Source organism: Symphalangus syndactylus, chromosome 16 (assembly GCF_028878055.3).
Source record: "Symphalangus syndactylus isolate Jambi chromosome 16, NHGRI_mSymSyn1-v2.1_pri, whole genome shotgun sequence".
NCBI classification, from domain to species: Eukaryota; Metazoa; Chordata; class Mammalia; order Primates; family Hylobatidae; genus Symphalangus; species Symphalangus syndactylus.
The window spans coordinates 52,755,238-53,043,595 of NC_072438.2; the positions used below are offsets into that span (position 1 = coordinate 52,755,238).

At 35.7% G+C, this 288,358-nt stretch overlaps 1 protein-coding gene across 6 annotated transcripts; it reads right to left on the reverse strand.

The window, feature by feature from the left end:
- Positions 1-67,329: 67,329 nt before the first annotated feature.
- GABRA2 (gamma-aminobutyric acid type A receptor subunit alpha2) lies at positions 67,330-215,938 on the reverse strand. Of its 6 annotated transcripts, none has more exons than XM_055245716.2 (11): positions 215,503-215,938; positions 214,407-214,487; positions 211,842-211,957; positions 158,115-158,182; positions 136,235-136,455; positions 133,894-133,976; positions 127,983-128,126; positions 125,895-126,047; positions 86,070-86,272; positions 80,027-80,206; positions 67,330-74,444 (listed from the first exon to the last, which is right to left on the reverse strand). In XM_055245716.2, exons 2-11 carry the CDS (start codon positions 214,475-214,477, stop codon positions 74,148-74,150), a joined length of 1,536 nt encoding a protein of 511 aa, XP_055101691.1. In that variant the 5' UTR covers positions 214,478-214,487; positions 215,503-215,938; the 3' UTR covers positions 67,330-74,147. The 6 variants fall into 6 exon arrangements, with proteins under 6 accessions (XP_055101691.1, XP_055101689.1, XP_055101693.1 ...); XM_055245714.2 differs by lacking the exon at positions 215,503-215,938 and adding an exon at positions 215,079-215,482; XM_055245718.2 differs by lacking the exon at positions 80,027-80,206 and having other exon boundaries at positions 215,503-215,934.
- Between the last annotated feature and the right edge of the window lie 72,420 nt (positions 215,939-288,358).

A 288,358-nucleotide genomic window follows, 5' to 3' on the forward strand; every position in this document is an offset into this window, starting at 1 on the left:
GCATTTAACCACAGTGTATGTATTGACCTCATTTGCTCAAAAACCTAAACCCTCTGAGCACTCATTCCTTTCCAGAAGTAATTTTATTCAAAGTCTGTGGGGAAAGGTTAGCAAAATCATAATGAATATATTCCTTTAAATTTTATATTTCCTTAGCTCTCAGATTAATTGTGTTTATCGTTTAAGCTCTTGGACTTTAGACATCCCTAGACACAAATTCAAATAATGTGAAAAATCTATTACATTGTAATTTGTGTGAAATATAGAGAAATGCCAAGTGTTTGATAGGAATGAATAAAATCTCCGAATGAGTCTGGTGACTATAATCATTCAGACACAAAGACTTTTTATAAGTTGCTTGGAAAGAAGCTAGCCAAATCAATTATCATTATGAGGGAGAGAGAGAAAAAAAATTATGCTGTTTAAATTACCTTATGACTTTACATTACTCTAAAAGACTAAAATGTTGATCCATTCCGGGAAGATTTTATTTAATCTGCATGGCAAATATAGGACTGTTAATAAGAGAATGAGAGAAGGAGATTCACATATATGTAGCATCTTCTCTCCTTCAGACATGGTGGTAGATATGATGTAGAGGTAGATAAGAAGTAAGATGATGTAGATGCATATGCACACATATACACAAATACATATACACAACTTTGATAAGGTATGTAGCTTTGCTTTAATATTCCCATCTATTAAATCAAGATTATATCCACTTCACTGGCTTATTGTGAGGATTATATAACACAATTATTAGAAACATGTAAGTACTCTCCTCCTTCCTTTTTATCAAATGTCTCATTTTGTGTTTGTTCTTTCATTTGTTCTGTTAAACTATGTCCCAGCTAACAGAGAAGATGCATTCCCCACGGCTGAGGTATTCAAATTTAAATCAGAACCAGGAAGCCATAGCTGGATGAGGGCATGATCATGTGCTCTATGTTCCCAGAAAGATGTCAAAGTATCACAGGACCACCCCTTTCTACAATCAAGCCAAACCAGTTCTTTGTTGTTAGTACCAAGATAAACTGCAAACAGATCCTCCCTCCCTCCCCAGCAACAAGCAGTTTGAAAGAAATATCTTGACAGAGACTTCCAGTCTGGGACTTGGAAACCAATCAGAAATCACCTGTCCTATCCAATCGGGGCTTAACTATATGAACCAATCAGGGATGAGCTGTACCCACTAATCAGAACTAAGTGAGCGTGAATCCTTTATTTGCAACCAGACTCACCAGACCTGATTGGGAACCTGAGTAGGAAATTTCGCTATAAATTCTGAACTCCTTTTTTGTTCTCTGGAATGTACCTTCATTTTACACAAAGGCTATGTCTCCCCAGTTTGCAAATTTTTCAAGGAAATAATGTATTTTTCCTACAAATTCCTTTTCAGAGAACATTTATTCACATTCTAACCAATATTTTTTTTTTTTTTTTTTTTTTTTTTTTTTTTTTTAGCACATACCAGGTTGCAGGTACTGTGTAGGCACTGGGAATTCCTTGTGTAATAAAACACACACAAAGTAACTGCCCATGTAGAACTTATATTCCAGTGGCTCAATAACATTTTTAAAAATTACTTATGAATTTTTTTATTTCATTGTTTTTACACCAGAGTTTTGACAGCTAATATTTTGAAAGCAATGTTCAAATGAATTACTCTTTGTCTATTGTTTCAGTGAAATAAATACTCTATTTACCTTCCGCCTTTCAAAATTTTATAGATACACTCTCACTTTAATATTGAATAATGCCAAGCATCCAATGGCATTATTTTAAAATATATAAAAAGGAGTATTTCTGTATTTGTCCATATTTTTTCCCTCTTATAGCTTAATATAACCAGTTTTCAGTTGGTTACTAGTGGTATCATGTGGACACAGCCTCTGACTTACTGTGGTTTTGCTTATATAAAAAAGTCAACATCACGCCTAGGAGTCAAACAGCAAAAAACAATTCATTGTTGTCTTTACAAAAAGAAATTGTTTCAAAACACGACAGTAAAACCAATCCATACTTTCAATGCAAGATTTTGAAGTTATGATGAACCAGAGATCTATAATTCCAGAATCTGAGGCCTGAAGCTAAAATAGGGTCTAATATCCAGCCCTGTTATTTATCATTTCTTTTCTCTACTTTAATTCAAATGCCTCATTTTGCTGACATTGCAAAATAGCTGTATTTTGAATAAAATAATGTGGAGGCAGGGCACAGTGGCTCATGCCTGTAATCTCAACACTTTGGGAGGCCAAGGCAGGCAGATCCCCTGAGGTCTGGTCAACATGGTGAAACCTCATCTCTACTAAAAATGTAAAAATTAGCGGGCGTGGTGGTGGGCCCCTGTAATCTCAGCTACTCGGGAGGCTGAGACAGAAGAATTGCTTGAACCCAGGAGGTGGAGGTTGAAGAAAGCCGAGATCACACCACTGCACACCAGCCTGGGCAACAAACAGTGAAACTCGGTCTCAAAATAACAATAATAATAGTAATAATAATAATAATAATGTTGAATCTATATAAGGAATGTAAAAGTAAACAACATAGAGGATTTCTCCAGAGATCTAGATCTGATTATGTTTTTCTTTTTCTTGCTCATATTAAAGATTTTCACAATCATGGTGAAAGATGAAGGAAGAGCAAAGGGACTTCTTACATGGTGGCAAGCAAGAGAGAATGAGAGCCAAGCAAAAAGGGAAACCTCTTATAAAACTATCAGATCTTGTGAGACTTATTCACTACCATGAGAACAGTATGGGGGAAAACCACCCTGATAATTCAATTATCTCCCATCAGGTCAGTCCCACAACATGTGGGAATTATGGGAGCTATGTTTCAAGATGAGATTTTGGTGGGGACACAGCCAAACCATATTAAAACAAATAATGTAAAAGAAGATCGAAGGAAGGGGAAAGTAGTCTAATTTCTCTTACATATCCTGAGGCAAAAATTCAATACAGTATTGCTAGAAGGCAGCAGCATTTAAAAACTAATGCATCATGAACAGGAGAATTTTATTAATATAAAATATTCAATATAATAATATGATGGAGAAACACATAGTTGTCTTTCTAGAATTAAATACAATAATTGATGAAATACAATACCAAACTTGCTTTAAGAAAGTGCTTATTAGAATGGGTCAAATTGTTATTTATTTGGTTTCATAAGATATAAAATTCTATCTAATTACCAGAATAATGTTTTATGGTGACATATAATACCAGTGGTAAAATAACTAGTCAAGAATACTTACACTAACTCTCCTGCTTAGCCATGATAAGACGTGCTTGCTTCCTCTTTGCCTTCCATCATGGTTGTAAGTTTCATGAGGTCTCCCAGCCATGCTTTTGTACAGCCAGTGGAACAAGGCAAAATTGCTGATTAGAAACAGGTGTGGTCCGTGGCGCTCACAAAGAGAAAGAAAAAGGGGCAAGTGAATTCAACACCTTCAATCAAAGTATCCAGGTTCTTGTATTGGGACTGAAAGGCAAGCAGTTTGACCCATAGAGAGCAAAGAGAAGTGCAGGTGGGGGCAATAGCCCACCCAGGAGCAGCATGGAGCCAAGGGAACCCTCACTCCCAGCCAGGGGAGGTGGTGAGTGATTGTGCAACCCCACACAGAAGCCACACTTCTCTCACAGATCTTTGCAACCTGTGGATCAGGAGATCCTTTCATAAGTCCATGCCACGAGGGTCTTGGGTCCAATACACAGAGCTGTGCAACGTCTTGGCAGAGCAGCTGCTCAGGCATGCAGAGACCCAGGAGTTTTACATGCTTCAGTCGACAGATCCCTAACAAGGTGGAAAATTTGTCTGTGCATATCCCTAGGAAGGGGGCTAAATCCAGGGAACCAAGCCAAAAACAACAACAACAACAAAAAAACCAGACCATAACATCATTCAAAGTTCAACAACCCAAATATCAAAGGTCAATAAGCCCACAAAGATGAGGAAGAATCAATGCAAAAACACTGAAAACTAAAAAGCCAGAATGCATCTTCTCTTCCAAATGGCTGCAACACCTATCCAGCAAGGGCACAGGACTGAGCTGAGGCTGAGATGGCTGAACTGACTGAAATAGGTTTCAGAAGGTGAGTAATAGTAAACTGAGCTGAGCTAAAGGAGCATGTTGTAACACAATGCTAAGAAGCCAAGAATCATGATAAACAATGCAAGAGCTGATAGCCAGAATTGCCAGTTTAGAGAGGAACATAACCAACCACTGAAGCTGAAAAACAACACGAGATATCCATAATGCCATCACAAGTATCAAAAGCAGAATAGACCAAGCAGAGAAAATTATCTCAGAACTGGAAGACTATCTTTCTGAAATAAGACACGTAGACAATGATAGAGAAAAAAGAATAAAAAGAAATGAACAAAACTTCTGAGAATTATGGAATTATGTAGAGACTGAACTTATGACTGATTATAATACTTGAAACTGACAGGGAGAATAGAATCAAGTTGGAAAATATACTTCAGTATATCACCCAGGAGAACATCCTCAACCTAGCCAGACAGGTGAATATTCAAATTCAGGAAATGCAGAGAACCCCAGAAACATACTCCATGACAAGATACTCCAAGACTTATAATCATCAGATTCGCCAAGGTAAAAATGAAAGAAAAAATGTTAATGGTAGCCAGAGTGAAAGGCCAAGTCACCTACAAAGGAAAACCCATAAGACTAAGAGCGGACGTCTCAGCAGAATCCCTACATGCCAGAAGAGATTTGGGGCCAATATTCAACATTCTTTAAAAAAAGAATTTTCAACCCAGAGTTTTATATCCAGCCAAACTAAGCTTCCTAAATGAAATATAAATAAGATCATTTTCATACAAGCAAAAGCTGAGGGAATTCATCACCACCAGTCCTTCCTTGCAAGGGTTCCTGAAAGAAGCACTAAATATGAAAAGGAAAATCTACTACCACCCACTACAAAAACACACTGAAGTAAATAGACCAGTGACACTATGAAGCAACCACACAAACAAGGCTACAAAATATACAGTGAGGATCATGATGACAGGATCAAAGTCACACATAACAATACTAACCTTAAACGTAAATGGGCCAAAGGCCCCAAATAAAAGATGCAGAATGGCAAACTGAATAAAGAACCAAGGCATACTGATATGCTGTATTCAAGAGACTTATCTCACATGAAAAGACAAACATAAACTCAAATTACTGGGAAGGAGGAAAATTTACCAAGCAAATGAAAAACAGAAAAATGCAGGGGTTGCAATCATAGTTTCTGACAAAACAGACTGTAACTAACAGAGATCAAGAAAGACAAAGAAAGGTATTTCAAAACAGCAAAAGGTTCATTTCAACAAGAAGAGCTAACAATCCTAAATATATATACATCCAATACAGGGGCACTGATATGGTTTGACTGTGTTCCCACCCAAATCTCATCTCAATTTGTAACTCACAAAAGTCCCATGTGTCATGGGAAGAACCTGATGGGAGGTGATTGAATTATGAGAATGTGTCTTTTCTGCACTGTTCTCATAATACTGAATGAGTCTCATGAGATCTGATGGTTTTCAAAATGGGAGTTTCCCTGAACAAGTTTTTTTCCCTGCTGCCATCCATGTAAGACATGACTTGCTCCTCTTTGCCTTCCACCAGGATTGTGAGGTTTCCCCAGCCATGTGGATGTGTGAGTTCTCCACTAAACCTCTTTCCTTTGTAAATTGCCCAGTCTCAGGTATGTCTTCATCAGCAGCAGGAAAACAGACTAATACAGTAAATTGTTACCAGCAGCATGGGGTGCTACTGAAAAGATATCAAAAAATGTGGAAGCAACATTGGAACTGGATAATAGACAGAGGTTGGTACAGTTTGGAAGGCTCAGAAAAAGAGAGGAAAATGTGGGAAAGTTTAGAACTTTCTGGAGACTTGTTGAATGGCTTTGACCAAAATGCTGATAGTGATATGAACAATAACATCAAGGCTGAGGTGGTCTCAGATGGAGATGAGGAACTTTTTGGGAAGTGGAGCAAAGGTGGCTCTTGTTATGTTTTATCAAAAAGACTAGTAGTATTTTTCCCCTGTCATAGAGATATGTGGAACTTTGAATTTGAGAGAAATGATTTAGGGCATTTGGCAGAAGAAATTTCTCAGCAGCAAAGCATTCAAGAGGTGACTTGGGTGCTGTTAAAGGCATTCAGTTTTATAAGGGAAGCAGAACATAAAAGTTCAGAAAACTTGCTGCCTGACAATGTGATAGAAAAGAACATCCCACTTTCTGAGGAGAAATTCAAGCCAGTGCAGAAATTTGTGTAAATAACAAGGAGCCAAATGTTTATCAATAGGACAATGGGAAAAATGTCTCCAGGGCATGTCAGAGATATTCACAGCAGCCTTTCCTATCACAGGCCCAGAGGCCTAGGAGGAAAAAATGGCTACTTGGGCTGGGCCCAGGGTCCCTTTGCTGTGTGTGGCCTAGGGACTTAATGCCCTGTGTCTCAGCCACTCCATCCACGGCTGAAAGGGGCCAATGTAGAGCTCAAGCTGTGGCTTCAGAGGGTGCAAGCCCCAAGCCCTGGCAGCTTCCATGTGGTGTTGAGCCTGTGTGTGCAAAGAAGTCAAGAATTGGAGCTTGGGAACCTTTACCTAGATTTCAGAGGATATATGGAAATACCTGGAAGCCCAGGCAGAAGTTTGCTACAGGGGCAGGGCCTTCACATAGAACCCCTGCTAGGGCAGTGCAAAAGGGAAATGTGGGGTGGGAGCTCCCTCACAGAGTCCCTACTGGGGCACCACCCAGTGGAGCTGTGAGAAGAGGGCCACTGTCCTCCAGACCGGCGAATGGCAGATCCACTGACAGTTTGCACCATGTGCCTGGAAAACCTGAAGACACGCAATGCCAGCCCATGAAAGCAGCCAGGAGGGAGGCTGTACCCTGTAAAGCCACAGGGGAGGAGCTGCCAAACACCATGGGATCCCATCTTTTGCATCAGCATGACCTGGATGTGAGACATGGAGTCAAAGGATATTATTTTGGAGCTTTAAAATTTGACTGCCTGCTGGATTTTGGACTTGCATGGGGCCTGTAGCCCCTTTGCTTTGGCCAATTTCTCCCATTTGGAATGGCTGTATTTACCCAATGCCTGTACCCCAATTGTACCTAAGAAGTAACTAACTTGCTTTTGATTTTATAGGCTCATATGTGAAAGGGACTTACCTTGTCTCAGATAAGACTTTGGACTGTGGGCTTTTGAGTTAATGCTGAAATGAGTTAAGACTCTGAGGGACTGTTGGGAAGGCATGATTGGTTTTGAAATGTGAGGACATGAGAATTGGGAGGGGCCAGAGGGCCAGAGGCAGAATGATATGGTTTGGCTGTCTCCCCACCCAAATTTCATCTTAAATTATAATTCCCACAATTCCTACGTGTAATGGAAGACTTTAACACCCCATTGACAATATTAGATAGATCTTCACTAGAGGAAATTAACAAAGATATTCAGGATCTGAACTCCCTTCTTGATCTAGTGGACCTTATTCATACCTAAAGAACTCTCCATACAAAAACAAGAGAGTATACATTCTTCTCATTGCCACATGGTACTTACTCTAAAATTGATCACATAATCTGAAGTAAAACACTCCTCAGCCAAGGCAAATGAACTGAAATCGTGACAAACATTCTCTCAGTCAACGGCCCAATTAAATTAGAACTCAAATCTAAGAAATCCACTCAACTACATAAAAATTGAACAACCTGCTCTTGAATGACTCCTGGGTAAATAATCAAATTAAGACGGAAATCAAGAAGTACTTTGAAACTAATCAGAACAAAGAGACAACATACCAGAATTTCTGGGACACAGCTATAGCAGTGTTAAGATGGAAATTTACAGCACTAAATGCCCACATCAAAAACCTAGAAAGATTTTAATAATCTAACATTTCCACTAAAAGAACTAAAGATCCAAGAGCAAACAAACCTCAAAGCTTGTAGAACACAAAAAATAACGAAGATCAGAGGTGAACTGAAGGAGATAGAGACATAAAAATCCTTTCAAAAAACTAACAAATGCAGAAGCTCATTGTTTTTTAAAAAATTAATAAAATATACCACTAACTATGCAAATAAAGAAGAAAAAAGAGAAGAATCTAATAAACACAATCAGAAATGATAAGGAGGATATTACTACTGACCGCACAGAAATACAAACAACCATTAGAGAATACTGTAAACACTTCTAATTATAGAAACTAGACAATCAAGAAGAAATCAATAAACTCTCTGACATATAAGTCTTCCCAAGACTGAAGCAGGAAGAAATGGAATCGATGAATACACCAAAAATGTATTTGGAAATTGAGACAGTAGTAAATATCCTACCAACCAAAAAAAGCACAGGACCAGATGGATTCAATATGGAATTCTAGCAGAGGTACAAAGAAGAGCTGATACCATTTCTATTGAAACTATTCCAAAAGATTGAAGAAGAGGAACTCCTCCCTAACTGATTGTATGAGTCCAGCATTGTCCTGATACCAAAACCTGGCAGAGATATAACAAAAAAAGAAAACTTCAGGCCAATATTTTTGATGACATCAATGCAAAAATCCTCAATAAAATACTGGTAAACCAAACCCACCAAGGCATCAAAGCTTATCAACCATGATCAAGATGGCTTCATCCCTGGGATGCAAGGTTGATTCAACACATGCAAATCAATAAATGTCATTCATTACATAAGTAGAACTAAAGTCAAAATCCACATGGTTATTTCAATAAATGTAGAAAGGGTCTTTGATAAGATTCAACATCCCTTTATGTTTAAAACTCTCAATAAACTAGGTATTGAAGGACTACCTCAAAATAATAAGAGCCATATATGACACACCAGCAGCCAATATCACACTGAATGAGCAAAAGCTGGAAGCATTCCCCATGAAAACTGGCACACGACAAGGATGCCCTGTCTCACTACTCCTATTCAATATAGTATTGGAAATTCTGGCCATTACAATCATGCAAGAAAAAGAGATAAAGTATAAAAGGTATTCAAATAGGAAGCGAGGAGGTCACATCATCTTTGTTTACAGATGAACTTATTCTATACCTAGAAAACCCCACTGTTTCAGCTCAAAAGCTTCTGAAGCAGATAAGCAACTTCACCGAAGTCTCAGCATATAAAATTAATGTGCAAAAATCGCAAGCATTCCTATACACAAACAAATGCCAAATCATGAATGAACTCCCATTCACAATTGCTAATAAAAGAATAGAATACATACGAATACAGCTAACAAAGGAAGTGAAGGACCTTTTCAAGGAGGACTACAAACCAATCCTCAAATCAGAGGGGATACAAACAAATGCAGAAACATTTCTATGCTCATGGATAGGAAGAATCAATATCATGAAAATGGTCATGCTGCCCAGAATAATTTATAGATTCATTGCTATTCTCATTAAACTACCATTAACATTCTTCATCTAATTAGAAAAGAAACTATTTTAAAGGTCATATGGAGCCAAAAAAACAAAAGAGCCCAAATAGCCAAGTCCATTATAAATGAAAAGAACAAAGTTGGAGGCATCACACTACCTGACTTCAAACTATACAACAAGGCTACAGTAAACAAAATAGCATGCTACTGGTACAAGAACAAACATATATACCAATGAAACAGAATAGAGAACTCAGAAATGGGACCAGACACCTAAAACCATATGATCTTCAACAAACCTGATAAAAACAAGCAAAAAAGAAATAATTCCGTATTTAATAACTGGTGTTGGGAGAACTGTCTAGCCATATGCAGAAATTGACCCCTTTCTTACATCATATCCAAAAATTAAATCAAGATGGATTAAAAACTAAAACCCAAACTACAAAACTATAAACACTATAAAAACCCTAGAAGAAAATCTAGGCAATACCATTCAAGACATAGGCACAGGAAAATACTTTGTGACAAAAACTCCAAAAGCCATTGCAACAAAAGCAAAAATTGGCAAATGAGATCTAATTAAACTAAAGAGCTCCCACACAGCAAAAGAAACTATCATTAAAATAAACAAACTACCTACAGCATGGGGAAAATTGTTACAATCTATCCATCTGACAAAAGTTGAATATCCAGAATCTACAAGGAATTTAAATTTACAAGAAAAAAACCAACCTCATTAAAAAGTGGGAAAAGGACTTCAACAGACCCTTCTCAAAAGAAGGCATACATGTGGCCAAGAAACATATGGAAAAAAGCTCAACATCACTGATCATTAGAAAAATGCAAATCAAAACCCCAATGAGAACCATCTCATGCTAGTCAGAAGGCTATTGTTAACAAGTCAAAAAACAACAAATGTTTGTGAGGTTGCAGAGAAAAAGTAAATGCATTTACTCTGTTGGTGGGAGTGTAAATTAGTTCAACCATTGTGGAAGATATTGTGCTCATTCCTTAATGACCTAGAGGCATAAATACCATTTGGCCCAGCAATCCTATTACTGGATATATACCCAAGGGAATATAAATTATTCTGTGATAAAGAAACACGCATGTGTATATTCATTGCAGCACTCTTCACAATAGCAAAGACCCAGAATCAATCCAAATGCCAACCAATTATAGACTGGATAAAGAAAATGTGGTTCATATACATATGGAATACTCTGCAACCATAAAAAAGAACAAGATCATGTCCTTTGCAGGGACATGGATAGAGCTGGAAGCCATTAACCTCAGCAAACCAACACAAGAACAGAAAACCAAACACTGCATTTTCTCACTGGGAGCTGAATAAGAACACATGGGCACATGACAGGGAGTAACACACACTGGGCACCCATGGGTTTGGGGGAGAACATCAGGAAAAACAGCTAATGGATGCTGGGCTTCATACCCGGGCGATGGGATAATCTGTACAGTAAGCCACCATGGCACACGTTTACCTACGTAACAAACCTACGTATCCAGCACATGTCCCCTTGAATGTAAAATGAAAGTTGAAGAAAAAAATAAAAATAAGAACACTCGCTATCATTGTCATTACTTAATATTTTTCTGGTTGTACTTTTCAGTATCTTTTGTCATGTGAAAAATAAAATTGAAAAAGAAAGAAGCAAAAATATCATTTTCAGTTTAATTATATATTTATAAACTTTAAAATAAATAATGAATAACTATTAAAATCAATAAGATATTTAAATAATAGTTTTTGTCACAAAGTTATTTTAAAAAAATCAATAGAAATAATAAACTACTAGAAAGTGTAAGAGAATATTCCATCTTGAAAAATCAAACAAAAAAGTAAAGTTTAAGACATCTATTTAATCAAATACAGAAACATCTCTAAAAGCAAATTTACTAAGAGAAGGAAAAGTTAACTAAGGCAAATATTTTATTCATTGATAAAATATACAATATTATTATTACAGTATGCTATTCCTAAATTAATATGTAATATTATGATCCTATTAAAATTATCAATAGTATTTTTAGTTAGGAAAGTAAGATTTCAGTTAATTTAGCTTCTAAATAAATATGGAAAATAAATATTTAATTTACGTTTATCCAAGAAAATTCTGAATATTATAATTGAAACCAGTGGATACTATTCTTCCAAGAGAGAAGATGCATGTAAAAGGCTACAGAATTAGAAAATGATTTTGTTCTGATACAGAAAAGAGTAGACAGAGGCATGAAATAGAATCAAGATCTAACAAGAGAATGAACTACTCACAGTATTTATTATATACTAAAAGTAGCATTTTAAATTAGAGAGTAAAAAAATAGATTATGCCATAAATAGCACTGGGACAAGTAGTAACACCATTTAACAACAACAACACAATTCCAGATGTGACAAAGAATTAATACAAAAAATGCAAACATGACTGACAAACAGGAAACAAAGCTTTAAAAGCATGAAAAAATACTAAACATATATGTTGTTCTCATATTAGAATGTAGAAAGCTTTACTGAAGGAGACAGAAACCCAAAAAGTAGAAATAAAACAACTGCTAAAATTATTTACCTAAAATTTTAAAATATCTATAGAAAAAATATCATAAAAGCAGATTTAAATGTAAGCATCACACTGAGGAATCTGCAGCAGACAGAATTCTAAAAGTCCCCCCAAATTTTACCCCTGGTGACCACAGGTTTATATTAATGCAATGCCCTCCCCTTTAGCATGCAACAGAGTTTATAATTTGCTTCTAACCAGTAGAATATGGCAAAGATGAGTGGATTTTGCCAATGTAATTAAGTTCTCTAGTCAGTTGATTTTGAATTAATCAAAAGAGAAAAGCCTGTCCCTGCCTATTAAAGTGAGCCCTTTTCAAGAGGCCCAGATCTTTCCTGAACGAAGAGACACAAAGCAGCAGGGATTCTTCTGCTGGCCTTGAGGCAATCAGCTCTCATGTTGTGCAAGGACCTATGAAGGTCCACATGGCGAGGGACTACTGGCAGCCTCCAGGACCTGAGACCGACCTTGACAATTTTACTTTGGAATGTGAGACTGACACTCTGGGCTATAATTACAAATTATTTTAATCTGTTTGAAATCTTTATCATTGCATGTATTACTTTCTTCATCTATTTTTTCTTAAATTATAATCTAATTTATCCTTAAACATCCCTGAGGCAGGTAAGCAAGGGCTTATTAATCTTCTATTTCAAAGGAGTACCTGAGGTGCCAAAAGCTTAAGTAACCTGGCTATGTGGTGGTTTCTATGCATATTTTGGTGATTTCTCCCTATAACACCACATGAAAACTAAGGGGCTTCTGTGGTTTTTCTGATGACCAAAACACCTTTTGATTGGTTTGGAGAGTCTTTAAATTTTTATTTCTCATACCATTCAGTGCAGTTTTGTTTCCTAATCCAAAGATGGAGTGACAATAGTTATCTCTGGAGAGGAGGGATTATAGGTGACTTTTACTTTCTTCTTTTTCTTTTTTTTTTAAATCTTTTTACAATAAGCATGAATTAGATTTATAATCCCCAATCTGTCATTTTTATACATTTTCAAAATTTGCTTGAATGCACTTTTAAAGACTTCCTGACTGGATAATCATGTTTAACTTGGACTTAAAAGTATGTACGCAAAGAGAATAACTGTACTAAGATCAATATATTTCTAGTGAGGATGAGCGTAGACATTTAAAACAAGATACAAAATATCTCTTCATGTTGGTTAAAAACATGGGCTCTGAAACTAGACTTTTGGGTTCATATTTCAGCTCTGTGTGACATAATAAGACTCGATAAACATTTGGTGCTGGTACTCTTAATGACAATCAAACAATGTGATTAATATGCAAAAACCTTAACACCAGCAAAACTTGTGGTGACAAACTGGCCTCACCATTATCAGTTGTACAGAGTACTTAACCTCATTAAATCTCAATGTTCTCATATGTAAACAAGGACTATAACACTTTCTTTACAAAGTATATTGAGCCAATAATGATTATTATTCATTATTAATTAAATTTTTGATATATAAAAATTATTATTGCTATCATTGATAGCTTCATTATTCCATGTGACATAATGACATTCACGAAGAATTAATTAACTTGTGCATTGTCCTGTTTAACCAATTCTCTAAACTAGTATTAGCAAGATAATTCAGAGATGTCCGAGATATAAAGATAATTCTACCAGGGTCAGAATAGTAAGAATATTAAAGAGAAGACAGTTTCCTTGGTGAGCCACCATATAAAGATATTAGGTTGGTGCCTCACATATTCATTTAGCTTTGATGAGAGTCTCACAGTCTTTTAACCAAAGTGTATTTCAGAGAAAATATGCAAATTATTGATCAGTCTCCAAATCACTCTCATACTTTGAAAAGCTAACATCAGCTTCTCTAACTCAGTTATCATCACCTACTGTCTTCTTCATTTAACAAATATTGACTGTGTACTTATCATATATCAAACACTGGTCTTGGGTCTAGAAATACATCAACAAGGAACAAGATTGTCAAGTTCACATTCCTTGTCAAGTATAGAATACAAGGACGAGAATAAGAAACAAATGGCTGGGCGTGGTGGCTCACGCCTGTAATCCCAGAACTTTGGGTGGCCAAGGTGGGCAGATCACGAGGTCAAGAGATCAAGATCATCCTGGCCAACATGGTGAAACCCCATCTCACTAAAAATACAAAAATTAGCTGGGCATGGTGGCACGCTCCTCTAGTCCCAGCTACTTGGGAAGCTGAGGCAGGAGAATTGCTTGAAACCAAGAGGCAGAGGTTGCATAGAGCCAAGATCATGCCACTGCACTCTAGCCTGGCAACAGAGCAAGACTCTATCTCAAAAAAAAAAAAAAAAGAATATATATATATACATATATATATGTGTATATATGGGAATAAGACTACTTCAGGCAGTTTAAGCACCATGCAGAAAACAAAACAGAATGATTTGATAGAGAGCGATTAAAGGAGGATAGGGATGAAGGGCAAAATATTACAGATGGTGATCAGGAAAGATCTTTCTAATACAATTATGCAGGAGATGAGATCTGAATGGCCAAAGAAATGATGCATGAAAAGATTGAGAGGAAAAGAATATTGCAAGGAGAAAGAAATATCATTAGAAAAAAAATACATTGAGATTGATGATATAAATGTGAGGTTTGATATTATAAAGTGAGATTGCAGGGGTAAACAATTACCAGATCCTCTGCAGTCATGTAAAATGGCCTAAGCCTGAAAGTTAACTGTTCCCTTTGTGTCTGAACAGCTGTGGGATCAGTTTGCCTGTAACTGCTGGTACCTAGCAACTGTGGAACTTCATACTGGCTGTGATCCTGCAGTGTTGTAGGGATGGAATCTCCTCAGATCGGCTGCAATCAGATGCATTTGCTTGAATCACAGACTTTAGGTTTTTATTGTCTCTATAAGCGGTTTAAAGATGTCAGATGGTTTGCTTTGCTTACATTTTGTTCTAAGAAAAGTGCATTATTTATAAAACTCGATAACTAAATAAGTAGATAATGATCTTTCTTAAGCTAACTTTATGTGTGGAAATGCATGTATATGGGTTTCTGTGGGTGAATGATTTAAGAGGCTACAAGGAAGAAACCTTATTCAATATTTTTCCCTCTAAAGACTCCATAATTTTGTGATAAATATGGTATTAAAAAATAATGCATTATACTGTCCCCTCTTATACTAGGTCTTAAAAATGTTTTCTTTAACAAGTTCTAAATCTTAAATTCACTCTTAAAGGAAAATAGATGTATATGGAATACTCCAGGAGTAACTACAGCGTGTAGCATACCATTCTCTCCAGCTTTTCTGATCCACTCACGTGTGTCATTCAAAAAAAGCACTCAGTATCACAACATTAAAGCAAAAAGACTGCTTTTAAAATGTGGGAGAAAAAAAAGAAGATAATAGCAGACTGATTTTTCCTTCATCACAATTTCTTTTATCTCCAAAGAGCCTCTCAAGAAGAAAAAAAAAAAAAAAGAAAAAAGAAAAAAGAAAGAAAACCAAACTATTCTCCCTTACAATGGCTTTTGCTAGCAATAGATGTGGATGTGACTCACTTGGACTGTTTTGATTGCTGCAAATTTCCCATTTCATTGGCTTGTTATGTGTGGATAAGTTTTCTTTCTCTAGGTGTAGTAGTAAGGATAATCTTCATCTCGTCCTTTGCTGTTGACCATTTGCACTGTAGTTTGAGTTCAAGAGTGTGAGAGTGGGCCGGGTGTTGTGGCTCACGCCTTAATCCCAGCACTTTGGGAGGCCAAGGCGGGTGGATCACCTGAGGTCAGGAGTTTGAGACCAGCCTGACCAACGTGGAGAAACACCGTCTCTACTAAAAATACAAAATTAGGCGGGCATGGTGGTGCATGCCTGTAATCCTAGCTACTCAGGAAGCTGAGGCAGGAGAATTGCTTGAACCCAGGAGGCAGAGGTTACAGTGAGCCGAGATCGCGCCATTGCACTCCAGCCTGGGCAACAAAAGTGAAACTCCATCTTAAAAAAAAAAAAAAAAGAATGTGAGAGTGATTGGCAAAGCTAGTCACCAAACTTTTTTACTTTTCTTTTCATGCACACTGTTAGACTGCATTTTCCAGCTTACTTGCACACAGATTTGGCAATTTTGACGTATTGCTAGCCAATGGAACTTAAGCAAAACAGTATCTATCATTTTCTGAACTGACCCATAAACATCTCATATGTGCAACTTGCAACAGTGCTGTGTCAGCTGTCAAACTGATGAAGGTTAATATTGCAAACCCAAAAGCCATATATTGGAGATGGTGGAGCCACAGGTGAAAGGGCCTAGACCCTAAATCATCTTGTATAGAGCCACTTATTGATCAGAAACACTCATTCGTAAACTTTTTATGTGAACAAGAAATAAATTTCTGTTGTGTTTCAGCCATTTTTCGGTATATTCATCTTAACAGTTGTTATACAAAGAAAACAATAAGTATTTTTAACTAAAAAAAAGAAGATATGAAGAAGTTATCTATTTTCTGCAGCATCTAAAAAAGTGACGTAAACAAAAATCAAGAAGTAGTCTAATAGGTTCTAAAACATCTAATTCTTCAGACACATGCTCCCAGAATGAAAATCTTCCTCTAGGAAAAACAAATCTTCCACATTTGCTGGAAAGCCATTTTATAATAATCTGGTCATTTATTGCCAAAGAGACATAATAAGAACAGATAAAATTGGATTACCAGAAAAGAAAAGGTAGAAAAAAAGTAATTAACAATTTTTGTGGGTAAGAGAAATATGTCCAGATAACTAGTAAAATTATTGTTTGCTTTTAAACTACCTCTAAACTCCTGGGATCACAGTCTTACATATCGGCCTAATAAAAGGAGATTAAAATCTGCTCATATCTGATTATGTTAAATGAAAATATTGCATTAAAGATTACAGTTAAACTTTACAAGGGATGTTTGTGATATTCAGTGTGAGAAGATCATTTTATGCTTCTCTAATTTGGACTATGAAATGAAATTCAGTCAATATTTACAGCTTGTACACAGCCTTGTCTAAAAGCTGATATCTTACACAAAGGCAATGAAATGATATAAGAAGTTAATAAAAAGAATGAGGGCTATAGGGGATTCAAACCATAGGCGCTAAATTAGGATTTCTGGCAAATATAGAGAAGTGAGACAGTTTCTCTTCTCTAACTTGAATCTCACAATTTAAAAGAACAGCAAACTAAATTTGAGTACATCAACACTGTTAACAACACAGAGCATAATCAATTGATACCGATTGTGTTATTTGGTGGTAGAGAGGGACTGATGAGGGATCAAACAGGTAATATACATAGTAATTAACAAAATGTCTTTAGAAGGTTTAATGACTTAGATTTATTCTGTCATTTCCCAACCTCAGGTCTTTGGTTAATTTATTTCACATTTTTGAACCTCACAAGCCTTATATGTAGTATGAGACTTGAAATAATACACATCTTATAATACATCTGAAGCCTAAAGGAGATAATGCATGCATGATACTTAACATGGTGTTTGGCACATTGTAAGTTCTCGATAGATGTTAGAAATTTTCTAAATAATCTTTATTATTCTTTTTTATATAATTTTGGCAATAGCTATTACTTTTACAAAAGTGTTACACAATTTTTCATAAAAGATGAGGAATAGAGAAAAACAAAGAAATGAGTATTGAATCCTTGTCAAGCATTTTCAAATTGCCAGGCCCCTTTTAAAGGATTTCTCACATTAAACTCATTTAATCTTTAGAAGCTATGCAGTACAAATATTTATATTCCTTTTTATTATGAGAAAAACAAGGCTCTAAAGGGTAATATAAATTGATGAAGCTCAAAGGATCAATATCAAAATAAATTAAAAATGATTCTCAAGTGTGTGTTTTTAACCACCACACAAGTGTCCTCCATAATGTCACTAACCAGAACTCCCACTGCTAGCCTACAAACTTGACCATGTTGTATTTGACATATGTCTCAAGAGTGTTTTCTTCAGATCGTTGATGATGGTTTTTAACATGTTGTTTGCAAGAGTTTCTTAGGACTGCTATAACAAAGTATCATGCACTGAGTGGCTTATTCTCTTACAATTCTGAATGCTAGTTAACATGAAATCCAAGGTGCTAGTGGGGCCGTGCTCTCTCCAAACCTTTTAGGAGAGAATCTTTCTGTGCCTCTTCCAGCTTCCAGTAAGTCTCAGGCACTGCATTGTGGTAGCATAACACCAAGCTCTGCCTCTTTCTTCCCATCACTGCCTTACCTCTGCACCTGCTTCTTCCCACGGTGTTCTCTATATGTCTCTCTCTTCTCTTCTTACAAGGTACTTGTCTATTAGATTAAGGTCACAATCTACTCCATTGCATATGTAACTTATTACATATGCAACCATCCCTTTTTCCAAATAAGGTCACTTTATAAGGACTTTCTTTGGTGGCCACTGCGGGTAGAGAGTTAGACTTCGGCATATCTTTTTAAGGAAGACAGTTCAACTCAGAAAAACCTCATAATAATATCTAAAAGTAGATTAATTTCTAAATTTACATACTTTTAAAGTGCTTGGTACTTATTAGGATAGTGAAGAGACTGTTACATTTAGGTGATTATTTTTTTCATGCCAGAAATATATTTTTGTCCTAAAATATACTGAAAAATCGTAAACTGTGTGTAAGTGTATGGCTATTTTATTTTTTATTTCCTTGTATTATCTGGACATATAGGTTAAGTTTCTTCTTGGTTTCTCCAATCTACAGATTTTTGCTAATGGACAGAATGGACTAGAAACAAAACCCAAACTAGGCTCAATTTTATCATTGATGGTATGAAATGAAGTAGTATTGAGATCAGAAAATAAAGTCTAGACATATTTCCTCAGCCAAACCTGAGAAAGTTGCCAAAATGAAAATGATTTTATAGTAAAAATAAAGTAAATCCAGAGTGAAAACTATTTATTCAGCACCAAATGGGGAGTCAGCATCTTTAGGTCGGGTATGTATTTCCTTTGTAACTTCATTCAGTTCTTCCCATCCAATCGCCATAGAACATGAATAATACAAGCATGGATCATTGAATTCTATCAGGAAAACACCTACAAACAAAGTGGAAGGTCCAACAGCATTCATCCACTCACCATCAATTATTTATTGAAATTTTTCAAAAACAGAGTCTTATTTTAGGTATGGGAGGTGATTACAACATGATGAAGAAACTTTCCTAGACCTTAAAGATCTCAGAAACAAATTGAGAAAAATTCTCACTTGTAACCATGTAATTGCAGAACTCTATAGATTTGTTTATTTTTAATTCATTTTATACCAAAAAGAGGATTTATGGAGCTTTTAAAATACATATTACATAATGACATATTTTTTCAAAAAGGCTTTAGAAAAATAGTCTAAAATAATGAAATTAGGCTAATCTTAATAAATTGTTGATAGTCACAGGTAGCTAGTTTGGAGATATCTTTTGTTATCAACTCTGAAGGCACAAATTATCAATGTCTCTTCAACTAAAAGTATATCTGTACATATTGTTTTCATTTCTAGAATAACAAATAGAACTGGAAGTAATCACAGTTAAAAAATTAACAATTCTTCTGAAGCACTTGGGAGAAAAAAATAACTATTACTTAGGTATAGAATACTTACAAAATAAAATAGTCCATCAGTAATTATACCTTTGATGAGCATTTATTACTTACTTATTGGCAAGCATATTTCTCAAAACTCATCATTATCATATGTAGCCTATTTTTTAAATAAGATACAGACATCCAATATGTCGTATTTAATATGTGTGTATAAATATATGTGTGTTTATATTAATGTATATTTTCTAAAGTAAATATAAACTATTTTATATAGAATACATACACAGAAAAGCATAAATCAGAAGTGTACAACTAAACAAACTTTTGCAAATTGAACACACCTATGTAACCATCAGCCAACCAAAGAGAACATTATTAGCATCCAAGAAAACTCCCTCATAACTCCCTCTAATTTATAACCCCATGTGTTAATTAATTTAAACATACAGATTAGTTTTATTAATTTTTAACTAATGAAATTATACATCTTTATCTATAGTGTTACATGTGATTTTGTTTATTCTCAATCTTTACACAGCTGTATGATGTTCCATTATATGACTCTGCCACAATGATTTCATCCGTTATACTCTTGGTACATATTTGGGTATTGAGCATAATAGACCACTAGCTAATTAATCATTACATCTCTGATATTGAAAAAATTTTTTTTAATTTAAAAACATACTTTATAAATATGCTTAAAAACTATTAGCAACTTCATGCATGATTTAAAACATATGTGGTACAAGCAAATCTATTGTAAATAGCAGAATGAATCTTGAAAAATCAATATTTTTACATATGAAAATCAAAATTTCATTGTACAGTGTTCTACTTCAACTTTTAACAATTAATCATAAAACTTCTCCAAGGTATTCAAGTTCAAAATTGCTTGACTGTTAAAGGGCTTGTTCTGACATCTTATTCAGAAATGCTACATTATTCATGATATGTGTAGAATGAATGTTCTCTGGCCTAACGGGGATTGTAAAGAATCCAAGACCACCCATCATGATTAAAGAGAAATTTAACAGTTAAATCCTTAAATACATGTGACAAGGGATAAAACTACTCCTTTACATTATCCAAGTTACTCTTTGGCTTGCTGTCACTAGTGTTCAATCAGATGGAGACTTCTGACAAGATATGTTGCCTCTGAATTAGAAAGTCCATCCATATTACAGCTTCCAGTGAAAACACAGATGTCAGTTGAGATGGTCTAAGTCTTCCAGCCTGAGAATATTTTTCCTTTATAATTCAGATAAACTAATGTCTCTTCATCCACTCAGCTGGACACCCAAAACCCTTCTTTTACCTGCAGATGATTGTCTTCTTGGTTCAGGGTGAGAGGAGGAACTACTTTTCTCCTAATCTCTGACTCCACTTTTTTGAAGCCACATTAGGCCTATCATAGAATTTTGCTTAAACAAAAATACATTTAACGTAAAAGGAAATAATACTCTCCATTAGTGCTGCAAGATGATTGCATCAGTTGTAGTTTTAAATTGCCATTTCTTTGCTTCCTTTCTCTACTGCATTTCTTCTTTACAGTTATTTATAATAAATGTTATAATTCACTTTATAGTCTGCATTGGATTTATTTATAGCTTTTTAAAATTTAGTTTAAGGCTTATCTTCCAACCTCAGGATTGATGGACTCCAGTAAGGATACAGTTCTTGGTCAACTTCAGTAAATCATAAACTCAAGGAATTGTTTTCAAACTATTGTATCCAAATTAACTCTTAAAGAGGTTCATGCCCCTAAAATAATTCAATGAGATTGAATCTCAGTTCTGAAATGTTTAGCTAGATGGCTTTTGGCAAATTATTTAAACTCTCTTCCTTAACTATAAAAGGAAATCACAATAGGATCTACTCCATAGGGTTGTTGTGAGTTAATTTACATAAAGTACTTAATTCGTGCTTGCCACATAATAAGCATCATGTATGTACTGATTATTATTATAATTATTATAAAATGCTTCTGAAATACCGTGCACAAACATTACCCACAAAATTTCAAACTAAAAGAAAATTGGAGTAATGTGGTCTTAGAACGTAAGAGGTTTTGACATCTACCTCTACCCTTTAACAGCAATGATATTTTAAGCTATTATATAAACCACCTGGGCCTCAGTTTCCTGATCTGTAAAATGGGCACAATTATTCCTACCTAGAAGAGTGGATCCAATGATTCAATGATGTAATTAGAGGCATGCTATAGCATATATACACTAAATGTCCAGTTACAGGACTTTTCTTTATTCCATTTGTTTAACACCTGAGTGGGACGTTTTTTATAGCCTACAGTTACTTGACAAGGGTAAAATAACCAGTGTTCAAGCCGTTAGTAGATAAGAGATAGCAAAATGAATGATCACATCTAAACATGTCACATTTTATTCTGTACTCCTGTTCAACAGACCAACAGAATGTGGGACTTTAAAAGAATGAAATCTAGTGCACAAATAAAACATGACACTTTTTATTCCTAACAGTTTTCCATTCCTGTAAGATTTATGGTTATATTCAGCCACAAAGATGGATCTGTACCTCAGGCTGGCAAGATTTATAAAAATGAGACTGGATCAAAATAAAATTCTAGCAATGGCTTGTAGTTACAGACTAAAATTTCTGTCATTTCAGAAAAATACAGTTGAAAATGTCATGAAATCCTCCAATTATTTCCTTTACTTATATTTTCAATTGTTGTCAAATAGATGACTTGGAGAGAGCCAAAGAATTCAGCCAGCCAGGTGGGAGGGGTTTCCTGGAGAAACTCCAATCAGCCTGCCCAATGAGGTCGAGCTTCCGGAAGTTGACGACATTTGCAGCAGGGAGCAGCCTAACCCCTTCTTTTCCTGTGTGGGAACGTGGGATTCAAGCTGTGGGTCGGAAGCACTCTAACAGGAACTATGGCCTAAAAAAGTCCCTGTTTCTCCCTTTTTTTCTTTTCACCCAATAAAACCCTGCTTTATTTACCCTTTAAACCTTCTGTGAGCTTAAATTTTTGTGGCTGTGGGATGGACAAGGATCCCGTCTAGCTTAACTAAGGAAACGTCCTACAACAGAATGATCAGAATTCTGAGAAGCATGGTATTCACTTGTTCTACTATAAGGTTATTGACTTAAAACATACATTGCTAGAAATTTCATGCATTTAATCATTTGTTGATTACTTGTACTAATGGAAGAGAGGAAGAATTATTGGTACTATTAAATAGTATCTAAAAAACATCATGTAATTATTCATTGCTTTGCAAGAGAATTAAAATAAATAAATATCCGTAAATATACATTGTTTATGTATATTAAATACAGCTGAAAATCATGCACTGTTCCTTTTTTTAAAAAAGTGGGTAAATAAATGAATTAATGAGTACAAAGTGAGAACCAGACACTATTTTCTCTTCTAATTTCTAAAACTATAATAATATCATTTCTGAAGAGAGAAAATAGTTTTTGTGCTCTCAAGTTTTCAAAGTTTTTAAATCATACATCTCCACAACACCTGTACAGTATACAACATTTTTATTTGAATTATTTCTTACTAAACAGACTTGCTCTTTAGGTATCTTTGAGCCTGCAATTCAACTGAGCTCAAAATACAAGAACTTGATCCAAACCAGGGATCCAAACCAATTTTTAATTTCGACTAATTGGACCTTTGTCCTAAACTTGCTTTACATTTAAATTCTTTGGGATTGAATTCAACATTCACATTCCCCATTTTCAGCATGTCTTCCTGAGACTAATAAGATGAGCGTATTGGAATATTATAACTCAAGAACCAGTCCATTAACCTAGCAACAAAGGTCAACTCAGGAATGTTTGGGAAGTGACATAACGTTAATATTTTTAAGGTTTCTTATTAATAGCAAATTTTTAACAAACATAGTGACCGTGATCAGTTCTTCTATTTCATATTATTTGGAAACATCAATATTTATGTTCTTTTTATAAATGCCAATGTTATTCCATGTTAGCACCTAAGAATTCCCTTGTCTCTCTCAGAGACATCCACCCCAATGCTTCATGAATCACTGATTTTCTGATTATTCTCAAGTCTTTAGGACTACCTCGGATCACTGTAAGGATCTTCAGATCTGAGAGACCTATCTCACATTCAGGAAAGACAAACTGGTTATCTTCCCTTCTCCATCCCAACCAAACATGTGTCTGCCTATGCTCTCTTGTTTAGTTGGTGGTGCCCTATGTTATTCATCCTGTTTCTGAAGCCAGAAACATAGACATAATCTTAAAATCTTGTTTCTTCCTTTATGGCTTACATCTAATTGGTCACTAGGTTTTATTCATTCAATCCTCCTAAATGTCTTTCAAATCTATGTATGTCCACATTTCCTGCACCTAGTTAAGATAACATCATTTGTTGCTAGGATCACTGCAACAATATCCCTAGTTGTCCTTTTTTTTTCCTTTCCATTACCCCCACTGTAGTCAGGGGGATTCTAAAATGAAACTCTGGAAATATTATTACCATGAGTAAGTCTTTACTGTCTCTCCAAAGTAGTTACAGTGAAGTCCACACTTTCTATGTTAGCTTCCAAGATTCTGTGACTTGACCCTTCCTTATCTGTTCAACATAAAATCCCATCACATCAACAATTCGTACTTCAGCTGCATGGTACTCCTATGACTCCTTTCCACTCACATGCTTGGCATACCATGTTTCCGAAGAATCTTTTTGTTTCCTGCCCAACACCTTCTCATCATTCAGTTCTTAGTCTAGATGTTCTTTGCCTTGAGGAGTCTTTTTCTGAACACTGTTCCTCACTATCCACCGCAAGGTCGGAGTAATGAGGACAGAGTAAAAAAGCCTAATATACAATCTTCCTTAAAAGGCTCTTACAGTAACAACATGATTAAAATGACTGCTTACATTTACTGTTAATTTAATATAAATGGACAACATTAAAAAAACTTTCTGCAACTTAATGTTTTGTCATAAAGATTTTAGAAAGCAAAAGTCACCATTTTGTCAACACACCAGATGATAGTGCTCTTACACGATTATTTAAAATGAATCAAAGATCACCAAAGCTGGAGTGAGGAAGAAAAATTAAAAGTTGTATATAAATGGATTCTAGTAGAAAGATTAAGCTGTAGCTATTATTATCAAATTGGGTTTAAATCCCAACTTTAATATTTACTAGCTTTAAAAATGTGGGAAAGTAACTTAATTCATCTGAATTTTAGTGTCCTTTCTTGAAAAAAAAAGTGCTAATATACCTCTCATAGGGTTAGTATGATAAATAAAGGAGTTATTACTGAAAAAGTTCTTATAGGCACTGTCCAGCGCATGATGTTCATCCAATAAATGCTGTTAGTAGTAGTAGCTTTAGGACGAGTAAAATCCTATAAACAAAAGTAATTTATAACATTCAATATCTTTTATGAATTCTGAAAAGTCAGCATCTCTGAAAGAACATTTTCTTGAGCAAAACTGAACAATTATATAAAGGATCTCTTTCACACAGGTCCTTTATCATTCTAAATGAAACCACCTTTCATTGTTCTGTAACTTTTATTTCTGGAAGTAGTGAATTGCTAAAGAAATATATATGAGAATTCCGTCCAGCTTATATCTTGATCAGACTCATTTATAGTCTTCAAAATCTATTTTTTATATTGTACAGAGTGTATAGTATTAGATTTGAAAGACACTTTCTGCCATCATAACGATAATAGCAGTACCTCGGGGAAACATTGATTTCAAATGGAGTGGTCATAAATATCAAAACTCCATTTTTATTTAATATAAAAGTGATTTCCAACAAGCCAGCCAGGCTTCAACAGCAATTCATAGAAACCAATTTGGTTATGTGATGCAAATTTCAAGAGCACAGTAGTACATTTTAACTGCTCATTTATTTGTTAAGCATTTATTATGCAGTGTTATTATAATTACTTCTTATGATCTATGTTGTGCAAGATCTGTCCCGACTCTAACTATATCATGTCCCCTCTTACCCTGCTCTCATCATTGTAGTTTCTTTCTTTTTCTTGAATAACTCCGTCCCGTTCCAACTTCTTACTTGCTATTCTGTGAGGAATGGATGGCTATTGTCACTGTAAAGTTTCTTCTCATGCTTCCAGTGTTTTCATCGGCATCATCTTTTAGAATAAGATTTTGACCAAATTTTAAGTAGTTTTCTCCTGTTATATATTCCATATTCAGCTATTCTCTTTTGTTCCCTTCATGCCATTCCAATCACAATTTTAACAATGTTTGTTAGTTTTAGTTTTTCTTGTTAAACTACATGAAGGAAAACATGATGTCTGTCTCATTTGCTAGTCTATCTCTAGGATCTAGCATGTTACCCAATATCTAGTATGTGCTCAATAAAAACGTGTCAAGTGAATGAATTAACACAGTGTGCTTTCTCATGAATTCAAGAAAAGGAGGTTGTGTAGGTCAGGGGTCCCCAACCCCTGGGCCAGGACCATCACAGTTCCCTGAACTGTTAGGAACCAGACCGCACAGCAGGAGGTGAGTGGCCAGCAGGAAATCATTATGCCTGAGCTCTGCCTCCTGTCAGATCAGCTGCAGCATTAGATTCTGATAGGAGCTGGAACCCTATTGTGAACTGTGTGGGAGGGATCTAGGTTCTGTGCTCCTTATGACAATCTAATGCCTGATGATCTAAGATGGAACAGTTTCATCCCAAAAGCATCCACCACCCAACATCTGTGGAAAAACTGTCTTCCACAAAATTGGTCCCTGGAGCCAAAAATGTTGGAGACCGCTGGTGTAGGTCACAGAAAACTGAAGATAGATGGCCTATCATAGATATTGGTCACAATGAAAAACTCCCAAATTGATTAAATAGTTAAATAGAGAAGGGGCTACAAAGAAATACATATGTGATAATTAGTTTGATTCTTCTATTAGACAACTGTTTCTAAGTTTAAAAGCAGCAGAAGGATATCAAATTAACATCAGTAGGTTTAATGACATAAAACTTGAATACATTCAAAGTAGTGTAATAAATTTAAAACAAACTTGGGAGAAATACCAAAAACACAAATGTTAGGCAAAAGGCAAATTTTTAATTTACAAGTACATCATTTAAATTATTAAGAATACAATTATATCAAAAATGAGTGAGTAATGGACCATAAATATAATAACTATAAAATTGTCAGCAGTAATTGTGATTTTAATATGTGCTGTGTTCAAGACACTGCATTGTGTTTTATATACATGGCTTCATTTAATTTCCTAATAATCATATGAGATAGATAGCATTATTAAGAATATTTTATGGAGGAGGAGTCTGAGGAACAGGGAGGCTAATGAATTTACCCAGCATTACACCCATTTGCAATGGGAATAGATTTAAACTCAGAACTTTCTCACAAAATGTTCTAATTTATAACAACTCTGGTAGATTGACAATTGCAAAATGGGGAAGTATAAAAAGGAAAAAATATAATTCCACAAATAAGTAATGGATGTCACTCTTATCCCTTATCATTTTTGCACACTCCCTTCCTTGCAGGGCACAGCCTACTTAAATCCAAACTACCATCTACTCTGCCCCTGATTCCATGTAGCTGAACACACTTATATTAGCATATAAACATGGTGAAATTTTTCCCATTTTTTAAAAAAGACTTCTCTTTTATTTTCCAACTATGTGCTGTCCCATTTACTCAGACTTCTATGAAACAAAACTTTGAGGAATCTTTATCCTCTCAATATCCAATTTCTTTGTCAGTCCTTCTCTCTTAAATTTACTTATCTGGCTTTGACTTTTCCACTCTTCAGAAACTACTCTTGTCAAGTATGCCAATGACCTTCACTTAGCTAAATATAATGGTCACTTTCAGTCTCCTTATATTAGACCATTCTGTAGCATTTAACCAAGATGAGTGTTCACCCTTATCCTTGATAAATGTTCTATATACACCTAGCTTTCAGAACACCACACTCCTGATTTTTCTACCCCTCCAAAATTTCTTTTCATTTTCTTTTGCTCTCTGTGCTTTTTCTCACCAAACTCTTAATATTTGAGTGTTCCCAGTTTGGGAATTTTATGTTTTCTGTCTGAATCCAGCCCTAAGGAGACCTCATCTATATGCTAACAATACCCAAATTAATATTTTCATCTGAGACCTCTCTGCAAGACACTAGATCATATATAATTTTATAACTTCCTGTGTGATATCTCTACTTACACATCTAGTGGCTTTCAAAACTAAACATATCTGAAGAAAAAAAAAAAACCCACCATGCTACACTCCTTTATTCCCATCTCAGGTAAGAGAAACTCCATCCTCTAGTTGCTCAAAATGAAAACATTTTTTTTTTTGTTTCATTTTGAATAGTTTCTACTGCTGTCTTCAAGTTTAGTAAGCTTTTATTCTGTCATGTCTAATTGCCATTAATTCCATTTAGCATGTTTATCCCCTGAGTCATTATAATTTTTTTTCTGGAAGTTTGATTGGATCTTATCTATGTTTTCTATGTCTCTATTTACATATTTATTTAAACATATGTAATTCAGTTATAATAGCTATTTCAGTGTCGTTTTCTGTTTAAATTCTAAAGTCTATGTCAGTGTTTATTGACTAATTCTTCTTCCCATTTTGTGTTGTGTATTCCTGCCTTGAGTCATACTTGATTATATGTCAAACATTGTGGATTTTACCTTATGGAGTGCTAGATATATTTTCATTCCTGTTTCCAATATAGCCATGTAACATATATGTGTTTCTTAATACAATATTGACTTTTGAAATATTTTTTCATCTTTAAACTAAGTTTTCTATGTAACTTCATCTTTATACTCTTATAACACTTGTATCATTTAAATTTTTCTAAAATATACTGTTTATAGTCGTATGAATTAATTATAATACATGGGAAATAAAAATATTTCCTTTTCACTTTTATTGGCTAGACCAATTAATTCCACTTGTTCCTTAGGGAAAGAAAGAAAATAGATTATAACTTGCTATTTGAGATATTTGCTATTTGAGATATTTAGATGAAAATAGTTTATGAGATAATTTAAATTAACTTTTATCAAAAAGAGTCTTGTTATACAATATTGATATCTAATATTGGATGGTACTTTGGTAATTTACCAAAACAATGCCCAATTTAAATTATTTTGTAAAATCCCAGTTGACACAGATGTGAACAAATATAAAAAAAGATGATTAATTTTCTGTCAGTAACAATACTATTATGCTTTACTTCATTTGACAAATTATTGACTCACAAAAAAATTAAAAAGACTTATGTAATTTTGCTATTTTTATGTACGTGTCTCCAAAATTATAAATAAGCCAAACAATACAGACAAAACAGATAATATAGGGAAGTGAAATTTAATGATCCAGTTTGATTGGTGATATCAGGACAAAAATATTTTATGAAGTGAAAAAAATGCGCTTTGTAATGATTCAATGAGAAGTCGACTCAACTGGGAATGGAAAAATAAGATTAGGCAGAGCATGTGTTTGAGTTTAAGCAAGTTGCTTAAATTCTCTGAGCAGAGATATCCTCATCTATAAAATGGCATCATTAATATGTATATACAAATTTGGAGTGGAAATTAAATGAGGTGAATACATAGTTCAGAGTTTCATACATGCATACTCATATACACTCACATTTCATTTTAGTAAACATTTTGATATATAAACCATAGTCTAAAAAATGAACCAAGATTTGTTATGAAACATATGATTTACAAAATATATTTATATGAAAGTTTAGCTGCCCAAAGTGCCTTCTCATTAAATTTTTTTTAATTTAGTTTCCAAAATGAGGAAAAATTTCTTTTAGGCATGTGAAGATTCACACTTTATTCTTACTGTCAGTGAATATTAATGAACACTGCTATGTTTGAAATTTTTATTTACAAGTTAAAGAATAAACAACCAGTATGGTATAGTATATTGGAGACAATAAAAGGTTATTTAAGCTCTGTATACTATATTTTAAGTAATTGTTGAAAATTTGTGGATGCTAAAACCATAAGTCTTCCCAAATAGGAAAAGAACCATGAAATAAATCAATCACAATAAAGACAACAAATGCATTATAGGAAGAAGTTGCCTGAAAATATAATAGGGTGGGAATTTGAATGGAATCCTTACATAATATAACTAGATTCCATGTTAAACATCATTGTAATGGATTACTGGGCCACCAGGAAGGAAATACCATATCTATGGAACATCTTCTCTAAGTGGAAAACAAACGCAAACCAAGCCACAATTACTAGCAAGCTGTAAAATGTGGGGGCCTGAAGCAAACGCTAATATCAGCTTAAAGACTCAACCTTGAACTTAAAGTAGCGACAGTAAGCCAGAGTATCCTATAATTAGCCTCTTTTAAAGAACCAAAACCATCTCAGGAAAATAATACCCTTGGAATCATGCAAAAGGAAATGCAAATTTTCTCTGGAATAAAGAATACCTAAATAAGCCATCAGAATTCCCACAAATTAAGATGAAAATGCGTGCATTTATAATCAAATATGACCAAGCATTTAAAAGAATATGGAACTACTAGGGTCGGAGAAATAAAACAAACAGACATCACTAACCAATTTAGATTCTCAAAAACACTTTGGATATTAGAATGTAAGATAAATAAGAAGAGTAATTATGTAGAAAAAATTTTATTAAAAATAAAAGATCAAACTAAAGAAAAGTGATTAGGAAAGTAGTGAGTGTGAGAATTTCCAAGGAGATATAAAAATGAATCATAGAGAATTTTAGAAACATAAGACATAAATATTGAAATTAAAATATCAATAGATAAGTTTAGATAAAGCTCAGGAGAAATATAGAGAAACAGAAAGTAAATCCAGAGGAAGTATTCCGAATGCAATGCAGAGGGCAAGGAGAAGAAAATTATTAAGAAAAAAAAGGTAAATCAATATAAAAGATAAAGTAAAATATTCTAATATAAATCTAATTAGACATTTAGAAATGAGATGAGCAAAAATGGAAGAGACCTGAGCTTTGAAGAGAATATGACTGGGTACTCCAGAATGGTGAAGGGCATAAATCCATAGAGACAGAAAGAACAAGATACACTAAGCAGGGTTGGAAAAAAATGTCTTTGTAGACTACAGAACATCAACACAAAAAGTATATTATAAAGAAAAACCCCAATAAAATTGAAATTGGACTTTCTGCCAAACAGTGTAAGCCAGACAACATTAGGAAAATTATCAAAGGTTTGAGGACAATTTTAAAGGAAAAAATGAACTACTAAAATAAGAATAATATATTTATATTTTTGGAAAAGTTACTATAACAGGATTATATTTAAAGAAATACCACAGAATGTCATAAAAAGAAGAAATTAATTAGGAAGAGAAATGTGTAAGATTACAGAAGAAATAGCTGCCCACTTAAAAAAGAATGTAAAAGAAAAGAGAATTTACAAAGAATTCAAACAATTCAAAAACAGAAACAAATATTACCATGTTAAAACGTGGACAAAGGGCATGAATAAATTTTTTTTAAAAGAAGACATACAAATGGCCAACAAGCATATGAAAAAATATGCTCAACATCACAAATGATCACATACATGCAAATTAAAATCACAATGAGATATCATTTTGCACCAGTCAGAATGATTATTAAAAAGTCAAAAATAACATGTTGGCAAAGATGTAGAGAAAATGAAATATTTATACAGTACTAGGAGATAAGTAAATTAGTACAAACTCTATGGAAAACTGTATGAAGGTTTCTCAAAGACTTAACAATGGAACTACCACTCAATCCAGCAATCCCACTACTGCTTATCTACTCAAAGGAAAATAAATCATTCTATCAAAAAGATACCTCCACTTGTATGTTGATAACAGCACTATTCATAATACCAAAGATATGGAATAAGCCTAAGTGCCCATCAACTGATGAATGAATAAAGAAAATACGGCGTGTGTGGGTTTAGCCATAAAAAAAGAATGAAAGTATGTATTTTGCAGGAAAATGAATAGAACTGCAGACCATTATTGTCAGGCCTCTGAGCCCAAGCTAAGCCATCATATCCCCTGTGACCTGCACATACACTTCCAGATGGCTGGTTCCTGCCTTAACTGATGACATTCCACCACAAAAGAAGTGAAAATGGCCTGTTCCTGCCTTAACTGATGATATTTTCTTGTGAAATTCCTTCTTCTGGCTCAAAAGCTCCCCCACTGAGTACCTTGTGACCCCCATTCCTGCCCCCAAGAGAACAACCCCCTTTGACTGTAATTTTCCTTTATCTACCCAAATCCTATAAAATGGCCCCACCCTTGTCTCCCTTCGCTGACTCTCTTTTTGGACTCAGCCCGCCTGCACCCAGGTGATTAAAAGCTTTATTGCTCACACAAGGCCTGTTTGGTGGTCTCTTCACACGGATGTGCATGAAAATTATCTTAAGTGAAACTCAGAAACAGAAAGTCAAATACTGCATGTTCTCTCTTATATGTAGGAGCTAAATAATGTGTACACATGGACACAGAGTGTGAGATAATAGACACTGATGTCTCAAAATGATGGGGAGGTAGGAGGGTGGGAGACGGATGAGAGGTGAGAAATTAGTTAGTGAACAAAATATACAATATTTGGATCATGATTACACTAAAAGCCCAGACCTCACCACTATGCAATATGTCCATGTAACAAAATTGCAGTTGAATTTATGACATTTTTATAAATTAAAATAAATAGGCATACACACAAAAAATTGTGGGGTGCAGTGAAAGCAATATTTTCAAGTTAATATATAGCTATCATTGTTTATATTAGAAGAATAGAAAGCTTGAGAATTAAAGATTTCAATATTTGAATGTAGAAGGTCGTAAAAGATCAAAAACCTAAAACCTGAGAATCCACGGAATAAATAATGAAGATGACAAAATTAAAAGCAGCAACTATATCTATATCACCCAAACCAAAAGGTAGTTGTTCTTGGAAAAGAGTAATAAAACTGGCAAACTTCCAGTTAGATTTCTGTAGTAATATAATCCTTATTTATTGATTTATTGGCTGGGTCCATGATTGCCGACAATAATTGTTAGATTCTTCAGCCTCTCTGCCATCTAATTTTGTCCATGTGATTAAGTTCTGGGCATTGATATGAAAGCCGAGTCTTCCTTATAAGACAGCTGGCACATGCCACATGTCACTTTTACTTTCTCGTTTATACTTTCTTTCTGGCTAGATGCAAACATGATGGCTGGGGATGAAGGAGCCATCTTAGTCCATAAAGTGCCTTTGGGAGTGGAGGCTAAGAAAGGGTCAACAATAGATTAGAACAAAATGAAGGCCTATGCACCTGTAAAGCAAAGTGCTTTTATCAGCCCTGGATTGCCTGGTTTCAGACCTGAAAGAATGTAAATTTAAATATTTCCAACTTATTTTAAGCCACTGTTATTTTTAGTCACTGTTAACTTGGATCCAAACCTGCTTCTAGTTGATAGAGCTATTTTGTGGGAAGAAAGGCTCTTCCAAGTCATATCTTCTATTTGTTTCAATCAAAAATAAGGTGAATCATCAATGGAGAATGAATTGGGAAGAAGACAGATGTTGAAGTTTTCATCAGAGAGGAGAAACGATTACTTCAGAAAATAAGCTTATTAGGGAACAAGCTAGAATTGACAGAGAATTCTAAGTGAACTCTGGCGGTAGTGACAGTGATTTGAAGTTGCAGCAATTTGCCAGGTGGTATAACTTGTCTATACCACGGTTCAGATGTTTAGATTGAAGTAGGGAGAAGGCAGCTAGTTTGAATCATCCAGATATGAGTTTTACTCTGAGAGAATTAAGAAGTGAAAATACAGGAAAAAGCTGAGAGTATTTGCCAGAGATTAATTATAATAAATGAAGCACAAGACCCAGATCAGTTCAAAAGGAAAAGTATATAAGAAGTTAGAAAATAATAAGCTCAGAAAAACTGTACGAGTGGGCAGGTGTCTGCAGTCTCAGCTACTCAGAAGGCTGAGGCAAGAGAATCTCTTGAGCCTAGGAGTTTTGAAGCCAGCCTGGGCAACATAGTGGGACTCCTTTCCAAAAATAAATAAACAAGCAAACAAACAAATAAATAAAAAATCAGGGCAAGAAGCTATGGGTCTTTAATGAAGTTCAAGAATGTTGTAGAAGTACTTGGGCAAGAATGTGGAGAATTTGAAGATCGTTATCTGAGAGTAGAATGATTGAATTCAAGATTTGTAAACTTCTCCTTTAGTACTGTGTGCTCAGCCTAATACTTTTTATTTTTCCCCTTCTCCTTGGTAAAAACAAGATGCTGAAAATTTGAGACAAATTGTCCATGTAATTACAAATGAAATCAATATCATTTAATGGAAAATTTTAAAACATTTCAAAAAATAAAATAAAATGGTCTTCAGAGATACGTTCCCAATGGCTATACATAAGGTGGTCCTAAAATAATCGGAACTATTACTGCATAATGAATTATTCTAAAAAATAAGTACAAACATGCACAGTGCTAATAAAAGCATAAAAACTCTTACACGAAATTCACCAATCTGTTAGTGTTCAATATATTTTTTCACGTATTCTCTTAGAGGAAATTGTATCCCCTACTATCTAAACTCTCACTATCTGAATTCTCTTTGGTATCAGAACTAAGGATTCAAATTTATATGTACAAGAAAGAAATCCATTTAGGTGTATATGTTACATTTTTCTTACAATTTTCAATGATTTTATTCTTAAAATCTTTGAATGTCTTATTAATAAAACACAGTAAAGCATTTTAACATTTTTCTCCACATCTCCATTTAATATATTTGACCTCTTCAGTGATATCTTGCTGACTTCAATCTTAAAAGTTTTGTGCCTCTTCAAACATTTTTAAACCATTTCACTTTGATCTTCATTTGTCTATTTTTTAAAAGGCAATCGTAACAAAAACATAAAATAACATAGAAAATCTATGTTTCTGAAATTTTTTCATGCAAAATGGCTTATAAGATTTCAAACAGCTGCATATATCAGAAGTCATTTTCAAAGAGTGCTGTTTAATGTGCAGAGGTGGTCAGGCTTGGCTGAGATTGGGACTATTAATGGGTATCTATGGCTCTTTAGTATTTCCCAGGTGGGGTTCATTAGCATTGCCAAGTGATTTAAATTGGATGGGTTATGAACAAAATTTCAGGTGGTTGGAAGTCTGTAGATAAATAAAATGCATAAATTGTAATATATGATTGCGGGTGTTAATTTTATTCCAAGTGGAATTAGGAGGCTTGAAACAGACAAGTTTTAACCTCATCGTTTTCATTAGAGATAAAAGTAGAAAAAGTCACCACATCAATATAACGTATAGCTCATGAAGAATTCTGTACTTTAAAATTTATTAAGGCATGATTTTAAATGAGCTACAGAAATCGCAGGCATCCATAGGCTATTAGTCTTAGAAACACTGCACAGAGCCTAAAGGACCTACTATAGTCAGACTTAAAATGAATGTATTCTACTTCAACAGGCATTGTTCTAATACACTTTAAACATAATAAATTATTTAGTTTAAAGTTCTAAGGAGCTCGAAGTCAGACTAACTCTGGGAAAATATAAAAATAATTCACAGAAAAAAAACTGCAAGTAAAACTGTGTCTTGAAAGCTGAAAGGGTATTCAGCAGGTAGAGATGGAAGGCAGGGCACATGCTGGGAGAATAAGAAACACATACAAAGTTACAAAGAAGGAATGCATACAACCATTTGGAGGTTAGGAAGAGTTCACTGTGGATGGAGGCTAAAACCCTTGAAAGAAAAGGTCAATGAAAAATGGCCAAGAAATAGGGCCATATAATTTAGGATATGATCCTATTATGAATGGAAATATTCAAGCCAATATTTTCAGCTTTGATTTTATCCTTGCAAAATAGTCATTAAGCAGTACCATGACGTGATCAGATTTGGAATTTAGAAAGACCACTCTGCTGGGGTAATAGAAGATCAATAGGACTGGAAAGGGAAGGAGATGGGCACCTGACAGTGAAAGACGAGTCATTAAGTGGTAAAGAAAAATGGAAAGGTTCAAGCGATCCTTGAGAAAAAGAAGCAACTTTTTTTTCAGCTGGACATAGTATAGTTGTCCAATATTATAGACACAAGAATTGACGAGGGACTTAATGTGAAAGTAGAAAAAGAATAGAGATATCAGTGACTGCAAGCTTTCTCTTCTACAAATAGTGTAGGCGTGGGCTCCCAGAAGATCAGTGCTTAAGATACCTTTCTGAATGGGTGGTTCTGCTGCTCATGGATTTTTGTGGTGCTGAGTATGTGAATTTTCATGCATTCAAAAGTGTTAATACATATATCTCCACAGAGACGTTAAATGCCACTCACTTTGAAAGGGCTTCTTAACAGAAAACAAAATGAAACAAAACAAGACAATGAATCTTACTGGCAGATAAAATGAACACTAAACACTTCATATCACTGAAGAACCCTGGCAGTCAAACATATGATAGTCGGGCAAATTCATTTTGTTAAATTGAGACATTGATCACAGACACACACACACACACACAAATACATATATATATATATAAATACACACAAACACACAGACACACATATATATAATACACATATATATGTATCACATTTGCCTAAACTTTATCACTATTAATGACTAACAAAAATTATTTCTAAAGCACTTACCTGGATATTAAATAATGGGGACTGGTCACACAACTTACACAGACCATAGCTCCCAGAGACTAAAAGGTACAAAATATTACGAAAGGATAACAGCATTCTAAAATGATTCTCCTTAGGGAGTCCTGCCTTCTCAACCGGCATTTGCTACTGATGGCCTTGAAGATGGGCATTTTGGGGCTGATTTGTAATAAGGAGCTTAATGTTATCCATATCAAAGTTTATTGATCACAAATAAGGATGCCAAGACAATTATTGTCATTGTCTTCACAAAGCCACAGATCAGCTTATGTCATTTCATGACATAATGACAAATGACAAAGCTCTAAAAAAATGAAGATGCAGAGTTATGCAGACCCCTTTGAGAAGATGTTTAGTGGGTGAATCATACACCTCAATGGAGTCATAAATGCCCTTATTAGTTACTTCTTTTTACTCAGTTGTGTCCCTCTAACTTAAAAATCCTTCTTAAGGTGTACTGGAAATTTTTCTAACACATTGTATGATAATATTAAGGTTATAAAACAGAACATTAGATCATCATATTGTCCTTTATTCCCAGGTTTCCTTGACCTCTCATATATCTATGCAATTAAGTCATAAGAATTTAATAAAAACTACATCTAAGAGCAAAAACATTTTAATAATATCACTATATTTAAAACAGTTTCCAATAATACAGCCAAATGAGTTTGCTTCATTGAAGATGAGCAATTTATTAAACTTTTATTAAAGAAGAAGATGGAGCAAATATTACCTTTTACTCGGAACTTGGACAAATCAGCAAAACTCACAATATTTCATATATCAAACTATTTTAAAAGAATCTAGTACAATTTGTGAGAATGATAATAAATTTTGGTTGAGTTTTAACTTGAAGTATTCTTCTAGGTGTTATTGCTATAATTCCGCGGTATTTTTTCGCTGCCCCATTTATGAATAAGTATTATTCAGCTTTAGATATTTACTTCAGAAGCAATAACAATGGGGTTTGGGCTCAGTGGCCAGGCCTGTAATCCCAGCACTCAGGAGGCTAAGAAGGGAAGATGGCATGAGTCCAGGAGTTCAAGACCAACGTGAGCAACACAGTGAGACCCCGACTCAGAAAATAACATAAAATTAAAAAGAACAAGCTATCACAATAAATTTAAATTGTGATAAATTTAAATACACAATTAAATTAAATACATGTAATACTATACATGTATACAAGCAAGATTTTATGCCCTCAGGAGACAGTAAGTGGTGCATAACGATAAAGCTGGTGTTCACATCCCTTGCTTTATCTCTCCCTGGTTGTATAATACTGGGAAAGTTACTTTACTTGACTACACTGTGTCCAGGCTTCTTATTGGTAAAATACACATAATACTAATACATGTTTCATATTTTGTATGATAATTAAATGAATAGATTCATGTGAAATTCTTTGTGCAATGCCCATCAAAGACAATCTAGGTCAATAACTGTTAGCCACTTTTCATAAGAATTAAACTGCGAAGAAGGGAAGAAAAAACAAAATAAATCTGAAAAGAAACCAAAGAAATAAATAAATCTGGATCCTGGTGAGCTGTGTGGGAAAGCTGATGAAAGTCAAGACTTTTCTATCAAGAAGACCTGAGAGCAGAATGGGGAGCTGACTCAGCCAAAATGTATGAGAAATCCATTCCCAAACCAGAGCCTGGGAATGAAAGCCTGTGGACAGCCAACCACCTGTTGATCAAGGCTCTTCCCAAATACCTACAAACATGTAGATGAGTAACCTGGTGAAGGATCATGGCACATTGAGTCAACTTCACCCTGTGATCAAAGTGGAACTGGATATGAGCAGAGAGAAAGAGAGAGTTTCCTATTATTTTGGACTGAATTTTTGTGTCCCAACCAAGTTCATGTGTTGAGGCATAAGAGGTGGGACTTGGTGGTGGGACCTTTGGGAGGCGATTAGGCCATGAGGAGGGAGTCCTCATGAAAGCGATTGGTGCTTTATAAAGGAGACCTCAGAGAGCTCCCTTGTCCCCGCTTCTTCCATGTGAGGACATGGTGAGAAGATGGCTATCTATTAGCCATCACAGAACTTGACCATGCCAGCAACCTGATCTCAAACATCCTGCCTTCAGAAGTATGAAATATTTATTGTTTCTAAGGCACCTAGTCAGTGATACTTTGTCACAGAAGCCCTAACAAAGATATCTATGAACAAGATTAGCAGTAGACACATCAATTCTGTTATACATGATTTTAACACATCCTGACAAAACTTCCCCACGTTTTAATTTAAATATTAACAAATTTGCATACAGAAAAAACCTACACATAATAAAAATGATCTAACAGTTAACCTATTGCTAGTTTCTGTGAGGAATTTTTGCTAATTGCAAAGATGATGGAACTCTAAAAATAAAACATGGACTATTTACACAAGTTTGCCCACTTGAAAGTATAAGCAAGACCTTTTTTTCAGCACTGATATCTCCTCTGAATTAGAAACAAAAAGTCCATACTAATATTATCAGTTATGAAAAACAACTCCCCTAGAAAGTTGTTAAGGACTTGGGAAATGGAAATGACACGAGTGCCTTGTACCTTGAAAAGTTTAATTCCCCCAAATTAAGTGATGTGGGCAAAGAAAGAAGGACTTGTGGTAACAGTAGCTTCTAGTGATTGGATTTAAAATAATGATGAACACAAGAACGCCAATGATTTTTATCATTCATTGAGCCGTCAGTATGTACCAGGCACTGTATTTATATAATTTAGTGCTGCCAGCAGCTCCATGAATTAGGTACTTCCAAGGATAGATACTATCCTCAGTTAATGATGAAGAAACTTGGACCAGACAAATTAAATCGGTCACTCAAGATCACATGACTAGCAATAGCAGCGCACTCTGTTAGGAACATCAAAAATCCATGTAGCTGAGGTGAGTTAAGTAAATATTTCAAGCCAAGAGCACAACAGTATATAAAAACCAACTAGATACAGAAAATTATTCTAAGATTAGGGGCATAAAATGACTTTAGCTATAGATTTGAGAAGTGGATTACACCAAAAACGAAATGAACAGAGTGGAATTAAGGGCATAATGTGCACCTGTATGTTGGAAACTTCTAGAACTGGGTAGCTCTGTTTTACTGCAGTCTGTACCAATAACTAATCTGGGGAAGTATTTTATTTTTAAAAAATATCTCTAAGTATCCAAATAATGAAGGATCAGATAATAGCATAATCTTAGTTTTCTCCTAGTTTTCTCCTCTATAACACTAGGTGACTGAAAATGAAGGAATAGGCCCTACGAAGAGCTAAAAGGAAAATTTATGACCAAGAAAGTTTATACTCAGTGAGATTGTCTTTAATAAATAATTACAACAAGGAAATAGTTTAAAAGTAACAAAGCAGAATTTGTATCACCAATGCATACTACTTGAAAAACTTATTCCAGCTAACAGAGAAATGACTGGAAATTGAGTTTTAAATAATAATAACTATTATTCATTGAACACAAATTATTTGTCAGACGTAGTGCTGTTTCTCACATTCATTACTTGTAAAATTCTTACAATAAGCCAAGTGACTAGGCAATATTTCTGTCTTAGTCAGTCTAGGCTGCTATAATGAAGTGCCATAAACTGACTGGCTTAAAAAACAAATCTATTTCTCACAGTTCTGCAGGCTGGTAAGTCCAGCAGATCCACTCCCTGAGAAGGGTTTCCTCTCTGGTTTGCAGATGCCTGTATTCTCATTACATTCTTGCTTGATCGGGAGCAGAGAATTCTTCAGGTACCCTTTTATAAGAGCACCAATCCCACTACTGAGGGCCCCACCCCCAAGATCTAATCACCTCCCAAAGATCCCACCTCCCAATACCATCACACTGGAAATTAGGATTTCAACATATAAATTTTATGGGGACATAAATATGCAGTTCATAACAATTATTAAATCCATTTTGAAGACAAGAGTATTAATCCGTTTTTGCATTGCTATAAAGGAATACTTAAGACTGGGTATATAGGGTTAATTTGCTCATGGTTCTGCAGGTTGTACAGGAAGCACAGCACCGGCATCTGCTCCTGGTGAGGTTTTAGGAAGCTATGATGGAGGAAAGTGAAGGGGGAGCATGCTTGTCACATGGCAAGAGTGGGAGGATAAAAGAGAGAGAGAAGTGTTCAAATCTTTTAGACAAACAAATCTCCTGTGAACTAACTGAACAAAACTCACTTATTACCAAGGGGATGGTGCTAAGCCATTGATGAGGGATCTGCCCCCATGATCCAATACCTCCCACCAGGCCCCACCTCCAACATTGAGGATCACATTTCAACATGAGATTTGGAGGGGAGACACATCCAAAGAATATTAATGAAGAAACTGATGCACAGAGAAATTAAGTAACTTGTCAAAGGTCATTTTAAGTCAGAGTAAGGAGTCAAACTTAAACAGTACAACTGCAAACCAAAAAGGTTCAAAACCACCAAGAAATACAGCCTCCCGGGGAAGATTATTTTGAGATCAAAGTTATTCAAGAATGTTCTCTTTCAACATGTGGGCCCAAGAATAGAAATCTAGAAATAATTTATTGAAATCTTCATCAGTTTCACTTTCTTTCTCATGAATAGAAAATGGGCTTCTTGTACTACATACTACATACTTTACCTTATAATACTTTACAAGGTTTCATTATCACCCAAACCAATAACTGCTGATAGTAAGTTGAGATCATCCTAATAATGACATTTATCTGAGAATAAATATTTATATGAATATATTAAATAAATATACCATAATGTTAAGTGTGGTAAATTTGGGATTATTTTAAGTACCTTTCGATTTTTCTTTAACTTTCTTTTTCTCTCTACTCTATCTCTCTTACTCTCTTTCTCTCTCTCTCTGTCTCCCTCTTTCCCTCCCTTTTTTCCTTCTCTCCATTCTTTATCTATTTACTTATTTATACTAATTTTTTGCAAACAGCATGCATTATCTTTGCCATCAAGAAAAGCAAATGTAAAACTCACCATATACAATTTAGTACATAAAATATATATTAAAAGTAAAAAATTAAAGGAATAAATTTTTAAAATTTACAAAACTAAATTTTACAAGAAACACATCAAACTATAAATAGTACTCATATCTAACCACTAAAGTTGTGAATAATATTTTCCTAATTTTTCTCTTTTTGCAATATTCCAAAATAAATATTTATAAGCATTTTGTAATATAACATTTTTGCTAGGGCATCAGATATATAATACAATCGGAGTCAAACATCTAGTTTCTGCTGCGTACTCTAGATTTCAACAGGTTGACCTCAATAGTTAAAATTAGTATTCTTTGACTCGATAATCAAAGGTGTTCTGTCCTTAAAACTGTATGAAAATTTATTTCCTTAGCTTATTTACAATATCATGTACAGGATGCCCAAATGTTTTGTGAAATCCAGATACACAATGTTTACAGCATATTTCTAATCCACTCACTACCCACATGCTGATTTAAATATATCTGATTATTTAACGCCCCACTTGGCATTTAAAATCCACAAATGACTTATAAAAAACAACTAATTGAAGTAACATTTAAATACAAAAATGCTGGGCACATTTAATATATACAACTTAATATGTTTTGAGATAAGCATACTCTCTTGAAAACACTACCACAATTTATGCCAGAAACCTATCCATCACCTCCAAAGTTTCTTCCCACCGTCTTTATCTATTATTTTTCTGCATGTGACAAGAACACTTAACATAAGCAATAAGTGCTTAGCATTTTTTTTTTTTGAGACAGAGTCTCACTCTGTCACCCAGGCTGGAGTGCAGTGGTGAGACCTCCGCTCATTGCAACCTTCGCCTCCCAGGTTCAAGAGATTCTCTCACCTCAGCTTCCTGAGTAGCTGGGAAAACAGATGTATGCCACCATGCCTGGCTAATTTTTGTATTTTTAGTAGAGATTGGGTTTCACCATGTTGATCAGTCTGGCCTTGAACTCTTTTTTTTTTTTTTAATTTTATTATTACTATACTTTTTAAGGGTACATGTGCACAACGTGCAGGTTTGTTACATATGTATACATGTGCCTTGCACTCTTGACCTCAAGTGATCTGCCCACCTCCACCTCCCAAAGTGCTGGGATTATAGATGTGAGCCACCACTGTCCGGCCAGCACATTTTTAAGTAAATAATGATGTATTATTAACTACAAGCACTACGCTGTACAGTAAATTCCTAGAACTTACTCATTTTGTGTAACCGAAACTTTGTACCCTTTGAATAATACTTCCCTGTTTACCTCTTCCCCCAGCAACCACGTCCACTCTCTGCTTAAATGTGACTGTTTTATATTTATCATATAAGTGGTATAATATACCATTTGTCCTTTGTTTGGCTTATTTCATTTAGCATAATGTCCTGTAGGTTCATCCACATTGTCACAAATGCCAGGATTTTCTTAATTTTTAAAGCCGAATAATGTTTCATTTTCTTAATTCATTTGTCTATCAATTGACATTTAGTATAAAAGATGTCTTGGCTATTGTAATGCTGCAATGAATTTGGGGATGCAGATAATCCTTTTAAGATTCTGATTTCAATTCCTTTGAATATGTACCCAAAAGTCAGATTGCTGGATCATCTGGTAGTTCTGTTCTTAATTTTTTGAGCAAACACCATACTGTTTTTCACACTGGCTGCACCAGTTTACATCCCCATCATGTTGTACGAAGTTTCTCTTTTCAACACATTCTCACCAATATTAGTTATATTTTTGTTTTTGTTTTTGTTTTGATAATAGCCATTATAACAGATATGAAGTAATATCTCATTTTAGTTTTGATTTTCATTTCCCCGATGATTAGTGATGCTGAGTACTTTTTATTTGCTGGCCACTTGTATGACTTCTTTGAAGAAATGTCTAAATTATTTGCATTTCTATACACTAACAACAAATTATAAGAAAATAAAATTAATAAAACAATTTCATTTACTGTAACATCAAAAAGAATAAATTATTTAGAAATAAACTTATGCAAGTAGAGGAAAGACCTTTACACTGAAAACTATAAAACACTGATGAAAAATTAAAGCAGATGTAAATAAATGGAAAGATATCCTTTGTTAATGGATTGCTATGACAAATATTGTTAAAATGTCCATACTAGCAAAAGCAATATACAGGTTCAATGTAATCCCTGTCAAATTCCCAAAGGCAATAGACAAAATAATCCTAAAATTTATATGAAACCACAAAAGACCCCAAATAGCCAAAGTAATTTTGATCATTAAAAAAAAGCTGGAAGCATCACACTTCTTGATTTCAAAATATATTATAAAGCTACAGTCATCAAAACAGTATGTTAGTGGCCGCAAAAAAACAAACAAACAAAAAACAACAGACATATTAGTTCCCCCTTATCCCTGGTTTTGCTTTTGTCAGTTTCAGTTACCTGTGGTCAACTGTGGTCTGAAAATAGGTGAATAAAGTACAATGAGACATTTTGAGAATGAGAGATCACATTCATATAATTTTTACTCCAGTGCAGTGGTTATAATTGTTCTATTTTATATTAGTTATTGTTAATCTCTTACTGTACCTAACTTACAAATTAAACTTTATCGTATATATATATATATATATATGTGTGTGTGTGTATAGAAAAAATAGTATATATAGGGTTTAGTATTATGTGAGGTTTCAGACATCCTCTGGGTATCTTGGAACATATCCAAATAGGCCCCACTTATTCAGTTTTGCTTTCCATGGTATCAGTTACCCATGGTTCACTGTGATCTGAAAATATTAAATAAAAATTCTGTAAATAAAAATTTCCAAACTTTTAAATTGTGCACTGTTTTGAGTAGCATACACTAACAACATGCCCAACACTAACAAATCTCATGCTCTATTGCTCTGTCCCACCTGGCACAAAATCATCCCTTTATCTAGCATATCCAAGAAGTTTGCGCTACTTATTTTTAGTCACTTAGTAGCTGTCTTATCAGATCGACTGCCACAGTATCACAGTGCTTGTGTTCAAGCAATTATTTTACTTAATGATGGCCTCAAAAGAGAAGACTGGTGATACAGATAGTTCAGATATACCAAAGAGAAGCCATAAAATATTTTCTTTAAATGAAAATGTGAAAGTGTTCCACTTAATAAGGAAAGAAAATAATCAGATGCTGAGGTTGCTAAAATCTATGGTAAGAATAAATCTCCTATCAGAGATATTATGAACTGTGTATTATTATAACTGTTCTATTTTATTATTAGTTATTGTTAATTTATTATTTATTTACTTATTTTTATTATACTTTAAGTTCGAGGGTACATGTGCAGAACATGCTGTTTTGTTACATAGTTATACACATGTCATGGTGGTTTGCTGCACCCATCAACCTGTCACCTACATTAGGTATTTCTCCTAATGCTATCCCTCCCCTAGCCCCCCAACCCCTGACAGGCCCCAGTGTGTGATGTTCCTTTCCTGTGTCCATGTGTTCTCCTTGTTCAACTCCCACTTATAAATGAAAACATGCAGTGTTTGGCTTTCTGTTCTTGTGATAGTTTGCTGAGAATGATGGTTTCCAGCTTCATCCACGTCCCTGCAAAGGGCATGAGCTCATCCTTTTTGATGGCTGCACAGTATTCCATGGTGTATATGTGCCACATTTTCTTTATCCAGTCTATCATTAATGGACATTTCGGTTGATTCCAAGTCCTTGCTATTGTGAATATTGCCAATTTCTTACTGTGCCTAATTTATAAATTAAACTTTGTCATAGGTATGACTATATAGAAAAATCATAATGTATACTCAGCTTTTTCTATCTATGAGATCCTCATCCACAGATTCAACAACCTTAGATCAAAAATATTTGAAATAGAAAAATAATAAAAATAATGAAAATGAAAAACTATGCAGTATAGCAACTATTTATGTAGAATTTGCATTGTTCTAGCTATTATCAGTAAGCTAGAAATGATTTAAAATATATGAGAAGATGTGCATAGGTTATATGCAAATACTATGCCATTTTATCTAAGGGACTTGAGCATCCATGGATTTTGGTATCTGTTGGGGAGGTCCTGAAATCAATACCTTGTGTATACTGAGGGATGGCTGCGTATAGAGTTTGGTACTATCTGTGGTTTTATTCATCCAGTAAGGATCGTGGAGTGTATCCCCCATGGAAAAGTGGGGAAGACTGCATAGACCAATAAAACAGAATAGAGAACCCAGAAATAAACACAAGCATATATGGTCAACTGATCTTCAACAAAGGTGCCAAGAATGCACAATGCGGAAAGGGTAGCCTCTTCAATAAATGATGTTGGGAAACATGGATATCCACATGTAAATGAAGAAAACTGACCCTTATCTTACCCTATATACAAAAATCAACTCAAAATGGATTAAAGACCTAAATATAAGACCTGAAAATATAAAACTCCTAGAAGAAAACATGAGAAAAAAATTTCTTGACATTGGCCTTGGCAATAATTTATTGGGTATGACACCAAAAGTACACGCAAGTAAAGCAAAAATGGTTAAGTGGGATCACGTCAACGTAAAAGCTCCTGCACAGCAAAGGAAACAATGAAAAAATTGACGAGAGAATCTATAGAATAAGGAAAATATCAGCAAACCATATATTTCTTAAAGGGTTAATATCCCAAATATACAAGGAGCTTGATATGGTTTGGCCTTGTCCCCATCAAAATTTCATCTTGAATTGTAGTGCCTGTAATCCCGTGTGTTGTCGGAAGGAGCTGGTGGGAGATAATTGAATCATGGGTGCAGTTTTGTTCATACTGTTCTCATGGTAGTGAATAAGTCTCACAAGATCTGATGGTTTTATAAGGGGAAACCCCTTTCACTTGATCTCATTTTCTCTCTTATCTTCCACCACGTAAGATGTGCTTTTCAACTTCTGCCATAATTGTGAGGCCTCCCCAGCCACATGGAGGCCATTAAACCTCTGTGAGTCCATTAAACCTCTTTTTATTTATAAATTACCCAGTCTTGGGTATGTCTTTATCAGCAGCATGAAAACAGACGAATACAGAGCTCTTACAACTCAGTTGCAAAAATCACATAGCACATGACTGACTTTTTTTCTTTCTTTAAAAACCCTGCTGATGTCATCCTTCTATAAGTACAGTTACATTTTAAATTAATTTCTAGGTATCCGAACTATAGAGTTCTCCAGAGAAACAGAACCATGAGGATATTAGGATATATGTATGTGTGTGTGTGTGTGTGTATATCTCCAGCAATTTGGGGTACCAAACTAAAAAAACAATGATGCAATGGGAGCCAGTGGTGTAAATTCTGGTCCAAGTTCCAAAAAGGAGATTGACTGTGTAAGCTGCAGTTGGAGTATGAAGGCTGGATTTCCAGGATTGCTGATGCCAAAATGCAGGAGAAAATGGATGTCCCAACTCAAACCAGAGAGAGTGAATTCTACCTTCCTCTGGCTTTTTGTTTTATTTAGGCCCTCAATAGACTGGATGATGCTAACCTGTACTGGTAAGAGTGAATGCAATGGTTAATTCTATGTATCAACTTAAATGGGTAAGAGATGCTCAGACAGCTCACTGAACATTATTTCTGGGTATGTCTGGGAAGGTATTTTTAGAGGAGTTTTGTGTGTGTGTGTGTGTGTGTGTGTGTGTTTTAATGGAGTCTTGCACTGTCACCTGGGCTGGAGTGCAATGGCGTGATCTCAGCTCACTGCAACCTCAGCCTCCTAGGTTCCAGAGATTCTGCTGCCTCAGCCTCCCAAGTAGCTAGGATTACAGGTGCCCACCACCATATCCAGCTAATTTTTTGTATTTTTATTAGAGACAGGGTTTCACTATGTTGGTCAGGCTGGCTTCAAACTCTGACCTCGTGATCCACCCACTTCAGACTGAGTAAAGAAGATTTCCTTTCTTGTCCACCAATGTGGGTGGACATCACTCGATTCCTTAATGACCTGAACAGAGCAAAAATGTGGAGGAGGAACATTTTTTGAGCTGGAACATTTTCTTTTTGAGCTGGAACATTTTCTTCTGCCCTTTGAAGCTCCTGGTTCTCTGGCCTTCAGACTCCAGATTCTATAATTTATGCCAGCCTCACTTCCCTGGTCCACCACACTCACCAGTTCTCAGGCCTTTGGCTTCAAAGTAGAAGTTACAGCATCAGCTCTCCTTATTCTCAGGCCTTCAGATTCAGAGTGAATTACATGAGCAGCTCTGCTGATTCTCCAGCTTGCAGACTACATAACATAGAACTTCTTTGCTTCATTAATCATGTGAGCCAATTTCTTAATAAATGTCCCCATATCTCATCATCTACCTATATGTCTGTCTATATTTATTTTCTATTTGTTCAATTTCTCTGGATAACCCTGAGCTGCACAGATTTTGATACTGAAATTGGTTCTAGAGGAACACAATTTTAAGAATGAGTTTTCCGAATTATTTAGGGGGTTCTAGAATTGGATCTCTACTCTGATTATATTTAAAGATATTAATAACTCTATTTCTAGTAGTAAAGAGAGCACTGATAGTCCATGATGTAATATGCAAAATACGTGCATTGGATACTCTTAATTAAGCACTTACAATAAGCAAGGAGGTAAGCAATTACGTATATGACACTTGCTAACATTTTGGAAATTTAAGAAATATAATGACACTGGTTGCTTGTTCCTAATGTCACTGGACAAAGTAATGAAAGAGAAAAATAAGTTCAGTGATTTGAATTACAAACTCAAGAGCCGCATCAATGACTTAAGAGCTTCTAGGTGTGCCCTGAGAAAGAGCATTATCTCCTACTGCTGGAGGGCTGCAAGTGCTGAAAATCAAATGTAAGACCTCATCCTGTGATTGGCTGAATTACAACGCAAGTTGAACTCCCAGCCTTACTGGGTGTTTTCTGATAAGGTGACAACATGGATTAGGAAAGCATGGGATCCTGTAAGTTGAGATGGGACATGTAGAGATACTTTAATGAAGCTGGGAATATTTAGCATCTGAATTCTGATGAGCCTTCTTTGGCAGTGGCAGTGGTCTCTCCACCACTAGTAGAAGCAGGCTTTCTAACCCCAGCAAAAGCAGCCTTCCTATCTCCAGTTGCAGCAGCATCCCTACCATATTGAAATAAGCCTTTCCTTTTCCTTATGAGGGAATTCATCTTGCATTGCCTGAGGAAAAGGTTGTGGTCTTCCCTGAAACAGTGGTCATGCAAATCCCTGCTGATTCTCCTGAAGACCCAACCCTACCTTCCGTCTTCTATAACTATAACTAGACTCATGCCCCAGCAGGCCCCTAGAAGTGAGGCACAAAGTACGACCCATGAGGAGCTATGCTACTCTCCAAAAGAACTACTTTTCTAATTTTTACCTGCAGAAATCCAGAGAATATGTGTGGAAATGGATATCAAATCCATAGAATAAAGGTGGAAGGACCTTAAGTTGAATCAGGCCAAATTTATTAATATATGCCCAGTAGCAGAGATGCTGTATTTAATGCTGCACTCAAGGAGTTAGAAAGGTCTTTAACTGTTTGGTTGGTTGACTGGCTAAAACATGGATTAAAGAGCACATCACTGTGAGTAAATTGGAAATGCCTGCTCTCCCTTGGTTTTATGTAGAGGAAATGGTGCAGATTTAAAGAGACTGGAATGTTAGAGAGGATATATCATTTAAGACCTACTCATTCACACTAGGTGGGTTCAGAAGTCCTATCTTTCAACAATATTTTGAGAAATAAATTCATGAGGGAAGCCCCAATATCTTTGAAAATCTCAGTGATTCCTCTTCTCTATAGGTCAGACCTTACAGTGGGAACCATAGACACTCAACTGGAAAATCTAAATGCAGTGGGAGTAATTGGTTCCTAGGGTGGCGGAAGCCAGCTGGCAAGATGGGCACAGCTATGATGATGGACAGCACAGTCAAAGCAGCAATCAGAATATTCAGACCCTTGCAGACCTCTGGTGTTCCTAGGAATAAAATTGCTAGGATGCTCACTAAACTCTTACTTGTTCTGTATAAGCAGATAATTTTCCAAGCCAAAAGAACAAAAATATAACTTAAATCATAAAATCATAGGGTCATGGCTCCTCAAATCTGCTCAAATTCCCATACTTAAGTCAATTAACAGACCCCCAAGCCCTGTGAATAAATGGGGGGCCACGTTCCATTGAGGAAGGACTCTCAAATACTGCCAAAAATTTATATTGTTAATATTATACCCAGCCTTCCCCAAAGGGGCCTACATCCTTTTGCCAAGATAACTGTGCATTGGGGAAATGAAATAATCAGACTTCAGGGACCACCAACATTGGCTCTTAACTGGCATTAATTCCAGGAGACACAGAATGTCACTGTGGTCTACTAATCAGGGTAGATCCTTATGAAGGTCAGGGGATCAATGGAGTTTTTATCTCAGGACCATTTCGCAGTGTGTCCAGTGGGACCCCATAACCAGCCTGTGGTTATTTTCCCAGTTCCAGGTGCACAACTGGAATACATATACTTTACAGCTGGAAGAATCCCCACATTGGTTCCCTGACCTGTGAGGTGAGGTTATTATGGTGAGAAATGACAAATGATAAGCATTAGAACTGCCTCTACCTAGTGAAAGAGTAATACCACATTCCTGAAGGAACTGCAGAGATTAATGCCACCATCAAAAACTCAAAAGATGAAAGAATGCTATTTCCCACCACATCCCCATTTAACTATTCTCTTTGACCTGTGCAGAGTACAGAAGCATATTAGAAAATGACAGTGGATTATTGTAAGCTTAACCACATGGAGTGAAGGCTCCAGCTGAAGCTTCTGTAGCAGATGTAGTTTAACTGATTGAGGAAATTAACATATTCTCGGGTACCTGGTATGTAGCATTAATCTGGAAAATGTTTTATTGGGTTTTTTCCTCCATACCTGTCAATAAAGTCTACCAGAAGTAGTTGCTTTCAGGTGGGAAGGCCAGAAATCCACCTTCACTGTTCCCCTACCTCAGGGGTATGTCAACTCTCCTGTCATGTACCATAATTTCATCCACAGGGATCTTGATTGCCTTTTCTTTCCACAATATATCATGCTGGTCTACTACATTGATGACATTATGCTGATTGGACCTAGCGACTGAGAAGTAGCAATGACTCTAGACTTACTGCATATGTATTTGAAGTCAAAGTGTAGAAAGTAAATCCAAATAAAATCCAGGATCTTCTATTTCGGTGAAATTTCTAGGGTCCTAGTGGTATGGACATATCGATATCATTCTCTAAAATGAGGGATACTTTGTTGCATCTGGCCCCTCCTACAGCCAAGAAAGAGATCCAATGCTGTGAGCCTATTTGGATTTTGGATGAAACATATCCTTCATTTGAGTGTATTACTTCAGCCAGTTTACCAAGTGAGTTACTAGTTTTGAATGTGGTTCAGAACAAGTGAAGGCACTACAACAGGTACAAGTTGCTTTGCAAGATGCTTTGCCATTGAGCCATATGATCTAGCAGATCCAATGGTGCTTGCAGTGTCAGTGGCAGATAGGGATGCTGTTAGGTGCCTGTAGCAGACCCCCAAGGGTAAGTTAATGTGCAGGTCCTTAGGATTTTGGAGCAAGGCCCTGCCATCCTCAGATAACTATTCACCTTTTGAGAGGCAGCTCTTGGCCTCCTACTGTGCCATAGTAGAAACCAAAAAATTGATCATGGGCCATCAACTTATCATGTGACCTGAGCTGCCTGTCATGGACTGGTTATTACCTGACCCACGAAGCCATAAATGTGGGCATGCACAGCAACACTCCATCATCAAAAAAAAGTGGGATATACATGATTAGGCCGGAGCTGGCTCTCCAAGCACAAGTAAATTCCATTAGGAAGTAACCTATATGTCCACAGTCCCCACTTCTGCTACACTGCCTTCTCTCTCCTAGGCTCATGGACAATTAGTTCAATCACCTGACAGAGGAAGAGAAGACCTAGGCACAGCTACAGCATTACAGCCCCTCTGTGGGACATCCTTGAAGTATGGTGGTGAAGAAAAATCATCTCCATGGGTAGAAATTTGGACAGTACAACTGGTCGTGGACTTTGTTTGGAAGGAGAAATGGCCAGATTGTGATTATATACCAATTCATGGATTGTAGCCAATGGTGTGGCTAGATGGTCACGGACTTTTGAGGGAACCTAATTGGAAAATTTGTGACAAGGAAATTAGGGAAAGAGGTATGTGGATAGAGCACTATGAATGGGCAAAAACATGAAGATACCTGAGTCCACGTCCACGAATGCTCACCAAAGGATGTCCTCAGCAGAGTAGGATTTTAATAATCAAGTGAGTAGAAGGGCCTGTTATGTAGATACTAGTCGCCTTTTTCCCCAGTCCCTTCTGTCATTGTCTAATAGGATCATAAACAAAGTGGACAAAGTGGCAGAAATGGTGGTTATGCATGGATTTGGCAATATGAACTTCCACTCACCAAGGCTGACCTGGCTGTGACCAGCTTTGAGTGCCAAGTTTGCCAGCCACTGAGACCAACATTGAACCCCTCATATGGCACCATTTTATATTGACTGATTACATTGGAGCTGGTGCCAGGTTAAATACATTGAACCATATTCATCCAGGAAGGGGCAGACACTTTATCACTTGAATAGACACTTACTCTGCATTTGACTCATCACTGGAATAGACACTTACTCTGGATATAAATTTGTCTTAATTGTACGCAACGCTTTTGCCAAAAATACCATCCATAGCCTTACAGAATGCCTTATTCACTGTCATGTCATTTCATGCAGCATTGCTTCTGATCAACGAGCTCATTTCACAGCAAAAGAAGTGTGACAGAGGGCCCATGCTCAGGGAGTCACTAGTGTAACCATGTGCTCCACCATCCATAAGAATATAGTTTGAAAGAAGGGTGGAACAGCATTTCGAAGACTCAGTTACAATGTCACCCAGGTGGCAATACCTTGCAAGAGTGAGACAAGGTTCTACAGAAGACTGTAGATGTTCTGAATCACTGTCCACTACATGCTACTCTTTTTCCAGTAGCTAGGATTCATGTGTCCAGGAATCAAGGGCTAAAAATGAAGTGGTGCTTTTCAACATTACCTCTACTGACGCACTAGCAAAACTTTGGCTTCTTCTTCCCACAGGTTTATGCTCTCCTGGCCTAGAGGTCTAGATCCAGAGGGAGAAATGTTCCATTAGGAAACACAACAATGATTCCATTGAAATGGATGTTAACACTGCCATCTGATCATTTTAGACTCTTCATGCCTATGAGTCAATTGGCCAAGAAGGGAATTAAGGTGTTAGCTGTACTGATTGATCTGAACGTTTAAGGGGAAATTGGACTTCTACTCCACAATGAACGTAAGAAAAAGTATGTCTGGAATACAAGAGATCCTTTTTGGGTGTGTTTTAGTATTACTATGCCGTATGATTAAAGTCAATATAAAACAACCCAGGCCAGGCAGGACTATGAATGTCCCAAACCCTTCAGTAATAAAAGTTTGGGTGACTTTGCAAATAAAGAATCATAATGAGGTAAAGTTCTTTCTGAAGGAAAGGAGAATACAGAATGGATACTAGAGGAAGGTACTTAAAAATACCCGCTAATTAACACAACTGAGGGTTCGGGGGGATCAGATAAGACCATATGATGCAATACAGAATCCAGAATTGTAATATTTCATGGGTATGTTCTTATTTTGTTACAAATACAATTGTGTATATATAAACATATTTAAGCAAATACTTGGCTTTTTTTCTCTCTTATTCCTTATCTTATACCATGATGTATTAAATATATATCAGTATTTACATATTGTTCATTTTACATCATAGTATTTAAATTTTGGACTATCAGAAGAGTAAATATCACTTAAAAACTTGACCATCTCTTCTGAGAAATAAATGAGTTTCTCCTCAGTTGTATGCAGAACAGTTGTACCATTGTAGGTAAAATCATGACCTTGTTATCCTCTTTACTTAGAGATTAAGTATGATTTAAGGAGATGTATATGGGTGCCAACTTAACAAGGGTTGGATATGTGATGGTTGATTTCATGTGTCAATTTCATTAGGTTAAAGATGCCTGGATAACTGGTGAAATATTATTTCTGGGTGTGTCTGTGAGGGTGTCTTCAGAAGAGATAAGCGTTTTAATCAAGAGACTACGTAAAGAAGATTTGCCCTCATCAAGGTTGGTGAGCATTATCCAAACCCTTAAGAGCATGAATAGAGATAGACTAAATTCTCTCTCTTCTTGAGCCAGGACATTTATCTTTTCCTGCTTTCAGACATCAGAGCCCCTGAAGTATAGCCCTTTGGAACTAGACCAGAAGTTACTCAATCCCTTCCTCTGGTTGTCAGGCCTTCGAGTTCTGACAGAATTACACTAAGTTTCCTGGTTATTCAGCTTGTCCATTGGATATCTTTGGCCTCCCTAATCACACAAGCCAATTCCCATAATAAATGTTCTATCTATCTATCTATCATCTATCTATCTATCTATCTATCTATCATCTATCTATCTATCTATCTATCTATCTATCTATCATCTATCTATCATCTATCTATCATATATCTATCTATCTAATCAGCTGTCTATATATCTATCTTGTAGCTATATCTTAGATCAATACATAGATATATAGATCAATACATTGATAGATAGATCCCATGTGGTCTGTTTTTTTTAATTTATTTTCTTTGTAGAGATGGGGCCCTCACCATCTTGCCCAGGCTGGTTTCAAACTGCTGAACTCAAACAATCCTCCTGCCTTGGCTTCCCAAAACACTGAGATTGCAGGTGTGAAACATTGCTCTGCCAAATTCTATTGCTTTTTACTAATATTTTTACTCACACAACAAATTCAAATGCTGCTCTCTTCCAGAAATGCCCTCATAGACATACCCAGAAATAATGGTTTACCAGCTATCTGGGCATTCTTTAGCACAGCAAATTGACACATAAAATTAACCATCACATCAACCACCAGGAAATTTGCCTTTTTTTACTTTGTTATAGTTTTCAACATTTTTTGTTTATTTTCTTTTTCTCAGTTTCATCTTTTATCTTTGCTATGAAGGAACTGATCTCTCCCCATTTATTTGACCTGGTCCTAAAATAAAACTGTGTCTCTACCATGTGATCCTATATCCCCATCCCAGTCACAGAAGCCTGGCTAAATAGTACACATAGAGGCACCGCTTTAGCATCTATTTTGCTTTCTGGCCTTCAGTCCACAAGAGAGATGATAACTCAGAGAATATTGTCCTGGTCATCTCAGAAGGAGACCATTGGTAATTCACACAGGGCATGCAGCATGTGAAGCAAAACTTTCCTTAAGAACAATAATAGAATGCTTGCCAAAACATAATAAAAGAGAGGTATATCATAGCAGCTAAGAAAGTACTTTAAAAGGACTAAAGAAGTGAGAGCATAAATATTAGAGAAAAAATATATGGCTGTTAAAATATGTAGACGTTAATTGGAGGCTTAATTATACTTACAAACAGATGATCGAATCAACAGTGACCAAACAAATTTTAATTAAAAAACTGTGCTTAAAATGCTGTGTTCATTATGAAATGTAAAAAATAAATGTACAGTCTGTAGTCTTTGACCATGAGAAACTTACAGTTTACTCACAGACCAGAAAGTATCCATAGAAAATTGAGAGGAGATGATAACAAATATAAACTGCATTAAATATACTGGGATAATAAAAACAGGCAGTGACTATATTGTGGTTAATCAGTGCAAGAAAATATGTCCTATGTAAATAAGGAATAACTTTTGTCTTCCTGATACAGTGATAAAGAAATGGAGAAAAATTTAGCAGCTTTCCTCCAGAAGAACTCTCAGAATTCCACTTGTGATTTTGCTAAATTTGCCCAAATTCAATATCAGGTTTAGAACTAAGACATTGTTAGTAGACCAGTGGCAGTTTCTTCTATTGATGTAGACTCATAGTAATCAAAGTATGAAGTTGATATGTAAAAATCCAGAATACTTTAACACTAATCTATAGTAACAAAGAACTATTATAGAGGCAAGAACATTTCTACTCCATATATCCAGCACATTATCTCAATGTTGGGAAGCCAAATTCAAATGATGAATTTTTCTTATGTGTAAATAATCAGAACAAAGGAATATGATGAATTGAATAATAATCTAAATTAGGCTTCTTCTTTCTTATTTTTCCTGATGCAACCATCTGACAATAGGAATGATATTGCCAATATTCAGGGACCAGGATAGTCTGATGTGTTTGCTAACTCCTTCTCTTTTTTTAGCAGAGCTTGGATGTGTAGTACAGATGTTTGTTTCTAAGGAACTAAATACTTTATATTTCTGTGGCTGACCAAAAACACTTCCAATTTAAATTTTCTATTTTGAAATGTTAAAATTTGTAATCAATTTATATTCTAGTCCATCAGACCTGGAAAATATTTTATCTTTTATGTGACTTTAAAACTTCCTTTTTCGACTTTAGGATTTAACTCCTAGAGAGTAAATTTATTTCTTTGATTTCTAGTATTTTGAGAGGTTGAGGTTCATATTTAATGAAGTTCCTAAATTTTTAATATATGTAAAAAATGCAAGATCTAAAATATAATATTAAGTCAATAATGTGCTTAGTCAAATGCCTTTCAACTGAGAAGTTCAGCATGCCATATGTGAATTTACTATGTAATTCTTAGAAGAGCCTAAGAGGCCGGGCGCGGTGGCTCAAGCTTGTAATCCCAGCACTTTGGGAGGCCGAGGTGGGCGGATCACGAGGTCAGGAGATCGAGACCACGGTGAAACCCCGTCTCTACTAAAAATACAAAAAAAATTAGCCGGGCGTGGTGGCGGGCGCCTGTAGTCCCAGCTACTCGGAGAGACTGAGGCAGGAGAATGGCGTGAACCCGGGAGGCGGAGCTTGCAGTGAGCCGAGATTGTGCCACTGCACTCCAGCCTGGGTGACAGAGCGAGACTCCGTCTCAAAAAAAAAAAAAAAAAAAAAAAGAAGAGCCTAAGAATGCTAGTTAGAATCACGTAAAAAGTAGACACACATGCAGCCATGATCTGCTTGGCTGGAAGCTCAGCAAGACAAATCCCATTTTTCTTGACTTTCATTCTGCAATTGCTATACCATAAATAACTTCTTTGTATGTTAGCTTTAAATATGCATACCCACTTATCCCATTATTCTTAACTTGTATGAACAGCTGGACTCATTACAAAAACAGAACTATTTTTTTTCCTACAGAGAATGAGATGAGAGAATAATTTAAAACATTTACGATGATATTTGAATGAAGTGGCAAATAAGCAAGATGTGGGTGCTTTTCCACGCTTTCTGTTCCTGTGTGACTTGCTTCCCAGTCAGCAGTGTGCTGTGTTCTTCTTAATGAAGCCCAAGTATTCTGTACTGCTTGCCCTATAATTTTCTGGACAGAGCAAGCTGTTGTCTGTGCCAAGAGAGAACTACACACTCCATTATCTTTTCAGTAGGCCTGAAAATTATTTGTTTAAAAATCTTTCCCACTGTTTTAGGAGTGTTTGCAAAAGTAATTGTTATAGATTTCCCTCTAATTATAATTTCAGAGTTTCCTCACATTCATTCTCTCTTATATTTCACCGAGAAACTCAACTTAAAGTTTAAAAATTACCTGTCTTTCATGGCTGTTTCTTGCCCAAGGGTTGTCCCTTCTTTATTCATCAATATTTTGTTTCACAAAATGCATTCAATTATTCCCTTGTCATTCTCATGAGAGCACTGCACAATGAATCTTCTGAGGAACAGATTGTACCATGCCCTTAATTTCTCTCTTCACTACCCACAAAATCACCATATAACAGTGCCAGAAATTTATCTACTACAGCATTTCATTGTCAATGTCTTTTAGCTTGAGGAATGCTATAATTTTAGGATATTTTTCAGCCACGTTTACCCAGTAACCATTTTTAAAGCATTTCATCATTTAGTACCCTAAAGAGTTCTACAATTTCAAGAGTGTTACAGAGATTCAGTTGTATTCAGTAGATAGACAATTCACATTATTTAAAACTCTAGCCCAGACTTTTAAATCTAATCGTTATTCTAGATCTATACAACTGCCAATGGAAAAAGAAAAAACAATTTGAAATAGTACTGATTATTATCATAAATTATATTTTCTCACCAGATTCCATTTTCTTTCTTTTTTTTTTTTTTTTTTTTTTTTTGAGACGGAGTCTCTCTCTGTCACTCAGGCTGGAGTGCAGTGGCGCAATCTCGGCTCACTGCAAGCTCCACCTCCCGGGTTCACGCCATTCTCCTGCCTCAGCCTCTCCGAGTAGCTGGGACTACAGGCGCCCACCACCACGCCCGGCTAATTTTTTGTATTTTTAGTAGAGATGGGGTTTCACCGTGGTCTCGATCTCCTGACCTCGTGATCCGTCCGCCTCGGCCTCCCAAAGTGCTGGGATTCCAAGCGTGAGCCACCGTGCCCTGCCCCAGATTCCATTTTCTATAATACTTCTTTCTTTCCTAGTCTTTCCACAACATGGCAGGTAATATCCCTGCCTCAGGGACCTGGCATACATAATCTCTAATCACGGTCTTATTCATTCCAATTTACATTCATGGCCTCAAAAGGTAGCTTCAAACCTAACTCTCCAAATTAGGAGTAGCAGGATGGCATCATGAAATGAGTAGAGATCTTAGTGAAATACTTTTTATTGCTGCTTAATAGCCACTTAATTTTTTTTAAAAAAAGACCTGTTGAATATCATTGAAATTTTTTGAATTCTGTAGTTTATTTGGAATAGATCTTATTTCTACTATGTTAAAAATCAATGCACAAGGAAGAATTTGCTGGAATGGTTCTCAGCTCCTATGGCCCCAGATTCTGAATATAGATTCTTTTCTGTGGCACCCAGAAGCTTAATATCATTTTTCAGATTCCCATGTAACTGGAGTTCTGGATTTGATTTCGATTCAGCCAAACAGATAAACTAACACAAGATTTGAAAGCAGAAACGAAGAGAAGGAAGAAAATCTCCTGCTTCTGCTATTTATTTTAATGAAGGATAGTTTAGGATAGTTGAGGTTTTTCTGCACAGTGTTAACAGAGTTCTCACACTTCTAACTCCATAGTACTTGAAAGGTAGGGCATGGACATACATTTTGTTCATTTGGATTATGGCTAACATGGTGTGCTTGTCCATCTTGACATAACATAGAGTTACTTACTTGGTTAGGATGATTTATTGTGGCAGTGATGTGAGTCTGACACATGTGGCCTCCTGACTGCAGAAGAGGTATTACCCTTGGTAGATATTTTGCAGCACAACTTTGAGAGACTTTTTTCAAAATAGACATTTTTTTATAAATGTTCAATAAATTTGTATGTAACTCATATTCTATCAGAAGTCTACTTTTGCTTAAAATATAGTGGATTTTGTTTGATGTGCATATAAATACTGACTGAAAAAGTAATTGATAACAAGAATGTTTGAAAGTAATCACTTCTTAAGAAAATGGGAGTTTGGAGTTAAGTGACCTGGTTCAGTTTTTAGTTGGCAATGTTTTTACTAGCATTATAAGATGGACATAGATAGTCTATGATATGCAATAGTAAAAGGGTTACTTGAATAAGCAACTATACAAAGTTGGTTGAAGTCATAGACTGGAGATTTGTGGTCTATGTTTGAATCTAACTTCTATCATATATTAGCCATTTGATCTTTGGCAAAGTAATTAACATATCTGCCTCAATTTCCTCATCTGTATAATAATATTAACTTAATAGTTTTATTGTAAAGATAAAATAAATTAATATACTTAAAATGCCTTGAAAGATGGCAGGCATGATATGTTTTCTTTTCTGTTCATAAATATTGTTATTATTATTTTTACCATTATTGCTGTGGCGGTGGTGATTTGTCAAGATCTGTGGAGTTCAAGATTTTACCCCACATGCAAGCTAAAAAGTTAACCAGACACAGTGTTCTGGATACTGGCAGAAGTCATGAAACTCCTGGGTCAGAGACAAAAGAGTTTATTACTTATAGTAATAGTTATATCTGGAATATCATCATGTTTCCACCCATAGTCTAAGTCTCAATTGCTGTAGGGCAATAAAAATATTTTCAGCAGATACCTACACACATAATGGATTACATTACAAGAGAGAATCATGATTAGGGAACCTAAAAATTTTGTGAAAGGTGATAAACTTGCCTGGTCTTTGCCACAAAGAGACACAATATCTTTATCATACTAGAGTATAAATGACCAAAATTTGCTGCTATATTTTTCTCTCAAGGCTGCTAGCTCTACAAACATATTTGAAAAGTAAGCTTGGAACAAAGGCAGCCAGTCCTTTTGCTCACAAGATGTGCAAAAATGTGACACTCATGGAGAAGTGCTTCCTAAAACATCTATCCCTGGTTTATATACCATCTTGGCTTCTGGTGAATTTTTCTATGAATATGTGACACTTTAATGGCTTACCCGATCTGACAGACAGAAGCTGAAATTATATCTGACCAATTTGTCTTATACAGCATTTAATTAAGACTATTATCAGTAGGATCTCTATAAACATTGTGCCGATTTCATAAATGTGCCATTTCATAAATGGGCACAATGTTTATAGAGATCTTATTGATAGTAGCCTTATGAAATGATTTTAAAATTCAGTGTTTGGATAGGATGCTTATTCAAAAAGGTCAAATTTACATAAATTAATTGACATTTTAGTTTTTAAGTAATTGGAATTGTCCCTCAAAAGTCTAGAAGAAAATGTACAGGAACGTGAAGGGTGTTCATCTTTTATGAGCTGGCTCAAGTCAATTGTAAGAATTTCAGATCACTGAATATTAGCCTGGAGGTTCCCCATGGGCTGAAGAATGATTTTCACAGAGTCTTATTAATTATATAAATATTTTACATTCAAATCAATTTTTTTCAAAGCAAGAGAATTACAGAACCAGTGTGTAATTTAATGGTCAGACTCTGGATTAAAAATTCAAAATTAAAAATATGATTTTAGGCCGGTTTTTTAGACAGTGAAAGGAAATTATCCAGAATACAGACCAAAGACATGGGAACATAAAAGAGAGGTTAAAAGACATGGAGGGCTGAGTAAGAAGATCTAAATATATGTAATTGGTATTACAGAAAAATAGGGGAGAGAGAGTAGGGAGAAGTAATGTTATTTAAAGAGATAATGACTAAGAATGTTCCAAAACTGATAAATCAATGCCCAGATTCAAAGAATCCCAGGAAATTTCAATCAAAATATTTGAAAGTGATAGGCATAATCCCTCTCATTAAGAATATTATAGGGCCGGGCGGGGTGGCTCATGTCTGTAATCCCAGCAATTTGGGAGGCTGCGGAGGGAAGATCACAAGGTCAGGAGATCGAGACCATCCTGGCTAACACGGTGAAACTCCATCTCTACTAAAAATACAAAAAAATTAGCCAGGCGTGCTGGCGGGCGCCTGTAGTCCCAGCTGCTGGGGAGGCGGAGGCAGGAGAATGGCGTGAACCCGGGAGGTGGAGCTTGCAGTTAGCGGAGATCGCGCCACTGGACTCCAGCCTGGGCGACAGAGTGAGACTCTGTCTCAAAAAAAAAAAAAAAAAAAAAAAAATCATAGACGAATGGAGAAAGCAATCATTAAGTAAGTGTGAGCAACACAGGAGATCAGTGAATATGCAATCAAGCACAAGTTTTTAAAGTTTTATAATAGTTTGTCTATAGTGTGCTCAAAACACATAAATTATTATCTAAGGTTTTAGTCCTACTGTTATTAAAATATTAGCTGTAGCTTCGTCAATTTTAAACCACTAAGAGATGAAGTTTGATACTATGGAAATTGTAATATTGTATGCTTAATGACAAGCCATTAATAATGAATAAAACTAATTTTATTCGCTTAGGAGAAAGTGAAATTATAAAATCGTGCTTTCAATAAGTAGTAGTGTACTATTGTGAAATATGCCAATCAGTTAAGTTTATGTTATGCTACATGTGATCATTGTTCCAGTATGAAAATTTCTCATATGGCATAAAATGTATCCTAATTGTAACCTCTGAATAAACAGTAATATGCAGAATATACATTAGTGGTATAAATTAATAGTGAGGGTAAACGGGAAACTCTAGTTTTTGAAAACGTATGAGACTAAATCATGAAATCTTGATTGCTACTTCTGTTTACTCAAATCTTGGCTAATTATTTGGTCACTATTTTCTGCTACTTTATGACTCAAATAAAATTACATTCACTTCTCATAACTTTTGCTTCATCTTACTTACTTTACCTGATGTTAGTGTTACCCAGCATGTATTATGAGGATAGTGGGTAATGAAGACAGGTAGATATTCTAGTTTCATTCTTAGTCCTCAATACAGACTCTATTTTCGTTATTTATAACACGTTTCAATTCCATTCCAGTTCTGTTTCTTTTTCTAACCTTCTTGTTTTGGCCATGTTCCTGTCATTTGGACATGTCGATAGTAATTTTCCTGGAATATTCCTTGCCAGAAAATTTCTAACATTAAGTTTTAGTCTCTTTCCGTTCCTGGATTCTATAGAACAGGCAACACGGTTCCAATTTTGCCCTGTAGGATCCCATGTCCAAATCATGACTCCACTTGCCTGGGCCACCAGTATCCTGCATACTTCTTGAGAGACTGTGCTGATAGAGACAACTGTGAATGTAAATGGCCTGTCATCCCAGCGTAAGCTAAGCGCAAGTAACTTTGATAATAGAAATGTACATAACAAAATCTTTAATGTACATGCATTCTTTGATCTTCTTCATGATAGTTTGTATTTATTTTTATGTTAAAAACATTATGCAAGCCAGGCACGGTGGTTTACACCTGTAATCCCAGCACTTTGGGAGGCCAAGGCAAGAGGATCACTTGAGGACAGGAGTTTGAGACCCACCCGCCAACATGGTGAAACCCCGTCCCTACTAAAAATACAAAAAAAAAAAATAGCCAGGCATGGTGGCATGCACCTGTAGTCCCAGTTATCAGGAGGCTGAGGCAGGAGAATCGCTTGAAGCTGGGAGGCGAAAGTTGCAGTGAGACGAGATCACAGCACTTCACTCCAGCCTGGAGACAGAGTGAGATTCCGTATCAAAGTACATACATACATACATACATACATACATACATAAATACATACATTATGCAGACACATAAATACTGACAATTCAATAATAAATTATAACATCCTTATGTAGTTGATTTGTGTCAATCAGAAAATATAATTATATTAGTATTGAGAATGTCTACTTTTTTCCTCATTTTTTACATACTTTTAAATTTCATTTTCATTTTTGTAATTTTTCAAAGTAGAAAAACATTATTTGATTGTAACAGCCAATGTTTTGAAGTGTATGCAGAACCTTTGCTCGCTCCACTGATGAGGGGTGACCCAGTGATTGTGCTTGTATTTTTACTCAAGATAATACAGCTGATTGGATCAAATTGTCCCTATCAGATTATCTTACTCCAGAATTTGAACTCATCTACAAAGGCAACAAGTCTTGTTATTTCATCACATGAATAGCGTCCATAGCCTAATTCCTAACATTTCCGAGATCAGTAAGTTTTTTTGTTTTTCTTTGTTTTTGTTTCTTAGGGACAGGGTCTTACTTGTATGCCCCACTTGGGAGTAACAGTGCCAGGATCACAGCTCACTTCAGCCTCAAACACCTGGGGTCCAGGTATCCTCCCACTTCAGCCTCTCAAGTAGCTGGGACTACAGGTGCCTGCCACCACATCCAGCTAATTAAAAAAAATTTTTTAGAAATAGGGTCTCAGTATGTTGCTCAGGCTTCTCTCAAACTTCTGGCCTTCGGTGATCCACCTTGGCCTCCCAAAGTGCTGAGATTACAGGCCTGAGCCACTGCTCCCAGCCTGAGATCAGGAGTTTTAATGCTTAATTGCAATTGAATGAGACATCTTCAATCCTTTCCCTAAATTCTTTGTGTGTTTCAACTAGTTTGAAGTTGTTCGCGCTCTTAGTCAAAAAAGTCATGTCTAATATATTGACTTTCAGAAAGCAAAACATGATTTTCAGTAAGATACTCTACCTTCAACACTTCCTAAGGTTACTCACAAGTGTCATGAAGCTCAATACAATTACTACATAGTATACCGGAATACTGAAAGATAAATGCAATGATCAGTGTGAGAAAAAGTTAACAAAACAAGAATTATAGAATTATAGACATTTTTCTCCTGGTGTACAGATTCAGTTTTCCGGAATGGATGGGATTTTCAGATACAGCTTAGGGTGACCTCTGTATATACTTCTTATGAAAACATTCTATAAACTGTGGTTGTAGACAGCCTGATTTAAGTGGTAGGCATGGTGACCTTTAAAACTGTTTCATTTTGGCCGGGCGCGGTGGCTCACGCTTGTAATCCCAGCACTTTGGGAGGCCGAGGCGGGCGGATCACGAGGTCAGGAGATCGAGACCACGGTGAAACCCTGTCTCTACTAAAAAATACAAAAAATTAGCCGGGCGCGGTGGCGGGCGCCTGTAGTCCCAGCTACTCGGAGGCTGAGGCAGGAGAATGGCGTGAACCCGGGAGGCGGAGCTTGCAGTGAGCCGAGATTGCGCCACTGCACTCCAGCCAGGGCGACAGAGCGAGACTCTGTCTAAAAAAAAAAAAAAAAAAAAAACTGTTTCATTTTTCCATTTATCTGGAATTTCATGTGTATTTTATTTTGGAAATAAAACTAGTTTCAAACAGTAAGTCCATGGACAGTTTAAAACTGGTATACTTCAATTATTAGTTTACATCTTCTGATTATTCTACATCTTAAGAAGTGATTTAGAAATTGTTATTGACTAATAGAAGAAATGTTACAAAATTTCAAGCTATTAAGAGAATAAGGTGTTCTACAGGAATGAATTTTCCAGGTAAATGAAGCTCAATTGATTTCTAATATATCAATTGTAAATAGATGGAGGAAATTAATTTTAGGCATACCCATATCCCTGATTTTCTAAACCAAGAAAATTGGATATAATTCCACAGTCTCTGAAGGGATATCTGAGGGATTCCACAATATTTTTTACCACTTATATTTGTTTTCCATTTTTCTATTTTCCTATCTACATCTGAAAACTTCCCAGAGTTAGTATTGATGATGGGTTTGAGAATATAAAGCCTTTTCAGATTGGCAATGCAACCATCTTTACAGTATACTGTAAGATTTGAGTCTTACTGTTCTACCAGCAGTTTCCTTGGTTTTACATTTTAAAGATCGGACAAAACACCATAGAAAACCTTTGAAACCTCACTTCCCAGACGGTGGGTGGCCGGGCAGAGGCGCTCCTCACTTCCCAGACGATGGGTGGCCGGGCAGAGGCGCTCCTCACTTCTTCCCGGACGGGGCGGCCGGGCAGAGGCGCTCCTCACTTCTTCCCGGACGGGGGCGGCCGGGCAGAGGCGCTCCTCACTTCCTCCCGGACGGGGCGGCCGGGCAGAGGCGCTCCTCACTTCTTCCCGGACGGGGCGGCCGGGCAGAGGCGCTCCTCACTTCTTCCCGGGCGGGGCGGCCGGGCAGAGGCGCTCCTCACTTCTTCCCGGGCGGGGCGGCCGGGCAGAGGCGCTCCTCACTTCTTCCCGGACGGGGCGGCCGGGCAGAGGCGCTCCTCACTTCCCAGACGATGGGTGGCCGGGCAGAGGCGCTCCTCACTTCCCAGACGGTGGGTGGCCGGGCAGAGGCGCTCCTCACTTCCCAGACGAGGCGGCCGGGCAGAGGCGCTCCTCACTTCCCAGACGGTGGGTGGCCGGGCAGAGGCGCTCCTCACTTCCCAGACCGTGGGTGGCCGGGCAGAGGCGCTCCTCACTTCCCAGACGGTGGGTGGCCGGGCAGAGGCGCTCCTCACTTCCCAGACGGTGGGTGGCCGGGCAGAGGCGCTCCTCACTTCCCAGACGGTGGGTGGCCGGGCAGAGGGGTTCCTCACTTCCCAGACGGTGGGTGGCCGGGCAGAGGCGCTCCTCACTTCCCAGACGGTGGGTGGCCGGGCAGAGGCGCTCCTCACTTCCCAGACGGTGGGTGGCCGGGCAGAGGCGCTCCTCACTTCCCAGACGGTGGGTGGCCGGGCAGCCGCCCCGTCTGGGAAGTGAGGAGCCCCTCTGCCCGGCCGCCCCGTGTCTGGGTAGAAGTGAGGAGCTCCTCTGCCTGGCCGCTCCGTCTGGGAGGTCTACCACGGAGGCCAGAAGCAATGTGGGGGCTGGACGTGGTGGCTGACGCCTGTGGTCCCGGCACTCTGGGGGGCGAGGCGGGTTGATCACTTCGGACTAGGAGTTCGAGACCAGTCTGGCCAACTTGGCGAAACATGAAGAATACAACAGACAAACCAACCAACCAACTCAATGACAACAAAACAGGTCTACCCTGGAGTCATACTCTAATTTTTTCTATTTTCCTCCCTTTCTGATCCTTTATCCCACTTTCTTTTTCTTCCTCTTCCTTCTCCCTCTTCTTTGTCAAATAGAGGATTGAGTTATTATCACTGATCCATATAAAGTCCCTCTCTCATTTATTTTAACTCCCACCCCCATTTCTATTCCCCGACTTCCCATGTGCAACCTTCCTGATATGTTTGATATGCATCTTTTTGTTTGTATGTATTTTTAGAAAATGTTTGTTGTTTTTGTATGCAAAAAAAATTAATAAAAAAAAAAAAAAAAAGAAAACCTTTGAAACCTCAGTTTCTCCCTTTTGAATCTTTCAGAGAAAAGGTGACACGAATGCTTCCATTTATAGCATGCTTTCGTTTGAATGATTTTGAGAAAGCCTGGACTATAAATTGACTAATATAAGGGAAACTAGTTGAATGCTGTTGATGTGTTTAGCGTTTTGCTGGCTGTAAGTTTGCTGAAATGCAAATTCCAAGCTCTTAATAATTCTTACCATATTATTTAAATTGATCACATTTTACTCAGGCAAATATTAGCAAAACATATTACTATAAGTAACTTTTAAATATTAAGTAACTTTTAAAAATATTTGACTAAAAGCGTGGGCTGAAGATGACAATTATATCTGTATCTATTATCTACAGCTATATACACATTCACAGTTCATAATTAATTACAGGTCTGTGGGGTACAAAGAGTGAGACAGCAATTTTAATTAATTGATTAGATTAACAACACTATAAGAATGAGTACTTTGTTACACAAGATTTAACATTGTCAATTATACTTACTATATGATGTGAAAAACTGATGGAATATTCATTTAATTTTATGCCTAAACTGAAAGCTATAGGCTAGCAAGCAGAGGTCTTCAAAAAAGAAAGAGATTACAGAGAGCCCATGAAAGCATATAAACACAGCTGTACAGAAAAATTACTTGGAGAGCTTTTAAATTTTTTTCATAGCCCCTTGTCCCTCAAGATTCTGATTTGCCCATTTTTTAAAAAACTTCTCAGTTAATTTAAAATTTTGGCTAGGGTTGAGCACTATTATATGAAAAACCATGATGACAAAAATTGTCTTGTTTTTAATACCTTTTTGGCATTTAAAAACGTTTTATTTCAGTACTATTAACAATAATAGAAATAATCAAAAGAGGAACTCTTTTAAATAATATTGCATTAAATTTAGAAAATAGGTCAAACAAGAAAACTACAAGATATAGGAGTTTACAGAGAGAATGGTGAACTTAAATCTACCTTAAAGAAAGGAAAATACTATTTATTTAATAGTTTCATGTAAACGTGACACTTTTATATAATAGCAGGTAGCCAATTTTCTGGGTGAGCTTGTGTTTTCCACTTTCTTAAAGTGTTGAAGAGATGAACATTAGCAATATATGATTCCTCCTCAGATTTCAGGGTATGTTTATGCTTTTCCTGTCACCCTACAGCTTTTTATCTTAAAGAGAAGTTTAAGAAACTAACAACTTTTAAAACCGCTATTACAAAATATCATTTTATATCCCGATATATAAAAGCCACATTCACAATAAATTCAATTATTGTAAGCAAAGATGTAACAAAGTATAAAAAACACAATCTTCAGATCAAATATATTTAAATTATTTTTAATAAATACAAAAAAGTTGTTTAGCATTAATTTGCATGTGATTAGTTAGGAATTTTTTAAACAGCAAGCATGACATATTCAATAAAGGTCATATGATCAACTAGTGGCTTTTCCCAATTACAACAAGGTCACAATTACAAATATTATTAGTTCTTGAGTTATTTTCATGAACCAGAAAAACCTACCAATAAGTATAATGTCACCCAGAAAATTTCAAATTTCACATAATGTGAATATCAAAGTTTAGTGTTGGAGGTTCCTCACATTCTCTATGCATGTGATTGTATTATTAATTTGTAGCAAAGGGAAAATACTTTATTCCTTTTATTTTCTATTCAAATGTAGCAATAAGTATGACATTTTGTAAAGTTTTCACTCACGTCACATCTACTGGAAACATTTCATGAAAGGTGATGTTCCTTAGTTTGAAGCACATCAAAACCTGAATTTGTATCTGCTCAGGAAAATCTTGAAAATTTATAGAAAACCAACAATTTTAAAATCAAGTGTAGTGCAGGCACCCAAGATTAACAAGCAGTAAGGACTTATCTGTGGATGGTAAAGTTTAATTCATGAAAATTGTGGCTTAATAATTGAGTTTTACTTATGTCTTTCTAATTATACATTACACCTTTTTACGCATTCTGGTCACTTTAAAGCACAATCAATTGCTTCAATGACTATGTCGAATATGTTAAAAGTAAATTGTGAACAAATCTATCAGTACTATTTCTGAAGTAATTCTGCAACTAACTCTTGCCTTCTTAGCATCAGTTGTTTTTACAAATGAACTTTGCTGGAAATATTCATGTATAGCCAATAATATAGTTTATATAGGCAAGGCAATATAGTTGGCCTTTTGGCATCATGTTTTGGTAAAGTCTTCTAAAAAGAAGCATGGAAAACTGACATTTTCAAACCTAGTTAGCTAATTCAACAATTGTAATCCCACCAGTGGCATCCCTTGGGATCAATTCAGGCCTCATTCTATAAACAGTAACTTACAATAAAATGTTTGATGAAATCAATACATAATCCTTGAAGTCCAAAGGGATTAAATCTTATGAAACCAACAATATGGCAAATGAAAACACATCTCTCCAACCACTGATAAAACTGGCAAAATTAGAAAAAAAAAGAAATGAAGGAAGTGCTTACTTTTGCTTAATCAACATTAATCATTTTTAATACATGATCATTACTTGTGAACCAAAAAAGAAAACTGCAGTATATTCCCAGAAACTGCATTGTACCAAAGTTAGTAAATAGATAGCATCACAAAAACGGGTATTGCTTACTGTACAGTACAGTTTTATTGTTTAGTGTTTGCTTTTTACTTATTGTTTGTTGTGTAGAAAACCATGTAATGGCTCCCTTATTGAATGAATATTCCCCAAAAGGCATGAGTATATATTTGAATTAAAGCAAAGAAAAAAATACAGATTTTTGGGTTTTTTTGTTTTTTTTTGTTTTTGTTTTGTTTGTTTTGTTTACTTTTCCTATAATATATGTAAACTGGTATGTTGGTGTACTATACAGAAAACCTAGATTTCCAGAGCTTGAAGAATCACACAGTGCTGATGGCTGCTGTGAGGACTGAATGAACTAATATGCATAAAAAACTTAGAACGTTGACTAGTATGTGATGGGCTGTCTGTAAGAATTGTACTCTGAACCATTCCAATTCAAAAAGTAAGGTATGAAACAAACCAATAATGAATATACATAACTTTGTATTTGTAAATAACCAGATATTTAACTTTTAAAAGAGCTTACACACGCCTCCATTGAGAAACTTGGCATTCAAAGATGTTTCTAATCTATCTCATGAAGCAGAATTGCAAGATCATTTTGAATTTAATCTTTTTTCAAAAAAAACTAGAAATACATTCGAAATGTTTACACCAACATAGAAAAGATATTTTTAACCATATGCATAACTCAAATCTAATTCTAATTAATAAGTTTGTTATGGATTTACTGAAAAATGCATTCTATTGTGCAAGTTAATTGCTAGTTTAATAAGAGCTGAATTTGTGATAGGATCCATTAATAAAACAAATTGTTTAGATATCATAAATTTATCTGAATTTCTCAAAATATTATTCCTTACATACCTAGGAATTACACACATACACACTCACAAACATACATCACTGACACACACAGCTAAGACCTTATTAAAAGATCTTTGGGAATATTACTGTAAGCTGAAACATAAACCTGTAAATTGTTCTTTCCTATTGGCAATATTAGGTAATGCTATGTATTAAATACATCATCGACTAGTTTGAGGTGGGATGTATAATTACCTGTATAAGTATTTCTTCATATATAAACAAACAAAAATAGAATATTTCAACTTAATAAGATGGAAGACACAGTGGTCTAGATATGTTGATAATTAAGAATTTTGGCAAAAAAACAAAATTATGATATATAATATTTATAAGTAGATATTGAATAATTTATTACCTTTCCAAATGACTTTCACATGAACTTTCTCTACTTTAGTATTTAAGTTATGATGCTTACTATGATAGAATAACAACTCTTAAAATATTTGTGTGTCTACATTTGTATAATTTATCCACAGTAGAATAATGGCTCTTAAAATATTTGTGTCTACATATGTATAATTTATCTACTTTCTCAGAAGTTAAAAAGGGAAAAATGCTTCACTTGGTTTAATTAACAACAGTCTCACGTTTCCTGTGGTTTCTTCTTTTCAGTAATTCTGAGCTCTTAAATACTGATGGAAAATATTAATATCTTTAATATAAATTTTAATAGCAAAATATTATGGATATTAAATAATTATGTTAAATATTTACTTTAAGTTTTAAAGCATGAATTCAGTAGATAAAAATATAACTTGTCTTCTCCACAATGTTACAAGTGGTTTTGGTATAGTGTCCATGTTTCTCAAGCATGCAGATGTCAAAGATAACTGCTCCCCTCCCCAGTTAAAATTTTCCACTTCTGCATACTTTAAATTAATAAAAGGGAAGCACGAGGTGCCTATGGCACCTCAATTAAAAGGAAAATAAATGGCACTATAGGGTAGCAATGGGTCAGGTACTGATCCCCTTAAAATTCTGAATCTTTTCATATGTTAAAAGATTTGTCCATTGCTTCAAAAACATGCAGATGAATGTTGGTGTGCCAGGAGACTAATAATGAGAACAATCTGTTTAGGAAATCTATTAACATAAACTCATATTTCCAAGTAACTAATAAATATGTCTGTGTTTCACAGACATGTGTCTGAGGGCATCAGGCATAGAATACATTAAACAAAGTATTAATGGATGCCAAAGAACCATGATAATTCAGAAGGTGACTTGAGCTACTTCCTTTCTTCTTTCACTGGAATGATGACAGGCCATGCCAAAGAAAAGTACCTATAAAGCTTTGGTGCTCTTCTAGAATCCATGATTATATCATGGCAGGGTTTCTGTCCCTCAACCAGGAATTCAAAAAGAGCCACATAAATGCTAATTATACTTACCAAATAATGAGAGTAAAATAATAGATTCTGCGTTGTTTTGAAAAATAAACTATGAACTATTTAAGAAAAAAAATTTAGAAACATAGCTCAAGGGGATCACTTTTCCAAACCTGAGATAAAGTCAAAATAGAGAGATCCTTGAAAAGATTTCTCAACATTAAGATTGGCACTTAATAGAATCACTAAATTAAAAAAAAATTATTAAATGGTTATATTTCTTCCATTTTATAATCAAACACATAGGAACATGAACAGGAGAAAAGAGAAACATCTTAGCACACTAGTGGCATCACAGCTCATTAAAGAACTCCCAGTACTAAATTAATACATGTTTTACATAGTCTTTAATTTCAAGTCATTATAAGAATGAGATGCACTTAAAATTTCAACTAAATTCAGTGGGTGTGACATGAATGATATTAACACCAATCACAGGGCATGACAGAGGAGGTAAAAAATATTTTTGAATAAATATTAGTGAAATCAGAGTAGTAGCTATAAAATAATGAGATTATATCTCTATATATGTACATGTATTTATCTACATTTTGTACATACCATAACTCTTTATGTCATTGTACAACTGCACAAAATAGGTATAATCTTATGGGCCAAAGAGATCAGTGTTAGTACATATAAAATGTATTTTCTGAAGAATTGGTCTTATTGGGATAAATTAATATCCTTTTAAATTTGTTTTTAAATTGGTTCATGGAAAGGAGAATAATTGTTAAGAATCTTGTTCTATAATTTAAAAGCAATTTCCATGGAGCATCCTAGTCTCCCCACAAGAGCAGAAGCTCCTTTTAATTTATTTAAACATTAAAAGAAGAAGAAATATGTAAAGAGTACATCAAAGTTTAAAGAAATAACAGAGAATTCTGATCCCCATCACTGAAAAATCTGAACTGCCAGAATGTCATTGCACTCAAATAAAATTTTACCACATGAAATTAAAAATAAGAATAACAGTGATAAGTTTTTTGGTCAATCTGCCATAAATGCTAATAATGTGGGTGCCATCAATATAGTAGCAGCTCTTTGCCCAAAGTATAGATGAGCCTTTTCTGTGGTCATACAGAAACTGTTATTTACAACGGTTTTTACATATACACATATTTATAAATTTAAGACTTATAGTCAGACATCGAGGGGGCAATGTGGACTTTACAAGAAAAATATTCTTCAAGTATCTAATAATGCATACCATATACAGCAATTTCATCGCTTGCCTTCTGGCATTGTGTACTTTCTTATACAATTGCACACATCCCTAAACTATACAGAAGAGCTATGCGATATTTAAATGTATAAGAAAATAGGATATCTTCTATTTCAATGTATGAATAAAGTGCACATTTTAAAACTAGGTGACAAAGAAAGTGTTACTGGAAGGGAATTAAAGAAATACATTTATTGGCTCATGTAACAATTTTATTTTATTAAGGATTATGGATTACCTCTTGTGAGGGAATTTTTAATATCAAGGCTGTCTTCTTGGCAAATTCCGTTAATAAGTTGCATTTGTGACCTTGGTTTTATACAATCATGCAAAGCATATAATAGAATCACATGGAAACAAAGAAAATTTAAAAAATTAAATGAGGCAAAGGAATAGCAAGTTTTGCTGAGATTTTGCTTATTTCCATAGATACTCCTTTTATTGATTTTATGAACATACCTATTTATGCACTATACTCAAATACTGTACAAAACTGCAATAAATGTCACTATTTGACTACTTATGTTTCTACAAAAACACCATCGTAAAGGTGCATGTTTTAGTAAAAGTCAACTAATAACTGCTAATGTACACGTCAATCAAAAGTATTTGAGGTTTGCCAAAAACTTTGAATCTAGGCATAATACACAATTTTTAACTTTTATTAGCATATTTCAGGGGCATAAATAATATTTTAAAATATTAAAAGAAAAATGAATTTTACCCATTAATAGCTAGTAATTATATAAAATTTAAAATTGTGGTTTCTAATTTAGCTGTGTGTGTGTGTGCGTGTGTGCGTTTATGTTTGTGCACATGAAATAATCCACAATCTATTGGTGATGTGTTAAAGTTGCAGTGTAAAAATGTTCAACCCTTACCAAAACCTCTTCTGGTATACAAAGCTGTTGTAAATTTGAGTCAGCGAAATTTAAAGTTGCAATTTACAAAAGCAGATTTACATTAATTCTTATCTGAAAGAACTGCTTTCACAAGAGAAATATGTGCCAATTAACTGCCCTTTCCTTTATAATTAGTGGCTTCTGAGTCTTGAAAAGAAACCTTAAGGCAGAATTTGCAGTAAACAGGAAAAGAGGAGAATCATATAAGTGCTTGTCGTAGTGTGGGGCACCTATGAATTCTCATCAGTGGGAGTATTTGGCACAATTTTCTAATCCAATATGCATGTTGCTCCACAGCAACCAAACTGGATGCCTTTTCCAGTCTCCAGCACCAGTAAAATTTAGCTGATCAATTTCAATACAACACATACCTGGAAAGGTTAAGACACATTTATTTTCTTTTTTTTTTAAATTAAGGTAGTTTCCAATGATTAAAATGAATTGTAGGATTTCAATTATTACTTTCAAATAAACTCTGAAGCTAAAAATGTAATGACCATGACATTTCAATAGTTATTAAATCGTAGGCATAATTAACATCCTGTCAGGCTGACTCATAATTATTTGAGCTTGTCATGCTGTAATATGTACATGGCTATAGATACTATATAGAGTAATTCATAGCTGATTTCAAATCTCTAGTTTTTCTTATGTGTGCCAAGCTTCCAATTACATTAACAGGGACTCTGAGCACTCATGAACGGAGCTGATGTCAGATACAATGTTTGTTACTTCAAAGGATTCATCTAGGAATGACAATGATGTTATCTTCCATCATAATTAAGCAACAGTAGAAAATACCCCTACTTAAGAGCTAAACCAAAAAGGTCCACAAAGGGTTGTACAGGATCCCCATTTTCATCTCTATTAGAAGAATAGGAAATTAATCAGGTCATCTGAAATTCACTTTAAATCAGGTCCTAGGGTAAATCTTTTAAAAAGGCAATGGCTGTTTTGGCATGGAGTGCTTTCTGTCTGCAGTTCCATGAGTTAGCAAATGCATGTCTCCATTAAAGGTCTACTGGTAAGCTATGTCACTATATACATACTGTACATGTTGGATCACAAATTAGCAGTTATTAGTCAGACTGTACATAGCAAAACAAACCAAATTTAATGTTGCTATACATCCCAAAGATAACATGGGTCTCAATTCAAGGACTGACCCCTAATACAGGTTCTCTGTTTAAATATGTAGCCCAGTAAACTAAATTAAATGTACCAAACAAAACTGGAAAAACTATTCTGGACATTCTGTCAATTTTGCTAACACTGTTAAAAGTTTTCTTGGCTTCAGCTGGCTTGTTTTCTGGCTTCTTGTTGGGTTCTGGCGTGGTTGCACTCTTGGAGATGGTGGAGAGAACTGGATCTTTTGAAAGATTCGGGGCATAATTGGCAACAGCCACTGCATAAGCGTTGTTCTGTATCATAACGGAAGCCTTTTCTTTTTTCTATTGAAAAATACAAAAATTAACAGAGTGTGGGTTGAGTCTGCTACTTAACATTTTCTAAAGTCCACTTCAAATTCTGAAGGAAAGTATCCTAACACAGATCATCATGCATTAGAAAAAAACAGAAATTAGGAAAATAAATAAAGTTGTTTATTAAATTCCAAATCCATTAGGGTGAGAAAACCCCCAGTAAAATTAGTGGTACCACTTTCCTGGAGAATCTTTTTGGTTGTGGGTTGACATGGAAAATAACCAATAGAAAAATGCAACTTTAAAAAACAATATAACTTTTCTCACGAGTCAGTCAAGCATTTGTCAAATGAATGACTGAATGAATAACTGAAATGTAGAAATATTTTAACAAGAGGAATGATAATCTACAATGAATGATCCCACATTTCTAGCTTAGGAACAGGATTCCCTCCCACCTCACGTCAAAGTTATATAGCAATGCTTTACTCAGATGTTGGGAAATTGTAACCTTATGAAGATGGCAGTGCAACAAATACTAGAAACATGGAAGGAGAATAAGACACAAAGTCTTGGATTTTTGCTTAGCTCATCCCGTTTCACTTTATAATCTCTAGTTCTACTATCACAAACTCTTGTCTGAGCCACTATTATCTCCTGCCTGGACTTTGTGTCTGTCTAGCTTGGCTTGACTTTGTCCAACCATTAGACACATTATGGCCACAGGGATCTTTTTTTAAGACATAAATGGGATCATTTAACTTCTATGCTTACATCCCTTAAATAATATTTCATGGAACTTAGAATGAAAACAACTTTTTTTTTACAATGGCTTCTTTCTTTTGCTCATTACTTACTGGCTCCTCTGAAATAACCTCAGTTTTCAAAATACTTCCTTGCTTTGGTGCCATGCTTTTAGCCATGATATTTCCCCAGCCCAGAACACCTCAGTTTTGAAAACCTGGAATACCATCTCCCCACCCCATTTTTCACATGAACACCAATTCCTTCTCTTATTTTGGTCTTGGTTTAAATGCCATTCCTAAGAAAGGACTTTCTTAAGGTCACTCTAACTAAACATCTCTTTGCTCCCATATATGCTCATTCATAACACTCTAATTTGTTTCCATTATGACGTTTTTCAAAATGTGTTATTTCTTAGTCATGTGATTATTCGATTGACATCTTGCTTTCTCATTCAATGAAGGCTGGTGCTGCTTCTGTCTTGTTCACCTTTGAAATCTTAGCACTTAGCATGAAGCCTTCCACAAGTTAGCAGCATAATACATCAGTGAAATAATATATAATTTATTTAATAAAATGAAAATATAAATAGTACTTATCTGTTTCTTTACTAATATAAATATATTGTTAGTTACTTGAATACAAAGTAAATTGAGACAGCAGTGAATTTTCCAAAATAGTGAGCAGGGTGTAAAGCAACAGATATAGAGGACAAATTGGTCTACAATCATATTTTGACTCTTAGTTGTTTTAATTAAGAGCTCTCAAAGTGTTCAAATGAGTTTAAAAAGGAGCTCTGAACGCCCAGAAGATTCTAAATACAGTCATGGATTACCCATCTTTCACTGGCCTGAGTTTCTTCCTCTCCTTTTTCCCCTGCTGACATTCTTCCAGATCTGGCTTAATTATGAAAGAAGGAAGGACGAGAGATCACCATTTGTAACTTTGTAAAAACTACAAAACATCTCTTCTTCAGTAATGATGCATTTAGTTCCCGTGTTACAAACAGAGGGATAATATCCTAGTGAAAAACTGATAAGGAAATTACAGCGAACACTTTTTGAGCACTAGAATGTGTCAGGTTGATTGTTAGCCGAGGTGACATCTCTGACAAACCTCACTACGGGATAGGAAGTTCCCTTATTAACCCCATGATATAAGTTCAAAAATGAAGGCTAAAAATGTTTTGTGACTTGACCGGGTCTGTGCCTATTAAATGGCTGAAAAAGCTCTCAAACTTAGATGTATCTGACTTCTAAACCTCTGCTTTTAAACACCATGCCATATGCTTTTTGGTCTGAGGAAGCTGTTTGAGACATGGAGTATGCTTTTTCCTAAAATATTCTTGTTGAGGTTTATATCTCTAGGTCAATCATCAAAAAGGGCTTTTCAACTTATAATGTATATAACATACAGTGTTTATATTATTATTTGAACCAAACTGAAACCTCATTTAAAATGATATCAGATTGCACATATAAAGAATCTGGGCCTTGAGAAAGTTCCTTAATATTTTTCTTCAGCTTGTAACTTGACAAAAGAAGATAATGATACTAAAGGTATATCAAACTGTTGTAATAAACAAATGGACGAATAAATTATTCTAACCACATTGAGAAACATATATTCTCCTAGAGGAGTGCAAATCATAACTATTACAAGCCAGACAGTGATTACTGGTGTACAAGATGTAAAGGCAATATAATTTATTATGTTTTAGGTAGAATAAGACAAATATTTTGTTGAAGAACTCAAGGAAAGTTTGATGGAAGCAGGACATTTATGTTGGGTGAGGAACTATGGTGTAGGATTTAGGCATGTAGACAAAGAAACATAAAATGTAAATGTCTTTTTTTGCAACAGGAGTCTCCAGCTAGAAACCCTATACTAATTTTAACGAATATTTTCTTGCCCCTCACTTGAATATCCTTCAATTGCACATATATGCTCAGGAAATGCAGGTACAAAATCTCTGAAAAACTCTAAAGCAGAGAGACTAACCAATCTGAACAGATACTCTGACCAATCAGAACTGATGTTGACTGTAAAAATCAAGCAGCAGCACATACCAGCCAAGTATCAACCCTGCATATTTGTCTGTTGGCATCTTTTGTTTTATGCTAACACTGTGGACTCTTTAATAAGCAGTGTTAAAACTCGTTCCAAGTTATGTTTATAATTTTTATTGACAGCTATAAATAACAAAATCCACCTTATTTTCTTCATTGTTTAAAGTATGGCTTCAATCTCTGAATCGGCGTAAACTTCAGAGTAGGGCTCAGAACTTAAAAAGGTAATGGTTTTGGCTTCAAAGTGCTCTCTCGTAACTTGGAAACTACCATTTTCAGGACCAAGTAAGCAAAATACAACAGCTATAAGTACCATTTTTAGTTAAGAACCCAGTGGCTGGCACCTGTAATTTCTTACCAATTCACTGAATGAAGGGCAGGGCATTCCTACGGTGCTGCATCTTCTCAATTCCTAGTCTCAGCACAGCAAAGCTTTTCTGGCTCAGAATTTTACAAAGTCTTATTTTAAAGGGGAAAATAACTCCCCTGAATCCATTTAAAAGTAATAACTGCAAATCTATAGTAAAACAAACTGTTTCTCTTTGTTTAAAATTAAAACCATGTTGATGGAGAAAAACATGCTGTTGAATTCATAGCTGACCTACAATTCTAAGATCTTCTAAAGCAGAGTCTATAGGTGAAGTCTACATAATATATATTATTAATATTCTTTATAAGACACAGATTTGATAGTGATAGTACCAAAGAATATCCATACCCTAGCTAAATGATATCCAGGAGGTATTACATGGCCCTATTCACTATTGACTTCTATTAAAAATAACTGTGTTGGGAGAAATTGTGCTATAGAGACCTTTTCGAATATCATGCGGCTTCGGATCAAGCCAGACCATCAGCAGGCTGAATCCTTGGGCCACATGACTGATTTTGCTTTATTTAACGTAACCTTTAGCTTACACTCAGAACCTGAAGAAAAATAGTCCAATGAAACCTTTTGTGTTAGTGATTAAAAACAGTACTCATTTCCATAAATGAATTTTTTAATGCTCATGTTCCTATACAATTTTTGTTTCTTTTGAGAACTAGAAAAGTTTGGATAGTTCTGACTGCCTAATTCCTATTGCCTCATCTCATGATATATTTCTACTTTAAGGCACCTAGATAGGCCACTTCATAACATTTTTGAGAATAAGGCCAGGTATAGCCAAAAACATACACTGTGTTCCAGAAGTCGATTTTAAAAGAAAGGTAATGTTACCAGTTGAGAATGGGATCAGTGGGAAGGAGACTGGGGATCATCATGCAGGCAAACTGACACTATTTTCTATTAATTGTAAGTAATTCTCATGGCTTTTGAAAGCTATGCGTGAATAACTGACAAAATATCTCTCCGGAATTCTTAACCACTAAATCTCACTTGACTTCTCTACCTACACGTCCCACAGGTAATTAAAAGAAAAAAATGTGCAGAAGTGCACTCAGCTTCCAGCCACTTTCACTTCTTGCTGAAATCTGTATACTCACTTGTACCCCCTAACCTGTGACTGGTAACACAATTCAGTCAGAACTGATAATTAACTCCACATTGTCCCCTGGTTACCTCCTTACCATAACCAGGCTAAAACTGATTCAGCTGTGAGTCACATCGACCGAGACAACACTTTCTACTGCCTGTACTTAGTTGCCATTTCATGCTTTTCTGCAGGACCCTGGGGCTTGCCTCTATAATTAAACATGTATGTATCTTTTTCACTTTTGTTTTCCTTTCACTTCATTGTAGGCTCTTTGAAGGCACAGACTGTGTATTGCAGAGCTCCTAGCATAGTTCCTGGCTCAGAGCAGGCTCAGAAACATTTGCTTAATGATAAATGAGTGGCATGTAACTAAAATGCTTACTATGTTAAAAATATATATATAACATATAAAGTATAACAAGATAATATGTTATATAGACTATAATAAATACTTTATCAGATCAATTGATACAGAATTCAGTAGCTTATTCTACAATTCTTTTATGTAAGTCTCCTGAATGTCTTCAATTTCACTATCTACAGATATGTAAGACTGGGAAATAATAAAACAGGCTAAATTAAAAAAAAATCAAAGCTTGTGGAAGCTGTTTTACTTGTGATTTAGACCCATATAAGAAGGTGAAGATTTGATTTATAAACAAAATAAATTTTTTTTATATATTATCTGGGTGGGGGTAGAGTAAACTACGCTGTTATACAGTTTGTTGAATGTTCAGTTGTCAATGAAGTGGAATGAAAAAGAAATATAACCCACACAAATTGATTTTCCATTTTAAAATGACATTTAGTAGGCTTAAGTATATTTTGAGTGTATTACTTTATTGAAGTCTTTGGATATATATTTAAAATATCAAGTCTGGAAAAACCTGGATTACAGAAATTAAAATGTCTTACACCATGGTGTCAAAACAGTCTTGACTTCCTATGAGTGGTAGAGAAAATAATTTGCTAGTAATTCAGTCGATGTTCTAGCTAACATATAAACACCTATGAGTAAAGTGACCTGGCATTTGAATGAAAATAACAGTTACATGGTTTGGAGTCAGAAAGAATCTTAGGGACTATTCCTTACAATAAAGAAATGGGGCTCTCATTCAGACACTAAATATAATAGGCTTTGGAGAAAAAAATCAGGTCTCCAAAGTGCAAATCTATGCTTTTTCTACCATACCATGTTGCCTTTTTACAGTTACTGTGGCTACTAGAAAGCCCATTACTTGTAAAATAACAACATGCTCACTGGTCAGATAATGCTATTGTTAACTGTCTACTAATCATCCTGACTGAGAAAAGTGATACTTACAGAAGATTGTTTGAAGGTTAAACAGTCCATCCACTTCTCTAAGTACTCTAAAGTCTTTTCTTGGAATAAACTGGGCCATGAGAAAGCTATATACTTGGACCATATTAGCTTAGCTCCTTGAAGAATTGCTTTCACTGAGTTGTATGTTAATGTAATGCCTTCAGCTTTTATTGAAGGGGACTACAAGAAACATCAATATGAAATCCATTATTGCGTTTATTGGGAAAAATTTGACATCACTTTCTACAGTACCCAGCTTCCCCTAATTAAAAAAAAAAAAAAAAAAAAAAAAAAAAAAAACAAAAAAAAACATGATATTTTGTTTTTTCAAAAGGCAATTTCAGTGTAAGGAAAAGTTTTTCTCTGAGAAAACTTATATATCTAAAGCAAAATAACTCTTCCCTCCCCCAAGGTGTTACTTTGGTCACCAAGAAACTGAGAATTTGAAGCTTAACTGCTATTGCTATGGACTGCAGCTAATGTGCTGGCCCAAAGGTGAATGTATTTGAGTCTATTTTCTTTCATCTTGATTTTCTAATTTTATGTCTATTTTATTTAATTATCATTTAAATACATGCATTCTTTTGATGAACTGCGTGAAATACTTTGGAACAAGGCAGGATGTTATAAATGCAAATAAATAAATAAATACACTTGAAAATGTGATGTTTTCTATGAATTAAATAAAATGACTCATTAAACAATAGCACATTCCATAACTGTTTGCATATATTGTTCCTATGTCTATGTTTTGAGTAAATTATTATCTAGTGTTTTCTATAATTTCCTTAGCCAGTTTGGACTCACTGACTCAGATTTAGAATTGAAAGCAATCTCAAGGAATTAAAGTAAATACACTTTTTATCAACTCAATAAGATATGTACTAAATACTGTGCTAAGTAACAGCAGATATGATGATGAATAAGGCAAAATATTGCCCCCTCAGATCTCGTAAACTAGTGTAAGAAACAGACTTATCTACAATGTAGCTATAATGTAATGAGATGCTGTAAAAATAATTTGTACCGAGTGGTGTCGAAACACAATTTGGGGAACGAGAGGAGTTAAATACATTAATCTGAAAAGTTTTCATATTATGTAAAACCAGATAGATCTTAACAAATAATAGGAGTTTGTCAGTTAGCAGCAGCAGAAGAGGTATTATTACAAGAGGGGTCAGCAGGTCTGATGTTATGGGACTATGAAGAGGCATGGATGTTTGGGAAAATGATTGTGGCTAGTAATGGTTAGAGAAAGAATATGATTATGAAACTTAGATCTATCCTCAATCCTGGATTCACTACCTATTAGATGTGTGATTCTGACCAAGGAACTTTATTGACCAATTCTCATTTCTAAAATAGAAATATTCCCAGACACGTGGAAATAAAAACATAATAAAAAATCTTCCTTATTATTCATCATAGAAACAAACATAAGAGAAAACTATATACTTGGACTATATTAGCTTAGCTCCTTGAATAACTGCTTTTAATAATTGATTAAAGAACTGAAGAGTTAGTTAAATGATCTGATTTATGATTTAGAATAACTGACAGTAATGTAGAGATAGATAAGAAGAAGACACGATTAAAAATAGAAAGGAGTAAAAAAAAACTATAAAAAGTATGAGAGATGGTGAAAATATGGTCTAAGATATGTAAGGAGAATAATGGACAAGATTTAATGACTGACTGGATGTTGAGTGATACTTCCGAGTTGTTGGCTTATAAGATTAGGTTGTGGCATTAACTGAAGTATCAATACTGATGAATAACTAGGTATGGGCAGTGGAAAGATATAAAATCAATTTTCTTTTATTCTTTCTAAAACAGATATTGTTATATTCAGGTTGAGACTGAGGTTGAGATGTTATATTCAGGTAGAAATGTTCCAGGAATAGGTTAGATATATTACCTTGTAAGTTAAAAGGTACGGTGTATAGTTATCAATAATGACCTTGAATAGTGAAATGAAGGCATGGGTTTTAAATTTTGATTGAGTAATACCTCTTTAACTCATACCATATTTACTGAGCACCTAATACATGTAAGAACCTGTACAAAATTCCAGAAAGAAGTGATGTGTTAAACAAAAATGGTCATTGTCATGATCAGTGAAAGAGTTGAGACAGAAACATGCAGTTACAACCTACAGTCAAGGCTATAATGCAAAAGAACAGAGTACTGTACACACTTATAATGGAGGCCTAATCATTTGCAAGGGCAGGGGAGGGCTCAAACATTTCCTGAGGAATTGATATTTGTGCTGAGGATGGCAAATGGGGGGACAGTATGCTTAGTGTTGCAGATATTCATGCAAGCATTGTCAGTAAAACCCATAAAGTGAGAATCACACAGTGAATACTGAAAACAAAAACAGCATTAAAGAAAGCAGAATTGACTGTCTTTAGGGATAAACAAGAACAGATGCCAGGGAAGCTGGGTCCTCTCTGAACTCTGGCAGAGAATCAAAAAACAGAAAATGAATAGTGGCAGCTGCCAGGATGTGAGGGAAGAAAGCTGATACTCTGAAGTTTGATTTAAGAAAGAAAAGAAGAGAAAAAGTTGCTGTGCTGAGCCTGAAGAATGATTCTGGAGCACAACGGTAAAAAAATTTAATGGGGACTCCTTGAGAAAAATAGGAAAATTATTTTCAGATCTTAAAATATGGAGTGCTCTTATTAGTGCTCTTCAGCTACAAGATAGTAAATGAAAAGGAATTTAGATTATCGTTGGTCGAGAATTAAGTTGAAAGTTATAACATTGCAAGCAATGCTTTAAAAAAGTTTGAATATAGAAAAGAGGGGAGAAACTGAGGATATGGGAAGAAAGTGGCATAGGCTTGGAATGTTTTCTTCTTGGTAAATTAAGCATATTAAGCATCTTCATAAGCTGAAAGAAAGGAGGCAGTGGAAAATAATAAGATGGCTTTGAAGACATAAAATAAGGAAACAATAACTAATGGAACAGGTTTGAGAAAGCAAGAAGGATAGAGATCCAATCAAGAGGTGGGTTGAAAGAATTTGTATTGAGCAAAAGGAGGAAAGGAAAAACACTGGATATGAAAAAGGGTTCCATAAGAGCCTGGGGTTGCATAAATAGACACCTTTGTATTTGGAAAGGCATAAGAATTCAGAGTTTGATAATCTGATCCAGCACTGTATTTTTCTAATGATAAGGTTTTCTTGTCTAATTTCACAACTGAGGCTAAAAGTAGTGTAAAGTCCTGCCCAAGTTCACAGAACAAGGTAGCTTTGCCTTTTTTTTTTTTTTTTTTTTTTTTTTTTTTGAGACGGAGTCTTGCTCTGTCACCCAGGCTGGAGTGCAGTGGTGCAATCTCGGCTCACTGCAAGCTCCGCCTCCCGGGTTCACGCCATTCTCCTGCCTCAGCCTCTCCGAGTAGCTGGGACTACAGGCGCCCGCCACCACGCCCGGCAAATTTTTTTGTGTGTTTTTTAGTAGAGACGGGGTTTCACCGTGGTCTCGACCTCCTGACCTCGTGATCCGCCCGCCTCGGCCTCCCAAAGTGCTGGGATTACAAGCGTGAGCCAGCTTTGCCTTTTAATATAGGGCTCAAACGTAGCTTGAGTATAACTGAGAGTGTTTATTTATTTGCAAAAGCTAAATTTAAGTAACAGTGCACATTCTGCATGTAATATGTCGAGTGTGCAATCCACATGTAAACAGGTTAAAGACATATGTCTTTTTCTTAAAATATACAATATCAATATGGAGCTGAATCATTATTCTTATGTGGCAAATTGATACTTGGTATTTTATGAATTTTCAAAGAACTTTTCATTTGCTCGTTGGATTGACAGATAACCGCATTTGCTCATGTTTACTAATGTCAAAACAAAAGGACTTCCACAAGCCTGGTTAGTCAGAAAGGACACTAAAAACAGTCTGTGGACAGAAACTCTGTATTTAAAGAAAATTACAATATTCTGCTTAAAAATTAAGTCTAAGGAATATTAAGATAAAAGTATATTACACTGAAATAATCTTTTAGGCAGATAGGCTACTTTAGGGTACTCTTCTGGATATCCTTTTAGTTTTAAGGACATTTTCATTCTTAGTCTGAAGGTAGGTTTATGAAACAACTCTCAAAACATCTGAATCATGAAATTGGATAGAATGCCCACTGATAAATTTATTATAAGTATTTTTTACAAAACTTTCCATGAAGGCAAAGAAGTGCTCCCACTGATATTACATTGTCAGATTTAAGATCACAAACTCGTTCATTCTTTTATACGATGAATATTTACGAAATGCCTGCTGAGGACCAGGCACTGTGCTGGACACTCTAGCTATGGAAAAGGAAATGAGAACAGCAAAGTCTGATATATTGTTTTCCTGAAGTAAACCACAAGAACTAAAATAACATAAACAATGTTCATTCTTTTCCTGAAAATTAGGGTGGAACCTAACTGATTTTAACATAGATTTATCCGGCTATGTGTAATTTGGCATATGGATAGACTTATTCATGAAGGTAAGCTATTGCCTTCATAGAGCATTATCAATTATTTGTTTTTCACATTTAGAGGTACTTCTGTTTTCCAAGGTAAAGAGTTGAGAAGGCATATCATTGCAGAATGTCAATTTGGCACTCTCTAATATTAAAATAATATATCAATAAATTTATATATGGGAATTCATGGCACAAAACATTTGTCTTTTGTGACATATTTACAAAGGTCTAATATTTTATCTCCAAAAAATTGGTATAAAAATGCATGTGTAACCAATATACCTTAAAAAATAATTGCATAGATACCATGAAAAAGCAGTACACCATATGGGCAATGAAAACATAAATCAATACTAAAATGTAATGGAAATGAGGAAACAGCCCAGAAGTTAAGCATACAAAATTGACCAGATTCCTTTTAATATTTATTTGTTGGCTCTGTTAGTAGGGAAAACACAACTTATAAAATGAAATAAATCATCAGTCTTATTAAAATTTCTATGGCTTACAAAATTAAGGAAAAAGACCAAGACTTTTAAACTATAACATTTACTGCTTGCATATTTAAACTGTAACATGGTCACAGAAATGAAAAAATATATTCAAATAACTGAAAAAGAAATCAAATCTGCCAGTATGTTAATCCAAATTTAATAAAAGAAGCATTTAGGTTGATACAATGTTAAGGATATCCTCTGAATACAACTTTTTACTATTATTAAGAATATAGATGATTATGATACATTCAAAGCCTCCGCTTAGGCAGATACATAATCTACAGAGTATGAAAGGAAACAGCTGTTATATCAATGCACAATCTCCCATTAGATTCAGTATGTGAAACCTAAATATGGACAGCAATAATCTCAACAGAAGTTAATCTTAAAAACAAATAACTTTTCCCTTTTAGACCATATGAGCAATTTAAAATTCCTAAGCATTCCAGCACCGACATATTTATTCCATACAACATGGGAAAGATTTTGAAAAAATGCTATCTGGGCTTTTACAATCAATCAGCAGAGCCTGGAACAGGTGAAGAGGATTCAATTCATTGATAGAGCCTGGAATTCTATAATAAGTAAAATTAATGCCCATTTTCTTTTTCCAATCTCTTTATAATAATGCAGTGTGGTGTTAAAACCATGAACTTAACAGTCAGACAGGTAGATCGGAGTTCAAGTATACTTACTAACAAGATGTGTAAGCTTGGGCAAGTAAATAACTTTACTGTTTCAGATTCTTCATGAGTAAAAATGAGAATAAGAAGGCAGTCTAGTCATAAGGATGCTATAAAGATTACGCAAGAGAGCATATGTAAAACACTTAGCATAGTGCCTGACACAGCTCAACAGATGCTACGGAGTGGTTTTAATGGAAGTATTACTACTACAAGCACTCCTAAAGGATTTCAAGCAAGAACACTTTAAAAGAAATTGATATGATTCAAATTCATATATATATATGGATGTCTTTAATGTCAGTTTTTAGAAACATATCTGTTACAAGCTGAATTCATTAGGGTATTTTCTTAATAATGATAACACGGAAGCTGTCACTTACCTTGTCATTTACTACACTCTTCCCATCCCAAGCCCATCCTCTTTTGGTGAAGTAATTAACAGTTGCAAATTCAATTAGGGCAGAGAACACAAATGCATAACAAACAGCAATAAACCAGTCCATGGCAGTTGCATAAGCCACTTTGGGGAGAGAATTCCGAGCACTGATGCTTAGAGTTGTCATCGTTAGGACAGTTGTTACTCCTGCAAAAGAAAAGATAGGAACCAAAAACATCAATAGGTACTAGCAGGACAGCATGGGAAGTTCTCCCTCCATCCCCCAAAGCTTTTACTACTCTTATCCACTAAAAAGGAATAAATAAATGAATAAATACTAGAATACAGTGTAAAGTTAATTATCTTAAATGGTTATGATATTTCGTGATGTAATGACTCTCAAAATACTTTCGGTTTCCATTTTTGTTCTGTATAAAAATCACTTTTCCTCTTCTTAAGTACTATTGAAGTTAAAAAGACTGGGGATACTGAAGTAGAATTACCTACAAGGAAAAGCAGGCACTTTAAATGGGCCCATTGCCAATTAATACATATTTTTGAAATCTTATAAAATCCTCACATTAATTTGTTCATCATTTATTTGAATCGTGTTAAGCAATGGACCAATAACCCACAGAAGTAATCATGAAGGAACCGTGATTTAAAAATACTTCAAGAGGCTGGGCACGGTGGCTCATGACTGTAATCCCAGCACTTTGGGAGGCCGAGGTGGGTGGATCACAAGGTCAGGAGTTCAAGACCAGCCTGGCCAAGATGGTGAAACCCCGTCCCTATTAAAAATACAAAAATTAGCCCAGCATGGTGGTGGGTGCCTGTAATCCCATCTACTTGGGAGGCTGAGGCAGGGAGTTGCTTAAACCCGGGAGGCAGAGGTTGCAGTGAGCCAAGATCACAATGCCGCACTCCAGCCTGGGTGACAGAGCAAAAGTCCGTTGAAAGAAAGCAAGAAAGAAAGCAAGAAGGAAGGAAGGAAGGAAGGAAGGAAGGAAGGAAGGAAGGAAGGAAGGAAGGAAGGGAGGGAGGGAGGGAGGGAGGGAGGAAGGAAGGAAAGAAGGAAGAAAGGAAGGAAGAAACAGAGAGAAAGAAAGAAAGGAAGAAAGAAAGAAGAATACTTCAAGCACGACTATTTCAGTATGAAATTAATAATTCTGGATTGCTCAGCATTATGAGGACATAATTTTCTTTTAAAACATAACTTAGAATCCATAAAATATAAAGCAAACCACTAAAAACCAAACCTCATAAAATATAATTAATTGTTTTGTAATTTTCTTGGTTTTAAAATAATATATTTCCTTTCCTTTTAACATATAGCTTTTCTGACAGTGGTAAGGGAAGTCACAATTGTTAAAAGAAAAGAAGGCAATAATTCAGGAGGTGAATTGCATTATAAGTCCTCAAAATGGCTACTACAATAACCTATTTTGTCAGGGATCCAATATAAGTTTAATTGTGTGCACTGGAGGTACATTAAATTAAAAGAAAATACGAAAATGTTAAAGAAATATTCATTCACATTTGAAGGTTCTTTGTATTTTATTTTCCTTTAGGATAAAGCACTATTTTTATTCATTTACAAAACAGTAATTCTAAATAGCAGTAATTCTAGTAAAGCATGAGTAAATGTATCTAGAAATACCATATGATTGTAATAGTAAGAATGAAAGAAAAAAGGAACTTTATTTCACCGGTTGCTGACTTATTTAAAACCACATTTACAGAAACATAGTATGCTTGCATGTGCTGAACTGCGAAAGGTTTCAGACTGATATGTGGCTTTCATTTGAGACTTTTGTACAAAAGAATAGAATATAAAACAAATACACACGTACATATATACACATACATATACATGTATGTACATATATGTGTATATACACACAATATAGGAAATGAAAATAACAAATCAGCAGCAATTGTAAAGGTAATACAAAAAAGTTGCTTTTTAAAAGCAGTATTATCATCAAAATTTTAATAAAACGTTAAAAAACTGATACTCTCCTGGTATTGAGGAAGATATGGGGCATTACAAATTTGTGTCATACCTAAGAAACTTGTTGTCTAATCCAAGGTCGTGAAGAATTAGGCCTATTTTTCTTATCAGTTTTAGAGTTTTAGGTCTTATCAGTGAGTCTTTGGTCCATTTTGAGTTCATTTTTTTGTGTGGTGTAAGTTAGATGCCCACATCCATTCTTTTGCACCTAGAGAGCCCGTTGTCCCAGAACCATGTGTGAGAAAAGACTTTTGTTTCCCCATTAGATTATCTTGGACACTTCATTGAGAATCAATTGACCATAGATATATGGGATATCTCTGTACTCCAAATTTTATACCCTTGATATACATATTTATCCTTAGTCAAGTTTTACACTGTTTTGATGACTATAGCTTTAAATTAACTTTCGAAATCAAGAAGCTTGAGTCCCTTCTTATTCATCAGTCTTAGTTTTCTTCAAGATTGTTTTGGCTATTCAGGATCCCTTACATTTCTGTATGTTGTTATGGTTTTGTTATGGTCATTTTGTTCATTTCTGCAAAAAAGGTCATTGGAATTTTAATAAGTATTTCATTGAATCTGCACATGATATTTGGTAGTAATGCCATTTTAATGATATTAAGTCTTTCAATCTTTGAACACAGGATATATTTCCATTAGATCAATCTCTCTCTCTCTCTCTTTCTCTATAATAAACATTTCCATTTATTTAGGGCTTCTTTAATTTCATACAGCAACATTCTATAGTTTTCAGTGTATAAGTCTTTCATCTCCTTGATTAAATGTATTTATAGATATTGTATTTGTTTGGATGCTAATGTAAATGGAATGGTTTTCTTAACTTTCTGTTCAGACTGTTCATTGCCTATGTACAAAAACACAACTGATTTTTTCTATGTTGATTTTGTACCCTGCACCTTTGCTGAATTTGTTTAATAGCTGTAACAATTATGATGTGGTTCGTTAAGGGTCTTCTATAAATAAGATCATGCAAATAGAGAGAGTTTTACTTCTTCCTTTCCAATCTGTATATTTTTATTTGTTTTTCTTACCTAATTGCCCTAGCTAGAACCTGTAGTATAACATTGAATAGAATTGGTGAGAGCAGACATCTGTGTCTTATTTCTGATGTTAGGGAGAAACTTTAATCCTTCACCTATAGGTATGATTGTTTTCATTTTTTTCACTTTCCACAAATATGTTGTATTATATTGATTTGATTTTTGTATGCTGACCCAACCTTGCATTTCTGGGATAAATCCCACTTTGTCATGCTATGTAATCCTTTTAAAATGTGGCTGATTTTAGTTTGCTAGTATTTTATTGAGGGCATCTGCATCTATATTTATAAGGAATATGGAACTGTAGGTTTTTTATTGTCATTTCTTTCTCTAGTTTGGTACTGGTATCTTGGCAATACAGCCTGATAAAGTGAGTCAGGAAATGTTTCCTTCTCATGTATTTTCTGGAATATTTTGAGAAAGATTGTTGTTAATTCTTTATATGTTTGGTAGAACTCACCAGTGAAGCCATTTGACCTTGAGGTTTTCTTAATTGGAAGATTTTGTTTACTAAACTCATAGTTTTATTTGTTATAGGTTTATTCAGAATCTTGAGTCAATTTTGGTCATGCATAGTTTCTAGGAATTGTTATAGTTAATCTAGATTATCTAAATTTTTGGCATACAATTGTTCACAGAATTACTTTATATATATATAAAATATATATATATATATAAATAAAGTATATATATAAATAAAATATATATATAAAAAAGTATATATATATAAAGTATATATATAAAGTATATATATAAAGTATATATATATAAAGTATATATATAAAGTATATATATATAAAGTATATATATATAAAGTATATATATAAAGTATATATATATAAAGTATATATATAAAGTATATATATATATATATATAGAGAGAGAGAGAGAGAGAGAGAGAGAGAGATTGAGAGAGTCAGTCTTGCTTGACATTTCACCCAGGCTGAAATGCAGTAGTGTGATCTTAGCTCACTGCAACCTGCACCTCCTGGGTTCAAACGATTCTTGTGCCTCAGCACCCTGAGTATCTGGGATTACAGGAGCACACTACCACGCCCAACTAGTTTTCATATTTTTAGTAGAGACAGGGTTTTGTCGTATTGGCTTGTCTGGTCTCAAACTCCTGGTCTCAAGTGAGTGATCCACCCGCCTCAGCCTCCCAAAGTGCTGTGATTACAGGCATGAGCCACTGCGCCTTGCCACTTTATATATGTATGTGTGTGTGTGTGTGTGTGTGTATAAAATATATATATAATATATTGTATATAATATATTGTATTTATATTATACATATGTTTATTTATCTATGGTCAGAAGTGATGTCCGGTCTTCTTTCCTGATTTTAGTAATTTGATTTTTTTCTCTTTTTTTCTTGGTCATTGTAGCTAAAAGTAAGTCAATGTTATTGATCTGTTCAAGAACCAACTTATGGCTGTGTGGTAATGTTTTCTATTTGTTATTTCTGTTCTCTCTACAATTTATCTCTACTCTAACACTTATTTTTCTTCCTCTTGCTTTGGGTTTAGTTTGTGCTTTTCTACTTTTCAAGGAAGATGGTTAAGTTATTGATTTGAGAATTATTTTCTCTTTTTAACATAAGTGGTCAGAGATACAAATTTCTCTTTAAGAACAAGCTTTTGTATTTCCCATAACATATGTTATTTTTTGTTTCCATTCATCTTATTTTCTAAAACCTCTTGTGATCTCTTCTTTGATTTCATGGTTATTTAGAAATTTCTTGCTTAATGTTTACATATGCAAATTTTCCAAATTTTCTTTTTTATTGATTTCTAATTCTACTCTATTGTAATGTAAGAACATACTTTGTAATAACTCAATCTTTGAATTTGTTGAAACTTGTTTAATGGCCTAATGCATTATCTTTCTAGAGAATGCTCCATGCCCAGTTGAGAAATATGTGCATTCTGCTTTTTATGACCAGAGTACGTTAGGTCTAGTTGGCGTATTCTCTATTCAAGTCTTCTACATTTTGCTGAACTTCTGTCTAGTTATATTCATTTTTAATATTTTAAAATTAAAAATTTAAAATTTTAATATTTTATATTAATAATATAGTAAACAATTTTTATATTTAATTTTTAATATTTAAAATAAATATAAAATAAATTTATAAATTTAAATATAAATAAACATACAATAAATTTTATATTTAATTTTTAATATTTTATTTTAGTTTTGACAAATAATTCTTGGTTGAGTATTTTTCTTTTCAAATATCTTCCTATGGCCTCTGGTCTCCATGGTTTTTGATGATTTTTTAGGTGCTAATTATATTGAGGATCCCTTTTATATGAGGTGCTACTTTGCTTGTAACATTTGGTTGTTTAAAGATTCTCTATTGGCCTTTGGCATTCCAGTTTTATTATGATATATCTAGTTGTGATTTCTTAGAGTTTACTTTATTTCTAGTTCATTGAGCTTCTTGGATGTGCTGATAGATGGTTTTCATCAAGTTTGAAAGGTTTTAGCCATCATGTCTTCAAATATTCTCTTTTTTTTTTTTTTTTTTTTTTTTTTTAAGATGGAGTCTGTCTGTCACCCAGGCTAGAGGGCAGTGACATGGTCTCGGCTTACTGCAGGTTCAAGCAATTCTCCTGCCTCAGCCTCCCGAGTATTTGGGATTACAGGCATGCACCACCACGTCCAGTTAATTTATTTTTATTTTTATTTTTAGTAGAGATGGAGTTTCACCATGTTATCCAGGCTGGTCCAGAACTCCTGATCTCAGATGATCCACCCTCCTCGGCCTCCCAAAGTGCTGGGATTACAGGTGTGAGCCACTGTGCATGCTCCAAATATTCTTTTTTCACCTGTCTCTTTCTACTCTTGTTCTGTGACTACAACATATTCATGTGTTAATATGCTTGATGATGTACAACAGGTCTTATAGACTTTGATTAATTTTCCTCATTGTTTTCTTTCTGTTCCTCATATTCAACAATCTTAATTGGCTTATCATTGAGGTAACTGATTTTTCTTTTTGGACTGTTTGAATCTGCTGGTAAGCCCCTCTAGTGAATTTTTTATTTCAGTTATGATAATTTGAACTACAGAATTTCTAATTGTGTCAATTTTTCAATAATTTATATCATTTTATTGATAAAGTGTTTGAAACATCATTATTATATTTTCCTTTAGTTCTTTCGACACGGTCTCCTTTAGCTCTTTTATCGTAGTTAGCATAGTTAAAGCCTTTGTGTGGTTAGTAAAATGTCTGGGCTTCCTCAGATAGAATTTCTAATAATTTTTTTTTCCTGAAAAAGGGTTATAGTTTCTCTTTACTTTGGATATCTCATATTCTTTTTTGAAAATTGGACATTAGGAATATTATAATGTGGCAAATCTGGAAATGCCACCTTTTCTGTTTACTGCTTTGGCGTAGCCTGGTCTCATGACACTATAAACAGAGAGTACTGGACATCAAACAAAGAGATAGTGCACTGACCTGGAAAGCTCACAAACCTTCCATGTACCTGTCTACCAACAATGTGCATTTTTCTACACCTAGTTGGGCACTCTCTAAATGTTTCCTTAGCATTTCTTTAACAGACTGTTTCTTTTTTTTATCACCTCTGTGATCTGTACAATTCACTTCTTCTCTGGGAGGCTCTTTTGTCAGTTAAATACAAAAAAAGGTACGTACTTTAAAGTGTTTTTAGCACTAAAATTCTCTATAATATGTGAAATATATGTGATTATTCCCCATGCACAGACAATACTTAACTTACAGCACTTTTATATTTTGGTTTATTTTATGTAATATTTTTATATCAAGGTATAGGCCAAAAACGTTAGATAATTGATGTTTCAACTCTCAATAGCTGAGCAAACGATGTCCGAGCAAAGAGTATTGGGTGAAGATACACGCTGAGAAGAAAGTCAAACCAAGGTAGGTAGTTTAACACAGAGACTGACAATGCTGTAGCAGCTTCCCCATTTCTAAAGTAAGGATCACCAACAGGGCTTTCCAGTACTGTTGTTACTAAGATCAAATGAGTTTTTTCATGTAAAGCTGTGCACCTACTATAAAAAAAAAAAAAATACTTCAATGCATTTATGCAGAGAATGTCACTCTGAAAGAAATGGTAGATTTAAATCAGAAAGACAAAAGAAAATAAAATCCTCCTATGTATTTGTGGTTGGGGTGCGGGGTGGAAGTTAAGAAGAAGTCTCAGAAACCAAACAGGCACGAAAGACTGCAATACAACACATGTAAAATTATTTGATACCACCTGCTGGTTACTGCTAGGAATGACAGAAACAAAAGATACTCTGATAACATGTGTTGGGTTTCCCCCGCTTCAGGCCAATGGATAAAAATTGAAAGGACAGAATATAACAAAGGTATGCAAAAGACCAGGTTGTATGTGCCTCTAGGAAGAAGTTCTACAGACTGCAAAACGTGAGCTATGCACACTGCAGCATTAGTAGAATGTGCATTCTCAGGTGTCTCAGGTGCAAGAACCTTTGACATTTTGTTGAATACCCTATCCCCCAAATACAATAAAATAAACATTTACAAATACAATCTAAGTGTACTATAAAAGGTTATAATTTTTAACTCAGAGCTGTACTGTATCTGAATGATAAAATCATTGGAATTTCTATGTGTTAGAGAGAGAAATTAGAATTTGGATGACATATTTTGTCAAAAACCTTAACTCAAACTCACATCTTTAATGTTGGTGAGAATAAAGAAAGAATTATGATCTAGAAGAAAATGTTTCAAAGGCTAATAATAATGTGGACAAGACTGTTGAAGGAATCAAAATTGTTCCATTTACCTAAATATTTCACAGATTTAATTTATCCAAAACTTGTGTCCCTCTCCTCACTTTTCTTCCTGAAGTCTTTCTCTCAGTGAAAGACTTCACAATCTAAATGATGCCATTTTCATATTGGCATCAATGTGAAGCTGTAGCGATATAAAAATTTTGTCAGTCTAGGGAATTGTACATGTTGTTTACTCTACCTGGAGTCTTTTCACTGTCACTTGTTTACCTGTTTTTTATTTAGCTACCTTCTATTTCTTTACTTAATAAATTATTATTAAGTGCCTACTAAATGTCAGGTACTTTTGTAAAAACTGAGAATACACCAATTAACAAAATTGCAAAGGTTCCTGCACCCTGGGTTGCCCTTTCTCCTAATGCTACAGTATACATAGCTCAGGTTTTGGAATCTGTAGAATTTCTTTCCTAAAGGCACACACAACCTGGTCTGATGCACATCTTTGTTATATTGTCCTTTTCAATTTTTTGTTATTTGGCACAACTGTATACCCCAATAAATTATATGGATTAGAGCCTGTGTGTCTTCTCCCCAAAACGTAAGAGCATGCTTAGTTGAGGGTAGTGCTTCATTTGTTTTTTAATAAATTAATAAATATTTATTGAAACCACCCCGCCAGTAATCTGTAATCAATAAATATTTATTTTTTAGGATAATTGCAAGAAACCTATACTTTCTTTTATGAAGCAAGCATAAATTTAGTCCCCACTTTATGCTGAGCACTGTGGAGTTGTGAATGGAGTGTTAGCAAAGCCAGATAAGCTCTCTAAGAGATATTAAAAAATAAAAGTACAAAACAACCCAACCTCACAACTGAACAAGGTTTGAGATGACCTATAATAGAGCAGCCCACCTTGAAATGGGGGTTGGGTAGGGCTTCCCTTAAGAAGTAGGGACAAAGTTAACGGGGTATCCAGAAAAGGAAAGATAATCCTAAACTAGAAAACAGCATGTACAGAAAATCCCAGGAACACGGTGAAGCCGAGGGCATTTAGGAGGAATAGAGAGAAGGCTACAAGGCAGGAAGGCAAGAAATAAGGGTTTCATGAAAGAAGATGAGGCCAGAAGAGGAAGCAGGAGCCAGACTATTCAAAGCTGGTTTGATTATGCTAAGGTAATATAACTTACTTTCAAGAGCAATGGGAAACTATTTATTATAATGTAAGTTCTGGGGTACATGTGCAGAACGTGCAGGTTTGTTACAGAGGTGTACACATGCCATGGTAGTTTGCTGCACCCATCAACCCATCATCTACATTAGGTATTTCTGCTAATGCTATCCCTCCCCTAGCCCCCCACCCCCTGACAGAAATTTAAACAGTGTTGTGGCATGATCAGTATTTCTTATTTAAAATATGACTTTGGCTATTATTTATTTTTAGTTAAGGCAGTATTGTTTTTCCTTCCCTAGTTGTTTTTAAGATTGTCTCTGTCTTTGCTTTACAGCAGTTTGAATGTGATATGACTAGGCGTGATTCTTGTTGTCTTTCATTTTTTAAATTTATGCTTCTTAGTGTTCTCTGAGATTTCCTGATCTGTGGTTTTATTTGGAAAGTTCTTGGCCATTATTACCTCAAATATTTCTTCTCTCTTCTCACTTTCTTCTCTCTCTCTCTCTCTCTGTGTGTGTGTGTGTATACACACTGTTCACACTCCAGATATATTTAGACAGTCTCTCTATATATAGACCGTTCACTGCATATATATATATATATATATATATATATATATATATATATATATGAGAGAGAGAGGGATACATTTTGGAAAATGTATTAAGTTTTAGGAAATATATTAAGCTAAGCACCAACCAAACACCATTCTCTGGAGTGAGAAGGTAAGAAAACAAACAAGATAAGATGGAAATAAATTTTCTCCTCCTCTATCTGTCACTTAACAATTGTGGCACAAGACAACCAAGCACAGGATAGTCTTGGTATCAGAGACCTAGGCTTTCTATTTCTTATATCTCTGCCATATTTAAGGTGTTGGCCATGTTCTTGAGGTTCAGGAAGGCTTGTCAACACTAGACTGCCTTCCAGCAAACAGAAAGTGGAAGAGAGAAGGAGAAGCATATATATTCATTTTAAGGGCATGTTCCCGAGTTTAAGGGCATCTCCCTAAGGTTTAGGTAACAAACTGAAAATTATACAACTAATATTTACTCATATTTCTTTGAGAACTTTACTCGTATCTCTTAGCTCCTATAGCTATAATGAGGGGGGGGGGCAGAAAAATGTAGTCTTGATTTGACACACACAGCTTGAATCTGGAATTCTATTATTCTGTAAGTTATTGGGAGACAGTAGTCATCTCTGACAGAAGGATTGCTGATGAACATTTCTATGTATTAATTTGTGTAGCTCATGTAACAACTATGTAAGTAACCATATAATTATTATTCTCATTTACAGATAAGGAAATTGAGTTTACATGAGGTGTAGTACACTACTGAAGATCATACTTCTAGCAAGTAGTAGAGATGAGATACAAACCCAGGTAACCTAACTCAGAAGTCCACACTCTTTACTACTAAATTATATTGCTGAATCTATAAATGAGATTTTCTTCCAAAGACACTTATGTCTAAATTGTGTATTTTTCAATAAAATTAATCTAACCCTTGCATTTTACTGGTGAAGTTGCTAAGATCTTGATGATTTTAAAGTTGCATCATACATTAAAGTGTTTAAATTGCTTGAGAAGTGGCTATACATAGAGAAAAATGGGCCCTAAAGGCAGGCAAGAGTTTGAATTCTACTTGTGCCAGAGCAGTGATGTGACTTTGCTAAACTACAGACCCTTCCTCCATCTGCAGAAGGAAAATGATATTTTGGGGGTTGTTGGAAGGAAAACCTATGAGCATACATGCCTTAAATACAGAGTTGCCCACAAATGTTAAATTCTTCCCTCTCTACTTTCTTTCTGAGCCGCAGTGGCTTTATCTCTAAAATGGGAATTAGAATATGCATCACATGTAATTCCAAAGATTAAATGATATATGCAGAGGCCCTATGTAGAACCTGTCATAGAGAATCCTATAGCTTCCCTGTTATTTCTGAGTTCATTAGACCCCCAAATTGTAGACAAAGATGCTAAGGAACCAAAACCAAGCATGCAACAGTCCCATCTAGTGGTGGTTTAAGAAAAATCAAAAGACAGTTAGAAATTGCACTGCTTAAATGCATGCCTAGGAAGCATTGTGTAGTTTTATTTTAGTTAATTCATTTCCCACCTTGGGAAAAAATTTAACGCGGCTCTCGTGGAAAAAGAAAGGAAAACCTTGAAATGCATTCCCCTTCATTCTTCCATTGTTCCAATAGAGCACAGAATCTCTTCCGAGTAGATTCACCTATTTCTGGTCTCATTAAACCCATCATCTTAATGACCAAACTATTCTGTTCCTAGATTTTTAAAGGATATGATTGAGCTCCTTAATTAGGCATAATTTGATAGTGATGTTATAAAATGAATTTAGCAGGCTTTTTAACTTTTTATGACTTAATCTTAACCAACCTCTTGCATGAACAACCCATCAAATCATAATCTACTACACTTGAGAGGTGATTTCCAAGAAATCTATTGTGGTTCACCTCAAATGAAACCAGTTATGACCTAGAGGTTCTGCATTAAGGTAAGGCAGGATCTAAATATGGACAAAGATGGCAGACCAGGGGTATCGCTCCAGGATCCCTGCACCTGTGCCCCTCTATACAAGAGGTTCGACCTGATGTGACTATAAGAACCACTATTATATTCCAATTTCATGAGTTTAAAATAACATATTCATAATAATGAAAAGCAGAAAATAAAATAACAGGAGACCATCAAAATCCCTATCCTATATAAACTCCCCATCGTTATCAAATTATTTTTCTATTTCACTCTTGTAAGTTTCATTGCCATAAAATGTAGGGTGACTGGTCCTATGTTAATAGTTTTAACGATTTCTTATAACTACTTGAGGTGATTTAACTGAGGAGATACGTTATTTGTGATAAATAGTACATCATTAGAGATTTTTATCACAAAAATTCACCCAACTGGAAATTATTTTCTTGAAATACAAAAACCTATTTGAAAATAAAAGATAGCTTTTATTATTTATTTGGGAGTTATAAAACAAACAATAAAATGCACTCAAAATTTGGCTGTAGTGAAAGTAAATATTTTACTACCTAGTGATAACCTAAGCCTTACAAAAAGTCGAATAATCAGAGTAGAAAAGTCGATATTTTCCACATTTCTTAAAGCTTAAATGAAGAAAGTAAACATTACGCTTACCAAAAATAATCAAATCCAAATAAAACAAGAACAAAAAATCTATTCTCTCGAAACACTTGAAACCTGCTTCAGATACTCAATAAAGTTATAAAGCTGTCACAGATGAGTTCCAAGAAAGAGTACGTTATGGAGAAATGGGTTTACTGAATGTAGTCAAAAGCAGTAAATTCTTCATTCAGATTACAGGGATATAGGCATTTTTAAGCAAAATTAACCTAGACATGGGTTAACTAGGTTAATTTCGCTTAAAAATGTACAATATGACACCTGGGCAAGACTGGATTTGGAAAAGCCACTTTATAGGATTAGTTGTTGTAGTATCATCTGATAGTGACAATTTCTACTACAGGACAAAGAATCTGAAATCCTTCAATAACCAGCTGCTGACAGATAACAGTTAACTAGGAGAATTCAAATCTAAATGTTCACCTCAAGTTCTGATGGAGATTTAGTAATCCTGACTCTCAAACAGAAATATAAAGAAATCACCAAGAATATTACTGACTTCAGGCTCAAAAAAAAAAAAAAGGCAAAATAATTTGATGTCATATGATGTAATAGAAAAAGTGAAAGCATTAGAGTCAGGGCGATCTAATGTCAAATGTTCTCTCTGGTGCGGACCTGCTGTTTGATAATAGAGTAGGATTTTAACACCTGCGGGTCTCAATGTTTTTGTCTGAAAAATGGGGATAATGTCACTTTCTTAACTGGGGATTTTTTTTCAGAATTAAATAATGAGTTAATCTGAAGTGTCTAACAGAGTATATGGTATATAAGGGGTATTCAATAAATGCTACTTTTATATTGTCATCATTATTACTATATAAATTTTAGTGTAGGAAGTAGGAGTGGGTTTCCTGCTCTCATGACTTAAATGGTCATAACTGTATTAAAGTGATATCTGCATGTCCTGGTCAAAATCTAAAAATTTAAAAGAAATCACCAAAAACAATAGCATATACTTTTAATTCCCCCCATGTCCTTACTGTGAGGAGATAATAATTCATGTTATCAATCAAGCCAGACCACCTATATTCCAGAAACGACTTCTCAGGCTGCCTCTAGACTGGAATAATCAAGGCTCTCTAATTTTCCTTGCCATGGTTTATTAATGTATTTTGCTTCAGTCACTTTCTTAATTGGCAGTGAGCTAACTGTGATGAGACTCTGACAACAGCAGGGAGGAGGGCTGCTGGTGGGCTGGCAGCTTGCATCTGATTATCAAGTGCTGCCTTGTGCCAAAGTCAATTCTGGGATGCCAGGTGTGCCTCCTGTTAGCACTCGCAGCCCATGCCTTGTGGAAGACTGATTTGGAATGAGTTTCTGCCCTGTACAGGTTATGTACTCATTGATTTCCTATCCTGCTACCACCCAGGCATTCTACTCGTGCTGCCACCTTCTCACTTACTTTTCCAATTAAAACCATCTATATCCATCTCCGTCAAATGCTGCCTCAACTCTTTAGCTTGGACAAGCTGAAGCCATTCTCATGTGACTTTCTGATTGTCTCTCTTTGCATTAGTTTGTTTTTTTTTTTTTTTTATTATACTTTAGGGTTTTAGGGTACATGTGCACAATGTGCAGGTTTGTTACGTATGTATCCATGTGCCATGTTGATTTCCTGCACCCATTAACTCGTCATTTAGCATTAGGTGTATCTCCTAATGCTGTCCCTCCCCCCTCCCCCCACCCCACAACAGTCCCAAATGCATGGGCATTAGTTTGTTTTGATCAGTTCTTACAGAATGTCCTTTCCTATCTCTGCATGCCCTTATCCATGGGCTGCAAATTCAAATGTCCACAGGGACTGGGCAGGAAAAATCAACTGGTAATGTGGGCGACAATGTGGAAAGGGCTGCAGCAAGCTAGAGAGCACGTCTAAAGGCAGCTGCTGCTATTCAGTCCCAGTTGCAGGTTGCCAATGCAAGAATATGAGTCCCTGCTTTACCAGATCTCCTAATTTTTCATTGCCTATTTTTAATCAATGAAAAATATTAGCATATATACATAGGCAAATTCACATATGTATTTTTGTTTGTATACTCTATATCTACTTATCTATCTAGCTAGACAGTTTTCATGTCTCATGTAACTCTATTGTACTCAGTAGATAGTCAGATATAAAAAATGTAAGAAGTAGTTTTGTATACAAATATGGAAAGTAGTTGAAACTTTGTAGTTCTGAAGATTAAGAGCCCAGGATAAAGAAATTTTAATTCAAGAAAAACATACACACACACTTATACACACTCGCACAATAGTTGGATCCATAGTATATTCTACAGTGTCCTTGGTTCTCAGAAAATATCCAAACTTTCTGTTTGTTGAATAAAAAAAATACAGGTATATGTTGACTTTAAATTTAAGAAACGCTTCACACATATTCTTCCATGGATCATCTTAGGATCCCTATGGGGTCGATAGCATATACTTTACATCAATTTGAAGTAGAGAAAATCTAGAGTTTAGAGAGGTAATATAACTTACTGAAGCTAAACATGAGGTCAGAATCTGACATAAGCTTCCTTCATTCCTGGTGCAATATTCTTTCAACCAGGTATTAAGTGCTTATAGGGTTATTTGTCTTATTATTAAAAGATTAACTCTATATTGCTTGTTTCAGATCATGACTCTCTTTATGGTACAATAATGTCATTATTAAGGACTTTCTGCCCACAAGATTGTTTCCCAAAAGTTGTAAAGAAATGTTCTTTTTCTTCTACCAATCTTTCTGATCACATACAATATATAGCTGTGTTTCATTTAACGAGTATATGAGCCCATTTCCTTATAGATTTCAAGGACTATATGAAGAAGCATGGCTTTCAGTCACCAATTGCACTGAAAACAAGTATTTCTAGCTTTAAATAACTAGTTGGGAGGAAAAAGGAATGTTCCAGAATAGGATTAAATGTTAACAGTAGAGATTAGATAATGGTGAGGGAAATAGGATGAAGGGAAAGTAAAAATAAGAGATGGGAAATAAAAGAGTAATGGCATCAATAAAGGTATGAAGGAGGTAGATATATTGATAACATAAGATGATAATTTTATAATTATATATTTAACATTTGGTTTTATAATATATACTATATGTATAATAAAGTGAATTATCAAAACAGAAAATGGTTTTGGGAACTCCCAGAACTTACAGTTACTGTCAGAGTGACAGCAGCTTTGTGCGCTGTGTTTCCCATAAATTTCATAGTTGGCTAATCAATTGCAATGAGTCAATTTAATTTATTTTCTGTCCGATATCTATTAAAATTCCTTTTTGATATAGCACTCTGATCTCCTGTGGCTAACTACCTGATGTACACTTTTCATTTATATAGATTTGCTCTTGCTGACTTAACTCCTGTTGAATTGATGAATGACAGTGTTTACTTATTTATCATTTATGTATGAATGTATAAGCCAATTTATATTATTTATCTATATATCTGTCTGTATCTATTACCTCCGTACAGGACTATCTAAAGTCACTTTCCACTTACGTATCATCTCACACTTATATCAAATTCGTAAGCACTGTAGTTTTAGATGATAAAATCTGGCGATGGATAATCCCTTTTCATCTCTTTTTTTAAATTTTTTTTTCTTTTTTGCATCACAACTGTGTTCTTCCATATAAAGAGTTATATTAAACGGAGTCATACTGATATGTCATAAAAATCTTATGTGGAAATATGTCTTTATATATATTAAAATATTCATACATTCAAATATATATTTCACAGTAAAGTTTTACAGATTCATTATTTGGACTATCCCAACACAGTTTCTGTTCACTACTGTCTTCCCCTTTAAATAGTCCAACTCATGATTGCTATTATGCAGGAAACTTAGGGATCATGTGTGCTAAGTGGTTCTAGTCACTTTGATGAAACCACTTATTAATTCTAAGAATTTAGAGTTCTATGATTTTCTTTTGGAATATACTATAATCTATAGTGGATTATAGTGGAAATGGAAATTGCATTCCACTACTTATAGATTATATAAGTATTGGAATGGATTTTTTTTCTTATCTAGCATGTATCAATCTATTCTATTAACAAATATTTATTAGGCACCTACTACATGCCAGACATTCTTCTAGGCTTATGAGTTTTTTTGAAAAAATGAGATAAAAATACCTGCCTCCTGAAATTTAAAATATAGTGGGAAAAACAGAAATCACACAGAATATATATATATATTTATATAATGTTGGAAGATGATCTATGCAACTGAGTACAAAAATAGAGTAGGGCCAGAGGAGCAGAAGAGTCAGAAATCGTGAGACAGTTTGCAATTTTAAGTCAGGTTGGAAAATAGGTCTCTTTGAGAAGATAATTGAGAAAAGCACTGAGGAGGTGAAGGAGTGAGCCACACAGATACCTGGGAAAAGACAGGTCCAGGCACAAGGAAACAAAGCTGATAGGTGAATGTCTGGCATGGTCATGGAATAAAAGAAGGCCAGTGTGGATGTTAGGGAAAGAGCGAGGGATAGGAAGGGTAGCAGAAGTTCAACTTCGAGGGGAAGGGAGTTTATGCCACATAAGGACTTACTGATTTCTGAAGGGTCTTTGGCTTTTACTTTGAGTATATTGGAGAGCCAATAAAGTTTGGAACACAGGTATGACATTGATCTGACCTACATTTTGAAAGGACCCTTCTGACTGCTATGTTGGGCATAGAGTTCTGTAAAGGTGGAAGCAAGGGTCGATTAAGAATCTAGTGTAGTACTGTGGACTGACCGTGTTACCTCCAAATCCATATGTTAAAGTCTTAACTCCTCATGTGGCTATTTCTAGAAATAGATCTTTTAGGGAAGTAATTGAGGTTAAATATGGTCATGAATTTAAAGAAGAATCTGTCATAATGGTGGAGCCCTGATCAAAATGGGATTAGTGTGGTTATAAGAAGAGACGCCAGGCCGGGCGCGGTGGCTCACGCTTGTAATCCCAGCACTTTGGGAGGCCGAGGCGGGCGGATCACGAGGTCAGGAGATCGAGACCATGGTGAAACCCCGTCTCTACTAAAAATACAAAAAATTAGCCGGGCGTGGTGGCGGGTGCCTGTAGTCCCAGCTACTCGGGAGGCTGAGGCAGGAGAATGGCGTGAACCCGGGAGGTGGAGCTTGCAGTGAGCCAAGATTGCGCCACTGCACTCCATCCTGGGTAACAGAGCGAGACTCCATCTCCAAAAAAAAAAAAAAAAAAAAGAAGAGACGCCAGACAGCTCACTTGCTCTCTTTCTGCACATAGACTAAGGGAAGGCCATATGAGAACATAACTTTTCCATAAGCTGGAAAGACAGCCCTCACCAGAAACTGATCTTGCTGAACCTTGATCATCGACTTCCAGTCTCCAGAACTAAGAGAAGATGAAGTTTCTGTTTTTAAGCCACCCTACCTATGGTATTTGTTAACAGCAGTCTGAGCAGGCTAAGACAGACATGCAGCAATCCAAAGGAGATATGGTAGTGGTTCAGTCTAGGGTATGAGCAAGGCTACAAGTAAAGCAGATATTGAGGGGAGGAAGTTTGAAAGTTCAGTTTTGTGCAGACTGAGTTTGTCTATTGGACATACAAATGAAGACACAAGGAAGACAATTGGATGTATGTATCTGGAGTTAAGGGAGGAGATCTGTACAAAAATTCTAAGTTTGGTAATTATCACACATAAATAGTAGAAAGTCACAATAAAGGCTGAGATCACCAAAGTAGAGGGTATAGATAGAAAAAATAATGGCTAAAATTTGAGCCAGATAAACTCAAATATTTAGGGGCTCTGGGCAAAAATAGGGACCAGCAAAGGAGACTAAGAAGGCAAGAAAAGTGGGGGGTGAATTTAGGGAGTGGGGTTATCCTAGAAAGAGAATGAAGAAATTAAATTATCTCCAAGACATCGTATTTCTCATTTAGTGGAAGGAATGTACTCTGTCAAAGGCCACTGATATATCAAGTAAATTGGCCTGAAATTTGGCCACTGTAGTTAGCAGTGTGACGGACCTTGCCAGCATGATGTTAGAGTAGTAGAGACAAAAGCTTGATTAGGTGGATTTGAGAGCTCATGGGAGGAGAAACTTTGAAGACAGTAAAAACAGCAAATTCCTTCAAGTAAATCAGCTTAAAAGGACAGCAAAGAAATGAGGGGTTAGCCAGGGCATTAGAAGAGTCAAGGGAATTTGATTTGAGGATTGGGTAATTAATGTCATATTTGTCTTTCTTCTAGAGATGATCACGTAAAAATTCAAAGACACCGATGACATTAGAAAGAGAGAGATGCATTACTGCAATAATGCTCTCAAGCAGGAGAGAAGGAATGCATTCTGGTGCACAGGTAGAAAGATTGGCAATATGCAGAAACATGATTAGGCAGAGTATGTCAGCGTAGGAGCTTGGATACATGAGGCTGTGGGATTCGAAGGAGATTCTCTTCTAGTTGCTTCAATTTTCTCAGTGAAGTACAAATCAAGGTTGTCATCAAAGAAAATACATACAAATAGCAGAGTGAGGGTGCGTGATAATCCTTCTAATGACAACCTCTTATTCTCCTTTCCATTGGAGGAATATTCCTCTTCCATCTTCAGGGTGAATTTGACAATTCCCACTGGCTCAAGGAGTGGCCTGTGACCCAAGCCTTGCTAATAAGTGTATAACTAGCCAGGATGATTGTATCAGGGAAGAGTATGTGACCTATGTCTAACCAACAAGACCCAAGAATGGGACTTTGGGATGGGAAACATATCTGAGATGGTGTTTCTTGTGCATACTTAGACAAACTTGTGACTAATAAGAATAAAATTAACAGAGAGGTATAAGACAACTTCACATGGATTTTATTCCACTGCAATTGAAACTGAACCCACACTAGCATAATTTGCTTAAATAACAGAATGACAAAGATTCTGAAATTCCCTTCAAACAAAATCAAACACTAATGATATGATGTCAAAGAAGCTGGATTCCTGCCCAGATCTGTTTTTCCCAGAAGTTTATAGAGGTCCATAGCTTCTGAAATGGCCGTTTTGCAAAATGATTATTGTTATTCACACTAAAACAAGATCAGACCATCCTTTAAACATGTTTTTGACATGAAGTAGAGAATTAGTATCAGATAATAAACAATAATTTTTTTTTTTTGAGACGGAGTCTCGCTCTGTCGCCCAGGCTGGAGTGCAGTGCCGCAATCTCGGCTCGCTGCAAGCTCCGCCTCCCGGGTTCACGCCATTCTCCTGCCTCAGCCTCCCCAGTAGCTGGGACTACAGGAGCCCGCCACCACGCCCGGCTAATTTTTTGTATTTTTAGTAGAGACGGGGTTTCACCATGGTCTCAATCTCCTGACCTCGTGATCCGCCCGCCTCGGCCTCCCAAAGTGCTGGGATTACAAGCGTGAGCCACCGCGCCCGGCCTAAACAATAATATTAATAGCAAATACTTGCATAGCGTTTACTATTTGCCCAGAATTCCACTAAGTGCTCCATATATGAATAAATGTGAGTGCGTACAAACAAGTATGTGTTTTAATTCCCTAAACTACCTTATAAGAAAGTTATTATTACTAACCCAGTTTTACAAAGAGATGAAACTAAGGTACAGAGGGGTTAAGAAACTTGCCAGATGCCACCTAGTTTGTTAGTAAAAAGGCCAGGTTTTGAACCAAGATACTCTGGCTGCCAAGTATGTGCTCTTAATCAACTTATGGCCTTTATAACCACTTATTTTGATTGTGGCAGAAACCACTAGCTATCAGTCTGATCGATTCTGATAGTCAACCCATGATAGTAGAAAACTGAATTTATTTAAGATAGCAATTTCTCAGATTCTCCAGTTGTAAGACACTAGGCTAATGACACATAGAAATTATGAAGAGGGACATCTGGAAAGCTCATTTTATGGCAAACTGAGAGCAGAATAAGTCTTTTACCCTTTCTCATTTTATTCTTCCTCTTTCCTGTAATATGAGTATAATGACTGGAATATCAACAGCCATTTTAACCCACGAATTAAGCAAAACCATAAATTAAGGATATCAAAACAGAAAAATAGACACTGAACACCTGATGCCCATGGTGCTGCCACACTAGCCTTGGACCAACTACTTGTGGACTTCTTCCACATGGGGAAAGAAAAGAAAAGTATTATGCATTCAAACCATTGTATTTGGGTTTTCTAGTATAAAAGGTCAAAACGAATCAGGGCTATCAGTAGAACTAAGGTGAAAAATGATCAATCCAAACATACCCCTTTTGGGGGTTTAATTACTCTAAAATGTATATGAAACAAGTAGCTAATACCTTTGAATGTACCTTGAATTCTGTATGAAGCAAAATGCATTTGAACTCTCTGTACTCACCAAAAACCTACAGCCTAACCGATGTCATTATTTGATTTGAGTTTTTTAGTTTTTTTGTTTGTTTATTTTTTGAGACAGAGTCTCGCTCTGTCACCCAGGCTGGAGTGCAGTGGCAGGATCTCCGCTCACTGCAAGCTCTGCCTCCTGGGTTCATGCCATTCTCCTGCCTCAGCCTCCCTAGTAGCTGGGACTACAAGTGCCTGCCACCATACCCAGCTAATTTTTTTTTTTTCTATTTTTAGTAGAGAAGGGGTTTCACCGTGTTAGCCAGGATGGTCTCCATCTCCTGACCTCGTGATCCGCCCGCCTCAGCCTCCCAAAGTGCTGGGACACAGGCATGAGCCACCAAGTCCAGCCTGATTTGAGTTCTTAATAGAAAAATAACTCTGTTATATACTCAATATAATATTAAGAAAAAATACAAGTTCATAATTCATATAAACTTATCCAAAACTTAATAAGTGATTTTGCTTTAAATATAGAGATAGTAGTTGGCAAATTCATCACAATTATGTTTTTTATATAAAGTTCTTTAAAAAGTTCAGAAGCCATAACTTCACAAATTAAGCCATATGTATGTATAACAAAATGAGGTTTGTATACTGTTAATGCTTTGTCTAGTCTCAGGAACCTCGAAAGCACAACACCTAAGGTCTAAGTTTTCCCAAGTGCTTTCTTATATTGTCAGCAGAGAGCAAAAATCTCACCATGAAGGGAGCTGGGCTTACTTTTTGTTCAAGGGTGTAAATAGGTGCTTAGTAAGTATCTGTTGCTATTGACTGAATTGGATAAACAGAGAAAAATGAAAGGAGGCTTTTACTTTTGCAAAATACAAGGATATCTTTGAAAGAAATCAGGCTGGCTCCAAATATCCATGAGATAAATGAAATGTACCAGAAAATGAATAGCTAAAACCCAATATAATGGTGCAAAGTCTCTAATATCAAGGTATACACATTCTAATTTTAACTTCTCTGCCTACTGTCTTATTTGCTCTGTTTTATTATTCTATTCACAGCATGAAGGCCATAAAGACCTCAGAGGTTGAAAAATTTGACATCTGTCTTCTAGAGCATATTAATTTTTAAAAAATTCATTAAAATTAATTTAAAAATTAAAGAGTAGTTTTTTTTTTTTTTAAATTAAAACTTGTGTGGATTACCCACAACATAAAGCTTTGGACTTAGGGACAGTGCAGATTTAATTATCTCTCATCAGGGAGAGGGTTTATAAACCTGTTGATTTAAAGTGAGAAATTTAAAGAAGGTAGAAACTTTTCTAAGAAACTGCTATGCAATAATCCAATGATGATGCTCACCCTCAAAAAATAAATAAATAAAATTCAGAAAACAGTGAAGGATGAGGCTGGACAGTTTTCAAGCCTCATTCCAGGCAGGTCTTCACATTTTTGTTTATCTTTGACCTTCTCCCTTCAATATACACATGCATACGCATACACTCTTACAGAATATTTATTACTAGCTTTACACAAAATAACTTGTAGAATACTTTTACCACCTGACAACCTCAACTTACATAAAATATGAGTTTTGAATCCTTAAAGTGACATTATAAAGAGCTCATATAAAATTTATACATTCATATAGTCTGGATTTTTTATTTTATATATGTTATATTTATCATCAATCTTTAAAAACATTTGTATGTTTGCTATAGTTAAACCTGGCAGCCTTAACAACAAACATCTTCTGCTGATTGTAAGTTAAATATCTATTCATCTATTTATCTCAACTCTGTACTAAGATTGGAAGAGTCTTCTGTCGACTCCCTTTGAAATATACACCTATTTGACTTATACTAGGAAATTTCTGTCTTTATTTACCTCAGTGCAGTATTTAATTTTCTTTATAAGCTTTATTAAACAAATAACTCATTATTTTCATTATTTTATTAGAGATTTGTCACATAGTTGCAAATTAATTTAGGTCTTTCTAAAATATCACTTCTGTCCCATTTATTTCCTTTCTGTTTTTTATTACTATATAACTATTCCCTGAAATCATTTTTCTGTATTATTTGTGCTCTGAAAAATCATGCAATCTTTTTTTTTTTTTTTTAAGTCATCTGCATAAAACATTTCTTTTCACGTTTGGCCATACCTATGGTTTTGGTTTTGGTGCAATAACTTGCAAAGTTTTTAGTAGATATTTGAGAAGATTCTTCTTAGTCCTGGGATGCCCTTGGAATATAAATTCAGTGCTATATTTTAAGCTCATGACTTTTAAAAATTATTTTACAGAGGAGAGATTCATATGACATACAATTAAGTTATAAAATTCAATGACATTTATGCATTCACAATGTTCTGCAACCACTGTCTTTCTCTAGTTTCAAAACTTGTTTTTATTATCCCCGAAGGATACTCTGTCTCTATTAAGTAATCACTCTCCATTTATTCCACTTCTATCCACTGGCAACCACTGAACCATTTCTGTCTCTATGGATTTGTCTATCTGGATATTTCATATAAAGGAATCATAAAATATATGACCATTTTTGTCTGGCTTCTTTCACTAAGCATAGAATTTCTAAGGTTCATCCAGGTTGTAGCATATATCAGCACTTAATTCTCATTATGGGTAAATAATATCGTATTGTAAGTATATACTATATTTTGTACATTCATCTGTTAATGAAAATTTGGATTGTTTCCACCTTTTGACCATTGAGAATAATGCTGCTGTAAACATCCATGTACATGTTTCTGTGTGAACATATATTTTTATTACTCTTGGATCTATATTTAGAGGTAGAATTGCAGGGTCTCACGGTAATTCTTTGTTTAACTTTGTAAGGTGCCACAAAACTTGTTCACAGTGGATGCAACATTTTAAATTATCACCAGCAATATACAAGGATTCCTATTTTTCTACATCCTTGACAATGATTACTATATATTTTTCAAATAATTATATAGCCAACCTAGTGGTTACGGAATGTATCACACTGTGGTTTTTGTTTGTAATTCCTTAATGACCAGTAGTATTGTGCATCATTTCATGTGCTTGTTTGTCAGTTGTATACTTCCTTTTGCAAAAAGTCTATTCAAGTCTTTGCCAAGTTTTTAGATTTAATTGTTTATATTTTTGTTTATGAGTTAGAGCTCCTTATACCTTCTAGATATTAAACCCTAATCAGATATAAGATTTGCAAATAGATTTTAATATTTTGTAAGCTGTCTTTTCACATACTCTATAATGTTCTTTGATACACAGAAGTTTTTCATGATTAAAAGAAACTATTTATTGCTGCTTGTGCTTTTGGTGTTAAATCTAAGAATTCATTCATTGTTAAATACAAGATCATGAAGATTTATCCTTATTTTTTTCCTAATAGTTTTATATTTTAGGTGCTATGTTGAGATGTCATATATTTCTGATCTATTTGAGTTCATTGTTGTTTCTTAAATAAGTTAGGGGGTCCAACTTCATTCTTTTGAATGTGGCAGTTATGCGGCTATAACAGTACCATTTGATAAAGAGATTATTCTTTCTCCATTGAATAATTCTAACAACCCTGTTGAAAATCAATTGGCAGGTAGCGTGATTCCTCCAGCTTTGTTCTTCTTGTTTAGGATTTACTTGGCTATTCAGGCTCTTTTTTGGTTCTACATGAATTTAACCTGTATTCCAAGCTATCCATGCTCATGGATAGGAAGAATCAGTATCAGTAAAATAGCTGTCTTTGTCCATTTTCACACTGCTGATAAAGATATACCTGAGACTGGGCAATCTACAAAACAAAGAGGTCTAATGGACTTACAGTTCCACACGGTTGGAGAGGCCTCACAATCATGGTGGGAGGCATGGAGGAGCAAGTCACATCTTACATAGATAGCAGTAGGCAAAGAGAGAGCTTATGCAGGGAAACACCCCCATATAAAACTGTCAGATCTCATGAGACTTATTCACTATCATGAGAAAAGCAGGAGAAAGATCCACCCCCATAATTCAATCACCTCACACTGGTTTCCTCTCATGGCACGTGGGAATTGTGGGAGTTACAATTCAAGATGAAATTTGAAAGGGGACACAGCCAAACCATATCAATGACCATACTACTCAAAGCAATCTTGGGCAATTTTGAATGGGAATATGTTCCTGATTTGGCTCTCGACTTGACTGTTGTTGGGGTATAGAAATGTTAGTGATTTTTGCACATGAATTTTGTTTCCTGAGAATTTGCTGAAGTTGTTTATTAGCTTAAGGGGCTTTTGAGCTGATGCTATGAGGTTTTTCAGATATAGGATGATGTCAATTGCAAACAGGCTTCAGACCTACAACTGCTTGATCTTTGACAAATCTGACAAAAACAAGCAATGGGACAAGGATTCTCCATTAAATAAATGGTGCTAGGGTAATGGCTAGCCATATGCAGAAGATTGAAACTGTATCCCTTTCTTACACCATACACAAAAATTAACTCAAGATAGATCAAAGACTTAAATGGAAAACCCAAAACTATAAAAAGCCTGGAAGAGAATCTAGGCAATACCATTCTGTACATAAGAACAGGCAAAGAGTTCATGATGAAGACAATAAAAGCAACTGCAACAAAAGTAAAAATTGACAAATGGGATCTAGTTAAACTAAAGAGCATCTTCACAGTAAAGCAAACTATCAATGGAGTGAAAAGAGAATTTACAGAATGGGAGAAAATTTTTGCAAACTATGCATCTGAAAAAGGTCTAACATCCAGCATCTATAAGGAACTTAAACAAATTTACAATGAAAAAAAAACAATGAAAGTGGACAAAAAACATGAACAGACACTTTTTGAAGGAAGGTGTACATGTAGCCAACAATTATATGAAAAACACTCAACATCATTGATGATTAGAGAAATGAAAATCAAAATCACAATGAGATACCATCTGATACCAGTCAAAATGGTTATTATTAAAAAGACAAAAAATAACAGATGCTGGCAGGATACGGAGAAAAGGAAAACTTATGCACTGTTGGTGTGAGTGTAAATTAGTTCAACCATTGTAGAATACAGTGTGGTGATTCCTTAAAGTCTTAAAAATAGAAATACCATTTGTCCCAGTAAGCTCATTACTGGGTATACACCCAAAGGAATATAAATTATTCTATTGTAAAGATGCATGCCTGTGTATGTTCATTGCAGCACTAGTAACAATAGCAAAGACATGGAATCAACTTAAATGCCCACAAATGGTAGACAAAGAAAATGTGGTAAATATAGACCATGAAATACTACACAGCTATAAAAAAGAATGAGATCACGTCCTCTGCAGGAACATGGGTGGATCTGGAGGTCATTACACTTAGCAAATTCATGCAGGAATAGAAAACCAAACACTGCATGTTCTCACTTATAAGTGGGAGCTAAATGATGAGGACGCATGGACACATAGGGAGGAACAACACACACTGGGGCCTTTCCAAGGGTAGAGGGTGGGAGGAGAGAGAGGAACAGGAAAAAATAACTGATAGGTACTAGGCTTAATGCCTGGGTAGTGAAATAATCTGCACAACAAACCCCCATGACACAAGTGTGCCTGTATAACACACCTGCACTATCCCCCTGAACGTAAACAAAAGTTACGTTAAAAACTAAGAAAATCAATTGTCCGTACATGTTTGGGTTTGTTTCTGGGCTCTCAATTCTATTCCATTGATCTATGTGTCTGTTCTTATGCCAGCACCAGGCTGTTTTGATTACTGCAGCTTTGTAGTAGGTTGTCAAATTGGAAAGTGTGAGAATACCAGTTTATTTTATATTTATTTATTTATTTATTTATTTATTTTTTTTTTTTTTTTTTGAGATGGAGTCGGGCTCTGTCGCCCAGGCTGGAGTGCGGTGGCACGATCTCAGCTCACTGCAAGCCCTGCCTCCCAGATTCAAGCCATTCTCCTGCCTCAGCCTCCAGAGTAGCTGGGACTACAGGCGCCCGCCACCGTGCCTGATAATTTTTTGTATTTTTTTTAGTAGAGACGGGGTTTCACCATGGTCTCGATCTCCTGACCTCGTGATCCACCCGCCTGGGCCTCCCATAGTGCTGGGATTACAGGCGCGAGCCACCATGCCCAGCCTGAGTATACCAGTTTTGTCTTAAATTTTCAATATTGTTTTGGTATTTTCAGGCTCCTTTTGATTCCATATAAACTTGAAAACCAGTTTTTGAATTTCTGAAAAAAAAAAGTCATTGAATTTTCTACACGTATTGAATTGAATCTGTAGATCTCTTTTGAGATTATTGCTATTTTAACAGTATTAAATCTGCCAATCCCTTAAGGTAGAATGTCTTTCTATTTAATTAGATCTTTTACATTTTCTTTCAGCGATGATTTGCAGTTTTCAGTGGACAAGTCTTTCACCTTTTTGGTTAAATTTAGTTTTAGGAATTTGTTCTTTGGGATATTATTATAAATGATATATTTTTAAAATTTATTTTGAATTTTTCACTTCTGATGTAAAGAATCAAACTGATTTTTGTGCATTGATCTTGCATTCTACAATATTGTTAAAATTGTTTTTAAGCTCTAGTAATTTTTACTTTGGTTTCTTTTGTCATGTATATAATACAGGAATACAATTTCAAGGAATAATTATAATGAAAAACATAAAGAAAATTAGTGGGAGAGAAGTGATCTTTCAGAAATGTCACTTCTCTAAATTAATTTGTGACTATGTGACACATTCCTGATAAAATATGAGTTTTGTGTTTTTTGGCATTTGTTATCCCTTTTGAAATATTACATTAATGTGGTATAGTATACTGATTGCCTTTTTTATGTTTACCCATCCTTGTTTATCTAAGTTCCACTGGTCTTGGTGTATAATCTTTTAATGTGTGGTTGGATTTATATTGCTTGTGTTTTGTTAAGGATTTTTGCATCTATATTCATCATGGATATTAGTATACAGTTTTCTTGAGGTATCTTTCTCTGGCTTTGGTATGATGGTAATTCTGACCACACAGAATGAGTTAGGAAGTCTTCTTTAAACTTCAATTTTTTGGAGGAGTTTGGAGATGATTGGTGTTAATTCTTCAAAAATATTTGGTAGAATTAAACAAATATTAGCCCTCTGGTGCTAGACTTCTTGTTGGAAGATTTTTGCTTACTTATGGAAATTCTTCACTTATAATAGGTCTGTTGAGTTTTTCTATTCTTTTTAGTCAGGATTGTTAATTTGTGTTTTTCTAGGAATGTGTCCACGATTATTGTGATGGTTGATACTGAGTGTCAACTTGACTGGATTGAAGGATGCAGAGTATTGTTTCTGGGTGTGTCTGTGAGGGTGTTGCCAAAGGAGATTAACATTTGAGTCAGTGGGCAGGGAAGGGCAGAGCCACCATTAATCTAGGTAGGCAAGACCTAATAAACTGCCAGCGTGGCTAGATTAAAAAGCAGGCAGAAAAACGTGAAGTATATAGGCTGGCTTAGCCTCCCAGCCTATGTATTTCGCCCATGCTGGATGCTGTCTGCCCTCAAACTTCGCACTCCAAGTTCTTCAGCTTTGGGTCTCAGACTGGCTTCATTGCTCCTCAGCTTGCAGACAGCCTATTGTGTGACCTTGTGATCATGTGAGTTAATACTATTAATAAACATACATACATATATATATATATCTGTATATATATATATATATATCCTATCGGTTCTGTCCCTCTAGAGAATGCTCACTAATACAGACTTTTGTGCCAGGAGTGTTTATAAAGGAATAGAATACTAAGGATGCAGTTCTTTCATCAGTTTTGGGATTTCTGGAGTTGACTGTTTAATATAATTAGACCCCAAAATGCTAAGGACTGTACTTCTAATAGTATGGAGAACACTGATGATCCTTGGCATGAACTGCTTAGATAGTTATGCCAAATAAATGCATTTGACACCCCTGATTCATGGCTAGATAGAGGCAAAGAGTTTGGGGACTCTATACATAATACCTTTGACTAAATGTGGAGAACCAAGAAACATAAAGAAGTTGGTTGGTTGCTCCTGAGTTCACTGGACAAAATGATGAAAAACAAAGGATGAACTCAGGGATTCTAACTCGGGGCTTCAGAAGCAGATACTGAGCCTCAAATCCGCTAAGATTGCCCTGAGAGTCTTATCTCCTGTAGACAAAGAGCTGAAATAGTGAAAAATCAGACACAAGCTCTTATCATGCAAGTGGCTGACCTGCAATGAAAGGTGCATGTACAGCCTCACCAGGTGTCTACTGTTAAAGTGAGGGCATTGATTAGAAAAGAAAGACACTGCAACTTGGAATGAAGATGTGTGGGAGGACCCTGATGAAGCTGAGAACACGGAGCTTGTAAACTCTGATGAATGGGATAATGGTGGAAGAAACGTAGAGTTGGATCAGGCTGAATTTGTAGATTTGGGCGCACTAAGTAGAGATTCTGCATTTACTGTTGCAGCTCAGGGAGTTAAAAAAGGTTCTAAGAGTTTATTTGATTGTTTAGCTGAAATATGAGTTAAAAGATGGCCCACTGTGAGTGAGCTGGAAATGCCTGATCTCTCTTGGTTTAATGCAGAGGAAGGGATCCAAAGGCTTAGGGAGATTGGGATGGTGGAGGGGATTAGTCACTTTAGACCTACTCATCCCAGCTGGGAGGGCCTAGAAGATATACCTCTGACCAGTGCTTTGCAAAATAGATTTGTGAGGGCAGCACCTCCATCTTTGAAGAGCCCTGTAATTGTTCTTCTCTGTATGTCAGATCTAACAGTGACAATTGCAGTCACTCAACTACAAAATTTAAATATAATGGGAATAATTGGATCCCAAGTTGGCAGGGGCCAAGTAGTGGCACTCAACCCTCAAAGGCAAGGTGGGTGGAGCTACTGTAATGGACAGCAGAGGCACAACAGCAATCAGAATAGTCTGAATCGGGTAGAGCTCTGGCATTGGCTAATTAATCATGGTGTCTCTGTAAGTGAAATTTAGAGAAAGCCTACTGCATTCCTATTTAGTTTATATAAGCAGAAAACTTCCGAGTTGAATGGACAAAAGACTAATTTGGAATTATAAAAACAGAGAATCATGGTGCCTCAGTTTCCAGACTTAAGCCAGTTTACAGAGCCAGAACCCCTTGAATGGAGGGGGTTCCCCTTGAGAAAGGACCCCACCACACTACCGACAATTCATGCCATTAATCTTTCTCACATCCTTCCCCAAGGAGACCTCTGGCCTTTTACCAGGGGAGCTGTGCATTGGAGAAATGCAAATAATCAGACAATTCAGGGACTACTGGACACAGGCTCTGAGCTGACGTTGATTCCAGAGGATCCAAAACGTCACTGTGGTCCTCCAGTTAAAGTAGGGGCTTATGGAGGTCAGGGAATTAATGGAGTTTTAACTGAGATCTGACATACAGTTTGTCCAGTCAGGCCCTGGACTCATCCTATGGTCATTTCCCCACTGCCAGAATGTATAATTGGCACAGACACACTTTGCAGCTGGCAGAACCCACACATTGGCTCCCTGAGTGGTAGGGCGAGCACTATTATGGTGGAAAAGGCCAAATGTAAGCCATTACAGCTGCCTCTACCTAGAAAAATAGTAAATCAAAAACAATATCACATCCCTGGAGGAACTGCAGAGATTAGTGCCACCATCAAGGACTTGAAAAAAGTAGGGGTGGTGACTCTCACCACATCCCCATTCAAGTCTCCTATTTGGCCTATGCAGAAGACAGATGGACCTTAGAGAATGACAGTGGATTATCATAAGCCTAAGTGATGACTCCAGTTGCAACTACTGTACCAGATGCTGTTTCATTGCTTGAACAAATTAACACATCTCCTGGTACATGGTATGCAGCCATTGACTCAGCAAATGCCTTTTTCTCCATTCCTCTCCATAAGGCCCAGAAGAAGCAATTTGCCTTCAGCTGGCAAGGCCAGCAACACCCCTTTACTTTCCTACGTCAGGGGCATATTAACTCTCTGGCTATGTGTCATAATCTTATTCAGAGAGAAACTAATCACTTTGGCTTCCACAAGATATCACACTGGTCCATTATATTGATTACACTATGCTGATTGCAACCAGCAAGCAAGAAGTAGCAAATACACTGAACTTATTGGTGAGACGCTTGTGTGCCAGAGGATGAAAAATAAATCCAACTAAAATTCAGGGCACTTCTACCTCAGTAAAATTTCTAGGGGTCCAGTATTTCGAGATATTCCTTCTAAGGTGAAGGAAAAGTTGCTGCATTTGACCCCTCCTACAACCAAGAAAGAGGCACATTGCTCAGTGGATCTATTTAGATTTTGGAGACAACACATTCCTCATTTTGGTGTGTCACTCAGTCCCATTTATTGAGTGACCTGAAAGGCTGCCAGTTTTGAGTGGCATTCAGAACAGAAGAAGGGTCTGCAACAGGTCCAGGCTGCTGTGTAAGCTGCTCTGCCACTTGGGCCATATGACCTAGCAGATACAATGATGCTTGAGGTGTCAGGGGCAGATAGGGATGCTGTTTGGAGCCTTTGACAGACCCCCATAGTTGAACCCCAACGGACATCTCTAAGATTTTGAAGAAAAGGCCCTGCCATCTTCTGCACATAACTACTCTTTTTTTTGAGAGACAGCTCTTGGCCCATTACTGGGCTTTGGTAGAACGTGAACATTCGACTATGGGTTATCAATTCACCATGTGACCTGAACTGCCTATAATGAACTATCTGCTTTCCAAACCATCTAGCCATAAAGTGGGTCATGCACAGCAGCACTCCATCATCAAGTGGAAGCAATATGCATGTGATCAGGCTCAAGCTGGTCCTGAAGGCACAAGTAAATTACATGAGGAAGTGGCTCAAATGCCCATGGTCTCCACTCCTGCCACCTTGCCTTTTCTCTCCCAGCCTGCATCGACGGCCTCATGGGGAGTATCCTATGATCAGTTGACAAAGGAAGAGAAGACTTAGGCCTGGTTCACAGATGGTTCTGCACAATATGCAGGCACCACCCAAAAGTGGACAGCTGCAGCACTGCAGCACAAGTTCTAGGACATCCCTGAAGGACAGCAGTGAAGGGAAATCTTTCCAGTGGGCAGAACTTCGAACTGTGCATCTGGTTGTGCACTTTGCATGGAAGGAAAACTGGCCAGATGTGCAATTATATACTGATTCATGGGCTGTAGCTAATGGTTGTGCTGGATGGTCAAGGACTTGGAAGAAGCATGATTGGAAAATTGATGACAAAGAAATTTGAGGAAGAGGTATGTGGATGGACCCCTCTGAGTGGTTAAAAACTGTCAAGATATTTTTATCCCAGTAAGTACTCACCAATGGGTGACCTCAGCAGAAGAGGATTTTAAAAATGAAGTGGATATGATGATCTGGTCTATGGACACCACCCAGCCTCTTTCCTCAGCCACCCCTGTCATTGCCCAATGGGTCCATGGCCAATGTGGCCATGATGGCAGAGATGGAGCTTATGCGTGGGCTCAGCAACATGGCCTTCCACTCACCAAGGCTGACCTGGCTACAGTCACTGCTGAGTACCCAATTTGCCAGCAGCAGAGACAAACACTGAGCCCTCGATGTGGCACCATTCCTCGGGGTGATCAGCCCAGCTACCTGGCGGCAGTTTGATTTAAATGGACCTCTTCCATCATGGAAAGGGCAGATGTTTGTTCTCACTTGAATGGACACTTAGGTCAGATATAGGTTTGCCTATCCTGCACGCAATGCTTCTGCCAAGACTATCATCTGTGGACTCATGGAATGCCTTATCCACCATTATGGTATTCCACACAACATTGTCTCTGACCAAAGCACTCACTTTATGGCTAAATAAGTGAGGCAGTGGGTTCACGTTCATGGAATTCATTGGTCATACCATCTTCCCCATCATCCTGAAGCAGCTGGATTGATAGAATGGTGGAATGACCTTTTGAAGTCACAATTACAAAGCCAACTAGGTGACAATACTTTGCAGGGCTGGGGCAAAGTTCTCAGAAGGCCGTGTATGCTGTGAATCAGCATCGAATCAGCATCTCATATATGATACTGTTTTTCCCATAGCCAGGATTCATAGGTCCAGGAATCAAGGGGTGGAAGTAGAAGTGGCACCACTCACCATCAATCCTAGTGATCCACTAGTAAAATTTTTGCTTCCTGTTCCCGTAACATTACGTTCTGCAGGCCTAGAGATCTTAGTTCCAGAGGGAGGAATGCTGGCACCAGAGGAAACATCAATGATTCCTTTAAATTAGAAGTTAAGATTTCCACCTGGACACTTTGGGTTCTTGCTATCTTTAAGTCAACAGACTAAGAAGGGACTTACATTATTGGCTGGGGTCTATCAAGATGAACTCAGTCTACTACTCCATAGCAGAGGTAAGGAAGAGCATGCATGTAATACAGCAGATCCATCAGGGCATCTCTTAGTATTACCATGCCCTGTGATTAAGGTCCGTGGGAAATTATAACAACCCAATCTAGGCAGGACTACAAATGGCCAAGACACTTCAGGAATGAAGGTTTGGATTAATCTACTAGGAAAAAAAAAAACAAAACCTGCTGAGGTGCTTGCTGAAGGCAAAGGAAATACAGACTGGGTAGTAGAAGAAGGTAGTCATCAATACCAACTATGATCACTTGGCCAGCTGCAGATACAAGGAGTTAATTGCCATGACCATTTCCTTTTTCTTTTGTTAAAAATATATTTGTGCATGTATACACCTGTACAAAGAAAATGTCTTCATTTTGTTCTCATTTTCCTTTATCACGCGGCAGAAGATTTATTGACCTCATATTGTTAATTTGATGTATTCACATTTGGGTTGGGGATTGGTGCACTTCTGGTTGTATGAAAGATAGTTGTATTACCTTAAGTGTAATTATGACCTTACTATTGTCTTTATTTGAAGAATATCTATGATCTCAGGAGATGTGTATGGGATCAAGTTGACAAAGGGTGGACTTGTGATGGTTAATACTGAGTGTCAACTTGATTGGATTGAAGGATGCAAAGTATTGATCCTGGGTGTGTCCATGAGGGTGTTGCCAAAGGAGATTAACATTTGATTCAGTGGACTGGGAGAGGCAGATCCACCATTTATATGGGTAGAAACCATCTAATCAGCTGCCAGCACAGCCAGAATATAAAGCAGGCAAAAAAAACGTGAAAAGATTAGACTGGCTTACATCTCCTAGCCTACATCTTTCTCCTGTGCTGGACGCTTCCTGTCCTCAAACATCAGACTCCAAGTTCTTCAGCTTTGGGACTCAGACTGGCTCTCCTTGCTCCTCAGCTTGCAGTTGGCCTATTGTGGGACCTTGTGTTCATGTGAGTTAATACTACTTAATAAACTCCCATATATATATATGGAGAACTGATATACATATATATCAGTACTGTCCCTCTAGAGAACCCTGACTAATACAATTATCTAATTTGTTGGTGTGATATCATTATTTATAATCCCTAGTAATGTCCCTACTTTCTGATTTTAGTTTTTGAGTTTTCTCTCTTTTTCTGAGGTAGTCTAACTAAAGATTTGTCAATTCTGCAGATATTTTCTAATAATCAACTTTTGGTCTTGTTGATGACATTTTTTTATTCTACATTTCATTTACCTCTGCCCTAATCTTTATTATTTCTTTTATTCTACTCTCTTTGGGTTTAGTTTGTCGTTATGTTTTTATTCCCTTAGAGTGTAAAGTTATTTATTCGAGATCTTCCATATTTTTTAATGTAGGCATTTATAGCTACAAATTTTCCTTTGAGCTTGACTTCACTGCATCTCATAAGTTTTGGTATGCTGTGTTTTCACTTTAATTTCCCTCAAAGTATTCTATAATTTCCCATGTGATTTATTATTTAATCCATTGGTTGTTTAAGAGTGTGTTGTTTGATTTCCACATACTGGTAAAATTTCCAGTTTTCATTCTACAGTTATTTCTAGCTTTATTCCAATGTGTTGAGAGAAGAGGCTTTGTATTATTTCAACCTTCTAAAACTTATTGAGAATTCCTTATAGCCTAATATAGGTTCTATTCTAAAAAATGTTTCATGTTCATTTGAGAGGAATGTGTAATTGCTGTTTTTGAATTGTAATTATTTTTCTTTCACTGTCTCTTCTGTGTTTTCTTGTTTCCCAATTTTATTATTCCAAGATTATCTCTTTGTAATTGTGCTCATCTTTTTATTAATGTTCTTTGTTTACATTTCCTATGTGTTCTTTTAAAACTCTTAACATATGTTTTTCTTACAGAGACAATCTTTATAGTTCTGTATATGCATGGGTGTATGTGGGCTTTGTTTTGTTTTATTATACTCACAATAGTGGGAACACATCTGATGATGCTTAGAATTGAACTTGTTCTAATTTTTTGACATTGTTCATTTAGAAAGTTTAATTTGGTGAGGTTGTCCATTGCTATAGATCACTTTATTGTCCCTCCACCCACTTATCCGTCATGTATTTATCATATATTTTATAGCACTTAGAATGTCCCAGGCTTTATGTTAATAACTGTGTGTAGAAACTCTCAGTCTGAAGAATGAGAAATGGATGTAAACAGAATTACCATAATGAAATTTAATTTATGCCATGATATAGGCATTTATAAAACACCATAAGAGAACAATGGAAGGGGAGCTTTTTTAGAAATGTTTAGGGCACTAACTGGTGAAGATATTAGTGTATTAATATATCGTATGTGCCTCACACTGAAAATTGTGTATCAACTAAAATTGTAGACCATTATTATCTTGGAATTTTCAAAATTCTAGTATAATACCTAGGTTTAATTGCTAAATATAGTGAAGGCATATTATTTCTTAAATGCACAGCTTTTAAAAGATCATATATTATACGTATATTATATGATTATTAGAATCATATGTTCTAATTATGATTATTAGAATTATATTCTACATAATCCAATTATGAGTCATAAAAATACCACCTTTTTGTTCACTGAGTTTCAAATATTCTGTAATAAAATGGAATAAATAGATCATAAGCATGTGTAATATTAGTACAAAGGAAACATGAATGACATTGTAATAACAAGCAAATGTTTATAACCCTAAGTTAAATTTGGTTTGGCAGACATATCCTAATTTAAAATTTTTATTCCTGAATTAAAAAAAAGTTATATAAGTGCATACACTTTTTTAAAAATTGCTCTTTTTACTATCCTCTTCATTCACTCCTCTTCTTACTCCTTTATTTCTGATGCATGTTGTGTTTGTTTAGTTCTTTCTAAAATTTTCCCATCAAATGTAGTCTGCAAAACAGTTTTATTATTAATCTTACACAACTTGGTTGCAATTTTAACTCACTACAGTATCTTGAGGTTATTTACCCTTTGAATCATGTTTATACTTAGTGGCATAGTCTCTAAGCAAACTTCTTTCTCCAATAGTGTAATAATAAAAAGCATATTTCCAAGATTGAAAAAAAAATATGTGTTTGTTAAACAGCCAGACGAAAATCTGGAAAGAGGAAAGTACCAACAAAGTCTGCTTTGCGTTGCTTATTACACATTGGAGAATTGGGTTTCTTTTTTTTTTTTTTTTTTTTTTGTCTACTCAACCACATTACAAGTATTTTCTTTAGGTAATTGTTCATCTGAAATTCTTCCCTCTTCTATAGATATGTTCAATTTCCTTACTCTTTCTTGATCCCCCCCCCCCTTAAAGGACAGTCATGACAGCAGTATATGTAGTTTAAGGAACTTAAGCCTTGGAGTAAAGCTCTGCTTTAAGGTCTTAGACAAGATACCTAAAATTTTACAGTCTCATTTCTTTCCTCCTTAGAAAAGAGATATTATAGTCTACTTCATTGGAAAAATAATAAGTAAAGAAGTATGCAACATGAATAGCATGTGGCTTATTATAAAGTAGTTCCCCATGTTGTTCAAATTCTCATGTTAATAATTATGTATTAATAATAATAATAATGATAACAATGACTCACCTTTCTGTATAGCTGTCTTAATCTTTCTCTTCTTCCAAATTTATTATATGCTCAGCTTTTTTCCTTTCTCATTTCTTATTTCCATTTCAATCCTATTTCACTCCAAAGCAACTTTACTAATTTAATTCCTGACCATCGGTAACCTTCTACTAGTCAGATTCATTCAATGCATTTTAGACTTACTGGTACACATTTGATATCATATATTCGGTATGGATCTGTGTGTGTGTGCGTGCATGTTTTGAGATGTTGAAATTAACATCTTTTCCTTTTAGAAAATTGTCATCCCCTGGTTTCCTTCCTTATTTTCTGGTCGTTCCAATTAGTTCCTTTTTATTCTGCAATTTTAGGATTTTTAAAGATTCCGTCCCCTAATCTCACACTCACCCACCTAATTTTTCTTGGAGATAAGTTCTAGACTTATAAGTTCTATCATCTTGTCACTAATGATTGTCATATTTATCAATAGTTTCCACTATTCATCTGTGTTCCAGATACTTACTTCTATTGTCTACTGAACATCAAATTGATAGTATAAGGAACATCAAAATACACATAACTCAAACTACAATCAGTTTTCCTATTTGCCCTCTGTCTTCATTTCTTATTTTATTAATAGCAACGTTATCCAATTAAATTATCCAAGAAAAATTCTACGTTAGCCTAAATTATTCTTTTTTCTATAATTGTTATATATGTTCACCAAATCTATTGATTCTCTCTCGCAAACATCTTTTGATCCTTTTCTTTCTTCCTTTTTATACTGTCTTCTTTTAAAATAACCTAATAATTTCTCATATGAACTATTTTAGTAGCCTCTTAACTTTCCCCTACCTCTCGTAATTTCTGTTTTTCAATTCATTCTCTGCAAAAATGTCATATCTTTCTAAAATACAAAGAGGATCAGATTAATAATAAGAATAATAGCTTTAGTTAGGCAAGATAAATTAGATCTGGAGATCTACTATATAGCATGTGCCTACAGCTAACAACAATGTTTTATCTTAAAAATTGCTATGAGGGTAGATCTTATGTTAAGTATCCTTACCCTCCCTCCCTCCACTCAACTCAATAATAATAAAGAAGGTGGGAAAAAATTTGGGGAGGTAATGAATACATCTATACCTTTGAGGATGGTGATAGTTTCACAGATGTATTCTATTCCCCAAATTCAAAGAGTTGTATACATTAAATATGTACAGATTTTTACATGTTAATCAACCTCAACAAAATGGTTGTAAAAAAGAATGGCTAACAATTATATACCATGTATTAAAGGCTAGGCATTGTTCTGACAGCTTTAGATGAGTTATGGTCCAAAACACCATAGTGACTTGCTATAACCTGTTAAAATAAAAGTACATTTTATTACAATGACCTATAAGGTCCTTCTCATCTAGGCCTCAAACTATTTTCTATCTAGATCTCCACTGCCACTGAAACAGCTCCCTTTCGATGAACACACCATTTTCTTTCATCTCTTAATGTCACTGTACAATCTATTCTTTTGAGCTAGGATTCCTGCCCCATCTCATCTGCCTGGGAAACTCCTACTCATCTTCCAAGTCTCAGCTCAAATGGTAACTCAGCCACTTACTCAGCTTTAGGAAGGATCCATGCTGCTGTTTTCTATGATAACTTGTCTATGCCTCTTTTACAAGACCTTTACCTTATTACCCTTCCTGATTATACAATGCCATCCACTATACCAAGTAATTGAATTCACTGACTATATTTTATCACATTTGCATCTCTAGGGCCTGGTACAGTATCTAACAAAACAAGTCCCCAATAAAACTTTCCTAAATGAATGAGTGGACCAAACACAAAAAAGTAATCTACTTTGTTACAAAACGTGCTTGGCCCCATTCATATATCTATATATCCAAAAAGCAGTAACCAAATTCCTCTGCATGGTTTCTATCAAGAAAATGAACTTTGTTATTAAATAAAGTCATGGAATGAATAATATACCACTCCTTTCCATTTTATTCTTTTTTTTTTTTGAGACATAGTCTTGCTCTGTCACTCAGGCTGGAGTGCAACAGCATGATCATAGCTCACGATAGCCTCAATCTCCCATGTTCAAGCGATCCTCCTGCCTCAGCCTTCCAAGTAGCAGCAACTATAGGTGTGCCACCAAGCTTGGCTGATTTTTTTTTTAGAGAGACAGGGTCTTGCTATATTGCCCAGACTGGTCTCCAACTCCTGGTCTCAAGAGATCCTCCCTTCTTGGCCTCCAACGTGCTGGGACTACAGGCATGAGGCATTGCACCAACTTCTCTCTCATTTAAAGTACTAATATCTTTAGTCATCTCAAAACAAAACCAAAATAAACATATAAAGTCTAGCTATATGGAATTCCATTACTCTAAATTTAAAAATTCCCCTCCCTAGTTTTATTCAAGAAAATCAAACACTCTAATAAAAGTGAAAGAGGTCTCTCTTCCTCCCTCCCTTTCTACCTCTGTTTCTAACTTAAAATTGTAAGATCATCACTCTTCATCTAAAAACAACAGAAAAATATAGAAAGCCTAGAAATATGGTAGTGAGACTGTAAATTAAAACTTCTAAGAAAATTCTTCTTGTGGGGGGCTCCAAAATGCTATTCTAGGGAAAACACATTTTGAATAATCCCCTCCCATCTTTCTTACCATACCTTTTTCCACCTGTTCTTCTCCTGGCTTATATGTACCAAGCTGCTCACATGTAAATATGATGGGTTACTGCGCTTCTCCTGCTTTGCTCAAACTGCTCTCTCTGCCTAGAGAACCCTCTTTCTTGTTCTTCTTGGGAGGTACCTATTCACTAGTGTTTGATTCACAGCCATCTCCTTCTAAAGACTTTTATAAACTTTCCCCCAACTTTCTTCCTTCAGCCCCTATTTTACCTTGTGCTGACTTTTGTAATGGTGACTGGAACACATCATTGTATTTCTTGGCCTATAAATCTGTCTAAACGCCTCTTTAACAGGCCCCATGCCATATTTATTTCTGTATCCTTAGTGCTTATCGAAAATACATAGTAGGTGTCTGATCACAGCAACAATAAAGAGCTATCATTTTTTGAGCAAAAAAAAAAGAAAATTCTCCTTATAGAAATATAGTACAGACAAATGTTGAACAGCAGTATGATTTAACAGAAAGAAGACTAAGTGTGTTTTAAGAATATTTGAGTACTTTTCTTTCCTTATATCCCTTATTAGCAGTGTAGCACTATGTTACCTCTCTGAGCCTACTTCCTCACCTATAAGGCAAAAACAATACTCCCTGCCCCACATACTACAAATAATTAGTTTGAGGATCAAGAGAGATGATGTTTTTGAAAGTATGCTATGAAACATAATGTGCTGTACTGCAAAGTGTGTATTCACTCACCAAACACAGTTCTTGCAGGCACAGATTCTCTGTTAAGCCAGAATGAAACTTGGGAGAGAATGACAGTCATGATGCAAGGCAGATAGGTCTGAATCACAAAATACCCAATTTTTCTTTTCAAGTGGAAATGAGCTGTCATTACAGTATATTCACCTGGAAGAAAAATTTAAGAAGCTCAAGGAGTAATAGTCAATAGTTTGAACATTTAGGAAATAGAAGGGATCAGAGGTAGAACAAAAACTGATTTTTAAAAAAATAATATATCACATATATGTCAGGAAATTTATATCACCTTTAAAAGCCTCCTTAGCATAGCATGAGCATTTAGAAGAGAATTTTAGTACAAGAAACTTGCAGCTCACGTCCCATGATATGGTAGAGATTAAGTACCTCTTACGTAAAATAAGTGGAACTAGAAGTGTTTCAGGGTTTGGATTTTTCAGATTTTGGAAAATTTACATTATTACAAATTGAGCATCCCTAATCAAAATATATAAAATCTAATATGCTCTAATGAGCATTTCCTTTGAGCATCATGTCAGCACTCAAAAAGTTTTTGTTTTTTTTATTTTGGAGCATTTTGGATTTTAGATTTTCAAATTAGAGATGTTCAATTTGTATTTGTTTTCCTCTCCAAGTCATACTTATTGACCAAAGGAATTCAGAATTCATAAATGCTCTCTGCCAACAGTTTATTTTACTTGGTTAGGCCCTTCATTCCACTGGCATAAACCTCAAGTCTCTGTTTTGATTGTTCTAACTCAGTCCTCTCTGGCTCCAAAAGTATTGATGTCTGGCCACATCTACAAGACTGATATTCTAGCCCACATTTTCCCACTTTTAACCCTGTTGCCAATTCTGAATTTCTCACTGTTACATGTCTGTGCTAACTTGCTTCAGTCACTTCTATCTAATCCTCATATCTACCTTTCTTTCTGCTCCCTGGGTTTTAATTATTGCCAAATGTAAGATAATTAGTCTACACAGCTGGGTTTTTTTTGGTTTTTTCTTTTTCATCTTTTAATTTTTATTTATTTATTTATTTTTTTAAAACAAACGTGGCCCTCAGAGAGGGAATCAGCTTTCCACACAGGCCTGTAGTAATTATCAACATCAAAAGTTGAATAGTCATAAATTATCTAGAATGGGGTGAAAAAATAGAAAACTAAAGAAATTATCACTTGTTGGCCGGGCGCGCTGGCTCACGTCTTTAATCCCAGCACTTTGGGAGGCCAAGGCAGGCTGATCACAAGGTCAGGAGAGCGAGACCATCCTGGCCAACAAAGTGAAACCCCGTCTCTACTAAAAATACAAAAATTAGCTCAGCGTGGTGGCGCGCCTATAGTCCCAGCTACTCAGGAGGCTGAGGCAGGAGAATCACTTGAACCCAGGAAGTGGAGGTTGCAGTGAGCCCAGATCATGCCACGGCACTCCAGCCTGGTGACAGAGCAAGACTCTCTCTCAAAAAAAAAAAAAAAAAAATCATTTGTCAAAAGGTAAAAATTAAAATTTACTACTCTGAGAAGACACATATGTTGCAAATACATAGTGCATTTTAGGCCAGTGTTTCTCAAACTTCAATGCAACTATTAATCTTGGAATCTTGTTAAAATGTAGATTCTGATTTAATAAGGAGTGGGGCCTAAGATTCCAAATGTCTAAAAAGCTGGAAACCATCACTCTCAGCAAACTATCACAAGGACAAAAAACCAAACACCGCATGTTCTCACTCATAGGTGGGAATTGAACAATGAGAACACATGGACACAGGAAGGGGAACATCACACACCGGGGCCTGTTGTGGGGTGGGGGAAGGGGGGAGGGACAGCATTAGGAGATATACCTAATGCTAAATGACGAGTTGATGGGTGCACATGTATACATATGTAACTAACCTGCACGTTGTGCACATGTACCCTAAAACTTAAAGTATAATAATAATAATTAAAAAAGCTCCCAAGCACAGCCTATGCTGCTAGTTCTTGGACCTCAAGAGCAAAAGATTTTAAACAATCTGACACACTTCCAAGTCCTTTAACCTATTAATATTCTTAGGCATCAGTTTTTTAAAAGACTAATTTTACTAACCTGTACTGGATTTAATTGTCTCCTTTCCAATTGATTGGCCCAGCAGGTCATATTGATTTAACCTAGAGCCATCAGGAGCAACCTGTACTGAATCAGATGCATTGTAAGTCCAAATATAAGTGACCTCTGAAGTTGTATATGCATCTATAGGAAATCAGAAAAAAATATTTTAAGCATTTTAATAAGAACCATCAATCTAGTGCTACACGAATGGTTGTGTATTTCATACAATCACTATATACTTTCAATATTAATACTTAAACATCACATTTAGGGCAAAAATATCTCATTTGAATTTACTTCAATATGAGTGTTATTAAGTAGACCAAAAGAGGTGATCATACCATGACAGTATATTCATTGCAACCACTTTGAAAGGTGAAGAGCAAATTTCTTGTTAGAGTCTGTTACAATCACTGAGCCCTGAGATGATTATAACATCTCCGTCAGGCCAAAGGTAGCATATGAAGACACTGTGGTAAAATAAGCTGTTTAGCTTATTTATAAATAGCAATCACTCAAGAGATAAAAATCATAATTCAAAATTAGATTAATTTTTGGACATAAATGTAGCCTAGTTAGGAGTTAAATGAGTTAGCTATCATAATACAATGCATTTCATTAGAATAAAAAGTAATTATTACAGAACGTATAAGATAAATAATAATGCTATACTTGCATCAAGTTGCAAATCCTTTTAAAATCATGCTCATTTTTAAATTAATCAATGCACACAGGTATCACTAGCCTACACATTCATAGCATCCCAGTTAAACTATGGATTGGCAGGAAGAGGAAAAACTGCAACCAGATCAGACATAACTTCCTGATTTATTGGCCAAGGATGCAGAACTTAGCAGAAGTAAGATGACTTCAGAGCTGGCAGGCAGGCAACATAGCTGGTCTTAGCCTTTCTCTGGCAGTGGCATTTTCTTACATCTCTATGCCCCAGTGCGGAACAGATAACCTCTCCATGTAGACAGAGTCCCTCCACAGTTGAATAACAGGTAATTCTTTCTATACTACTGACCTTCTGAAGAACTTCTATGCACTTTTACTCATGAGAATGTTTAGAGATGTAGTTACCCCTAGTTCTTGAGCAAAACTCGGCATCACAGTCACACTACCAATTAAGGGAGAGAAAGTGCCAGTTGTCTCTGGCAATAATTCTACCTCCAGCTCTCTAGGACACTGGAAATCTCATTCTCTGTGATCTACAACTTTCCTAGTTTTAATAGCACCATACTGTGGTGACTCTGGTTCTGAAATTGATCTAAAGTCTGTGATCGCAAATCAATTTCCACTCAACCATCAGTAACAATAGAGTAAATGATTATGAGTTTGTGTTTTCTGTTGACATACCTGGCATTGTCTAATGGCAATGTTGTCTGGTTTCCTGAATGTTGCTACTAAATGTTATTATCAGTGAAACACCATTATCACTACATATATAGTCACCTACATTCACAATTAAATTATATTATGTGAAGCAATTTTTGAAATAGGATTCTAAAAATGTATATGTGTATTTATATACGTATATACTTTTAATAGCAGATAAATGTTCATATGATTTGATATGAATGCATTTTAATAATTCTAAGGTTTAGTTTTCTAATTAAGTAATTTCAATTCATTAATCATTAATGATTGATTACACTGAGAAAAATAAAAAACAACATTACTAATATGAATAACTAGCAACTCATTTGTACACCAAGTGGCTTGTTTTGTTTCTCCCATGAATACATATTCTGGCTCTCTCTTCAATAAAATTTCAAATGGCACAGAATTTAACAAAAAGATACATCAGATGATCTACTTTACGTTGGAAGGGCCCCACAATATTCTGTAGTTGTCAATAAATTATGAAGTTTTTTTTAGTAGAATGACATCACTTTTGAATTATAATGTTTCTTTTAAACATAAATAAGAAAAAATGAAACCCTATAAAAGAGATGAATTTTTAAGGCACTAATGAGATACTGATAGGCAGCGACTCTGTCTGATTCATGCCTATACTTCCGGGACCTGCTACAGTGCCTGACACATAGAAGAAAAAGTCTCAATTCACTCTTATGAGATTAATAAATTAAGTCATAATATTTTAACTATGTTCTTTACTGCTATGGAAGATGGAAATCTAGAGAAAAGCTCAAGAGTTTATTAAAGAAAGTGATTGATTCTTCACATGTCTTTTGAAAAAGCAGTTACTGTACTTCATTATTTAGATAAGAGTATAGTTTTGAGATTTTGTGTCTGGTGAAAATAATGCAGCAGAAATTTACACAACGCAGATTAAAGCCTCTCCCGAAGACAGGGAGTTATATACATTAACACATATATAAGCAAAGAGGTCATAATAATGTTTCTCATTAAAGTATCAAAGGAGAGAAAGACAATTTTACAAAATTCATTATAAATTCCACCTGTAAATCAAGCTGCCATTAAATAATCTTGTTTGTGTTAATTAACCCATTTTTGAGTCCTATGTTGCACTAAGCAGATTCTTAATATTTGGTTACCAGGAAAAATACTTCGAAATTATTCTTAGCTGTCAATTTCTAATCTGAAAGACAATTTACAGCTTCTTTTGCATTAATGAATAGAATATCCCTAGACTTTCATTCAAGAATTCTAAAATCAAGTTAAACAACAAGGAAAAATTTAAAGGTATGCGGCAGTAGGAATAAAACAAAACAAGACTGAATTTAAAATTGTAAGCACACAGAAAAAAAATGCTTCTTTTGATTGAGGACAATGACGAAGTTCCTGAAATACAATCTTTTTGTGGAGTGGGGGTAGGGAAGAAGAGGGCTTTCAAGTAAGGAAGGAATAAATGAATAGAAGAAAAAGTCACAGCTGCTTCTGCTAAACTTTGTTATACCAACATCGTCAGCTATGGCTTGGCTTGTATATTACTCCACACTGGTGTCCATACTTTTAATACTTATGCATCAAGCACCTACTACAGGCAAAGACAATAAAATAACATAAAAATTGTTTATTCAGTGTGTCAGAAAATAAATGTGAAGAAAACAAAATTAGTGCTAATTATTTAAACAAAAAATGCCTAGCAGCAAACTTTATTTGTTGCTCATAGCTCCTTCTGGGTACAGAAAACTATATTCTCAAGCATGCGATGTTTCTGCACTCTGTAGATGCAATATAAGAGATTTTTAAATTTCATTTAAGTATTTTCAAGTGTGCTTATTTCATTTTCAGAATCGAGACATCCATCACATCATTTATATTTGATGCCTTAATGACAATACCTTGTCAACTAAAAAAAAAAAGTCCTTCTTACAACATGATTACATCTTGAATTAATCTTTTCTTTGGTATCAAGGCTTTTCAATTTTTTCTATAATGCCTTTTATGTAATGGAAATAAGTCCTTCTCTGCTGCATTTGTTGTGGTTTTCTCAGCTTCATGTTTACATTGTATAACATGATTGACTATCTTAAATAATGTTGGGAGAAATGCCAGTACTGAAGTTATGGTTTCCATGACAATAAAAGAAGGCTTTGTAGTTAAATAAAGAGGAGATTCTCAAAGAAAATTGAGACCTGACACCTTTTGTAAGAACAAGCAAGATTGCAGTTCTTGTACCACAAAAGTATGATCATCAAAATAATTAGAGGGTTTTGCATTCATATGAGCCAGCATTCTTCCGTTTTCTTTTGCTTGATACAGTTTGTGAGGAGAAGGCATACTATTCAGCGATATATAGTTTTAATCAGGTGAGAGTACTGTATTTCTATTCAACAGAGAAGAAAAAGTCAAAAGCTGTTCAGAAGGGACAAAGATGAGGGTGCCAGAAAGAGCACAGTCTCTAAAAAGGTCAGGCAATAGGACACCCTCACAGAAGAGGGAGGCTGCTTAGCTGGGTTCATGGGTTTATGCTGAACCTACCCAGAATGTCATGTGGGCCTAGGGAGATGATTTGACCTTCCTCCTTTTCAATTATTCTGGAAGTCTGAATGCTTCTGCTTGACATACAAGATATAACCCCTCTGACCTAAAGAAGAGCCAACTGCACAGACCCTTTTCTGAAATGTCCTATGTACATAGAAGGTGCCAGAATGTAGCAATGCAGCTACATTATCTCCTTTAATTTAAGAAATAAAAAAGAAATCCTTCCATTAGTTACAGTAGAAGACAATGACACAAACTAAGCTTCTGTGCATGTCATTTGCAAAAGGTTGATTGCCACTTTAATAAACAATAGAATCCTTGAGCTGTGGTGGCCTCCATCCACTTCGAGCTTCCTGGCTGCTTTGTTTACCTAAGCAAGCCTGGGCAATGGTGGGCGCCCCTCCCCTAGCCTCGCTGCCGCCCTGCAGCTTGATCTCAGACTGCTGTGCTAGCAATCAGCGAGACTCCGTGGGCATAGGACCCTCCGAGCCAGGTGCGGGACACAATCTCCTAGTGTGCCATTTTCCAGGCCCATTGGAAAAGCGCAGTATTAGGGTGGGACTGACCCGATATTCCAGGTGCCATCTGTTACCCCTTTCTTTGACTAGGAAAGGGAACTTCCTGACCCCTTGCGCTTCCCGAGTGAGGCAGTGCCTCGCCCTGCTTCGGCTCGCGCACAGTGCGCTTCACTGACTGTCCTGCACCTACTGTTTGGCACTCCCTAGTGAGATGAAACCGGTACCTCAAGCAGAAATGCAGAAATCACCCGTCTTCTGTGTCGCTCAGGCTGGGAGCGGGAGACCAGAGCTGTTCCTATTCCGCCATCTTGGCTCCACCCCACCATGGCCATCAGAGAAATGCAAATCAAAACCACAGTGAGATACTATCTCACACCAGTTAGAATGGCCATCATTAAAAAATCAGGAAACAACAGGTGCTGGAGAGGATGTGGAGAAATAGGAACACTTTTACACTGTTGGTGGGACTGTAAACTAGTTCAACCATCATGGAAGTCAGTGTGGCGATTCCTCAGGGATCTAGAGCTAGAAATACCATTTGACCCAGCCATCTCATTACTGGGTATATACCCAAAGGACTATAAATCATGCTGCTATAAAGACACATGCACACGTATATTTATTGCGGCACTATTCACAATAGCAAAGACTTGGAACCAACCCAAATGTCCAACAACAATAGACTGGATTAAGAAAATGTGGCACATATACACCATGGAATACTATGCAGCTGTAAAAAATGATGAGTTCATGTCCTTTGTAGGGACATGGATGAAACTGCAAAACATCATTCTCAGTAAACTATCGCAAGGACAAAAAACCAAACACCACATGTTCTCACTCATAGGTGGGAATTGAGCAATGAGAACTCATGGACACAGGAAGGGGAACATCACACTCCGGGGACTGTTGTGGGGTTGGGGGAGGGGGGAGGGACAGCATTAGGAAATAAACCTAATGCTAAATGACGAGTTAATGGGTGCAGGAAATCAACATGGCACATGGATACATATGTAACAAACCTGCACATTGTGCACATGTACCCTAAAACCTAAAGTATAATAATAAAAAAAAAGAAATGTTAACCATGACCTTAAAAAAAATAAAAATAAAAATAAACAATAGAATCTATCCTTTCCAATTCATTCTTAGTTGATGAAAAAGAAACATTTGAGTTTTTCATGTTCTAGCACTTGAAAAAGAAGGTAAATTACAGTCCTTACCTTCAAGGAACTCCTGGTCTGATTTTACACATAGCAGTAAAAATAAGTGATAATTGTTTAACACCCTGATTAAATTATAATAATATTTGAGAGATGTTCCTTAAGGGCAATTAGCATGGCTTTTACTTCCATATCTTATTGACAATTGTTAATCCTCTCATAATTTGAGAAAAAAACTAGACAATTGAGCAGTGCTGCTGACTTTCCCTGATATTATTGACCCAAAACATGTAACTTCATCCCTGTACTTACAGCTGCCAAATTTCAGAGGACATGAATGAGCATCCATTGGGAAATCCTCCAAGTGCATTGGGCATTCAGCTTGAACTGTAAGCCTAAAAGTCAAAATTTCACTATTTGTTTAAGTATATTGGTAAGTCAGGAAAAATCACTCGTCATTACTGTCAACAGACTCGATAGAGGTAGAGCCTTAATCACAGCGTTTTATTAGGCTCATTCATATTTAAATAATCTTTTGTTCATTCATGTTTAGGTGATCCCTCAGAAGACAATTGCGTATACAAATTCTGAGTATAACTGAAAATAATAATTAAAAATATACTTTAGCCATTTTAGTTTCTTAAGAAGTGAAGAAATTACATATGCATTTTAAAGGGCTCTTTTCTCATTAAGCTCGCTATTAACACTTGAAGTCTTAAGGACCAAAAAAAATCTCTATCATTAAAAGAATGCTACTGTCTCCATTATCTCATCAACAAACATAGAGCAAAATTGATCAAAGGATTCAATATTAGTTCAGAGGAGCTCCCTTCAACATATGTGAATTGTGAATTAATACTGTATGCTGCATATATATTCACAGCTATACATATAGTGCTAGATATAAATACATATAAAGATGTATTTCCTAGAAATAACTTTATCAAGTTAAGATTGTTGGCTAAATTATAAACACAAATTACGGATGTTAAATATATATTTTTCTGTATCTACTTGATTACAACAAAGAGTAGTCATGGATAATTTGATATAATGCAAACTTCCAATTATTTCATTTCATGTAAAGACAAAGTAGATATAGCAGGTACTAAATAAAATTTATAGAGAAATCTGTTATAATGAGCAAAGCAAATGTGACCATAATTTGTTATGGCTTAGATTCTAAGAAAATGTTTAAATAGAACCTTAGACAATATATTCCAAAATTATGTATGTCCTGTGCCTGCATTGTATTTAAACCCTAAAGTTTTACTCATTGCCTTAATTCATAGAAATGATCAATGTACAAAGTCAACAGGGGCATTGCATCTGAATATATTGCAAGATTCAGAGGGAGAGGCAGAGGCAGAAAGACTAGCTAGCACTTCCATTTAGGCAATGAACATTTAGTAATGAGTCCTCAGGAAATTTTTCTTTAAAGATCAGAAATAGGACTATATTGTTGTCCCTTCTTAAATAACTTTCATAACCGAAATCTAACACTTATCTTATGAAATGACAACACATCAAATAACTGGAATACGTGTTTCTGTCTATATATAACGCTGATGTCAGATGTCTGTTTTAAATCTTTTATGAAATATTTTAACTTTAGATTCCACATAATCTTACTAGATTTGTGATTTTTTTCTTACATAATACAAGTAACTTATTTTACAAAATTAATTCATGAATATGCTTAAGATGTAATAGGTTTTAGGATCAACAGCTATTCATTCTGCAAGAAAATTTTATTAAAGTTTAAATCATATAAACAATGCTATAGGATACTTTTTGAGTTACAAAATGGCAATTTCATATGGTTCAATCTAGTACATGTCTATGGTATCCAATATACTTGTAAGCCTTATTAAATAAAGCTTTCTCTCTGAATTTAAAGTTATTTTTTCTTTGGAGTAACTTCATAGGGAAAATTAAAATATTAAATTAAGCTGAGTGTGGAGGCTCACGCCTGTAATCCCAGCACTTTGGGATGGCGAGGCAGGTGGATCACTTGAGGCCAGGAGTTCAGGGCCAGCCTGGCCAACATGGAGAAACACTGTCTCTACTAAAAATACAAAAACTAGCCTGGCATGGTGGCACGTGCCTGTAGTATCAGCTACTTGGGAGGCTGAGACAGGAGAATCACTACAACCCAGGAAGCGGAGGTTGAAGTGAGTCGAGATTGCACCACTGCACTCCAGCCTGGGTAATAGAGCAAGTCTCCATCTCAATAAATGAATAAACAAATTAATTAATTAATTAATTAATTAAGTCTTACTTTGAAATAACAAAAATTTTGATGGAATATCTGATAAGATATTAAAATTGTATGTTGATACAAATAAAATTCAAGTCATTATTAAAAATGTGCTTAATAAAAATGTCATGTGAAGAATAACGAAAAACATCAAATCATAATAATAAAGGCAATTCTTAACATTTAAAGAACGAAGATGAGACTCAAACTCATAAATACTATTTTATGTAGTTTTTTTAAATCAAAGCATTTGCAAAGCATATTATGGGTACTTCAGTAATCTGTTAGAAAACACTCAACTTTTGCTAATACTTGACAGCTAGATTGGCTGGTTGTTTAATACATGAAAATTTCTCAGTATATCAATGCATCACATCAAACCTAAAAACATACCTCATGGTATACAGCAGAGTCCCATCATCCTGAATTCGAAGCAACTTATTTGGCATTGTCATATTATGAGCTACTGATTTTTTCCCATTGTGAAAAAAGGTATCTGGAGTCCAGATTTTGCTAGCCATTAAATTGTTTAGTCGAAGGATGTTCATAGGACCTTTAAATTTTAAACGTTCATCTTTCCATTTTTGTCGAAAGAAAACATCAATTGTATATTCCTGAAATAAAAAACAGAATTTCTTTGAAAATAGTAAATGTTGTAGACACGAGACACTATAAAATTCCAAAATAATATTCTAATTAATTTAAACAGAGCTATATTGAAAGAAAAACATATTTAATCAGAAAGATTACTCCTTTGGCTTATCAATACATGTTGCCACATACAATGGGATAAAGTACGTCTGTGTATACTATTAGCTATATATTCTTCTGAAAAGAAAAAAAATAAATTCACTTCGGCCTCTTTTAGTTGAACAAGGTCTCAGTCAAACTGCTCCTCTGCATCCTGTAGTTTAGAACTGCTTGGAGAGGGGATAAGCTTGGGCAGGGTCTGGTTGAATTATTTTAAGTAGCCTATTTCAAGAAAAAATGAGTAGGCAGCTTTCCCAGTAGCAAATAAATAAATAAATAAATAGTTTTCAAAAATTAAAAAGAAAAAACCATAACAGAAAAAATTAAAAAGAAAAATTAAAAAATTAAAAAGAAAAAAACACAACACTTAAGCACACTGTCAGATCTGTATGAATCATCATCTCCTGTTGCCAAAGAAACTGTAAATTATCATATTTATTTTTTATCCTAAAAAATGGTGAGAACATGATATTGTTAGCAAGACTGTCTTAGGAGATAATTTCAATAAAGTTTATTTATGACATTAGTTGTAATACAAGCACCTTACAAGTTTTTAGAATACTTAAATTATGACTATCTTGCAGGTAAACACCCTCATGTTAAAATTTACTTTAAAATGTTGTTACAGACCGGCTAGTGATCATGTCCTCTATTATTTTTCTCCAAATTTTAACTTAGGTGAAACTCTCTTTCTCTCTCTCTCTCTCTTTACCTTTCTCTCTATCTTTACCCTATTTTTCTTAAGGTAATGTACACATTTTAAATGAGACATGCAATGCACAATTGTGAATACTATTTACAATCCATTGGATGTTAATTTTTTGTCAGTGTATGTTTGTATAAACATACTATAAATAATTAAAATGTTCAATTACACACCTGAGATTGGAAATTCAGAAACTGTCCTTTGAGCACAAAATCATAGTTATTACATGTTTGAAAATAAAAAAATGAAGCAATAGCAATTTTACTAAATTAATGTTTGCAAAAAAGAACAAATAAAAATGCCATATACTTATAAAATAGAAAATCATTTGTAGAAATCTGAATCAAATACATGAATCCCAGTGATCCCTCAAAACTTGAAACTGTGATGATACCAACAAGTGAAAATCCTAGGTAATGGCATGTGAGTAGCAAATGAACAGAGGCTCCGGGCTGTTAATCCTTAAGGGAATATTCTATAAGCTTATCCATGCTCACTATCATCTATCTTTTTTAATGCTTAACTCCAAACATTAAATGGAACTCGAAAATTAAAAAATAATGAACAAAGAGATGAGTCTTTGCACTGTAAGTTTCATGTAAGTATTTCTTTTTTAACTCGGATTCCTCAAATACTAGCCTAAAGTGACTGCATATGATTCTTGCTTACTTTTCCAGGCAAAATTAATGAATTTTAAAACTTTTTATAAAACTTCAAATTCTATATTTCATTTCTGTAAGATGAGGATATGTTTTATCTGTTTCAGAAGCTATTGATATGACAGTCATTTTGTGTAGGTCAACCACATAGGAGATACTTAAAGTTTACAAACAGGAAGTTCCAAGTGATTTTTTTTTACATTTTAATGAAGTATTTTACTTATTTATTTTATTTTTTAATAACTTCAACTTTTATTTTAGATATGGGGGCATATGTGCAGGTTTGTTACATGAGCATATTGTGTGATGCTGAAGTTTGGGATACTATCATCCAGAGAGTCAGCATATTACCCAATAGTTAGTTTTCCAACCCTTGTCCTCCTCCCTCCCCGCTCTAGTAATCCTCACTGTCTATCATTGTCATCTTTATGTCCATGAGTACCCAATGTTTAGCTCCCACTTATAAGTGAGAACATGCATTATTTGATTTTCTGTTACTGCGTCGATTTGCTTAGGATAATGGCTTCCAGCTGCATCCATGTTGCTGCAAAGTGCATGATTTTTTTCTCTTTTAAGGCTTCCTAACATCCCATAGTGTACATGAATTGAATTTTCTTTATCCAATCTGTCATTGATGGACATCTAAATAAATTCCATGTCTTTGCTAGCGTGAATAGTGCTGCAATGAACATATGCATGCATGTGTCTTTTTGGTAAAACGATTCATTTTCTTTTGAGATATATAACCAGTAATGGGATTGCTGGGTTGCATGGTAGATCTGTTTTAAGTTCTTTGAGAAATCTCCAGACTGCTTTCCGCAGTGGCTGAACTAATTTACATTCCCAGCAACAGTGTGTAAGTATTCACTTTAGTCTGCATCTGTTTTTTTTTTTTTCTAACTTTTTAATAATGGCCATTGTGACTGATATAAGATAGCATCTCATTGTGGTTTTGATTTCCGTTTCTCTGATGATTGGTGATGTGAAGCATTTATTCATCTGTTTGTTGGCTGCTTGTATGTCTTCTTTTATGCAGTGTCTGTTCATGTCTTTTGCCCACTTTTTAATGAGGTTGTTTGGTTTTACTTGTTGAATTATTTAAGTTTCTTAAAAATTGTTTCCAGAATATTATTTATCTTTGAGGGCTCACAGTGTCCTAGGTGTGTCCTGCCAATCTATCTAACATAGCTTGAGTCTTTTTCTCCCACCCTCACCATGCAAACTCATGTTATGCTCTAGGCAGTTGTAACAATCCCCACTCCTTGACATTCCTCAAATAGAGCAAGTTCTCCACTTGCCTCAGTCCCTTGAACACCTGCAGAAAAACACAGCCAGCTCTCTTTGTATTTCTATAGAGCTCTTCATTCTTTCAAGATCATCTATTGCAGTTGTACATTTGCTTCTCTGCCTTCCGAATAGCTTATAAATCTTCAAGAAAGGGACCATGGCTTTCATTTGTGTTTTATTTTCTTTTTGTTTTTTCAGACATACACAAGAGTGTAAAGAATATTACAAACACCTTGTAACCATCACCTAGCAGAAATGTCATCACAAATCTTATTGAAGCCCTTCCTCTTCTGTTTATCCCTTCTCAATCACAGCCCCCTAGTCCCTGAGGAAATAAGTATCTTGAGTTTAGTGTACACCATTCCCATACATGTACTTTCACATTTAGTACACACACACACACACACACATATATATAGTGTGTCATATTTTAAACATTCATATACACGATATCATACCTTGTATATTTTTCTGACACTTGCATCTTTTAGCTACTTTGCTGAGATTTACTCATGGCAATATATCTAGCCCTTTGATTCATTTTCACTGCTTTATAGCATTATATTGGAAGACAAACTTCACAATATCATCATCGTTTTTCCTCATCCTTATTTTTCTTATTTATAATTTGTCACCATCACAAGCCATATTGCTACAAATATTCTTGTTCAACACTTGTCATACAAAGCTATAAGAAGAGTTACTCTAGACCAGAGGTCAGCAAATTTTTTCCATTAAGGGTTAGTCAATAAACATTTTAGAATTTGTGGGCCATATGGTTAGTATCACAACTATCCAACTCCGCCACTGCAATGTGAAAGCAACCATAGATTGCATAAATGAATGAGCATGGCTATGTTCCAATAAAACTCTGTTTACAAATATAGGCAGCTGACAGCTTCTTTCCCATGGGCTGTAGTATGCTGACACTGCCCTAGACTAAATCTATAAGTAGGATTACTGGAATTTCGTGTGTGTGCATCTTCAAAATAACAAGATATTTTTAAATTGAAATCGTAAGTGGTGTGTTAATTTATATTCTCACTAGAAGTGTATAAATGTTCTTGTTTATGTACAACTTGGTAGAGACAGAATATTTCATTTTAGACATGATTAGTGTGAAACGGGTCATGGTGCAACCATGTGGATTTCTCTGTTAATTAGTAACAAATAATATATGTTCATGTTTATTAAAAATTCTAGTTTTCTCCTCTATAAATTGTCTGTTCACTTCATCTGCTCAGTTTCCTTTTGGGTTTTCTGTCATTTTCTTACTAAGTTATGATAATTATATAGTTTCTATACTAACACTTTCTTTTTTTTTTTTTTTTTTTGAGACGGAGTCTCGCTCTGTCGCCCAGGCTGGAGTGCAGTGGCGCAATCTCGGCTCACTGCAAGCTCTGCCTCCCGGGTTCACGCCATTCTCCTGCCTCAGCCTCCCAAGTAGCTGGGACTACAGGCGCCCGCCACCAAGCCCGGCTAATTTTTTGTATTTTTAGTAGAGACGGGGTTTCACCGTGGTCTCGATCTCCTGACCTCGTGATCCGCCCACCTCGGCCTCCCAAAGTGCTGGTACTAACACTTTCTTAAAGAATATACAACTCAAGAATAATCACACTAAAGATATACAAAATATCATAAACATATTCCCATATGTTTCTTCAATGGATATAAAAGCTCTGCTTTTTACATGAAGGCCTTAAATCCATCTTGTATTATTGTACATGATGTGAGATCAAGGTCCAACTTTTTTTTTCCAATAATAGAAAACTAGACTTATCGCATCATTTATTGACTGGTCCATTTTTTCCCTATACACATGCAATGGCATTTCTATAATATATCCAGTATCCATATGGGTATGGATCTGTTTCTGATTTCTATTTTGTTTTGATTATTTGACTATCCATAGTTTAATTCCAAAGTCATTATTATAATAGTTGTATAATAAGGTTTAATTAACAATATTCTCTTTATTGTCCAATTAAAGCTATTTTATAATTTCCATCATGGTTTTTCTTTTTCTTTACATGGAAAACATTTTTAACCTTGTTTTTATATTTACAAATGTATTGGCTTATTTCATTTATATTTCATCATTAATATTTGATTTTACTGCAGTTGTAACAAGATATTAGGCATTATAAAATAATTTTTTGCAATTCATTGAATATTTAAGAGATTTTTTGTTATTGAACCTGACCATCTCCATCTTTTCATGATAATTCAGTCCATTTATGCCTATTGTGATTACTAATATTGGACATGTTCCCAGACTATATTGTTTTTAGCAGTAAATTAAAATTATAAGGATAGAAGAGATAACATATTGGACTTTACATGATCAACCGATAAAAATAAAGGAAAAACTCTACAAAATTAAAAGAAACAATAAAAGAACACACACGAAAGCACACACAAAGTAGAAGGGAAGAAAAGTATCAAACTAAAAGAAAATGTAAGAAGTATATAGAAAACAACAATATCAAACGTTACCAAAAGGTCATAACGGCTTAGAAGTAGAGAGTGTAGAAGGCAGAATGCAATGAGTTGAGGAGTGAACACAGGTACAAGTGAGTAAAGAGTAGAGTTCTCTCCTCCACTCCTGAATTTAAATGCCAGTAAAGGACATCTAGTTTTACCAGTAAAACCTAGAGACTAGCTAATATAGGTTAGCTATTGTTGTATTAAAAAAAACCACACACACAAAAAAATGCAGGAGCTTAAAATAACAACCATTTATTATTAGTTTAGAAGTCATGAGGCTGGAAGTTGGCTGATCTCACCTGGGTTCAGGTTGATCTTAGCTGAGCTTGCTCATAGTTCTGTGGGTTAGGTGGCCATTGGCTGATCTAGGCTGTCACTGTGTAGGGCTGCTGGAGCAACTCAGCTCAGCAAGAACTGTCTCTTGTCCTGCCTCACAGACCACTGGGCTAAACTGGCTTTTCTTTCTCTTGACAATGGCAGAAGTACAAAAGAACAAACTCCAATGCACAAGCCCATTTCAAGCTAGTGCTTGTGTAATATGTTTTAACAACCCATTGGCTAAAGCAATTTACATAGCTAAATTGATGGATAATTGGTGTAGTAGGTAACCCCAACTCTCAGTGAGAGGGCACTACAAAATGAGATGGGAAAATGTGGCTACAGGAAGGGTTAAAGGACTTGAGCCAGTATTTCATCATTGCAACCGAACACACTAGGCCTCTGTGAGAGAAAAGTAAAAGATGTTGGTGAATGAATAAAGAGTTTAAGGTTATCTGAAATTTCAATGAAAGTCACATGAGTCTAATCTCAGGGAGGCAGGTTGGTTATAACTTAGTAAATGTAACTATTATCAACTGTATTATACCTAAATAAAGAGTGAGCCTTTAAGTGGAAGCAGGGTAATCAGCTTAGGACAGCAGCTTACAAAGTAAAGTGTGTATATCCATTTGGGTGCAGGAAGAAAATATTAGAATCTCAATTTTCATATATCACTTTAAATATAAAAAGTAAATGAAGTTTTAGATATGGAACGATATAGACATTATTAAGAGTAAGAATGTAAATAAGTAAATTAATGTGATGTTTATAAGGCATTCTATGGGAAGAGAAGAGGCAACAACAGGAAATGGGGGAGTGAATGCATTTGTTATCAGTGTACCGTGATTGTGCTTAGTTAGGTGAATTTACAATACTTCGTTTTGATTAAACTAGCTCTAATGAAAATAGGCAATTGGCTTCAGAAGATTACTGATAAAACACCGTGGAAGAAAATAATAATTGTACAAACGAAAGTGGGAAACAAGAAAAACAAACGCCACCCTGCCCAATATGAGCTCTACATGAGCCAGGTAAAAAAAATGGTAAACAAATAAACTCTAAAAAAATCCAGAAAAAATTTATAATTATCAGGGAGGCTATTTAAAATATGGGTTTATGCCCACTGCTTATAAAAATAAGTTTCATCTGAAGCACATGTTGTAATTTAAAATACTGGTCAATGATAGTATCAGATCATTGCAAGTAACAAGTCATTTTAAAAACAAGAAATCCAGAACACAGAGACAAATATCCAAAGTTGATGGGTGGATTTTTAAATATGAGCATCATAATTCAGTCACCAATAGCCAATGACACACTTCTTAAATTTGAATCTATAATAATTGTAAAGGCAAGTATTAATGTGATATAAATTTAGAATCATATCTTTTAATTGCTACAACATAATGTATTTGAGAAAAAATTAAAAATAATAAACTGCACTTAAACATAAATTACTAGAAATATCATAAAAATTTTAAGTAGGAGCAAAAATAAATGTACTTCTTTGATAAATATAATAATTAGTCCTTAAAATAAATATTATTTTTAAATGTTCACTTTGGTCCATATTTTATATTTTTATATATTAGTGTAAAATATAGGTATAGATATATAGATACATAAGCAAATATAGCTGATTAACCAGTTTTTGTATGTTTTGTTTTCTAAATTAAAAAGACAGGGAAAGAAGACATTTCAATAAAATAATATTCTTTGCATAGCCACTAAGTACAAGATTTCCAAATAAATTACTTTCATGTGATTCCCTTAAATGCTTGTAAAATGCACACTCTAAGTATTTAAAAGAATATTCTTGAAAAGTGTATTTAAAATTAACTTCAGATTTTCATGAGTATGTACTAACAGAGTTATTAGTTGGTTTGTGTTTTATAAGAAAACACAAAAATAAAAAATAAAAACAGTCTAACTCCCTCATACAAACTTAAAGGCTTAGATCCATCAACTGAGATTCTAAAAGAAATTAATAATAAAAGGATGAATTACACAATGCATTGGAGAATACACATACATATACAACTAAAGTGCAAATTTAATAAGAAACAAACAAAAAACCGCAAGGATAGATCAGCTTGCATGTATCCTATGGATACATGGATACACAGAAGTGAGACTGACTGTTGGGTTACACTAAAGAGTTGAAAAATCTGTACACTCCAAGATTTCAAAAATTCCTTACAGGAAATTTAACCCAATTTCCTCCTTTCACAGACAGGAATATAGATAAATTCAATGAATTCCCTGTTTTCAAGTTTGTTAGTGACAGAACCCAGACAAAGATGCAGTTTTCAGTCAAATGTTTTTGCCACTACTAAAAATCTCCATTTACAGTAAACTCCTTAAGTGTTAGATTCATAATTTGTCCTGGAAACAAAGAAATCACTCTCTATAAACTATTGCACAGTTTATCATATAAACTTGATTTTAAGGACACATTAACTTAATGAAGGCATCATATTCTTTACCGCCTGACTACATTAATTATAAATCAATACTTGTAGCCAATTCCTGAAGAATCTTATCCACTCACTAAAACATAACTAAATTGTAGGACTGCTCCTGGAGTGATTTCTCATTTACTATGATTTTCTACATTTATTTACTTATTACATTATACTCTTGTGGCTAATAAAGACTAGTCTCCCTTGAGTAAATTCCAATCAGCGTGTTTCTTCTATAATAAAGAACAGGTAGTCTATGAAGCAGGTATGCAACAACGTAAAAACTATCACCCTTGGAATACACAAGAATAATGAGCTCGAATACTTTCAGTTGGTACTCAAAAGGGGCTAGATAACAAATTTAGCACAGTATTTGCATTGCAAAAATTGCAAAAAAAAACCGAGAATCTTAAGAACAGAGCAGCAAAGGGCCAATAAACCCAATTAGTACAAGTCTTATTATGCAAAGATGTTCACCAAACTACAGTTGCAGAACAACATAGCTACTGCACATTCAAAACGTTGTGGAGGTAAGATGTTTGGGCATTCTTTTTGGAACTAGGGGCCAGGCAAATTTCACTAACAAATTAGAAAATGTTACTAAAGATTCATATTTTAACAGAAGATAATTAAAATATATATAATAAAAGTTTTCAATATGATTAATAGTTATAGTAGACAGTGATTTACTTTGATATAATATGTGTCATTTAAAATTCATAACATCCTATTGCATATGCAAAATTATAGCAATTTCACAAGTGGAAAATACTTCAAAAGCAATATTTACTTAAAAAAAAGACAGAGAGGCGAAATTTGGTCTCAAATTCTGTGTTTCTAAATACCATGGTCTTTTCATTATACCATAAATAAAACAACCCTTGAAGGAAGAATGTCAGAATAAAATTTCCTTCTTTCATAGATCAATAAATGGACATTACTCATGGCTTATGAAAATTTACAGGAAGAACTAAGTTGTAGGACTGAGACTGGAGTTTTGGAATCTCTGAAAAGGGTATTTTCTTCAAAACCTGATGTTGGAAAAACTGAATAGCCATATGCACTAGAATTGAACTGGACATCTATCTTATCCCATACACAAAAATCAACTAAAGGCAGACTAAAGACCTAAAGGTAAGACCTGAAACTATAAAAATCCTAGAAGAAAAGATAGGCTCTTTGACACTGATCTTGGCAATGAGTGTTTTGAACATCACTCAAAAGCTCAGGCAACAAATGTAAAAATAAACAAGTCGGCATACATCAAACTAGAAAGCTTCTGTACAGCAAAGGAGACAATCAACACAACATAAAGGTAGCCTTATGGATTGGGAGAAAATACTTGCAGATTATATATTTGATAAGAGATTAATATCCAAAATACATAAGGAATTCACGCAACTCAGTACGTAAAGAATCTGAATCAACAGTTCTCCAATAAAAACACAAAAGTGGTCAATAAGAATATAAAGAGGTGCTCAACATCACTAATCATCAAAGAATTACAAATTAAAATCAATATCACCTCACACCTGTTAGGATGGTTATTATCAAAAAGACAAGAGATAACGAGTGTTGGCCAGGGTATGGATAAAAGGGAATCCGTGTACACTGTTGGTGGGGATGTAAATTTGTGTATCCATTAGGGAAAACAATATTGATATTCCTCAAAATGTTACAAGCAGAATTACTATATGGCCCAGGAATCTTTCTGTTAGGTATATACCCAAGAGAAATGAAATCATGACCTTTAAAGATATTGGCATTCACATGCTCATTGTAGCATTATTCACAATACCCAATATACAAAAACAATCTAAGTGTCCATCAATGAATGAATAAATTATTTAAATATAATGTATATGTACAGTGAAATTCTATTCAGCCCTAGAAAAGGAGATCCCGTCATTTGCAACAATATAGATAAACAGGGAGGGCATTTTACTAAGTAAGATAAGTCAGATGCAGAAGGAAAATACTGCATGATCTCACTTACATGTGGAAAAAGGGAAGGGAGAAAGGTAGGTTGGTTGGTTGAATACATAGAATAAAATGATGGTAGTTACTGCGGTGGGATGTGAAGAGGGAAAATAATGGGGAGGTGTCAATCAAGGGGTATAAAGCTTAGATACATAGGATGAATGTCTACAAATCTAAGGTAAAACGTAAGGACTATAATTATTGTATACTGGAAATGTAAGTGCTCTTACTGGAAAAAAAGGCAACTATGCAAGATGATGGATATGTTAATTTTACTTGACTGTAGTAGCCACTTACTATTATAAGTGCACTAAAATATAATGTACATCTCAAATGTGCATAATAAAAAGTCTTCTCACAATTAAAACAAACTCAAACACAAAATCAAATAATCATAATGATACATATAGAGTAATAAGAAATAGATGTTAAAAGCACAAGTTCTCAAGTCGGGTAGATCAGGGTACCTGGCTTTGAGCAGGTTGGCTAACCTTTCTTTAAATCAGTTGACTTATCGGTAAAATGGTAAGAAAAATAGCACTTACTTCCTAGGACTCTTGTGAGGATGAAGTGAGATAATATTTGCAAAGTTCTCAGAAAATGGTTTGGACATCAAGGAAGATAGTCTGGCATAAATCATCTTCAAAAGATCCTTCTCCCTCTCCCCATACTCAACAAAAGGGTGCCCAGACAAGGTAGAGACACCCAGCAATTAAAGGTCATAAAGTTCCAGAGGCAGAGGCCACACAGGATACCACAAAGAATGCCACTGGAGAATAAGCCACCTGTGTTTCTGGTGACTGCAATAAGGAGGTCACTGAGAAGACATCACAAGTATGCCCCATGGGAGATCCAGTATTCATCCACCAACCATACAAACGGCATATATTGCTAACAGATAACTACCAATAGAACCAGTTCAGTAAAAAGCTATGTTCCCCTTTTACTACTCTCCCTTACCATTGCATCAACTTTGAAAAACACAGAAAAAGAAGAGGAAGAGTAGATCTTGGCCTGTCTCCACAGTACATCCCTCACCTGTGAAGAAGGCATGGAAAAAGACAGAACATCTAGATGGCCTAAGAGACTGACACTGAAATTAGTCTGGACTGGACTCTTTAAGCTATGGTATGCACTGAAGCATTGCCGTAATGTGAGGAAGGGAGTTTGAAATAATAAAATCTTGCTGATTTCAGTCACCTGAATCTCTAAAGCCCTGGAGGTGAAGTAAAAACACTCTCACAGCCTCCAAGGCCCTGTACGATCTCTTCTTCTCTACCTCTCTAGCCCCCCTACAATAATCCCCCACCATATCCACACACCCATGCCCCAACACACGCACCCCTCTATGCTGCCACAATAATGACATAAGTACGTGTCAGGCCTCTGATTTATCACGCTGCATTTTGCTATGCAAACTCCCTAACCTCTGCTGATCAGTCTTCTCTATCCCCTCCCTATATCTGGATAGCTTTTATTCCACACTGAGAACAAGGATCGTGACCACCTTCTTCAATGCTGTGTCACCAGCATCTAAAAAACTACTTGGAACATAGCAAATAAACAATACTTTTGCCCATGAATAAATGAATAAGGAGAGTCATTGTAAATTTAATGTAGTATGAAGGATACTGAGCCATAAGGTTTCTGATGAGACATAAGAAGAAAGGCATCATTAGCAGAGGCAGATGGCAGAAAAGCTCTCAGATGTCTTATGGCAGCAATCTGCAAACAATACCCTAATCCTAAATTCACAGGTGTCAAGTGACTTTCGTTTGTGTGTTTGCATGTGTGCATCTAGGTAACTATATTAAACTGATCACCAATGTACTTTATAGTTATACAAATAGTTATATTTTATAAAATATATTTTAACTATAATTGTTATTTTTAAATATTAAGTTACCTTTTACAGAATGTATACCGTATAATAATTATATTTTAAAGAAAGTCAACACATACCAAAAAGCCATGCAATTATAAGTTGTCTGGTAACAGAAAGCATTGTGTTTTAAAGTATCATCTGGGCATATCACTATAACTTTTGAGGGGGTCACTGTGGTCTTCTTAGTCTTTATGGCCTTTATGGTCTGGCTCAGAATACTTTTCTAACCTAATCTCTCCCAAAATTCCTAAGAGCATTCTAGGCTCCAGTTATACTGAACTTTCACATTTTACTAAACTCAACAAGCTTTTCCAATTTGTGCTAAAACACTGTTTTTCCATTGTGTAGCTAGCCAATCCTTATTTATTCTTCTTAGATATCTTTTTTCCCTAAAAACCGTACCAAACTCCATATCTACCACCCACATCCCCTCTGATACCACACTAATCCATAAATACTTCAATGAAAGCATTATCTACTGTTTTTAAATGAACTATTTTCCTTAGCTGTCCTCCAGCGAGCAATTTGAGGGCTACACTTACTTATTGCAGTTCCTAACATGGTGAGAAGCACTGAGTGTATACTTAGGAAATCTTGTTGAAATGTACAGACACAAGTTATGCCTTCTAGTAGCTCAGACTGCCATAAAAATAAAAATAAAAAAGTTAGGAAGATTTTCATAAGCCTGTGTACAACGTCATTAAAAAAAAAAAAAGTATGAACGCCATGTGGTGAAGCACAGGGATAAAGAGGACTGACGACTTGGAGTAAGTCCTCCAAGAAAGAAATCAGAAAAAAAAAAAAAAACGAAATTTGAACTTGGCTTTGACTAAATAAAATATCTCCAGTTGGCAAAGGAGGAGGTAAGCATAACAAGAACAGGAAAAAACATGTGCAAGGCCAGAGAGTTGTTAAATATAATGACATGTTCAGGGAACAGTGAGAAGTTCAATGCCATCTTTAAAAATAAAAGCCTCACTGATAGTTATAATGCCGTATAGCTACTGCCCTCTGTCTCGCCTCCTCTCTTCAACCACGCTGCTTAAAAATGTTACCTCCACTCTTTCTCTATTTCCTCACCTCCCACTTGCCTCCACCCACCGCAATCTGGTTGCTTTTACCACAATCAGCAAATACTTCTGTTTTTAATCTAATGACATATTTAAAAACCTTTTCTTGGTTTTACCATAATAGATGACACAATGTTCCCTCCCTACTTTTGTAATGCTCTCTTGTACTGGTATTCTTAAAGTCACAATTTCCTGGTACTGTGAGAAACCATTGTTAAAATCCTCATCATGGGATCTGAGACTTTTGATGCCTGTCAACTATCTACATGTATTGATATCCCCTAGAAAATATATGGTAGTAGCAACAGTGGATAATATTTATTATTCTTAATCTAGGCATACAAGTTCTTTGTGGCTTTCCCAAAGACAGTCTGAAAACTTGAAACCTAGGACAAAAACATGCAACCTCTGAAATTTTTATTTTAAAAATCACTTCATTTCCAGAAATCACAGTTGTTTATTATTTAGTTTTATTTTTCTTTTGTCAACATTTATTTTTGGTTCAGAGGGTACTTGTGCAGGTTTCTTACACGACTAGATTGCATGTTGCTAGGGTATGATATGCAAACTATTTTGTCACCCAGGTAGTGAACACAGTATCCGTAGGTAGTTTTTCAACCCTCCCCCTCCCTCTCCATCAAATAAGCTTCAGTGTCTATTGTTCCTATCTTTGTGTCTATGTGTACTTGATGTTTAGCTCCCACTTACAAGTGAACACATGTCATATTTGGTTTTCTGTTCCTGTATTAATTTGCCTAGGAAAATGGCCTCCAGCTGCATCCATGTTACTGCAAAGGACATAATTTCATTATTTTTTATGACTGTGTAGTTTTCCATGGTGTATATAGAGCGCATTTGCTTTATGCAGTCCACCACCGATGGGCATCTAGGTTGATTCCATGTCTTTGCTATTGTGAATAGTGCTGCAATGAACATACATAGTTCATATGTCTTTTTGGTAGAACAATTTATATTCTACTAAAAAGTAGAATAGTAATAAGTATATAGTATATAGTAATAAGCTTGCTGGGTCATATAGTAGTCCTGTTTTAAGTTCTTCCTGAAATCTCCAAACTGCTTTCCACAGTGGCTAAACTAATTTACATTCCCACCAGCAGTGTATAAGCACTCCTTTTTCTCTGAAACTTTACCAACATGTTATTTTTTTACTTTTTATGATTGCCATCTGACTGAGGTGAGATGGTACCTTGCTGTGGTTTTGATTTGCATTTCTCTAATGATTAACGATGTTGAACATTTTTCATATGCTTGCTGCCTCCATGCCTGTCATTTTAAGAAATGTCCTTTCATGCCCTTTTTCCATTTTTTAATGGGATTGTTTGTTTTTCACTTATTAAGATTTTATAGATTCTGGCTATTAGACCTTTGTTGGATGCATAGTTCAAAAATAATTTCTCCTATTCTGTAGGTTGTCTGTTTGTTCTGTTAATAGTTCCCTTTCCCATGAAGAAGCTTTTTGGTTTAGTTAGGTCCCTGTTGTCAATTTTTGTTTTTGTTATAATTGCTTTTAGGGACTTCAACATGAAATTGTTGTCAAGGCCTGGGTTCAGAATGGCATTTCCTAGGTTTTCTTCTAGGATTCTTATAGTTTTGGGTCTTACATTTAAGTCTTTAATCCATCTTGAGTTGATTTTTGTATATTGTGAAAAGAAGGGTCCAGTTTCAATCTTCTGCATATGGCTAGCCAGTTATCCCAGCACCATTTATTGAATAAGGAGTCCTTTCCCCATTGCTTGTTTTTGTCGACTTTGTCAAAGATTAGCTAGCTGTTAAGTGTGTGGCTTTATTTCTGGGTTCTCTAGCCTGTTCCATTGATCTACATGTTTTTGTACCAGTACCATGTTGCTTTGGTGACTGCAGTCTTGTAGGGTAGTTTGAATCAGGGTAGTGTGATGCCTCCAGCTTTGTTCTTTTGCTTAGGTTTGCTTTGGCTATTCAGGCTCTTACTTTGGCTCCCTGTGAATTTTGGAATATTTGAATTTATTTTCTAATTATGTTAAAAGTGATATTGATAGTTTGATAGGAATAAATCTTATTTAGTTTTTACAAAAGAATGGGGAGGGTGGTAGGGAATACTACTTTGTGACCTTAGAAAACGAAGAAAGCTATGACTGGATGTACTAAGTTCCTACAACCCCCCTTCCCCAATAAAGGTAATGAATGGAGTCAAATTACTTTTACCTGCACCCTTCTGGAACTGTTTCCCCACCCCCAGGTGATGTTTTACTATGCGCAAAATACATGGGTTCATACAGTTACCCAGTTACCAAATAAGCCATCTCACCTTAACTCTACAGAATCCCATTTTGGCAGAGGGCTGTAGCACAGATACCTGATGAAAGCACAGCACTGCATCTGATAAGACAGTGGTCTCTGCTTTTTTTTTTTTTTTTTTTGGATCAAAGCATAGCCTAGCTCCGAAAATGGAACCGCCCTTCATTTTGACAGATACCCACATTTGCTCCTTCTCAGTCTCTTCTTCCATTTTTTTGTCCTCTTCCTGTCCGTTAAATATTGGTGTTCTAGAGTTTCTGTGAAAGTAAGATGTCCATTTCACTCTAATCTCTTTCCTTGTAAAATTTTATGTATGCCTATGGTTTCAACCACCATTAGATGGGCCCCAAGCCATCTGTACTCCAAGCTTCTCTATTGGGCTCCAGATCTATGCCTGCTACCTAGACATCTCCAATTAAAGTCTCAAACTCAGCACGTGCAAAACATAAATGTTCATCCCCCAGCAACAAAACAAAAACAAACAAAACTTTTCCTACTGTGTTCCATATCCCAGTGAATAGTACCACTTTTCACCCAATTCCCCAAAATGTCATTCTATACTTCTTCCATCCCTACATCTAACAGATCACCAATTCTAACCCACAGAGAACTTTTAAATCTTTTCAGTGCTCTCCATCTTCAGTTCCACTGCCCTGGGCCAATCCACATTCATCTCATGCCTGTAATAAATCAGCTTTCTAACTAGTCTTCCTTTTCCCTATCCTTTAATATAAATTATTGGACTACAGAACTCTTACTCTGACACACACCCTCTACCTTCCTCCACCTGTTCACCAATCTTATAATAGATTTGTGCTTCCCTTAGCATAAAGTCAAATACTTATCATGTTAAAATATAGACTTTCATGTTCTACAAATAGTAAGTATGAGTCCATAGATCGTAGGAATACCCCAGGAAACAACTATTTTAAAAAATAATTCAGATGGTTACAATCCAAGTATCTATAAATCACATTTTGTGGAATATTATTATAAATTCTAGGAGGGTGCTGAAAAATATTTGATGAATGAATGAATGTTCCCAGTGTCTATTTTCTAACTTTCCAAAATGTCAATAACCTTACAGCAGCCAGCTTCTACATGCTGGCTTTAAAGGGAGTAAACATTGTTAATTTACTTTTGATACAAAGGGTTTGCCATGTTTGTCACAGGTTTTCTTAATGAACTACATTTACAAATGGCAACTTCTGATAAAAGATAACAAATTAAGTTCAGTGTCAATTTTGACCAGATATTAAATCTCACAACTCTCTAAACTTCCTTGATGTTGACTACTGAACTAAATAATATCCCAGTAGCTTCTGGAGATTCTAAGAGATAATGCACTCTGTGTTTTTATAGAGGAAGAAAAGTATTAACTGGAGAAATCAACATAATCAATAAACCAAGGTCATACTTACCAGACTGCCTGCTTCTTAGCCTAATGGTAAACTCTCTATCAGATATCTCAAGATTACTTCAAAGTTTTCATTGCCCAAGCTCTAACCCTAACACTTCACAGTAGACAACCATTTGGGCTGAGGTTCTCAGTCTAGGTTTAGGTTAAATAATTGGTAGTTATAATACTTATACCTTAAGAATATGCACATACAGTGAAAATGTTTAGTAATATAAGAAAGACATCCTATATAGAAACCAAAGAAAAAGGGAAAAAAAGTAGAGTAAGTTAGAAATTGCTAAAATATACATGCCTACTACAAACTTGGTCAATTGTCAGCTACTAATACATTTCAAAAATTAATTACCTCCTTATGTTGAAATAAAATATTTTTAACTTAATTGTAGAAACTGTAAGTAGAATCTTTAATTATAATTTAGATCTACAACATTTTTGGGACAATTACACCAGTTAATGATTCCAAGATAGCAGCGTGTGTGTGTGTGTGTGTGTGTATGTGTGTGCGCGCGCATGTGTGTGTGTGTTTACATATTCTTTTGGTTCATAATTCTTTTTGCTATGCTGCTTTTTTTCTCTCAGGCCAATGTCATAACAAATCTACATCACTGACCTGAATAAGAGAAATTAGGAATTTAGGTTTTGCTACTGACTGTGCACACTGATTAGAAATAAAAGTGTATCAGCTAAGCTACTAAAACTAAATTCGTTCTTTACTTTTTCTCTTATTAACAAATTGCTTCTGTAAGATATTCATTCGATATCTCCACATCCATTTTGACTTGTAGGTAATAATATGGCTATGTTTTCCCTTCCCATCATGATAACATTCTTTTTATTTAGAGTGTCACAGCCACGTCTCATTGCTCAAGCTATTGCTCCATCCATACTAAACATAAATTCCAACTTTGCCTCCTTACTTATCTTGATTTCCAGTAAAAATAATATCAACATGGAAATCTTTCATTTTGATCATCATGAAGACCAAATCCTTTATCTCCATAAAATGTATATATATTTTTTTAATTGAGCACCATCTTCCCTAATAGACTTACAATGTGAGTAAATGCATGTGTTTGTATGTGTCTGTGTTACTTGTGTCTATAAGTTATTCAACTTTAATTTTTCCTAGCTGCATCTTTCTTCTCTAGATTTGGACAAATATCAAGAGTACCTGTTGAGTGATCAAACTATCTCCTGGTCCTCAGTTTACATCTTCCCTGTATTACACATTATGAGTATTTCAGCTATCTGTGTACTGCCTCTCAACTCCAAATCCACCCTTCTTTCATTTCCTTTGTGATACCTGATGGATCCTATAAATACTGCTCCTCTGCCAGCTCATACAATGTCAGGTTTTGTCAATAGAGGGTGCTGGAGGGACACTCCAACGCAGTCACAAGAGAAGGGAGCTTTGCTTTCTTGGTCTCTCTGGGTCAGCTGCATTGTCATTTTTTGGCACAGCTTCAAAGGACTGACATGCTATGAGTTTTCAGCCCATGAAGCATATTTCTGTGGACCAGCTTTAGCATATACCCTCACATGTTTCTTCACCACCAGCAGTTGCATGTTCCTGTAGCAGCAGCACCCCTCCAGTGAGGTCAGAATTCACAGGTCTTAAGGGGAAATGGTGCTCTTTCCAGTCTTCAGTTTCTTTCTGATTTTGGAAGTGGTGACACTGCAGCCCTACAAGTAGATATTCTATCTGCATTTCTTAATTCTGTATCGCTTGGAATCTTCTTTTATCCATGTTTTAAAAAGAATTTAGCTGTCTTTTATTAGTTAATAATTCTTTATATCAGATTTTCCCTGTGATTTCCTGTGACTGGACTGTGTTTATATAGTATGCTCCCATTTGGTAGTTTTGTGATTAACTAGACTTCCTCTAAAACAACTGTTGGCAAGCCTGACTAAATGAGGTAAATAAAGACAGAAATAAAGTAGGAAATCTGACAAGAGCAGAGCAATCTCATAGAAATTTTTCAGGCTAGATGCATTAAGGGAAATGTATTATTAGGGAAAATGTCTAGGGCCTTCAAGATTTTCAAAAACCTACTAAGATGCTGAATATGCATTTCATTTTTGAGAATATATCTATATTTCGGTGTGCCTACGCACACTCACACACACACGCATGTATTCTGAAATATAAAAAGAAAACTAAAAAATCAAAGTAAGTGGTTTTTTATTTAAATGTTATCAACTGAAATTCCACTCAATGCAACCTATATTGGTACTGTGAGTATATTTTAATGTTTACTATGACTTGTGGTAGAATCCCCCCAAATAAGAAAGCATATCTTGAGTCTGCTAAAAAATTTTAAAGTTCTTGGGTTCAATTTACAGATAAAACACAACTGCTTTTAGTTCAATTCAGATATAAAGTAGCTAAATGTGTTCTATTGCTAATGACTATATACCTAACATCAACTACCAGCTTTTTAAATATGTTAGCGATCCCAAAGAATGGTCACAACAAGGAGAGGTAGAGAATTAATCTAATCTATTATCATCACTGGAAAACAAATGACTTTGTACATTTTGGCAAACAAGTACGATGAGAATTTGTGTAAAATCCCCAAATACCAAACATGTCTTGCTAGAAATATATGTTTGCATTTATGTATGTATATATGCATATATATATATATATATACAGAGAGAGAGAGATTGAGAGAGAGAGAGAGATGTTTTAGGTAAAATAATTAACTTTGCAAAATTAAAGCTAAAATTTCAATGCAGTAACTGCTACTACTGAAATTTACAACATGAAAAAACTACAATATTGAAAATGTACTGATATTTGGGAGTCTTATATCATTTGCCTTTCTGTTTTGGCTGATAATAAGACACAAAGTAACCGTATGTAAGAGTCATAATTTATATAATATGCTAATTTCTCAATGTAGTAGTTAACAAAATTCTGACTCTACTTGATTTTAGATAGAAGTTAGGTGTTTATCTGCACTGTGTCTCTAACATTTGGGAACATTTAAGACAAGCTGCACTAAGACAAAGAGTATTTACCAGGACAAAATTATATCTATAGCCAAACAGTAACATTTGGAATGCACACTCTTGATAAAAAAAAAAAATTGTCTCTGTCATCATTATAAGGATATGTCCACTTAAATTGACCCATAGAAAGAGGCAGATTAATATTTCAGGTCAAAATATACAATGATGCAAGGGAAAAAGTAGGGTTATGCTGAAGAACAGGATTTTTTCCTCTTGTACCAGAATTGTGCCTAAGACCAGAGTTGAAGGAGAAAAATAAAAGCACTTAAATCTTGACATTCCTGTTTCAACGAATTTTAACGGACTGCCAACATTTAGTATCAACCAGCTCTCCAGAGGTGGGGATCACCCCTCAACCACATGGGGCCTTACATTTTCAGCCACCCAGGTCAAGATAAGAAATCTCTGAGGTCAGAGGTGTGGCTCTGATGGAATAAACAGCATATTTTGTACCATAAAAGTGTAATTTAGGTTCTCTGATGGAAACGTAGGGAGCTCCTATTAAATTAGCTGATGATGTTTATGAAAGCCTACAAAGATGGAATGCTTTTTGTTTTGTTTGTTTATCCAGGTAAAAAATGTCCAACCTCGTCAACTTTCCCCCGAGTTAGCAGAGAAAGGGAAGAATTTGAGGAGAAATGACATAGTGGGGGATAACTGGGCAAAAAGGGACAAGGGCTTCTCTAATTCTCAGTGCCTGGGCGATAAGGAAGATGAATCTCTAAAGAGCCATGAAGTCCTGGAGAGAAGGATGCCTGAGGGGTGAATGAGCCACAGATTTGGCAGGGAGGTAGCAGGGGACAAGAGACATGCACATCAAGGGGATGCAAAGTAAGGCAAATGTCAGTTGACGTGGTGGAATCTGACAAGTTATTAATGAATGAAAAACTATTTCATAAAAAATGTCTATTACAGAGCACTATAGTTAGTAAAAGTGAAGGACTGATTATTAAATTTTTAATGCTTCATCAATAACTCATCTTTGGTGATTCTAGTCCACCAGTACCTAACACATCAAACCAATTTTCCTCACTTATCTATCTCATTTTATTTTATTTTAATTGATTGATTGACTGGAGACAGGGTCTCACTCTGTCATGCAGGCTGGAGTGCAGTGGCACGATCACAGCTCACTGGAACTTCGACCTCCTGGGCTCAAGTGATCCTCCCACATCAGCCTTCTGACCACGGGCATGTGCCATCACACCCTGCTAATTTTTCTATTTTTTGGTAAACATGGGGTTTCACTATGTTGTTCAAGCTAATTTCAAACTCCTGGGATTAAGCAGCCCTCCCACCTCAGTCTCCCAAAGTGCTACAATTACAATTGTGAGCCACCACACCAGGCCTGTCTCATTTTAAAGGAAAAATAAATAACACCAGTTCTATAGAATCCAAGAGTACCAACATTATAATTTTTTTAGGTTGATTTATATATACCTACTATGTGTGCAGATCATATGTATTGTATGTACATAGATAGCAAAACAAGGCAATCACTTCGCTCAATTCCACTCAGAGGGTTTTTTGCTGTTGTTGTTTTTGAATGTGTTAACACTGACCATGACCTAATTCTGCAAGAAGTCTTTATCTGTGAAACTATATTCACTTTCCTTATGGAAGTCCACAATTCTGCCTTAATCCTTCTAGAAAATTTTTCTTCTTAATACAATTAATTTTATTTAAATAATTGTTTATCACACTGTAGCTAGGTAGACATGTTTTGAAAATGATGTAAAATACATAGGGCTAATCCAAACACTGAAGTTTGAAATGAAAACCACAGATCCAAACGTTTTTAACTATCCATGTATTTGAGTAGACTAAATAGACATGAGACATATACATAATTCTATAACACTAAAAATGCTAGTCTATTCGAAATTAGCCCCCACTCCCCATTATGTGAAGTAAAAATACTATTTAATGAAAAACTCACCATATCTGTATCTGAGACAGGGCCAAAACTGGTCACGTAGATGTTAGTGAAGACTTCAGTAATACTGTCTGATATGAGAAAAGAGATTGAATATAGATATTATATAATAAGAGCCACAGGAGAGAGAAGGGTTTGAGTACACGGTATGTTTTGAAAGCTGTGTCATAAATTTGGGAGTACTGGGTTTTACTTTCTTGTCAACTTTCACAACCGTAATGACAATAGTGCTCAGTTATTTCATTGGTTTTCACCATCCTAACTGCAAAATGCATAGAAGTATTGTGACATTCTTACTTGGAAACCATATCTGATTAGCGCATCCTCATTTATATTGCTCAAAATGAATAGTTTCTTAGGAAATATCTTCAGTGAAATAAATAGTTTATAATAAATGTGTTACCAGTACTAAAAATAAAGTATGGTATCGTTTGATATAATCCTAAATTTGATGTTTCAACTAAATATTTCAGTATCTCATGATGGTAAAGATTCAATTTACAGATTGTAAATCAGTATATCTCCTCCATACAGCACAAAACAGCTTGGTAATTATAAATAAACATAATTCCAATTAATATAAAAAGCTCAGTCATTCAGTGACATAAGAATAAAAGAAAATAACAGATTACTTTCAAACAAGCTTGCTTTTAATTGTACTTAAGAATACCTGAAATGCTAAGACTGAACTAAATCGGATTCTAAAATTATGTAACATAATAACTGTAATACAATTAACTGGAGTGCTCTATTAACCAGGTAATTTAGATCTTTTATTTTAAATAAGCCAGATGGTGATGGGGAAAAGGTCAAAGACAAGATCAAAAAACAAAAATCTTTTCACTGCTCCTGTAGTAGAAAAAAACACATCATTAATGTTTATCATCATGAGCTAAATGTCTTATCCATTAGCTGTCAGATTTGTAATTCTACACAAACAATAACATGAATTGTTTTTCGTATTATACTGGACATTAATTTACAACCATTAAAGAGAATAAACTATGTCTGGGATTTTGTATCCATTAAGGTAAGAATGAAAAATAGAAAGGATATTGATAAAACAGGTTAGACTTTGAATGCCTACTACATACCAGGTACTCTTTAAAGCACCTGAAATATCATAATCTGCGTATCAAACCTATGTGGTAGATTCTCTGTTATCCCTATGCGTATGTACAACTATTCAAAGAAAGGTAAGCAAACTTGCCAAAGACCCACAGCTAGTAGAGTAGATAGAGTAATGATTTATAACCCAAGCAATCTAGTTTCTGATCACCCAAGCTAAATCAAAGCATTATACCATAGCCAATGATAAACTTAAAACTAACAGTAGTTTCTTATTAAACGCATGCTTCTATTCACCAGAATACTCCATGCCAAAGACATAGTTACAGTGCTCCAAATAAATATGTTCATTAAGCTTTGTTGTATATACTATTTTACCCCTAAAACTGTATTTTTGAAATTCTATTATAAAAGCATTAGAAAATAAATTTATAAAATTATTTCAGATGTCACCTACCCCAAAGACCTGCTCAGGAGCAGCGTTCTCTGTATACAAAGTCCCATAGGACCCTGAGTTCAGAAGAGTCCCATGCTTAATTTAATGGTCTATTTGTGCTTTCTTTAAAAAATCTTAATTGTTTTTTAAACAAAGGGCCCTGTATTTTCATTTTGGACTGGGCATCACAAATTATGTAGCTGGTGCTGGACCTGAGTTTTTATATACTAGAAAGCAATTGTGGAAAAGAGACTCAACATTTTTTTCCTTTTATCCACACTAAATTAATCACACTATTACATTTATTCAATTAGTAACTGAATAAAACTTTGTTACAGCTGTTGACCTAAAATGTTCCAGAGAAGAGAAATTAAAATATGAAGGTAGCTTTTACCCTAAGAGAAGAAAGTAAAATGATTCTCCTTAGTTTAAGTAGTAAAGTTAGAGTCCAAGAAATGACAAAAATGTGTGAATGTATTGATGCTAAGGATATGAATAATATTCACTATTTGCTAAATGGCAAGTAAAGGGTAAAGGGGTATCAGTACCTAGTGGCTATAGGGAGGTGTCAGCTAAAAACTGACATGAAAAATAAGGTTAGCCTCAAAACTCTAAGCAGTAAGAGAAACACCTAAGACTCAGAACACAGGTATAAAAAGTTATTTTTAGAAAAAGAAATGGTTTCATGGATTACTGCCTTCATAAACATAGTTAAATAATGTATGCATTGGGGAGATACTGTCCTACTATGGAAGTTCAGAAAAAGGAAAATCAGCAAGCCAAACACTGACGATGAACATCCAATAGTGTCTAAGTCTGGGAAAGGTATTCTTAGCAATGAGTTTTTGTTTGTTTGTTTGTTTTTTAGATTTCAATATGGACGGATGCACAGAGCTATAAACAACCTACATGGGCTAATGAAATATTTCAGTGTAATGAGTATAGATATTTGATACATCTAACACAATATTCTAGAATTCTATGATCAAAACTCAATCTTTGGTTATATTTTGGCTTTCTCTAAGACAAGGAAAGGGAAGTGAACAAAGGAAAAGGGAAAAGAAAGGAATGGAGAGGAAGGGAGTCTAGGGAGATTATATGAATGTAGGCTATTTCCAGGAGAATACAGGTGATTCTAATCTTGTGTCTCTGATTTGTCAAGACATTTTATAGTATCGTCTGCTTATGTTTGTCTTCCCATGTGGATTTGGAACAGGGTGGAATTGTGCTATTAGTGCCTGTTACGATATTCTGATCCATTGAACAGATGTATGTTACAGAGTAAGCAAGTGAATTTACAGTCTGGTGGCAACCTGAGTCTCTGTGCATTTTAGTTACCATGGTTCACTCTTCAGTCTCGATCACTCTTTTTCTGTTGTTTTTGGTTTTTAGATGGAGTTTCGCTCTTGTTCCCCAGGCTGGAGTGCAGTGATGTGATCTCAGCTCGCTGCAACCTCTGCCTCCAGGGTTTAAGTGATTCTCCTGCCTCAGCCTCCCAAGTTGCTGGGACTACAGACGCTCACCACCATGCCTGGCTAGCTTCTGTATTTTTAGTAGAGATGGGGTTTCACCATGTTGGCCAGGCTGGTCTCAAACTCCTGACCTCAGGTGATCCACCCGCCTCGGCCTCCCCAAGCATTGGGATTACAGGCATGAGCCACCGTGCCTGGCCCTCATCACTCTTAGTTGACACACCAAGATCTGTCCTGACTCAGAGCCTTCAAAATGGCTATTATCTCTCATTTTCCCTTTGGTTAATTGCTTCTCTGCATTTTAGTCTCAGTTTAAATGATCTCTCTTCAGAGCAGGAGTTCACAATCCCCTATGTAATGTAAGCCCTATTCTCTCCTTTTTGCTCTCTGACACTTTCTTTTTATGGGAACTTTCAACTTTGCCATTATTTGAATGCTTTAATATATTCTTCTTGCTTTTTGTTTTGTGTTTGGTCTGTCTCCCCATTCAGGAGTTAGACTCCACAAAGAACGGAGACTGCACCATTTCTGCTTACTATTATGTCACAAGGGCTTTTACAATGTCAATCACATGTTACATGCTGTATGCTTGAACAAATTATTTCTCATTTTAATTCATGTAGAACATCGATCTTTTTCCAAAATATTTCATCAACATTAAAAATGGTCATGCATAGATGTTGCTAGTCATGAGGAAAATATGCCCATCATTTGTGAAGGCAGAGCCCAAACTTTCTATTGACAAAGGCAGGTTGAGAGTCTAAGTAATAGGCTTCCAGTGAAGTAACAAAGCTGAGCAAAGGGAAAGAATGTACTTGAAGACAGCACTGATTCACTGCAAACCAAAATTGAAGTCAGAACAGTTACACAGCTCCTAGCAGAAATATCCACCATTAGTTACCTCAAAATAATGGTTTACCAGCTAAATAGTTGACATGAGAAATACCAAGAGTAATATGCAAAAATAAGAGGATGTTCTGTATAGATTTCTCCAGAGGCAAAATACAACAAGGTTGATAACAGGCACTTTAGGAGAAATAAGTAATGCATGTGGCATACATAGAAGAATGTATAATCCTTAGAGCAATCATCAGATTCAGGATGGTGAAAGATGCCTGCAGACATGTACTGAGGAACACATAATGTATTCCTAATATTTCATTCTTTTAAAATTAATCCTAATCAATTTTGACAAAATCTTAAGATATGATGGGGGTGGTCATTGTTAATCTTACTCTTCTGTGTACTTCTCTGATTTTTTTAACTGATTCACAGAAAAAATAAATGGCCTGAAAGGATATCCAAAATGCACATATAAATAATTTCAAGAAGTGTTTAATTAATGAAAAATTGTTTTTTGCTGGGAAATGCAGCATAGAATAACAATAAAACTTCTTTATAAAACCTTTGCAAAACTATGAAAGAACAAAATTAATGCTCAATTATGATTTATTTTCCAAGATTCACTTAAAATAGATGGTTGAGGATAAAAAGTGAGTAAAGCAAAACATCTGCCTGTGAAAGACTCACAACATAATAGAAAAAAAAACATTTAAAAAATTGTAATACAAGAAATGTCTGCTGCAACCAAACCAAAAAGATAATATCTCAATGCCCACAGAAGCATCTTGGAGAAAGACATGGTGGTTTCACTCTTTTGTAATTTTCAATGGTCCTGAGCATCCTCTAATCCAACAAAGAGCAGAGTAGATATTCGAGGCAGGGAAACTCCTTTGTGCAAAAGTCAAGTCCCACAAATAGTTAACTTTCACTCATAAACAAGGTTAACATGCATATACAGAGGATGAGATGAGGTTGTAAAGAAAGGCAGAGTTGTATCAAAACAGATCCGACATGCCACAATAATACGACTATTGTCCTTATATACATGGCAGCAGAAGATTCACTGAAGGACTTTGACTTGAAGAATTTTGTGGCTAGGGCTATGTTACCAGATATATTATGTTACATTTATATAGAGGGCAAGCCAAGACAAAGTAGACTGAAGATAGTGTATTCAGTTTGGAAGATGATGCCATTGTTAAGACCAAAAAAAAAAGAGATTGAGATTAGGAAATGATAGAAGTCAAGGGAATAATCTGTTTGTTTTAAAGTAATATTGCAGGAATAGGCCCTTTGGTTTGACTGTTAGAGGATGTGTGGAGCCTGGAAAGGAGTAGGTTCAGTAAAACTATAAAGGCATAAAAGAAATGAAGAGGTTTGGAAAGTAAATGGAGGGTAAGGACATTAAGAGAGTAAGTGGAAACTATTCTTTTTAAAAGCTTGTCAGAAAAGATTTTGACAAACACAATAATAGTTGAACTGTACTGGTTTATATAACACACAATAGCAAGCAAACTTTCCAAACAAAAACTTCTAACATTTGGCAACATCAAAATCCTCTTTTTGTAAATGATTGATTGACATTTGATATGTACATTCTTTGTACCAGATCCTCCTTCTCTTTCTCCTCCACCATAGACACACACATACACACCATTTTGAAACTGATTTTCTCAAGAGAGTGGTATACATATACATATACTATTGTATATGTAGAGTTGAAAAGAGAATCATAAAAATGTTTCTGAAAGTTTTTGTGGGCATCATATGAAAGAAGAAGTGAACTCATATTGACCATTTATCGTTTGATCTAGGCAGTAACGATATTATTCTAGGAATGGAAAATAACTTCTCTAGGAAAATGTTCTCCACGTCAATGATGTGGAAACCAGGAAAACTAATTATAATTTGATTCACATGCAGTTGAGCCAGGAAAGTTTCTAAGTACACAATCATCTGCATATTTAGAAAAAAACCCAACCTCTTTTATCCTACTCTTACTTTTATTTTAGGTTATTGCATTAGCCAATCTTCAACAATTGTTTTAAGTAATAGTGAAAATAAAAACCAGGCATTCATTATTATTTTAAAAAGCTTATCTTTTTAATGTTAAGAATAAATTCAGGGAATAAATTCAATATATCACTTCCCAAGGTGAGGTATCCACAATAAATGGGAAGAGAAATATCTGATTCTCTGTGGTCCATATGTGTGCCAATTACTTGACTTTTGTAGGCATTTAAGATTGAAAATCTTGGAAAGTTGCAATTTCCCATAAAAAAGATTATTTCCTCTCTGTTCCTATCCATAGATTTTTTTTTTTTGGATTAATTCTCAGGCTATTATTTTCTATGGCTAATGTCTCCTACCCATTTCTGACCTTCTAGTCTTACTATTTTCTTGGAGTTTGAGAGTGTAAATAGACAGCTACTGAGAAGTAGAAAGGTTGGACCAGTTTTCTGACTTAAAGCCACTCAGTTTCAAAATACAGATCAGGCAGTTAAGATGGGATGAAAGATTTTTTTTTCGCCATCTATAAGGCTAATCAGGTTTATTCTTTCCTGTTGTTCATTATGGATGGGTATATAGTTCCCAACACAATGGAATATAGCAATGAGTAAGTGAGTGAGTGAGTGAATAAAGTTATCATTCTATCTTAAACTACAGCCACTCCAAATCTCTCCCTAGCTCTGTAGGTTCATTTATTTATTATTGTTTTCTGTTTGCTGTATGTATCTACTCCTATGGTAGACATGAGACACATGTGGCCATTTAAATTAAATTTTAATTAAATAAAATTAAATAACATTTAAAATTTTGCTCCTTAGTACACTGGTCATATTTTATCCATATGTGGCTATGTTACTATACTGGATAGAAGAGCCGAACATTTCCTTTATCACAGAAAGTTCTGTAAAATAGCATTTGTCTATATCCTCCCAATAGAAGTTAAGTTCCATGAAGACTGGGGTTTTGTTTGCTCAGAAAGATAAAGCTGTAGCACAGAATAGCCCCTGACATAGTATATGTTCTTAATAAATCCTGGTTAACTAAATAAATTCTTACTCTTAGTTCACAGTCATTTAAAGTAGATATAGCCTCTGCTATCATAATGAAGCTTATTATAGCCTAATGAAGACAGATACTATGCAAAAAATCAAATAAATATACAATTGCAGACATGATATATGCTATGAGAGTATGCAATAAGGGAACTTCTCCTGGAAACATTTTCTTCACTTCTTCTCCAGGATGTCGAAATCACTTTATTTTACTCCAATCTTACTGGTTACTTCTTCCCTAAATCCTTCACTTCTAACTCCTAACCTAATAATATTGGAATGCCACAAATTTCAGTTGTTGGTGTCCTGTATTTATACTTCTTTGATGATTTATTTCATGTAGCCAAGGACTTCCAAATTTTTATTTGCAGTCTAGAACTTTCTTCCAAAATATAGACTTCTATATACAACTGTCTACTTGGCACCTCCACTTGGCTGTCCAATAGCGTTTTTAAACTTATCATGTCTCAAACAAAACTAATTTTCCGCTCCAAAATCATGGCATTTACAGCCTTCCCTATTGTATTTTGTTTATTCTAACTCTTAGGTCACAAATACTGGTTTTATTCACATCTTCTCTCTTTTCAACAGTAAATCTCTTCTCAAAGATAGGTACAATCCAAAGACTTCTTACCTCCTCTGTTATTACGACTCTTAAAGCTACCATCATCTGTCTCTGGGAATACTGCTTGCACTCATTCACCCCTACAGTCTCTTTTTTTAAAAGAAAATAATAGATTTATTCAGATACAATTTATACAATATAAAACATACACCCTTCTAAAGTGTACAATTTAGTGCTCTTTGGTATCATCACGAGGTTATACCACATTACTCTAAACTTGAAACATTTTTATCACCACAAAGAAATCCCATATCTATTTGCAGTCTTTCCCTGTTCTCCCTTCTCACAAGCTCTGGCAACTACTAATTCAGTTTCTGTTTCTATGGATTTGCTTATTTTGAAAATTTTATTATAAATTAAATTCCTTCTATTTGATTACATTCTATTCTATTCTATTCCAAATTTATAAAAATTTTTTGTCATGAATGAGTGTTGGATTTTGTCAAATTACTGTTTTTCACCTGTGCAGATGATCATGAAGCATTTGCCTTTTTTTCTGTTGATATTTCATATTATAGCAATTTATTTCCATGTGTTGAAGCAACTTTGCATTCCTGGCATAAATATAACTCGGTTTAGTGTATATTTTTTTACATGTTGCTGAATTTAATTTGCTAGTATTTTGTAGATACATCTTTCAATTTATCTTTTGATTTTGTTGAGCTTCCTGGAGGCACAGAATAATGTTTCTCACCAGTTGACGAACTTCCTAACCATTATTTCTGTAAATAATCTTTCTGCCCTTTATTTCCTTTCTTTCTAGAAATTCTATTATGCAAATGTTGGTATGCTTTATGTGTTCTCTAGGTCTTTAAGGCTGTATTCCTTTCTTTTTTTTTTTTTTTTCTTATGTTCCTTACAATGAAAAATCTCAATTAACATTTTTCGGATTTATTGATTCTTCTGACTGTACCAATTTGTTACAGAATCCCACTAGTAAAGGTTTTATTTCTGTTGGTTTTTATATCCTGGGTTTCTATGAGATCCTTTAAAAAATATACGATGCCCATCTCTTTGTCATTATTCTCTTTCGGTGAGATACTGTTTTTATACTTTCCTTTTATTCTTTAGAGTTTGTTTTCTTTAGTTCATTGAAAAGATCATTTAAACTTGTTGACTAGTAATTCTGATATCTAAGTTTCCTAAAGGACAACTTATATTGATTCCTGTTTTTTCTGTATATGGAACATATTTTCCTGTTTCTTTTCATGGATCATAGTTTTTGTTGAAAACTTAAAACTGTAAATACTATATGATAACTCTAAAGATAAGAAATCCTTCCACTCTTCAAGGTGTGTGTGCATGTATGTGTGCATGTGTGTGAGTGTGTGTGTTGCTATTTGTTCCTGTTGCTATTTTTTGTTTAGTGACTTTGTAGGACTATTTCTGTAAAGCCTGTATTCTTTGTCTTTTGCAGCCATTGAAGTCTCTGCTAATAATAGCAGTGATTTTCTTAAATGCTTTGAAGCAGTAAGTTTCCCAGCCTTTGCACAAAGGTTCTGTGGGGTGAAAGGATTAGAGGGAAATAATGTCTTCAACACTCCAGTACACAGTTCATAACTCTGCCTTAGCCTTCACTTCCTGCTTCTGCAGAATCTCAAGGCCATCCAACATGAAAGATTAAGGCCATTTTAAGTCATTTTCAGGCAATTCTGCAAGGCTTTCTAGATTCCCAGTAATAGGTTTGAGGTTTTAAAAGCCCTCTATTGTCATCTCAGTGCTCAGTTTTTTCTTTAGATTTTGCCCAGCCTCTTGTTAATCCCAGCTTATATCTCTGTTAAAATTACTGTGACATTAAACAATACCTGCTAACTGTTTTCATCAAATGCCCTGGAAATAGAGCATCCACAAGAGCAAGCTAAGTCAAGTCAAATAAAGATTAGCCCTGAGAGTGGACAGACAGGTCAAATGGTCACAGTTTGCTGGTGATGGGACTTTTGGGGAAGATCCAATCTGATTCTGTCAAATCCAGTGGCTGCTAGACTGCCACTTTTCACAATTAACAGAGTTGCAAGACTTGATTTTTAAGTTGAGCATGGAGAATGCAGAAAAGAAGATAAAACAATGAAAGTTAAAATTACACAAAGCTCAATGTGTTTAACAAGCTTTGGACATTTTTCTTGTAAATGCTCCTCAAATTGTTGCAAGGCTTTGGTTAATTTCAAGAGTACCAAGAAGGTTGATTATACAACTTCTGCCACTGCTCTTGTTGCTTTTATGGAGGAGCAGATTTTTGGAGGTCCTTACTTTTCCATTCCATAAGTATTTTTCCACAGTCTCTTCTTAAATCAGAAATCAGATTGTGCCAATTCTCTTCACAAAACCCCAGAATGCCTCTATACTCACTCCAAATATTAAAAGCTGTGGCCTTATATTCATGACCCACACAACACTTCATAACCATAACCTGTTACTTTGTTTCTTCTCTGTTATTGCCCTCACTAACTGCTGCCTCGCTGACCTCGACTGTTCATTAAACATGCCTGATATTTCACAGACATTTTCTTCTGCCTACGAGGCCTTGTCACAGATGCATAACTTACTCTCTCACCTTACTGTTTTATTTTATATTTAGAGAAAAGATCTTACTCTGGTGCCTAGGCTGGAGTGAAGTGGTATGATCACAATATCATAGCTCACTGCAGTCTCCAACTCCTGGGCTCAAGTGAGCCTCCCATCTCAACCTCCTGGGTAGCTGGTACTATAGGTGCACACCACCACACGTAGCTAATTTTTATTTATTTATTTTATTTTAGAAACAGGGACTGGCTTTGTTGCCCACGCTGGCCTTGAACTCCTGGCTTCAAGTAATCCTCCCACCTTGGCCTCTGAAAGTGCTGAGATTACAGGTATAAGCCACAGGCCCTGCCTGCTTATTCATGTTTAACAAATATTTATATAGGGTTGACTACATGCCTGACACTTTCTAAGCTTTTTTAAAAATAGTAACTTACTTAAGACTTTGCTGAAAGATCACTGTCTTCCAATAAGCCTGAAATGGACATTGTAATTCAAATTTCGCCTTCCCTCCATCCCCAATACTTTAGATCTCCCTTACCTTGCCCTGTTTTTCCCCACTTTTTCCACAATAACATTAATTTTCAGCATTCCCTGTAAGTTTCTTACATATTGCATACATATTTTTAAATCAAAACTCTAAGAAAACAAAGATTGATTTTTCTACTGATATTTCCCAAGAACAAATAATTTCTGGAACGTAGTAGGAGCTGAATATTTGTTCAGGGAACCAACCATTTAGCCTGACTCAATTTGGGGTAGAGGAAGGGTAAGATTCCTTAAGCAAATTATATTTCAGTGATATAAAAAGGTGCATTATAAAGATCTTTTAAAAGTGTGTAAGTTTGAGTGAGACACATAAGAGAATATTAGGCCTAACCAGCATAGGGGAAACTGCAGATTCAAAGATATTGATATAAAATATAGTTGGATCTCATGAGGAAATGAAAAAAAGTACAGAAAGAGAACAGAGAGGAAGTAGAAGAATAATACAAGGTGGATATGAAGAAACAGGCAGAGCTAACATGCACGCTTTGTAATTGTGTGAACTTGGACAATGAGTTTGATCTGTATAATATGTATAACTCAACATAGATAATAACTATACCTACCTTACGGTCTTGTTATAAAGATTAAGTGAGTTACTTTATAAAATCACTTATAGCTGACACATACAAGGTAATATAAAAGATTTTCCCATCTATGTATATCTGTATCTAATTCGGAGTTCCAGGCTGCGAATGCATACTCCAGAGTCCATGATTCCACTGAATAATAACTAGGCAATTTAGTTAACCTCTATGCATCTAAGTTTCTTTATCTCTAAAGCAAGAAAAGTAAAAGAAGCCACCTCACTGGGTTCCTGTGAGGATTAAGGCTTGACAGGAATACAGAACAATGCCAGATAACAATGTTCCATAATGCTAGCTATTGTTAGTGTTACTATTATAATTGGAGTCCAAAAAGTAGATGAATATACCTAATATTGGAATACACACCAAGAAATCAAAAAGGATGCAGTCCCAACATTTAAACAATTTATAAATGAAAGTAAGCTAGGAAATTAGGCTAGAAAATAGCATACAGAGAGATAGTTACCAAAAGTAGAGGAGAATATAGTATCTCAAAGACTAGAGATGAGTGCTACAAAGGCAATTCACGTTCCTAGGAAGGAAAGAGTGATGTACAGTTGATGCTGCTGAGAGATCCAGTAGTCTGAGGCCTGGAATATTTGCTGGATTTAGAGATCTTGAAGTCACTAGTAGAGTAAAGAATGCGCAGAAGCCAGCTTGGTGTGAGAGATATTAGAGAAGAGGAAAAGACTAAAGAGACGTTAAACAAGCCTTGAGAAGTTTGACTGTGAAGGGTAAGAGAACTCTAGCAAAAGGGCAAGGTGGAGGAAAAGAGAGATCTTTTTGTTTTGCTTGTTTAAGGCAGAAGATAGTTGAACATATGGCAAGGCAGATGGGAAAGACTGAGGTTGAAAGGGAGAAGCTGAATATACAGGAGAGAGAAAAGATCAATGACAGAGGAAAATTTTCTAGCACGCAGCCAGGACATTAACTAAAGGGGATTGGCAACTAATACGCAGAGCGAGGAGGGAAGAGAGAACATCCTTGATTATATCAGGAATGAGTAAGGAGCGTATTTAAACAAATGGAAATAGATTTTTAAATCTAGTGGTAAGAAAGTTGAAGATGTTCCTGGAGATAAATTTCTAGTTAGCTGCCAGATATAGGTACATCATTCTTATTATAATAAATAATGATTCCAGGTCAAAAGTTTTATAGTTTAGGCAATCCTATTAATAAAATGTAAAATATTGTATATCCATATGATATGGGTTGGCTGTGTGTCCCCACCCAAATTTCATCTTGAATTGTAATTCCCATAATCCCCAAGTGTCAAGGGTGGGACCTAGTGGGAGGTGATTTTAGCATGGGAGCGGTTTCCCCTATGCTGTTCTCATGACAGTGAGTGAGTTCTCACGAGATCCAGTGGTTTTATAAGGGGCTCTTCCCCCTTCGCTTGTTCACACTCTCTCACCTGCTACCATGTAAGATGTGCCCCTTCCCCTTCCACTATGATAGTAAGTTTCCTGAGGCCTCCCCAGCCCTGTGGGACTGTGAGTCAATTAAGCCTCTTTTCTTTATAAATTACCCCGTCTTGGGTATGTCTTTATAGCAGTGTGAAAATGGACTAATAGACCACGTAAGACCAATTTAGTATCTAGTATCAGCTCCTTGTCCATATTCCCTTGACAATCACAATTCCTATACATGAAATGGCATCCTACTGCAGCTGTGATGCTCTGCCTGAGGGCTTTCTCTGGTGGTGAGGGTAGACTGGAAGTGTACAGAGTTTATGTTCCTGAGAGCAACTAGCAATCAGTGACTAATGGGAGATGGAAGAAATATAACTCAGCTTTCTCTCCCCGTAAGTAGAGACAACTCTGAGGCATGTTCCACGTCACTCCCCAAGAGTCCACAGTGGTACTAAACCATAGTTGTCCTGAGCAGTAAGCTGCTCATTAGGATACCTTGCATTGGCGTTCTTTCCTAACTGGCTCACTTTGCCACTCCCTCTTCTAGTCCCTCCTGATATCATTTACCAAATAAATCCGTGTTTTAGAGGCTGCTTCTGGGGAAAATGAGAGGCAACTACAAACATCATTCGCTTACCCTAAGAAGAAAAAATGACAATAGTTACAGACACAAGAGAAATATCAATTATATCCACTGGTGTTAACCATCCAAGCAATAAGTTACACTGTCTTTATCCCTGTAATTTAGATTTTAACAGTGATATCAGTAAAGACATGAATGTACAATGCTGAGAGTAAATCAGGCTGTAGATGACATCACTTTAAGATCATGATGCTAATAATTTTGCTCATCTTGTATCATAACTAGAATGTCATGCACACATTTTAAGATGAGTTAGTCATTGCTGTGCTTTGCCTTACACTCTCAGCAACAACAAAGACATTCTGCTTTTTGGGATGATTCCCAATACACCTACATGTGCCATTTGTCATCCATCAATTGAATTAAAGTCAACAAATACTTAAGTGAATTCTGTGTATATGGTACTTAGTGTTCTCTAGTAAAAGTTAAAAACATAAAATTAGATAATAAAATTGTCTCCATTCTACCACTAAGGAATGCTTGCCCCTTACCCTGTATCCTACTACCAGTGGGCAGTCAACATACATTTCATAAAAAGGATGACTCAAACAATATAGTACTGTATTTGGATGGTCAACAAAGGGTCCATAAAGGCAGGAAGAGTTAAGAACAATTAAAAAACTCAGGCATGTATTTTTTTTAGGCACAATCATTTTTTATTATAGTTCTAAGTTTTGTTTTTGATATATTGTAATGATTTGGAAAAGTGAAATATAAACATATGTTTAATATATTATATGTCCTCTTAGTGTAAGATTCCTGGTGCTTTTAAAACATGTTGCATATTTATGTATTATATTTATTACTGTAGTTTTCTTTGTTTACATTTATTTATCCAAATTAATTATATTACATTTATTTTTAAAGTATAGACTATTTGGGAATCCTGAACAAGAATGCCTGTATGTGCACGATCACCACTTCTATTCAACAGTACTGGAAGTCCTAACCAGAGTAATTTAAGCAAGACAGAAAAATAAAAGGCATCCAAGTGGGAAAAGAAGAAGTGAAATTTTCTCTGTTCGCTGACAATATGATGTTACATATAGAAAGCCATAAATAATCCATCAAAAAACTGTCAGAGCTGATAAATTAATTAAAACTGTAAACTACAAAGTTAACCTACAAAATCAGTAGCATTTCTATATACCAACAATGAACAATCTGAGTCCTATTTACAATTGCATAAAAATACTTCGGAGTAAATTTAACCAAGGAGCTAAAAGATCAATGAGAACTATAAAATATTGTTGAGATAAATTGAAAATGACACATATAAATGAAAAGATACCTTATGTTCATGAGTTAGAAGATTTAATATTGTCAAAATATCCATGCCATCAAAAGTGATCTACAGATTCAATGCAATTCCTATCAAATTTCCAAGTTGTTCTTCACAGAAATAGGAGAAGCAATCCTAAAATTTGTATAAAATGACAAAATATCTTGAATAGCCAAAGCATTTGTAAGCAAAATAAAGAAAACTGGAGACATCACACTACCTGACTTCAAAATATATTATAAAGATAGTAATCAAAACAGCATAGTACTGACATAAAACTCATATATCAACCAATGGAATAGGAAAGAAAGCACAGAAATAAACCCACATATCCAAGGTCAATTGATTTTGAACAACGGTTTCAAGAACACGCTTTGGGGAAAGGACAGACTCCTCAATAAATGATATTGGAAAAACTGTCTATCTACATGCAGAAGAATGAAATTAGACCTTTATCTTATCCCTGATACAAGAATCAACCCACAATTGATTAAAGACTTAAATATAAGACTCTAAACTATCAAACTACCAGATTAAAACATAAGGGAGAGCTACACAATATTGGTCTGGGCTATGATGTTTTGGATGTGACCCCAGAAGCACAGTCAACAAAAGCAAAAATAAACAAATAGATTGTATTAAACTAAAAAACTTTTGCACTGCAAAGGAAACAACAGATGGAAGAGAAAAAAATATAGACTGGGAGAAAATATTTACAAATCATAAGTCAGGTAAGAAGCTCATATCTTCACTATAAAAGAAACTCAAACTACCCAATAACAGGAAAACAAATAATTCTGTTTAAAAGGGGGTTACAAAAGACCCGAATAGATACTTTCCAAAAGAAGTATACAAATGGTTAACAGATATATTTGAAAAATGCTGTACATAACTAATAATCAGGGAAACTCAAATTAAATCCATAATGAGATATCACCTCACACCTGTTAAAATGCCTATCACCAAAAACATAAAAGATAACAAGAACTGATGAAGATGTAGAGAAAAATGAACCCTTGTACACTATTTATAGGAATGTAAATTAGTACAGTCACTAAGGAAGACAGTATGGGGGGTTCCTCAAAAAACTAAAAATAGAATTATCATATGATCCAGCAATTGCACTTTTAAGTATACCCAAAGGAACTGAAATCAGTATGTTGAAGAGATATTTGCACTCCCATGTTTATTGCAACACTATTTATAATAGCCAACATAAGGAAACAACCTAAATGTACATCAATGCAGAAATAAATTTTTTAAATGTGGTATATCTACACAACAGAATTCTATTCAACCTTTAAAAAGAACAACATTCTGTCATTTGCAAAAAAACATGGATGAATCTACAAGACATTATGCTAAGTAAAATAAGCCAGCTACAGAAAAAGGAATACGGCATGATCTCACAAGTGGAATCTAAAAAAAATTCTGCATCATAGAATAAAAGAGTAGAATGGTGGTTACCAGAGGTTGAGGATGGGGAGAAGAGGCAAGAAATGGAGAAATGGTGGTTAAATGATACAGAGTTTCAGTTAGGAGGAATAAGTTCTGATGATCTATTGGAGAGCCAGGATACTATAATTAATAATTACATATTTTATACTTCAACATTACTAAGAGTGGATTTTAAATATTCTTGCCCCAAAGAAATGATAAGTATGTGAGGTGATGGATATGTTAATTACCCTTACTAGCTCATTCCACAATATATACATGTATCAAAACATCACATTGTAAGGGATAAATATATACAGTTATTATTTTCCAATTAATTTTTCTTAAAGAATGCCTGCACACTTGTAGACAGGATACAAAACGTTCATGAAGTAGAAACTAAAGACATCTCATCATGATAGTCTCTGGTTTTTAATCACAAATAAATACAACACAAGAATGAATGCAATGTCTAGATATCACCAACACATTTGGGGACTGTTCTGGCTCTTAAACCATCACCTAGGTAGAAGATTTGGAATGCCTTCTCCTTTGAAATGTCTTTCTTCACTATCTAGTGGTTCAGCTTACTCCAGAAAGGGAGTTGAAGACCTCTCTCATCAAAGCACCAGTGAAAAAAGTCAACTAGGAAAGGGAAGCAGAGACTGAATGCACACTCATTTGCATCTATTTAGTGGGATCATTTGGTTCAATTAACAAATATCTACCAAGAGCTTACTAAGTACAACTTGGAGACATCCCCACCTTGACAGACAAGGGAGAGAATATTTCCAAGGGGAAGCTATGTGTGGTTCCTTCAGCCATTTACATTTCTCAAGGCAATCTTTCATCAAGCAATTGCTGCATGCTCAGTCTGGACCTCTGACAAGGGAAAGGAAGAGTGAAGATGTTGTCAAAGATACAACTTCTATTATAAACTGCCTTCTCCTGGTAAGAATAGAATCCCACTTTATCTTAACCTGTTAAAGATGGAAATCAGAGCGCATGGAGTATGCTAGAACATTACGAGTCCACACTCCAGTCAGAGCACTGGAAAATACAGAGCTAGTATTCCTGGGTTAGTTAGTAATTTGTAGTCTGTTAGTCACCATTCTGAAATCTCATGCTATTCTCTAAAGTACTGATAGAAACCAGCTTAACAGCTGAGTTAGGAGAATGTAAAAATAAAAACTTTGCTGTTACAAATTTACATGTTGTTTCTAATATCCATATTAATGAGAAAGAACTTTAAAAGTCAATATGTAATGGGGCAAACTTTTATCTTTGTAAGATGTTATTTATAAATCAACATAAAGTGAAAACTCTTAATGTATTAAGAAGTACGATTCATGTATATTACTAATAGTAATTGACTAAACATTTTTGCCATATTCTTATTACAAAAAACTTCATAAGATAAAGCAGGCTAATTTTTTTTTATATTTCTATCATTCCCACACAATACTGCTGTTGACAACAATATTTCTGCTTACCTAGCAAAATAATTTTCTGTTATTTCTTTACTTTTTGTAGAAGGAAAGCATTTCAGTGTAATAAAAAATAACATTCAAAGTACAACCCCAATAATTTCAAATGTGTGTTAATGCTGTGCCTTTCAAACATTTAAAATTCTGCCTCCTTTATTTTCAGTCTTGGTAAAAGGCACCATAATTGAGGCAATTGTCAAACTTTTAGGCTCAATCTGAGCTTCTGACTCATATTCTACATCTTAATTTTTGACCAGGTTCTGCTGGTTAAATTTTCTATATCTTTCTTGAATTTTCCTTTCCTCCCCATCTGTACTGGCAGTGACCTCTGGAGTGACCTCTTAAGGGTTTTCCTGCCTCCAGTCCTGCCAGTTCCTTCTACCTTTCATTATATTGCCCCAAATGTTCCTTCCCAATTAGAAATCTCGTGGTGTCGCTTTTCTGATCAAAATTTTTCTCAATGGCTCTTATTTGCCTAAGGTTCAAATACCTTAGCATGGAATATAAAACTTCTCATGATGTGTCTTTTTGTTCATGTTCACTTCCTAATCCAATGATATTCTGTATTGTGTGCCTTAGACACACCAAATTCCTTGTTTTCTCCTTCATACCTTTGTTTCTTTGTACATAAAATACAAGTACATACAAAGTACATACAAGTAAAAACAAAGTACATACCTTTGTTCTTTCTTGTACATAACATAGCCTCTCATTTAACCTTTGTTCTTAAAAAATCAGCTCAAATCATCCTTCCTCTGTGAAGTTATCCTTGCCATCCCTCAGATATCTAATTAGTCTTTCTATTGGATTCCGGGATTTGTGTTGTTTCTTCAAATAAAATAATTCACATTGTAACATTCAATGCGTGAGAAGTTATTAAATGGCATGTAATACCACTTTCTATTCACCACCCAATGACTCCTAGTACTTTGTTGTATACGGTGCTAGATAGATAGATAGATAGATAGTTAGATGATGGCATCATAGATAATCAGAGAATAATACAAAGCAACCCTAGAAAAAAACACTTTATCTTTCACTGTTTTCTATCATCTACAGCCATACCTGGTTTTATTGTGCTTCACAGAGTGTGATTATAACAAATTAGAGGTTTGTGGCAACCCTGTGTCCAGCAAGCCTACTGGCATCATTTTTTCCAATAGTGTGTGCTCACTTCATGTCTCTGGGCCACATTTTGGTCATTCTCATATTACTTCAAAAGCAGCCAACAACATTCAGGCAAGACCCTCCACCTGCAGAAAAACTGTAATTTGCTGAAGGCTCAGATGATTGTTAGCATTTTTTTAGCAATAAAATATATTTAGTTAATGTACATTTTCTAGACATAATGCTGTTTCACACAATGGACCACAGTGCAGTGTAAATATAATTCTATATGCACTGGGAAGCAAAAATTTATGTGACTTGCTTTATTGAGATATTTGCTTTATTGCAGTAGTCTGGAACTGAACCTGGAATATCTCTAAGGTATGCCTGTAGTTACATTATCTTTGAAATATGGCTTTTATGTAGGGAATTTGTTTTTATCTCCTTGTTGGATATCATATTATAATCAAGTATAAGGCTACACAAATCCTATCACACTTAAATATGAAATAAGTGAAATTTATACTGATGGATAATTGGTATAATTTACATGTAGGAAAATTGTTATGATGGTACATTGCTGAATTACATTAATCATATATGGGAAAAAATTTAAAGCAATGTTTTAGATTTAGATGCTAAAAAACATAGGTTTTAAGATCGGTTGCTTTTGTTGCAAGTAGAATTTGGTTTTCACTTTCAACAATCCAATATTTTTCATCTACAACATTCCAAAGTTAAATGCATTCAGAGCCTTGTTGGCAATAGTACAAACCCTTGCTATCTTTCCCTGGATCTCCTGGATCAGTCTCAAAAAGAAACTCAGTACTTACAACACAGAGCTTATTGATATTCTAATTTGGTGATAGTATCACTTTCTTCTTAAAAATAAATTTAGCTTAAAGTAGTATAAAAGCAAAAATGAAATCTACTAAAGTGATTAATTTTACCACATATTACTGATGCAGTTTCTTGAATGTATGTATATTGGAAAATATTATGATTACTCTATATTTAACATGTAATTAAGAACTTTTAGAAACTTAAGTAGCAACCCTTAAGTACTTGTCATATCTCCTGAATTCCAAATGTGTGATAATAAAAGGAATTTACCACCTATTAAGCATTGACTGTATGCTGAACTAGATTAAATTTATATATATGATCAAAATTTATCTTCATGATCCCCTATGAACTGTAATTATATTCATTTTATTATCATCCAAATTCAACAGCTAATATGAGACAGAGCTGCATTGAAATATTTTACTCTGATATGAAATCCCATTCTCCTAAGCACTACAGTAATAAAATGCCAGTCACAAACATAACCAGTAAAAGGATTTTCATTTAGTGTATACCAGTATCTTGAGTAGTCCCAGTATAGTCAAACCATGTATATGTACTACACAGTCTTCATGGGCCAGCCTCATGTTAAATGTTTTGGAGGTAATATAGAGATAATAATAAACTTACAGTCCAGTTAAGAAGTCAATGCTATTTATGAAAACATAGCAACATTTAAAATTTTCATCTCATTATATGTATTATATATATGTAGGTATATATTATCTTTGTTCTATATCATACATCATACATATATTTATATATATGCATACACATACATACATGTATATAAATACACATGCATCTATCTATATATGTATCTGTCATATCTGTGTCTTAATTTTGATGTTGAACTGCCTCAAACTTAAATTAAAATAATTATACCACTTTATCTTAAATCTGAAACTTCCAAAGAGGGCTACATGAAGACATTGAGAAATGGATAAATGAATGTGCTTTCTTACATCCTTTCTGATTTCATTCTTGTTTTTCCTCCTTCCGAAAAAAGAATTAAAAAAAACTGAGTGCCTATTATACTATTTAATATACTAAGATAAAAGACAAATAGAAAACATAGTATGTAGCTATCACAGTCATGGAGGAAAAAGAAACAAGTAGACAGATTATGTCCATGAAGCGTGCCTAAATCATAAAAATAATCAAAAGTGCAAAGGTGTGGTGTAGGAGGTAAGAGATAGGGGGAGGGGAGGCACATGATTCTGAACTCAAAGCTGGGGAGCCAGAGAAGCTTCCCAGAGAAAGGCTTTCCAGACCATCCTTATATCTATAATGCATATGTCTTTTTGCTAATTTTTCTTCTGCTTTAGGAGCCTTTCCTTTCTATCACTTCAACTCATTTTATTACATGGTCTCATTGTTGGATGCTTAAAAAAAAGAAAGAGGGGTGCTATTCACCATAGTGAATATTAATACTTATGATAAGCTCCTTTAATGAAATTCTAGGAGATCTAGAGTTTACTTAGAAAGAAAATAGATGCAGCACAGGGTTTGGAGCTCAAAGTGAGTACAGAAATTCATAGAAGAAATTTAACAAAGAAATTCACTAGACAGGGGAGAGAGATGAAAGGATGAAATAAAGATAACTATTAAATTAAGCTAATGATTGAATGTTCTAATGGTCCTTCAAAATTGTTTTGGAGGCTACACCTAGATCTGATCATGATCAGAGCTTTTTCATTTAATGAAAAAGATTCTTTTTAATTTAATGCAAGTTCTTAAACTCAGCATTCTTTGCAATTTACAACACTTACTTTATTCTAAATCTGTCTCTGAATCCTACTTATGCCCATACCTTTTCCAGACAATAAAATATTTTTAGACAGTTCCTACTAAAAAAAGTAGCGAGACAAGAAATATATTTTCTACAGACAAAATTTTTAAAAGATATATGAATGGGTAATAACATTGAAGACATAGATAAGAAAATAATCTTCCAAGAAAAATGATTACAGACCATGTCTGAAATAAAAAGTTGTGTTTACTATTTATTAGTCTAAAACATATCTTTAATTTCTCAGCATGATCATGTCCATAGAAAATATTTTAATGTAAATATTCAAGTTCCTTTATTCTTTCTTCATTTGCACTCAAATTTTATCCTTTCCTTTATCTGTTTTGATACACTATTAGGAATAGTTGATCGCTTTTTTCCTACCCTAAATTCAGTTGTCACCATATCTTCTTATAAAAGTATTTGTTATATAAACTTATAAGTTGATACATTTGGGGTTTTACCAAAAACTGGGTTTTTTTTTTTTCTTTTAACCGGCCACTGTTACTTGTTCATGCCATTCCTGGTAGTCTTTTAAGCTGCTGTTTCAGCTCTCCAGGCAGTTTTTAAAGGCAGCTATGGTACAACTCCAGCTAATAGATGAAAGAATTCGCCCCATGTTTGCCTTCACTGAACTCAGAACGTGGGACGGTTAGACTTTTGCTGTAAAGGCAGAGAATCACTATAAATGAGGCTTCGCACTTCATGTAATGAAAACACATCCAGTTTGTACTCTCAGGGACAGTTACAACTAAATCAGGGTATTCCATGTATGCCCTGATACTCCTCACTCAAGCTCTCGTGTTTGGAATTGGCATGACATTTCTGAACTCTGTTTACAACTGTTGAGCCTCAACATTCTGCTTATATTTGTGACTCACAGATTATGAAGAAAAAACAGAAATTGTAAGTAAGCTACATGATTTCTTTTACCTCTGGTCCTCCCAGAAATAATAATGTCTGCTTCTTTTCTCAGTGTGAATGTTTTTATGTATCCCATCTGTAAATGTTCACAAGAATATAAATCCAATACAAAAATGAAATGCATCATTTCCCGAAAGCATTGGGGAAATTCTCTTCCGTTCCTAAGGATATATCAACACATAAAGAGAAGAACAGAGATCCACTTCTGCCCACATAAGAGAAATTTTAGATAGACCCTTTGGGGCTTATTGTGTCAGGTAATTGTATCCATTGTCCATTTCCATTCACTGTACACTGTAGAGTACTTGTCTCCATGTAGCCAGAGAACAATGAGGTTACATCACTCCTAAGGCTCTTAAAAGAGGAGACCGTTTTCTGCAATCAAGAAGGATGTGGGCATCCATATTGACTCTGGAGAATGTCTGTGGTAAAGTGCTTGGATCAGACAATTTAATGGGAGATGAAAAGTCAGGACCAGAGTAAGTTTAACCCAGCTGTAAAGGAAAAGAAATTTCTCTCTGGAAGTCTCCACTTTCCTTTCATGCCTTACTGTTTTCTCTCAGCAGTAGAGCTGTCTCCACACCCTTTAAAGTTTCAGCTATTGTTTACTCAGCACCAATTTTGTGCATATCATTTTTAATAAGTTCTATGGAGAATATAAAGAAGTACAAGTGTGTTCACTGTTCTCTTTTAAGTGTGGAAAACAAGAAGCCACAAATTATAAAATAATAATAATCATATTTATGATAATCCTTCCTGATGCTTAAGCCAAAGCCTTGTAACTATCCTTGACTTTCCTCTTTCACACTCATATCCAATCCATCAGAAATCCTGCTGACTCCATCATCAAAATATATCCAGATTCCTGTCACCTGTCAAGAATTCTACTGCTCCCACCCTGGTCCAAGCCACCACTGTCTCTCACCTAGGTAAAAGCAGTGCCCTCTTGACCAGTCCCCTTGCCCAGACAGTCTACTCTCACCACTGTAAACAGACTGAGTCTGATAAGATATAAGAAAATTAAATCGTGCCATGGCTCTGCCCAGGACTTTGCAACGATTTCTCATTTTACTCAGAAGTAAAAGCCAAAGCTCTTACAATGGCCAGCAAGGCCATAAGTGTCTGAGCTGTCCTCTCCGTTACATATCTGACTTCATCTCCTGCTAATCTCACCCTCTGTGTCTTTGCCTCATTTCTCTGGGAACACTTCTATTTCCCATCTCTTGAACTGGATGCACTCTTCCCTATTGTAGAATGCTATTTTTTCCAGTCATCCACATAGGTGACTCCTTCAAATTTCTATAAGCCCTCATCAAAATCTCAACATCTCCATGAGGCTAATATTAACAGCACCACATAAACTTAAAAAATTGCTCATCTTGCTCCCAATTCTCCCACTTCTTATTTCCCTGCTCTTATTTTTATTTTCTCCATAGCATTCGTCACTTCCTGACATACTATATATTTCACCTCTTCACTATGTTTGTTATTTATTTCCACTCCATTCACTAAGATGTAAATTCACAGGGGCAGGAATCTCATCTGTTCACTGATAAATTTCAATGGATTAGAACAATTGCTGGCACATACTTGACACTCAATAAATACGTATTAAATAAATTTATGAAGAATTAATAAAAAATAGTGTCCTTTACTTACTGTATTCTACCTGCCAGGGCTTTGCTAAGTATTTTGCACACATTATTTTATTTTGTCTCATAAACCCTATGAGGTAGGGTATTACTCCTCTTCTTGGCAAATGCAGAAGCCAACATTTAGAAAACTTTGTTACTTGCCCAAGGTTACACAGCAGGTAAGTGGCAGAGCCAAAATTGAAACTCATATCCAGCTCTAAAGCTTGGATGTTAACTGCTGTGACATGTTGAAAGTAGCGACTTGTTTTACTACACAGTTCTGCAAAATCATGAGTTTCTGTTGTGTGTAGGAAAGGATTTAAGCTTTCTGGACTGAGAAGCATAAAGTAATTATCAAAAAATATATTATTCCAGAATCTAATCCTAATTTAGAAAATTTTTCAAAACAAGACACTGGCTCATAATATCTATAGAAAAAGGCAGGAAAAACACAGGGAACAAGGGTGAATTTTAATTGGTTATCCTTTCCATTCATCTATCTCATCATAGTCTGATTCTCATTTTTCTCTTGAGGATTGCTTCTAAGTGTCTCTAATGATTGATCTCTGTTCTTGACCTCCAATTAACACAAAAACCAAACTATTGGTAAATTCGTCATTTTAAAATCAGCCAGGTGGTTTTTGAAAAACCCTTTAAGCGGCTTGTTTGGAATCAGCTGACCCTCATCTACGTACTCTGTTGATTCCTCTTGAAATCACACACAGTTTCAAGAACGCTAGCACTTAGTCCCAGCTTGATGAAGCAAGGAAATCCTTTAACTTCCCTCACTTGTGGTGCCAGCGTATCCGCTTGCCACTCTTTTTGTACACATTACATTATTTTAAGCTTGAATTTGTCATCCAGTTTTGCCCCATCTGTGTCATGGCTGGCTCCACCTGTGTCTTAGATTCTAAACTTCCATGAGAGAAGAAGAGATCTGGATATAATTATACATACTAAGTCACTTTATACAGACCTCACAGGCAGCCATGAACTGAGTAGACTCTTAATATGTGCATTCAGATAAAAATATCCTAGTCTACTCCCTTCCGAGGCACCCTCCACCCACGTCAACACTTCACTTTCTTTCTCATTTGCCTGGTGAGTCATATCAGTGCTAAAAATTTATATTAAATGCTTCAATCCCAATGTCTTACTTTACTTTTTGCCAGCATTTTCTTAATCTGAATAGTCCTTATAATTGTAATTGTTCACTTATTGTGGTATAAACATAGAGGAATATATAAGCAGTCAACAGACTCTTTGCATTTCAATGCACTAAACAATATTTTTTAGAATTAAACATCCATCATGCTTTAAAAATACTCCAACAGATTGTGTTTCTAAATGGTGTCTTAAACAGCAGTTGTCCTTTCCTTTGCAAACTCAGTAAAGGGATAATATATCCTTTGGGGTCAGGCTATGCTTCATTTTTCCCCCAGTAGACCCTTTAACTGCAAATAACTTTTCTTAAATGGATTCTCAAATTTCCTTTTAAATCAAAGTTATTATTAAGTCAAAGAAAACTAGAGAAGAATTGTTACAAGTGCCAAGCATTCACTTTAGCACTTCCTGCAGGGTAGCTCATTTCAATATGTAGCATGTCTGATTCTCCCTTTGCTGAAGATTCTGCCAAACACAGGAACCCCCAGATAATCAGGGCTATGCTAAGCACAACATCATCAGAGCTGGAAGAAAATACATTACAGTCTAATCCGCTGTATGTTTTCCATCTCGCTTTCATTTATTTATGATTTTCTGTATTACCTTAAAATATCACTGGGTTGACTAAAATGGCAGTTCATTAGTAAGACTCTTTAAGGGTCTTTCTAACTATACACCTCATCAGGTTACATATTAGACCACTTGAAACAAAATGCAGTTAAAACACGGTTGTTTACATTTCTCAATCATTATTCTCATAATGGCAAATTTAGTACCTCTTCAAGAGGCATGTGGACTCATATCCGTCTTCACAGAACTTGGTGAAATGTGATATTTCTTAAGGCACATAAGGTGCCAACACTATAACCCCTGTTAATCATTAAGGGGACTGTGGCACTCAATGCCCCTGCCCATGTTAATCTTCACTCCTTAAACTCTTAAAATAAATATCTTCAACCATTGCCCCATTGTGCTCCTCAGAAAACTTGAATAATGCTGGACATCTCAGAAAATCAAAATCAGCTTTCTTTTGCTCTGCTTTTAATCCCTTTTCCCAAGACCTTTAATTTTATCCTTCTGTCTAGCCTCCCTCTGTGGATTTACCAAAGCCGATCTACTTGCCAACTTTCTGATTTTCTCTGAATCTCCCATTCAAGAATCTGTTTGCTGCAGTCTCTCCACACCCCTGGCCAGGAAGAAAACATACTTGTAATTATCTGGGGATATGGTAAACTCACTGAGAAAAAAAAAAAAAAAAAAGCCACTGTTTTACAGCTTCCCACATGTATAGTATCTAACAGCTCATCTCTTTGATGTTTATCAAGCAATTACAGGGTGCATGGCAACTGCATAAATAAGTATGCCTTTGAGAAACCTAGACTTCACATATCAAAGTCACTTCTGAGATTCACACGAAGCCTGTGTCTGCAGACATTATCGCAGGACAATCAGGAACTAATCTAATGGCCTCAAGATTAGTATATTCTATTTTCTGAGATGAGCAGAATGAACAAGACATAACTGCTGTTCTGTGAAGGTTTGATCTGCTGCTGGAATAACGCTTATTCCCCTCTTCTCACATTTCACTGGACATTTCCCTCCCTAGAGGGGACATTATTCACTACTCATAAATAACTATTCACTACCCATAAATACCTCCCCTGAGGGAGAAATAGTAACTTTTGTGACAAGAGGGATTGGGAAAAGAAACTGAACATGATCAGCTTTGCCACTTTCTCTGATTTAAGATCCCCTTGCCCAGAAGAGTTGTGTCCTGTTTTCTGGGTGTTGTTGTTGTTGTTGTTGTTTGTTTGTTTGTTTTGCTTCCTGTGATAAGCACACAAGTTTGGACACAGGCCTGTCATCTGGACATAGGTCAGAAAGAGTATCCCTTTCTGACTGCACTATTGGGGCTCTACATACATAAAACAGTGATCAGGAATATGTCTGTCTATCTGCAGGCCCTAGTACTCCTAGGGTGGAATATTAAGGAGCCTGACTATGACCATACATCTAAGCCACATTCTCCAATCTAGCCTGTTAGTAATAAAACTGATAATCTGATCTCTGCAAGTCTGCTTTCTATGTCTAGTTTTATTTGGCTTGGGGTTCAGGAGGAGAAAAAAGGGTCTTATTGTAGGCCCCATAAGCTCTAAACGGCTACAGAGGAGCAATTAGGCATGCTTCTTATCTAGTATGTTGCATTTCATTTTATTAGATCTGTGTGGAGTGAAAAGACCTCAATTTGAATTTGAATTCTGTCACTCACTAGGCAATTTATTTAACTTCTTAGTCCCTCAGTTTCCTCAATCATGTATTCAAATAATATTTAATGAGCACATACAATGTGCCAGGCACTGTTCTAGGGTCTGAGGATACACAGTAAACAAATAGACTAAAATGTTTGCCTTTGCGAAGCTTTTTTATTTTTTCTTTTCTTTCTTTCTTTTTTTTTGACAGTCTCGCCCTGTTGCCAGGCTGGAGTGCAGTGGTGCAATCTCAGCTCACTGCAACCTCTGCCTCCCAGGTTCACGTGATTCTCCTGCCTCAGCCTCCTGACTAGCTGGGACTACAGGCACATTCCACCATGCCCACCTAATTTTTGTATTTTTAGTAGAGACAGGGTTTCACCATGTTGGCAGGATGATCTTGATCTCTTGACTTCGTGATCCACCCACCTCTGCCTCCCAAAGTGCTGGGATTACAGGTGTGAGCCACCACACCCAGCTGTGAAGCTTTCATACAGTAAAATTGAAATAGTCCTAGGACATAACGTTAGTATGAGTATAAAATGGCCTAGTATATGAGACACACTTACAGTGTTTCCTGGACATAGTAAGCACTCAACAGGTGATGAGGATGATGATGATAATGACAATGAAGGTCTTTGCTTCATTGAGGGAAGCAGTGCCAGCTCTAATCACACAACTTGTGTTATTAACGTATTTTTTTTCTCTGTGATTATCTCTGAGCTTCACGATGTCCCATGATGCAATGATGATTCTCTACATAAAAATATTTTACATCTTCTGATAGCTAAATTCCACTCTCTTATGCTGAACTCAGCTCCGTAGAGGATACTGTTATTTAACCTGCTATACTGTGTCAGTAGGAGTTATTTCCTGACTTTGAAAGCAAAGGGTTTTCATTTTGTTTTGTTTTGCAATATTGATGTTCCATATAGTATAACATATTGCTAATTGAATTCTGACGGGTAATATTGAAACATTATTTTCTCTTGTCTTCTTAGAGATGGTAGGATTCTAAATAAATATACTTATGAAGTCAACAAGGATGTTGCCTCGCAGAATTTGCACCTCTTTAAGAATAGTCATTATTTTAAGTGCATGCATTGGATGGTTAGAAATTCAGGGATCACATGTTTGCTGGGTTAGTTCTTGTATAGAAATGGTTGAACTACCACACTCTTGGCCTTAGATTGATACCTAGTCACTGTCTCTGATGCAATTAATCTAGGATTCGTCTCAGACTAAATATCTCTGAGCAATCTTCTATCAGAGAGTCCTTTTAGCTATGTGTCATGCCAGTTATGATGATCTTTTGCACTAACTTGGCTACTTGGTAGAATTTGTCCATTTGGATACTTGACTAACCATCTGTGATCAAGCCATTCATCTCAGGCACATTAATGTTCTATACATAAGGAATGATGAATTATCTTCACAGGTAATGGATAACTTTCAAATACAGCTCATATCTTCATCCACTCATTCCACCATCATAAACACACACCTGTTATACCAAATATTGAAATCTGTAATTTTATTTTCATTTTCAGACATGACATCAAAACTTAGTTTAAATATAAGGTACATGAGGTCATAAAGATAGTAAGTAGCAGAAGTGTTAACCAAAAATATTCTTCTTGACCCAAAGTCTGACACTGGTCTGCCAAAGTTTACCAAAATTGTCCAAATATGTTGTAAAGTCTAATAAAAATCACTTACTCCAAATTTAGGGAAATATTCTTAAACTAAATCATTATGGGACCTAACACTATCCAACACATTCTACTTATGTTGTGAAGTCTAATGAAAATCACTCACTCTAAATTTAAGGAAATATTCTTAAACTAATCTTTATAGGACTCAAGATTCTCTGACACTTTAGAGCCCATCTTCATTATAATCATTATACTTAACTTTGTAGAACTCAAGAGAAGATACTATCAGCCCCTTCTAAAACTTCTAAAACTGTCAAGGGTAAGATGATTGACAAGTACCATATCTTTCTTTACTCAGAAATGCATAACTACAACATATCTACAATTGCCTGTACCAACTAATAATGGGAATATCTTTAGTGAGCTCTCTATTGTTCAGTACTCTATACGTTTTTCAAAAATAATTACCTTCAAGAGAGAAGGTAATTATTTCATAGTGATTTGTATTTTTACATTACAATGCAAAATAAATAAAAACTTAAAGAACTGTAACCAAGGCAGGCGGATCACGAGGTCAGGAGATCGAGACCATCCTGGCTAACACGGTGAAACCCCGTCTCTACTAAAAATACAAAAACTTAGTCGGGCGTGGTGGTGGGCACCTGTAGTCCCAGCTACTCAGGGGGCTGAGGCAGGAGAATGGTGTGAATCCGGGAGGCAGAGCTTGCAGTGAGCCGAGATCGCACCACTGCACTCCAGCCTGGGCAACAGAGAGAGACTCTGTCTCAAAAAAAAAAAAAGAGAATTGTAAAAGCAGTGATAACTCCACTCACATTCCTAAAAGAGACAGGAAAGAAGAAGGAAACCAACTAGTAAAAAGGGGATTACTCCTTCTGTGCTACTAACTAGGGAGCAATGAAACTATATTAATTCCTCCCGGCTCTTTGAAAATGTGATTTATCCAGGAAATCAAATAATATTAAAGCCAGCATTTCTTAAAGCTCATTTAGCATTTTGATTGTGGTGATGGTATCACAGGTACATGCATAAGACCAAATTGATAAACATTTATACATTAAATATGTTTAATTTTTGTATATCAATTACTATATACTTTGGCTGTTTCCTCACAGAAATCTCATCTTGAATTGCAACTCCCACAATTCCCAGTTTTCTTGGGAGGAACCCAGTGGGAGGTAATTGAATCATGAGGGTGGGTTTTTCCCATGCTGTTATCATGATAGTGAATAAGTCTCAAGAGATCTGATGGTTTTAAAACAGGAGTTTCCCTGCACAAGTTCTCTCCCTGCCTGCTTTCATCCATGTAAGATGTGACTTGCTCCTCATTGCCTTTCACCATGATTATGGGGCATTCCCAGCCATGGGGAATAGTAAGCCCATTATACCTCTTTCTTTTGTAAATTGCTGAGTCTTGGGTATGTCTTTGTCAGCAGTGTGAAAATGGACTAATACAGTAAATTGGTACCAGTAGAGTGGGGTGCTCCTTAAAAGATACCCAAAAATGTGGAAAGGACGTTGGAACTGGGTAACAGGCAGAGGGTGGAAGAGTTTGAAGGGCTCGGAAGAAGACAAGAAAATGTGGGAATATTTGGAACTACCTAGAGACTTGTTGAATGGCTTTGACTAAAATGCTGATAATGATATGGACAATGAAATCCAGGCTAAGGTGGTCTCAGATGGAGATGAGGAACTTGTTGGGAACTAGAGCAAAGATGACTCTTGTTATATTTTAGCAAAGAAACTGGTGGCGTTTTGCCCCTATCCCAGATATTTGTGGCACTCTGAACTTGAGAAGGATTATTTAGGGTATTTGGCAGAAGAAATTTCTAAGCAGCAAATTCAAGATGTGACTTGGGTGCTGTTGAAGGCATTCACTTTTAAAATGAAAACAGAGCATAAAACTTTAAAAAAATTGCAGCCTGACAATGCAATAGAAAAGAAAATCCCATTTTCTGAGGAGAAATTCAAGATACCTTCAGAAATTTGCATTAGTAATCAGGAGCCCAATGTTAATCACAGGACAATGGGGAAAATGTCTCCTGGGCATGTCAGAGACCTTTATGGGAGCCCCTCTCATCACAGACCTGGAAGTTTTAGCAGGAGAAATGGTTTCATGGACCTGGCCGAGGGTCCCCCTGCTGTGTGCAGTCTAGGGACTTGGTGCCCTGCATCCCAGCTGATCCAACTGTGACTAAAAGAGGCCAAGTTACAGCTCAGGCTGTTGCTTCAGAGGGTGGAATCCCCAAGCCTTGGCAGCTTCCACATGGTGTTGAGTCTATGGTGCACAGAAGTCAAGAATTGAAGTTTGGAAACCTCCACCTGGATTTCAAAGGATGTATGGAAATGCCTAGATGTCCAGGCAGAAGTTTGCTGCAGGGGCAGGGCCTTCATGGAGAACCTCTGCTAGAGCAATGAGGAAGGGAAATGTAGGCTCAGAGCCCCCATACAAAGTCCCTACTGGGGCACCGCCTAGTGGAGCTGTGAGAAGAGGGCCACCATCCTCCAGATCCCAGAATGGCAGATCCAGTGACAGCTTGCCCCATGCAACTGAAAAAGCTGCAAACACTCAACGCTAGCCTGTGAAAGCAGCCAGGAGGGGGGTTATACCCTGCAAGGCCATGGGCTGAACTACCCAAGGCCATGGCAGCCCACCTCTTGCATCAGCATGATCTGGATGTGAGACATAGAGTCAAAGAGATCATTTTGAAGCTTTAAGATCCAATTGCCCCACTAGATTTTGGACTTGCATAGGGCCTGTAGCCCCTTCATTTTGACCAATTTCTCCCATTTATAATGGTTGTATTTATGCCTGTACCCACTACTGTATCTAGGAAGTAACTAACTTACTTTTGATTTTACAGGCTCATAGGAGGAATTGACTTGGTATGTCTCGGATGAGAGTTTGGACTGCAGACTTTTGAGATAATGATGAAATTAGTTAAGACTTTGGGGGACTATTGGGAAGGCATAATTGGTTTTGAAATGCGATGACATGAGATTTGGGAGGGGCTGGGGTGGAATGACATGGTTTGGCTGTATAGGAGGAACTCGGTGGGAGGTAACTGAATCATGAGGGTAGGTCTTTCCCATGCTGTTCTCATAATAGTGAATAAGTCTCATGAGATCTGATGATTTTAAAAGCAGGAGTTTCCCTGCACAAGCTCTCTCTCTGCCTGCTGCCATCCATGTAACATGTGACTTAATCCTCCTTGTCTTCCACTGTGATTACGAGGCTTCCCCAGCCACGTGGAACTGTAATTCCAGTAAACCTCTTTCTTTTGTAAATTGCCCAGTCCCAGGTATGTCTTTGTCAGCAGCATGAAAACAGACTAATACAAACTATATATCAATCAAGTCAAAAAAAGAAACACAAAAGCTAAAAATAAATTTAGACACACTGTTTTATATGGAGAGGTTAACTTACACTTCATTCAATAAGAAAAGCTCAGGTTGGAAATAGAATTAGCTTCAAAAATATTTAAATGAAATGGTGGTAACAGAACCACAAAAAGCAACTAAGTAAATGATTTGGGATTATGTCTCTAAACTTTTAATGACAGGTTTTAAGCAGCTGCCATATGGTTGCTGGTCATTATTAAGAAAGAAATTCTTAGGTGATTTACATGCAGCAAAGCAATGGTTTGCAAAATGGCAAAAGATAGTAAAGTTAAACTGGTGTATTCAATTATTAAACATTTATTGGGTGATATTATATGTAGGATGCTGTGCCAAGTGCTGTAGAGATAAAACAAGAAGACTTTGTATCTCTAGTAATAAAATTTATAATCTACTTAGGTAATCATGGCATGTACAATAGTAAATATAATTCAAATCTTTCCTATTTAAGTAAAATTAAACCGTTTCTACCCCCTTGCCTATGTCAACATCCTTTGAATCTTCCTTGATTTTTCTTTCTCTAACTTTATCTAGTCTAACAAGTTATATATCAATTCCCTGCAAGACACACACTAAATCATGTTTCTTAAAAAATATGCATACATGAGACATGGATAAGATAGATGATAAGAAATAAATATTGAATGGAGGGAGTAAGTGAATGATGTATTTCAATAGGCCAGAAAAGAAATAAAGTGGCCAGGGGAGTATTAAGAGTTAGTGGAGACAGGCGATAAGTAAGCATTAATGGATAGAACTAGGAGATATTAACACCTGCAAAGGTAGTCTCCAGACTAAGAAAGACTTTAGAATCAAGTACATAGAAGGGCAGCTAAATCCCTGGGAAAGGAAGAGAGTACCAAGAATAAAAATGAGAGCAAGAAATAGCCACATGGATTGAAAGAGAAAGAGAGGAGGTCCTCAGAGAAGAAAGAGGCAGAAACATACTAATACTACTGAAAAATAAGACAAGATAGTGGTCTATTTGTGAATACATAATGACTTTTAGTTTAAAGAACAATTTTGCAATGAAAGGCTTAAAGAAAAATAAACTTTATTGTATAAAACCTAAGGTATAATAGTTTAGCCTTTTAGCTATGTTAACATTTTGAGATTGTTTAGTAAGATTTTTAATAAAGATATAAGAACATTAACAATCTTAAAATGGTTTTAAAAGGCATTTATTCAATATGAGCAAGGGTGATAAAAATAAAATTAAACATTATGAATGTACCAATAATGCGCTTTAAGAGATAATCATTTTGGAATGTGTAGTTTTATTCAGTTAATGACAACTTTGAGGTATAACTGATAGTCATAAATCCTGCTGGAAATAATTAAACTTTTCCATAGCAATTTTAAAGGAAGAATACACTTACATGTAATTGATTAAAAATGCAACATCCAATCTTGTCACATAAAAATAAAATTGCTTTTCCTCTTGCGGAAGACTCAGAAATAAGATATTTTGTAGGTAAAGCGTCACATCAATGCCATATCATATTCTGTAGATGGCACGTTATCATCTTCATGAAATATCTATTCCTACCTAATAAAGGGGCATGTAAGATCCCAAGCCTTGGAATCAAAGAGATCTAAATTCAATTCAGAGTTATACACTAATAATTTGTGACCCTATGCATATTACTTAACTTGTATGTGCTTCAATATTCTTATCTGTTAAATGTGGCTTATAATGCCTATCTTACAGTACTTTAAAATAATTAAATGAGATGGTGGGTGTAAAGTACACTATGCCTAGCACACGTTAAACACGAAAAAATGTATTTTAAAAAATTAGTAATAGTAGATATACTAATTTTCTATTGTTTAACAAATTATTACAAACTTAACAATGTAAGACAATACCCATTTATTAGCACATAGTTCTGTAGGTCAGAAATCCATCATGCTATGTCTCGGTTCTCTGCTCAGGTTCTCACATGGCTGAAATCAAGGTATTGGTGTGCTGTGCTCCTTTCTGGAGCCTCTGAGGAAGAATCAGGTTCTAAGCTCTTTCAGATTGTGGTCCAAATCTAGTTCCTTGCAGCTGTAGAATTAAGATTCCCATTTTCCCTGCTGGCTGTCAAGTCTCATCTCCTAGAGGCTGTTGTGTTCCTTGCCATGTGGCCCCCACCAGCAATGAAGAATCTCCCTCATGTTTTAAATATCCTGGACTTTTCTGTCTCTGACCTCTTGATTTAGATTTAAAAGGCTCGTGTGATTAGGTCAGACCCACCCGGATAATGTCCCTTTATTAAAGTCAACTGTGCCATATAACAAAACCTAATCATCAGACTGAAATCACAGTCACAGTCACAGAAATTATACAGGGCATGTAAAACATGTGACAAGAAATTTGGGGATAGCCTAGAATTCTATCTCCTACTCATTTCAGTAAATGGTTTAAAAATTGTCTATTGCATAACACTTTCAATCATTTTAAAAGGTTACCTTTTTTAAGTTTTGAAGAAATCATAAGTAATCATGATTAGAAACCTAACAGGTAATTAGATCACTAATGGCTAATATTAATGCAAGGGAAATACAACATATTTATGGAAGTCTAAATTTCTAAAGAAAAGCCAGATCAAGTTAAGCTATCATTTATTCGACTGCTCAGGTTTTCTCAGAAACACCTTATTCTCCTGTTTGGTTCTGTACTTCCATAGGTGTAATCTCAAAATCCAACAATTCCTTCTCATTTAATTCCAGTGTATGACAAAAAATACCATGCAATTTAAAAATTCTATGGAGAATTTTGCAATAAACTTCTACTTAAAGGGCATCCCACAAAGGAAAAATTTAATCACATGTAACCCTAGGATACACAGTTAAATAAAGACTATCGAACTTCATGAATTCTCTTAGTAAAAATAACTATCTCGTGTCCTATTTATAGAGGATCTCTCATTTTCACTCATTATTTCCTAAATTGTGAACAAATCTCCACATTATGACATGTTCGCAAAAGTCAAAGGGCACATGGGAAGTTGGCCACTAATGAACACCCAACATGTGCTGGGTACTTTTACGGGAACATTACAAATAATTTCATTAATCTTTGTAAACTTGCTATAAATGTTAGTTATTTTATACTTATTTTACTGATGAAGAAACTGAGGCTTAGAGAAGGCAATTCATGAATGCAAAAAGCACATGGTAAGAACTTGCTCAAACCAGAATACAAACCCTGGTTTTTCAAGCTCCAAAGCCTGATCTTTTCCAAAGTACACTATATTGTGTTTCATAAGATGTACATGGGTCAAATGGGAACAAAGGGAAATGAAGCAGTTGTAACCCAATGCATCTGGAAAGAGAGTTCTTGCGTTTAATACACCTTCATCTATTTGCCTTTCATATACTTATCCCTTCTTCACGTACCATATTACTTCAATATCACTTATAATAAGCTTAACATGATTGAAATTTATATGAACAATTGCATCATTGTATTACTTATTTTACAAATAACCCAAGTACCAATGTTCTATGTTCCAAGAAATGCTGAGATGATCTATCTAGACCACGTGGTCTTCTTATCTCCTTCTCATTAGCTATTGTCCAGCATGATAATACCAAAAGCTCTGATTCATGCAGTGAGGGAGTAAAATCAGCAGTGAGAGTAACAGATTCTGGCTTTAGTTCACAACACCCTAATAGATTTTCTGCTAAACACTGCACTGTCCTTTCTGATCCTTCATGTCTAAACCTGTATTCAAGTCTGGATATATGTCAAAGTCAGGATGACCAAGAAATGCAATAATGAGAACACCTAAACAAACAAAAGAATGAAACTGCGCACCATCCTTCCCCTTCCAGAGGTACTTATCCAGATGCTAATGATTACACAAATGTAACAAATAGTGAGCTCCTCCTCCCAAGCATACATATTCTCATTGACCCCACCTTTGTATGATTTGAGGGTGCTTGATTCCCGATTGATGAGACACTGGAGAAAGGCTCTTGAGAAAATTATATTGGATAGAATATCCATGCCATCACAAAATAATTAGGTGACAAAAGGCAAATAATTGGTCTGTGGCTCTCATTTCCTTGCTTCTAAGGTAGGGGTCATCAATTTATCTATCTCATGGGAGTTATAATGAGTATTAAATGATATGTAAAGTGCTTAGCATGGCACCTCAATCTCAAAACCTGTTAGAAATTATAATTTAGTATGATTCCATTATCTTATAACTTTTCGTTAACAGCCTCTGCAAGACAACTGAAAAAATTTAAATGGTTTGTATGAAACTAATAATAGTTTTGCAAAATCTCCAAATAGAGAGACATTTTAGGATTATGTTTTTCAGGTTTTTAAAATACATTTTTGTAGTTCTTGTTTTTGTCTCAATCATGTGCATCTAGTGTCTTTTCCAAAGCTTTTGTTGTGGGATTAGAAGGCAGTGCTGTATGCATTACAGACAACTGAAGCCACAGAGCCTTTGTTCATGATCACTGCTCAGATGGTCTGAAATGCAGTAACAGCAAGGGCTACTGAATTAGTCCATTTCACTATATTAAATCCAGGTTCAACCCAATGGTTTTAATTTTATGTGCTACTGAATTTAAGGTTCAGCAGACCAATTTAACCCATCTATCAATCAACATGGCTTCTGAGAAGGATGACTCGTTGTTAGCAATGTCAGAAGTCTAAAACACTAAAATATATAGACAAAATTGATTGGTGAATGTCAAAAACATTCCTAAGAACCCAAAATAAGTAGCTCTCCAAAGCACAGATATGTCTGTTTTTACATATGAGTGTTGGATTCACATACATAATCAATTGACAAGTGGTGAATTCTACATACTGTGCCAGGCACTAAAGACACAGCAGCAAACCACACGTGGTCTCTGTTCCTCACCTATCTAACTCCATTCTCCCTGGCAATTACTGTCACGGAGGTTGAAATTTCAGACTAACACTTCAAAGACTATCTCTTTTTAAATGTCTTCAACTGGAACTATGTCTTCACAGCACAAATGGCAAACCTCTTTATTCCTGGGAGCTTTAGAAAAAGGGCATACAGCACTGCCTTCTAACACCAAGAAAAGAGAAGGTACATAAAGTTGACTATATCCCAAAAAGCATTGTTATTAATATCATATATTCATAATAATTAATTTCATATAGTAGTTAACTTCATAAACATTCTATGCATGCTACAGACAAAACATAGTTGCAGAATTATATATCTTGAAATGAGATATGACCTGTGTCACCAGTTTGTATAATCAGTCACTATGGAAGATGACTTGCACCCTGAGAAATGGGTTCTACCTGCCAACTGTGGTAGTCATTAAGCTACTTGCAAAATATTGCTAGTTCTTCCACTTCTGAGTAAATGGTAGGGTTGCACTTCCCTGCCACCTTGAAGTTAAACCTGTGTAGGTTTCCTTTGAACAATGGACTGTGGGCAGAGGGACATTGTGTCACATTTGGGCAGAAGCTTTAAATGACAGTGTACACCTAGCCATATCTTTCCCCTGGACACAGTGGCTAGCCATGTTTTAGGTGGTGGAAGTCCATCAACCTGAGACCCTAAGTGAGGATGACATAAAAGAGAGCCCATTCCTAGATGCCATCCAACCTCAGTGGACAAGGTTGGATCACGATCAAGATACACAAGCGAGAGAGAAAACTGGATAGTTATTACTGAAACATAAGCCAGTTAATTCTGACTAATCCAATCACTAAATGAAAGTAGGACTTTGACCTTGTGACACTGACAGCCAGCTCAGAACAATGCGGGACAAATGCCTCTCTTTGAGGTTTTGAGGAAAATGCTAGCTAGACTCATCTGGTAACAGACCAATGTTACTATACGCATTTATTTTTCCCTTTCAACTTAAAAGAGTTCAAATAAAGTACTATGAGAGAAAGAAGAAAGAAACCATCATTTTTAACCAGAACCTTGAAAACAGATGACTCAGTCCAGTGTTTGGACCATGTGCATCAGAATCAAGAACATTTGTTGAAATATAGTTCTGGGACCAAACCAAATCTGAATGAGTCTTTGAAGATTTGTTAAATTTGCACTTAACAAGTTTTCCCACTGATTTTTTTCATACCCTTTGTGAGAAGTCTTGGTTTAGGGCCAGAGGCTGCAAACTAATACTCAAGTGTGATTTGTTTGGGAAGCACAGATTTTGTTTACTTTGATTTAAATGAAAATTGGTTGACCTTCAAGACTGAAGAAAACTTTCTATAAAAACGGAGATGTTCAACAACTTTTGAAAAATAATTGGAATATCTGGCAACTCTGATTTTAAACACTTATGTGGCAATAATCAGATAAAACTCAACCCCCTTCATACAAGAAATGTGCTCTCCAGTTCTTCAATCTCCATTATGCTCCACTCATTCCTTTATTTGTTCTGCCCATGGAGAGCATTTGAGTTTGGGTCCCTTTGTTCTGGCTCTTGAAGGCTATGTTACACAGACTGGAGATTCCACTCTGGAAACTGGGAAAGAAGAAAGCTATTAAAGATGTTGAGCAAAATAATTACATAATCAAATCTAACTAAAAGTTAGAAATCTGGCAATATGGAAAATAGGGTAGGGTTAGGTTAATATACTCAAACGTTTCCTTGGGGCAGCACAGTATTTCCTGGTCAAGCAGTTTACTTGACTGTGTGACATACACTGGATAGATCTCTGGCTAAATCTAGAGGGCACACCCCAGTAATCAGGGAAGCTATTACCGAATTTCAATGAGCTACTGTCATTGGGAATTTCAGCTTGGGGTCACCAGATTTGTCATTTTTAAAAGAGAAGACAGAAGTTCACATTTTACTGGATTCCAAATGTTTCAAGTTAATTATTTATTTAAAAACAAGAATAGGCCAATACATTATGTTGATACCTGTGGATTAGAGGATGGAGATTAGAAGCAGGAAACTGGATATGAGTAAAGAGAATTTGAAAAATTATTTTCAGATGGATTTTTAGTTCTTGCAGCTTGACAAATACAGATACCATTGGCCATGCAAGAGAACGACAGGCTGCAAAAAACAGTTTTAGGTGGCAGAATTATGAGTTTAGTTCCTAGAAACTGAATTTGAGAAATCCATGTATCAAAGGGCACAGTTCATCATTTGTCTATCTATTCAACATATATGATTACTGTTATATCCTAAAAATATTACACATAGTATTGGGGATAAATCAAAAGGCAGAGTCATGAGTCTTTGTATTTAGAGATCTTAGATTCCAATAGGTGTATGATAGAATTACAAAACTGCGTGCTAGAGTTATACTAAATATAGTAATGGGTGATTTGTTCCAAAGGAAATGTGTGTATTTAAGCGGATGGTAGTTATTTAGACTTCTAGAAGGTAGTGACATCCAAGCTAAAACCTAAAAATAGGAAAATGCGGTTCCCAATAGAAGCAATAGTCTACATAATGACCCAGAGGCTAGTGGTCCGAAGTCTATTTTTAAATTTTACTAAAAAATAAAAAATGAAATTAATTCAGGGAATCTAGACCACCACAAACAAAGTTAGCGACAAGTAGTAAGAGATGGAGCCAAAAAAGTGAACACAGGCCATTGGCTACAGAGCTACCTTAAGTGCCCTGGATCATGAAAGTAGTGGATAATCATAGAAAGGAGTTCACCTGAGCAATAATAAGCAAAGCTGAAAAAAAGCATCAGGGCTAGAAATTAAAATTTGTGAATAAATTACATATAGGTTAATATTTAAGGTCACGAAATTGAATTAAACTGTTCTGGGAAAATTAAAAGGTAATAAGAGTTAAAAGTATAGAACATTGGAATGCACCCATATACTTCAGAAGAGAGAAGATAAAGAGAAACCAAAGAAAAAAAACTGATAAAGAACAGTAGAGGGACAGAAAAACAAAACAAAACAAAACAAACGAACAAACAAAAAAACCCAACCAACCAGGAAAGAGGAGTTTTCAAGTGGAGGTAGATCTATGAAGTCCAACAGGACAAGAAGTAAAAGAGCTTTGAAGAGATGTTGCCATTCACATGCCATGTATAAAGAATGTAGAGCAAGATTTAGAAACATAAACAGCTGAGAAGTATAATTTGATGCATTTATTACTATCTTACTTACACCAGTTACTTCCTAATCAAACCTCACTCAGGTTTAAAAGAAGCTCTTAATTGGGATTTTCATGCAATGGAGCACCTAATTTTGTACAAACTCCTAGTTGCTAGGAGTCAGAAAACCAAAGCAGCCTTTGTGTCCTTCCAGGCTGGACAGACTTTAGAGGTTTGCAGCCTTATTCTGCTAGCTTGTATTCAACTCTATACTCTGTCTACTTCTCTACAAAGAAACAATTGGTTTTAGATTTCTGTTCCAAGAACCCTATTTTCTACTCTATTTGCCTTGAAACAAGCCACACACACACACACACACAACATACACACACAAAACCACAGGAGAAATTTTAGACAGAAGGGGCATTGTAGGTTACTGAACCAGAGTCCCCTCATACTCATGTTCCAGAAACTGAGGCACAGAAATACTAGTCCAAGATCACACAGCTTTTATAAAAAGAATTTTCTTTATATACAAACTAGTGTTTATTTTATACTCTAGTATACAGCTTTGCCATCACAAAATCCTCTGATCAAATTAAAGGCTTTTTCTCCTGTTAGCAAGTCTGTAAAATTAAAGTACAATGTTTTTCACCAATTTAGCATCCTCTAGGTTTGTAAAGTGGTCTTTGTCAGGCTCTGATACAAATCATATATAATATTGTTTTAAAGAACATCACCCCTTTTATCTCTCCAAAGGGAAAATTTGGAACATGTTAAATAGGACATAAAACAATTTAAATCGAGAGTCCTATTAATTTCTGACAAAATTATATGTGTGGTAAGTTTTTACCATAATACCAAATTCAGATTTAAATTAGTTATTTTTATAATCAACTATTCATGCAGATTTTGTTCACAACCTTCATTTCAGATCTTTTCTTCCCACAACTCATTAACTGCAGTATCCAATACATTTTTTTAATAAAGCGAGGTTCAAATACTACTGAGCGTTATTACAGATTAGTTTTAATTTTTTCTACATACCATGTATATATATAGATCTTTTTTTACTCATAGAGGATGATATAACTAAAGTGCAGTCATGACTGGATAGAGAAATTAATTGCATTTAATATTATGCAGCATACCCACCTAAATTAATGGTCAGTTTTATATTTACCAACAATTTTGTAAAAGTATAAGAAATAAATCTCTTTATGTTTATACTCTGCTAAAAATAAAGTTTACCACCACCAAAATTTAGAAATACAAATTATAAATCTCTAAGTGTCAAAAACTTGATATTATGATAATATTTAGTGAGCACTTAAAGGACCCCTTCTCTTCACTACATTATATTCTTTGTGAATTTCCCCTGGGGTTGTATGACATGGTAGCCTGAGCTAATCACTTCCTTGCTGCACAAAGTGTGGCGCACAGAATAGCAGCACTGGCATCGCCTAGGAGCTTGTTAGAAATGCAGCATCTTGAGCCCAACATAAATGTATTGAATCAACATATGCATGTTAATAATAACCAACCAGGTTATTCATGTGCACACTTCACAGAGCAAGAAATGGAGGCACAGAAAGAAGAAGTAACTTTTCTATGAGAGAGTTAGCAGATGTGACAGACATTGCCAGTAGCCTACTGATTATCAAATACATCCTCCTCCTTTCTAATAAACCCAATTTTATTTAGGGCAGAAATGTGCCCAGTGCCAAGCAGGACGCTAATTTCCCCAGATGTCCTCCTAGCTGCAAAGAACTATGAAGGTAAAGGCAGAAATCAGCTGCAAGTGCCCAGAAGGCTTATTTTTTTGACATAAGGAACAGATGATTCCACTCCTTCCTTTTATTGTGGCCTTAATCATAGATAGGATAGTTGGAGCTGCAGTAGCCATCTTGGGATCATGAGGTGACAAGCATAAAGAGAACGAAACACTAAGGAAGGTGATTAAAAAAATAAAGAGGCTATGTTCTTTAAGCCACCTTTTTAAGAACTCAGTTAGTGCTAGGAACCACCTACCTGTAAAATTCTTGTTTGTGAGAAAAATTAGCCCCAATTGAAGTCACTCTAGATGGAATTTCCTATTACCCTCAGGCAAACACATCCCTAACTGATGAAGGCTACTATGATAATTCTTCTCTTACCTGTATTTGATAATTTTATTCCAATGCTAAAGAGCAAACTTTCCTGTTTCCAATTGGCATTAAATTTGTGGTATAAAAAGCCACTTGAGATTATCATATCTTTTTCTAATGTCTTCAGACAGAAGTATGTAAAGTGTTACACCACCCTCTCTAAGCGGGTGGGGAAAATTACAGAGATAACAGGCCACAAACTGTTCCCTAAAGGGAAGGGATTTGATGAAGAGACATCTGCTTTCACCCCAGTAACTTTCATATCCACTCACTTAAACATGCACCTGCCCAATTTCCTTGTGTTGATAGATTTTGCTTAACATCCCAGCTGTTCCAATGCAGTGGCAACACGGGCATAAATTGCAGCTGCCCCCTGGAACTGGTGGCAATCAGATATCTGAGGCTGAGATGACTGTATTAGAAGCTGTCACCAAAAATGACAAAGACCAGACTGGGTGGGGTAGCAGCTAAAAGAGAATGGCAAACACGGTGAACATCTGTGTAACAAGCATCTGAATGTAAGCGTTTTCATCCTGAGTGAACAACTGTATTCCCCGGAAATTTTCATCACCCCTATATTTCACAGATTGTAATGTAAACCCTAAGTGACCCTCCCTGTTAAAGACATTAACTGTGCCATCAATTTGGCAGCAGCCAAAAATACCTTCTAGAGCCCTGCAGATTATCAGGGAAGCTTGAAGGAATGAAAGTTGAAATGAATCTGTTACAGCAATATTCTCCTCACTACTACATTGTCTTTTCTCCCTCAAGAGTTCAGATAACTGTTATTCTGATGTATGTACTGGAATAATAATAAGTCAACTTATGACATTTAATCTATTTTAAATGGTGACACATTTTAATATAATTATTACTAATAATATGGTTCTATATATGGTTTTCTTGTTAGTTATCTCTGATCCTGCAACTCTATAATTGCCACTAAGCCAAAACTACTCAAAATGATAAAAGGATCCTCAGTTTTAATTACTGTTGTCTTAGAAATCCTCTGCTTCCTTAAAAGTGACTCTACATTAACTCCCATTCTTTTATAATATTTTTACAATGTAAGCCTGCCCCATTTAGTCTCTTAAGATTCCGAAGTTTCTTTTTCTCGAATATGTGTTGCACAATTATTTTGCAAGTCTACTAAGCACAATCATCGGTTTCCCATTTTTTGCTTGAATGATTACCCTTACATGCTAATTAAGTCTATCCTCCTATATTCCCCCCTACCTGACCTGAACACCAGCCTTGCAATTCCATTTTCTTTTAATTAAGACGTCCTCTCTTGTGGTATCCAAATTTTAATCTTCCTTGCAAACCTAAGTAGCAGTTTAGCCCACTATTTTTTTCTTGAAAATTTTGAAGAGTTTCTCTATATAATCACACTAACAACAGTGAATTTGTTCTATTTACCCTGATTCTCTGACTATTGCTAACTTACTGAATTCTATTGTAACGACCCTTAAAAAATGCATGTAATTGAAAAAATTTGAACTCTCCAACCAAAAAAAATCTTAGTAACTCAGCATCTTTTGTACAAAATCTAAAATCTTCACAAGTAATTAAAACAGGAAATCTTCCATCTCTTTCTAAAAGTCCCCCATGACATTTGTCTTCCTCCTCTAAACTCCTCCAGTTCAAGACTGGAGTTATTTTATGTCCTGGGAAGTTTTAAACATACCTAATTCTAAAAGCATCTGATCCTTTTGCCAACATAATGGAAACCAAATGCCTATCCAATACTTACTAAAATATGTTAGGTCCCATTATAAAACATAATCTAAATAACGTATTTTTTAATACTACTTGGAGACATTTGTAATTCTTATACTTTCTTCAACTTTCCTTAACCTTGAGATGTAACTCTATTCCTCTACTCATAGACAAAATCCAATCGTACTACCCATTATATTGAAATACTCATGTATTTCAGTGTATTCCTGAAATATCCATAAAGTTATTAGACTTTGCTAACCGTCTCCACCAAACATTTGAAAATATTATGACCTTATTTTAGTATATTTTTTGATGAATACTATATGCATACTTATATATATATCAGAAGGGACATCTTACTTTTTATTATGTTTTAAGTCAAATTATTAATGCCCTAATTAATCATATTCTCTAAGAATACTGATATGCTTCTATACAAGAAAATGGCATCACACATATCCCTGAAATATTTTGCATTCACTCCCCTAATAAGCTTGTGACAATCTGAATGTTAATAAAAATATTTATTATTAAATGGATGCTCTCATGACAGAATACTATTTAAAAAAATTATGTGAAACCATTTTTAATTTTTGACATGTTTTAATACTGAAATAAACAACAAGGAATATAGAGAAGGTGAAATAGATTTAACTCATATATCAAATTAAGATTACACCTTAAAAAGTTATAATAAAAACACAAAAATAACAAAACTACCACTAATGCTAATGACTTAAACTGCAAAATCCAGTGGAGTATTTGAAGGGATCTGTATCTGATGATAAGTTGATATCCCTAATTTGATGAGCTTCTGTATAAAATCATTTAATATTTAAATATTAATTTTATTCTTATAATACCTTATTTGTAAATGATAAGATCTGTACCTCATGGGATGAGGGTATTTTAAGTTAAAAACAAAAATTTCCAGAATTCTGTGTTAACAACACTAAAAATTTAGAAGAAATAAATATAATTCTCATCGTATAACTCTTCATAAGTTTTTCATTTTGCTGTTCATGTCTAGTTTTTTTTCTTTCACGTGTAGCTCAAAACAAATAAGTTTCTCTAAAGAAGATAAGTGAGAAGTGTCCAGAAGTTTCTATTGGAATTAACACTGTCTTAGTACTTTTGGGAATGCCACACTTAAACATCCTCGACATCCCTGCTACAGACATAGAAAAATGTGCTCTCTGAGCCTTACACTCTTCTGTAGATATCATAATTCTCTGCCTCACAGTAAATACACCAGAAATCACTCTTCCCTTTATGACAGAATACTTAAAGTTCAATAAAGAAAACACAGAGTGGTTATACAGAATTCTTAATTAAGAAGAGAAAGAAGAAACCAGTGCCTAGAACACATGAAAGCCAGAACGAGCCAAATATGGTGTGATATGAATTTATGCAGACTGGGTCTTGCTCATGATAGTATTTCCAGCATTTAAAATAGTACCCAGCAAATCCTAAGCCCTTAGTAAGAAACAGTTGAATGAATGAGTTATACTTACAGCTACAGAACTTGGCTAACTCCAGTTAAATGGTATAAGTAAAAATCATTTCCTACCTCTCTAAACTTCAATAGAATGTTCTTACAATGGACCATGTGTTCTGTGGTTTCAAGCTATTTTGAGAATGACAATATACATGCTTCATCTCCCCCTGAGGGACCTCATCTCCAGGGAGACCAACACCACACCTTGTATGTCTTTAGATCCTGCAGAGTAGAGTGGCTGGCATATCACACTCTTTCAAAACACATTTTAAGGAACAAAATACTAGAATAATTTCATTTGACTCTTTCCATGTTAACACATTGAAAAGTAATGAATTGTTTACTGGCCAATCTGTTCATTTCACTATCTTCACTACCAATATAGATTTCTACAAGGTGATTTATCTGTAGCAATCAAAATAGGACACTAAAACAAATGGATCAGTCATGCTTATGGTCCAATTTATCCACCGTGTATTAAGTGGGAGAGAAAGAAAAACTTTGACTGCATCTGAGCTGAAGTGCTACAGGGAAAAAATACAGTGAGTGAGGCATGCTTGTGTCTGAAACAGCCAAAGTAAGCATCCCTCAAAATTATGACTGAGGACAACACCTTCTCAACAGTGACGGTTGAAAAAACCAACTGCTATTAACCAAAAATGTTTTCAGATGAAAACAAAGCCCTAATGTTAGTTCATTAAAACATGAGTAGTGGCCAGGCACAGTGGGTCATGCCTGTTATCCCGGCATTTTGGGAGACCAAAGTGGGAGGATCACTTGAAGCGGAGAGGTCAAGCCCAGAAATAGTGAGATCCTGTGTCTACAAAAAATTTAAAAATTAGTTGGGTGTGGTGGTACACACCTGTGGTCCTAGCTACTCAGGGGACTGAGATGGGAGGATCACTTGAACCTGGGAGGTGGAGGCCACAGTGGGCTGAGATTGAGTCCACTGTATTCCAGCCTGGGCAACATAGCAAGATTCTGTCTCAAAAAAAAGTAGGCAATATTTTCTGGGCCATGCACTTTACTGACGTCACCTTGAATTTGCCTGACACTTGCTGTATGGGGAGAAAGTGCTTCTATCTAATATAATGCATACCAGTGCTGTCACATAGTCAGTCTGCCTTTCCTATGAAACAATCACAAGCTATATATCTGGTTAAAACAACCAACTGAGAAAAAATTCTGCAAAACTACCTCACCCTATTTCCTAAGAAGACTATCTTAGTCCCATTTGGCAGCAAGGAGTGGGCAAGCAACACACAGTGAGGTGTATGCAAAAACACTAAGATGCTTGTTAGTCATGCCTCAAAATATTAAAAAGCACCACAAAAAGCTGTACCTAACATTACCGTGTTTCTAGTTTAACCTAGCAGGCACTGTGATGAAATCCATCGGCATGCTATTTCCATGCCATATGGAGAGAAGTGGGATAGCCCCAGACAAAATTCAAGAAACTGACTTTGAAAGCTGTGTCCACAAGTCTCCAGCCTCCCCAACGGCATCCCACTTCAGGCAGCCAAGAACATGCCTCATGCCTCCCATAAAGTAAATTTAAATAAATAGGAAATGACAAATGACTTGATATCAGTCATTTACGCTTTTATTAAAAGCTATTTACACATGTGTGAAATCATCCCAATTTATTTTCATTTTCTCGCTCATGAAATAATAAAATGCAGTGTTCCCTGTGACCTTTAGGCAGTCTAGTGGGTGGATCTCGTGCGGAGCATGAAAGGGCTCTGAAATCTTCTTATGCGGAAGGCTTATTCTGAAGGTTATCCTATTCAGTGAACGTTAGGAGACCCCAGGAATCTGAGTCTGAAAGGCAGGGAGACTAGATTCTCAGCTGCCTCTTGCTTCTGAAGCAGCATCAGCCTTGACTGCAGCTGCCTGATTGAGGAGAATGCCAAAAATCACAGCTTTTCAAAGAAGCAGAAGCTTTAACATCTGGAGTTTACTCTGCCTTCATCTGAGACTAGAACTACTTAACAGCTCAGCTCAATCTCTTCTTTCTACTCATCTTGCAACCTACCTTTCCCTATCTTCCGCTCGCCTCCTCGGTTTTATATACTGAGATCTCAAACCCCTCTCAGCATGTTCTCTCCCTCTTGATGTCTCCATCACCCATAATCATAAAGATAAGTATGATGTTATCAAGCATCAGGATATATACTCTAAAGTTTCAAGACTCAGAGGTTTTGCTGTTGAAGTGTCTGGTACATCCCAGGTTAGGGTGGTGACTATGCTTTCGATTTTATAGTATGTCCCTACAATCGTCATTTATATCTTATAATGAGCTTTTATTCTGTAAATACAGCTTTGCTTCTATAGGCAAATTCATTACCTTGAATTGATGATGCCAAATTGTTATATGTCGTGATAGTAATTGTGAAGATAAATACATCATCTTTTTCATTGGTTTTGTTTTCAGGGGTTTTGTTCATGTACAAAGATGTGCCCACACAATAAGACTGAATGCATAAGAAACACACAAATAACTTCTTTCTTTAAAGCTGGATCCTGTGTGCTCCAAGTTTATCATGTTTTGGAAGTCAAAGCTTTTATAAGTTAAATGTGACATGGGTTGATATATTCTATTTCATTTCTACTAGAAGTGGTAGTAGAACCAACAATAACGATAATAATTTCTACATGTATTGAGTTCTTACTCTGTTTGCCAGCCACTGTCCAAAGGGATTAGATGTAAAAAGTAAAATAAGCCCTCAACAAACCAATAAGCCTTGTAATTTTACAAATAAAGAAACTGACGCAAGGAGAAGTTGAGCGAAGTGCTGAAAGTCATATAGTTAATGTACAATAGGAACAGAATCCAAAAGCAGGCACTGATCTTAACCATTACTTTATGAAGTAATACAATGAATGCTCTTTTGAGGTCAGAATTCCTCTTAGGTTCTGGGAGAGATCAGATTTTTCGATATTAATTTTTGCACACTCAATAGCCTGTATTTCATTTTTTATAAATTTGAGGAGTAATAAAATCCACAGAAACATGTTATCATACATCTCTCCACAGCCTAAGGATAAATATCCAAGAGTAAAGTTGAAAGCTGACCATCAGACTCTAAGTCTGTGTTCAGACCTCAAGTTTTTCATGATTTTTAAGCATAAAGCATCTTCAAGGTTTCAGAGTATAAAACAAAAGTACCAGGTTGGGAGAGGGTGGTTCTAACTAGCCAACCTCCTCAATACAGCTTTTCAAAATGCAGTTAAGCATGGTACTCAATCTAGATTTTCCAGGCTGAATCTATAATTTAGATTCCAAGGCTTGTCATAGCTAGTAGTTGTTACTCTTGATCATGTGGATGCCAGCTATCATAAATATATGAGGCCTGTCTACACATTCAATTTTCCAATGACCTTATAAAATTGATCCAAAAAGACAAATGTTGCTCCTTTTATTCATTTAACAATGTGAAAGCCTCCTCTGAAATATAAAAATCCATGGGAGGTACCCCGACTTGTTAGCTCTGATGTCTAAATTGAAGACAAAGAGAAGACTTGATACAGTTATTAGTTCTAGCTAATCTGCATCTACAGTCTTGTTAGATAAGATTTTGAGGCAATGCCATGTCAAGTTTTCAGGCCCACAATGAAGTAAGACTACCAAATGCATAAGGCCTGCCTACCAATATTTTCTTGGCATGTTTTTCAAAGAATATTACTTTCTAACAAAATATTCTCCTTGAAGAATTCTCCTCTGCTATACCTAACAATACTAATTCCTATCAATTGTATGTCACATTGCACTTTCTTAAGAATTTCAATGTACTTGAGCCATATACTATTCCTGTGAGATATAAATAGAATCAGTGGAACTCCTCCTCCCACTTCACAGATGAGTAAATTAAGTCATAGATGGGACAAATGAACCACTCAAAATCACACAGTTAGTTCATGGCAGAATCACAGGTACTGTAAGTCAGGAGTTTGAGTAATTGGCGTAATAATTATCCCAATTCACCAAGAAATCAACTCAAAATATGTTGGTGTTAATAGTGAGAGGCTGGTGTAATAATTAAATAATCACTCCATTGATTTTTAAGGATGAAGTAAACTCTTTAGTTGATCATTTTCATGGCGGCACACTGAAAACAAAAATGAAATCAACTAATAAAATGGAAAGTCATTCAAGAGATATTTTGTTGAGTGCTTACTATGTGCCAGGCACGGTTCTAGATGCTTAGGATAGATATATCAGTGAATCAAGCTACAAAACAAGCAAAAATCCCTGACCTCATAGAGCATACATTCTAGCAAAAGAGACAAAAATGTGCAATTAATATAATGGTAATAAATAAATTATATATACATATATACACACGCACACATATATATATTAAAAGTGCTAAAGAAGCACAAAGAAAAAATGGAATTGGGCAAAGGGGATCAGGATTGCTGATGGGTAGACAGGTTGGAGTTTCATTAGGTTGGTCAGGGTTGACCTCGTTGAGAAGGTGAGATCAGTGGATACACCAGGGAAGGGAATACAAGCAGGGAAAAGGCTCCACAGAGTATCCCAGTGTGTTCAAAGAGCAGGAAGGAAGCTAACGTGACTGAAGCAATGTTAGCAAGAGGGAGAGTTGTGTGAGGTGAGGTGAGGTGAGGTTAAAGAACGAGTGGGGAGAAAAACCTTGGAGGGCCTTGCAGGCCACCACAAGAAATCCAGCTTTTATTCTGAATGAATAGGACACCATTGCAAGGATCTGAGCAGTTGAGGGGCATGCTCTGACTTAAATTTTTAAAGGGATCTATTATTAATCATTAAATACCTTAAAATATTTTACTCAATATATTATATAATCTGTGTCATATAAATGAATCACAATGGACTCTCCTCTCAGAATAAAATTCTATTATTCCCATTTTCCCAAAGAAAATATCCAGGCTCAAAATGTCTAGAATAAGAGCTAGTAATGATAGAGCCAGGTGAAAAGAACAATTTTTCTAACTCATAGTTCAAAGCTGGTTCCTCTTTTCTATGTACTCGTTTATATCATAGTTATAAAGGAAAGAACATAGTAATTGAGATTAATTAACTAGATTATCCATCAATAGAGATGTTCAGTTTGATACATTAAAATCAAATTGAGCCCATTTTTCCCTTATTATTCATTTCTGGGAAATAATGATACAGGTAATTTCCCTGAGCTTTCTATTTGAAACGACATGTGTGCATTCAGACTAAAAATGTTGGATGCAGCAGTAATCATGATAATAATTTAAACTTGAAACTACATTTAGCAAGTTCTTCAAAGTCTTTTAGTTATTGTCATTTATTAACTGTCCACTAAATGCCAGTCACTATGCTAAATTCGTTGCATATATCATATTTAATATTCATAAAAAATTTAAGAAAGTCATTAGAAATCCTGTTTCACAGATGACAAATATAGATCCAGAGAGGCTAGCGACTGAAAGGTCACACACTGCTTAGCCCCTGAACCAGGATTTTACTAAATCTCCAGTCTAAAGCAAGGTTCTCTTCATTAAGAGTGATATTCAACATACCACCTCAACATTCCTAACTAAAAGGTCAGCCAGATATGGGTAGTCCCATTTTCCAGACAATGAGCTGGTCACAGAAAAGTTAATCAAGCATCAACATTTATTTTATGACCACAATATGCAAATCAATATTTAGTTGCTGAGAAAGGAGGATTTATTATACAATATCTTGACTCAATGAGCTTCGAATCTTAATAAGGTAACAAGAGAAACATAAAATGGTAATAAATCATACATGATAGCACATAATATGTACCAGGAGACATAGTGCCAATGACTGGTTAAAAAAAATTAAGAGAGAAAATTTAATCTGGGTGCTTCAATTCAGTTAAGAAAGATCCTTACTAAAAAGGACTGGTATTAAGATGATTTTTATAGGAAAGGTAGAGTTTGGACAAGCAGAGGTGATGAGGAAAAAATGATTCCAGTCAGAGGAGATCATATGACTAAAAGCCAAAGGAATAGATGAGAATGAATTATCAAGAGAAAGGGCAGGAAGAATTGGAGGTGGGGTAAAGTGGTAAATGAAACCAGAGAAATAGACTGTGGAAATCCTTGTTAAATTGGCAATCTAAGGGAGGAGAGAAAGAATTGATATCATTGAAATGCCAATATGTAGCACATGCTTTATGTACACTTTCTGTTTATATAATCAACTCAACAACCCTAAAGGTAACTATATCACAGCCACAGAAACAGAGGTGATATGGCCAAGGTACAGCTTTGTGTGTGGATGGAGCAGAATTCCAGTCTAGACCTGTCTGCCTCCAAGGAATAAGTTCCTTCCACTATCCTTTGCCACCATCTACCAAAGGAAATGGGGAGCCACTGTTGGCACTTGATCAAGAGAAGAGAGTGACATATGAAAAGGAGTATAAAGCTAAAAGAAGACTCACCTGACTGTGAGATATGTTCAATATCAGAGGATTGAGGAAGGAAGAGAATAACTCAAGAAAAGCCACTTAGTGTATTGCATTAACCTAATTAACAAGGTAATGTAAATTTCTATTTGAATGCAAGCGTTGGAAATAAAAAGGATGCAAGATTTTACAAAAGAAATAAAAGGAGATCAATGGCAATACATAAGTCCTCAAACGGGTAGTTTCTACTACCTAACCATATGCCCAGAGGATAAATATTCCTTGTAAAAATTCAAAGAGACAAAGTCTACAGGCTAACTTGGATATTTTAAAATTTGACAGCAGATGATTTATTTTAAAATAATACAATCTATGCCTTACGAAAAAATCTGCCTTAGTGCAATCTGCCTCTTAAACCATGATTGTGAATTATGAGAACCTTACTTCTTACTTACTAGGCTTACTTATACAAGTTTGGTCAATAGTTCATTGCCACATATGTTAACCTGGATAGTAATTCCTTATATTCATGATTATTAGGCATATTAATTACTAATCAGATATTCTTTTCCTTTTTATTTTTCCTATTAGAAACTGAGCATATATTAAACAACTGAAGTCTTCCTTCAGGATACAATGTGTCATACCTGTGAACATTATTCCTCTCTGGGATTTCTCTCTTAAAATGTAAGATATCACTCAGGGATTCAAGTCAAAAACTAATAGAAATTAAATGGCATATTATTGAATCAGTTGGGTCCCTTCCAACTTTTTTCTTACCCATGGACAATCCAAACCATACAATTGCCAAACATATATATATATAAACAAAGCTTATATTTTTAAAGGAATTATTTGCATAAGTATTCAGGAATGTAGTCAGACTAACACAAATCTTTTCCAGCAACTTAGCATTGCAAAGTCACCAAACCTGGCAATAACCAGGTTAACTACATAAATCTTGTATTAGTATCAACTGTTCAAGTAATTTGTCTTAATTTTGAATTAACTGTGAAACTAAACGTCTTAATGATTATGAAACAAACAAGTGATAAATGTGATCATTAAAATTTAACAAATTAGCCAAGCCAAATTTTATTTCCCTTTTTGAATAAGAATATATTTATTTTTCTGAATAAAAAATTAATGTTTAAATTTGAAATCAAACTGTGCCACAATCAAAAAATTTAGACCTATGTCTAACATATATCTGAAATGTCTTTGAAAGTTTCAAGAACAACAAACTTGTGCTGTATTTTAGAACTATCACATGCAAGTGTAAAGAAGTATCATCATAGAATGCTAAAAAGTGTATTTGTTAAAATACAACCACTATATTCTTATATTTTTTATGTTCTTTATTTCTGTGTATCTGAGCTGATATGAAAATATGATCAAATAAAGTAAATATGCTTTCTTTACATATGAAATATACTTTCATATGTATATCTGCTCAATAATGCTAGATTTTAACATACTCTAAGTGTGAGAAAGTTAATTTAAAAACTATTCATGCAGAAAGTCTGGGCTCCATATGACTTTAGGCATTGTATGAAAGATATGTTAAATACATTATGTATGTATAAAAGGAATCACAGATAATGTTTTTTCATATATCTTACTTTCTATTTGCTATAATTTTATTTATACAGTGATGCATTCATATATAAAATATATTAAAATAAGAATATTACCCTTAACTTTTAAAGGCATTATTTTATGAGAGTTTTAAAAGAGGAAAACTATTTTTACCTCCCAGTCCTGGTCTAAGCCGATTATCATAACCATCCAGAAGTCTGTCAAGAATTCTCGTAAAGATGGTAATATTATTTTTAGCCTCATCTTCTTGGATGTTAGCCAGCACCAACCTAAACAGATAATTTTAAAAGCTGATATATATACATACGTGTGTTTTGCAAATGCCAACATGCTTTTCTTCCTTAATTTAAATTTTAACACTCCCTGAGCTATTAGTACCACCAATTTTCCTCCTTTTTTTTTAACTTCTATAAATATCGGTATGTCTTCAAAAAAGGTAAACATGAAATTGAAATAGATTCTAAATAGTAGATTATCAGAAGTTTGATGTTAACATTATTTGAGATTCTTACCTCTTTAACCTTTTATGTGGACTATTCATTGTCTTTCTAAATCCATCTTCTGGGATATATTATGATTGTAGATTAACACATGCAAACACTATTAGTATTGCTATTCTACAGTTAGAAAATTCCAATAATCAAACAGACTCCTGAAATAACTGTTTTCAATATTCATTGGTAACTAAATTGCTGTTTTGGAGGTAAATATATTTTCTATCTCTCTCATAAGTGTCTTTCTTTTTCGTATGTATTTTTCTCTTTTAAATTAGGATTTTTTCCTTACTTTGGGTATACCTCCACCCAATGGCCAAGTGCAATATAGGCATCAGGGAAACTCCACTGGCTATGTGCCAGGCTCCATGTAGCCAGGAGGTGGAGGTGGGCTCTGAAAGCATCAGCAACGCATACACAGCTGCAGAGATCCTTAGAGCCTAGTTCTTCCTGATTGGCCTCTGAGAAGAGCAATATTGTAAAGATTAAAATGCCTAGTTACTTTGTTTTGGTGACAATTTTGTAGAAAGAACAAATGGTCTTAAAATATCACCAGAAAAGCTTTAGAAATTGTGATTTTCTCCATTATTTCTGCATCATAAAGCCAAACACCTGATTCTGTGACATGCAGCAATTTGTTGCAGAAGCAACTAAATGTATAAAACAGAATGTCCCTTTTCATTGTCTTTTTTTTTTTCTCAGAATGAATCAGAGATTTAAATTACTGGCCCCAAAAAAGAATCATTTATATAATAGAATACAATACTGGCATAAGCATTACTGGTCAAATATAGAACAGAAAACTAGTTGAGAGAAGTATGGTTAAACACTGAGATTTTCAATGATTATTAATTGATCATGGATTGTCCACTCTTTTAAAATAAAAGACAATATGTAATTACATTCTGATCAAGGTGCGTTGTATAAAATATTATTGAAAGTCTCCATTTGCATTTAAATGATTACCGACCTAGCAGCTATAAATAGTCATGATACATCAAAAACTGGTAACCAACCTCAAACAAATATTGTCTTCAGAGCAGAAAAAATATTAAAATATCGAAATGAAGATAAACATCTACAAATTAAATAAGTGTATCACTTTATACCCTCTAGCCTCAAAAGTTTCTGTATTGCCTACTTAAGCTAATTTTAAAACCAATAACTAAGATGTTCATAAAGTTCCACAAGGAGATTTTCATTTGAAAGTGTTTTTTAATCACATTTTATATTTTCTTTCTCAAATCAATATGCAGTCATTAAATTAGTAGGTATTTTCCAAATAAAAACAAGACTTTATGAGATAGATGGCGTCTCAATTCTAAGAAATATTTTCATACTTTGACCATTACTTGGACAATAAAATAAAAAGTTAAAAGAGAAATAAAGGTATAATAAAGACTTATTAGATTTTTAAAAATAAACAGTTAAGAGAACATTCTTATAAAACTTGTATCTTAAGTGTTCTGGTATTTTGAGAATCATATCCTAAAGGCATTAAAGAAAAGATGTCCACTGATGATGAAAATCAGGAAAGACTACAAAATAAAACGAAGTTACTGGAAGCAATAAAAATTAATTTCATGTTTTTATAGCATAGGCAAAAGAAAATTCATTACATATTTTAAATCAATACTCCTGACTGTTAGCATTTGAGAAAAAAATTTTAGTAATGCAAAAAGTTGATGATGAATAAATCTAGCTTTTGTTTTGTTGTTTGTGATTGTGAAGTTGTATACTACCTCCACCTAGAGGTTTAAGACTCACACATCATTTGGGTTTTCTATGGTGACTAAAGGAGCCATACCATTAAAAAAAGAAAAGAAAAATGAAAAAAAAATTAGTTAACAGTCAAATCACTTAGCTGGTACTTTTCTGTCAGCTTGAAGGAAAACTTGGCTTCCTTATCGAATCCTGGTGTTATATTATAAGTGCCTATAATTAATCACTTCAATTCCTTGTAGGAATATGCCATTGAAAGGATTTTCTTTTCTTCTGTGAATGTTCTGCATGAAAAATGTTTCTGTTTGCTTTTGGATCTTATCACTAAGGACGAGAAGCAGTGAAGTTTTTAGTCTACTACTTCATAGTTCGCTTTCCCCATACACCCCCTTTTCTGAGAAAGAATTCTTTAAGACACCCTTGATTTTCAAAAGCATTAATGGCATACAAGAAACACGTCTTTACCCTGAATTAAAATAGTCAAATACAATAAATATCTCACCTGACAGGGTCCCACACCAAGAAAACAAAAAGCAGCAACTGCATGTTGTAGATGTTCAATTTTGTCTTCATCACCGCCGCTCTTTACAAAGCCATGGAAGGAAAAACAAAATACACTTAAAATTGCCTTCAGTTCCACTATCCAAGTAACCCCAAAGAATATCCTTTTAGTTAGGGATTCGTGTTAAAGCTATGGAGATTACTTCCTGGACTGTGTGTAGGACTTGATGATTGAGAGACGATTTCTTTTTTATCGACCCCCACCCCCACCCTCTTCCTTTCTGTTTCTTTCTTTTTTTTCTTTCTTTCTTTCTTTAACAGCAAGATGACCAAGTAATCAGACTTCTCTCTGCCAGGAACGTCCCCCAGCCTCATCGTCAGCAAACACTGTTTTGCGCACACATGTAATAATAACACCCTGGACTTTAAACTGACATAGCAGCTGGAAAGGGAATGGGTTGGAGGGGAGGGGAGGAAAGGAGAGGAGAGATGGGTACTTCAAGCCACAACCCCCTCAGCCAAGACCACCTCCGCAACCTCAGCGGGAAAAGCTAGGGGCAGGCAGCCCACTTTTGCAATTATTCTTTTCATTACGGTGAACTGCGGTCCTCACGTCCTCGTTTCTTCACTCCCCTTAACAAAATAAAATAAAATAATTTCCCTTCCTGCCCACCCACGGTCGCCCAAGATCAAGTCTTAGAGGCAGCCGGCTTCGGATCAAGTGCTGCGAAACGACGCGTTTGACAGCTGCTCCGGAGCCGAGGATCACAATAAGAGAAGGCGCGTGAGGCTCCGGCAGCAAACACCAGCCAGGCAGGCAGCGGTAATCACAGTGTGCAAAGTTGAAGACTATAAAAGAGCCAGGCTAACGTGCTGCCGAGCAGGTGTCCTGGATTTTATCGTAGTTGCAAATATGCTTCTGGTGATAAGTATCGAAATTATTTTTTAAGTGCGCTGGGGAGGAGGGAGGTGGGGGAATTGAGCCTCCTCCGTTTCCAGGGAGCCTCTGAAAGTGGGGTGGGGGGAGATGAGGCATGCACGCGAGGCAAAGACAAACGGGAAAGGGTCTCTACCGGGACCAACGTGTGCGACCCTACCTGAAATGGCAAGCAGAATTCGGTGTTTTCTTCCTTTTGCCCTGATCTTGACGAGATAGGAAACTTGAGAGAGAGAGAGAGAGAGACCGAGACTGCAGCAGCCAAGCGAGCGTGGAGCGATGGGCTGGTGGAAACCGGAGAGGAGCGCTAGGAGCGGCGGCGGCGGCGGCGCGAGGTGTAGAAGGAGGCGAAGGCGTTCGTAGTGGCGGTGATGGGCGGAGGAGGAGGAAGAGGAGGAGGAGGAAGAGGAGGAGGGGGGAAACGATGACAGGAGCTGGGGCGGGGGGGAAATTGGGGGGACGCGGGCGGAGGCGCGGTGCGCGCCGGCGGTGGCGGGCACGAGCCCCGCGCCTGGAGGAGGAGGAGTCAGGCCGGGTAGGAGGGCTGAGGAGGTTCCCGGGAACGCAGGGACCCCCCACCCGCCACACACACACACACACACACACACACACACACACACACACACTCCCCCGCCTCGATCCCTGGTAACTGACCGTCGCCCGCCTGGCACTATCAGCGGCGCAGACCTGGGCGGCGTCGGGCGCCTGGGTGCGCTCGGAGCGCCGCTCCCCTCGCCCACACCGCGCCGGAGGAGCGGAGCCCACGCGCAGCCCCGGGCTGCTCCCCGAGGCCGCTTGCTGGGGCTCCCGAGAGGCCCCAAGGTTCCTAGCAGGGCTGCTGGTGGGTGTTGGTGTGAAGTCGGGAATGCAGTGTGGCTGTGATGCCCTAGATCCCCGGGGCCGCGCCCTGCCGCCCGTCCCCCAACATCACCCTGCTGTGGAGCGACGTGGCTGCTAAGAGGTAAAGAGGTTCCGCTCCCGCTGGAGGGCAAGGGGACTAATCACGCCTTTACTCAGTCATCAGCGCATCCACGCAGGACCAAGTTGAAAGCATGTTGCGTGAAATCAGACAGCAGGAAGTTTCTTTGATTGCTTAACCCTCCTGATATACCATTCATTCCTTCACATTCCTGCAATAAAGACCGATTTCCCAGGAAAGCTCTGAGAGCTGGAGAATTCCCTTGAGCCAGTAAGTAAAGTCCATTTGCAGATTACACACACACCTTGGGAAACCTCCCGCTCACTTCCAGCAATCCTTTTCTAACCTCTTTTCACAGGCGCCCTCCCTAGCAGGTGATCAAACTCAATCAACAGCTCCAAAAAGTTTACATTACCCCGGAGCAAAAACGGACCTGCTGTGTTTCTGCTACCTCTGCAACTCATTCCCCAGTGGGAGGAAAGATAACAAGGTTTGAGGTTTTCCCCCTTTAGGGCTTTTTGCTGGCAAAGGGACTTGGAATTCCAGTCCCATCTTACACTTTCAGCATTGTGTGTTTGATCTGTCTCATTTCTGTTCTATTTTATATGAGGCGATAAAATCCAAACGTGCAACTTGAACAACAACAACAAAAAGAGACATTTTCCTTTTTGTACTGCACATAAGACAGAATGTTATGCACATTCTACTAAGGCAAAGCAGAGCCAGTGTTTATCTCCTCCAGAAGTTGTTATAAACGTTAGACACTTTAAAGGAAAAAAGAGAGATAAGTATGCTGATATGTTTCTGTCATTTTACATTCAGAGTCAATATGTGCCAAACACTTCAATTTTGTTAGTTATGCACCAAAAATTCAAATGTTTTTCCTAGATGGTGCAGTTTTTCTAACAGGCACTGCTAATCTACAGTAGATTTTAGCTTTGCTTTGAAGATTATGGGAGGAGAGTAAAACCTTTACATTGTAAATATTTCCAGCTGTCCTTTTTAACCTATTAATCACCATTTTCTGGATGAGCATTTAATATGTTACAACCTAAACAAACATTTGCTCTCTTATTTAGCTTGCTTTGTGAAGAATGGAACACCACCCAGCTCTCTCCTCCATCATTAATATTCTTTTCCTGACTTGCCCATTGCAGAGTCTAATTGAAATTCACAAAGATAAAAAGCATGCCATTGAAAACCTTGCAACCAGAGAACCTAAGTAGCTTATACTTGGCATGAACAGTTCTTCCCACTGTATTTTCCTATTTTCCATTTCTGTGAGTCAATCTTCATTAAGATCTCTATCACCTCTCCATTTATATTACTAATAAATTGTTGATATTTTGATAATGGAAGTTAAGCAGTGTATGGTTTCTTCCCAGGCTTTATTGCTATGCTCCAACAAAATTTTTCTTTAATGAATGTCACAATTTTTCTAAATATATTCATATATTATTGTAATACTTATAAGGTCTTCTCCTGGATTCTAATATCAAATTATAAATGTTAGTTTTAATTTTTTTCATTCAACATTTATATCAATGGGAATTGTTTGTTCTGAGGAATTAGCTTTTCCCATTAGCACCCTTATTAAATGTGTAATTTCAATGACATATGACCCTCTTATATGACACTTCACAAAGTTCAGGCTGCTTTGAATGATTTTCACCATTTTGGTTTTTTTTCTGTAAGTGTATGTTACTACATTCCACAGATTTAGAGATGCATTTACTGGAGAAAGACCCACAGTAAAAACTAAATTTGAAAGTTTTCATTATAAAACCTTGATTTTTACTTCTCACAAAATGTTTTACAATTTTAAATTTTGGATAGCTGTAACTTAAACTTCAAAGCACATTAAAGGAAATGGAACTAGAAAAGCTGATTGTGGGCAGCAGATTTCTGCTGTTTAGCCATATCTATACTGTTACTTTGTTGTATTACTACCCCAGACAAATTTCTCTGGAAATTTGGAGGATTATCCAGCTTCCTCAAACATCTGACAAACTCAGCCAGATTTTCTTCTCCGCTCTTTGTGATAGAGTGCAGGTTAACTGCCTGAGATCTGAGCCAGCCTGTGTGGGTCGTGACTAAGCTCTTCCTACCCACTCCTTTTAGCGCATGTCCTAAGGCAACCAATCCTGAGGAAGAATTGACAACTAATTTGTTGCCAGTAAATCCATTCCCACCCAGGCCTGGGCAGCACAAAACCTTCTGTTTCAAATCTCTTTGAATTACTGATCAACAAATTAGGTTGGTGGGTGGAGGTGGTCACTTCTTAAATATTCCCCAACCCCACCACTGAAATCCTTAAGGAAATTTCCACATAAAGACCATGAATAAAAGAAAGCTGAAGAATTGGGAGATCTTGGTTTTGTTTGATTTCTTATTAGCTGACATCTCACAATATTGTACAATTTTAAGATTTGTTATAAAAACTGTTCATGTTCCTGACCAGATATTTTGTACAGCTTCCATTTTTAGAGCTCAGCCTAGCATTACTGCTATAGAGAGCTACTACTTTATATGCCCTAGGGGACTTCATTAATCTTTAAGCTTTCTATAGAGTGATATGTGTATAGAAGAAGTATATATATTACGTATGTATATCTATAATACACCTATATTTATTGTACACTTATATGCATACATACATATATACAAATATGCTAATGTATCTGTAGATAAATATATATCAAAACTAATAAAAATAGACATGAATATTTTAATAACAATAGCATTTAAATACCACAATTCTACAAAATACGTTTAACCTTACTACTACATGAATTGGATCATGATGGTCTTTACATGCTTTTAAGAGCAATATCGTAATTACTTCAACAAGAATAGCATCTCACTATATTTAACTTTTTAAACTCTCAGCACATATTTCATATAATAAATTTGTGTATATTTTAACTACATACATTCCTATGTGATTCATTCATTTGAATGAGAATACAAATTTATGAAAAATTAGGAACTGAAGCACAGATTATTCTGTTTTCAAACAATTAAATATTATCTTCTACTTTTTCCCATTGCATGATTTACTAATTTCAAAGTGGACCTGGAGTATATGTCAGTTCTCACATATTCACCACATTACCAAAAGACAAAACAAAACAAAACTGGTGCAAATTCTTAGCTGACAGTTATCAATTCAAAACCAGGACTTGGTCAAGCTCTATTTTTCCCATATATTGCATTTAGATGGAGGGTTAGGCCCCAAGGTTCTGAAAGAAGAAACAGCTGTAAAGTGGAAGTAACTAGCTTCACAAACAAATAATTCCAAAACTGCTCTCTTGCATTCATGAATCTAGGTCACATTTCATTAGAGCTAAATATATCATGTGTATTAGCTTGGATAAACTATGCACATTACCTTCTTCAAATAGAATTAGTAACTCTCTGTTCACCAAGTTATTTCACAAACTCTCATCCAACTTGCAAATTGAATATATCAAGCATTCAGGATATCCTGGTGGTTTCTGAGATTTTTAAAACAATTTACATCATGACACACATAAGAATTATTTGTAAGAAAATTATTTTACCTTCCTTTTTTGAAATTATAGTTATAATTTATTTTAGGTTAATGAATTCCTTCCTAAAAGATAAAACTCTGGTAATTCAAACCAAAAATTTCCTCATTGAAAACTATGCTTGTTAATGAAGAATAAGCTGCTACATGATCAGCAGCTTTACCTGTGAGACATGTTGTTTAAATAATATTCATAGTAATGACAAGAATAAAAGGAAACCTGGAATGTCTTCATTGGTATGACAGCTTAGATTCCATTCTCAATGTTTTGTATTAACTCATTTAATCCTCAAAAATAAGAAGTTATTATTATTTCCATTTCACTGATAAGAAGGTTTAGACACAGAAATATTAAGCTGACTCAAGGTCTCACAGTGCTGGCAGAAGGAATAGAGCCCTGGCAATATGGCTCCAGAGTTTCCATAACTACTATACTATTTCTAATAACACCTTATCATGTGCAATTATTCAGACAAAGGCAACAACAATAACAACAAAATCAGAAAACAGAGCAAGTCCAGGACCTAATTTGAACCCATTTATAAACACCTCAGGTGGGATAAGATTGGTCCAACGGAAGGATTATTCCAATATCATTATTTATAGCATCAAAACACTTGCATCTTAAGAGGAACAGAGAGTATATATAGTGAAGAAATAAATGAAAAATATAATCAGGCTATGGGCATTTTATGGTCAATCAGCGCGACATGAAAGAGAAAATAGAAACCAATTATTTATAAGAAAAAGTGAATAATGCTATGGCAAATTAATTACGGATATCAAATGATTTTAAATATAGATCATTTCTCTTTGGTAGAGACTTTTTGTATTTGAGACAGTGGCTTGCTCATAGATGCTCAATAAATAATTGCTGATCTTTGAAAAGCTAAGCACTTTGGAATACAAATTGGGAGCCTTGGTTCCAGAGCCTGACCTTGGGCAGTCTTAGCTATGCCATATGCTGTTACCTCTTAGAGCTGTATCTCTGTCCATCACTGACTATCGGTGCTTAGATACCTTTTTTCCTCTATCTTATCACCTTTCCCCTATGGAAATCCTGAACACTGGGAGATATTCATTCCAGACTCTTTCTCAACCACCCACCAGTACCGTACACATACACACACACACACACACACACACACATACATTTACTATTGCTGAGAAAGTACCTCCTATCTATCCATTATCTGAACCATTCTACTCATTACCAATTCCATAGCCTTATCTCTATCCTCACTTGGAATACTGCAATACTAATAAACAGTAGCCTACTAATTAGTTTCTCTGCCTCTGATCTTCGTTTTCTCCAATCTGTCTTCCATTGGAACAACAAAAATGTTTCTAAAACTAATTTTGATAGTGTCACTCAGCCATCTAAAATGTTTTCTTGAGAAGAGTATAAGGTGAAAATTCTTTTGCATATCACATCTGACTTCAAATTATAGCTTATACCTCCAGTCTCAACTCTGCTTTCTCTGCACACTCCTTGTTACACACATGCATGCACATGCATGCACATACACACACACGCACACACATCCATAACCAGCATTCATTTTTCAGGCATGATTCTTTCCTCTATACTCCCTGCAGACATAACTTTTTGCATTTCTCTCAAGAGCCAGTGGTTTAATGTCTCTATGCTTTTGTTTCTTACTGTCTTCCCCTACTGGAATGCCACGTTCACCCTATCTACCTGATGAATACTCCAAGTTTCAGTCATGTAAACTACTTCTTCCAGATAAAATTACCATGCCTTACTTTTTACTCCTGTTGAACTTAGCACAATCATTTAACATAAAGCCTAGAATATTCAACTGAACTTATTTATTAACTTTTCTATCACACTGTCTTAGTCATTTGGGGCTGCTATAACAAAATACCATAAAATGCGTAGCTTTTAAACAACATAAATTTACTTTGTGCAGTTCTGAAAGTCAAAAACTCCAAGATCCAGGCACTGCAAGATTCAGTGTCTGGTGAAGGCATGCTTTCTTGTTCATAGATGGTGCCCCCTTGCCATGTCTTCACATAGTAGAAAGCGGGAGGTAGCTCTCTGGAGTCTCTTTTATAAGAACACCAATCTCATTAATTAGGGCTCTGCTCTCAGGACCTAAGCATCTCCCAAAAGGCCTCACCTCCTGATACCACAGGGATTAGGATTTAAACACATGAATTTGGGGAGAACACAAACATTCAGATCATAGCACTCACCCTATTGAATTGTGAGCTATTTAAAGTCAGAAGGAGACTCATCTAAGCTATCTTTACCTTCTACATGCATAGGCAGAATCAAGCATATATCATGTTTTAGGAAATTCTTGAGGACATGAGCATCTGTACCATCATATGTGATATAGTTTGGATATCTGACCCCTTTAAATCTTATGTTAAAATGTGATCCTCAGTATTGGAAGTAGAGTTTAGTGGGAGGTATTTGGGTTATGGGGGCAGGTCCTTCATGAAGGTCTTTTTGCCCTCCCCCTCCCCTAATAATGAATGAGTTCTTCTTCTATTAGCTCCCTTGAGATCTGATTGTTAAAAGAGCTTGGCACCACCTTCTCTCTCTCTTTCTTCATCTTTCCATGTGATGCCTTCTGTCCTATGCCTTCTGCCATGAGTGGAAGCAGCCTGAAGCCCTCACCAGAGGCAGATGCTGGTCCCCTGCTTTTTGTACAGCACCTGAAGAACCATAGGCCAAACAAACTTATTTTCTTATAAATTATCCAGGTTCATGTATTTATTTATAGCCATGCAAAATGAACTAAAACAATATGTATATGGGAATCATAATCCTTCCTTCAAAGAAATGAGATGTTACAGAGAGTTGAGGTTAAGAGTTCAGACTCTGGTTCTAAATCCTAATCCTGCTGCTTATTCACTATACAACCTTTGACAAATTGCTTAGCCTTACCTTGTCTTAGTTTTCTTATCTGAAGAATAAAAGTATTTGTAGAATCTACTACTTTTGGTCATCACAAGTATTTTACGAGTTGATATATGTGCACAGAACAACACATGGATCATAGACAACACTACACAGTGTTTGCTGGTGTTACTGAAGTATTTGAAAGCTGTTAGATCACTGCCTCCACATTTAGTTGATGAGATTTAGTTGCATGCACAGCACTTGAATTTGTTGAATCTTTAGGCTCTTATCTTTTCCCGTGAGTGTGAATATGTTCCCATCCACTGTTTCCCACCCATATTCAAGCTCCCACCTTCACAGAATGACCTGTCAGATCCCAGCACATATACCTACATTCTCTTACTTTGCATTAGATTATTTATTTTTTCTCATGAATACGTTGTTTCCCTCATTCCCTCATTTTTTTTCTGCTCTTTTTTTTTTTGTCCTGTCCTCCTTTTAGTATCCTATGCCCTCCTTTTTATTCCAGCTCGGCCTGTTTCCATCTTTCGTTAGTTCTCTAATGTCCCCTTTTCCTCCCTCTTTCTCATTAGTATTCCTACATAGCATACATCTGCATTTGTGTATGCACTTGTCTTTTGGCATATGGAAAAACGTGTGTTTATAAGAGTGCATACAGATAAGAAGACAGTGTCTATTTAAGCAGATGGGAAAGTGAGTGCTTATGCTGCACATGGATGGGCATCCCTGCCTGTGTTTCTGGGTAAAGGCCTCTGCATAAGCAATACTATTAAATCCACTCAAATGCATGGTATTGATCCATTATATTAATTGAATTGAAAAGTCAAGAGGGGCTTTGTTTTTTTTAATTGGCTACTGATTTGCCTGAAATTTTTTTTAAAGCCACATGTTTAAATGAAGCCCAAATCTGTAACACCTAGAGAGCTAAATTCATTTGTCAACATGGAGGTGTCCAGCTGCCCCTCCTACCCATGCCCTAGAGTGAAATATGGTTAAAAGTTGCTCTTCCTTTTTCTGTGACTTCTGGGTATCCAGTATGTATTCAGTTGGAAAAGAGAAATATGAAAATTTTCTGCATTATGAATTAAGAGTTAACAAATTATCCTTAAAATAGGATAACAAACAATTAAAATAACAAACTATTCCAAAATATTTTGGTGGGGAGGGATATATTTTTATAGAGTCTAATGATGGACATCAGTGCTCTCCAGCAAATATTGCCAGTTTCCAGCATAGATGTATGAACAGATCAAATTTTCTCACTTTCCTTGAAATTAGAGTTGCTAATGAAAATTGCTCTTACCAATGATGGGGAAGCTAAACAGACCTAGGCCATTTCCAGATGGAAACTGAATGAATGAGTGTCTGATTCACCATGTTTACTCCTTCCCTGTTATCTGGGTATGACCAATGATGCTCCAAAGAGTGGTGGTTGCTCAGTGGGTCCTTGAATGAGGATGACAAAGATCAGAACTCTTAACTGACTGGCACTGAACATATAGCATGGACGAGAAATACATATTTGCTGCTTTAAGCCTCTAAAATTTGGAGTAGTATCTACTACAGAATAACGTGATCTCTCCTTGCAGCTGAAATATGAAGAGAAAAGCAAAGTTTTTTTGTCTTGTTTTAACACTAAATATTGATTGATGAAGTGGCATATAAAATCTTTTCTGGCAAAGAAGATTTTTTAAGAGATCCAAAAATCACAGCCCATAAATACCTGCTTGCCTAAGCCTAAACCAAATTATTTCATGGGTCTTTGGTTGTATTTATGATTTTTTCCCATTTCTTAACTGTTTTTATCTTTATTTCTCCTCCACCTAACCACCCAGAGGGGTTGAGAAAAAGTCTGAGATTGTTCTTGAAAAACATTTCTTCTAAATCTCTGTTTCATTCTTCCTTATAGTGGTACAGACATTGGGTAGGTGGATGCTATTCATTGAGTTCCAACAGGAACTCTGATTATCAAATCATCTGACAGGTATTAGAAATGGGATAGAAAATGATTTATAAAGAAGGGATAAGGAAAAGTGGACTGATGTGACAGCAACTGTTAGATGTTAAAGTGAAAGAGAGATGATTAAAAAAAGAACTGGTTCTGAGTAGAAATGCATGTTAGGAAGGTATCTCCATGTTTTCACTACATAAAGAAAAACAAAAGAAATTGGCTCTGACCTAAAAATACAATGAGAACTTTGAGGCCTTTTTCAGAGATTTTTGACAAGGTAGAAAAGGCCAGTTAGTTACAGGTTTTAATATGAATTATTTTGTTGTCATTGCACAATTCACTGGAGCAAAAATTTATGGGTTTAAACCGCTTTTAGCTAGTCAATCAACATCAAACCATTGAGACAATTTAGCATTCAAATTGTGAAAAGAAAAAGGCACTTGTCTTTAATAAGCCCTTGAGAGAGCAGAAACTATTTCTCTCTCTTTATATTCCTCACAGTGCTTTCCAGACAGTAAGTGCTCAATAAACATTAATAGAAAGTACAATAGACAAGTGAATAAACATGAGTAAATTAGCAAATGAATGAAAGACTGTTCCAAAAAGTTCTTAAAGGTCGTTTATAGTAGCTCACCTGTTCTCACCTTCTCCATTTTGACCCTCTCTAGCCTGGCCTCAATGCAGTGGGCTGTGTGATCTTGCTGCAATACAGAGCTGATCGTGTCACTGCATAACTTAAAATTCTTCTAATACTTTCTATTTCTCCTAAGTTCAAGACTAGATTCCTTACATGGCTGATGTCTTGTATGCCTTGGCTCCTGTCTGGTGTTGGATCATTATTTTCCTTGCTCCATGAACACCAGCCTTCTTTCAGTACCCGAAATGTGCCAGGTTCCCTAATGGCATTTCTTTTCCTGCCATAGGGCATCATAGCACATGTTTCCTCTGATGGAAGCCTCCTACCTCCTTTACCTGATTTGCACCTATTCATTCCTCTTAGAAAAAATTAGGAAGCACTTCCTTAAGCCTTCCCTGACATAGTAACCCCACCACCAGTCTGTTATGTTCCCTTGTTAAATGTGCTTTTTTTAAAGGATATCTTGTCTCAGTTTTTTAATCATTATGTGTGATTATTTTATTAACATCTGTTAACCAACAGTGCTATATATTCCATGAGTTCAGGTGTCCTCCTTATTTTCACTTAACATTGTATATCCTTGAATTAGTGCATTGCCTGATTCATTGTAAGCATGCAATAAATCATTGTTGAAAAAATAAAATAACAAATAAATGTATAACAAGCTCAAAATGTGATGTATAATGTTACTTTCAAAGCTAACATTTCCTGTCCCTAAAATTAAATCTATAGTCCAATTATTTGGACTGTTGCTATTGTCATAAAGAGCCTATGGAGAACTAGGAGCTGAAGACGATGTCACTGCCTCTCTATACTTATGAGATATGAGAAGAGGACACATTTTGTGTTGGTAAAATGTGGGAGAGAAATTCAATCAAGATAGGCCAGCAAAAGGAACAAAAGGAAATGATGTATTTGGTTCACAATAAGGAAGTTTTATTTATTTATTTTATTTTATTTTATTTTATTTTTTTTGAGACCGAGTCTTGCTCTGTCTCCCAGGCTGGAGTGCAGTGATGCAATCTTGGCTCACTGCAAACTGCACTTCCCAGATTCAAGCAATTCTCTGCCTTAGCATCCCAAGTAGCTGAGATTATAGGTACCTGCCACCACACCTGGCTAATTTTTGTATTTTTAGTAAAGACGGGGTTTCACCATCTTGTCCAGGCTGGTCTTGAACTCCTGACCTCATGATCCACCCACTCAGCCTCCCAAAGTGATGGTATTACAGGCATGAGCCATTCAATGTAGGTGGTAATGATAGAGGCCAGTGGGCTATTAGCTTCAAAGGATAAAACTGCATGTAGGTTATTGCCGGTGTTCAGGAACTGACATCCATCAAATCTTGCCTTAGTATCTCTGCCCAAAATAGAATGATCTATTATTATTTAGCTAGAATATAGGACTAAAGTCTGATGGATAAAGAAGAACACTGACATTAGAAAATCATAGCCCAAAATGTTTTAAGGGACTTTGCCATCGAAACCAATCCTGCCATCTATTTCTACCTAGGGCTATGTCTGAGCCATAAAGCTGACTAACTTCAAGAAACCATTGAATTTACAAGTCATCTAGGAGCTCACTGAGGAACCCTCTCAAACACTCTACCACCACCACAAGCTGGTTTGTTTATGATATTTTCTGGTGCAATTAACTGTAGACATTTTAGTATAAGTAGTAGACATATGTGTATAGACGATTTAAATTTAACTAACATCTTATGGTGGGGTTAATTAACCTAAGAAAATTTTCAGTATAAATAAACCTGTTTTAGGCTTATTAATTAGCATAAGACCTATAATAAATAATCTTTTGGTGGTAATGGTAATGGGATTTGAAGCTAAGAAGACTTTAAGAGGACCCAAACTCCTTGCATGAATAAGGTCTACAAAGAGCAAGCTCAGCAATGCCCAGAGTGCCGCAAGCCCACCCTAGAGACTTTGACCTGAAGACATCTTGCTGCTGGATCCAATTACAAGTCCAGCAGATCTTGCCATCAGACTCTTTTGTGCAACACTCAAAGCGAATATTTCATGGAAGATGCTGGTCTATGGAAATAAGGGCAAATGAATGAAACTTTTCCCAAGCTAAGAATTTCCGTAACTATACCTGCTTGTTCATAAATGCATTCTGCTTGGAATATTTTCACCTGAGATCTCCTTTCATTGTGAGTTAACATCCATCTAGTTAGGAGATTGTAGGATAGAGACTACCTCTAATCAGTGGTGGTTACTCATGTTTACCAGAAGAACTTGACATTCACTAAAGGATCAAATTGGTTTTGCATAGTTGGGTGATCTAGAACAGTTCACAGGATCTGTAGAGTTTGAAAATGAGAGAACAAGGAGTGAGCAGCTGGTATTTAAGAAAGTGTTGCTAGGGCTTTAGAGTTGTGATAGGACTAAAGGTAGCAATAGTGACAAAAGTTGGCTGAAGCTAGTACAGAAAGGAAAGGTGCACACACACCTGAACCTAAGTTTTTCAATTTAGACAAGGCCTGTCTTGGAAAATAAAACTTGTGTCACAGGAATAAAGGGCATGGAGCAGAAAAGGTGTTTTATTTCTAGAACATTTGTAGGAAATATGGAAAGAAACTCTTGAGCCTGGTTGTTGGTAGGCTCAGAGCTTGCCTCTGACCCAAGTCAGAGCCAGAGATATTTTAAGTTTTAGCATCTTTCCCCAAAGAAAGCTCACCATGGTGAAAACGCCTCCATAGAGTTTACAAGAATTACATGCTGGATTCTAGGCAGAAAAAATAGTTATAATTAAGCATTAATCAGGCTACACTTTGGTTGTTGAGTCAGATGGAGCTGACTTTATGTGGCTGTGCTGAGCCCAAGGTCTAATCCCCATGAGCTTTATGGAGGAGTGAGTTTCCAGCAAGAATTCATGTGATCTGTTCTACTGAGGCTTTACCTAGTTGTCAGGATGCTGGCTTTCCAGGTCTTCAATAACACCCAGTCTCCAGGCTGACTATGATGAAAGGGCACATCTGTAGGAAACAGCAGTCTGCTAGAAGCAAATTTATGAATGGCAGGTAGAATCAGGCCTAAGGATTGCACATACCTGACAGTGTCTCACTCTTTTTTATGTATGTTGTTGGGGTCTTTTATTCCAAGGGTGGAGCATGGGAAGGGCATCCCATATAGCATTTCAAAAGGACTAAATTTGAGCCTGCTTTTAAGAGCCACTCTTACTCTGAGCAGGGAAATAGGCAAAACCGTATCCCAGGTCAAGTTGGTTTCCTGACAAATCTTAACTAAAGCCTATTCTCAGGACATGATTCATTTTTTCACTCTTCCTTGTGGGGCCTCCAGGCTGCGTGGAATTTCCATGTTATGCCAAGGACTTGAGAGACATCCTTAGTGACTTTAGCCACAAAGGTGGCACCATTGTCACTCTGATTAGAAACGGGCAAGCCAAACTGAGGGATGATTGTTTTTAAAGCAGAGCCTTAGCAACTTCAGATATCTTCTCTGTTCTGCAATGGAATGCCTCAGTCTATCCTTAAAAAGAATCTACAAACATGAGCAGATATTTAAAGTTTCCTGCCACCCTCAACATCATGGTGAAGTCAATCTACCAGCCCCAAGTTGGCCTTTCACTCCGTGCCTGGACCCTTTGTATCATGGGTGGAAGGCCAGTTTTTGGGTTATTCCAGACCCAGGAGAGACACTTCTGTAAGACCATTTGAAAAATCTTATGCATACGTGGGTGAACAATATATCTCTGACTCCAATGGAGAAGGGCATCCCACGTATACTGAGTGGTTCCCTGAGTATGTCCAACGATGTCATCCATGAGGCATTCAGATACTAGGAATATCCCCTCTTGGTTATGTATCCATCCATCCTGTGTTTTTCAACTGGAGTCAAAACCCCAATCGAGTGCTCTTTCAGGTCCTCCTCTAAGTATGTTGGTAGTTCAAGGTCAAGGATTATTCCAGGTGTTAATGGCGTTAGTAAAGTTTGGAGGATCTTTTCTCTTGCTGCTGTCTTTGCAGCCTTATCTAACTGATTATTGCCTTTTGCCACCAGTCTGTTTGTTGATGCCCAAAGCAATGAACTACAGCCACTTCTTTGGAGCCCATGACTGCCTCTAGCAGAGCTAAAATCTCTTTAGCATGTTTAATTTCTTTGTTGCCAGAAGTTAAAAACCCTCTTTTTTTTTTCCAAATAATCCCATGAGCATGGATAACAGAGAAGGCACACCTGGAATCTCTGTAGATAGTCATTTTTGAGTCTTTACCTAATTGGAGGATGTGGGTGAGGGTAATGAGTTTTGCTTTCTGTGCTAATGTTCTGGGAGAAGTGCCTCAGCTTCCAAAACTTGCTGGTGTATCACCACAGCATACTCGGCCTTTTTTTTTTTTTTTCTTCCTGGTCCATAAAGCCACTTCCATCTGTGAACATCACCAGATCTGGATCTTCCAATTGTATGTCAATCAAATCTGGCCAGCTAGACTTAACTTGTTGGATAATTTGTAAGCAGTCATGCATAGGTTTAGATGCTATCTGAGGAAGCAAGGTGGCAGGATTTTAAGTAATAGCAGCTCTCAACATCACATTTAGGTTATTCAGGAGGATGGCATAATATTGACATAGGCTTCTAGAGATCAACCAATAGCTTCCTTTTTGTTCCAGTAAAGGAAGTACCTAGTGGGGTTTGTGCACTGTAGTTGTCTGAGCCAGTGTAAACTTTTCTGCTGCCTAAAGAAAATCACAGGTGGCAGCAATAACCCTAAGGCAAGATGACCATCCTTTTTTGACAGTGCCCAATTGTTTTGAGAAGTATGGACCTGGCCTCTTGATGTTCCCTAAATACTGGGTTATCATTCCTAAATCTGTTCCTTGTCTTTCATGCAAAAGTAAGTCAAAGGGATTTCTTATACAGGGGAGTCCTAATACCAGACCTGTTATCAACTTTTCTTTAATGGTCAAAAAAGCCTTTTGGCAATCCCCAGTCCATTCTAACAGTTTGTTATATTCCTTATATATATATATATTTTAATTTTGGGGGCTACATAGTAGGTGTATATTATTATGGGGTATGAGAGATATTTTGATACAGGCATTCAATGTGAAATAAGCACATCTTGGAGTTTGGGTTACCTTATTTCCCCTTTAGAACATCATGTGGTCACTTCCAAGATAGCTGAATAGGAAGAGCTCCGGTCTGCAGCTCCCAGCAAGATCGATGCCGAATACAGGTGATTTCTTCATTTCCAACTAAGGTACCTGGTTCATCTCCCTGGGACTGGTTGGACAGTGGGTGCAGCCCATGGAGGGCAAGCTGAACCAGGGTGGGGTGTCACCTCACCCAGGATGTACAAGGGGTCAGGGGATTTCCCTTCCCTAGCCAAGGGAAGCTGTGACTGACTACCTGGAGAAATGGTACACTCCTGACCTAATACTGTGCTTTTCCCATGGTCTTAGCAACCAGCAGACCAGGAGATACCCTCCCGTGCCTGGCTCAGCAGGTCCCACACCCACAGAGCCTTGCTCACTGCTAGCACAGCAGTCTGAGATCAGCCTGTAACACTGCAGCTTGATGCGGGTAGGGCAATCCACCTTTGCTGAGGCTTGAGTAGCTCAAAGTGTAAACAAAGCAGCCAGGAAGCTCGAACTGGGCAGAGTCCACTGAGCTCAGCAAGGCCTACTGCCTCTCTAGATTCCAAATCTGGGGACAGGGCACAGCAGAACAAAAGGCAGCAGACAGCTTCTGCAGACTTAAACAGCCCTGTCTGACAGCTCTGAAGAGAGCAGTGGTTCTTTCAGCATGGTGTTCGAGCTCTGAGAACAGACAGGCTGTGTCCTCAAGCAGGTCTCTGACCCCCCATGTAGCCTGACTGGGAGACACCTCCCAGTAGGGGCCAACAGAAACCTCAAACAGGCAGGTGCCCCTCTGGGATGAAGCTTCCAGAGGAAGGATCAGGCAGCAATATTTGCTGTTCTGCAGGCTCTGCTGGTGATACCCAAGCAAACAGGGTCTGGAGTGGACCTCCAGCAAACTCCAACAGACCTGCAGCTGAGGGTCCTGACTGTTAGAAGGAAAACTAACAAACAGAAAAGAATAGCATCAACACCAACAAAAAGGTCATCCGCCATCAAAACCCCATCTGTAGTTCATCAAAATCTAAGACCAAAAGTAGATAAAACCATAAAGATGGAGAGAAACCAGAGCAGAAAAGTGGAAAATTCCAAAAACCAGAGTGCCTCTTCTCCTCCAGAGGATCTCAGTTCCTCGCCAGCAAGAGAACAAAACTGGATGGAGAATGAGTTTGATGAGTTGACAGAAGTAGGCTTCAAAAGGTTAGTAATAACAAACTTCTCTGAGCTAAAGGAGCATGTTCTAACCCATCACCTTGAAGAAAAGGTTAGACAAATGGCTAACTAGAACAGTGTGGAGAAGACCTTAAATTACTTGATGGAGCTGAAAACCACAGCATGAGAACTTCGTGACACATGCGCAAGCTTCAATAGCTGATTCGAACAAGAAGAAGAAAGGATACCAGTGATTGAAGATCAAATTAATGAAATAAAGTGAGAAGACAAGATTAGAGAAAAAAGAGTGAAAAGAAATGAACAAAGCTTCGAAGAAATAAGGGACTATGTGAAAAGACCAAATATACATTTGATTGGTGTATCAGAAAGTGACGAGGAGAATGGAGCCAAGTTAGAAAACACTCTTCAAGATATTATCCAGGAGAACTTCCCTAACCTAGCAAGGCAGGCAAATATTCAAATTCAGGAAATGCAGAGAATGCCACAAGGATATTCCTTGAGAAGAGCAACCCCAAGACACATAATTGTCAGATTCACCAAGGTTGAAATGAAGGAAAAGAAAGTTAAGGGCAGCCAGAGAGAAAGGCCGTGTTGCCTACATAAGTAAGCCCATCAGACTAACAGCGGATCCCTTGGCAGACACCCTACAATCCAGAAGAGACTGGGGCCAATATTAAACATTCTTAAAGAAAAGAATTTTCAACCCAGAATCTCATATCCAGCCAAACTAAGCTTCATAAGTGAAGGAGAAATAAAATCCTTTACAGACAAGCAAATGCTGAGAGATTTTGTCACCACCAGGCCTGCCCTAAAAGACTTCCTGAAGGAAGCACTAAACATGGAAAGGAACAACTGGTACCAGCCACTGCAGAAACATGCCAAATCGTACAGACCATAGACACTAAGAAGAAACTGCACCAATTAACAGGCAAAATAACCAGCTAACATCATAATAACAGGATCAAATTCAAACAAAACAATATTAACCTTAAATGTAAATGGGCTAAATGACCCAATTAAAAGACATAGACTGGCAAATTGGATAAAGGGTCAAGACTCTTTGATGTGCTGTATTCAGGAGACCCATCTCAAGTGCAAAGATGCACATAGGCTCAAAATAAAGGGATGTAGGAAGATCCACCAAGGAAATGGAAGGCAAAAAAAAGCAAGGGTTGGAATCCTAGTCTCTGATAAAACAGACTTTAAACCAACAAAGATCAAAAAAGACAAAGAAGGCCACTACATAATGGTAAAGGGATCAACTCAGCAAGCAGAGCTAACTATCCTAAATATATATGCACCCAATACAGGAGCACCCATATTCATAAAGCAAGTCGTTAGAGACCTAAAAAGAGACTTAGATTCTCAGGAAATATAACATCACACTGTCAATATTAGACAGATCAACAAGACAGAAGGTTAACAAGGATATCCAGGACTTGAACTCAGCTCTGGGCCAAGTGGATCTAATAGACATCTAGAGAACTGTACACCCCAAATCAACAGAATAGACATTCTTCTCAGCACCACATCATACTTATTCTAAGATTGACCACATAATTGGAAGTAAAGCACTCCTCAGCAAATGTAAAAGAACAGAAATCATAACAAACTGCCTCTCAGACCACAATGCAATCAAATTAGAACTCAGGATTAAGAAACTCACTCAAGACCTCACAGTTACATGGAAATGGAACAACCTGCTCCTGAATGGCTACTGGGTAAATAATGAAATGAAGGCAGAAATAAAGATGTTCTTTCAAACCAATGAGAATGAAGACACAACGTACCAGAATCTCTAGGAAACATTTAAAGCATTGTGTAGAGGGAAATTTATAGCACTAAATGCCCACAAGAGAAAGAAGGAAAGATCTAAAATCAACACCCTAACATCACAATTAAAAGAACTAGAGAAGCAAGAGCAAACAAATTCAAAAGCTAGCAGAAGGCAAGAAATAACTAAGATCAGAGCAGAACTGAAGGAGATAGAGACATAAAAACACCTTGAAAAAATCAATGAATCCAAGAGTTCATCTTTTGAAAAGATCAACAAAATAAATAGACTGTTAGCAAGACTAATAAAGAAGAAAAGAGAGAAGAATCAAATAGACACAATAAAAAATGATAAAGGGGATATCACCACCTATCCCACAGACATACAAAGTACCATCAGAGAATATTATAAACACTTCTACACAAATAAACTAGAAAATCTAGAAGAAATTGATAAATTCCTGGACACATACACCCTCCCAAGACTAAACCAGGAAGAAGTTAAATCTCTGAATAGACCAATAAGAGGTTCCTAAATTGAGACAATAATTAATACCCTACCAACCAATAAAAGCCCAGGACCAGATGGATTCACAGCCAACTTCTACCAGAGGTACAAAAAGGAGCTGGTATCATTGCTTCTGAAACTATTCCAACAAATAGAAAAAGATGAATCCTCCCTAACTCATTTTATGAGGCCACCATCATCCTGATACCAAAGCCTGGCAGAGACACAACAAAAAAAGAGAATTTTAGGAAAATATCCCTGATGAACATCAATGCAAAAATCCTCAATAAAATACTGGCAAACTGAATCCAGCAGCACATCAGAAAGCGTATCCACCACGATCAAGTCAGCTTCATCCCTGGGATGCAAGCCTGGTTCAACATATGCAAATCAATAAAGGTAATCCATCACATAAACAGAACCAATGACAAAAACCACATGATTATCTCAATAGATGCAGAAAAGGCCTTTGACAAAATTCAAAAGCCCTTTATGCTAAAAACTCTCAGTAAACTAGGTATTGATGGAACATATCTCAAAATAATAAGAGCTATTTAGGACAAACCCACAACCAATATCATACCGAATGGGCAAAAACTTGGAAGCATTCCCTTTGAAAACTGGCACAAGACAAGGATACCCTCTCTCACCACTCCTATTCAACATAGCATTGGAAGTTCTGGCCAGAGAAGTCAGGCAAGAGAAAGAAATAAAGGGTATTCAATTAGAAAAAGAGGAAGTCATATTGTCTCTGTTTGCAGATGACATGATTGTATATTTAGAAAACCCCATTGTCTTAGCCTAAAATCTCCTTAAGCTGATAAGCAACTTCAGCAAAGTCTCAGGATACAAAATCAATGTGCAAAAATCACAAGCATTCCTATACATCAATAATAGACAAGCAGAGAGCCAAATCATGAGTGAACCCCCATTCACAATTAATACAAGAGAATAAAATACCTAAGAATCCAACTTACAAGGAATGTGAAGGACCTCTTCAAGCAGAACTAAAAACCACTGCTCAACGAAATAAAAGAGGACACAAACAAATGGAAGGACATTCCATGCTCATGGATAGGAAAAATCAATATCGTGAAAATGGCCATACAGCCCAAGGTAATTTATAAATTTAATGCCATCCTCATCAAGCTACCACTGACTTTCTTCACAGAATTGGAAAAAACTACTTTAAAGTTCATATGGAACCAAAAAAGAGACCACATAGCCAAGACAATCTTAAGCAAAAAGAACAAAGCTGGAGGCATCACACTACTTGACTTCAAAATTACTACAAGTGTACAGTAATCAAAACAGCATGGTACTGGGACCAAAACAGATATATAGATCAATGGAACAGAACAGAGGCCTCAGAAATAACACCACATGTCTACCACCATCTGATCTTTGACAAACCTGACAAAAACAAGAAATGGGGAAAGGATTCCCTATTTAACAAATGGTGCTGGGAAAACAGGCTAGCCATATGTAGAAAGCTGAAACTGGATCCCTTCTTTACACTGTATACAAAAATTAACTGAAGACGGATTAAAGACTGAAATGTAAGACCTAACAACTTAAAAACTCCAGAAGAAATCCTAGGCAATACCATTCAGGACATAGGCATGGGCAAAGACTTCATCACTGAAACACCAAAAGCAATGTCAACAAAAGCCAAAATTGACAACTGGGATCTAATTAAAGTAAAGAACTTCTGCACAGCAAGAGAAACTATCATCAGAGTGAACAGGCAACCTACAGAATGGGAGAAAATTTTTACAATCTATCCATTTGACAAATGGCTAATATCCAGAATCTACAAAGAACTTAAACATATTTACAAGAATAAAACAAACAACCCCATCAAAAAGTGGGCAAAAGTTATGAACAGACACTTCTCAAAAGATGACATTTATGCAGCCAACAGACATATGAAAAAATGCCCATCATCATTGGTCATCAGAGAAATGCAAATCAAAACCACAATGAGATACCATCTTACACCGGTTAGCATGGTGATCATTAAAGCATCAGAAAACAGATGCTGGAGAGGATGTGGAGAAACAGGAATGCTTTTACACTGTTGGTGGGAGTGTAAATTAGTTCAACCATTGTGGAAGACAGTGTGGCAATTCCTCAAGGATTTAGGACTAGAAATACTGTTTGACCCAACCATCCCATTACTGGGTATATACCCAAAGGATTATAAATCATGCTGCTATAAAGACACATGCACACATATGTTTATTGCCATACTATTCACAATAGCAAAGATTTGGAACTAACCCAAATGTCCATCAATGATAGAATGGATTAAGAAAATGTGGCACATATACACCATGTAATACTATGCAGCCATACAAAAGATGAGTTCATGTCCTTTGCAGGGACACGGATGAAGCTGGAAACCATCATTCTAAGCAAACTATCACAAGGACAGAAAACCAAACACTCCATGTTCTCACTCATAGGTAGGAGTTGAACAATGAGAACACATGGACACAGGGTGGGGAACCTCACACAGGGGCCTGTCATGAGGTGGGGGACTGGGGGAGGGGTAGCATTAGGAGAAATATCTAATGTAAATGACAAGTTGATGGGTTCAGCAAAACAACATGGCACATGTATACCTATATAACAAACCTGCACATTGTGCACATGTACCCTAGAACTTAAAGTATATATAAAAAAGAAAAAAATTATCCAAATGTGGCAGAATCCAGCCAGTCATAAAAAACTCCTTAGTTGTTGCCTTGTCATAGGCCTGGCAGCTCTAGAAAGAGCTTCCTTCCAGTCAGGGAGCAGGTTTCTCTGTCCCTGCAAAAGCTTAGCCCAAAAGTGTTTAACTGAGGATTGTAACATTTTGCCTTTTCTTTCATACTTCGTATCCCTCTTTGGCCAGAAAATTTAAAGTTAATATGGTGCTCTGGTTAGAAGCCTCCTTGTTTGTGCCAGCAACTAATATGTCATTAACATATTATAGTAGAGTCCCATGTTTTAGCTGAAGGTCTTGAAGGTGCTTAGTAAGAATTTCCCCAAAGATGATTGGAGAGTTTTTAAAGGCTTGGAGAGCTGTCCAACAGTACTGCTGTTTTTCCTTCGTATCTGGACCCTCTAATTCAAAAGCAAACAATTCTGTGACTCTGAACTCAAAGGAATGAAAAAAAAAGCATCTTTCAGATCTGAGACTGTAAACCAGCCAAGTTCACCAGCTAAAGTTGTGAGTAGTGTATAAGGATTGGGGACTACTGGGTGAATGTCCTTTGCAATTTGGTTAATGGCTCTCAAGTCCTGAACAACCCTATATTCCTTAGTCCAAGGCCTCTGGACCACCAAGGTAGGTGTGTAATATGAGGACCAAAAAGATCTACTGTGCCTAAATTGGAGGAAAATGGGTAACAAAGGTTCAATATCTTATTGTGCATTTTTCCTCCGGAATATTGTTTTAGATTCGGCAGTGCCATTTCTGCACATACATTAACCTGTATTGGGATTGTGGATTTAGCCCTTTCTTGTCTCCCGTGGGCTCAGGTATGGCGGCTCACCCTTTGTAGCAGGTTTATGAGCTTCTTGTAACAATTCAACTTGCTAGGTGCAAACTTCACATGGGGACATGCTGACATTCAGTCATCCAGGGAAATGGCAACCTTTGCATTCAGTTTAGTCAAAAGATCATGTCCCAAGAGAGGAATGGGGCATTTAGGCATATATAAGAAACTATGCTGGCAATCTAGGGATTGAAGTAGTCTTTATAGGGTCCTCCCTGTGACTCCAGTCACTTCTGTGGTTTCTGGACAGTTTGGACAGGCATGTGTTTAACACCAAGTAGATAGCCCCAGTATCTACTAGAAATTCCAAACGTCTATTTTCCACTGTTATATAACAACCTGGGTCTCTGCGTGGGAAAACTGAATGTTGTTGGTTGGATCAGAAGGAGCTGCCAGGGTCCTGTAATTCCTATCCCTCATCAACAAAGTTCTCAGCCTCAAGTCCCTTGCCTGCAGGTAGCAAGGAATGCATTTGGTGAATGAGAGGTTGATTTCTCTCAGTATTTGCCCCTCTGTTGTTTGCACAATCATTTTTCCATTGGCTCTCCTGTCTGCGATAGGCACATTGGTCAGGATGTGCAGTGGAGTGCCCCTTCTTATTGGAAGTATGGGGAAGAGAGGGTCTTATCTTAAGTGGGGTGCCCAAGCAGGGTCCTTGCCATGGTAAAGAGTTCCTTGGGTTAGAGTAGCTGTCTGCATGGTGGCTTGTTGTTGCATTCTTTGAAGGTTTTTCTGCTTCTGAACCTGGTCACTGCTAGTGAATACTTTGAAAGAAATCCCCACCGATTGAGACAAAGACATGCCCAATGCCCCTTTGTCATTTTGCAAATTTCTCACAATATTGGAAGCACTCTGGCTAATAAATGTTATGTTTATTGTGTTTAAATATTCTGGAACAATGAGGTCAACATATGTGTATTAGCTGAACACTTTAAAAATGCATCTCAGGAACTTGGAAGGGCTTTCACTGGGCTTTTGCATTACTTCTTGAACTTTGTTAAGGCTTCTTTGCTTCAGTGCCTCTCTATGGAGTCTAGCCAGAGTGCAATCACAATAATGCTCAAGCTTAGGCTTGTCTCCAATGTTAACATTGCATCCAGGGTTGGCTATAAGCACTGAAATCTGGGATGCCGCCTATACCAGGGTTACCAGGGAAGTCAGCATGGAAACAATCTGCTTCATGTCTAGCCTTTCTAAGACCGTTCTCCACTCCTCAGATATTAGAAGTATATTTAAAAGGCTTCGAACATTGGCCCAGGTGGGGTTATGAATTGGAAATATAAATGAAAACAATAAGTGGGAATATTGTTTTTCAAATTGAATAAGTCAGAAGTAGAGAATAAAGAATATACCCAAATCAGCCCCATAGGTTTCCTTGCATTGACATCAACACCTCCCGTAAGTAGCTGCTGAAGGCAGAATTGCCCTACTGAAGCTGAAGTGGCACCCTGGATAAAGGGTTGCCTGATAGGTGTGAGAAATGACCATTCCTGTATCCCTCTCATTTCTGGCCTCTTGGAGGTGGGAACTATGGTTCAGGAACTGGTGATGTGGCCAGGGCTCCCCTGTTTAGTGGGGGAAGTGGAGCTGACCACTTGTTTAACTAAATTAACAAAGTATCATCATCTCTTTACTGGGACTTTGCTAGTACAGGATTATTAACATTCTCAGATATCCTAATTTTGCATTTTTTTCTTTACTGGCCTGTTTTGCCAAAGCAAAATAAAACACTATAAACATGAGAGACTTCATCTTGCTTTTCTTCTTCCTTATAGAACAAGTCTAGCTGAAAGAAGGTATTGTAACCAAAGGAACCATTTCTGGCTATCTTTCCCCATATTCTAGTAAGTACTGGGACCAGGCTGCATTACAAATGTAAATCATTTTCTTCTTTTTCATGGATTTTTAGGTGAATAATGCCCAATTTTGTAATACACAGCCCAATAGCCTGCTTAGAAAAGTCAACTTATCATTTCTCATAACAGCCAAGACAAAATTATAGATGTAACAAAGACACAATACCAGTCACTCCTCTTGGTATCTGAGTTTTAACCTAGAAAAAGAGACAAAATGGTTTCCCGAAAATCAGGCCTGTTGAGCATCTGCTAGTGACTCCTTCAAGACTCCCCACACATAAATGGAACAAGAACAGGCATGTGGTCTTACAAGTCTGAATTCTAAAAGTAGATTTCAGAACTGAGACCCAAAGCATCCAGGAGTACTTCCTCCAAACAGTGCTCTTTATTATCTTTCCAGTTAAGGAAAGTCCCCTTAAACAGGGCCCTTCCTATAGGTTAGGGAGAGTCAACAGGACCTTCTGACAGGTAACAGGACCTCTGAAAAGGTCAACATATCAGGAGAAGGGAAAAGGGGTGTTCATTGCACTTGAGATTACTCACCAGATTCAGAAGACATCTTTAAGACTCAGAAACCATTTCTCTACTGTAAGCAAGCTTATGTGCCAAATGCTGGCAACACTCCACTGGTAAGGAAGGCTTCAGAGATAGCGCCTGGCTTAAAGGAGCCAGACAGCTACTTGAGCTTATCTCTGGGCCCTCCAAAATGGAGGGGGCACTAGCCATGGGCAGATGCTGACAATGGGTGCCTCTTAGTAGAATCACCACTAAGGTGTAACTGTAATAGGCTTATGGACTGATGCACACAGCAAGTCAATACACTGAGACACTGGGTTGCAGCAGAGAAAGAGGATTAATTGTAGGTCATTGAACGAGGAGATAGGAAGAATCCTCGAATCCATCTCCCAAAGGAGCTTGGGGTTAAGGTTTCTAAGGGTGTTGGAGTGGGCTGAAGCGTGGAGATCATTGATTGGTCTAAGAGTGCATGATGAATTCGTGGGACACGGAGATGAAGAAGCTGTATTCTCATGCTGATCTTACTCCTCTGTAGAGGTCTTCAAACTGGCTAGTGGAATTCTGGTCCTGAAAATCATCTTAAGCAACCCTTAAAAGCCTTATGAGTCCAATGTCAAAGATCCCATCTATAGGAACAATGAGAATGCAAATCAAGTCTTAAGCAGTTTTAAGACCTTAATTTTCAGATTCTTACCTATAGGAACGGGGGGATATAAATGGTCAGTATCTAGTGCTATGTGACTTTTAGCAACAAGGAAGTGGACCAGAGTGCAGCCTGATTAATATTTAATTATAACTAACTATATTTCTGTCCAGAACCCAGCATGCAATTTTATTTTTTGTTTTTGTTTTGAGACAGAGTCTCAGTCTGTCACGCAGGCTGGAGTGCAGTGGTGCAACCTTGGCTCATTGCAACTCTGCCTTCTGGGTTGAACTCAGCATGCAATTCTTGTTAACTTTGTGGGGGAAGTTTCAATGGCACATACTAGCATGAATAGGACTGAAATGGGAATGTTACCAGTAAAAAAACCAGATTTCATTCACCTGGTGAGTAAAAAATGACTGTTCATGAGAACGCAAGTTTTCATCAATAGGAGTGTTAAGGAAGAGGACACCGAGAGTATTCTTCAAAGCAGTGTCTTCCTTAGGGAAAGACAAAAGATTTTATGGGATGATGGACAGAGGAGAGAATGCATCATCACATGTAGACAAGGGAGAGTAGGGGTCCCAGTTGTACAGATGTAGTGAGTCATTATGCTAGTATATAAGTTGCATGTTATGGTAATGAAGCTATAACTCCTTTGGGGTGGATATTTTAGGAATGTAATGAGGCAAATTCACTAGGGTCCATCTATAAGTTGCCAGAGTCTGTCAGAAACTGGTTCCAACCAACAAGGTGATTGTATTCCACACACAGTTTGGGGAAAAACATACTTCAGGGCAGGATGCTGTACAACAGGCTGATTGTTCAATTTGATTAAATTCCTGTAATTCCTAAAGAGCCTCTGTTTGCTGACAGAAATATCACAGATTTAGAGCCATAGATTATAGCTCAAGAGACAGCTGAAAAGTTATCAAGTCTATGCTACTAGCCAAGGAATCATCAGATTCCATTAGATTCTCTACTGGGAGGAGAGCAAGATTAATGAGTTAATAACCAGGGCTGGGAAGGCTGTAACATTGCAAGAACAGAAAATCAAGCAGACCATTACACCATCTTACATATTTACATTGTTCCCACTTACAGATTTACGTTTATATCAGACAGTATAATGTTCAGGATCCTCTGTCACCTCACTCCCCATTGTCATTTTCCAAAATCTGCAGATAAAATTGGAAACAATACCAGTAGTTGTTCTTGCTGTTGTTTTGAGACAGGGTCTTGCTCTGTCACTGAGGTTGGAGTGCAGTGGTGTGATCATAGCTTACTGCAGCCTCAACCTCCTGGGCTCAGGTGATCTTCCTGTCTCAACCAAGTAGCTGGGACTACAGCCATGTGCCACCAAACTCAGCTAATTTTTTTTTTTTTGTTTTTTTTTTGAGATGGAGTCTCGCTCTGTCGCCCGGGCTGGAGTGCAGTGGCATGATCTCTGCTCACTGCAAACTCCGCCTCCTGGGTTCACACCATTCTCTCGGGCTTCAGCCTCCTGAGTAGCTGGGACTACAGCCGCCTGCCACCACTCCTGGCTAATTTTTTTTGTATTTTTAATAGAGACGGAGTTTCACCATGTTAACCAGGATGGTCTTGATCTCCTGACCTCATGATCCACTCCCCTCGGCCTCCCAAAGTGCTGGGATTACAGATGTGAGTCATTGCGCCTGGCCCTCAGCTAATTTTTAAATTTTTTTTAGAGGTAAGATCTCACTATATTGCCCAGGATGGTATTGAACTCCGGAGCTGAAGGGAGCCTCCTGTCTCAGCCTCCCAAAGTGCTGGAGCTACCCGTAGTCATCACACCTGGCCTAATTCCAGTTCTTTCTGTGGGACTGAAACCCCGGCTATTATTACTGGGTGCCAGGGGAAGAGCGATACTAAGACTTTATTTTTCTTTATTTGGTTATTTTTCATAGGAATTCTACCACAATTTACATGGTAAAAGTGTTTATAAATATTCTTTTTTTCAAATTAAGGCAGATTGTCTATAGTCCCATGTTTAAGAATTTGGTCAAAAACATAGTTTTCTACTCATTTATAAATACTCAAATGAAAAATAAATGTGAATGTACACAAGGTCCATGAGCTCTACATAAGCCAAGGAACCTGGTTGTGTTGCCCAAGATATTTCAGTTTAATGCCTGAGTGGTTAAGATCAGCAGTTAATTTATAAAGCCATCAATTATCTTTACAAAGAACTGTTCCTGATTGAATTCACCAAACCTTACAATCAGTTTCATCAAGTAGCAATGTAGCAAAGAATGTCATTTTAGGGAGAGACAAAAGGAAAGAAAGAACTCCTTAACCCACTTTGACTGTGGTAATAGTGCCAAAGTCGCCATCTTTGGCAAAACTTAACCATAACTCACATTTATTAAGCCCTTACTCTATGCATGACATTCTACAGAGAACTCTACATACAGTGTCTCATGAATTTCTTGTAACAGCCTTCTCAGATAATATCTCTGTTTTAAAGATTAAAAGAGAAAGGTTCAAGCTGGTTAAGTTATTCCAAGTTATTCACTCAAGGCAACTGAGCCACTCAGAGCAGCATTATCACTTTTATGAGCTCTAGGCATTTTTGTCTTTGTGAGCCCCTTTCTTCATTAAAAAACAAAAATTATATCTTATAACTGCTTAAGTATGAAGACAATTATATCCCAGGCTGGATTTATTCTTACATATTCATTATTATTATATTCAATGGTCTTTTCTTGAATTCAAAATAAATTAAAATTAAAATATTTTGTGAGACCCTCCCCCAAAAATCATGAGAACTTGGCATCGTGCCTACTGTGCCTAATAAATAAGCTGGCCCTGCAGAGACAGGATTCAAACTTGGACTGATGGAATGAGTCCAATAGCTACGTCCTTCTATGCATTCCCCTCATCTTGGTCACTGTCAAATCGTGAACCTCACATTTTTCCCACTTCTCTCAAAATGATTTTTAAAATACTAATGTCACAATCCACCCAGCCTAAATTCTGTGAGTTTGTAGAACTCCAATTTCTTTGCTTCCAAGATGTAACACTCCAGAATTAATTCAGGATTTAAAAAAAAGAAAGAAAGAAAAAAGTCACATTATTTGCAATGCTGCAAAGGGAAAGGAAATGTTTTATTCGTAGTCATTTGAACTCTTAAAGCCATAAAGAACAAAGATGCCTAACATATCTTTATCATTCATTTCTGTGTTATTGAACCAAAACTGCCTGCAGGTGCATGTGGCTATTTAAAGGAAATTGTAAATCACTTTCATATCTTACTAATGTAGTGAGGACATATAAATAGTTGCACATGGCAGATAATTAGTTTATGCCAACACATTATTGTGCTTACGAGCATCTGGATATCAACTACTTGGCAAAAGAGCCAAAGAAAGTTATTGCTAACAAAATACTACGAAGTCACTTCCAAAATGCTGAGTGGTGAATATTTAAATGACAAAGAGTATGTTAAACTTATGCTAACGGTAAGGTTGAAGTTAAAGAAATTCAGAGAAAAAGTAGCCATGACAAACCCGGGACTTTTATTGTTTCCCTTTTATTATTTTCTTATAAAATAATAGAAGAAAGCAAATGCATAGATATGCAGATACATATATAGATTATATAATTATATGACTATATTATATAAATTATATAGATTACAAAGAAGAAAACATCAGAAAAACATCCTTAGAAGTGTTTATTTCTAGAAAAAAATATTATATATATTTATACAATTTTTTTTAAAAGTGTGGCATATCTTATACTTAAATCCCAAATTCAAAAATCTATTCTAAGATATATGTGCATTATTTCTCTTGTCTGATACTCTGAACTTTGTTCATCCATGCAGAAGACTAAATTTCCTGTGCCCCTATTAAACTGGCCGTTTTTTCTCTTATATCCTTCCCATGGAGCACTCAGATGTCATGGATGTTGAAGGAAAGGTGGGTAGGTCTCTTACTTGTTACCCATTGTAGCATTGAGGCCATTCATTGTCCTTTCCTTCTACCTCATTATCTTATCTTTTTGAAGTTAATTGCTTGAGTCCATCACCCCATATCCCTTCTTGTTGTTCCTATTTTCTATCTTTTTACCCTTTTTTTCTAGTATTTCAGTTCCCATAATTCCACGAATACGTGAGACCCTATTAACCATGAGCATCATTGACCATGCTCTTGTCTTTTTTTTTTTACCTGATCCAGATTCCAATAATCATAATCATTCCCTGAAGAGATGTCTTCTCCCTTACTCCTCTCTTACTTTGTCAAACTACTTTAGGAAAACACTAATACTGTTTGAAGCCGAATCTGGCAACCTGGGGAACAGCAGCACGTGGCTAGACAGAACACACAATATCATGACCTTAGCACTTCAGGGAATTCCTACCATATTTCTATAGGCAGCTTTTTCTCTCTCACTTTGCTAGATGGTTATTTCTCACCTCTTCTCTCTCATCAAGCATCCGCAACTTCTCCTTACCTCACTCTGCTGATTATTTTGCTTCTTGTTCTCCAGGGAAATGAGAAGCAAAATGGATGAGAAAGTTTTCACATGCTCCCACTAACAAATCTAAAATGCTGTGTAATCTTCATGTTGCCATGCTGTAAGGATCACTTATTCTCAGTCTTCATTTAAGTCCTCAAGAGTGTTTGAAACAGTTGTTCATTCTCACCTCCTTGAAATACTATCCTCACTTAACCACTTGGACACCCCACTTTGTCTAGTTATCCTACTTCTCTAGCCATTCCTTCTTTGTCGCCTTTGCTGGCTCCTTCTCATCTTCCCTACTTCTAACCTTTGGAGTAAATAAGACTCCATCCTCAGACTGGATTCCTTCACTCTCTATGCCCACTCCTTAAGTGATTTCATCCATTCATGGCTTTAAATACCATCTATACACTAAGACTCCAGTCTATAGCTCTATTTTAGAACTATTCCTGAATTACAGACTCATATATCTAAGTGCTTACATGGCATTTCCAGTTGGAGTTTGTATTAGTCTGTTCTCACATGGCAATGAAGAACCACCTGGGACTGAGTAATTTATGAAGACAAGAAATTTAATTGACTCACAGTTCTGCAGGCTTAACAAGAAGCATGATTGGGAGGTCTCAGGAAACTGAGGACTATCATGGCAAAAGGCCAGCAAGCACGTCTTATCATGGTGGAGCAGGAGAGAGAGGGGAGGGGAGGTGCCACACACTTTTGAAGAATCAGATTTCGTGAGAACTCACTCACTACTACAAGAAAAGCAAGGGGAAAATCTGCCCCCAAGATCTAATCATCTCCCACCAGGCCTCTTCTCTAATTTGACATGAGATTTGAGTGTGGACACTAATCCAAACCACGTCGGAGGTTTACTAGGTATAACAAATTTGTCATGTCGAATATTGAAATCTTGATTTCCATCTCCCAGATATGTTCCTCACGTGGTCTTTTTCATCTCCATAAAATAGCACTTTCATTCTTCACGTTGTTCAGACCCGAGCTTTAAAGTCCTTGTTTACTACCTTTTATTCTCACACTCAATATCCAATCAAACTGCAAATCCTTTGTTTCTACCTTCAAAACATAGCAGAATCCTTCCCATTCTCATTGACTCTATTACAACTACTACTCCAGGCCTAAACTCCCTGACTTGGACGATGGTAGTTGCTCGTAAATATTCTCTCTGCATGTATTCATGGTTCCCTGTCGTCTCTTCCCTGTAATCCTGCATCTCTGTGTGGAAGCTTCCACTTTCATCCCCAGCCACATGGGAACTGAGCTAACAGCTGACCTCACCCTCAGGGGATACAGAGTGGACACCGTGTCTATATATATATCATTCTCGATAGTATTAAGCATTTGACTCTTTATAGCCATCTAAATGTCATTTCTAATCAGAGTAGTAGTTGTGTATAATCAAAAACCCAACTATCATAGAAAGCTAAACCAAAAACCTAAACACTGTTTCTCACCCCTTAGTTGCACCACCTCAGAGGCAACAACTTTTAACTCTCTTAACTGTTTTGTCCAGCAGTTACTTCTATATAAACAACATACATACATTGATATTCCTTTGCTCATTAATTTCTAATATTATCCTCAGGGTCTCTGTTATTTTGGATGATGATTTAGTTCTTTTATAACTCTACCCTACTAATCTATCTCATAGGCCTTATATGGTTTTATTACTATTTATATTTTAATTAATAAATAGTGCATACATGATTATGATTAGGTATATATTTTGCACTGGACAGCCAAGCAGAGTAATTCTTTTCCGTTTTCCTTCTTTTAAGTATTTTCTTTTCACATCATGTTTTAATTACCTCTCATTTTCTTGATTATATTCTCAAATGTTCTTTCAAACATTTATTATGTTGGGAATTCTAAGACAGTCTCTCTCTTTACCTCTTTTTATTCCCCCTGAAGATCTTTTTTCTGGAGTCTTCATTCTACTGTTCTAAACTGGATGATATGATTTTGGACAAAAATATTTATTTAAGGTTCAGTTTTATCACATATAACATAGACATATGGCAAATCTATATAGCATGCAGAATTATTATGAGGACTAAATGAGACATCTAAGAAAATACTTTATCAACTAAAAAGTACCAAAAATTAATGATGGTATTATTATTTTCATCATTAAAATATTATTCTCATGTTGAATTGTCAAAGCAACTTCACAAATGCAAGGTACTTTGGAAAGGACAAGCACTTCCATCAATAACTCTGCCTGACCACCCCAGATGAATATCTGGCTGGGAGGCAGCATGAAGCATTCAAAAGAACTTTGACTTTATAATGAAAGGACCTGGATTTGACATTTTCACATTTCACTGACTAATATTAGTTAAGTCATTTGACTTTTTCTCATTTCAATTTCTCTAATATGCTATAATAGCACTAGTTTTTTCCATGTTTTAAATTTTTTTCTTTTTAAATAAATTTTTAATTAAGGTAATTACAGATTCACAATTAGTTACAAAAATAGTACAAAGAGGTTCCATGTAACATTGCTCAGGTTCTTCTTATAATATTTACATAATTATAGCACATTAGAAAAATCCCCAGATAAGTAAACTACCATTAACTAAACCATTGTTTTTTTGACATTTAAAAACCTGAGTATGATACAATAATTCATATATACACATAAAACTGTGTACAACTTCCTGACTTTTCACAGATTAAACACCCCCTTGTAACCAGGATTTTAACAAAAGGCAGAAAATTGCTAGCACCCAGAATCACCTCCCTCTTGGGTTCCCGTTCCAACCCAACTCCTTGATATTTCTAACAACACATATTAGTGTTGCTTTTATTGTAATTATAAAAATGAAGTCATACTTCTTCATTCTCTTGCGTCTGCCTCCTTTAGTTCAACACATTTGTGGAATTCACTTTTGTTGGTTTCTTTATGTCTTTTGCCTTTGTTTTTATTTTATTTCAACACATAAAAGTCTTTTAAAATGTAATCAAACTTATGAATCTTTTATAGCATCTACAATTTGAAAGAGGTTTTTAATTTAAGTTTATTTTTATTTTTATTTCCATAGGTTCTTGGAAAACAGGTGGTTTTAGTTACACGAATAGGTTCTTTAGTGGTGATTTCTGAGAATTTCGTGCACCCATCACCTGAGCAGCATACACCATGCCCAATTTGTAGTATTTTACCCCTCACCCTTCCCACCCTTTCCCCCAAGTCCCCAAAGTTCATTGTATCATTCTTATGCCTTTGAATCCTTATAGCTCAGCTGCCACTTATGAATGAGTGAGAACATATGATGTTTGGCTTCCCGTTCCTGAGTTACTTCACTTAGAATAATGGTCTCCAATTCCATCCAGGTTGCTGTAAATGCCATTATTTCATTCCTTTATACGACCGAGTAGTATTCTACCATATATATATATATATATATATATATATTCTATCATCTATATATTCTGTCATCTATATATTCTGTCATCTATATATTCTATCATATATATTCTATCATGTATATATTCTATCATATATATTCTATCATATATACACACATATTTTTGATGTATATCATATATGACATATACAACACATATATGTATACACACACATATATATACATACACACACATACATATACTACATTTTTTATTCACTCTTTGATTGATGGGCATTTGGTCTGGTTCCATATTTTAGCAATTGCAAATTGTGCTGCTATAAACATGAGTGTGCAAGTATTTTTTTTGTATAATGACTTCTTTTCATCTGGGTAGATACCCAGTAGTGGGATTGCTGGATCAAATGGTAGTTCTACTTTTAGTTGTTTAAGGAATTGCCACACTGTTTTCCATAGTGGTTGTACTAGTTTACATTTCCACCAGCAGTGTAAAAGTTTCCCCTTTTTACCACATCCCCACCAACATCTATAATTTTTTTGATTTTTTTATTATGGCCATTCTTGCAGGAGTAAGGTGGTATCGCATTGTTGTTTTGATTTGCAGTTCCTGATCATTAGTGATGTTGAGTATGTTTTCATATGTTTGTTGGCCATTTGTATATCTTCTTTTGAGAATTGTCTGTTCATGTCCTTAGCCCAGTTTTTGATGAGATTGTTTTTTTCCAGCTAATTTAAGTTCCTTGTAGATTCTGGATATTGGTCCTTTGTCAAATGTGTAGACTTTGAAGATTTTCTTCCACTCTGTGGGTTGTCTGTTTACTCTGCTAATTGTTTCTTTTGCTGTATAGAAGATTTTTAGTTTAATTAAGGTCCAACTATTTGTTTTTGTTGCATTTGCTTTTGGGTTCTTGGTCATGAAGTCTTTGCCCAAGCCAATGTCTAGAAGGGTTTTTCTGATGTTATCTTCTAGAATTTTTATAGTTTCAGGTCTTAGATTTAAGTCCTTGATCCATCTTGAGTCGATTTTTGTATAAGGTGAGTGATAAGGATCCAGTTTTATTCTTCTACATGGTGCCAGCCTATTATCCCAGCATCATTTGTTGAATAGGGTGTCCTCTTCTCTATTCAACAAATTTTGTTGTGTTTTTGTTTGCTATGTCAAAGATCAGCTGCCTGTAAGTATATGGCTTTATTTCTGGGTTTTCTAGTCTGTTCCATTAGTCTATGTGCCTATTTTTATACTAGTAGCATGCTGTTTTGGTGACTATGGCCTTATAATATAGTTTGAAATCAGATAATGTGATGCCTCCAGATTTGTTCTTTTTGCTTAGTCTTGTTTTGGCTACGCAGGCTCTTTTTGGTTCCATATGAATTTTAAGATTGTTTTTTCTAGTTCTGTGAAGAATGATGGTGATATTATGATGGGAATTGCACTGACTTTGTAGATTGCTTTGGGCAGTATGGTGATTTTCACAATATTGATTCTACCCATCCATGAGCATGGGATGTGTTTCTATTTGTTTGTGTCATCTATGATTTCTTTCAGCCATGTTTTGTAGTTTTGCTTGCAGAGGTCTTTCACCTCCTTGGTTAAATATATTCCTAAGTATTTTATTTATTTATTTTTCTGCACCTATTTTAAAAGGGGTTGAGTTCTTGATTTGATTCTCAGCTTGGTTGCTATTGGCTAATAGCAGAGCTACTGATTTGTGTACATTAATTTTGTATCCTAAAATTTTGCTGAATTCATTTATCAGTTCTAGGAGCTTTTTGGAGAAGTCTAGAATTTTCTAGGTAAACAGTCATATCATCAGCAAACAGTGACACTTTGACTCACTCTTTATTGATTTGAATGCCCTTTATTTCTTTTTCTTGTCTGATTGCTCTGACTAGGGGACTTCCAGAACTATATTGAATAGAAGTGGTGAGAATGGGCATCCTTGTCTTGTTCTAGTTCTCAGGGGAAATGCTTTCAACTTTTCCCCATCTGTATTATGTTGGCTGTGGGTTTGTCCTAGATGGCTTTTATTACATTGAGGTATGTCCCTTCTATGCCGATTTTGCTGAGGGTTTTAATTATAAAGATTGCTGGATTTTCTCAAATGCCTTTTCTGCGTCTATTGAGATGATCATGTGATTTTTGTTTTTAATTCTGTTTATGTAATGTATCACATTTATTGGCTTGCACATGTTAAACTATCCCTGCGCTGTTTTTAATTAGTCATAGTAACACTAACTGCTGTAATAAACCCAGTATCAATGGCTTACCCTAACAATTTCTTTTCTCTTGCACACTTAACAGCCCAATGTGTTTTCTCTAGGCTGGTAATCAACCTTACTCAGCACAATACATGGACCCAAGTTTTCCCCACATGGCAGTTTTGCCTATTTTATGCAGTAGCAGAAGGGGAAGCACAGAGAAGAACACACATTGCTTAAAAGCTTTGGTTCATAAGCGATAGGTCTCACATCCACTCATATTACATTGGTGAAAAATAGTCACACCAAAATATAAGGGATGGAGAGAGACTGAGAAATCATTTCTACTTAGTCATTTTCCAGCAACTACTTTACTTTCACAGTATTACAAGTGAAAAAATACAAGCTTTGATGGAAAGCGAACCATCTTCTCCAGTACTCTGTTGAATAGAAGCTATTTCACAAGTATTTATGGAAATAAAATACGAGTACACACTTTTAAATTTAATACATAAGACTATTTTGTAAACTCTAACTTACAATTAAAATCTCAGCTCCATGTGTGAGTACTTGTGTGTGTGTTTGTGTGTGTTACGTGTAAATAATTCATTATTAGGATCACATATCTGACTAAATATCAATCAAGTAATAACTTTCCTCATTCCATTTAGTTCGACAGCTATTTATTGAGCATCTGTTACATGCTAGGCCATCTACTAGATGCCAAACATACCGCTACAAATGAGGAGATAGGCAAAAATATTTGCTACCCATGTAATTGGTGCTTATAGACAAGCACACAGTAAGACATGTAACAAATTATCCCTAAAACATCACCACTTCATCCCTAAATATTCAGGAAGATATTATTTAGTTTCCATTAGGAAAACAAAACAATTAGTCTACTGTAGGGGAGAAAAATACAGGAAATACTAAATCCAACAAGGCTAGACCATTTTCTTTATAGCATGATTTTGGGCATTGTGAGTGTCCAAAAGAGACCCAAAAATACAGATTCCTAAACTTGCTTGCCCAGTTACATGTTTTCCTAATAAAATCTTGTAGAACATCGCCACTGGAGAATTTCATAGCTGGAGCATCTTCTTTCGCAGTTTTATCACAGCACTTTCATGAGTCAGAAATATAATAAAGGCTCACCTCTAAATATTGTTTTTGTTTTCTTTTGTGATTTGACTTGAACTTTAAAAGACCTAATTTTTAGATACCTTGGAAAAAGTTCTCATTTAGGCCACTGTGGGGAACTAGAAGAAACACCATCTGTTGACACTGTGAAATCAAGCACCCCAGGCTGGAAATTTGAACATAGCCTTTTTCACTTTTTAAAATTATTTATTTAATGTGTTTCTTATCTGTCCCCTATCTTCTTCTAGCCCCTCTGCTCATTGAGTGAAAACTAACACATTATGTTTCATAAAAAATAGTTCTATAGATTTACTCTATTCCTAGGTTTCCTGAAGAACATGCTTCTAACAAATATCTGAATTCCCTTCCTCGGAATCAATTACATACCGTTACTGTTCACACTGTCTGCCCTAAAACTCACTCTTGGGGAACACCATCTTAATCCTGTTCAGTGAAACGTCAATTAATAATTACCCCTAAGCCACTTTCTATCTGGCCATACATTCTAATTTCTAATCCCTGGATATTTCTGCTGCTAATATAATCATGAACTATTTAGTTTAGTGACAAATTTTTAAAATTGATTAGTTAAACTTCATTAGAAAAGGCACTACATTTTCCTTATGCTGCATTCAAATTTTTTTTTCAAATAAATCCAGGATTTTTTTTTAAGGAATGCTGTGTATGTCTCATCATTGAGGTTGCATGTTAATAATCAGGCATGTGTTCAAAATTTATTCTCAAAGTGGGGATTCCTACCTTTGACCTAAAAGACAATACAGTGACTTTCTGCAGTATTTGTTTTATCATTTCCTGTCATTAGGCAATTCTCCTGAGTTGGGCAGGTATCTGAAGCAGGCACAATTGCTGATAGCTGGTCACTGGCCAGCAGTCCTCTGGCCCCTGTTAAAATCAGAACTGGGACTTATGCAATTTCTGGTTCTCCCATTATGCAAAATTAAGCTATTTCAAAAGTTAATCTGCTGACTCTTTGACCCACTGCTAAGCAGAAGAATAATGTTAGACAATTTGTGTAGCCTAAAGGAGCCCTGGCTTGGAGTGTGGGGTAGCAGGACAGGGCTGGCTAGAAGCACTGGCCTAGCTTCAGGGCTGAACATGTTTCCATGTCTCTAGGGGAAGTGCGTCTACCTAGTTTTTCTAATGTATTCTAATTTTCTCTGAGAGATGTTATTAACAATAAACACTACATGACATTTGAATCGGACCTACTCTGGGGAAGGCAAATGACTCCATCTTGAATTTCGCAAAGAAGAAATGGACACGTGAATGAGTGAGGTGAAACAGTACACGTGAATGAGTGAGGTGAAACAGTAGGGGTGGGGTTAAACATGCAGCCTTTGTCATCAGGCAGAGATTTTCTGGCACCCCTGCTCCACAGTTGATTGAGCGGTTAGTCCATTTCTAAGCCTGTATTTCTATGTTAAAAAAAAAAATGAGGCTGACAATATTTACCTGGAAGGATTGTTAAGAGGATTAAATGGAAAACATAGTGCCTGGCTTAGGGTAAATGCTTGAAAAGTGTGACTATCTCATAGGGAGCTTATGGTAAAACCAAGCTTAGAACTGGGGTGTTCTCTTTTCATTAAATCGTGTAGAAGTCAGTTAACACAAATACTCAAATTAAGAAGAAATAGAAAGCTGCACAATTCTCTACATGACAAGATGTATTTTATATCCATTTTATTCTGAGAATTTGAAAATGACACTGGAATGAGAGCTTCTGCTTCGTAGACCCTCTGTTATTTCTGTTATTTTTTTCTTCTAAATTGATTTTCCCTTTCTTTTTTTAGAAGATTCAGCTGTTTCATTTTGTTTTCCAGTAAGCATTTTAAATTAAGTTATTTTTATTATAGTTTTCAAAGTTACATAATACACTGATAAGTGATGTTGATTTTATACTATTAAAGTCAAATTTGTTAAATGTGCCAATATTTTTAAATTTAATTTTAAACTTTATTTAAATAAATATGTAATATCAAGAATAGGAAGGAAGTTTCAAAAGATGCAGGTCAGCTGATTATCTTAAATTATGTCTTGATAATAAGCTATTTTGAAAAGAAATAGCCACTTTGCTTGGGTTGTTTTGCAGCAATTTTGACCATTTTAAAATAAAACTAATCAATTCTTCTGAGCCGCAAATAAATACATATTCATAAATACCAAAGTAATAAGAAAAACAGTAGTGGACGTCAAAATTGATTTTACGGTGCATCCATTAAAAATGATACAGACAATACTTAAACATTTTCATTTTAACTTAAATCACATGCATATCCATTTATTTGCCAATATTTTGATATAGAAATATCAACAAGTAACATTTTCTTTGGGTTTAACTGAAGTTTTAAATTATCTCTTTTACATGAATCGTATCCAAAATGCATCTTCTTACAATTCACTATTTTTCTCAAAATTCTTCTCTCTTCTTTATGCATTTCTTTTTGCCTGCCTGCCTTCTTTCCTTCCTCCCTCCTCCTTTCCCTGCCTCCTTCCCTCCCTTCTTTCCTTCCTTCTTTCCTTTCTTCCTCCCATTACGTGGGTGCTTAAAGAGGCAGGTGGAGAAGTCTAGATTCATAACTTAGTTACAAATTCTTTATAAATTTTTATAATTTCACTCTAGTTTTTAGTTGTTTCTCCAACACAAAATTATCAAAATTAATTTTAGTATTATATAATAACTCACATTCATCAATATTCAGCAAAGCAGCTAATTTTGTTTTCATGTTTTACCAGTTTACAAGTATTTCATTAAGCTGAGTATTGCCCTGATAAGTACAATTGGCACAAATGGGTAGGGGGACAAAAAATTTTGAAAGCATCCTAAATATAGTGGGAGAGAAGCCTGTGTCTGGGAGCAATTGGTATCTATGGGTATTAGTCATTATATTTTAAGAAAACGATGGGAAACATTCTTAGCTACTTGTTAAGAGGCCAAATAAGAAGGCATTTACTGTAATTACTTTCAAAACATTTATGAATTTTAGCAAAATTGACCTTAATAAGATAAAATGTTCTTCAGAGCCTGGGTCTGAATAAATTTAACGGACACATTCCAAACATCTAGCCTCCACCCTACAGCTCCTTTCTTCTATAGTAAAATAAGGGGTTAACTGTAAGCTGAGGTAGCTAACTGACTGATGACTGACGGGATCAGGGATGGCAAGACCCACGATGGATACTTTAGACATCACTTTACACACTGGGAAAATTGGATGTGTTGGTCTCAGTTTGAATAATTTTATTTATTTATTTACTTACTTACTTATTTTTTAAATGAAGGCTGTCTCTGTTACCCAGGCTGGAGTGCAGTGGTGCAATCTGGGCTCACTGCAACCTCTGCTTCCTGGGTTCAAGCAATTCTCCTGCCTCAGCTTCCCAAGTAGCTGGGACTACAGGCGCATGCCCCCATGCCCAGCCAATTTTTGTATTTTTAGTAGAGACAGAGCTTCACCATGTTGGCCAGGCTGATTTCAAACTTCTGGCCTCAAGTGATCTGCCAGCCTTGGCCTCCCAAAGTGCTGGGATTACAGGCGTGAACCACCATGCCCTGCCTGAAAAATTTTAATGCATAGTTTGGATCACAGGATCAATCTCACCTTTTGAGATGTATAGAAAATGAGAAGAAAACATTCAAAGCAAAAAGAAAAGCAGGTTCTAACTAGATAATGCTTTTTCTAATCTATCTTTTCTTTTTCTTCTTTCTTCTCTTCCTCTCGGTCCCTTTTACTGGATTATCTTCCTCTTTCTGACCCATAAATGTTGGAGTACTTCATTTATCCATCCTCTTGTCTCCCTCTCTTTTCTTCCTATAATTAATTCCTAGGTGAGTCCATCTGATTCCACGGCTTGAAGTCACTAATAACTCCAAAATTTAAACCTCCAGCCTCTCCCATCTTTTTCTGAAATCTAGAATATACCATTTAGGTGTTTAATAAGCATCATAAACTTAAAAGAAATCTTTGCTGTGGTTTGAATGTCCCCTCAAAAATGCAGATGTTGTCAATGTGATGGTATTAAGAGGTGGGGCCTTTACGACAAGAGCAGGTAATGAAAGTTCCTCCCTGTTTAATGGGATTAATGCCTTTATAGAAAAGTTCCATGCGGTGTTCAGTTATCTCCTGCCCTTACATCTTTCACGATTTAAGGATGCAGCAAGATGGTCTCACCAGATGCTGACACCTTGATCTTGGACTTAACAGCCTCCAGAACTGTGAGAAATGCATTTATGTTACTTATAAATGATGCAGTTTCAGATATCTTGTTATACCAACACAAAACAGACTGAGAGAGTCTCCCAAGATGAATTTATGATTCCTGCTGCACTTCAAAACCAGCTCCCCTCTGCCTTCCTCCCGCACACCCTACAGTGCTTCCTAACTCTCTAAATAATGCTATTATTCTATCAGTAGCTCAGGCTAAATTTTATGGAGCCATTCTTTACTTTCCTCAACCTCCATCTCCTCCATATAATCCATTCATATTTCCTATTAGCTCACCTTAAATCTAGAAACTAACCATTTCTTACTCATTTTACAATTACTATCCAAATCCACATTATAATCATTTCATTCTAGGATTGGGGCAACTGCCTTCTAATTAGCCTGTCTGCTTTTACTCTTGCTATTCTTCAGTTTATAATTCCCAAAGTCAGAGTAATCCTTTCAAAGATAAATCATATCTTGTCCATTCTTTATTCAAACATAAGTAGTTTCTTATATTAAAATAATGTGCAAATATATCAATACATAATTATGTGTGTATATGTTACAATAATATCAAGGCCCTACAATATCAGGGTCTTACAATACTCCTTCAAGGTCTGACAATATCATACATCCACTTCTTCTTTCTGCCACACTTCTTTCTGCCTACTGTGCTACAGCCACACGGTCCTTTTTGTTGTGTGTTAGTCATAGCACACATGCTCTATCTTGGCCCCTTAGCTTGCCATTCTATGCTTGTAACATTCAATCGCTAGATACACACTGTCTCTGATCAGCTATTATCACTTCAGAGTGATGACCACTTTATCTAAAAATAACATCTCTGGAAACTCTCTATCCCTTTTTACTTTTCTTCATGATAGTTATCACTACCTGACATTATATTTTATATCTATTTGATCATTCTTCTGCTGTCTACCTACTAAATGTAAGCTCTATGAGAGCAGTACTCTGATGGATCCCAGAGCCTGCAGTAGTGACAAGCATATAGGAGACATCTAATAAATATATTTTAAATGAATGAATTCAGAGATAAGGAAAGGAAAAGTATGAAAGCACTCTGATAGTATCTGAGACCACCAAGAGGAGTAAAACATGAACAAGGTGGCCTTGACTTCTTACAGCTATCCCCTCACATGGACAGTTCAGCATTTCTCCAATTCTGAGTACCCAGCATAGTTCAAACAATGGAGCCAGAAATGAGCAAGGCATTTCTAATGGGAATTGAGCACATAGGTGATCTTGGCACTTGGCTGAGTATTGGATACACAGAGATAATTTGGAAATGATCCCTGAGTTTCAAATATTTGTAGTTTAAGAAAATGCAGAAATAAATATAGTGCACTATGGTAAGTAAAATAATTGAAGCATGAGCCCCATAAATACTTTGTAGGGATCCAGATTAGAAAATGGCCATACTGTGCTAGATGTAGCTGTGTTGGAGAAAGCTTCACAAAGGATCTTGTGTCAAATTACTCTTTTGGCTAAAACTCATATGTTTTTAAATCTATTATAAGTTAACTTGATGAAGAAATCATAATTTATTCTTAGAAATAGTAATTTATTCCGTTGAAAATCTTACTTTAATTAGTATTTCTTCTCCTTGACAGATTTGACACAAGTAGTTTTCTTATATGTCCATCCAAAGGAAATGGAGAAAAAGAGTAATGTAGTCAGGTAGAATATATGTTCAGAAATCTGACATAAGCTGAGTTTAAATTTTAAAAATATGTTCACATAAAATGTATTTAGGCAATTTTGAAAACTAGTGACTTTGGGTGTTGTATGTATAGCATTGAGCTCAAGTAAGCAGATCATATAGATGGAAACAGATTTTAAGAAGAAAAAATGAAAAGTGGAAATATTTTAGTAACATTACTTTTTTGTAACCTTTGAGAAAATATTTTTCAGAAGCAGTTGATTAGAAACAAATTTATTTCCAAGTGACTTAAAACACTATACTGTTTATTTTCTCCATGTAGAAAATATTGCATACATTTGATGTAAAACATCTATAAGCTGATGGATGGCAATAGTATATATAAGCCTAATTAGGTTTACAATATATAACATGCCTCTCAAAATTGTTTCCTTCATTCTACTTCAAAACACATATACGCATACCCACATATGCATGCATCACACACATGCCCACACACACACACTACCTGGTTAATTGAAATATGTTTTCACAGCTCCAAACGTATATTGAATTGCTTTTGATGCCATAACACTCCTAGCATCACTTAAATTATTATACACACTCTGTAGCTGATATCTACAATTTTGGCACATAAAACTAAAACATCCTTATTTTTACCATATATTTTTAATGCATTTGTTTAAGGTGAAGCTAACACGTGAATAAATTCCCTTCCAATGTAACTGACTGGCAAGAGAACACATCCAAGAGCAGGTTTTGACATAGCTCTGGGTCACTGGAGAAAGGTTTCAAGTGACCTAGTTAGGTAAAAGAAAGGAGCAAAAAAACAAATCCCCACCTGAAAAAAAGGTGGGGATAACTCATCTCTCTCCTTTACCAGTTGGCTTATGAAGGCATCTAGTCTAATTTTTTTAAGGTGTCCTAGAGAAACCTCTGGGCTTAGTCACAGCTAATATTTTAATGCATACAATATATATAATTTATGGTTATTAAAACTATTAAAATGTTCTGGCAGAAGATTCCAACCACTAATCAGCTGGATGATATCCCCCAGAGTCAGGAAATGCTTTTCCTTATTCAGTCCTTTGGAAACAAATAAGAGGGGTGAGACCATTGCCCACCTTTTTGAGGGGGGTTATTGGCTAATGTTGGATTGGTTAAAATTGGTTTGGTTATTTTGCAAGCAGTCATTTCCCCTTTAACCTACTGAAGAGTCTCAGTTTTGTTATGATACCTATCCTGCCACCTCAGGTAACAAGAATTCTTTTTTTTTAATGTTATTAAGGTATATTTGACAATTAGAATTTTATATATTTAAAGTGTACAATTTGACAATTTGATACACATGTACATTGTGAAATAATCACCACAATCAAGTTAATTAACATATTCATCACAACAGATACTATCAATTTTTGGGGGGTGAAAACACTTAAACTCTACCCTCTTAGCAAATTTTAAGTATCAATAAAATATTGTTAATCATAGTCACATTATTGTACATTATATCTTTAGGGATCTAATCCTTCCTTCCATTTATTGACCTTGAGGTGAGAACATGACCCAGTTTTAGCTAGTAAGACATGATAAATCTTCAGGGTGTTTCTGGAAATGGCTTCTTCACTTCTAACTAGAGATTCAGAGAAGAAATGATTCTGTTTCTCCTACTGGACATTGTAGTATCTTTAACAGAAGTATGGATCTGTAACAGCCATTTTCCAATTAAACACTCAGACTGAGGAGATAACACAATAGGGGGCATGAGAACAGAAAGGCAGAAGAAACTTTGTCCCATGTGACATCACTGATTTGCAAAATTAACTAAATCTGAAACCATTACATCAATGAACTTTTCATTTTGTCTTTCTTTTGATAAGACTATTTCTTTATATTGAAGCCATTTCTATTACTCACAGACAAATCTATATTTGCTTTAAAATCAAAAGGAAGAATCATACACAGCAATAGTTTTAAAAAATAAATCATTTAATTACAACAGGTACAAAACCCAAGCTTATTCACTACACTTCAAACTGAGATTTCTTTAGTCCTAATTCTCACACCCAGATAAGAAAATAAATTGCAAACATGTTGCAGCTGCTGAATGACTCAGCCTGGCAAGTTTCCTGTCTGGAATAATGTGCTGCTCTGGGAACTTCTCATCAAACATTCACCCCAATAGCATAAGTATATACTTTCAACAGTTATTTATCAGACATTCATTACCAAAAGTATGGATCATATGGAATATAATAGGAATTTAAGACATGTTCTCTGCCCTCGTGATACTGACCATTAAATTAAGAAAAGAAGGCACAAATAAATAAAAATAATAGAAAGAATGCTATAGGTAGTATAAAACCAAATGCCAAATAAATGATGTCAAAAATGAATTCCACAATCTAAGAAGGGAAAAAGTCAGTATAACCTGGACCACTCATGAGAGATGATGGAGTTTATATTAGGACTGTTAGACAAGTGGAGGACAAGACGATGGAATTTATATTAGGACTATTAGAAAATAAGGAGATTCTGAAAGGAAGAGGAAATAATTTTCAATGTTATTCTTTAACTCTGCATGGTACAATGTTGAATTAAGAAACAAATGTACAGAGATCATAAAACAGAAGGATGATGCGAGAGAAGAGTCAGATATAAGTGGAGCACACAAGGTTGGACTGACTGTGGAAAGCCTTGGACAACAGGCTAAGAAATCTGACCTTGATCCTGAAGATGAGAAAATAATTGGAAGTTTTGATCAGGGATGTCCAACGGTGAAAGTAATCCTGTAGGCGAAACCTTCTGTCTGTATGCAGAATTAGAAGGGAACGATTGGCAGCGGGGTGCTGGTGAATAGGTCATTGCAGCACTGTTGTCATGAGAAAAAAGTTATATTTACAATTCACATCATTAAGCAAGGTTGTCACTAAGTAGAATTAAATTGGTCTAAATGAGTTGACAATTCAGTAAAAGGAGGAAAAGCAGTGCAAGTTATTTGATAACGTGTAGATCAATACACAAGATATTGATTGGCTTTATTTTTTTGGAAATAATCATTGTTGTGGTTAAGATTCATGCTCGGTCACAAATTGAGTTTCTAGTTGGTACAAGAGAAAACTGGAGATCAATGACAGATGGTCCTGCATTCTATTGTTTTTTTTTGTGTCATATATGTTTAAGGAGTAAAACATAATGTTTTGATCTCTTTATGCATAGTGAAATGGCTATTATATTCAAGCAATTAAAATATTCATTATCTCTTGTAGTTACCCGTCTTATTTTTGTGGGAAACACACCCGCAATCTACTCTTTTAGTAAAAATACTCAATTAAATACTATATTATTAACTATAGTCCCCACGTTCTCTGTTAGATCTCTAGATTTATTCTTCCTATATATCTGTAGCTTTATATTTCTTGACCTGCGTCTCTCCATTCCCTCTTACCTCATCCTCTGGTAACTACCATTTCATTCCCTATTTCTGTGTATTCGGTTATTTTTTTAAAAAGATTCTACACATAAGTGAGATTATGTAGTTTTTTTTTTTCTGAATCTGGCTTATTTCACTTAGTATAATGACCTCCAAGTTCATCCATGTTATGATAAGTGGCAGGATCTTCTTATTAAGGCTGAGTAATACTCCATTACACATATATGTAATATCACACTTTCTTTATTCATTTATCAATTGATACTTAGGTTGTCTCTATATCTTGGCTACCGAGAATAATGTTACAATCAACACAGGAGGGCACATATCTCTATATCATGATGATTTCATGTTCATTTGGTATATACACAGAACAGCAGATAGCTTTATGATGTGGTGATTTTATTTCCTTTGGTACACACACAGAAGAAGAATTACTGAGTCATGTGGTAGTTCTCTCTTTAATGTTCTTAAGAACTTCCATACTGTTTTCCATAATGGTTGCACCAATTTACATTCTCACCAACAGTATACAAGGATTCCCTTTTCTTCATACTCTCATGAATACTTGTTATTGCTTGATTTTTGAGAATAGTCAAGTTAACAGGTGTGAGGCAATATTTCATAGGGGTTTTAATTTTCATTTCCCTGGTGGTTAGAGAGGTAGAGCATCTTCTCATATACTTGTTGGCCATTTTTATGTCTTCTTTGGATAAATGTTTATTCAGGTCATTGGCCTATTTTTTTAAAATTAGGTTACTTATTTTTCTCCTATTGAGTTGTGTAAGTTCTTCATGTAGTCTGGATATTAGCATTTTATCAGATATGTAGTTTTCAAATATTCTCTCCCAATCTGTACGCTGCCTTTTCATTTTGTTGATTGCATCCTTTACCATGCAGAAGCTTTTTAGTTTGATATAGTCCCATTTGGTAGTGTGAGCTTTTTATGATATACAAAAAGTAGTTGTTCAGACCAGTGTCATGCAGTTTTTTGTATATATTTTCTTCTAGGAGTTATGGTTTCAGGTGTTACATTTAGGTTTTTTATCCATTTTAATTGACTTTTGCTCTTAATTTGTTATTGTAGGACCTGCCTCAAGTTGTCAAACTAAACATTGCTTTATTGTCTTATACACAACAGAAATAACTCTCACCAATCAAAACACCTGAAAATCTTGTCAGCAAAGATTACCTCTGATTTACTTCTACCACTTAACAGCTGTGTGATATTGAGCAAATTAATTAACTTTTCTGTGTGCAACACTTTCTTCATCTGTAAAATGGTACCCCATATATGGGTCTGCTGTAAAGAGAAATTTTATATACATGTGTGTATGTGTGTAGTGACTGCTATCTAATAAACAAAACACTCGATGAATGTTGGCAATTATTATCATTATTAGCTTTATCATTATCACCATCATCATGATGCTGTCATATAAAATGAGTAAAGGTCATCTAAGCAAATGAAGCTATAAGGAAGGGAGGCTATTATGTACAAATGAAAGAGACAGTCTAACTGATGGATGGAGATGGGAGAAATGAAGAGCAGAGTCTATGGAGAGAGGATTTTTTTTTCTAAGATATTTGCTGATATTCTTGCTGAACAGTGTTTTCTCTCACTTTGCAAGGCTTCTTGCTTTTTCACCCCTTATGTTTGTATTTTCCATTCCCTAAGCAGGAACCTATGTGTCTAATCAAGCTGTAGCAAGAAAAAGCATGTTTCATCACATTCACTGTGTAGTGAGAAAATAATTCCAGTTCGAGGTTCAAACAAACACCCATTGGATAGAAACCTGAATGCCAATAGTCATCCTGGGCATTACTTTTAACCAGACTATCCCCTACTCAAACAGCAAACATTCTGAAATTATATGCATATATTTATCTACATGCATCTTTTACAACTTTTTTCCTAAGGAAGAATCAATATTTCTCACCAGTTTCTCAAAGAAGTCCATGACCCCCATATTTTCTCTAAAGGTGAACAATAATCTGAGCCACTCTTCATCAAAACCTTGGTTACAGCATAATGCTCCACCAACTTTAAAATGATTTACATCTTTTATATATATAGGTTTCCAACTTATGCTATCTTCTAGGGCATTGAAATCCACAAAGTTGTTCTCCATTATAGAAAGTAATTATTTCCATTTTCTTGTACTAAAAATCCTTTAAAAATCAAATTATATACACAATTTTTAGCATTACAGGAGCTTGGGAACAAGTCCCCAGTGAGAAGTACTGTAAGGTGGTGCTTCTCAAATTGTCTGTGAGGAATGACCACTTCTTTTTTCTTTTTACCTCTAATCTCTTGCAGAGTGACACTGTTATTGAATAAAATTTGAAAGTATGACAATGTCAAATTACTGTAACAATGTCTAAGCACTTACTCTCAACTTTTGTACTTATCACAGATCCATAGCAAGTAGTTCACAGATGAACACCATTCTTTGGACCGCATTTTGAACACTAACATAATTTACTGGAGGTAGAATACACTGCATTTTAGGGTCATTTGTGTTTCATAAGTAAATTGTGAAAATTGAAAGGCCTACATGTTTTTAAAAATTATTTGTATTGTATTAAAAACATCTAAGTTACCTACCATCTTAAAAAATTGTAAATGTATAGCATAATAATAACTGTAAACACAGTTTTGTATAGCTGATCTCTAGAGCTTTTCCATCGTTCATGACTGAAACTCCATACCCACTGAACAGAAATTCCTCCATTTCCTCTTCTCCTCCAAAAGAAATTATTATTATTATTTTATTTATTTATTTATTCATTTTATTTTTTTGAGACAGAGTCTCACTCTGTTGCCCAGGCTGTAGTGCAGTGGTGTGATCTCAGCTCAATTCAACCTCCGCCTCCCTGGTTCAAGCAATTCTTCTGCCTCAGCCTCCCAAGTAGCTGGGACTACAGGCACATGCCATCACACCCGGTTAATTTTTGTATTTTTAGTAGAGATGGGGTTTCACCATGTTGGCCAGGCTGGTCTCGAAATTTTGACCTCAGGTGACCCACCCACATCAGCCTCCCCAAGTGCTGAGATTACAGGCATGAGCCACCACACCCAGCCAAAAAGAAATTATTTTTAATGGTAAAAATTCAATCTATAATGGTGATAGGGAGGAAAGGCAAATTCCCAGCCCTATCTTAATGTATTTATGTAATGATTAAATCAGAAGGCATACATAATCAGATGACAGGACTCAAACAAGAATAAAGAGTTATTTATCTTACTTTTCCTAGCATGCCTAAAAATATAATGATGGGAATTGCTGTATTCTTTGTTACCCCAAAAATCCCAGCTGTTGTGGTGTGTATAGCCTTCATTGTTACGTTTTCTTTTAAATCTAGAAATCTTAACACACAAAAGCTTCAAGCACCTTTCATCCAACCCTTATATTACAATCAATGACTATACCAGAACGTATGAAAAATGAAATCAGATTTCAGGGTGCTTGCTATGTAGCAAGACAAAGAATGTAAAATTAAATTAACACAAAGCATCACACGACAAGCATCTTATGAAGCAAAAAACAAAAACCTAAAAAAACTAAAGATGTTAAGAGATGTTAAGAGGAAGAAGAAACACTTTTTTCTAGGGGTAGCAATGAAGGCTAGTGTGAATAACTTTTGTTTGTTTTGCTTCACTATCAAGTTATCCTTTCAATTTTAATTTTGGGGGAAATAATTTTACTATTTTTCAATTATATGATACATTTTCACTGTACGATGTTTCAGAAACCATATACCAGATGTGTTTAAGGACAAGGGCAATGAGATTGAAGATGCTAAAATGAAGACCTAACTGGAAAGCCCGATCTTGAAGGAGTTCAGTTTGGGAAGGGCGTATTTTCAAAACATGTACCTTATAAATGAGCAGAAAAAAATCATCAAGTTATCTTAAAGCAAGGTAAATATTCAGTTAGATGATGGAGATCACACCAATCTTCCTACATAAAATAGGTCAGATTGAGAAATCACACTTAATTTTCATAAGAAACAGGAAATGTGGCAATTTGAAACGGACCGGCAAAATAATGGAACGGAGAGTTTGGGGAAAGTAGGGAACTTTGAGAGCCTGTGTTTGCAAATCACCAAAATAGGAATAATGTTAGTTTCATTGAGAACTCAGCTAGAACCAAACAACACAGTTCAATTTCGGAGTCATCAACATTGGGAAAATTCCTTGGATTGATTATGGGGAGATTCCCTGAGTCATCTTTAGTGTTCTGAGGTAATTGAAACATTTTTCTACAGATGAAAATAAACAAAATTATGTCTGAATTCCTCTTTCAAATAAACATACAATATGATTATATAAATGTAGGAAATGACTCAGAATCTGTGAAACTACAAGACTTGGTTGTAAAATAGTTTATCTCTTTGATTAGATTTTGTTAAAGATATACATAAATTCCCATATGACCATAATGGTCATTTTAATGAAAACTATCTACTGAATCATAATCAAAACACAGTTACCTGATCAGATTTTGTCATATTCTATTTATATCATAGTGAGCGGGAGCTCACTACTGAGCACAATTCTGCTTGCCGGACGTGTTCTACCTGAACGTTCCACCAACCCCTCAAATAAAAGCTGTAAAGGAAAAAAAATAGCTTATTTATTATCTTCCCTCTTCCAGCTCCTTTTCCCCCTGTCACCTCAAGCATTTATCCTTTCTTTGTGTTACAAACAATCCAGTTGGACTCCTTTTGTTATTTTTGAATGTATAATAAATTATTGTTGAGTGTAGTCACCCTGTTATGCTATCAAATACTAAACCTCGTTCATTCTATTTTATTATTTTTTGTACCCATTAACCATCCCTCCAATGTACCCTTCCCAGCCTTCTATTTTCTAGCTCCATGAGTTCAGTTGTGTTAATTTTTAGTTCCCACAAACAAGTGAGACCAAGTGAAGTTTGTCTTTCTGTGCTTGGCTTATTTCACTTAACATAATGACCTTCAGTTCCATCCATGTTGTTGCACATTACAGGATGTCATTCTTTTTTACGGCTGAATAGTATGCCACTGGGTATATGTAACATATTTTCTTTATCCATTCATCTGTTTATGGATACTTAGGCTGCTTCTAAACTTGGTTATTGTGAATGGTGCTGCAACTAACATAGGAGTGCATGTATTGCTTCAGTATACTGATTAGATGTCTTAGAATATTTTTAAATTACTTTATCTGTCTTGACAATCAGAGCCAATATGATGTCAAATCCATTTGATATAATAATAATAATAATGAAATAGACAATATTCCTTGACACTTACTATGAGCAAGGTGCTGTGTTAAATACTTTGTAGGTTTTTATTTTCATTAAACCTTCATTCCCATACAAATATATAGGTAGTACCTTTATTATCTTCATTCTACAAATGAGGGAAGGCTTAGAGCAAGTGAATAATTTGTCCAAATCCATGCATCTAGTATGCAGGGGAGCTGAAATATGAATTTATACTCTCGCCACTATCGTGTACTCTTTCACCTTCTTTCTAATGAAATTCATTCTCCTCATTCAGTATTTCATCACATTTTTATTCTATCTAAGCTTTCTCGTATACTGCTGCCTAGCTGATATTCTTACAGCACAGCTCTAAGTCACCGCCTTATTAAAATATCATCAATATATTTGCATTGATTAATAAAAGCAACACAAATTTTATGGCCAAAGGGTCAAAACTTTTATACTTTGGATGCAATTTATCTTTCCGGCCCTATCTTTCCACATTTCCAGCCATACAACCATTACTTCAGCCAAATCAACAATTTTGCTTTGCTTCAAAGGACTATGCATGTGCAAAAGCTGTGAAGTGTTGAGTGTTTGAGTGAGTTTTGGTGAGTCATGCCTTCAGGGTAGTAGGAACCAGACAGGGAAGGTGGTTGTGGCCAGACTGCAAAGGAACTTGAGTCTCAGACAACAAAGTTTGACTTTTAGCCTAGAGCATGAGGGTAAAGGTAAGGGATGGTGGGGACAGAGTATGTGCTTGTGGGTGCACAGATGGTATTTTCACTATGTTTTGATGATATTCTGTCTGAAAAAATAAGCTATATTTGTTTGTTAAGGGGGATTTACATCAGCATGTTTATAATAATTAGAACTTATAGCAAGATCAGTGACGTTAGTTTGCTTCAAATAACTCAAGGGTTAATGTGAACTGTGAGCCATTCTTCAACTAAAGTATATGCTTTTCTCAGATTTTAAGAAGTATCAGGATTGGGGAAATGTCACATGAACCTTAATGAAAGCTAATCATATATAGCTATTTTCAAAACATGAAAGTAATCAACGCTGACCTATAGGTAGTTGTTTTGGCTAAATATAATAATCGAACCAATCTGTTGTGTACTCTACAATATGATACTGGATAATTGGCAGTGATTTCATTAACCAATATGGAATTTTTAACTTTAAAAATTTATTACTCAAAAATATTGGCTGGGCACAGTGGCTCAGGCTTGTCATTCCAGCACTTTTGGGAGGCGGATGTAGACTCTAGTTCATTCACACCCAGGCGGATCTCCTGAGGTCAAGAGTTTGAAACCAAACCAGGTCAACAAGGTGAAACCCTGTCTCTACTAAAAATACAAAAATTAGCCAGACATGGTGGTGCATGCTAGTGGTCTCAGTTGCTCTGGAGGCCGAGGCAGGAGAATCACTTGAACCCGGGAGGCAGAGGTTGAAGTGAGCTGTGATGGCGCCACTGCACTCCAGCCTGAGCAACAGAGCAGGACTCCATCTCAAAAAACAAAAAACAAAGAAACAACAACAACTATATATATATATATATATATATATATATATATATATATATATATATGATTATTTCTTCACTTAACTTTCTTAGAGAATCCAAACATAAGATATCTCTTTTTGAATACATTTGTTATTATTTTACGTGGTTTATAACATTAAACGCAGATACCAAAAAATTTCAATTAATAGGCAGTTTGGTATTCTGTGTTCTAAGTAATGAGCCATTATTTTTTAAGTTTACATTTTATAAAAATAATATTTAACCAATTATAAACATAATGGTAGGTTTTATTAAAAAAGTGTTTTTCAAGTAAGTTTGACTGGGTGGTTTAAAAACTGACTTACTTACATTACAGTATAGCATTTCCTATCTTGCATTCCATGCATGTGAGAAAGATAACTCGGGCCCAGAAATGCATGTATTTGGAAGACGGAAAATTCGATGGGCATGACATTTTCTAGCCAGATAAAAATATACATGCATATGTCTGTATGACTCATTCCACACAACTCAAAATTGCTGGAGAGTGGGTGTAGCTATGAATATTACTGCACAATGTAGTTTTCAAAGAAAAAAACAAATTTGGCAGCTTCCTGTCTTTTTGGATAACTTTAGATTAATTGAAATTTCAATTAATGAAATGCACAGCTAAAATGCATTAAAGGCACGTCAAATGCTAGAGAACAAATGAGGTAGAATGAATAATACAAAACCAAGGTGATAACTTTTCTATGAATGTGCATATTTCGTCTGTCTGTCTGACTACATTTTAACTAAGTTAGGCCATGTCTCAGACAGTGAATTGAAAGGGGCAATTGATTTTTTTTGTCTGTACTTCAATATCGTTGTATTTCAGATGCAAATTGTGAGATCTGCAATTTCCAAATAGTTTTTTTCAATTTCAAACATTTCTTGTAAATTGTTATTTGGTTATTGGTTGTGAATGAACTAGAGTCTACATATATGGAATAATATAAAGACAGTTTTAGTAGGTGTCATCTTTGAGTTTTTTTTATATAAAATACTGTGGTAAGTGATAATGTGTTTTTTTACATGTATTATCTCTTTTAACCTCCTCCCCAAAATATGAACTTCTTACTGTTACTTTTTTCGTTTTTTTATACGTTAAAAATTAAACAGTATATCATATTCCAACAAAGCTAGTACATAACATAGTTGGAATTCGGGCCCCGATTTTTCTGATGCCAGATCCTATTTCTAAACTAGTATGTTATTTAACATCTTTAGAAAAGGCTTATTTCAGTTTACAAAAGTTATGGAACCATTGATAATAATTAAAATATAAGTGAGAGGAATGATATAAAGTTATGTCCACAAGGTTTGAAACATGTATGTGAAGGTTAATATATAAATAATTATATATTTATATGCGTACAGTTTGTTCATTGCATATTCCAATATTATATAAATTGTCAATGTATACAAATAAATTCACTCAACTCTACGTGTAGCAAAACCAATATTACCATTCTTTTTTTATAAAAACTTTTATACAAACATAGTAAAGTACAGAAATTATGTAGGAAACCTGTTGGGAGGTCTTTAAATGGATTAATTTTTATCCGTACCAGAGCCTGGCACACAGATTTTTCTTATAAATCTTTTTATACAATTTTAATAATTGGATGGTTAGTAAAGGTTAAGTTCAGCCAGACAAATAGTGAGTGAACTCACTTTGTTAGACCATGGTTATGTGAGGGAGAGAAAATAACACATCTGTATAGAAAACAGCCTCCATGATTCATTTTGCGCATCTTAATAGTCAATGCCAGTCACTGAAGCTGTTGCTATTGCTATTGATTATGAAATTAGCCTTGTGAGTCATAAAGGTTTTGCTTGCTATCCTGCCATCCGTTTTATTGACTTAGGCACAAGTGAGCTTCAAACAACAGTATTTGCTTTGTGCGTATTGAACATGGCAGAAAGCAAACAAGCAAACAGCATTACTTTTCTCTAATATTGTCTGTGTGCTTCCAACCTAGCCTCGAAGGCTTCATTCACAAATTTATAAATGCCTGTATGTTTGCAACCTGAAAACTCCAGTTCGAGATGATCTCACCCTAGAGAATTCAATATATCCCTAATTATCTAAATAGTACTCTTGACCTTTACTATTAGTCAGACTTGAATTTCCCAACTGTTCACAATTGTTCTTTCACAATTGTTCTTCTTTCCTCAGGTGATAAATATTTCCCCAGATGTTAAATATAAGCTTCTTAAGGACTGATATGTCAAATTTATTTATTTATGCATGCAAACATTATTCTATTCATTTGAAAAGAATTTATCATGAAATTATTCAGCACTACTATTTTCTTTTGCTTTATTTAACTGTAAAGAGTTATTTAACAATCTTGAGCTTCAGTTTTCTCATCTCTAACACGTGAATAATTAAAGTGAATTATAATTATAGTGAAAATGAAATGAGAAAATTTCTGAAAAGTGCCCAAAGTAGTACATTGTGGCTTCTGCATTTCTTTGAGTAAGGCCTTGGTAAATGTTGAATTGGATGATAGCTACTGGTTAGTTTCATCAAAATGATCAACAAACCATTTGTTTAGACATAGTTATTCACAACTCTAACTTCTTAATAAAATTGGACTTTAACAATGAAAATAAATTTTAGTCACTTGATATACTCTGGAAAGCATATCAAATGCATGGTGGATGGTATCTTTGAAAAGGGGAAGAGGAAAGTGGATAAAGATCAGAGACAGGGGTGGAATAAAATAGGAGAGGAGCCTTTTATCGACCAATCAGGATGGCGTGCTGGAGCCTGAGGATTCAGTTTAAATTATTCTTCTGCTCCTGAGAAAATGGGATAGAAGAGGAGCAAGAAGGAAACAGGAAAAATGAAAATGCATTCATCTTGTTTGCAGGTACCAAGAAAAGCATATTCATATGTAAGTAATGATCATGAATACATGTATTTGTAGAGTATATGTAGTGTCTCTGTCTATCCATTCATCTATCTGTGTTCTCACTGAAGATGAGTGATACATGGCATTTAAATTATGATCTCCTTCAATTTGCACAGATATTTCAGTCTCATTGGTACTTACCTTCCATGTTTCTTCACAAACTACAAATATAGAAGACAGACTTGCAACTCTTACTTTAGTCTCCTTCAAACAATGATAAACATCAATATTACTGAGTAAAAGAGTCTCTAAATATTGACCTTAAACCATAGAGAAATATATAGATTTCACCACAAAGGGTAATATTTTATTAAGTTATATAATATATTTTAAAATTCTAACTTAACTTTAAGTCTGAAAATACTTTTCTTTAAGGGCTTAAGTCATAAGTCAGTGTTATTCAATTATCTATAATGGGAAAATCATGATACAGCACTCAGAGTGAGTGCGAGCATTGAATTAAGATGGTTTTTAACCAAAATGAATGCATTTTAAATAAATATAATAATCATGCTATTTTATATCTCTACAAAGAGATCTTTAAAGCCAAAAATCCACGATCTACATTCTCCTATTGATTAAAACTATCTCATTTATTATTTTAATAGCAACAAACTTGCTAAATTTCTACTCCACTTAAAATTATGTAAGGTATACTCTTCAGCTAAGAAAGGACTATATATGTAGGCACAGTAGCAGAATATTTCTGAGGACAGTTTCCATCATAGCTTTTTTCTCTCTTGCCCTTCTAACTCAGCATGTAGGCAAGAAGACACTTAGAAAATAGAACAATGCTAATTGGTTTTATCACATGTTAGTCAAAAATGAAATAATGGAATCTGAAATATCATCTTTCAGAGTACAGAGAGTCCACTCACTCTTCACAGAATATGCCTTGAATAATATCCCCATAAAAATATTTAAAGAAATTTGCTATTTTATTCTACGCATATGCATTTTCAAAGAAGAGTCAAATTTGAAAGAATATTTGGATAAAGTCCAAGACATTAAGACAAAGGCATATAGGTTTTAATCCTTACATTACTTTCGTTGTCTGCTTAATATCACAGATATTAACTAGACCTCTGTATAATTTTTGTGAAGTTATTCACTTAATAAGGGATACATTTTCCATAGAAATGATTTGGATTGAATCATGAAGTTTAGATTTGCTTAAGCATAAATAAATCATTATTCCAAAAGTATAATAATAAGAAATGAAGTATTTCCAATAAAATTGTGATTTATAATTGTAGAATGATGATCTTCATAGAAGAATTTTATGTTCTTAATATTTGATGATAGACTATATGGGGAATTTTGTATTAATTTGTCCTGGGGTTTTATTGTTGGAAGGAAAAAAAAGTTTACTAAGATTGGAATATTACCAAGAAAAGCCTGATGCTCACAGAATAAGAAATCTTAGAAGGTAGCGTATGCTCAATGGTTTAAGGACAATGTTCTTCCACATGTGTGTGAGAACATGGGGGACAGATGCCACATATTCATGCACAATGGTCCCCATTTGCAGACTAATTGCATAGCCTTTACCCAGGTGATTCTGCTGCAGGTTGTCCTTTGACCATTGGTTTAGGGTCTCACTCTCAATCTTGCAGCCTCAGAAAACTGAAACGATTTTAAGTTCATTAACTATGGATCTCTCTGTCTGGAGTAGACTCGTATCACCAACAAGTTCACGGAAAAAAAACATATATAACTCATGAGTTCTCAGGGAGCAGGGTATATAACAAAATGCTGAAGTATTTTTTAAAATTAAAACTATAGCTTTCATGCAAGGCAGTATACTTCGGTCAGTAAGTCAGGGCAGTTATAATCAGAAAACTAATTCGAAAATATTGAATTGAAATAAGATAATCCATATGGTTCAAATTTAAAAATCAAGGTTTAAATTGTTATTGAACTCACAGAAAATCTTTTTAATTATGTAGAATGGCCGTTGCTGTCACCATCTTTATTTTGAAGGTACGCTGGGCACGGTGGCTCATGCCTGTAATCCCAACACTTTGGGAGGCTGAGGCGGGTGGATCACGAGGTCAGGCTGGCTAACATGGTGAAACCCTGTCTGTACCAAAAAAATACAAAAACTTAGCTGGCATGGTGGTGGGCGCCTGTAGTCCCAGCTACTTGGGAGGCTGAGGCAGGAGAATGGCATGAACCCAAGAGGAGGAGCTTGCAGTGAGCCGAGATTGTACCACTGCACCAGGCTGGAGCCTGGGCGACAGAGCGAGACTCCGTCTCAAAAAAAAAAAAAAAAAAAGTGAATTTAGTGAATGTATAGACATTTGCAAAAGGATATGATAGTTCTTCATATTTCTATTATTCAGAATTAACAAAGGTTAACATTTTAATATATTTCATTTTTAAATAATTCCTTACTACTTAAATATTACATAATTTATATTATACACATTGTAAATGCATATATTGTCTTTTTGCTCATAACACATTACAGATAAATGATGATGATAATTAAGAATATTGTATTGTATACTTGATATTCGTTAAAAGAATGGATCTTAAGTCATCTGACCACACACACACACACACACACACACACACACACAATGACTATGTAGAGGTGATATATTACCTGGATTGTGGTGATCATCTCACAATGTGTGTGTCTATCAAAACATTAAGTTGTCCTAAGTATATATAATTTTTATATGTCTATGATATATCTCCAAGAAGCTGTTTATAAAAACTTAAAGTATAATAATAATAAGATTTTTAAAAAATGTGCAAATAAATTCTCCCATGAAAACCACTTGGTACTCCTCTCCATCTCTATTGGAAGTTGTCTTCTGGAATCATGCATAAGTCGCCACAAATACTGTTCATTGATATGAAAGTACAGAGTCCCTGTTGCCACAATGTTACCCTCAGCTGTTGACTGACCACATTGCCACTGTCCATTGAAGTTTATCCAGGGATATTGACAGCATGCTTATTCAATATAGGAGTCTGATGGATATTTTATGTAGGTAGATACAAACAAAATATAAGAAAAAAACATAAAAAGTTATATCACATAACTCATCCTAGAGACATAAATATAAACAAATACTAAGAATTAATTAAATTAGGAATGTCACACCCCAAAAAGAAGAATACATTGCAATCAAAAACAAATGATTGATTTATATATAAGAAGATATAGACTGGGCGCAGTGGCTCACTCCTGTAATCCCAGCACTTTGGGAGGGCAAGGCAGGCAGATCATCTGAGGTCGAGAGTTCAAGGCCAGCCTGACCAACATGAAGAAACCCTGTCTCTACTAAAAATACAAAATTAGCCAGGTGTGGTGGCGCAAGCCTGTAATCCCATCTACTCAGGAGGCTGAGACAAGAGAATTGCTTGAACCAGGAGGTGGAGGTCGTGATGGGCTGAGATCACGCCATTGCAATCCAACCTGGGCAACAAGACTGAAACTCTGTTTCAAAAAAAAAAAAAAAGATATAATTCTTAGGAGAGTGAAAATTTTGCCTACCTACTATGGCTTTAAAATTAATGCATAATGGCTTATAATCAAGACGATTTAAAATGACTTTTTGTGGGAGGGAAATCTTTACCTAAATCACAGTGGTTCTGGACATGTCAAGAGGAATAAAGAGGTGTTGTTTGCTGGAAACATAGCCTGCAAAAAAAGTCACAGAAGTGGAAATGAACCAGCCTTATGTAGACCACATTGTAACACCAACTAGACTGTGGCTCATCACAATTGTTGAAGAGATTTTTGAAAATCAGTGAGCTGTTTGAGAGCCAGACTTTAACAAAAGGCTTTTTCAAAATCATTTCCTTAGATTAGCATTACTTTCATGGCATTTTGTGAAACACTGGTATTCTGTCGTATATTAACTAACAGAATGGAGTTTTGTTAGTTTGGAGTTAGATACTAACTCCATTCCCTTTCAAAATAATAATACATTGTACTGGGGGACTGCTAGCTAATATATGCTCTCATGGCAATTTACAGTATTAGCATATGATTGTTACTATGCTATTGTGTGGCAGAGAAACTTCTTCACATTCTTTCACTTAAGTCACTGAACTCTTTTTAATAAGATGAACAATTTTTATACTGGTAAAATTTACAAAAGATGATGGGAATGAGCACGGATGCCTGAACAAGAAAGTAGCATGGTAAAAATCATTGTTTAGAAGAAGAATCCAGGTGGAGGAAGTATGTGGAGGTAGTGAGGAGAAGGGGGAATTGTGTCCAGAAATTGGCAGGGCAGCTAATGCCCTGGTGCAGTTGTGAAGTCATGAGGATGAGACCTGCGGCAGAGGGAATTATGAAAAAAATGCAGTCCAGGAGACAATAAGGCAAATGAAAAGAACATATCGATGGCTTAGATAAAAAGGAATGAACATAAAAGAGAGACAAAAACAGCTACATGTTAGTAAAAGCTATTCACTAGCTTTTTTCTCTTTATTGTTTTCAAAAAGCAAAAAGAGCTTAAAGAAGTCCGTGGGGTGCAAAAATTAAGCTCTGCGAATGAATATGCACATGCTATGAAGGATAAAAGTGGAATTAGTAGGCCGGGCATGGTGGCTCACGCCTGTAATCCCAACACATTGGGAGGCTGAGGCAGGCCAATCACGTGAGGTTGGGAGTTCACAACCAGCCTGACCAACATAGAGAAACCCCATCTCTAGTAAAAATACAAAATTAGCTGGGTGTGGTGGCAGGCATCTGTAATCCCAGCTACTCGAGAGGCTGAGGTAGAAGAATCGCTTGAACCCAGGAGGTGGAAGTTGTGGTGAGCCAAGACCGCGCCATTGCCCTCCAGCCTGGGCCACAAGAACAAAACTCCATTTCAACAACAACAACAAAAAAGTGGAATTAGTAAATTCAAATAAAGTAAAATATAGTTAACTAGTTAATAATTTAATCCATGAAATTTGGGTCATGTACTTATTGAAAACTATATAAATCTATGCTATTTGTATAAAAATACATATATGCTAACAACATTTTATATATACATATATATCAATTGTATGTTAAACATTTTTACAAATGTTTTTGAAAAGTTCTGGAAGGCAAAGGAGATTTTAGTAATTGAGTTGAGAGGGCATATAAGGTGGGGAAAATATAGATAAAATAAATATAGAAAATATATATTACAATTTCTAATAAGTCACAGAAAAAATGTGCCATAATTTTTGTGGAAGTTTGTGATGTAATAAAATGAAAGGAGAAATGTCAGTTAATTCTCTATCCACTGCCAACTGGCTTCCTGTGGAATGATAAAGTGAAAGAAGTCAGGCAATAATAATTTCAATCACCTCAAGATTGATTTATTTTCAATTACACGTTCAGTCTGGTGAAAGGTGCTATAATGGCAGCTCAAGTTTCCCAAAGTAAAGTAGAACACGAGAAGCAGTAATTTAAAGTGTTCCACAGGCAGGTCTCTATCTTGACCTACACAGTCACTATGGGCATTCAATTATTGAACTCCTCTTTTGTTTACAATAATGCTACTCAATTCAAATCTCATCTGTAGAGTGAAGGGTCCTTTATCTAATTTCCATCTACACCTTTGGTAGATAAAGCATACAGTGCATTGTCCTTCAGTTACAATAATATGACATTGGATCGTTGTCTTTAAATGGCACTAAAAAATGTAAGGCATTTATGTAGAAGATAATACCAGTAATGAGTATGGCACTTTATCTCTTTACAAAGTACTTCTATGTTATTATCTCATTTGATATTTAAGACTAACGACATTATTATTAAAATTACTTAACAATTGATTGATTTTTCTTTGACTTTGCCAAGCCCTATATACCTATATGTATCTCACCAGCAGTTTTCAATATTGGATCAGTAGCACCATGGGTGTCAGTAGGTTCTTACATCATTATACTTATTTTTTATTTTATTTCATTTTATTAATAAACAATATGAACCTATTCTGAATTATCTGAATTTTCGCTGTATCATTGAACAAGCTTCAGTTTCTGTTTTGGAATTTGGGTGTGCAATCACACTATTTACCAAGAGGAATGCTAAAATAACATTTAACATTAAACAAAATGTTATCAAACTGAAGCCCAAAGACTGAGACATCTGTAAATATATTCTTGGAAAGATGAACACTTGGGGCCCAGGCCTGTGTTTCAGAGAATGGAAGCTACTGAATCTTGTTCAAGCGGAAAATAATTTAGTTCATAGTATTACGAAATGATGTGAAGAATCATCAGGAGGTCTAACAGAATATACTCTAATAGATGATTCCCAAAAATGTTACAGAAATAAGCAGCTAAGAGAGCTGCTGCTACTATATCATAGAACTGCCCGAGTCAGCAAACTAACACTAAGGCTCCTGGCTCCAGAACACATGATCATGGCTAAAATATATGCCAGCACATGTGCAATTCATCTGTATTTGTCCAGTAGACATAGTGTTTATCATGAGGGAAATGTTCAATAAATATTTGTTGAACACATAGGTGGATATTCTTTCTCATCTATTATATTGCTCCATGCATAAATTCTTACCAGGCTGTCTTTTGACTCCATGTTGGCAAGTGCCCCCAACAGCAATTAAAAGAGAGTTAACTATGGCCATGGAAAAGAGCGAGGTATCAATACTGTTAGGTATATTGTTATAGAGTTTTGAATTATTTAATGTAATAAAATATGATAAAGCAAAATCTCTAAAATCTCAGTTATTTGTGAAAATAGCAGTATATTTTTTACAGACAACTGAACTTCATAGGTGGTGAGTGGAAGGAGGGCTTCTCTGCTCTATATTTTTATTCATGGATGAGAGGCTTTGGGAGCCATGTGTTGATCAATAAATCTTCTGCAGCCTGATTCAACATTCAGTTGGCAAATGGTGAAGGTGAAGGTGTCTATGGTCCAAGTCTCAAAGTGGTATACACCACTTCAGTCCACATGTCATTTGACAAGTATAGTCATGTAGCTCTATCTGACTACAATGGTGACAGGGAAGTAAAGCATACTTATTGATTGTATTTTCAGGAGGAATAGAAAATTAATTTTAACAGACACAGCTAATACTGTAATAGTGAAGATAAATCATACTGTTGGATTAATAACAATTATGTCAAATTTTACCATGGATACTCTATATGAAAGAAATTTGCAAATAATATAGATGGAAGACTTGATCTGTAAAAGTCGTCACGAAAAGGCTTTAAATATCCCTCTATGACCACAATGTTGAGATGTAAAGCATCTTTGGGTGGCAAAATTTATCTATCTCCACACAAACAAACCAAGATTTTTCACACTGTATTAAGTATCTAAATATTTTCTAGAAGATTGTTCACCCTGTACTAAGTATCTCAAAATTTTCTAGGAGAAGAAAGTAACAATTGCTTTCTATTCCTCTATGAGGTATTTTTTGCCCCTTGGCAAATAGTGTACTCCCCTCCCTTAATCATCTGTGCTTCATAGGAGTGTCCTTTAACACTAAGAAGAGTGATACTGAAACTAAGTTGGTGTATGTGAAATCCAAACGTGAAACATTAGATAAGAAATGTGAGAAGGTGAAATGTAAGGATCTATGGCAGATAAAAACCTTTAGAAAGGAAACAAAATTCTATAGCGACTCTGTATATATGGAGTTTTCTTTCTTCTATATATTTTTTATTTTATTGAATGCCTCAAACTGAGTAAAACTGTTTCTAACAATAGCTAACTTATACAGTAATTTTAAAAATGTCATATGAAACATGGTATTAAAAAAGGAGAGATCAGATGTAACATTCCCAAGACGACAACTTGAAGAAGAGAATCAGATTTTAGTCCATATTAAAAGAGGGTTGAAAGAAACTTACTTTTCGTTTAAACTATTGAGTCATCTGTCTTTATCCTAAAAGTAAAGAAAGTTCAGAAATCCCATAGACAAAATGTTAATTTTAAAGAAACTTTTAAAATAGTAGTTTGCTTTTTAAAATATTTATTTTGTAATTTTTAAAAACTTGATCTTAGTTTTGACCTTCAGGAATATCTTTCTTGCATTAGCAGTTAAGAATCAGAAATTTGAGTGATGTCAGCAAAATGGCAGAACAGAAGATCCCACAGCGTAAGTTCACTTACAAAAACACAACTAGAAACTATTCAAACACAAAAATACCACCCTGAGCTCACCAGAACTCAGGGGAGAAGCTAAGAAATTCCCAGGGCCAACAGAACAGAGAAAAGCTGTGATCAGTAAGAAAAAGGTCATTTCAGACTATGCCACCTCCTCCTCCAAGCCAACATAACCACTATCACAGAGGATTTTCCTAGACCCACAGTTTCTGAAGTAGAAGTAGGGAATTGGAGGTGGATGTTTAATGTTCCCACTGGTTTGGAAACCTTTACAATAAGTCCATGCCAGTCCTGCCCCATGAGAAGCACTGAGATCGCCAGGAGGGCTGAACCACCTGAAATCAATGGCGGACAAATAATGGCATGCTGATTACAGCAAGTGGAGGATAAATTATGGTGGCTGCTCTGTACTTTGATCAGCAGGGATGACGTGTGAAGAGACTGGCCAAGACCCACATTGCTGCAGAAGTCACAATCTGAGGAAGGTCTGAATTCCTAGATGGATTTTCCACAAAGCCCAGATGCTCACATGGAGCCTTCCTCTGGCCTAGAATTAACCAAAAGTTCAGGATTAAGTTCCAGTGCCTGCTTAAGTACTCTTCAGAATGGGAAACACCATCAGGCCATTAATCTAGTTCTGGGGCAAAGTTTAACTTCCAGTGCTCACTATAAGTCTTCATCAGACCAGAAAAAAGAAAAACAGAGCAGTATTTTAGTTCCAGAGTAGCATTTAAATTCTGATGGTCACTATAAGTCTTCTCCAGACCAGGAAACAATGGCAAAGTAATGAGTTAGTTCCAGTGCAATGTTTTAGTTCTGGTGCTCACTATAAGTAATCCCCAGAATGTGAAGAAACAACAGGCCAGCATGTAAATTTCAATTCCAAGTAGTAAAGGTCCAACACCACCAAAAAACACCTGCAGAAACTGAAAGAGATAGCTTTTCCTCAAATAGGCAAGGATCAACATAAAGACACAAGGTTTTAAAAACTCAGGGATATATGGCATCACCAAGAGAAACCAAAACACTCCAGCAATGGACCCAGAAAAACTGAAGATCCATAAAATGTCACACGGATAATTCACAGTAATCTTCTTAAAGAAGTTCAGGTGACTATGAGAATATACAAATAGAAAACTATATGAAATTTGGAAAATAAGAAGGAAAAAAGTGAGAAACTTGACAAAGTAATAGAAACAATTAAAACAAATAGGAATTCCAGAAGTAGAAAATACAATAATTGAACCAAAAAGTTGAATAGGAAGCTTCAATAGCAAACTTGATGAAACAGAAAAAAAAATAGCCAACTTGAAAACAGAAAATATAAAATTACCCAATCAGAATGGCAAAAAAAAAAAAATAAAGATTGAAGAAGGATAAGAGGATTATGAGACACCATCAAGTGAACAAACCTCCACATAATAATTTCCCAAAGAGATGAGGGAGAAGAAGGCCTATAAAGCCTATTTAAGAAAACAGTGGCTTAAAATTTCGTAAGTCTAGAGAAAGTTGACACCATCCAGGTACAGGAAGCTAAGAGTTCATCAAATTCAGTACTCCCCACCACACACACATACACACACAAGACATTTCCAAGGCTCGTGATAATCAAATTAGCAAAAATCAAAGGCAAAGAAAGAATACTCAAAGCAGCAAGAGAAAGTAAATATACCACATTCAATGGAACTCCAATACAGCTTTCAGTAGATTTCTCAGCAGAAATCTTGCAAGACCAGAAGAAAGTGGGATGCTCTACTCAAAGTGCTAAAAGAACAACAAAAGCCAAAAACAAACAAAAAACCTGCTAAGAATACTGTACTTAGCAAAGCTGTCCTTCAAACATGAAAGAGAGATAAAGATGTTCCCCAACAAACAAAAGCTGAGGAAATTCATCAACACCAGACCTGCTTTCCAATAAATGTTGAAAAGAATTATTTAATCTAAAAAAAAGTGAATGCTAATGTGTAACAAAATAGCATCTGAAGGTATTAAACCACTAGTATAAAAAAAAGAAATCAGAAATATTAAGAATACCCCACTACTCTAATGGGGTTATTAAACTACCTATATATTAGGTATGTTAAAAGAAAAAAGCAAAACTATTAAAAATTGTAAAAACAATTGGTTAAGACATAGGCAATATAAAAAGATATAAACTGAAACGTTAAAAAGCCAATATGTGAGGGGTGATAATGTTAGAGTTTGTTTCTGTTACTTTTCTTTGTGACCAAATTTAAGTCATTATTAGTTTAAAATAACCTGTTATAAGGTATTTTTTGTGAGCCACATGGTAGCAACAGAGCAAAAACCTGTAATAGCTGTATTAAAAAGAAACAGTAGGGAATCAAAACACATCTCTATGGAGAAATCACTTAAAAACAAAGGAGTACAGTAAGAGAGGAACAAAAGAAGATAAGATCTACAAAACGACCACATAACAAGTAGCCAAATGGCATTAATAAACTTTTACCTATCAATACTAATCTTGATTGTAAATAGATTACACTCTCCAATTAAAAGACAAAGAGTACATGAATGGATTTTTTTTTTAAAAAGCCCAAACTGTATGCTGTCTACATGAAACTCACTTCACCTATAAAGACATACAGACTGAAAGTGAAGGGATAGTAAAAGCTATTCCATGTAAATGGAAACAGAAAAGGTGTAGGAATATCTACATTTATATCAGATAAACTAGACTTTATGTCAAGAAGAAAAAAAGACAAACAAGACCATTATATAATAATAAAGGTGCCAATGCAGCAAAAGGGTATAACAATTGTAAACATATATGCAACAAACACTGGAACACCCAAATATATAAAACAAATATTAATAGGCTTAAAGGAAGAGATTTCCTGCAATACAATAATAGTTGTGAATTTCAACACCCCCACTTTTAGCAATGAACAGATTATCCAGACGACTAAGAAATATCAGAGTTAAATGGCACTCAACAAAATAGACCTAACAGACACTTAGAGAACATCTCATCCAACAGCTGCAAAATACAAATTTTCTCAACACCATATGGAACATTTTCCAGGGTAGACCATATATTATTAGGTCACATAACAACTCAACAAACTTTAAGAAATAAAAATTACATCAAGTATCTTTTCTGACCACAATGCAATGAAACTGGAAATACATAACAGAAGGAAAATTTAAAACTAAAAAAAAAAAAAAAATAGAAACTAAACCACATGCCCCTGAACAACAAATGGGTCAATAAAGAAACTCATGGACACAGGAAGGGGAACATCACGCTCCGGGGACTGTTGTGGGGTGGGGGGAGGGGGGAGGGACAGCATTAGGAGATACACCTAATGCTAAATGACGAGTTAATGGGTGCAGGAAATCAACATGGCACATGGATACATATGTAACAAACCTGCACATTGTGCACATGTACCCTAAAACCCTAAAGTATAATAAAAAAAAATAATAAATAAATAAATAAATAAATAAATAAATAAAAGAAATTAAAAAGGAAACTTTACTTGAGACAGATGAAAATGGAAGCAAAATATTCCAAAACCTATGGAATACTGCAAAAGCAGTTTTAAGAGGGAAGTTTATAGCGATAAAAGCCTACATCAAAAAAATAAAAAATTAAAATAAATAGAACTATTTCTAGTTGCTCAAAGAACTAGAAAAGCAAAAACAAAGCCCAAAACAAATAAAAGGAAAGAAATAATGAAGATCAGAGCCAAAATAAATAAAATTGAGACAAAAAAGACAAAAGATCAACGAAAGGAATAGGTGGGTTTGAAAACACAAAACTGACAAACATTTAGCTAGGCTAAGAGAGAAGACCCAAAGAAAATCAGAGATGAAGAAGACATTACAAGTGATACAGAAAAATAAAGGATCATTAGAGACAATTATGAATAACTATACACCAACAAATTAGATAGCTTATAAGAAATGGATAAATTTCTGAACATAGGAAATTCAAGATTGAACTACAAAGAAATAGAAAACCTGAACAGACCAACAATGACTAATTGAGTAATGAGATCAAAGAAATAATAAAAGTCTCTCATCAAATAAAAGCTTAAGGGCCAGCATAGTGGCTCACGCCTGTAATCCCAGCACTTTGGTAAGCTAAGGCAGGCAGATAGGTTGAGATCAGGAGTTCGAGACCAGCTTGGCCAACATGACGAAACCCCGTCTCTACTAAAAATATAAAAATTATCTGGGTGTGGTGGCATGTGCCTGCAATCCCAGCTACTCAGGAGGCTGAGGCAGGAGAATCACTTGAACCCAGGAGGCAGAGGTTGCAGTGAGCCGAGATTGTGCCATTGCACTCCAGCCTGGGTGACAGAGCGAGGCTCTGTCTCAAAAAAAAAAAAAAAAAAATTAACCAAAAGAAAGAAAAAGAAAGAAAGAAAAGCTTAGGGCTTCAGACTTCACTGTTGAATTCCACCAAATATTTCAAGAAGAACTAACACCAATTTTACTCAAACTATTGAAAAAAAACTAAAGAGAAAGGACTATTACAAACTCATTCTATGAGGTCAGTATAATGCTGATATCAAGACTAGACAAGGATACGACACACAAAAGAAATTACAGACCAATATCTCTCATGGACATAAATGCAAAAATCCTCCACCAAATACTAGCAAAGCAAATACAACAAGAGGATGAAAAACCATTTAACTTGATCAAGTAAAATTTATCCCAAGGATGCAAGGATGGCTCAGCATATGCAAATTAATAAACGTAACACATCACATTAACAGAATCAAGAATAAAAACCACATGATAATTTAAATAGATGCTAAAAAAATTGTTAAAATTTCACATACTTAGGATAAATACTTTCAACAAACTGGGTATAGAAGGAACATAACTCAAAACAATAAAGACCACAGCCAACATCAAACTGAATGTGGAAAAATGCAAAGCCTTTCTTCTAAGATTTAGAACAGGACAAAAATGTCCACTTTCACCACTTTTATTCAACATGGTACTGGAAGTTCCAGTCAGAGCAATTAGGCAAGGAGAAGATAAGGGGCATCCAAATTATCCTTCTTTGCAGGTGACATGATCCTATGCTTACAAAAACTAAAAGACTCCACCAAAAACTGTTAGAACTGATAAATGAATTCAGGAAAATTTCAGGATACAAAATCAACATACAAAAATCAGTAGCATTTCTATGTGTCAATAGAAAACAATCTGAGAAAGAAGCCAAGAAAATAGTCCCATTTGTAATGGCTACAAAACAATTTAAATACCTAGGAATTTTGTTAACTTTTAGGTTCAGGGGTACCTGTGCAGGTTTGTTATACGGGTAAACTCATCCCATGGGAGTTTGTTTTACAGATTATTTCATCACCCAAGTACTAAGCCTAGTACCCAATAATTATTGTTTCTGATCGTCTCCCTACTCCCACCCTCCACCCTCAGGCAGGCCCCAGCATCTGTTGTTCCCTTCGCTGTGTCCATGCATTCTCATCATTTAGCTCCCACTTGTAAGTGAAAATATGCGGTATTTGGTTTTCTGTTAAGAATATGTTTAACCAAAGAAGTAAAAGATCTCTATAATAAAAACTATAAAACACTGATGAAAGAAATTGAAGAGGACACACAAGAAATAGAAGATAATTTACGCTTATGAATTGGAAGAATTAATATTGTTAAAATGTCCATACTACCGAAAGTGCTATGTTCTGCAATCACTATCAAAATTCAAGTGACGTTTTTTCTCAGAAATAGAAAAAAAAAACTAAAAATTGTATGGAACCTCAAAAGACCCCAAATAGTCAAAGCAATCTGGAGCAGAAAGAACAGAGCTGGAAGCATCACACTACAAAATTTCAAATATACTACAAAGCTATAGTAACAAATACAGCATGATTCAGGCATAAAGACACACACATAGACCGATGGAACAAAATATAGAATCTAGAAATAAATCCATGCATCTACAGACAACTCATTTTTGACGAAGGTGCCAAAAAATACAATAGGGAAAGGACGTTCTCTTCAATTAATGGTAATGGGAGAACTGAGTATCCATACGAAGAAGAATGAAACTAGACCTACATCCCTCACCATATACAAAAGTGAATTCAAAGTGGATTAAAGACTTAAATGCAATACTTGAAATGAAAATAGTTGAAGAAAACACAGAGGAAATGTGTTAGGACACAGGTCTGAGCAAATATTTTGGGATAAGCCCTCGAAAGCACAGGCATCAAAACCAAAATAGGATTCTATTGAGCTAAAAACCTTCTGCACAGCAAAGAAAATGATCATGGTGAAACTACAACGTATGGAATAGGATAAAATATCTGCAAACTATCCATCTAAGGACAGATTGATAACCAGAATATATAAGGAGCTCAAATAACTCAATAGCAAAAATCACAAATCATCCTACTAAAAATGGACAAATGATCTGAAAAATCATTTCACAAAAGATGGCATATAAATGGACAACAGGTATATGAAGAAAATGCTCAACATAACTAATCATCAGGGAAATAAAAATCAAAACAACAATAATATATTATCTCACCTCAGTTAGAATGACTACTTCAAAAAGAAAAAGCTAACAAATGCTGGTGAATATGGGAAGAAAGGGGAACACTAGCATACTGCTGGTGGAAATGCATATTAATACAGCCATATGTAAAATAGTATAAAGGTTCCTCAAACAACTAAAAATGAGTAAACCATATGATTCAGTAATCCCACTGCTGAGTATATATCCTCAAGAAAGGAAATCAGTATATAGAAGATATATCTGCACTCATGTTTATTGTAGCACTATTCACAATAGCCAAGATATGAAAGTAATGTGTGTTCATCAATGAATGAATACTTAAGAAAAATGTGCTATATATATATATATATATATATATATATATATATGCAATGGAATAATATTGAGCCATGAAAAAGAATGAAATTCTGTCATTTGCAGCAACACAGTTGGTAGAGAGTAGCATAATGGTTACCAGAGGCAGAGAAGAAGAGAGGGGAGCAAGAGAGAAAAGAAGGTGGTTAATGGGTACAAAAATACAATTAAATAAAAGGAATAAAGTTCTAGTTTTCTGGTCATCATAGGGTGGTTATAATTAACACTAATCTATTATATATTTCAAAATAGCTAAAAGAGAAAATTTGTAATATTCCAACACAAAGGTATAAAAAGTAGTTGAGCTGGTAGATATTTCAATTGCCCTGATTTAATCATTACACAGTGTGGGCATGTATTAAAATACAAACAGTAACTCCCAAAAAAGTATAATTGTTCGGTACCGATAAAACTAATGGAAGAAAAAAAATTGGTAATATGATTCTCATAACATAAATTTGGTTTTATAGCATCTTAAACTTATATTGACAATGTTTTTCACTTTTATAATAGTTCTTTTATAAAGGTCTCCCTCATTTTTCTATAAGCTTATTGAATAAAGTAATATTTCTCATTAATCTTTTCACAAATCAGATATATAATATGTACTGTTGATGTTATTTATGTATACATTTATACATTTTTCCCATATACAAGAATATTGTCAGGAAAATCATAAAACATTAGTGGATACACAAATCATATGATTTTTTCAAAGAAATTATTCTCAAGGATTTCCATTAAATTCTTTTGGAGTTATGTATTATTCTTTAATCAACAGCATGTCATGTCTGATACAGAAGAACCATTAACATTTTAATTGTCATTGGCACAGTTATATTCAAGTATTAATAAGTGACTAACACAAAGGAATTTTGCTCTGCCTAAGAGGATTTCCACTCGACATACTCGGCTTTTCATTGAGCTTCCCTAAGATGTTGATGTATGTATATATTAGTGGTACTAATTTGACATGATTATTTTTCATTTAGCCAATATTTTTTTTTAAAATCATCTACTATTGGCTTTTCAATGTTCTAGGATATAGCAGTAACAGAAGACTGACAAGGAGTCTGCTCTCATTGATCTTATATTCTAATGGGAATACTAGACAGTAAGAATGAAAATAGACAAATAAATGAAATAAAGCATATAGTGATAAGTGTATAGAGAAAACAAAACATAAATGTGATAGAGGTTGACTGTGGCAGTATACAACATAACACAGAGGAGTCAGGAAAGATCACTCATGAGGTGACATTTGTGCTAAGATATTAGTGACAAAGTTGTCAGCCATATGAAAATCTAGAGGAATGGCTCTCCAGGGAAAAGCAAATGTAGAGACTGCGATGATAGAATGAGTTTGTTTTATTTGCAGAACTGAAACGGAGTAGGGCTAGAAAATTAAATGAATGGAAAAGAGCTAGAAGAGATAGTAAAGGAAGCAAGGGCCCTGTCTTTAGTAGTAATTTCTTGGTCTCTTGTGCTAGGTAGTATTATTAAAAAAAAAGCAGCTATCTGGAACTAATGGTGTATGAATATTACTAGGAGACTACCTATGAGTTATTTTTATTAATTTTTCCAATTTTCCTCAAATATAGCTATAATATCTATTCCTTGTAGAAATTTTGGTAAATAGAGGAACTTATGAAAATAAAATCCCAAACCTACAAGTAACTATTATGAGAACTTTTCTTTAATGCCTACTTTTCGTAGGTGTTTAGACCAGAGGTGAGCAAATTCTTTCTGTAAAGGCCTAAATAATAAATGTTTTAGGCTTTATGATTCATATGATCTCTGTCTAGACTACTCGGCTCGGCTTTGTACCTTGTTATCAGCCATAAGCAATATGTAAATGAGGAGTCCTGGCTGTGTTTCCAGTAAGACTTTATAGATACTGAAATCTGAATTTCATTTAATTTTAATGTACCATGGAATATTATTGTTTTGATATATTTCAGCCATTTAAAGATTTTAAAGATCATTCTTAGCTAGTGAGTTGTACAAATATAGGCAGCAGGCCAGATTTGACCAGGGACATACCTGTTTCAGACACTTCTTTTATTTTTTTTTAATTATAATTTAAGTTTTAGGGTACATGTGCACAACATGTAGGTTTGTTCCATATGTATACATGTGCCATGTTGGTGTGCTGCACCCATTAACTCGTCATTTAGCATTAGGTATATCCCCTAATGCTATCCCTCCCGCCTCCCCCCATCCCACAACAGGCCCTGGTGTGTGATGTTCCCCTTCCTGTGTCCATGTGTTCTCATTGTTCAATTCCCACCTATGAGTGAGAATATGTGGTGTTTGGTTTCTTGTCCTTGTGATAGTTTACTGAGAACGATGGTTTCCAGCTTCATCCATGTCCCTACAAAGGACATGAACTCATCCTTTTTATGGCTGCATAGTATTCCATGGTGTATATGTGCCACATTTTCTTAATCCAGTCTATCATTGTTAGACATCTGGATTGGTTCCAAGTCTTTGCGATTGTGAATAGTGCCACAATAAACATACGTGTGCATGTGTCTTTATAGCAGCATGATTTATAATCCTTTGGGTATATACCCAGTAATGGGATGGCTGGGTCAAATGGTATTTCTAGTTCTGGATCCCTGAGGAATTGCCACACTGACTTCCACAATGGCTGAACTAGTTTACAGTCCCACCAACAGTGTA

What these genes read in the sequence shown, in the direction of transcription:
- GABRA2 (XM_055245716.2), bottom strand. Translation starts at nt 214,477, where the DNA reads ATGAAGACAAAATTGAACATCTACAACATGCAGTTGCTGCTTTTTGTT. An exon ending in GCCTGCAAGAACTGTGTTTG is followed by an intron (nt 86,273 to 125,894) that starts GTGAGTGAATAC and finishes TTTCTTTTGCAG; the next exon opens with GAGTAACAACTGTCCTAACG. An exon ending in AGAGTGTAGTAAATGACAAG is followed by an intron (nt 80,207 to 86,069) that starts GTAAGTGACAGC and finishes TGTTTCTTGTAG; the next exon opens with TCCCCTTCAATAAAAGCTGA.